This window comes from Lynx rufus, unplaced genomic scaffold (assembly GCF_022079265.1).
Source record: "Lynx rufus isolate CCGP_SWC_20201006 ecotype Redwood Valley unplaced genomic scaffold, mLynRuf1.p SCAF_8, whole genome shotgun sequence".
Lineage (NCBI taxonomy): Eukaryota > Metazoa > Chordata > Mammalia > Carnivora > Felidae > Lynx > Lynx rufus.
In genome coordinates this window covers 74,192,310-74,480,667 of record NW_025814896.1, presented here as the reverse complement: position 1 = coordinate 74,480,667, position 288,358 = coordinate 74,192,310, and the positions used below count along the sequence as shown (strand labels likewise).

The 288,358-nt window shown below is 36.5% G+C and overlaps 5 protein-coding genes and 1 pseudogene across 15 annotated transcripts; 3 read left to right on the top strand and 3 right to left on the bottom strand.

Moving 5' to 3' along the window:
* Positions 1–54,971: 54,971 nt before the first annotated feature.
* On the top strand, positions 54,972–201,846 carry CCDC88A (coiled-coil domain containing 88A). Of its 5 annotated transcripts, none has more exons than XM_047068126.1 (33): positions 54,974–55,828; positions 55,925–56,025; positions 92,285–92,393; positions 106,243–106,312; positions 108,275–108,333; positions 115,658–115,741; positions 117,536–117,676; positions 125,245–125,417; positions 138,510–138,591; positions 140,996–141,154; positions 142,595–142,741; positions 143,563–143,707; positions 147,232–147,416; positions 151,902–152,039; positions 153,211–154,281; positions 155,672–155,799; positions 161,017–161,158; positions 164,328–164,492; positions 169,995–170,156; positions 171,461–171,738; positions 171,923–172,066; positions 175,190–175,376; positions 179,682–179,827; positions 182,900–182,992; positions 183,115–183,329; positions 186,835–186,918; positions 187,913–188,116; positions 188,739–188,810; positions 189,799–189,879; positions 192,276–192,544; positions 192,732–193,194; positions 196,674–196,773; positions 197,079–201,846. In XM_047068126.1, the coding sequence occupies exons 1-32, from the start codon at positions 55,766–55,768 to the stop codon at positions 196,736–196,738; spliced, it is 5,625 nt and encodes a 1,874-aa protein (XP_046924082.1). In that variant the 5' UTR covers positions 54,974–55,765; the 3' UTR covers positions 196,739–196,773; positions 197,079–201,846. The 5 variants fall into 5 exon arrangements, with proteins under 5 accessions (XP_046924078.1, XP_046924079.1, XP_046924082.1 ...); XM_047068125.1 differs by having other exon boundaries at positions 197,323–201,845; XM_047068127.1 differs by lacking the exon at positions 186,835–186,918 and having other exon boundaries at positions 197,323–201,845.
* LOC124503199 (sushi repeat-containing protein SRPX-like) lies at positions 120,186–123,158 on the bottom strand (annotated as a pseudogene).
* Positions 201,847–202,231: 385 nt separating the features above from the next.
* Positions 202,232–204,083, bottom strand: LOC124503479 (prolyl-tRNA synthetase associated domain-containing protein 1). The gene is made up of 2 exons (XM_047068555.1): positions 203,813–204,083; positions 202,232–202,753 (listed from the first exon to the last, which is right to left on the bottom strand). Exons 1-2 carry the CDS (start codon positions 203,894–203,896, stop codon positions 202,322–202,324), a joined length of 516 nt encoding a protein of 171 aa, XP_046924511.1. The 5' UTR covers positions 203,897–204,083; the 3' UTR covers positions 202,232–202,321.
* Positions 204,084–214,554: 10,471 nt separating this feature from the next.
* On the top strand, positions 214,555–243,472 carry MTIF2 (mitochondrial translational initiation factor 2). 7 transcript variants are annotated; one of them, XM_047068846.1, is made up of 15 exons: positions 214,555–214,647; positions 215,009–215,185; positions 216,928–217,153; positions 217,521–217,632; positions 223,452–223,623; positions 224,084–224,244; positions 225,391–225,567; positions 227,364–227,503; positions 230,422–230,546; positions 232,283–232,487; positions 237,852–238,104; positions 238,892–239,032; positions 241,205–241,369; positions 242,491–242,631; positions 243,273–243,472. In XM_047068846.1, exons 3-15 carry the CDS (start codon positions 216,935–216,937, stop codon positions 243,443–243,445), a joined length of 2,184 nt encoding a protein of 727 aa, XP_046924802.1. In that variant the 5' UTR covers positions 214,555–214,647; positions 215,009–215,185; positions 216,928–216,934; the 3' UTR covers positions 243,446–243,472. The 7 variants fall into 7 exon arrangements, with proteins under 7 accessions (XP_046924802.1, XP_046924804.1, XP_046924801.1 ...); XM_047068848.1 differs by having other exon boundaries at positions 214,561–214,647; positions 215,009–215,095; XM_047068845.1 differs by having other exon boundaries at positions 214,562–214,647; positions 214,942–215,095.
* A 982-nt stretch (positions 243,473–244,454) lies between these two features.
* On the bottom strand, positions 244,455–247,103 carry RPS27A (ribosomal protein S27a). Its single transcript, XM_047068850.1, has 6 exons — positions 247,086–247,103; positions 246,899–246,963; positions 246,184–246,238; positions 245,700–245,785; positions 245,200–245,331; positions 244,455–244,636 (listed from the first exon to the last, which is right to left on the bottom strand). Exons 2-6 carry the CDS (start codon positions 246,944–246,946, stop codon positions 244,487–244,489), a joined length of 471 nt encoding a protein of 156 aa, XP_046924806.1. The 5' UTR covers positions 246,947–246,963; positions 247,086–247,103; the 3' UTR covers positions 244,455–244,486.
* A 395-nt stretch (positions 247,104–247,498) lies between these two features.
* On the top strand, positions 247,499–288,003 carry CLHC1 (clathrin heavy chain linker domain containing 1). The gene is made up of 12 exons (XM_047069250.1): positions 247,499–247,558; positions 252,000–252,258; positions 256,388–256,575; positions 260,141–260,274; positions 261,954–262,155; positions 262,267–262,379; positions 263,477–263,561; positions 265,064–265,170; positions 272,519–272,693; positions 279,449–279,651; positions 285,744–285,923; positions 287,695–288,003. The coding sequence occupies exons 2-12, from the start codon at positions 252,082–252,084 to the stop codon at positions 287,889–287,891; spliced, it is 1,761 nt and encodes a 586-aa protein (XP_046925206.1). The 5' UTR covers positions 247,499–247,558; positions 252,000–252,081; the 3' UTR covers positions 287,892–288,003.
* The last annotated feature ends 355 nt before the right edge of the window (positions 288,004–288,358 follow it).

Genomic DNA, 288,358 nt, shown 5'->3' with positions numbered 1-288,358 from the left:
TCACACTATAATGCTGTTTGTCTCCCTTAATGCTTTTTGCTATAAAATCAGTTGTGCTGAACATGTTTTTATAGGCCACACATGGCCATGGCTACCATGGCTTATGACAACATTAAGAAAACAGCAATGCAAGACTTCATTTCTTTCTCAGACCTCAACAGGCACCGCACGTGCTTCTGCAAGGAGTCCAGGGGTGCCCGGGAGGATCCTTCTTGGTACACATGCAGCCTGGGCTTCTAGCCTGCTGAGAAGAGAGCAGTGTTCCCTGCTACCTCCACATGTCTATACAACAGCACTGTTTTGCACATCTCACACCATCAGAGACTCCAGAGATTTCACCCTTTTCTAAATTAATAGGTATCTTGGGGCACCTGGGTGGCTCAGTCAGTTAAGTGTCCGACTTTGTCTCAGGTCATGATCTTGCTGTTCATGGCTTCCAGCCCCCCGTTGGGCTCTGTGCTGACAGTTCTCCCGGAGCCCACTTAGGATTCTGTGTGTCTCTTTTTACCCCTCCCCCAACTCATGTACATGCGCTTGTGCTCTCTCTCTCTCTCTCTCTCTCTCTCAAAAATAAAAAAACATTGAAAAAAATTTTAATTAATAGCCATCTTTCCCCAGAGCTTTAGCTCAAGTTTCCAGTTGCTGGGACACCATTAGATAGAGAATAATATGATTAATACACTGTACCATACTCAAAATTACTCTGAGAGTCAAATCTTATATTTCAATAAGCTTCTCTCTCCCTCCCCCCTCACCTCCCTTTCCCTCTCCCTCCCCTGTCTCTTTCCTTTCTCCCCCAGCCCCTCTCCCCTCCTCCTCTACAGGATGCTCCTCTGCTGTTGAGGCTTATATAGCCTCTAATAACCAACTCCACCCTGGAATTTGTGAAACTGATAAAATTTAAACATCAGGTTTTTATTATGCCTGTACAGACACTATGGATTGTAAGCCATTCCCCATGATTTATTAAAATTTTTCTTATTTTAAACATTTTATCTCAATAATCACACACATGGGAAAAAAAACAATAATATAATAGGGCTTATAATGAAAACCATTGTCTACTGTTCCATCCTCTCCCACCCTTGATTCGATTTCCCAATAGGAACCACTTCTAATTGTTTCTGTTTCAAGACTTTTTGGTGGCTGCTTCCCTAGTTCTTTTTTTTTTTTTAAATGTTTCATGTTTATTTATTTTTGAGATAGAGAGAGAGATGGTGAGTGAGCAGGGGAGGGGTAGAGAGATAGGGAGATGCAGAATCTGAAGCAGACTCCAGGCTCTGAGCTGTTAGCACAGAGCCCAAAAGGAGGCTCGAACTCAAACACTGCGAGATCCTGACCTGAGCCCAAGCCAGATGCTTAACTCAGTGAGCCACCCAGGAGCCCCTCCCTAGTTCTTTTTTTTTTTTTTTTTTTTTTAATATACAAGGGGCCTTTACTGCTATTTCTTGATTTACTGGTAAATCACAGCATTAGGTGAAAAAATTAGTTCCCTATAAAGGTTGGCGTTTATATTGTCTCTAGTAACCATATTTAAGTTTTCCATGTTTAGTTCATAGGTTGCTTCTAAAAATTGAAAACTCCTAACAATAATAACATACCATAACAATGTAAATATTGTAATTATGTAAATATTGTTGACAGGAGTATTCGATACTAAGATTTCATTTTCCTCTCCACAGGGGCCATTACAGATCATGTAAAAGACTGTTTAAATTTAAGATTTGAGTTTTACTTGGCTGGTTTGATTTTATATTTCCATCTCTTTTCACTTATGCTGAAAATCTTGGTTCCAATGATAATAACATAACAATCAGTACTTAGAGCTCTATGTTACTCTCTTTTCCCCAAAAGTTTTATTTTCAAAAATGTCAAACCTACAGAAAAAGCTGGAAAAAAAATAGTATGATAAATGTCTGCATATCTTTTATCTGGATTCATAAATGGTTAAAATTTTTGCCACATTTGCTTTATTTATCTTTTGTTTTTGTTGAGTCATTTGGAAGCACATTGCAGACAGCATGACAATTCACCACTTGCCTGTCTCTCCTACAACAAGGACATTTTCTTATAAAACCACAATTCCATTATCAGACCCAAGGAATTTAGTATTGACATACTGTGGCATGACCCATATCCAAATTTCCCCAGTTAGCCTCCAAAATGTCCTTTATAGCTTTTTTTCTATGCAGAATTTAACCAAGGCTCACTCGTTACATATAAGGGAAATATCTCTTTAGTCTCCTTTGTTGTCCCTTGCCTTTTTTTTTTTTTTTTTTTTTTGGTCTTTTTAGGACATTTGACAGTTTTGCAGAGTCCAGGCAATTGCTTTGTAAAAGAATGCCCTATGTTCTGGATTTATCTAATTGCTTTATCATGATTAGATTCTTAAGATTAAACATTTTTTGTAAGAATATCATAGTAGAAGAATGCACTTCCCACTGCATCACATCAGATCTAGACACATAACACCAGTTTATCTCATTGGTGATGATGCTAATGATCATCTTCTTCAGATGGAATCAGCTAGATTTCTCCAGTGCAAAGATACCCCTCATCTTTGTAATTCACAAATAGTCTGTGGGGTGATTCTTCAAGACCAGGTAAATATCCTGTTCCCCAGTCACCCTTGATTCAATAGTTTTAGCATCCACTGACGACCCTTGCCTGAATCAGTTACACCAAGGTTTTAAAATGATGATTTTCCATAGTATTTTTTGTAATGACTGCAAAGTATACCAAGTCTCTAGGGTTGTATCATCATTTATTTATTAGGTTCCCTATTGATGAAGATTTAGGTTGTTTGCAGTATTTTGCTTTTACAAACAATGCTGCAAAGAACACCCTGGTATCTTAATGCAAATGTGCAACTATAATTGTTAGATGAATTCCAGGAAGAAAAATTGCTAGGAAAAAGGTATTTAATATTTTGACAGATATTGCAGTGTTACCCACCCACCCCCCGCCACCCAGAGAAGGGATACCCATCTACATTCCCACTATCAGTGCATAAGACTGCCTATTTTTCCAATTCCCTTATTTTTTGACTCTATATTTTTGCTTTATGTGTGCCACCACCTCCTATTTTTCCAGCTCACTCTCACTATACCTTGAGTACCACAATTCTGCTCCTGAAACCTACAGACCATAATCACCTTTTCACCTCTCTTTTCTCCTTCCCCAGTTTATATTCCATGCCCCGTCACTATAACTACTCTTTTGCATACTCTCTCCATTCCCTTACTCCTCTCTACATTTACTGTACTTTATGGCCAAACTCCTACCCAGTTAAAAGCAACTCTCTTCCTATGTCACACCCAGCAGCCAAAAGTGACTGAGAAAAACAACCACACAAGAAGGTGCTCACTATAAATTCATGGTCTCATCTTCAAATGGGCCTTTAATAAACTCCCAGTACATTCTCTAACCCTCCATCTTTCCTAGAGGGCTGTTTCATTTCTTTTCTCTCTCTTCAACTCTCCAACATCTCCTGATCCCTCTGTTGATGATTTTGCTTTCTACCTCACTGAGAAGAGAATTTGCACAGCTACCAACCACAGCTACTGGCCTACCAGCATCGGCACCCACATATTCTACTTTCTTTCTTGTAACTACAAATATAACACGGGTTCTCCCTTCTCAAGTCAGCCCCTGCAGTTGTGCATTGCCTTCCAGCCACTCAAGGTTCTCTCTCCAGCAATTGTTCTTTCCTTCTCTGGCCTCATCGATGACGTTTTCTCCCTAATGAATGATTCCCTTTGGGAGCAAACATTCTGTAACATCTCCCACTTGGAAAAAAAATCATCTACTGACTCCATGTCTCTTCCAGCCAGTGCCTCCACTTTACATTATTATAGTGAATACTGTTGTACTCCCTCAAGAGTGCTGCTTCAGGCCCAACACTCCCATGCACCAGCTGCTGGGAATATCAGCTGCTGTTACCTCACAGCCACATCCCTCACTAGGAACACTCTCTTGGCTGCACGGAACTACCTCTCCGGAAGTTGTAGCCCCTATTAAGAGGCAGCCCATCAAATGACTGGCCTGGCTGAGGCAGGAATACAAAGCCTGGCCCCCTTGTCTCAATTTGGGACAACTCTGAAGAGTCACCCCCCTCCAGAACTCCCCACAGGATGGCCGAGGCCCCAGCTGAAACTTCACTAGGCTCAGCTTCTCCACTGTCTAGTCTTACCTCCCTTACTTCCTCAGAGGTATCTCTCCAATAAGCTTCTGCATGCAACATGACACCTGGGAATTTACAAGTAGGGAACTCACTGTAAAACAATGTTCCAACAGAGGTGGTCCTATCTTCCAGTAATTGTGACATTTACAACATAATTATACAATTTTTGTTTGTTAAAAAAGCCATTTGTTCTGTAGAATTTTCCATATTCTGGATTTGGCTGATGTGTCCCTGTGTGTATTCTTATTTCTGATGCTTTCTACAAACTGGTAGTTATATTAGAGTATAACTAGTATGATAGTTATACTATACTAGATTAATTAGATTCACCTTCACCCGTTTACACCCGCTCTTCTGAAACTGTTTTTTACGTTTTTATCCTACCCTGTGAAATTTAAATACTGATTATCTGATGCTAAGAAGAGATAAAATCAAAGCTCCCCATGATCAAGAGAGATCATTTATGATTGCACTTCCTCCCCCCAGCTTCCAACCCCCTTCCACACACACCCACACACAGACTTGATAAATGCAATCAAAAGGCCTTCCAAATGCTTACTGGAAACTGGGAACAAATAACTGGTGAATGCATTTACCTAGGTTTATATCCTTAAACACCAAACACCTTCGTCCCAAAGCAGAGTATGATTATCTTGTTCTCATCTGTAAGGGAACCAAAGAAAGAATTATTTGCATACGGAATTCCATGTTGTTACTAATTTTAAAAGCCATCCTGGCTTTCTTCTGTCAAACGGTTTGATTGTGGATCACATTCTTTCATCGACAGCTGGTGTATTCTAAGTCAATTAATCAACATGCATTTATCAAGCACCTGCTGTGTGATCAACGTCATTCTTGGAGAATTCATGCTGATTAAATTCTCTGTAAAACAATTAGGAAGCTGTATCTTATTTCTGCTCTGTCCCCATCCCCACCCCCAATTTACAGAAATGCATTCCCAAATCAAATAGATGCTCTTTTTGTAACAATTTACTGTTTTGAATTATCTATACCCTGCTCCATTCTGTTCAGAGTTGATAACACTCTGGACAATTATGATTTTTTTCGGAGGTACTAAAAGCGCTTTTGCATAAATGTATACCTGTTCGTGTAATTATGTTATCTTATGTATCTCCTTTTAAAGAAATTTGTTAAGTTTTGTTCATTTTATTTTTTTTTTTATTAATGTCATTACAAGTAACAGAAACGAGCTAGAGTTGGCTCAAGAGAAAATAAAAACTTATTGGAAATCTATCAGGCTTTCTCATGGCATCCAAGAAGAACTGAACTACCAACCAGGCCTCTGGAAGAGCAGAAGACAAGGAAGCTCTGGGGACCCTGACAACAGCTGCTCACAAACCATTTCTTTGGAATTCTGCCATTCAAATGACTCAGAGCCAAACATCTCTGATCTCTGGGTATCTCAGTTCAAAATTCAAATTCCTGGGTGGGAGAATCTGATTGGCTGAGCTGTGGTCAGAAGGCTGCTGCTGCTCCAATCAAGTAAGGCCAAGAGACAGGCTTGCATGCTCTATATGCACCTCTCCAATACAGAAGCCACCACCAGCCACATGTGGCTTTGGTGCACTTGAAATGTTGCTATTCCACTGAGGAAATGGATTTTCCACTTTATTTGTTATTGGTTTAAATTTCAAAACTGAAGTGATGTAAAATATTTTTCCATTACCTGTAACTTCATTATTTGGGTAGAGCTATGTTTCACTTTAACTGTTAAAAGTTACCATCTGAATTGAGACGTGCTGCCAGTGGAAAACACTCATCAGATTTTGAAGACACTGGTTAAAAAAAAAAAAAAAAGGAAAATATCCTATTAATTGTATTTATTTTGATTACATGTTGAGATTATAATATTTTAGATATCTTGGGTTTAACAGAATATTAAAATTGCTTTTAACTATTCTTTCTACTTTTTAAAAATCTTACTGTGGGAGGATTTTAAAGTATATTTGTGGTGCACATTATATTTCTCCTGGACAGCATTCCTCTGTACAACTATAAAGGATCTGTTTCTGAGGACCAGGGGCAGTTCCAAGATACTGGATAAAAAAAATCTCTGCAGAACAGATAACTTCAAAGCAGTCAACCACATAGTACCAAATAACACATAGAGATTTCTGGGATAACCTAATGTACTTAATCAATAGTGGAAAACATCTCTTCAGCATTGTTTGACTACTTCATTGCAATATTCATTATATCATTAAGGAATATTGAAAGCTGATAACTCAGGGACATCTGGGTGGTTCAGTCGGTTGTGTGTCCCATTCTTAACTTCCACTGAGGTCATGATCCCAGGGTCATGGATCAAGCCCCTTGTGGGGCTTTGTGCTGAGCATGGGGCCTGCTTGAGATTCTCTCTCTCTCTGCCACTGCTCCATCCCTGTCTCTAAAATTTTTAGAAAAAAATTATTTTTAAAAGCTGATATCTCAGACTTTAATGTTTGATGTTACAAATTTCCATCCAACCAACATTTCTTGACAAAGTTTCTGGTCTCATGGAGCTGAAAATCTGGCAGAGAGGAGAGAAACAATAAGCAGATAAACAAAGACATACTGCCATGATATTTATAGACACTGGGGAGGGGGGTGGGAGGTAAGGAGACAGAGGATGACAGGGGATGCTCTTTAGCTGGATGATTAGGGAAGATATCCCTGATAGTTGACACTGAAGTAGAGAGTAGAATAAAAGGAAAAGGGTGAGTCATAGGACTCTCAGGAAAAGCAGTCCTCCAGGCAAGTAGAATTAATTCAGCATGTTTCAGGATCCGCAGGGAAGCTTCTAATGCTAAAGAACAGGGAGAAAAGGCAACAAGGTAGAAAGTGAAATCAGAACAGGCAGTCTGGAGCCAGATCATTCAAGGCCCTCAAGACAAGGTAAATGTGAGTGGAAGCTCTTGCATGTTGCAAATCGCATTTACATTTTCCTTGGGTCCGCAAATCATACAGGTAAGACCTGAAATTTCATGAGCCAGCTTTTTCTGTGGATTTTTATTCTTGTGCTTTTGTCAAAAATTATCAACTCTCACTATTTGTCTTATGAAAAATTAAATGAATCTTGAGAAAATTAAAATTTTATTTAAAAAATTGGAAAAAATTTCCTTCCTGAAGGGCTCTCCCAAGCCCCCCACTTCCACCCCACAACGCTTCCTGAGAGTAGCCAAGGCAGATGTGAGAGCAAGGGCCCCATTCAGGGATGGTGTCTTCATGAAGGAGGGGCCTGAAGCCCTTGTGGGCAGACCTCCCCTGAGCCTGTCTGAAGGGCCAGCTCTTAGTGCATTCAGACTGAAACCCCTGGGCAGGGATGCCACCCCTGCTTTTCTGCAGGATGTGCCATCTCCCCTCACCCTGGCTCTTGGTATTAGACACACCCCTGTGTTCCCAGTAAAGACCTTTCTGCAGCAAAAATAAAATAAAATAAAAATTGGAAAAATTAAATCCAGAGCTACTTATCTCCTGAATTAATTTGAATCTTGAAAATTTTCTATGCTCTGTGCTTGAATAAAAAGTTTGTAAAACTGAATTGTAGAACAAAATTATTAGGGAATGAATCTTATCCATGATAAAGTCTTTGTAGTGACTAAGAATACTTTCAAAATTTCTTGAATGCAAGGCTTTAGAAAAATAATTCACTCAGCTGCCTAATGCACAGACACCCACAGGACCTAATGGCATGAATGCAGATTCATATAAATTCCTAAACTTGCTAAGCACATGCATGAATAATCTATATACAAGAAGTATATATATTACAATAACTGCTGATTACACATAACTATCATTTATTTTCTTTTTTTAAAAAAAAATTTAATGTTTATTTTTGAGAGAGAGACAGACAGAGACAGAGTGTGAGCAGGGGAGGGGCAGAGAGAGAGGGAGACACAGAATCCAAAACAGGCCCCAGGCTGCAAGCTGTCAGCACAGAGCCCAACGTGGAGCTCGGACTCACTAGCCGGAAGATCATGACCTGAGCAGAAGTCAGACACTTAACAAACTGAGCCACCCAGACACCCCAATAACTATCATTTTTTTAAGCTCTTACTCTATGTCATTTACCTGTCACAGTCTGTACTAGTTTGCTAGGGCTAGCAACATACCACAGACTCTGTTGTTTAAACAGACATTCATTTTCTCATAGTTCAGGAGGCTGGAAGTCTAAGATCAAGTTGTCAGCAGGTGTGGTTTCTTCTGAGCCCTGTCTTCTTGCCTTGCAGATGACAGCCTCCTTATTGTGTCCTCATGTGGTATTTCCTCTGGGCATGCTCACCCCTCTGACTCTGCATGTATAAATTTTCTATGAAGACAGATTGGATTAGGCCCCACCCCAAAGACCTAATTTTAACTAAATCACCTCTTTAAAAAGCTCATCTCCAAATATAATCACATTCTGAGTTACTGGGGCTTAGGGCTTCAACGTATGAATTGGGGGAAGAGGGAGAGAAACAACTCAGCCTGTAACACTGCCACTTACCTACAAAGACAAAATGTTGGATAAGATGCTATTCCTAAAACAAGTGACAATGTGATAAGTGCTCTCATACTAGGATGTAAAAGTGGTCACATATCTTGGGAACACAGAAGAAAGAGTGCAGATTCTTTGATGGAGGGACTGGGAGCAATCAGAAGACTTAGCAGAGGAGGTTACATTTGAAGCCGCTTCAGAGGGTCGCCTGGGTGGCTCAGTCAGTTAAGCATTCCACTCTTGGTTTTAGCTTGAGTCATGATCTCATGGTTTGTGGGTTCAAGCCCCACATCAGGCTCTTTGGTGACAGTGTAGAGTCTGTTTGGGATTCTCACTCTCTGCCCCTCCCCCACTCATGCCCTCTCTCTCTCTCTCTTTCTCAAAATAAATAAATAAACTTAAAAAAATCATGAAGCAGCTTCAGAGGACAATTAGGCATTGTGTACTTTGTGCCAGCACCCAGGGCAACTGTGCCTAAATTATAGGTTTCCCATTAACTAGTCAATGTATTATAATGAGAAATGAGTAAGAAGCAGTAAGGTGCTATGTAAGTGTTCACTTTTTTTTTTTTAATAAATTAATTAGCTAAATGACCATATACCCTATTCCTTCAGAAAACAAAGTGCCAAATGAAACTCTGAATACATAATATCTTCATTTGGCTTCTTTATTTATAGGCTAATGCTTGGCAAAATATTTTGTTGTTTCTTACTGCTTTTCTCACCTGTCTTTGCTTTCTTTGAGTTTTACAAAATAATTTGGAAAAGTCTTGAATCTTTTTTTCTGGAATGGAAAATGAGAGCGAGTTCTACAGGAATTTTACATGTGATTTCTGTGATTGATCACAACACCTGCAAAGAACTACTAATTGTGGTAGGAACTAGATGGAATTATACTTAGCAAAGTCATGTATTTCTCTCGGCTTGGGTAAGTCCTTGAGTTGACTTCAAGTTGAAGTCTTTATAGCTTTTGTTATAATACCTATAATATGGTTCTCTTAAAAGGAAAGACACATATAAATTTAAAAAAAAAAAGTCTTATGCCAAGATAGCTTCTATGGCTCTGAAAAGATCTTTGTGTAAAATCACATAGTCACTTTCACTTTCCTCCAAATTGTTCCTGGTATCACTCTTGAGAGAGCTTTCTTTTCCTAGAAAGAACTTTTGGGTTTGGTTGACAAGTGCCCTTCCCCCAGAGAAGTTGGTTGGACAAGAATCGGTTTCTGTGGTCTTTTGTGGTTTCTGTGGCTTAGACTGTAATGATTGGATCCAATTTAATGTATTCAGAAATTATATTCCCACGACCTTTATAGCATGTCACTAGAATAAAATCCCATCTCTACTAATTACATTGGGAAGAATGAAAGTGTTTTCTATTAAGTTAGAAGGTTTTTTTCTAAGTTATAATGTTTGGAATTTTCTTGTACTTCTCTCAGCTCTTACTTCTGTGAAAACTACATCCTGAAGAGAATGTAGGAAACTATATATAGCTAAAATATGCCAAACAAATAATAGAGACTCTTCCCCAGAGGAGCTCATCATCACAGAACAAGTGGCATCTTGACAACTTGTGTTGTTTTGCTAATGAATCATTTATCTTAAATATTAAAGTGCCACATTCTTCATAATTGCCATGGCTTAACTGTAAATGACTTGAAAAATAATTTGTTTTAAAATTTAGCAGATTAAATGCAATGTGCTATTCTTCATTGGATCCTGGAATAGAAAAAGAACATTAGTAGAAAACTGATAAAGTCTTTATACATCCTGGAGTTTAGTTAATAGTAATGTACCAATGCGAATTTCCTAGTTTTGACAAATGCACCCTGGCTAGGTAAGATGGTAACATTAGGTGACATTGGATGAAAGACACACAGGGACTCTGAATGATATCTTTGTGACTTTTCTCTAAATCTAAAACTGCTCTGAAATTTAAAAAAAAAAGGTTATTTTTTTAACTCAAAAAAATTTAGCAAAATGTTGAAGTTATATTTTCTAGTCTATCTCCATGCATAAGGCGAGGGGGGAGGGCAGGCCACAATTCCAGGGATCTGGACTGGATTCAGGACTATGGGGAAAAACAAGACAGAGAACCAAGAAGCAAAACCAGAAAGGCTGGAACCAGAAGAGCCTCCAGGTGAGGAGGTTCAAAGCTGACAGAAAGCTCTTGACCAGAGAAGAAATCCTCTAGGTTGTCAATATAGTTGTTAAATGCTAATATAAACCTAGCAACAAGATTTTAATAACAGAATATTTTTAAAAAACAAAACGTGTGGGTGAGAATGATGGAGAGAGCACTGACGTACCTTTTAAAAGTACTTTTATAATTTAGACTGTACCTGTCAAACATGTGGAAGCTGTCACTTGTTGAAAGCTAAGAAGTCGCTAAATACTTACAGAATCGACTCTCGCCTTTCTTTTGGTTTTTTTTTTAATGTTTATTTATTCTTGAGAGAGAGAGAGAGAGAGAGCATGAGTGGGGGAGGAGCAGAGAGAGAGGGAGACACAAAATCTGAAGCAGGCTCCAGGCTCTGAGCTGTCAGCACAGAGCCCGACGCGGGGCTCTCACCAGCCGTGAGATCATGACCTGAGCCGAAGTCAGACACTTAACTGAGCCACCAGGTGCCCCCCCTTAAAAAAATTTTTTTAAATGTTTATTTATTTTTGAGAGAGAGAGAGAGACAGTCGACTCTCACCTTTCTGATGTTGTGAAACAGGGATGGGGTGGGGGGACAAAGTCTTCTGTTCTCCTTGTTCTCTGGTTCTGGCTCTTTCTCATTCAGTTTGAGATCACCTTGCAATTTTTAAGCATGAGGGTGTGATCCTAAGAATCTTTTCTACTCATACATTTTCAGTTTCAAATTTGCTAGTTTTCCTATTAAGTGCTAAATTCTTTTTAAAACAAAGTTAAAGCGGTGCCTTGTAGTCGACCTCAGCATGGATTTCCACCCCTCCTCTCTTTCGCCAGTAAACCGTGTACAATTGGGGGTGGTGGGCACATGACCCAGGCCCAATCAAACATGGTACCCCCATTTCTCTGGACATACTGACAAACCAGGATGATCCAAACATGGAGGAGCTAGGAAGAACCCTGCTGAGCTAAGAGGAAGGGACAAACTTGAATTCACGTTCACTTGTCTGAAAGCACAAAGGCAGCAGCAGACTGGCTTGCCCCTTCTGCTTCTAGCCAGCATTCCAGGACCACTGAGGGTCAAATAATAATTCTTGCTGATTTGAAAAAGCTGAACACTATGTCTCAGTCTAAGTTTAATACAAAAGAGTGAAGCAGGAAACACACCAGAGACTCCATAAAAATTAAGGAACTTTGTTTCCCTTGCCCCTTTCTCTTATAAAACTGTGCTATTCCCTGCCAAGTAGAATTAGAAATCATGCCCATGGCATAACACCACCCACTGGGTTGCATCCTAAGGTCAGGCTAACCATCATGGGAGACAGTAAATTGAGAGGCTATAAGATGAGCAAAGCTGAGATCTGTTATTAAGAGAATGAAACTAGGAGGACAGGGTAAAATTTCTGGTATTGGTGCTTAGTTTATGGAATCTCCAGGTATGAAATTGGCAAAAATCCAGCTGAGATCTGAAGACGGCTGTATTACCAGAAAAACCAACTTGAAAATAAGCCCTTGGGGGCATGTGGGTGGCTCAACTGATTAAGCAACCAGCTCTGATTTTGGCTCAGGTCATGATCTTACAGTTCAAGAGACTGATCCCTGGATCCCTGCATCCAGCTCTGTGCTGTCAGCATGGAGCTTGCTTGGGATTCTCTCTCTCTCTCTCTCTCTCTCTCTCTCTCTGCTCCTCCCCTGCTATTTCTCTCTCTCTCTCTCTCTCTCTCTCTCTCTCTTAAAATAAATAAATCAACTTTATTTTGAAAATGAGAGAAAGAAAGAAAGAAAGAAAGAAAGAAAGAAAGAAAGAAAGAAAAAGAAAAGAAGGAAAGAAGGAAGGGGGGCACCTGGGTGGCTCAGACAGTTAGGCATCTGGCATCCAACTTCAGCTCAGGTCATGATCTTGGGTTTGTGAGTTCAATTCTCGTGTTGGACCCTGTGCTGACAACTCAGAGCCTGGAGCTTGTTTCGGTTTCCATGTCTCCGGCTCCCTCTGTCCCTCCCCCACTCATGCTCTGTCTCTCTCTTTCTCTCAAAAATAAATAAACATTAAAAAAATTGAAAGTAAGCAAACAAGCAAAAAAGAAAGAAAACAAGCCCTTGAATGTGCAAAGCCTACAGCAATATCCAGGCTCCATAATGAGATGAACAAGAAGGTGGTGGCTAAGGTGTCCCATCCTAGAATATGATGGGTAAGGGAGACTTGTTTCCTACACGTCCAGACCTAGGCGTAGTAAGATTGAATCACAAAGAATGTACTTCACTGCAAGGGAAGTGATTTGGAGGATATTTGTATTGCAGGCCAAGGAGGAGTCCTGTTTCCACCTGACCGGGAGGAAAGCATATGGCCCAGAGATACTAGACTTGAAGATAAGGTGGTCACTGGATGAGATCTTGGGTTGTCTTGTTGGGAGATGAACAGTGCATGGAGTGTTACATTAAATTCAGTATGAGACATTTTTGGAATTACACTTTCAAAAAAGCAAGAGTGTGAATGATAACAGTAAACTGTGATAGCATACTGTGCTGCCCAATACCTTCCTTAATTTGGCTGGCCATCATGCTATTTCTCTCTTGCAGTATCAGATTCTCTCTTCTGGAACACACAGGGGCACATGTCGGAAGTCCACCAGATCTTAATTCTGCACTCAGCAGACGTTGTGATTAGTGTAGAGGTGGGCTGTGGCCCACACAGAGACTATGATTCCTTCACTGGAGTTCACATGTAGACGTTGGTCTCTTTCCACTGAGATTCCTAAAGCAGATGATACAGGCCTGGAGCTGTGGGCAACCTGATTCTTTGGCAGCCTGGAAGAGGGAAGAAAATGAGGTCACTACACAGAGGAGACTGAGCTGAGATTTTGGGGGAGGGTGAAGACAGAGACTTGATGATATGATTTCCACCTGGGCCTGAAACCAAATCCTTCCACGAACTTCTGTCTCCCTCCTTCTCCCTCTCCCTTAAACTCCTTTCCCTTTTTGGCTTAAATTAGAGTTGTGTGTCTGTGAATTTCAACTAAAGTAGTCTTTATGTATTTTTACTTTTCTAAATATAAAAGTAATGCGTGCTTACTATAAAAGAAATTTGGAAGATACAGGTAAGTAAAAAAAAAAAAAAAAGAAAATTATTCTCTCATGCTTTGGGTATAACTAGGCTAGCATTTTAGAGATTTTTGCAGTATTTTAAATGGCTTTTTTACATAGTTATAATCATAATAAATTTATTTTGCATAGTTATGATCATAATAGTCAAGCTTAATCTCCTGATTTTTCTATTTAATATTATAACATGTTCCCATGTTTGTTTGTTTGTTTGTTTGTTTGTTTTGAGGGAGAGAGCCTGTGTGTGCATGCATGCACACAAGTGGTGAGGGGCAGAGGGAGAGAGAGAATCTGTTTTTTTAATTTTTAAATTTTTTTAATTCGCATCCAAGTTAGTTAGCATATAGTGCAACAATGATTTCAGGAGTAGATTCCAGTGATTCATCCCCTATGTATAACACCTAGGGCTCATCATGACAGGTGTCTTCCATAATGCCCCTTACCCTTTTAGCCCATCCCCCCTCCCACAACCCCTCCAGCAACCCTCTGTTCGTTCTCTTTTTTTTTACTTTTTTTTTTTACATTTATCTATTTTTGAGAGACAGAGAGAGACAGAGCACAAGTAGGGGAGGGGAAGAGATAGAAGGAGACACAGAATCCGAAGCAGGCTCCAGGCTCTGAGCTGTCAGCGCAGAGCCTGATGCAAGGCACAAACTGTGAGATCATGACCTGAGCCGAAGTCGGAGGCTTAACAGACTGAGCCACGCAGGCACCCCTGTTTGTTCTCTTTATTTAAGTGTCTCTTATGTTTTGTCCCCCTCTTGTTTTTATACTATTTTTTTAATTAAAAAAATTTACTAAAAAATTTTTTTTCAATGTTTATTTAATTTTGATAGAGCGAGACAGAGTGCTAACAGGGGAGGGGCAGAAACAGAGAGTGAGACACAGAATCTGAAGTGGGCCCCAGCCTCTGAGCTGTCAGCACAGAGGCCGACATGGGACTTGAACCCACAAACCGTGAGATTATGACCTGAGCTGAAGTCAGATGCTTAACCGACTGAGCCACCCAGGTGCCCGTTTTTATATTATTTTTGCTTCCCTTCCCTATGTTCATCCCTTGTGTATCTTAAAGTCCTCATATGAGTGAAGTCATATGATATTTATCTTTCTGACTAATTTCGCTTAGCACAATACTCTCTAGTTCCATCCACGTGGTTACAAATGGCAAGATTTCATTCCTTTTGATTGCTGAGTAATACTCCATTGTATATATATACCACATCTTCTTTATCCATCTGTTGATGGACATTTGGGCTCTTTCCATACTTTGGCTATTGTTGATAGTGCTGCTATTAACATTGGGGTGCATGTGCCCCTCCGAAACAGCACACCTGTATCCCTTGGATAAATACCTAGTAGTGCAATTCCTGGGTGTAGGGTAGTTCTATTTTTAATTTTTTGAGGAACCTCCATCCTGTTTTCCAGAGTGGCTGCACCAGTTTGCATTCCCACCAGCAGTGCAAAGGAGATCTTCTTTCTCCACATCCAGGAGAGAAAGAATCTTAAGCAGGCTCCATGCCCAGCTCAGGAACTCGATTTCAGGACCGTGAGATCATGACCTGAGCTGAAATTAAGGCTTGGATACGTAACCAACTGAGCCACCCAGGTGCTCTCATTTTCCCATGTTCTTAAACCACCTTATAAGTAAAATTTTCTCTTAGATAATTTTGAAATATTAAAACTATTTTGGATTATAACCCTAGCATTTGTTTTTAGAAATATAATTACTGGGACTAAATATTGGAACATTTTAAAGGCTCATGATATATTTTAAATATCATTTTTTATTCATAGGAATACAAATATACACAAAGTTCATCCTTCATGGTCAATCAGGATTAAGTGAATCAAATATATAAGATTAAGTAAAAAGAAAAATAGAAGATACTATTATACCTTCTATGAATAGTTCTTTTTAGGGGCAAAAATTATCCCAAATTAACCCAATTCAAAATTTAAGCCACATACAATTATAGGAATTAAAAAAAAAAATAAGGGTTTCCTGGGTGACTCAGTTGATAAGGTTGCCAACTCTTGATAGATATCAGCTAAGGTCATGATCTCCTGGTTGTGGAATCAGGCCCCCCACTGGGCTCTGTGCTGAGCATGGAGCCTGCTTGGGATTCTCTCTCTCTCTCTCTCTCTCTCTCTCCCAAAAATAAATAAACTTAAAAAATTTTTAATAAAATATAAAAACACTGATATTTAACCATGGCATATATAACACATCCTTCCCTAATTGACATAATCTTTTGAAAGTATAATTTTAGCATTTTTCCACTGTGAAATTGATATATAAAGCAACACATGATACCATTGATACCTTTTTAAATATAATAATGTGAGTAATGTCATTGAAGATACAGATACAATGCTGGGAACGGTACACATTAATTCAACACTTTGGGAACAACTTGGCAACTATTTTATTTCTTTCATTAAAGAATAAATAACCAGTCATTTAAATTGCTTTATAATATTCCATAAGTGCATATATTTACTTCACCAATATTCTATTTTTAGATATTTTGATTGCTTCCAGTGTTTTACTATTATAATAATAATGTTTGCATTTATTTATTTACATTAATTTTAATATATTATGAATTATTTTCTTTGGACTAATTCTAAGAAGTGATATTATTGAGTCAAACATAACTGAATCAAGGTTACAAAATCAAATATTTTCTGGCTCTTGATGGAGACTGCCATCAAAGTAATTTTCAAATTACTTTTCAAAGAGAGTGTATCAGTACCATGCCAACAGCATGAGAGTATGCATCTCATCCCACTCTTTGTAATGTATTAAATTATTTTAGTGTTTTGCTCATTTAAGAGGTGGACATTAATATCTGGTTTCAATTTAAATTTTTAAGGATCAGTTCTTCCTGAATATTTGTATAAAGTTATGTTCATCTTTACTTACATAATCTTTTAACCAGTGAGAAGTCACTCTTTTTTCAGGGCTGACACTGTCACTAGTAAGAAATATGTTAGGCTCCTCTGTCACTTTGCCACTCTGGCTAATCAGTGCCCACAGACTATTACAATGATCCCCAAATGCCTATCCAAAAATTGTGTCAGGACCATTTAAGAAAGAATACCTGTGAAATCTATTAAAAATTCAAATTCTTAAATTCCACTCTCAGAGTATCTGATCCTGTGGGCCTGCAATATTTTTTAACAGCTCTATAGGCAAGGCTGAAATTTCAGATTTAGACACAGTGCTCGAAAGCAGAGGCTCCTAGAGGTGTGATCCCTGGACGACATTAAAAATGCAAATTCTTGGGTCCCAACCCCAGACTTAATTGAATTAAAAATTCTCAAGGTAGGGCTCAGTAATCTGTGTTTTTAACCAGCACTCCAGTTGATTCTGAGGCAGAACCATTGCTTTATGGCTGTGAAATGAAGAATTGAGAACCATCCAAGGTCTACCACCTCCTGCTTGGAAAGTCAAGGGAGGTGACGTCTGAAGGACGAGGGGCAACAGGAACGATCAGACAGATAGAACAATATATGGAAAGGCATCGAGGCACGAGAGAGCATGGAGAGGCATGACCACAGGAAGTGGCTGGCTGGCTGGAGTGTAGGGTGCAGCAGGGTGACAGGAAATGAGGGAAGAAAGTTGATAAAGTACTCCACGTGTCATGCAAAAGAATGGACATTTGTTATTATTTGGCCAATCAGTTATCATCCCACTTCCTAACTGCACCCCAATGTCCCTTGAGGGAATTACCTCTTCCCCACTAGGTCTCACTGATAGAATGGTAAATCCAAGTGCTCTCCTGTTACAGAAATTAAAGGTGTCCCCATACAGCTTCCCCCCAGACACTTCCCTCTCACCACTCTGTGTAGTCAAGGGGTGAGCATGAGACATAAACTAGACCAACTACACTTTCTGTCTTAGAACTCTTTTTTTTTAAGATTTAATAAAAAATGTTACTGTGGACAATTCAACATACACAGAAGTGGAAAGAACAGTATATTATTCTCTATGACCCCAAACTCATTCTCAACAATGATCAATCCATGGCTATTCCAACATACCTATACACTTCTCCTCTTCCTTCAGTCTCCAGGGTTTTTTGAAGGAAATCTTACAGATATAATATCAAGGAATATTTTCCCCTGTATTACTAATATAATACATTAAACTAATTTAAGTTAGTTTGATGAAAATACTGTTTTCTGAAACACATGATTTTTTTTACTTGTTTTTAATGTTTATTCATTTTTGAGAGGCAAAGAGAGACAGAGTGTGAGTGGGGGAGGGGCAGAGAGAAAGGGAGACACAGAATCCAAAGCAGGCTCCAGGCTCTGAGCTGTCAGCACAGAGCCCGACATGGGATTCGAACCCACAAACCCTGAGATCACGACCTGAGCTGAAGTCAGGCTAAAGTCGGACCCTTAACCAACTAAGCCACCCAGGCACCCCATAGAAAATGATGTTTTTAAAAGTCCTGTCAGTGCCCAGTATTGAAACTGACAACACCAAAACAAAACAAAACAAAACAAAACAAAACAAAACAAAACTGTTTTTCTTAATTGAAGGAAAGAAGAAATGTCAAGATCTGGTCACTTGTGTTTCTCTAAGTCTGTCTCTCTGTGTTACACTTAAAGTCAAACATAGCTGTATCAGTTTTATTTAACTTGATTTATTTAAGTCTACATATTATCACATATCATTTAATCCCTACAAAGATTAAAAGCTATATACTTATGTTTCATTGCTCTAAAGTTACTTTCCTGATAATTTTCAGTATTTGTCTATATCAGATCATTGTTAATTTTTTATTGTGGTAATATATATGTAACATAAAATTTGTCATTTTAACCATTTTAAAGTGCACAATTCAATGACATCAAGTACATTCACAGTGTTGTGCAACCAGGGTCTTACTATTTCGAGCTGTACAACATAAGGGAAGAAGGTGCAGACAGAGTCCACTCATTGAGACAGGAGTACCCAAACAGGACCAACAAGGGATCACGATCACTGAAGTCATCAGGATTATTGTATTTGAAGAAATGAACTATTTAACCAATACTCACTGAAAGTTGCCTTCCTAATTTGGATTTCTCCTGAAAGATATAATTGCTTCTTCGTTTTTATTCCTATCGAACTTTAGTTATAAATGTCTCAAGGCTCTTATAACATTAGACCTTTATCTCATGTGGCTTGAGCTTCAGCAGCCCAAGAGTATACAGATGTTGTCACATTAACTTTACAAAACACAATGTTCCTGTTTGTGTTTCCACTTCAATATGTATGAGTCAACTCCCCTTGAATAATCCTTTGTCTGGACATCCCCAAAAAGGAGGACCACATATACTCACAAACAACTGCAGAACTATAGTCATCATACAACGTCTATCATGTCTTTGCATCCACCTTTACATCTCTTACCTAATATCTATTTGCCTGAAAGGTTTTGTTTAATTGAGGCAAAATTCACATAACAAAATTAATTATTGATCATTTAAAAATGTTATTTATTTATTTATTTATTTATTTATTTATTTATTTTTAATTCCACTATAGCTAACATACAGTGTTATGTTAGTTTCAGGTGTACAGTATACTGATTCAACAATTCCACACATTACCCAACATTCATCATGACAAGTACAGTCCCAATCCCCTTCACCTACTTCACCCATCTCCTTACCCACTTCCTCTCTAGTAACCATCCGTTTGTCCTTTATAGTCAAGAGCCTGTGTTTTGGTTTGTCTCTTTCTTTTTTTTTTTTCTGTTTTTGTTTTTGTTGTTGTTGTTGTTTGTTTTGTTTCTTAAATTCCACATATTAGTGAGATCATATGGTATTTGTCTTTCTCTGACTGACTTATTTCACTTAGCATTATACCCTCTAGATCCATCCGTGTCATTGCAAATAGCAGATGGACACTTGGACTGCTTCCATAGTTTGGCTATTGTACACATGATCTTAGCCAAAAGGCCAAGAAGCAATTAGTTTGGCTACTGCAAATAATGCTGCAATAAATATAGGGGTGCATATATTTTTTTGAATTGGTGGTTTTATATTCTTTGGGTAAACATCCAAACTGCAATTACTGGATCATAGGGTAGTTCTATTTTTAATTTCTTGAGGAACGTCCATACTGTCTTCCATAGTGACTGCACAGTTTTCATTCCCACCAACAGTGCACAAAGGTTCCCTTTCCTCCACATCCTTGACAAGACCTATTGTTTCTTATGTTGTTGATTTTAGCCATTCTGTCAGGTGTGAGGTGATATCTCATTGTGGTTTCGATTTGCATTCCCTGATGATGAGTGACGTTGAGTATCTTTTCATGTGTCGGTTGGCCATCTGTATGTCTTCTTTGGGAAAAGTTCTGTTAATATCTTCTACCAATTTTTAAATGGATGATTAGGTTTTTTTGGTCTTGAATTTTATAAGTTCTTTATGTATTTTTGGACACTAGGTCTTTATTGGATATGTCTTTTGCAAATATCTTCTCCCATTCAGAAGGTTGTCTTTCAGTTTCATTGATGGTTTTCTTTGCTTGCAGAAGCTTATTATTTTGATGTAGTCCCAATAGTTTATTTTTGCTTATAAATGGGATCATACAATATGTGGCCTTTTGTGTATGGCTTCACTCAATATAATATTTTGAGGTTCATCCACATTGTAGTATGCATCAGTACTTCATTCTTCCTTATGGCTGAATTATATTCCACTGTATGGATATACTGAATGAATGGATAATTATCCATTCATTATTCAAGGGACAGTTGGGTTGTTTCCTCCCTTTAGCTATCATGAATAGTGCTGCTAGAAACATTTATATACAAGTATTTGTTTGAATACCTGTTTTCAATTCCTTTGGATATATACCTAGAAATGGAATTGCTAAGACACATGGTAATTTTATGTACAAGTTTTTGAGGAACTGCAAAACCATCTTCCACAGTGGATACACCATTTTACATTTCTCCAGCAATATACAAGGGTTCCGATTTCTCATACCCTTGTCAACACTTACTTTCTATTAAAAAAAAATTATGGTCAACTTAGTGAGTATGGAGTGGTATTTCACTGTGGTTTTAATTTGTATTTCCTTAATGACTAATGATGCTGAACATCTTTTCCATATGCTTGTTGGCTATTTGTGTACCTTCTTTGGGGAAAAGTGTGTCCAAATCCTTTGCTCATTTTTAAAATGACTACTAAACACTTAATCTACCCACACCTTGATCTTGGACTTCCCAGTCTTCACAGCTGTGAGAAATAAATGTTTGTTATGTATGAGCTCCCCAGTCTATGGTATTCTGCTATAGAAGCCTGAATTGACTACACAAAAGCATGAAGATTTCCTCCATGTTTTCTTCTGAGACTCTTGTAGTTTGCAGTTTTATAGTTCTTTTTTTAAAAAAAAAAATTAATGTTTATTTATTTTTAAGAGAGCGAGAGCACATGTGCACTCGGCCGGGGGTGGGGGGAGGGGCAGAGAGAGGGAAACACAGAATCCAAAGCAGGCTCCAGACTCTGAGCTGTCATCACAGAGCCAGACACGGGGCTAGAACCCACAAGCAGTGAGTTCATGACCTGAACCGAAGTCGGATGCTCAACCAACTGAGCCACCCAGGTGCCCCTATAGTTTTATAGTTCTTATATTTAGGTCCTTCAACCATTTTGAGTTAGTTTTTATATATAAATATACTTCATTTTTTTGCACGTGAATATCTAGCTCTTCCAGATCCATTTGTTGAAAAGACTGTTCTCTCCCTTATTGGATGGTTTTGGCGCTCTTGTGAAAAATCAGTTGGCCATATATATGTGTGTTAATTTCGGGACTATCAGTTCTATTTCATTGATCTACATGCCTCTCCTTATGCAAATACCACAGTGTTTTGATTACTGCAGTATTGTAGTAAGTTTTGAAATTCGAAAGTATAAGTCCCCCAGCTTTGTTCTTTTTTTTGAAGATTGTTTGGGCTGTTTGGGATACCTTGAGACCACATATGAATTTGAGGATTGGCTTTTCTATTTCTCAAAAAAAGCCTTGGGGTTTTGATAGGGATTGAATGTAGATCACTTTGAGGAGTATTGTTATCTTTATAGCATCAAGTCTTTGTAAACAAAGGATATTTTTCCATTTATTTAAGTCTTTTTTAGCTTCTTTCAGCAGTGTTTGGTAATTTTCAGTCAGTAAGTTTTGCTTCTCCCTGGTTAAATTCATTGCTAAGTAATAATTTAGCACCAGCCTCAGAATCTCTGATTCAGTAGAACTGATGTGGGATCCAATAATTTACATTTTTAGCAAGTTCCTGGGTAATGTTGATGCTGCTACTCCGGGGGGGCCACATTTAAGAAGTATCAGTTTAAGGTTAAGACCCAAGCAACAGATTGTTGGGAAAGAAACTCTCCAGGTGATTTTCAATGTGCAGCCAGGATAGAAAAATTACTTCCCCAAATACTATTTCCTCTCTAATTATAGAGAAACAGAGAGTACAGAAAGCCTGACCCTCCTGAATCAGGACACTGTGATTGAATGAGAAAGTAGGAAGGAAAGAAAGAAGGAACATCAGATAGAGTCCTAGGGGGAATCAGAAACTCTATAGTAGGTTTGACCTCCGTGGGGGGAAAAGAATGGTTGGACTCAATTCGTAAATTTTACTTCTGCTCAGTTTCTAAATTTTACTTCTGTTCAGACTTTAATCTCCACTTTTCTATGATTCTAGAGCTAGGGGGAAAACTTTCCTGACACCTTTATATCTGGATAGAAGTGCTATCCCGAAACTTTACTGAGTCTCTAATGTCACGGATAACTCTTTAGATAACATAGATAACTCCTGGGATGAATCTTGTTTTTATTCTGGCTCTACCCTTCCATTTGATAAATTATCTCTTGAATTCAGGTAGCTACTGTTTGAAATTTTTTTATTTTTTTAATTTTTTTAACGTTTTTTATTTATTTTTGGGACAGAGAGAGACAGAGCATGAACAGGGGAGGGTCAGAGAGAGGGAGACACAGAATCGGAAACAGGCTCCAGGCTCTGAGCCATCAGCCCAGAGCCTGACGCGGGGCTCGAACTCACGGACCGCGAGATCGTGACCTGGCTGAAGTCGGATGCTTAACCGACTGCGCCACCCAGGCGCCCCTGTTTGAAATTTTTTGATCAAAAAAATAAATAAATAAAATAATTTAGTCAGTAGAAGAGATGCAGCTATAGAACATCATTGCCCTTTGCACTAAACTATTATAGATCATATGACCCAATCCTTCTCAACAAAATGGCACACATAGAAATAATAATACAGTATATGTATAGCATAGTGGGGCAAGAAGAGGCTCCTTATGGCTGAAGATAACCAGATAGGGATTCTGACTAGTTGCTCCAGAAACTGATGGCAGTCAATAGCTCAGTTAGCTAGAACCAAGCTTGCTGCTTAGAAATCTATGATGTAGCCAAAGTATGCATTCACTTCATGTGGATGCAAACTTCCATAATACATAGTCTTTAAAGAAAATATCCTCAAGAAGCCATTGTTGGGGGGGAAAAAAAGAAGTCATTGTTGGCTTAAATGTCTTGTAAATGGCTTTATCTAGATTTGTTTAATTATGATTTACTCATGATAGGTGTGAATTTGTTCTATGATACTGTTGTACAATAAACATTGCCGCAATCCTGGGATAATACTACTGAAAGTGAAGGGAGCAGAATTAGAAAGTGTAAAACATTTAGGGAAGGCCATTGTGGTTACCATTTCTGGTGTTCCATAACCTGAAACAGTCTTTTGAAAGCAGGTGGCTCCCCTCCCTCCATGCCAAACTTGGGTGTGGGCAAATCTCCCAAGCATGGCCTCTAATATCTAGCTTTCTTCTGGAACCCCATGCAGATCTCTCCCCATCCACTTATCATGTAAAAGTGGGACACAGTTCTCTGCCAAAATCAAATCCTCCTCCTTTATCGTCTTGGGGGCAGCTCCAGTTTAATTGCTTGTTAGGTTCATGTGTATTTTCTTCAGGTCAATACAAAGACATTGGAAATACTCTCTGATAGGTGAGAAGAGCCCAAATGTAGTATTCCTGATGGAGGTGGAATAACCTTTCTATTCTTTTCAATCTCTTAAGGTGAGTAACTAAGAACTGGGCAGAAAATGCTACTGTATGAATAAATTAATCTGCCTCTGAAGAAAGTGGTCTCTGCTTGAAGAATACATACTTATAGCTGAAGCTCAAGAAATTACATGGTGAAATAGTATTAAAGATAGAAGACTTTTTCAGTTGTATAAATTCTATTTAAAAATTTTTTAAAGTTTATTTTGACAGGGAGAGAGAGCACACGCATGCGAGAGAGAGTGGGGGAGGAGCAGAGAGAGGAAGGGAGAGAGAATCCCAAGCAGGCTCCATGCTGGCAGCGCAGAGCCAGATTTGGAGCTCAAACTCATGAACCAGAAAGGACATCATGACCTGAGCTGAAATCAAGAGTGGGATGATTAACCGACTGAGCCAGTCAGGTACCCCTATAAATTCTATTTTTATGTAAAACTTCAGGATACTCTAATTATGAGCAGATTATTGCTAGTGATATGTACAGTGATAAAGGTTTTCCATATTCAAAATAGAAATAAACTCTTTCAGTATTAGATGCAACAGGTCTGGGGGCTGAAGGGGAGGGATGGATCCGTGCAGTGTTCGAATGTGTGAACTGGTCCAAGTGCAAAACCAGAGGTGGACAGCAAGCAAGCATAAAAATGGATAGCCAGAAACTAAACTGGATTAGAGCAGAAAAAAGAGATCATAGAAGTGTGAATCTAGAAATAGGAGTCAAGAAACCAAACTGGATAAAATCCCAGAGAAAGTTTGAGAATCTAAGTCATAAGGGGGCATGGGGCAGCTTCCCTCACCACTGAGGTCTGATCTAAGCCAATCTGTCAGTTCAGTAATTGTCAGCTTCATCCAGCAAAAATAACGGTAGCTTCCAGATACTGAAGGTGGGTAAGGACCTTCCTTAGGATAATGCTTCCTCCCCTACAATTTTGTTACTGTGATTTATTATGATGTAACCTAGACTCAGACCTAAATGTCCCACAGATACAAACATGTATTAGCCAATTGGCCAAAGAGACTACAGTAGTTGCACACACAGCTCCTCCAAACTTAGTGAAGTCCACACTTCTTGTTCTCAGCACTCTAACGAGATAACTTTCCTGGAAGATTCACTTGGATGCCAAAACATTGGATGCTGACAGAATGAGCTACCCTTCCAATCAACTCAAGTGAAAGAATTCTGTATTAAGGAGGGTGACACAGAAGGAAACAAGTTAGCACTAGAAGCTCTGGGGGCTCAAAGGCTCTCAGGGTCCTGGGCTGCCAGGTGCTTATCCTCTATTTGTGCAAAGTGGTACCTGGATAGTGTAGTTATGCCCGAAGAATTGCTCTAGGAAGTACCTAGGATAATACTCATTTCACTATAAAAAAAAAAAAATACCTGCTATCTCTTGGTGCATGTTCAGATAGCAATATGTAAAGTATTGCACGAGCCTCCTTGAAGATTGAACTAGTGATTAGGGTCCTTGGACCTGCTAACTAACCACTTCTGCCTGGGGTGTGGACTCCTGACCAGACTCTTAAATGTTAAATCATTGTCCCTGGGATATAGATTAATTTACGAACACCTCTGCATCAAACTAGTGTATTTTCAAGCAAATTCCAGATGAAATATCAGACAACTTTAACTAACAATATTTAAATCTAATTTTATTTCTCACAGCATTTTTTTTTTCCTCCTGGGGTGGAAGTGAGATTGACTTTTAAAAATAGTTACCATGACTCAGAAATGGAGAACATGTAATATGCCTTACTATTAGTCAAAGGGCAGAAATCCTACTCAAATTAATTTAAGCAGAGCAGATGTTGGTGGATCGTGGTCCTGGCAAGAATAGGAAAGGATCCAACTAAAGGCACTCTGGACACAGGGACTCAAAGGATATTGAAATCTCTACTCATTCTCTTTCTCTTTCTCTCTTCCCCTCTGCTTTGTGTTTCTTCCTCACAGGTGTATTTCTCTGTGTTTTGGCCTCACTCTCTTCTATTTCTTTTTTTTTTTTTATGTTTATTTATTTATTTTGAGAGAGAGAGAGGAGAGGGAGAGAGACAGTCCGAGCAGGGGAGGGGCAGAGAGAAAGAGGGAGGGAGAGAATCTTAAGCAAGTTCCATGCTCAGTATAGAGCCAAGGTGGTGCTCAATCCCACTGCCCTGAGATCATGACCTGAGCTGAAATCAAGAGTTGGATGTTCAACTGACTGAGCCACCCAGGCGCCCCTCTTCTATTTCTAAGACTTTTTACAAGGCATACCAGCCCCTTTAGTTTCACTTCCTTCTAGCTCTGTGACCCTAGAGTCAGGGGGCCCCTTTAGTACCTGATGAGGAAAGATGTGGATTATTTCAATTTGTGCCACCTGGCCTGAATAATAGCCCCTGGATAATCCTTTTGGCAGGAGGCTGGCGTACTCTAAGTCTGGGTCACTTGCTCTGTGCTTCATGGGTGGGAGAGGACTGTTATCAAAAGAAAGGGTGGAGCCAAACTGCCCAAAACCGTAGTTTTCACAGCCTCCCCACCCTTCCTATTCTTTCCCTGCTTTCTTTGTCTTGTGTGTGTTAAATTGGATATTACAAAAACAAAAACAAAAACAAAAACAAAAAAACAAAAAAACAAGAGAAATTAAAGCTTTCTGTATCTTAACATTTTGTAGCACATAAACCTTGATCCACCTCCTATTTTTCACTAGCAGAGACCATGTAAACAGCTGGCATAAGAACTTTCTGGGACTTCCCCCCTCCCCCTGGGATGATACCATTAAAATGGAAATCTGAACATTTTCATAAGCAGATGTGATCTAACATTGACCTGAAAAAAAAAAAAGCCAATATGCCATAGCAGCAAATATCATAACCTAAGTAAATGTCCTTAAAACATTGAAATTAATTGAATTGGAGGCTGGCTAAGATGACCTGTTTACACATTTAATCATCATCTATAGATAAGAAGCTCTGGATTTTCCCAGTGAATGATGCTCCTGATAAATATCTCTCTGGTTTGTGGACAATAAAATGATTCAACAAATGCCATATGTGGTATTTAGCTCTCAAGGAGACCTACAGCCCAGTTGGAACACATCCTATTTGCTGTCCCTACTGGAGGGTAGAATGAACAGATTGCTGGTAATAGCTCACTCCACATAATGTCTGTCAGACATCATGTGCCAGGTCAAAAACTGACCACATGCAATGTGGACACCATTGTTTTTCCACTCCTCTCAGTTACTAGGAAGCTTCAAAGAGGAACAAAGAGAACAAATTGCAAGAACACTACTCAAACAATAAATTGTGGCGAGATATCTTACCATTATAGTATGATGACTAATTTATGGCAGTGTGGATTAAAATGTGACAAATGTATCAGTTGCAATTTTAAGTGTTAAAATACTTTGATGTGATTATTAGCAAGCTTCTGGCATGCAATTCTATTATTAAATATATTCTGAAGAGCATTGCCACCACAGCAAAAAGACACATTCCTAATCATATACAAAAGACAGTGGCCTGATGGAGGTGGGTGGAGCGACATGCCATAAAGTCTAACTTCTGCTACTTAGGACCTGGTTGGTTGCTGAGAATTGCACTTGGGATACTGAAATTGTATACTGTTGTGTGTGCACGAATGGTATAGTACCTGGATACTTCAAATATAGTACATGGACCTGCAACATCAGCATCACCCAGGAGCTTGTTTAAAATGCAAATTATTTGGCCCTACTCTAGACCTACTGAATCAAAAATTCTGGGAGCTAGGCCAGCAATCTGTGTTTTACAAGTCTTCTGCATGCTTCTGGTACACCCCAAAGTCAGAGGAGCATCATCTTAATTGGTGATAAGCACTCTCCTGGTGGCTTGTGCAACTGCCCAAGCAATAGGACTTGATGACGTAGGTGTACGTGATGCACGGGTCTCCCTTGTCTAGTGTCATTACTTGCAGCAAGAAACCAACCCAGGAGACCTCCAGTGTTGCAGTGACTTCTTTCACCTAAACCTCCACCTCACACCATGAGATGAGCTGAAATACTCTCATTTTCATCAATTATTATAAGTCATCAATAAGAACTTCTTAGGTTGGTTTCACTTGTAGAGTTCTCTGTTATCTGTTCTCTGTTGTAGAGATAACGCTGTTATCTTTCATCAATGCCATATGATATATACAATGCCATCTCTGATAGTTAGTCCTACTAAGTCTTCTATTTTCTATGACACATAGTCTTTAAAAACCCATTTTTATTTTAAATTATTTTTTTCACAAGACTGGAAGGCTTGAATTTTCTATGTCACTTAGTACTAGGGCAAATTCGTTTCAACATGTGTTCTAACCAATTCACTCCTTACTATTCATATATTAATTAAAAATTAAATTGCAGGAAGGTACTTTTTGAACCAGCAATCAATCAGCATCAACAAATACTTAAGTGTAGGTTACAACTGATACTCTGTTCTAGGACCAGCAGAATATATATAAAGGTTCTAAGACATTATTGTCATTTAACATTTGGTCAAGGAGAAAATATGAACTTGAAAAGTTTAATGACAAGTATCAGAAAGGAGTAGAAGAGATATTGTTAGGCATTATATGATTGATTATAAAATCAACAGAAAATTCAGTGGAAAGGAAGAGATCACTGGATTGAAAAATCTGGGAAGGTTTCACTCAAGGTTCCTTCCCTGAGCACATGTTTACAAAATACCTGCTCCAGGAAGGGCTTTGTGTAGGTGCTGTAGAGGATGTAGAACTTGAGCTAGGCATCTGGGAAAGGCGATCCAAATGGCAGGAACAGCACAAGCAAAGGTATGATATGAGGAGTTAATAGAGTAGGTCTGTCAGCTTTTTCCTCACCTAGACCCATAAATGACCATCACCAATCCCTGGGTGTGTGGTCTTTGGAAGGTTCTGTAAGTTGATGTTGAATTTTGATGATTTTGTCATACACACCTGGAGCAATGGGTCATGATTTACCAACTTCTCAGAATAGCTTCGCAAAAACACCAAGATTGCTGGTGCGCACTGGTTTCATTGTTAGGGCCCTGAGTTTCAGAATGGTCACGTACCAGAATGTGCCTATGTGACCAGACCTTCATAGAAATGTTGGACCCTCACATCTGAACTGACTCCCCTGAGTGAAGGCATTCTGTACATGTCCTCTGCTAGAGAGAAAGCACATCCTACATGGCTTTAAATAGGGAAGGACTTGAAAGCCTGTATCTAATCTCTCTGGATTCTGCCCAATGCATATCTCTTTCCTGCTGCTTTTGCAGTGTACCCTTTGCTGCAGTAAACCTTAGCCATGAGTATAACCTGATATTGAGTCTTATAAATCCTTCTAGCTAAAAACCAAACATGAGGCGGTCATGAGACCCTATGGCATACAACAAAATTCAAAATGCACATGAATTTTTTTGGGTAGAGACATTAAGTATTTAAATCTGGTGGGAAAATTCAATTCTTGATTGCTGAATACAGGTAAAGGGTATGTGAGTGTTCACTGTACTGTAAAATCTCCTGTACGTTTGAATTTTTCAAAATCTAAATTTGTAAAAAAAAAATGGTAGTACTGGGAAAATACTAAGTGCTAAGAAATGTTAGCAATTAAAAAAATCAATTATCGCATATGTGAAAGGGCATATATATATGTATATATATATATATATATATATATATATATAAAATCATAGAATTGTACGTTGTCTTGAAGAATAGAAGTTTTATACTCCACTGTTTAGTCAAATCTGTCTTTTCTTGTTTGTTTCATGTGTATTTTGGCAAGAACTCCTGTCTTGGACAGATGGGGGGCTGAGAGGCATCGTAGAGCCCTGAGTTCCTGGGCTGGAAGTGGGCATGAGGCTGTGATAAATGGAGCCAAGAGGATAATTACCAGGTCAGTTTCCTATGGAGTTACTGGGTCAGTAGTGCCAAGACCAATAGTCTAGGGTCAGGATGCCAAATTCAGACAGAACAACCAGAAGAGGAATCTCAAGTTCAAAGCTGATCTGTCTGACAGAGCAGGCAATGCAAAGAGAGTTCAAACAGAGAGGACGGCAGACGAGCCAAAAATGATTTCTGACAAAAGTACATACAGCTACAATTTCTTTTTTAACCTGGCTCCTGCTGAAAAAGATGGTATTTCCTGAAGTGACTGATGCAGCTAGGGAGTGGACACTTGTAAGGTCAGAGAATTCTCTCTCATCCTGAGATTGAATAAATTATTTATTTATTTATTTATTTATTTATTTATTTATTTATTTGAAATTTTACATGTAACTATTCAGTCTCTCTGGTTAAACTATTTTGTCTTTATGCCTAGGTGAGATTGGTTTATACTGTGCTAGCTTCCTCAGGTATTATTAATAGGCTATGCACAGTGGTCAAGCACATGAATTCTGGAGTCAGACTCCATGGGTCCAAATCTTGGCTCTACCACCTAATAAGTAGCAATATTACTTAACCTCTTGATATCTCACTCTCTTCTCTATAAAATACATGTAAAAATGTTACCTACCATAGAGTTGTCATGAGAATTAAAAGAGACCTGTATGTAAAGCACTTGGCACAGTTCTAATACAGAGTAGGTAATCAATAAATTTTAATTATTTTATTAGTATTTGCAGCATCAGAAGAAATTACAATATGAAAAGAAGGAAGGCTAGCATGACCCCTGTGATGCTGGATTGGAATAAAAAGTATCAGGAGCAAGATGGTGGAATAGGAGTTTTCTACTGTTGTCCCACCATAGAACATCCATCTTGACAATCACTCACAGGTGAGAATACCTTTGTGGGTATCTGGCAGTCCATTGGAGAAGTTCCAGCACATCACTGGAACAGAAAATCTGAGAGTAGACACAATGAAGAGGGCAAGAAGAACAGTTTTACTTTATTTGCATAAGTTCAGGGGATCTAATATACAGCATGGTGACTGTAATTAATATTACCGTATTGTATACTTGAAATTTGCCAAGTCTGGAGATTTTTTTAATGTTTAGTTTTTACTTTAGAGAGAGAGAGAGTGTGTGTGTGTGAGCAGGGGAGGGGCAGGGAGAGGTGAGGACAGAGATCCGAAGCCAGTTCCTTGCTAACAGCAGAGAGTTTGATGTAGGGCTTGAACTCACGAACCATGAGATCATGACCTGAGCCAAAGTTGGACACTCAACCCACTGAGCCACCCAGGCACCCCACCAAGTCTGTAGATCTTAAGTAGTCTCACCACACAAACAGAAAAGATAATTATGTGAGGTAACATATGTATTAATTGATGTATGTATAATGTATACATATATCAAATCATGTTGTACACCTTAAATACATATAATTTCATTTGTCAATTATAATGTAATAAAAATGGTTTAAAAAGTATCAGTATATATAAAAAAGTATCAGTATAAAATAATGATTTTGGAAAAATGTAGAAATAGAGGTGTGTGCATGTATATATAGATATTAATTTATGTGTATTATGTGTATACACTTCTTAGCTCTGTCTGCTGAGAGGGCCTAGAAGCAATGATATCCTAGTAGCAACAAACATACTCAGTGCCAAGCTTTTGTTCAATTAATACACTTTTCCAAAAAATAAAAAGAAACCAAAGCTCCTCAAAGAAATGGCTAAGACAGAAAAAGACCACAAGAAGTGGTCAAAAAATGATGGTGGCACGTTGAAAGAACATAGGAACCAGTATGGAGATGGTGCCAATGGCCATATCTGGGACAATTTAAGCAACAAAATAAATAATGATTATAATATTTTTTAAAGATTTCTTTTCTTTTTTTTTTTTTAGAGAGAGATAGCAAGAGCGAGGGAGAGGGTCAAAGTGTGTGTGTGTGTGTGTGTGTGTGTGTGAGAGAGAGAGAGAGAGAGAGAGAGAGAGAGAGAGAGAATTCAACGCTGGCTCCACACTCAGCACGGAACCGAATGAAGGGCTCAATCCCACAACACTGGGATCATGACCTGAGCCAAAATCAAGAGTTGGACACTAAACTGGCTGAGCCACCCAGGTGCCCCATGATAATGGTATATTATAAACCATGGAATAAAAATCATGTCCATAAGGCTATATCATAAAACATTAAATAAAAACAATCAGTAGAGTAGGGAAATCTCTTTGTTACGGTAGAATTCCAAGTAATAAATGTTGAAGAAGTGATGGAAATAGGAAATCACCATTTGCCAAACACATAGTGAACATTGTTTCAGACAAGAATCATTAATGGATACTAAAATTAGTGGGCTTAAGTATGGAGAAATGGGATTTATACATAACGTCAAAGTATTTTCCCAGAAGATACTTATTTATGGCAAAGAGAAAAAGCGTCAAGCTCATGACAAAGGAAAATTGAGAAATCATTCCAGATCAAAGAGACTAAGGAGACATAACTGAATCCATTGTGTGATCTTGAGTTACTGCCTCTTGGCCCAAGGAAAGGAAGACATTAATGGACAGTTGGCAAAACTTGAATATGGTCTGTAGATTAGTTAGTGGTATTTATTAGTGTTACTTTCTTGTTTTTGATAATTTTAATGCGATTATGCAACATTGCACATTTGGGGAAGTTGAATTAAGGGTATACAGGAATTCTTTGTACTATTTTTGCAACTCTTTGGTAAGTCTGAAATTGTTTCATAATGAAAAGTTAAAAAAATTTTTCCTGTTCACTAAAATCTTTCCAGATGCTTCTAATATATGCATTAGTAATAGACATTTTGTATACAGATAGTTTGGTTCTGTTTTACAGAAATTGGATTGTATTATACATGGCTCTTTTGTTTTGTTTCCACTCAACAACTGTATTCGATTCTTTTTGGGTGTTGGCTCATCTCACAATGACCTAGTTTAACTTCCTTCTCCTTAAAGATGGGCCCCGGACAATCATATCACTACTTGTATGACTTCATTCCTTGGTCTCAGATGATCACATCATGGGTAGAAATCTGACCCAAACTTTCTCTGTCAGTTGTTTTCTACCAGGAATTTGAAATTGGGGCCATAATATTCTTTTTCAGACTGAGCCACTGTTTTTTTTTTTTTTTTACTTTCTATTTTTGAATTTAATTGAAATAACAGTGTTAATACTTCCATGACTTTCAGTGCGTTATTCTTCACCTCAGATCATTTAATATTTAGAGAAAGACAGAGTGTGAGCAAGGGAGGGGCAGAGAGAGGGAGACACAGAATCTGAAGCAGGCTCCAGGCTCCAAGCTGTCAGCACAGAGCCTAACGCGGGGCTCGAACCCACAAACTGTGAGACCATGACCTGAAGCCAAAGTCAGATGCTTACCACCCAGGTGCCCCCAGACTGAGCCACGGTTTTGAGTGAAGGAAAGTTTAAAACTTCAGAGCTGGAATGTGGCTGTAACCTGATGGGTGAACTGAACAGCTGAGACCCTTCCTAGGCAGAGAGATGACAATTAAACAGAGAAGCAAAGAAAGACAGGATATGAGGAGGCATTTCCTGGGTTCCTGGTTGCTAACCATTTTGTTATCTTTATGCTCTCCTGAGATCCTTCTGCCCTCAGAGTCTACAAGACACATTGGGGCTTTATATTCTCCTTTTAGGCTCAGGCAAGCTGCCAAGAGGCAGAAGCCACACTAGTTATTTTACAGAATGATTTGGTATAAAGAATTGCTAACTAGGTATTGATGAAATGAAAAAGCAAAAAGAAAACATTAAGGTATCAGGGAGGTAACAACTGCAGGAAGCAGATACCACTATTAAGTTTGGATAGAACAAAGGAACATAGTTGGGACTATTAAAACTTGAAAGCTTAAAGAAAGCACCAGAAGAAATGCTTGGAGGGTCCCAAGTCCCAGCATCACAAAGCACACTAAGGAAGGGTAGGATTGAATCAGAGAGACAGTCACATGATAACTGACCTGTCAGCTCAGATCATTTTCTGTCACTTGCAAACAAATTTCTAACTCACAAAATATTTTATGAAAATTTTGCATGGCAATATATACATTCTCCAAGAGGATTTCAAATGGTTGCACAGTACTAAATTATATGCATGCACCCCAGTGATTCCCAGGCCTCTGCTTTTAAATTTTTTGGTTGTTTTTAGTTCTTCACTATCGTGTACAACGTTGTGAACATCCTTCCACATTCTTCATTGTACATTTATCTTCACATGTATCTTCAGTTCTCTGAATAATTTCCTAGAACTTGTAGGTCAAATAGATACACATTAAAAAACAAAGCTTTGGGACTCTTGGGTGGTTCAGTTGGTGAAGCATCTGACTCTTGATTTAGTCTTAGGTCGTGATCTTATGGTTCATAAGTTCAAGGCCAAAGTTGAACTCTGCACAGATAGCATGGGGCCTGCTTGGGATTCTCTCTCTCTCTGTCTTTCTGCTTCTCCCCCACTCAAGCTCACTTGCTCTCTCTCTCTCTCTCTCTCTCTCTCCCTCTCTCTTTTTTTCTCAAAATAAACCTTAAAAAACCTGAATAAACCTTAAAAAAGCCACAAAGCTTTGGGTATTAAAATTTGTCAAATCTACAGAAAAATTACATGAGTAATACAAATGAACCCTAGGTTCAAGAATTATTGACTTTCTCCACATTTATGTTCTTTCTCTTTCTCTGAATCATGTAAGAATGATTTGCATATAATAAAAGTTATACTTTGTAGAGTCATTTTAAAATTTTAATTCTAGTATAGTTATCACAGTGTTATATTAATTTCAGGTGTACAAGAGTGATTCAATAGTTCCATATATTAGTCAGTGCTCATCAAGATATGTGTACTCTTAATCAGCTACACCTATTTCACCCATCCCCCCACCTACCTCCCCTCTGGGAATCATCAGCTTGTTCTTTATAGTTAAGAGTCTGTTTTTTGTTTTGTCTCTCTTTCTTTGTTCACTTGTTTTTTTCTTAAATTCCACATATAAGTGAAATCATATGGTATTTGTTTTTCTCTGAGTGACTTATTTCACTTAGCATAAAAGAGTATACATTTTAAGGCTTTTAATTCATATGGCCAAAATGCATTCCAGAAAAATTGCACCAATTTACACCTATTAAATAGCATACGAAATTGTTTCTTCCCTATCCCCTATTCTTCCATTTCTGGCCAAATACCTAGTCTTAATTATTGTAGCTTTAAAATATTATACATTTTCATTACCTGGAGGGTCAAGTTTTCCTATATTTTCTTATTTTTAAAAATTTTATTGATTAATCACTCAGATCATTTAAATATCATTTTCAAAGATTTGAAAAGTTCCTGTAAAAAGCTACAGTTTATAAGTTAAAGATGGATACTGGGCAGTATTTTTATGGTGAAATGACATGTTTAAGATTTGCTTTAAAAGACACCAGCCATGGGGCGCCTGGGTGGCGCAGTCGGTTAAGCGTCCGACTTCAGCCAGGTCACGATCTCGCGGTCCGTGGGTTCGAGCCCCGCGTCAGGCTCTGGGCTGATGGCTCAGAGAGCCTGGAGCCTGTTTCTGATTCTGTGTCTCCCTCTCTCTCTGCCCCTCCCCCGTTCATGCTCTGTCTCTCTCTGTCCCAAAAATAAATAAACGTTGAAAAAAAAAATTAAAAAAAAAAAAAAAAGACACCAGCCAAAACCAGAAAAAACGGAGGTAGGGGTATAAATAGATAACACAAGACCAGCAAAATAGTGTTAACTATTGAAGCTACATCATGAGTTTATTATACTAATTTCTCTATGTTTGATATTTTCCATGCTAAAAGATAAGAGAAAAAGAAATTCCCTTAAAGATTTCATTAAAATAATCCATTAAATCAGAATCACTTGACATCATTACTACATAAAATCTTGCTCTCAATATTCACAGTATATTAACTTATTGGCTTAATCCCATAATAGACATAAAGTAGTTACAGAATTTGTAGCTCATTCCCTTCTAAAAAACAAGTTTATTGACTACATACAATATTCATGCATAGTTCTTTTTCTTTTTAGCCTTAGTGAATAGGTGTGCAAACTTTTTTGCCAGATGGTAAATATTTTCAGCTTTGGGTGTCGTACACTTTCTGTTGCAACTACTTAACTGCAGTTATAGTGCAAAAGCAGCTATAGACAACATAAAAATGAATAAGCATGGTGGGGTCTAATGAAACTTAATTTACAAAAATAGGCAGTGGACTGGATATGGTCTATAGGCCTTAATGTATCAAACACTATCTTAGAATATATAGTCAAAATATTGAAGTCTAGAGTTTTCTGGGTGAGTTTTTGTCTCTCTTAGGTCTTTCAGTATGATTAGGTTATTCATTTGTAATAAAGTTGGTTTCATTTGTTACTATTTGTATTCCATTTGTATTCCATATTATTTGTATGCCTCTCATATCCTGGTTGATTTAAATTATTTATTTTTTGAGTGTGTGAAATATTAACATGGTTCTAAAAGTCAGAGCTATACAAGGAAGTTAACCTCCAAAAGTATCAGTACCCTCTCAATCCTTCTACCCTGTTCCTACTCCTCCTCCATCATTTCTACTTTGCTCCCACCCACTCCCTGTAGGTAATCAACCTCATTGGTTTCTGGTTTATTCTTCCTCCATGCCCCCCTTCCTTTCTCTTCCCTTCCTTTCTCCTCGCTCCCCTTCTGCTTCCTTTCTTTTCCTTTTCTGTCCCTCCTCCTCTTTCTCCTTCTTCCACAAATAAACAGATACAGATGTATTTTATTTTCCTATTTTTCTTACATGAAGGTAAATGCTCTTTTTCACTCTGCTTTTTTACACTTAAAATTTTATTTTGAAATCAATCCCTACAGGTTCATAGAGATCTTCCTCTTCTCTTTTATAACTATATAATATGCCTTTGGGCTGCTGTGCAATAGTTAATTCAATTATTCTAAGAGGAGTTACTTTGAAAAATTTACAGAGAGAGCACAAGCAATGGGGGGAGGGGCAGAAGGAGAGAGAGCACGCACACATGTAAGACAGAGAGAGAGAGAGAGAGAGAGAGAGAGAGAGAGAGAGAGAATCTTAAGCAGGCTCTACGATCAGCATGGACCCCAATGCACAGCTTGATCACGACCCTGGGATCATGACCTGAGCTGAAATCAAGAGTTCAATGCTCAACCAACTAGGCCACCCAGGTGCCTCTAAAAGGAGTTACTTTTAAATTACATACATTTTTTAAAAAAGCTTTTTACACAAATTTCCACATATCAAATTATAAGTATATATCAAAGTGTACAGCTCAGTGAATTTTCACAAATTGAACTCACAAGGGTAACCAGTAACCAGGTCAAGAAACAGAACATTATTAGTACCTCAAAAGCCTGCCTTGTGCTTCTTTCCTGTTACTATTCCCATCCCCTATGGTAAGTAACCACTATCCTACTTCTAAGACTAAAGATTAGTTCTTTACAATATGCACTCATTTTTATCTGGCTCCTTTCAAGTTATATCGTGAGAATCATCTATATCGCTCTGTGTAGATCATTCATTCTTGTTGGTGTATAGTATTCTATTTATTTACCCGTTTAACTGTTGGTCGGCATCTGTGTAGTTCCCAGTTAGGGGCTATTTCAAATAGTGCTGCCTTGAGCATTCCAGAACATGCCTTTGGGACACACAGACACATGTATCTGTTGGATATTTACTTAGGAGTGGAATTATTGTATTATAGAGTATGCATATTTGGCTTTAGTCTATGCTCCTAACCAATTTTCCAAAATATCTGTTTACATTCCCACCAGCACTATGAGAGCTCTGTTTGCTTCATATCCTCACCAACGCTTGGTAATTTCATTTTAGATTTTTCAGGTGGGTGATAGTGGTATACCACAATGATTTCCATTTGCATCTCCCTGATGATCATCAAAGTGAGGTACCTTTAAAAAAAATTTTTTTTTCAACATTTATTTATTTTTGGGACAGAGAGAGACAGAGCATGAACGGGGGAGGGGCAGAGAGAGAGGGAGACACAGAATCAGAAACAGGCTCCAGGCTCTGAGCCATCAGCCCAGAGCCTGACGCGGGGCTCGAACTCACGGACCGCGAGATCGTGACCTGGCTGAAGTCGGACGCTTAACCGACTGCGCCACCCAGGCGCCCCTAGGTACCTTTTCATATATTTATTGACCATCTGGATATGCTATTTTATGAAGTATCTATTCAAGTCTTTTACCCTTTTCCTATTAGACAGTTTACATTTTTCTATTCTTTTTGAAGGACTTCCTTTTAGTATTCTGGGTATGAGTTGTCTCTTGATATCTTATGTTGAGTTCTCTGGAAGAAGATCCCTGAGATGAGGATTCTAGTGCAAGTGATTTATTGAGAAAGTGCTCCCTAGAAGGAAAGAATATGGGAGTATGAGAAGCAGAATACGGAAAGGGAAGAAGCCAACGAAAGGTACGACTTTAGGCAAAGTCTCACGGAGGGTAGTTTCAGCCTGTCCCACAGGGGAACTCTGGGATGTTAAGTTATACCTTAGAGTTTGTCTCGGATTGAGACAATGGAGCCGAGTTTCATTCCCCTGATACATAATTCTGATACATGCTACAACATGAATAAACTTTAAAGACATTATGTTAAGTGAAATACACAGAGCAAAAGGGCAGATGTTGTATGATTCCATTTATATGAGGTACTTAGATTAGTCAACTACATAGAGACAGAAACTGTAACAGTTCCCATGGTTGGGGTCAGGGGGAGAGAACGGAGCTATTATATAATGGGTTTTAGTTTGGAATGATGAAAAAGTTCTGGAGATGTATAGTAGTGATGTTTGCACAACAATGTCAATGTACTTAATGCCCCTGAACTGTACACTTTAAAATGATTAAAATGGTAAATTTTATGTTATTCACATTTTACCACAATAACAATTTTTATAAAAATTACAAGGGTCATGGACCATGACCAAGTGAGATTTCTCACTGGGATGCAAGAATGGCTCAATGTATGAAAATAAATAAATGTGATTCACCACTTTAATAGAATGAAAGATTTTAAAAAATGTGATCTCAGGTCACCTGCCTGGCTCAGGTGATGGAGTATATGACTGTTGATCTCAGGGTTGTGGGTTCAAGCCCCATGTTGGGTGTAGAGAAGAGATTACTTAAAAACAATAAAATCTTTAAAAAATTATCTAAATAAATGCAGCTAATGCATCTCACGAATCCAGTATCCTTTCATGATAAAAACTCTTTAAAAATTGCATATAGAAAGAACATACTTCAACATAATGAAAGCCAGGTATGATAAGCCAGAGAAAACATCATACTCAACGGTGTAAAAGCTTTTTCTCTAAGATCAGGAGCAAGACAAAGCTGCCCACTCTCATCACTCTTATTCAACATAGTACTGGAAGTCCTAGTCAGAGCAATTAAGGAAGAAAAAGAAATAAAAGACATCCAAAACAGAAAGGAAGAAGTAAAATTGTCTATTTGCAGATGACATAATCCCATATATAGAAAGCCCATCAAAACCATTTTAGAACTACTAAATAAAGTTAGTAAAGTTGCAATATACAAAATCAGCATACAAAAGTCTGTTACATTTTTATAAACTAACAAAGATAATCTGGAACAGAAATTAAGAAAATAATCCCATTTACAATAGCATCAAAGACAATAAAATATTTAGGAATAAATGTAACGAAAAGGTGAAATATCTGTACACTTAAAACTGTAAGACATTGATGGAAGAAATTGAGGAAGACAAACAAATTTAAAGACATCTCATGTTCATGGATTAGAAGAATTACTATTGGGATGCCTGGCTGGCTCAGTCAGTAGAGCATGTGACTCTTGATCTTGGGGTTGTGGGTTTGAGCCCCACGTTGGGTACAGAGATTACTTAAAAATAAAATCTTTAAAAAAAGAATTACTATTGTTAGAATGTGCATATTACCCAAAGTGATCTACAGATTCATTGCAATCCCTGTCACTGGAAGTTTTCATAGAAATAGAAAAAAAAAAAAAAAAAAGAAATAGAAAAAATAATCTTAAAATTTATATCAAACCACAGAAGACCCCAAATAGCCAAAGCAATCTTAAGAAAAAATAACAAAGGTGGAGGCATCACAATACCTAATTTTAAGCTTTATCAAAAGCTATAGTAACCAAAACAGTATGTCACTGGGATAAGAATGGGCACACAGACAAATGGAACACAGGGCAGACCTCAGAAATAAATGCACACATATGCACTCAACTAATATTTGACAAAAGAACCAAGAATCCTCAATGGGCAAAGATAATGTCTTCGATAAAGGGTTTTAGGAAAACTGGATATTCACATAAAAAAAAAAAAAAGAAACTGGGCCTCTGTCTTACACCACTGACAAAAATTAACTTGAAATAGATTAAAAACTTAAATTTAATACCTAAAACTGTAAAGCTAGAGGAAGAAAACATAAGGAAAAAGGTCCTTGACTTTGGTTTTGGCAATGATTGTTTGGATATGACATCTAAAGTGCAAACAACAAAAGCAAAAATAAAGAAGTGGGACTACGCAGACTAAAAAGCTTCTGCACAGCCAAAGAAACTATCTGCAAAATGCGAAGGCAACCTACAGAATGGGAGAAAATATTTGCAAACCATATATCTGATGAGGAGCTAATGTCTAAAATATGTACGTAACAAGTGTTGGCAAGGATGTGGAACAATTGGAACACTTGAGCACCACTGGTGGGAATGTAAATTAGTACTGTCACTATGGAAACCATTGTAGAGGTTCCTCAAAAAATTGAAGATAAAACTACTATATGATCTAGTAATGCCGCTTCTGGGTATGTATCCGAAGGAAAGGAAATCAGGATCATGAAGAGATACCTGTACTGCCATGTTCATGGTAGCATTATTTACAATAGTCAAGACTTGGAAACAACCTAAGTGTCCATTGACTACAGACAAATGTTAAACAATGGAACATTATTAAGCCATAAAAAAAGACAGAAATCCTGCCCTTTGTGATGACATGGATGGACCTTGGGGGCATTATGCTAAGCAAAATAAGTCAGAAAAAGATGAATACTATATGTTCTTACCTACATGTGAAATCTAAACATCTTTTGGAATTAGAGAATAGAATGGTGGTTACCAATGATTGGGGAGTGCAGGAAATGGAGAGATGGATACAGCTATAGGATGAAAAAGCTCTGGGGATCTAACATACAGAATGGTGACTATAATCAACAATACTTTATTATATACTTATAAGTTTTAAGAGAGTAGATCTTAAACATTATCAACACATAGAAAAGAATGGTAATTATATGAGGGGAGGGAGGTGCTATCTAACCTTATTGTGGTAATCACTTTGCAATATATATGTGTATCAGATCATCACATTGTACACCTTAAACTTACATATGTTATATGTTAATATCTGTAAAACCTGGAAAAATTTTAATTTGTTTCCATCTCATATGAATTATATTCTAAAAGCTTTTCTATTGACATGCAAATATAGGTTTATTGTTAAGCAGGAATTGTATGTATATTGTAGATTATGTGTTCTATATATGTATACATGTATATGTATATGTACAAATACATGTACGTATATAAAATTGTATGTAATGTCTGTATTGTTAAGTGGGGAAGAAGAGTATATATTGCCTATGATATTATTGTGTGTGTGTGTGTGTGTGTGTGTGAGTGTGCGAGTATGACAATTTGAAAGCATCTAGGTAGATGAGATTGTGAGTGGAATTTTTTTCCAATTGTTTTCCTTTCTCTTTTTTATCTTTTTTGTATTTATCTGTAGTGTCAGATTTTCCTGCAATGAAGACATATTCTTACAAGTTAACTTACATAAATATAAGTTATAGTTTTTGTTAGTGTGGTTAATACTGACTATATTGAGATGTATTCAATACACAGATGTGAATTGGCTGTGTTTATATTTTGTATGACACATATTAATATTACTTATGAATTGGGAGCACTACATTAATGGTATTTTTTTTTTAAAATTTTTTTTTTTAACGTTTATTTATTTTTGGGACATTAATGGTATTTTAATTTTATTTTTATTCTTATATTATGAGTTTCTTGAGATTCTTTTTTGTATCCTCTACTCTTAGCACCGTTACTGGCACACAGTTGCAATAGAAATTGAAATATTGTCAGCTAATGAAGTATGAGATAATGTCCTAGACAGTAATTTCCTTTCTTTTCTGCCAATAGAGGGCAACATGAACAAGTTGCTGGACTGGTGATAGTGTTCATAATCTCCTGTCTACCAACAAAGTTCAAGAAGGTCACTATTAAACTTGCAACAAAAAAAAGCAGCATAAGCTGAATCTATAAAACTTTAGTAGGAGGAACTCCTGTCTGGTTTCTCTGCCTACAGTCTCACCTCTTTCCAACTACCCACTATGACGCTGCTAGAATTTTCTTCTTGAAGGAGAAATCTGATCTCATTCGCTTGATTTTTTTTTTTTTAAAGCTTCACTTGAACCTATTGCCTTTAAGATAAAGGCCAGTTCTTTAGTATGATATTTCACTTTCTTACAATATGAATTCAATTTTCATTTCCCACCATTCTCCACCCCTGGGAAAGTATAGTTTAGCCACAGGAAGCTATTCATGGCTCCCCAAACACATCATGCTCTTCTGTATTTTGATGCACTGCTTCTATCATTTTCCCACCTCAAATTCCCTGAACCTCTTCTCCCCATTGAATGTCAACTTTTCATTCAAGGCCTAGCTACAAGTCACCTCTCTGTAAAGGCTTTCTTGATTTTCCATCAAATCTGCCTGTAAATAGCACAATATCATGCATTGCAGTATTTTAGAATAACGTTGGTCTATATTTCCTAGCTGACTATGATGTCCATAAAGGTACATGTGTCATAAGGAAATATCTTATGCATTTTTATATCCCTAGTGCCGGGTGTATAATAAATATTCAAAATGCATATTCACTGAATGGACAAAAGAAAAGGAACTAAGCAGGAAGTTCTCATTGAAAAAAAAACACATCAGATAAAATTTAATATTGACATTGCAGCATGTGAATGGTGCTTCTCACAAGTTTAGAAAGCATCAAGTGTTACTAAAAAGGTTATTTTTGAAATATGCAGGAATTTTTTGGTGAATTTTAATTTCTTCACCTCTTCTCAATGGCCAGATTTTTTTGTAGTAGTTGTCAAGAGGGGATCCTTTAATGCAGAAGTACAGGGATATTATGTTATTTACACTGTGAGACATCCTGGTAGCACCAAGTCACTTGATTTCTAGGACAGGTAGAATTCCACTTTCCTGCTTCTCTGGAGACAACGGATGATCTACAATGTGTGTGTACTTGGCGCACTCAATAACCAATTCCAGTCTCATTTACGCCTTTATGCTGAGGTCAGCATTTAAGAGGCAATGAGGGGAGAGGAAGCATTCCTTTCGTGATTCCACCTCAGACTTGAGCACCACATTATGTTTAAAAACACATGATATATATGCCAGTAAGTAGACACAGATGATGTTTTGTAGAGGTAATCATTACTATACCATCTGTCAGGTTCTGCAGTTGGTTAAAAAAGAAAAGAAAAGAAAAGAAATTAGTTTGGCAGGACTTGCTCTTCACAAAATCATGTTGACTTTTGCCAATTCCATGTAATTTGATATGCCCTTGCAAAATGAGTAAAAGAAAAGTGCTTTCACATTGTGCTACAGGAAAAATATGGCCATTGTTCTTATGACCCTTGTTAAATAAAAAAAAAAAAATCCAAGTATGAGTTAGATAGGGCCATAGTAAAAAAAAGAGAGAGAAAGAAAATAAAAGACAGAAATAGCTGGGTAACTAATTCAGAATTACCAAAACTCAAAAATTATTTGTAGCTGTAATATAATTGACATACTATTGCCATATCTTAAACTAAAAAGAAGAGGGGTGAGATCTAAAACCATCTGGAATCAAAATATACCCAATGCAGGACTTGGAAATCTGTTTTTTTAGACTTATGCTAGTAAATTTCCACAGAAGCTGGGCATGAGTTTATGAAAGGTGACATTAACATACAATATCTTCCTAATTAAGACTCAAAGTTTTCACATGATTAATGTATTGTGAAATATAGAAGATGTAGCTGATATTACCTACTAACATTATTGCAGCCAGTACCATGACCACTATGTTTATTTCACAATGATTTTGGAAGATGCTAATTGAACTTTATCAAATAGAAGTAAAGGGCCTAATTCTGATTTCTTATCCATTTTACTTTTATTAAACAAAATGATGAATAAGGATTTCAAGTAGAAATACATTATTTTTAAAAAATTTTTAAATGTTTTTTAATCTTGAGAAGAGAGAGAGAGAGAGAACAGGGGAAGAGCAGAGAGAGAAGGAGAGAGAGAATCCCAAGCAGGTTCTGTGCTGTCAATGCACAGCCCCACCAAGGGCTCCATCTCACCAACTGTGAGATCACGACCTGAGCCAAAAGCAAGAGTGGGTCGCTTAACTGACTGAGCCACCCAGGTGCCCCTGAAATAGGAATACATTCTAAATAAACGTTGATAAATGGGTTTAGCGAAGGTTGGTTTGTATGCAGTGCTTCCAGTTTCTGTTGAGTAGAGGACACAGATAAGAGAATCAAGTACCCCTTGGTTTTGTTTACCCCAGTTTTGTTATTTTCTTTTAAAATAATATCTTTTAATAAATTATATTTCCTTCTACTTACAAATCAAGTTATTTAAATGAAAGTTATGAAAAATTAATTATTTTCACAAATTTATTCATTCAACTAATATAGAACACCTACTGTGTGCAAGACACTGCAGGGCTCTGATGGTATATATCTGTCAGTTAAAAAAAAAAAGATTTGGTTTATACCTCACATTAATGGACCATATATGTCAAGCTATAAGCCACAAATTTTATAGCATTTTATTTTTAACACGCTTATCAGCTCCCTGTGTTTCATCATGGCATTCCACCAAAGATTTAAGCTTCTAATTTGAAAAGAATTGCCATCTTGTATGGCCATCAAAGGATCTGTAAAAATAGTGCTAGGTGTTCTCATTTTTCACATGCAGCTCTGTGCTAGATAGTTTTCTTTTGGGGCCTTTAGTTTCAATCTCTCTTTCTCTGTGCCAGGAGGCTGACCTCCGTGGACCGCATCATCTGGGTTCTCTTGCTCTCTGCTTCTCATGGTATTCAGCAGTGGGGGGCACTGGCTGGCAATATGAGTGAGAAGGACAGAGAGATTGGGATATTCTTTGCTAGTTTTTTCTTCTGCATCATGATGATGGCACTGGCCCCATTCTCTGTGGACATAGCTCCTATCCGGTGGCTCCTCTTACAAGACTATGTATGGTGTTCCAGGATTCTGATAACAGTGTCCTCCTCTTGCCCCTTCAGGCCCAGGGGTGAAGCAGATGTCTGCTACTGCTCATCTTTGGGTGCTTTACCAGCCTCTGTTGGTTCACTTAACATCCCACACCTAAGTTACCCTTTTTCTAACTTCTGTTTAGTTAGGCACTTCCGGAGCACCCCCCTGTTTCCTGCTGGAACTCAAGAGAATTCCACCCCCTCCCCAAATAATTTTATATCTGGGGAAAGGTTTTCAATGGTAACACGAGAGATTGAAAGCAATTTGAACTATACCTGATGCACCAGAATAATGGAATTCCATTTCCAAGCAACTTGAAGACCAACTCTTCTGCACTTCCAGAACATAATTATACAATACACTTGGATGGCCAATTTAATTATTCTTAAAGTTAATTAATTGACTGGAAAAGAATTCAGTCCTGCTTTTTGTTTTGTTTTGTATCCAGTGTAAATACAGTGAATACTAGTTGAGAGGTTGAAAAGCAATAGTCTAGGGGCCAAATCTGACCCACTGTTTTTTTGTAAATAAAGCTTTTCTACAACACAGCAACACCTATTTCTTTACACACAATCTATGACTGCTTTATGCTACCATGAAAGTGGTTAGTTGCAACAGAGACCTTATGGCCCACGAAGCCTAAAATATTTACTATCTGACCTTTTACAGAAAAAGTCTGCCCCCCTCTAGAACTAACCTATTGAATGATATATTTGCCATTTTATTTCTTTTGGCCTCATTTAGATACTATCTTTTCTGTGTCTTGTCTGCTCCATATGCTATCTCACACATATGATAGCTCAATAAATATTGATTCATGAATCAAGAAAGTGAGAATGCTCTGACAAATATAGAACTCATAACCTCAGTTTTATTCTAAACCCAGAGAATACATTTTTATTCTTTTGCAAGATGTATTAGCCAAGCTTTAGATATGGTTGTGGGAATTTGAGGTTTGATGTTTTAAAAATCAGTATACTGGGGGCACCTCGGTGGCTCGTTCGGTTGAGTGATGGATTTTGGCTCAGGTCATGATCTCACGTTTTGTGAGTTTGAGCCCCACATTGGGCTTGCTGCTGTCAGGCTGTCAGACTGTCAGCGCAGAGCCTGCTTTGGATCTTCTGTTCCCCTCTCTCTGCCCCTCCCTGCTTGCACGCTCCCCCAAATAAACAAATTTTTAAAAATACATAAATAAAAATTGGTAAGCTGGCAGTTCTACATATTTAACATACGATGAATATCATTATTAAAAATGCAATTGAGAAGTGCTTGCTCGTTCAGTTGGTAGAGCATGTGACTCTTGATCTCAGGATCATGAATTAATTTAAGCTGAGAGACATATTCAAATTTTGATCACTGTTATATTTTCTAATGGTGTTGTGAGAGTGGTAAGGCTTTTAAAAATAATGTGAAATAAATGCAATGATATATTAATCTCTGAGTGGTAGAATTATGGGTTTGATTTTTTATTTGTTTTTTTCTTTATATCATTGATTTTTCCAAACATGCCAATGAAATGTATTATTTTCATAATGAGAAAATAAAGTAATTTTTAAAATATGAAACATGTTTAGGGGTGCCTGTGTGGCTCAGTTGGTTGAGCGACTGATTCTTGATATCAGTTCAGGTCATGATCTTACGGTTGGTGAGATCAATTTCTGCACTGGGCTCTATGTTGACAGCATGGAGCCTGCTTGGGATTCTCTGTCCCTCTCTCTCTGTCCTTCCCCTGCTCTCTGTCTCTCTCAAAATAAATAAATAAACTTTATTTATTATTTATTTATTATTTTTTTAATATGAAATTTATTGACAAATTGGTTTCCATATGACACCCAGTGCTCATCCCAATAGGTAATAAACTTTAAAAACAAAATAAAACAAAAAAATGTTTAGTTCCATGCAACTGAATATTTTATATTGCAATTTTAGTTTAAGAAACCAAAAACAGGTATTTAAATTATGAAATCTGCAAAATAAAATTGAATGTGAGAATTCTTCTCAAGCTACTATTTAAATAAAACATCCAACTGACACATATTGATTGAAAATTAGGAAATAAAAAACATTTACATTAAACAATTTGTTAAATTTAATGTGAATTTTAACTTTCAACAGCAGAACATCAAATACATCATCTCATATATCAGTGTATACATTTTTTATATATCTTCATATTTTCATTCAATAGAAGGAAATAAAATGTCTTCAAATTTCCTTATTTATAATGGTTATTATCATTTTTAATTTGCATTATTTTGTATGAGAATAAATCTACAGTTTTTCTACGATTAGAAGCATTTAATTGTTTTAGCCCACACTTATTTTTAGTAGCCTAAAAGCACCAGTGTTTTTTGTAGAAACCCACTTCCTGATTTACCTTGAAGGGAATGCCATGTGGCATATTCAAATGATGCTCTAAAAATGGTATTATTATACTTAAGAATAACCAGTTCATATTTTTTTTATTAGAAGGTCTTAAGCTTTCATGTTATGGTATGTAATTTGTCAATTATATTTCCATGGTCTTTACTGTGAGGGTAGTCTCTGCCACATGGAATGAGCCTGTTTTATTAATGAACCATCATTTATTTTGACATAGGCTAGGTTCTGTTTTTTTTTAAAGATTTTATTTATTTTAATGTTGATTTATTTTTTTAGAGAGAAAGAAAAAGAGAGAGCATGAGCATGGGAGGGCCAGAGAGAGAGTGAGACACAGAATCCTAAGCAGGGTCCAGGCTCTGAGTTGTCAGCACAGAGCCCAATGTGGGGTTCGATTTCACACACCATGAGATCATGACCTGATCCAAAGTCAGATGCTTAACCAACTGAGCCACCCAGGTGCCCCTGAGATTTTACTTTTTTAAGTAATCTCTGCACCCAATGTGGGGGTCGAACTTACGACTCCAAGATGAAGAGTCTCACGCTCCTCTGACTGAGCCAGCCAGGTGCTCTGGCTAGGTTCTGTTTTATCTAGGTTTTAATAGGTATTGCTGATGCCTGTCTCTAGGGTGTAAATGGGTAGAAAGTAGAGGTTGGGAATAGGCTTACAGTCAGAATAAGAGAATGGGTTTTTTTTACCTTTTAAAGATCCATTTTGGGGCACCTGGGTGGTTCTGTCGGTTGAGTATCTGACTTTGGCTCAGGTCATGATCTCACAGTTCGTGAGTTCGAGCCCCGTGTTCGGCTCTGTGCTGACAGCTCAGAGCCTGGAGCCTGCTTCGGATTCTGTGTCTCCCTCTCTCTGCCCCTTCCCCACTCATGCTCTGTCTCTCAAAGATGAATAAATGTTAAAAACAAATTTTTTTAAAGATCCATTTTATAAAATTTGTCCTTTTTTATACTTGTGATTTTCTCCTGTAATCAGATTTCCATTTGCTTAGTAACTTTCCATCAGCAGCATTGGAAATAGGAATGAGTCACCACCTACTGCATGGGATTAAGGAATTAAAGGAGGAACCAAACAAACATGAGGAACTGATCACATGATAGGACAGTCATACCCTGGAAATACCTGGTAAGTAACCGTTAATTTACAAGATTATTTCATGTCCTATCACAGCAAACTAGTTAAAGGAATAGGGTAGCACTACCTCACCTAAATAAGACCAAGAGAATGAAAGTAAGCAAAAACATTACACCGAGAGACACTTTTAGGCATATCACAAATTCATGCACTTTAGTCATAAGAGAGCCCATTAAGTTCTCGCTCAAAACTTATTAATTCTTCTAGCCCGTTTTAACAATCTGTGAATTCCCTGCACAACAGAAAACGAGAAGCAGCAAATTAGAATGGGGACTATCAGTAGAGGTCTTGTCAGCAACAAAAACCAAAAGCCAAGAGAGAAAACAGGAAAGCTATTCAATGTAAAATTAAAAACTCAAAACATAGTTGTCTTGGGCCTGTGAATGTAGGTCAAACATTCATGCACTTCTCAAGAGCCCGTGAATGCGTAATTATATTGAAAGCACAACACAATCATTTAGGTCAATTGTGAGGACATATATGATTAATAAAAGGTCAATTTCTCTTCAGGATATGCTGTCCAATAAAGCTTAGACAATTATGACAACTTTCTAGAAGATTTGCATCAAAATGATAACAAGTGAAAAACAATTTGTGTGCTGAAAAGGATAAATACCATTATATGATGCTGAGAAATGAAAGAATACATGATGTTTACATATTCTCCTAAGCTTTTCTCTCAAAAAAAAAAAAAAAACTATATAGACTTGGGAAAAACTTATCTCGAAAGCCATTTATTTTATGATCTTAATGTCTTTTTAGTTCTTTAAATTCACTGGCAAGCAGTAACCACCAGCTTATGCCTCCTTCAGGTCATTAAGTTAATCAGAATAGTCTTTCTCAGAAGTTGCTCTGCTATGAGCTCTTGCCAGTTGTTAGGAATTTAAAATCGTCACCATGGTTGAAAGAAGACTGACACATTGATAGAAGGCGCCCATAATAGCAAGGCACTGTCCTAAATGCCAGGGACACAAGGATGAATTTTAAAATGTCACTCTCCTAGAGTTCCCCATCTTCTCAGAAGAGCACATCAGCAAATACGTGCCATTACAGAAAGCAAGTTACAGAAATAAAGAGTGGTTAGATACTATGCAAGGCACAAAAGAGGAAGTGGTCAACTCGACCTGAGGAAGAGGAATGAATGCTTCACAGAGTGGCACTTGAATCCTGAAGGACAAATGGGAGTTGACCTGGTGAGGAGGCAGAAAAGAACATTCCAGATGGGTGTGATAGCATAGAATATAGTGATGAATTTGTGATAGTTCACTTTGTTTGCAACACAGCATCAGGGCATTTGAGAGGAACCATTGAAAGAGGGCTGAGAGGAGGACCCCTCTCTCTGCCCTGTCATCTCTTTTCAAGTTTCCTTCCTTCTGTGCAGTTGACATATGGGACAGAGCAAGTCCAGTGTCTAAGCAGATGCCCAGTAAAAACTGAAAACAGTATGCCCACTTTACAGTTGAGGAAACTGATGCTCAGAAAAGTTAAACCACATACCTGATCCTCCTCTCTTTCTCTCTCGTTGTATAATACTTGTCTTAAAACTAGAAAATTAAAACATATGCCTTCTATGTTCTCAAGTGAGTTTAAAATCTTATTCATTAGTTCCAGAGGACTTAAAGACCTTATTGAAAACTCTATGAGAGAATGGAGTTGTTGTTTTTTTATATATATATGAAATTTATTGACAGATTGGTTTCCATACAACACCCAGTGCTCATCCCAAAAGGTGCCCTCCTCAATACCCATCACCCATCCTCCCCTCCCTCCCACCCCCCATCAACCCTCAGTTTGTTCTCAGTTTTTAACAGTCTCTTATGCTTTGGCTCTCTCCCACTCTAACCTCTTTTTTTTTTTTTTCCTTCCCCTCCCCCATGGGTTCCTGTTAAGTTTCTCCGGATCCACATAAGAGTGAAACCATATGGTATCTGTCTTTCTCTGTATGGCTTATTTCACTTAGCATTACACTCTCCAGTTCCATCCACGTTGCTACAAAAGGCCATATTTCATTTTTTCTCATTGCCACGTAGTATTCCATTATGTATATAAACCACAATTTCTTTATCCATTCATCAGTTGATGGACATTTAGGCTCTTTCCATAATTTGGCTATTGTTGAGAGTGCTGCTATGAACATTGGGGTACAAGTGCCCCTATGCATCAGTACTCCTGTATCCCTTGGGTAAATTCCCAGCAGTGCTATTGCTGGGTCATAGGGTAGGTCTATTTTTAGTTTTCTGAGGAACCTCCACACTGCTTTCCAGAGCGGCTGCACCAATTTGCATTCCCACCAACAGTGCAAGAGGGTTCCCGTTTTTCCACATCCTCTCCAGCATCTATAGTCTCCTGATTTGTTCATTTTGGCCACTCTGACTGGCGGGAGAATGGAGTTTTGATGGCATTTCTTTTTAAATATTCATGAAGTAATGGTGCCATTCTTTTTTTGAAAAAACAGCTTTTTTTTGAAAATTAATTGACAATTCAGCCATGTAAGATATCTAATTCAATGATTTTTAGTATATTCACAGAACTGTGCATCTATCACAACTTAAGAATATTTTCATTTTCTCAAAAAGAAACACTGCATCCTTAAGCCTCTAACCCCATTTCCTCCCAACTGCCCCAGATCTAGGCAACCACTAATCTACTTTTTGTCTATACAGATTGGTCTCTTCTGGACATTTTATATTAATGAAATCATACAATATGTGGTATTCTGTGACTTGTTTCTTTAACTTAGCATAATGTTTTCAAGGTTTATCCATGCTGTAGCCTACGTCACTATTTCATTCTTTTTTAATGCCAAAATATTCTATTGTATGGATATAATACATTTTATACATTTATCAGTTGATGGACATTTGGGCTTTTTCCATTTTTTTGGCTATTATGAAAAATGGTGCCATTCTACTATTGTGTTTGTGTTATTTTTTAAAGTTTATTATTTATTTATTTATTTATTTTTAAGTTTTATTTTGAGAGAGAGAGATAGCGTGAGCAGGGGAGAGGCAGAGAGAGAGAGGGAGAGAAACCCAAGCAGGCTCCTCAGTGTCAGCCCAGAGCCCAGCTCAGAGCCCAGTGCAGGGCTCAAACTCATGAACTGTGAGATCATGACCTGAGCAGAAATCAAGAGTCTGATGCTTAACTGACTGAGCTACCCAGGCACTCCTATTTATTTATTTTGAGAGGGAGAGAGAGAGAGAGAGAGAGAGAGAGCGCGCGCGCGCGCGCACGCGCGCACTGAGGGTGAGTGGGGGAGGGGCAGAGAGAAGGGAGAGAGAATTCCAAGCAGGCTCTGCCACTGTCAGCGCAGAGCCTGATTTGGGGCTCGACCTGAGCTGAAACCAAGAGTCAGATGCTCAACTGACTCAGCCACCCAGGTGCCTCTGTGTTATTTTTATTATACTAGCCTATGGATGTGATTAGCTTTATAAATATGTGCCACCAAGGAACCCGGTTTGCAGTGAGTCTATCAGTTCCCATAGTAGGTCAAGACAGATGTAAATGTGGGTACTTTTGGTATACAGGTAGTATTATATATGTGCAATCTGCGGGGGAAGGCTCAATTACAAAATTCAGGGAAGAATCTTTCTCCAGTGATTCCCAAATGGGATCATGGTCCATTCCAAACATTTAACTTTTGATTGGAAGAGAGCAGAGCAAATAACTTAGACCCTAGTCAGATGGGTATGATTTTTCCAAAGTCCTTTCCTGTTGGATTCAATATTCTAAGAAAGAATGAATTCAAGACAAATAAATGACTACCAAGTACAAAACAAAAATACCTGGAAGGAATCTTGAGTAATCTCTTCCTAAGTGAAAGGAGGTTAGGAGGAAACTTTTGGATTTTATCTTACAGGATGTTGCAATTCAAGGACTATTAAATTGTGTATAATGTACAATCTCTTTTGTGCCAGACAAAGAAGTTTCCTGATTGTACTCTTGAGATATTATAAAGCATTTCTAAGGTTGCTGTTGAACTAGAGAATTGTGAATTGGTAGGTTTTCAAATAAGTTACTCCAGACCTCAGTCTGGTCTAAAGCTTTCTGTTTTTACAATTAACTCCTCATGTTTCTTTGTTGAGTGTGTGTGTGTGTGTGTGTGTGTGTGTGTGTGTGTGTGTAAAAGCTAAAGATAGACCAGGAAGCATCTGGGGCCTTTTGGCTGTAGAGGGGAATCCAGATTTCTGAGGGCTAGCTATCCATTAAACTGGATACACAATGCTATCTGTATCTGTCCAAAATGCCCCTAACTTATTGTACTTTGTGTTAATACTATGAGTTTTTCATTTATGAGTGAAGCAGGTGGGTCTGTCTGAAGATAAACAGTATAAGGCATGAATACTTCCATGTTGTTTGGTTGACCTTCTGAGGGATTACGAAGAAAAGTGGGCAAGTCAAGCTTTGGGCTGCTCTGAAAGCCATGCTTTCTTCTTGATGTCAGCTCTCTCTTGGTCTGCATTTCCAAACAAAGGATTATGATTAAGAAACAGTCATCAAGGGGTGCCTGGGGGGCTCAGTTGGTTGAGCATCTGGCTCTTGATTTCCTCTCAGGTAATGATCTCACAGTTTGTGGGTTAGAGGCTCGCATCAAACTCTGCACTGACAGAGCAGGGCCTGCTTGGGATTCGCTGTCTCCCTTTCTGCCCCTCTCTCATGCGCGTGTGCTTTCTCAAAAATAAACATTTAAAGAAAAAAGAAAGAAAAAATCAAGAGCAGAAGGAAAAGATTGCTAGCAATCTGTATGACCCAAAGCTGCGTACTGGTCAGGTAATGCGAGATTCTACTATGTACACAACTTGCAAAGTGCCACATCAATGCAACCTCCTTTTAATTAAGACAATTTTGGAAGGGCATTTCTCTGGTCTCCACAGCAAGATCCTTTCTCCTGTAACTAAAGTAGGAAGGTTACATTTCAAGTTTATTTCCTAAATATCCTTCATTTGGGGGAAATAATGATGAAAACATCAATAATATTTATGGAGCACTCACTATAGGTTGCCATTTAATTTAACCCTATTATTAGTCCCACTTTGAAGAGAGTAAAGCAGAGAGAGTTTCACTTACTTGCCGAGGCTCACGCAACTGGTAAGTATCAGAGCCTGGATTGAAGCAGGCAGGAAGACTCTAGAGGATCTCACCTAATCAAGAAAATTTTCTGTATCATAACTTAGTGTTATAAAACATTTTTCCTGCTACTTTTTAAAATATCACGTATTCAAAATAGATTTATGTAAACAACACACACAGCAACACTGTAATACTATCTTTATTTTCTCAAAAAAATTGTTTTACATGACCATTTTGTACCAGGGAAAAGATTTTTATGTTCCTTCAAAATGAGGGATTTTGCTGGGGAACTGTTAAAATTACTTTGATGATTCCAGTCGTGCATCGCATAGAGATTTATGACAAGTATGTAATCTGTTTGTCACCCAGCTTGGATGATTTCCAAATGTTTCCTTTTAGTAGTTCTTGATTTTGTTTAGATTTTTTTTCAATGGCCAAATAGTCAAACAACATTGTCTGAACCACGTTTGCTCCCATCAGGGAAAACCAACGTGTTGAAAGATAGCTTTGGTTATTTAAAATCCTACTACATTCACTTGCAACTTTGAAAAGCATTCATGCTTTAGTGACTGGATTTTTAAAAGGAGAAGAAGAACAAATAAAACCAAGTTTGAGTCTCAAGTCCCTCCTTTGCTATTTGCTGCATTTTTTTCTACTCTTTGCGGGCAAAAGCACGCTGAACAGATCAAATCAAACTGTCCGAAAAAGGCTGTCTGCATCCCTCATGTCTAAAAGAGAAGGATTTCGTTCCCTCTCCTTCACACATCAAAGAAGGCACTCGGGGAGGAAATAAACCATAATTAAGCATGAGCGACCAAGCAGACAGACCCCTTCCTCTGCCTTCCCCATCCCCGCCCCCCACGCCCTGGCAACAGTCCTGGGCGCGAGCTAGGGCCGGCCACCGCAGCAGCTGCATGGAGCGCGCGTCCACGCCTGCGCCCGCCGCCAAAATCTGGGCGGCGGCGGGGCCGTCCCCGGGGGCGCGCTCGTTCGGGAGCGCGCTCATGCAGCGGTTTTCTTCTCCCACAATCCAGAGGCTGCGGCGCGGGAGGGGCGGAGAGTCGGCGGAAGGATATGGGCGCGGAGGGAGAAGCGCGCTCCCTTTGACGGAGGGTTCACGGCACTGGTTGGGCGGCGTGGAGCGGGGTGTGATGCGGCACTGCGGTTCTGAGGCCGTTACTCCGGCTCCTCCAGAGAGGGCGGTGGAGGAGGCTGGAGCGCGGTGGTGATTTTGTGCCAGGGCTTCCCAGAGGCGCGCTGAAAAGGCTACGGGCTGAGGAAACTGGGGGGTTAGGGACACACATTCAAGCCCCCACCCCCCGGGAGGGGAAGGGGGCTGGAAGCGAGGCTTGAGGTCGGCGGAGGGATGGTGTCTGTTCGGGGGGAAGGGGCGAGCCCTGCCTGTCGTTGGTGAGGGGCTGCGGGCAGGCGAGGCTCCGCGGGTCGTAGCGGCTCCATGCCCACTGGTGGGTGGAACGTGTTGAGCGGGACGCGGAGGTCGAGCCTGGTGGCCGCTCGGAACCCTCAACATACTATCTAACGTGGTATTTCATTTAGCCCACGTTGGGATTAATTCATTGCGGGCAGCTTCGCTGGTCTGGCTCCTCCAGGAGCTGGGCAACCTTGACGGGCTTTTTGTCTTGCTGCTCCAGCCCCCTTTCCCTTCCTCCTCCTCCAGATGCCTTTTCTCTGCCCCTCCTCGCCCGGTACAGACATTTCCAGCGCAAGCTGCCGCTCGTGGCTGCTGTCGAAGCCGCTTCTCGGGATTTCGGCTTGTTCCCCTCTGGGGTGTTTTTTGAGGAGGGAGAGTTTTTCTCCCCTCCACGATGGGATTTTCTTCCTGTGCCAAAATGGACTTTCACTGATTTCTACTTACTTCTTCAACGTTTAGTGATCAATTCCCTAGGCGTATTTTTGTGGTAGTTCCCTTTTTCAAATACATTATCTGTAAAATGGAGAATGAAATTTTTACTCCCCTCCTGGAGCAGTTTATGACCAGCCCCTTGGTCACTTGGGTAAGTAGGGTGTTATTTATTGTATCTTTTGCTGCATTATTTGTGGCTGCAGAGATGGAGATGGGCGTTCGTGTCCTGACGATCATTCCGTTCTAGGTTAAAACGTTTGGACCTCTGGCTGCAGGAAATGGGACCAACCTGGATGAATATGTGGCTTTGGTTGATGGGGTATTCTTGAACCAGGTCATGCTCCAAATGTAAGTGTTCTTTTCTTTACTAGGGTAACTTGTTTTCTTTGAAAAAGGGCATACTGTAAACTTAGAGATTTTATGTTTTAAGCTCCTAATTGCTTTGGCCAGAAGAATTCAGGTGGTTTAAGAATTGGACCTTGAAAGGAGTGATAATCTTACCTGCCCAGCCCATTTATCACAGTCTAGTAATTACGCCTATTAAAATTGTGAAACTTTAATTTTTCATTCTGCAAACCGTATATTGTCACTTACTGTCTTTAAGTGTTGAAATCCAAATCACGTTGTGTCCTCTAATTGGTAAATAGAGAAAAGAGAATATGGGAATAGTTTCCTAAGGGGGAATAAAGCCTTTACTGTGAAGTTATGTGTATTAGATGCAGAAATGTCTTATTAACCCTTGTATCTAAAAATAAGTGGCTGAGATTTTGAAACTGGTGAAGTAATAACAGATTTCAAAAAAAAGAATTTCAAATAACAGTTCTGATTGGTGAGAACTGTTGCTGTGGCAAGTAATTTAAATGGGCACAGTAACTCAAGTCTGATTAGATTATTATGTGACTTGTTAGATTAATATTGGGATCATTTTAAAGTATTTTTAAAGCTAGTTTTGAAATGCGGGTAACTGACATCTTGATGACAACTAGATAATGATTTTAGTAGGCAAATCTTTGTCTTTTATGTTTATGATACTTGGGTTTGTATTAAGTAGAGAAGTACTTTTAAGATGGGAGTTGAATATCCAAATCATATTGGTAGATCAGTGAAATAAAAACCATTTTTATCATTATAGGTATTGTAGCATTCAAGCTAAGTACATCAGTGTAAGCTTTCTAAGTACATCAGCATAGGTTATCAAACTCTGAATGTTATTGTTGTGTTCAAAATAATGTGTATTTAGCCTAATCTCTCTTGAATAGAATCTGAATACAAGCGTAGGTTGGAACCTTCAATTTCAAAGCATTCTTAACCTTTTATGTATGTGGGAGTTTAGTGCATTATTAATAAATAATTGTTACTAAGGAATAAGTCCACTGTGAATAATCACATCAAGTGTCATTTCTGTATTTTGTAGGAAATTATGTTTCTTTTTAGATTTTTTAAATAAAAGAAGAGGTAGAAGTCAAAACCATAAATGTTCCAGTGTAACTTCTCAGTCTGTGTGCCCAGAGATATTGGTAGTCTGTGTGCTCAAAGAGATTTGTGTGTTGTTTTTCATGTATGTATTGATCCTACAGGGAAGCATTGTACTACTATGTGCTTCCATAGGTGTTTTATTTGTATAGGCACTAAATGTGTGTATATTTTTTTCTTAAGAAAGGAAAAAGGAATGTAGACAATTATTTCCATGGACAGTAAATATATTTTTGGCAGCTCTCCCAGTGGAACTATTTTTTTATCTTTGAAATATCCCACTATTTCATAAGCAAAAGGGTAGAATAATTAAATTGACTTCTATTTTAGGGAACACACATGACAGGAAGGGTAGCCATTACAGTAGATACTCAGAATTTGTTCCCTCTCTTGTTTTTAGATGGAGAATTTTGAATTTGTATGCTGAACCCTAAAAAAAATAGGTGTATTTACAAAATAGGAAAATACTTTAGTTTTCCACTTTTTTTAAATTTACTTTTTTATTTAATTATTTTTAAAGTAGGTTTCATGCCCAACGTGGGGCTTAAACTCATGACCCTGAGATTAAGAGTTGCATCCTCTACTGAGTGAGCCAGGCAGACACTTTTAGTTTTCCACTTCAGTGTTTTTTATTTGAATGATTCTTTTTCCAAAAAATATTTAGATTTTTTTGAGCCCTGAATAGTTAGCCAAGGTACTAAAAACAGACACTTGTTTCCACTTTGAGTGGAATTGAGTGCAACTTTATATTTAAAAATATATATGTATATTTTGAAAGTAATGGTGTTTCAAAATAGTGGTTGCCAGGTTGTTTTTGGGAGGGGGTGGGGTGGGGAGAGGACTAGCTCCATTCCAAACCTCAAATCTACTTCTGTTTTCAGTTCCACCTCTCAGTTTCTTTAAAAGTTTTTTCAGTGTCCTAATTCTGTTCTGAATGACCTATATAAATTAAAGGGAAAGAAAATTAGAAAAAAAGGAAGAAGTAGGCTTTAGCCTTTTAAAAAATAATTTGTTTAAATAAGATAAATGTATTTTAATTAATTATTTACCTAATAGGGCAACAAAATATGCATTGTTTTTAAAGCTGTATTTTGCTAACTTTAAAATCATTAAGATTTCTGTTAAGTACTTTATTCGAGTTAATGTTTGATTTAATCTACTCTATTAAATTGTCAGTTGAACTGTACCCAGTAAGTTAACCTAAAAGGTAGCCTTAGTCTAAGTCATCTCTAGATTAAATTTGTTTACAGAATTTGTGAGTGAGAACCCTTTCTAAAATGAAACTATTTTTCTTCATGTGTGTTTTGCTTGGAGTTTGTTGAGCTTCTTGGATCTGTGGGTGTGCAGTTCTTAACAAATTCAGAAAATTTTTGGCTGTTTTTTATTTTTAGAAATAAATATTTATATTAGAATATATAAGTGTGTGTGTGTGTGTGTGTGTGTGTGTATATATATTCTTGCCCCCACTTCCCCTTTTGGAAGTCCCAATTACATGTAAATCAGGCCATTTGATGTTCACTGATGTTGTGTTCATGTTTTTTCAGTCTTCTGTGTTTCATTTTGGATAATTTTGCTACGTCTTCAACTTCACTAATCTTTTCTTCTGTAATGTTTAATTTGCTGTTAATTCCATCCAGCTTCTTTTTCATTTCAGACATTATGATTCTATTCTAGAAATAGAGTTCTTTTTGTATCTCACATGTGTATAGCTTTCATGCTTTGTCTTTTCTCTAGCCACTTGAATATATAGAGTACAGTTATAACTGGATTAATATTTATTTCTACAAATTCTATCTGTATCATTTCTGGATTGGTTTTGATCGATTTTTCTCCTCATAAAGGATTGCGTTTCTTTGCTTTTGCATGCCTGGTAATTTTTGATTGGATGATAGACATTTGGAATTTTACCTTGTGGGGTGCTGGATATTTTTGTTTTTCATTACATATTCTTGAACTTTCTTCTGGGATACATTAAATTACTTGGAAACAGTTTGATCTCTCAGGTCCTGCTTTTAAGTTGTATCAGGCAGTACTACTTTGTTACTCTATTGGCAAAACCCTTCTGAGTACTCTTGATGGTAGGAACAGAAGCTATTTCTGGACCTGTGTGAGCTCTGGGTGGTATTCCCTCTTATCCGTACCCACCCTCCCGACCCCCCACTGTTCTTGGGTAGTTTCCTCACATGTATATGCTAATAAGTACTCAGCTGAAGACTTGAGGGATACCTTCTGCAGATCTCTGGGTTTTTCTGTGAACATTTCTACTCTTATGTACTCTACCTTGTATATGACAGTCACCTTGTTGTCTCTAGATTAAGTTCTGTCTCCTCAATTCAGGGAGGTAATTGCTCTGTCAGGGTTCCCCATCCCTGTTCTATGGCCTAGGAACCCTTTCAAGGTAATAAGTTGGGGCAATGGTAGGACTCATCTTGTATGTTTCCCATCTATCAGGGATCTATTGTCCTTTGCTTTTTCATGTCCATTGCCTTGAAAAACACAATATATTTTGTCCTTCTTTTTCTAGTTTTTTCAAGCAGGAGAGTAATTTGGTTCCTGACATTCCATCTTGGCCAAAGTGGAAATCTGTTTATATACTTATAATTACACTTTTGGCCTGGCAGTCTTGCTAGTCCTGCTTTCAGTTTGACATAGAATTTTGTTATAGAAAGCTTATGGTATATATATATTTTTTCATCTACAGTCTTTATTAAAAGTGAGAATATTAATTAGTGACTTTGGATTTGCCATTTTGGACTTTGTTTACATTTTCTTCATGCCTGTTTACTAACTCTGCCTTATAATTTTGGAGTCTGTTCACTGACTTGGGATTCGCTGCATTCAGAGATAAATCCTGGATTTCACTGAGTAGTTCCTTGAATCAAAGAATCTCTGTAAGAGCTTGTGACATGGCATCAATCTTGTTTAACTAATGGGGAAGGGGAAGCTCTTTAGAGATCAGGAATGATGGGCCAGCTCTTCTGTATGCTGCAGGGCATTTTTGTATTTCAGCCAAGTGAAATCTTTATTTCTCACTTCTGGTTACCACTCATAGGGTTTGGTGACACTAGAAATAATCATTTTCTTGTTTGAGATGTCATGCAGTTCCGTAACCCATTTTGCATATTACTTGCTATGAAATTTTAAGGAATTTATGACATGGTTGTGAATTTCATAATTCTAAAGTTTAAAAGTATGCTATTTATATTACCTAAGCAGTTGAAGATATGTATAAGGGTTTTAAGTATGGAGAAAATTATTAATGGTGTCAGAAAAATGATTCAGCCCCATTAGATAATTATAGAGATCTATACTTGAAATACCTGACAATTACTATATACTTGTTCTGGCTTTTCTTCTTTTAGAATCTTGAACTTGAAGGAACTTTAGGAGTCCTCTACTATGAAAATCATTTTTAATTTAAAAAATTAAATGACACATGGTCATGCAGATTCTCCTTAAGTATTTCCTGAGAAGCACCTTCATAAACTATACCTAGCAGAAGGCATTTATCTAATAGAGGAAGTTGACTGAGAAGTGTTTCTTAGTTCTTTGAGTGTTTAAGATTCGAAAGTATGGAGAGGTAGATTGGGGACGATGAAATAGATAAAGGGTATCAAGAAAGAGTACACTTACATTGATGAGCACTGAATAATGTATAGGGTTGTTGAATCATTATACTGTATACCAGAAACTAATAAGTATGTTAATTATACTTCAATTAAAAAAAAAGAAAAATAAGATTCAAAAGTAGGTTGTGCTAACTTTATAATGACCCTAAAGTGACTTATAAAATACATGAGTTTCAGGGCACCTAGGTGACTTGGTTAAGTCTCCGACTTTGGCTCAGGTCATGATCTTGCAGTTCGTGGGTTCGAGCCCCACGTCAGGCTGTGTGCTGACAGCTCATAGACTGGAGCCTGCTTTGGCTTCTGTGTCTCTCTCTCTATCTGCTCTTCCCCTGCTCACACTCTTGTCCCTCTCTCTCAAAAAATGAATAAATATTTTAAAATATACATATGGGTTTCTTACCAAGTATGGCATTGACTCTGAATTTTGGCGTGGTCATCTCAGGTTTTCTCATTGGGCCTCATAGTTTTTGTTTAGTTTTGTTTTTGTTTGTTGCTTTTTTAAAAACACACTTATGATACAGTCATAGTTGCTGTCTTATTACTAAGTTTTGTGATTTACCTCCCAAATTTTTCTTAGATGTGTCCCTGACTTTTGGATTAATGTGGGAGCCCTGACTGGTCTTACTTTTGGGCTTGCCCCTCTTCAAGTTGTCTTCTCAATCTGTGATCACATGTACTTATATATGACTCTTGTCTGATAGCATTTATCTCATTGTATTGCAGTTTTTGGTATGTTTGACTCCACTAACTAACCTGTGAATTTCTTGAAACCATCTATTATCTCTTTCATCTTTATTTCTAGTATATGCTTAACATACAGTAGGTACTTGATATACTACTGTTGAATGAATGAATAATAGCAAGGTTATGTGGTAAAGTAGGATGAATTTGGGCTTTGAGTCAGACAAGGTTTAATTCTCACTATGCTACATACTAGTTTATGACCTAAACAATTTACTTAAATTTCCAAATCTCGGTTCCTACATCTATGAGATGAAAGATAGTGTTTCCTTCCTGGCGTAGACTTAATCTCTAATAATGTACAGATAGTATCTATTTTCTGTTTTGTTGACCACTGTATTCCCAGTGCTGGTTGCTGTCATTAGTATTGTTGTGTAGTAGGCCAAACCTGCTTTTTTATGTTTCTTCAAACAAATGATCATTCACAGCTTAGTTTTATATAATTCCTATTGGTATCACATCTATGTAGATATAAAATCTTTAGAAAGTTACTTCTCAATTTCTTCATTTATAAACAGGATAAAAAGAATCACAGAGTTATGAGAATCAAATAGGATAATTTGTGTACAATGCTTGGCATATAGCAAGATTCAGGTATTGTTAGCTATTGATCTTTGCTTTATTCCTATTATCATAATAATCATTTTTCCCTACACTGCCCTTTCCCTTTTTTTTGCCTAGCAAATTTTAACTCATTCTTTAATACCCTCTGAAGTCCCTTGGGAGAGTTAATTGCTCTCTCCCCTATCATCTAGTATATGTGCTGCCGAAGCGAGCACTCTCCCCTATCATCTAATATCTATCTTTACCAAATTGTTAAAAGTGCTGCAGCAACTAGATAGCATTTAGAGGCTAGAAGTTTTTGTTATGTATCACCAGTACCTAGCGTAGATTTGGTATAAGTTTTCGTTAAATGTTAAGGAATAAATGAAACATTTCATAATTTTATTGACTTAAAAAATTTTGAAAACTCTAGTATTGTAGAATTTAATTTGCTTTACTTTTTAGTTTGTCTTCTATTTCTCCTTTTGTTCTTTCTCTGTTCCATTATTTAATTACCGTTATTGAATATTTTCCCCACCTATGTTATGTCTTGCTTGAGTTGACTTTGTAAGAACAAGTCATAGTCCATGCTTTTGAATGGTATTAGAATATACAGTGACTTCAGTTTGGTTTCCAATAATGTTACTGATCATGTCCAAATATTGGGATTTTTGTCCACAGCCTTATATTGGACTGATGTCTTTAACAGTCCATAGTCATTGTCTGATTTGCTGTATGAGCCATATCTAGTTAAGCTACAAAAAGCGATGAGAACCTAGAGAACAGAAACTAGTTGCTATATATGGGAGTATTTTTAAATTTTTAAACTGAAAATTTTTTCTGTATTGTGTATTAATATGGGAAACTCAAAAAGGAACAATTCTTATTTTTATTTTTTAAAATTTATTCAAAAAAAATTTTTAGGGGTGCCTGGGTGGCTTAGTCAGTTAAGCATCCGACTTCAGCTCAGGTCATGATCTCACGGTTTGTGGGTTCGAGCCCCATGTCAGGCTCTGTGCTGACAGCTCTGAGCCTGGAGCCTGCTTTGGATTCTGTGTCCCCCTCTCTCCCTGCTCTTCCCCCACTCATGCTCTGTCTTTGTCTCTCTCTCAAAAAATAAATAAACATTAAAAAAAAATATAAAATTTTTTTAGTTTATTTATTTTTTGAGAGAGAGAGCAGGGGAGGGGAAGGAGAGAGAGAGAGAGAATCCTAAGCAGCCTCTGCACTGTCAGCACAGAGCCCAATGTGAGGCTTGAACTCAAGAAACATGAGACCATGACCTGAGCTGAAGTTAAGAGTCAAATGCTTAACTGACTGAGCCACTCAGGCACTCCACTTATTTATTTTTTTAAGTAATGTCTCCACCCAACATGGGGCTTGAACTCATGATGCCAAGATTAAGAATCTCATGCTCAACTGACTGAGCTAGCCAGGTGCCCACAGGAAACATCAGTTCTTTTTTTTTTTTTTTTTTTTTTTTTTTTTTATTTATTTTTGGGACAGAGAGAGACAGAGCATGAACGGGGGAGGGGCAGAGAGAGAGGGAGACACAGAATCGGAAACAGGATCCAGGCTCTGAGCCATCAGCCCAGAGCCCGACGCGGGGCTCGAACTCACGGACCGCGAGATCGTGACCTGGCTGAAGTCGGACGCTTAACCGACTGCGCCACCCAGGCGCCCCAGGAAACATCAGTTCTTAACTATACTCTTTCAGAACAGCATTTGACCTTCTTTTAGGATTTGTGACATAGATTGGTACCACTATAGGCAGAAAGTTTCAATATTTAAAAATAATTGAGATTTAATTGATATTAAAAGATACCTAATACTCAATTTTGTAATCACTAAGCTAGCTACTTTTAGAAAGGTGGTGTGGTATAGAGGAAGAAACTGCCTTGAGAGTTATGTTTAATTTCTGGATCAGGCTGGTTGGTTGGTGGAGCAGTCAAAACACACACATTTGTTGATTAGTTGGTTGTATTACTTGGGTGTGGTTTGTGGCACCCCTGAACATTTTCAATACCAACATCAAAGATTACACCATCATAAATACAGTAATATTGAATCAAAAGTTTGAAATATTGCAAGAATTACTAAAATGTGGCACAGAGACACAAAGTAAGCAAATGCTATTGGAAAAAAATGGCAAAATGGCACCAACAGACTTGATTAACAGTCATAAACCTTCAATTTGTGAAAAACATAATTATCTACAACGTGCAGTAAAGTGAAGCACAATAAGATGTGGTATGTCTGTATTCTCTTTCTTCATGATTTTATTCCTATTCTTTTTTTTTTTTTTAAATTTTTTATTTTTTCAACGTTTATTTATTTTTGGGACAGAGAGAGACAGAGCATGAACGGGGGAGGGGCAGAGAGAGGGAGACACAGAATCGGAAACAGGCTCCAGGCTCTGAGCCATCAGCCCAGAGCCCGATGCGGGGCTCGAACTCACGGACCGCGAGATCGTGACCTGGCTGAAGTCGGATGCTTAACCGACTGCGCCACCCAGGCGCCCCATTATTCCTATTCTATCTTAGCTCTATTTTGCTAGTTCAATAATTAATAAAACTAGGTTGATGAAACTCATCAAGTTTATTCTGACATTTGTGAGACTCAGGGCAAGTATTCATTTACCACGATAGGCCTAAATATTTAAAGGTTATAAACCAGACTAAGAAATTGTTGACTATGTTCTGATCTTTTATCATGAAAAGTAGGTATATCTGAAAAATATACCTTCATGATGACTTGAAAGATTCAAATTTAGAATTTATGTAATTTAGAATTCAAAAACTCAGTTTCTTATCAGAGTATAGTGGAGCTCAACCTCCTCCCCACATCCCTAGCTCTGTCTAGCCCCACAGAGGGGTCTCATGTGCATACCTGTGGGCATCCTGTAGGCATGCCTAAGACCCATGCTCTTCCAAACAGCTCTCCTTGACCCAGTGATACATACATCTGTATAGTCCATTCTCAGGACAGACCTAGGAAAGAGTCCTGTGCAGGCCCTGTAATTGGGTTAGAGGTATTTGGGCAAGAATTTCCAGAGTTCTAGGTAACTGCAGTGCCATCTATGTATGGGTATATCCTCTTGCTTCCATGGGTTGCTTGCTCAGTGGTGAGGGGCATGGCCTGAGGAGGGCCAGAGTGGCACTCAAGGCTGAGATCTGTTTTGTCAGGATCTAAAATACAGTACTCAGTGAATGAGAAGGCTGAAGAGATAGTTTCCTTAAAGGTCAGTTTATTCAGTGAGTAGTTCCCGAGTGCTCACTATATGATAAACTATCTGCTAGATACTGGGGATATGATGCTGAATAAGATACGGTCTTTCCTCACTAGTAACGAGAACAACATGCAGATAAATTGCAGTGTGATACATGTGCTATATGGTAGAATTATGTTCTTGAAATAATGTTGGCACAAAGAGAGATGTGATTATTCACTTAGAAGAGGGAGAATTTGAACTAGGACATGAAAGTTGAATAGGACCAATTCGGTAAATAGGAATCATAAACAGTTGGAGTAGGAGGCAAATGGCATAAAAAGAGGCATGAAGATATGACTAAAAATAGTAGACTCAAATAACTATAGGTTGTATTGTACAGCTGAAGCAGAGATTGTATGCTTCTTGCACATAGGAGATGAGTTTGAAGAGGTGGGGATTGGGAGACTGTCCTTAGATACCATGTTAAGAAGGTTGGATTTTTTTCCTGTGGAGACATGTGTTACTTCACATTCTTTTTGGAGAAATAGAGCTAGCCCTTGGTAGCCCTTGGTGTGTGTGTGTGTGTGTGTGTGTGTGTGTGTGTGTGTGTGTATACAGAGATTTATTTTAAGGAATTGGCTCATGAGATTGTGGAGGTTTAGCTAGTTTAAAAGCTGATGGGGCAGGCTGGCGGGCTGGTAGGCGGGTTGGAAACTCAGGGAAGAATTGCATTGAGTTCAAAGGGAGCTTGCTACAAGGAGGTCAGCCTTTGTTCCAGTAACACCTTCAAATGACTGGATGAGGTCCACTCACACGGAGGGTAATCTGCTTTACTCAAAGTCCATTGATTTATGTGTTAATCATATTGAAAGAAACATCCAGAACAATATTTGACCACATATCTGGGCACTGTGGTCCACCCAAGTTGATACATAAAATTAACCATCATAACTAGTATTTATTAAGCTAGGTCCACAGATATTCTTGGTGGGGGGGGTTCTGTGGTAATTTAGGAAATTTAATTTTGTGTTTTAATTTCATTAATCCAAATTTTTTTCAAGAGGTAATAAAAACAAGAAATTCTTTTGCAGTGATAATTCACAATTGATTTTTTTTTTCATAGAATAAGACTAGTTTCTTAAGTCACTTTCTCATACAGGGTCCATGGATTCTTAGGATATATATCTATAGGATAATGCTCAGAGATTCTTGATAATTTTGTTTTTCAAAAAGGTGTCACTACTGTACTCCAGCTTGAAAAACAGTAATATAGGCTATTGAAATCATGAAAGGAATTGAAACAGATAGCATTTGCATTTTAGAAGGATTAAATTTGGTGCTTATGGAGGCAAGAATAGAGATATTAACAGCATTTATGTAGAAGTGATATAGAAGAGAGACAGTATGAAAGTGATGGGACTTGGTTACTGATTTGATACAAAGAATGAGAAAGGCATGAGTCTGGGATGACTGCCACACTTTTTACTTGGGTAAAGAGCAGATGGTAGTACCCTTAGTAAAGTAAGACATTACAAGAGGATGAAAATTTGAGGGGAGGGGAAGTATAGAAAATAAGTACTGAGTTTATTTTGGAGGGTCTGGTGAACAATGAGAAGTATCTTGTGGGCTGATAGATATACATAGGTCTGGTGGTGCTCAGGGAAAAGGTCTAGAATAGAGATAGAGATATGAGAATCTAAGGACATGGGTGCCAGAAAAAATACAGAAGGGAACCGATGATAGATCCTAGGAAACCGTAACATTAAAAGGCTGGAAGTTTGAGGAAAAGTAGGAAAATTCACAAGACTCCTGGGAGGAGATCACAAAGGGAGTCAGTTAAAGGCAAATTGTCTTGCATAAAGATGTATTGTCATGTGAGGTTGATGGCTTATCTGCGATTTGGAAACCACAGATTTATAGTGGAGCCAATCAGTGTGGTTGAATAACTTACCCAATAATGCTTAGCTGCTCAGAAACTAACAAAAAGATCTGTAGAGTTTTCTCAGATTTGGGGATCTATAATGTAGATGTAGGGTTGGATATCCAGGTGAATAGTTGAAATGAATAGAGTGTGAGCATTAAAGTGAAGGAGGAAAGCAAGTGTCATCAGGAGGAGGCTGATAGATTAGAGAGGTTGCAATAGGATGAAAGATGAGTAGGATTAGAGAAGGTGAGAAGAGATGGAATAGGGGATTTTCAGAGTTTGAGATTTTGAAAGTTGCAATTCTGAATGGTGATTTAGGGCCAGGGTTAGACCATGCTAATGGGTGGATAAAATAGAATATAGTGAAAATAACTAAAGTTGAGAAGGAATTTATTTCCTTTTTTTTTTAAATATATAAGGTTAATGGTCTTTTGATTACCACTAGAGGTAGAAATGAGTATTTTGAATTAAAGTGGAAAGCTGGGAAATAAATAGCTAATTATAACAGTGTTATAATTAAAGAAAAATTTAACAGTAAGGAAGGAAGAAGATTGGCAATTGTAATGTTTATATTAACATGCTCTTTGTGGGCTAGTATCCAAAATCTATAAAGACCTCACCAAACTCCACACCCGAAAAACAAATGATCCAGTGAAGAAATGGGCAGAAAACATGAATAGACACTTCTCTAAAGAAGACATCCCGATGGCCAACAGGCACATGAAAAGATGCTCAACGTTGCTCCTCGTCAGGGAAATACAAATCAAAACCACACTCAGATATCACTTCATGCCAGTCAGAGTGGCTAAAATGAACAAATCAGGAGACTATAGATGCGGGAGAGGATGTGGAAAAACGGGAACCCTCTTTCACTGTTGGTGGGAATGCAAACTGGTGCAGCCGCTCTGGAAAACAGTGTGGAGATTCCTCAAAAAATTAAAAATAGACCTACCCTATGGCCCAGCAATGCACTGCTAGGAATTTATCCAAGGGATACAGGAGTGCTGATGCATAGGGGCACTTGTACCCCAATGTTTGTAGCAGCATTCTCAACAATAGCCAAATTATGGAAAGAGCCTAAATGTCCATCAACTGATGAATGGATAAAGAAATTGTGGTTTATATACACAATGGAATACTACGTGGCAATGAGAAAAAATGAAATATGGCCTTTTGTAGCAACGTGGATGGAGCTGGAGAGTGTTATGCTAAGTGAAATAAGCCATACAGAGAAAGACAGATACCATATGTTTTCACTCTTACGTGGATCCTGAGAAACTTAACAGAAGTCCATGGGGGAGGGGAAGAAAAAAAAAAAGAGGTTAGAGAGGGAGAGAGCCAAAGCATAAGAGACTCTTAAAAACTGAGAACAAACTGAAGGTTGATGGGGGTGGGGGGGTGGGAGGGAGGGGAGGGTGGGTGATGGGTATTGAGGAGGGCACCTTTTGGGATGAGCACTGGGTGTTGTATGGAAACCAATTTGACAATAAATTTCATATAAAAAAAAACCATGCTTTTTGTATTAAACAGGAAATTTTGTGGGCTATCTTAATAGTTTTTCAGGAAATTTTACAAAATGGTGTGTTCTTAATGAAATTTACTTTCATAGTGAAGGTGACAAAAAAATGGTAAACTCCATAATAATCATTGACGAAATGACTATTTCCTTTCAGAGCACCACGGAAGATAGTTTAGTTTTAGGTGATGGGTCCTAGTCCTTGCTTAAGACCTGGATTACTACAGAATTGTGGAGGGGTGCCTGGGTGGCTCAGTCTTTTGAGCATCTTGCTGTCAACACAGAGCCTGCTTGGGATTCTCTCTCTCCCTGTCTCTCTGCCCCTCCCCCACCAGCTTGAGTGTGTTCTCTCTCTCAAAATAAATAAATAAACATTAAAAAAAAAAAAAAAAACTACAGAATTGGGAAGGATGAGAAGTTGTGGGGAAAGACCACTGGAGGCAGTACTCCAATTCTGTTTTGCCAAGACTGGTTAAAAAAAGGGTAAACCACAGTAAATTCTCAGTTAACTTGAATGTTGAAGGAAATTGGAGTGTTGAGTTTTCTCAATATGAAAGTTATTTTAATTTTTTTCCAACTCCACATTTTAAATCTTTGCAAGTGAATTAAACTGTATTTCCATCTTTGTAAATAGGATATGTACAAGTATTGATTCAGAATCTTGTAGTACCTCATTTGTTTTCAACTTAAGTCTTTGTGTTAAGTATTGAATGTATATAATTAAGATGAATCTATAATGAATGGTGAATGATCCCAAGTATGTATTTGGAAACAAATCTCTTGTTATTAGCGTGTTTGTTTTTCTTTTTTAATTTGTATGTATTTTGTATGTATGTTTGCTTTTTGTTATTTATTTGTTTATTTGTTTTTTGTTTTTTGTGGGTTTTTTTTTTTTTTTTGAGTGAAATGGAGTGTGTATGATAGTGTGGGTAGATTAGGGAGCCCTGCTGTTTAGAAATTAGTTAGAAGTCAGGTTTGGTCTCTAGAGATAGGATGGATAGTCAGGGAAGTCAAGGGGAGGAAGTTAGATTTAATTTAAACCTTGAAGAATGATTGGACTTGGGTAGCCATAGATGAGGAGAGGAGGGTATTTTAAGCTAGGGAATCAGCATGAAGAAAAAGCATAGTTATGATTTGGGAGGTGGTAAGGAGACGAGCCTTGGTAGAGGATTCATCCAAATTGGGAAATAGTTGAATATAAAGTTCCATAAGTAGAGTAGGCCAGATTATGGGAAACTTAAAAAATAACTATTATAATTTAAACTGCACATGGCAGGCATTGGAGAACCATTTAAAATTACTTATTAGGGAATTAAAATACAAGGAAAATGACTTTAGCATTAGTTTGTAGAAAAGATTAAGTATGGACTTTATTTGTTCATCCAATGTTTATTAAGCATATACTATGTATACCATTGCAGGTACTGAGACTCCATGAGCAAATCAATGAAACTTATGTTGTATTAGTGCTTGGAACAAAGGTGGAGAATAGGCAGGAACAAGTAAGGAAGATAGATGGGTAGTGATGGATGTCATCTGTGCTTATGGTGGTGAGGTCCTAGTCAGTGTGGGCTGTGTGAGTGGAGAAGAGGAGCACATTCAAGAACTTGCAAAAGAATTGATGGAATTCTAGATATAGTGTGTGAAAGGGAAGAATGAAGGATGATATGTCAAGATTAAAGCTGAGCAGACAGACTTAAACTTATGTATTTCTCGAGAAAAGGATGTTAAGTTTGGATACTTAATTATGCATGAAAAAATAAGGACATTTAGTTTATTTTTCTAGACTTGCAACTGGAAACATTTAAATGTGTAATGTAGCAATGTGTTTTGACAATGATGCTTAATTTTATATGAGAAACATTTCAATGGCTGTGTATTTATACTCTTGTTCATATTTTCATTACTGTAAGTATATATTTCATTTTCATATTTAGTAAAATAGTTTTGAGGATGTATTATTATAATTCTTTTGATCTGTCAGAATGCTTTAAAGTCTGCATTTATAGGATATAATTTCTCTAGGATATTTAACAATTCCCTGAAGATTAAGTTGCATTTTAACTACTCGGTTGTTAGAATTTAGCCATCTTTGTGTTACACTTCTGTTAATTATAAGGATTCAGAGTTTCTGTCTATGCTTATAGAAAGAACTCAGACCAGTGTTTCAGAGTTTGGACAGTGCTGTTCTCAGTAAATTTTTTGTTATCTGAGAGTATTCATATAATTATTTTGTTTTATACTTTATTCTGAAGACATAGCGTGTTACTGAGTTATTTATTCTGGAAGGGAATTTTGGTCTTTGCATAGTTATCCAGAGCTTTTGTTTTTATTTTTGTTTTAATTCTCCAACACATAGATTAAGTCCAGTATTTGTTGAGTAGTGTACATTTTTCTTTTGAATATCCCATTATCTATCAACTTTGCATTCTCAGCTGCTTTCAAAATATTCTAAAATCCTAGGTCATTTATTCTTCTATTTTCTAAATTTAATTTTTTTTAATGTTTATTTATTTTTGAGACAGAGAGAGACAGAGCATGAGCAGGGAAAGGGCAGAGAGAGAGGGAGACGCAGAATGTGAAGCAGGCTCCAGGCTCTGAGCTGTCAGTACAGAGCCCGACGCAGGGCTCAAACTCATGAACTGTGAGATCATGACCTGAGCCGAAGTCAGACGCTTAACTGACAGAGCCACCCAGGCGCCCCTCTAAATTTAATTTTATTAAATTGGAGGTCCCTAAAACAGTTTATTTCTCTTGAGCCATTTGTAGACCCTGCTACAAATTCCTTTAACTTGTTAATAATTCCATACTTCCCTGCTTGTGTACCTCTCCTCTAACTTGGTTTCCAGCATATCATGTTGTTTCCAGTGCAATACTTGGTTTGTATGTGTGGCATTTTTTCTCTATTTTACTACTTCTTTTTCTTGTATTTCTTCTTTCATTTCTGTCTTTAGCAGTGCCTTTTTAAAAAAATTTTTTTTGAATGTTTATTTATCTTTGAGAGAGAGACAGCTTGTGAGTGGGGGAGGGGCAGAGAGTGAGGGAAACACAGAATCTGAAACAGGCTCCAGGCTCTGAGTTGTCAGCACAGAGCCTGAGACGAGGCTCGAACTCACGAACTGTGTGTGAAAGAGATCATGACCTGAGCCGAAGTCGGATGCTAAACCAACTGAGCCACCCAGGTGCCCTAGCAGTGCCTTTTGAATGAGTATCTTCCTTTATGTTTTTATTAAAAAAAAATTTTTTTTAAGTTTTATTTATTTTGAGAGAGTAAGTGAGCAGGGGAGGGACAGAGAGAGAAGGAGAGAGAGAAAATCCTAAACAGACTCTGTGCTGTTAGCACAGAGCCTGATGCAGGGCTCGAATTCATGAACCATGAGACCATGACCTGAGCCAAAACCAAGAGTTGGACGCTCAAGTGACTGAGCTACCCAGATGCCCCATCTTATTTTTCTTTTAATTGGCAGGCTTATTATGGAGGAGGTTTGTGATCCCTTTGGGAGTACTTTTATGGTACACTGAAAAGGGCAAATTAAACCAATATTGTGGTACTTTTATTCTGCTCTTAATAGAATTCTTATTCTTAGAGTAATTCTGTATGGGAACTTTTTTTAATATTAGAGGAATTGACGGCAAAAGGATTTTCTTACTGAATTTTACAATTTCTTATTTGAGGTAAATTTCTATGACCGTATATTTTAGTTTGTTAATAAGCGATTGTACTTTGGAAAATACTTTTTAAAGCTTTTTTTTTTTTTTTTTTTTTTTTTTTAACTTTAGAGAGCTTTCTTGCTTCTCAAAATAACCATGATACCTGTCACTGGTAATTAATTAAGAGCACTATTGAAATTACCTTGGAGGGTTTTTGGACTTCAGGTTAAGAATTCTTTCTCTATTGAATTGATAGTATGTGAGTGAAAGCTGTACTAGTTAAGTCTGTCACTGATCCAGGAAAATATCTAATTAGGTGTCAGCTCAGTTTGAGATTTCTTGAGTTTCTAGAACTGTCTGGATTTGGAGGAAATACTACCCCAAAATACTGATGAAAACAAATTTAAACAAACCTCTCTGACCTATGATAAGGTTTAAAGACAGTGGGTGGAGGTTCTGTCACAGATGAGTGATGCTCATTGGTGCTATAAACTTTATTTTAGTTACTGGCTATGTGGTTGACCACCATATAAATGAAGGTTCTGTTACTTGATGAAGGTACTGATTAGCCATAATACTAAGTCCTCAGGCCTCCATACCAAGAACAGGAATTGATTTACTTAATACAGTGGATCTCAGAGTGAGACCAACAGACCCCTGCCAGTCTGCCAGGTCAAAATTAGTTTTATAATAATATTAAGATGTAATTTGCCTTTGGGGCCTATGTTGGAAAAGCACAGGTGGGTAAAACTGTTGACACCTTAGCTTGAATCAAGGAGTGGTACCAAATTGTACTCTGATAGTCATCGTATTCTTCACACTGTTGCGTTCCTAGAGTTTAAAAGAAATCACGTTTCACTTAAAAATGTTCTTGGTGAGGGGCACCTGGGTGGCTCAGTTGGTTGTGTCTGGCTCTTGATTTTGGCTCAGGTTGTGATCTCACAGATCCTGAGTTCGAGCCCCAAGTCAGCTCTGTGCTGACAGTGTGGAGCCTGCTTGGGATTCTCTGTCTCCCTCTCTCTCTGCTCCTCCCCTGCTCACAGTCTCTCTCTCTCTCTCCCCCCAAAAAATAAATATTAAAAAAAATGTTCTTGGTGAAGCAGTAAAAGTTAGTTTATTGAGTCTTGACCCTTGAGTACATTTCTTTTTAATATTCTGTAGGACAAAATGAAAAGTATGCATAAAACACTTCTGTTGCATAATAAAATGTGATGATTATCTCAAGGAAAAGCACTTACAATTTTTTTGAGTTGCAAGCTGAACAAGTCTCTGTTTTGTGGAACACTTTTGATGTGAAAAAATGACAGACAAACTGGTTATTCAGGTTTGAGTATTGGGCAGACATTTTTTTCAAAAATGAACAAAGTGGGCCGGCCATTTCAAGAAAAACAAATGATTTTGTTGTCAGTGATAAAATTTGAATTACAGAAAACACGCACTTGGTAGCTTCTCAATAAAGACAGTTCTGATGATAATATAGGTGATATTATTCAATGTGAATTTTTATATTGAATAATAATGTGCATGTTTGGAAAATACATATAACTCAATGAATAAATATTTTCAAAATGATAATTCATGATAAGAAATCATGCATATGTTAGGGGTGCCTGAGTGGCTTAGTGGACTAAGTGTCCAACTCTTGATTTTGGCTCAGGTCATGATCTCATGGTTTGTGAGTTCGAGCCCCATGTCAGGCTCTGTGGTGACTGACTCTCTCTCTCTCTCTCTCTCTCTCTCAAAATAAATAAATAAACATTAAAAAAAAAGAAATCATGCATATGTAAAACATGTATTCAAAATGCTAGATACACCAGTGGATTTTAATGTATAACAGTAAGAAGAGTTCACTGATAGGATTTCAGATTCCATATTGCAACTAGCTTTTAAGAAAGTACGACTTTACTGAAGTTTGGTAGTATCAAAGAAGAATATCAATAATTATCTTAAAGGACTATTAAAGTACTCTTTCTGATTGCATATATGTGTGAGGTTAATTTTCTTCACATAGTTTGAACATAATAATGTTTCACAACACATTGAATGCAGAAGCAGATTTAAGAATCCAGATGTTTTCTATTAAGCTAAACATTAAAGAGATTTACACAGTTGTAAAGAAATGTCACTCCCCACTAAAATTTTTTCTGTTTTTGGAAAAGAGTTATTTATCATAAAAATGTTCTTTTTGCTTAAAATGAGTTTGTTATTTTTAGATGGATTAATAATTTCTGATTCTTAATTTTAATTTCTAATGTAGTAAATATACATAGATATAACTCACCTAAACAAAAGCTCTTTAGACTCCTTAGTAATGTTTATGAGTGGGAAGGGGTTCTCAAACTGAAAATTTGAAAAACAGCTTAATATTTGAAGGGCCCATGTTGGCTCATAAGAAGTAAAAGGTAGATAGATATTCAGTCATTTCATCCAATTCAGATAAAATCAAAGTTAAATATATGTATAGTATTGGATTTTTATTCTTTTTGTGTCCATCTGCCTTTTTGTCTTTAATTAAAGCATTAATTCTCTTTGTTAAATCAGTGAGTATAATGCTGTCCTGCTAACTCAGTTGTGGGCTACCTAGAAAATGTCATAGATATTCTTCAACTTCTGAAGAGGTAACTTAATATATCTTTTTTTTTTTTAATGTTTATTATTTTACTAGAGAGAGTGTGGGAGCACGGGGAGGGGCAGAGAGAAAGGGAGAGAGAATCCCAAGCAGGCTCTGCACTGTCAGCATGGAGCCAGACACAGAGCTCCATCCCATAACCTGCAAGATCATGACTTGAGCTGAAATCAGGAGTTGGAGGCTTAACCGACTGAGCCACCCAGGCTCCCCACGTATCTTAAATTGTGAGAAAGTACATGAAGGAGGGCTATGTTGATGATCTCTGTGTGGTAATTATATGTCACACACCTCTCCAAAAGTTACTGTTCAGTCTTTGTGAAGATCATATTAGTTAAGATATGTGAAAATATCCTATAAATATATAAAAGGTTATATTAGTATTACATTTTATTGTTTGCCATCATGCACAGTGATTGCTGTGAGAAGGGAGAGAAAGGTGAAGTGGTTCTTTTTTAAAAACCACTTATTTCCCTGATTGTACTCAAGACTGAGATACCTTACTACTTGGATAACCCTATATGGTGATGATGCTTACTTAGTTAATTATTTTTCATAAAGCAATCATTCTGGTATATGCACATTTGAAGTTAGATATGGAAATAACTTACTTCAGATGTTTCATAGTGACATGCAAATGTTATATAGTTATATGTTACCATATAAAATATCTCAAAAATTAAAAAAATGTCTTTGTACAACTAGTTTCAGATTAGAATGGTATGATCAAAAACATGAGCACATGTAGTTGTTAAGCACCAACACTAAACAGATGGTTCAGGAGGATACATAACAGGCTTGCAGTCTGGGTAGAAGAGCAAAAAGCCATTAAAACTATCAGATTTCTGTTTCTCATAGATATTAGTCAATGAATAAGTAAAGACATAATCCTTAGTTATACAAGGACCAAATCTTAAAATCTTAGCATTATGGAATTGCTAACTTTCTCTTCATCTTTTACCCTAATTTAAAAATTACTGTATACAGTGGTAGATAATACTGTTGTCTGCTTATTGAAATTAAAGCATCTTGTCATAAGTAGGTCATTTATAAATGTGAAATTGCTCAAGGCCCTCTTTCACTGCCATGTTGCATTTAACTTCTGGTTGGACAAATTTCAACTATATTGCTAGGCTATTTTTCTTTAAAACATTTCTTAGTTTTCATCTTGTAAAAGGAAATGATTGATCTGGGATTATGTTGGCTTGGAAATAGCTATGTATGGTTAGAAAGTTACTTGCTCACATATCACATGTGTATCATTTAGTAGCTCATCTTTTATTTTAGTAAAAGGTCTTTCCAGACAAATTCTAAAAAAAAAAGTATGCTTTCAAAAAGAGTTTAATGAAAACTTCATTAATCATGACTCTGTATTCTGAATTAATCTTTGTTTAGCATTTTAAATGTTAAACATGAAAGACAGTATTTAGAATATTTAATAAGAGTACAATTTCTTTTTAGAGAATTCTGGATTCATACTATACCCACTTTGTTTAAATTATTATACTGTGCCTTTTGTTGTATGAAAAAAATGAACCTTAAAATACATGCAGGAGTGGAGTGCTTTCTGTCTTTAATGGAATGCATATTTTTACAGAAGAAATTTTTTATACTGTTTTATTTTCTTAAGTTCATTCATAGCCTGACAATTGTCTCATGACTCTGAATCTCTAGCACTGACTTCTACATGTACAGCCTCATTAAATGTGCTGCAGCTCAGTAACAGTCAAATACAATTACTTACCTTTTTTCCTAGAAGTAAATAAAATGGACAGCCTTCATGAAACGATTTTTTTCTTTTTTTTTGCTGGTGTTTTTACTCTCTTTAAGAAATGTTTTACGTAGTTAAAAGGATTAGTTAATACTAAGGTTCATATTGAAAAATGGCAATCCATACCCTAATTTACCTCTCAGTTCTGTTTCCTAGAGTAAGAACTTTTAACTTTTGTAAAGCAATTTCGTCTGTCATGTACTGCCATTTATAGTGATAATATGCCTACCTTCATATTTCTTGATTTATCCCTTTTAGACATTGTCTATTGACTTTTGGATAATGGTAGATGAGATTTTAGCTTTTTTTTTTTTTTTTTTTTTGCCGTCTGTATATCTTCTTATCCTGTCCTTCTAATGTATTTATTACAAGTTGAGTTAAATCAGTAACCAGTATTCACATTAATATAACTATATAATGTTTTCTGCAGAGCCTATGTTTTTCTTTTGAAAAAAATACTATTTTTTCTGAAATTACTACTTTTTTTGATGTACATAATTTTCAGGACATCTGGCCTTAACTCTTAAGCTATCTTTCATCAGAGTGGGGATTAGGACTTTTCAGACAGTTTCACCTGAGGGTAGTCTGTCCCTCTCACATAAAGAGGTTGCATTCTCAGGGTGAAAGGGCTTGTTTTCTGTGATCCTAACATCTGTCATTGTGACCCTAACTCAAATTGGGCATGAATCAAATGGGAAACCAATTGAAAGTTTATTGCTTTCTAGGTCCATGCCTAGAGTGCTTAGCAGTTATCCTGGTTTCCCAAGTCCAGAAAGTTTATGGATAGGCTGTGATGTATTATTCATTGATTCTAAACAAGTAGGAACTTTCCAGTTCTGTTTGCACATTCTAAAGTAACTCACAATAGATATGTAGATTAGAAACTGAAACTGAAACTTTGAGTACCTAGTATCAGCCTGTTCTATCGAAGAACTCTATTATTTTATTGGATTTCCAAATGAGTCTAGTAGATCACAGATTCCTCTCAAACTCCATGTATTCACAGCAAAGATTTATAAACACAAAGCACCACAGTTTTATAAAGAAACTTTCATCCCCCTATCTTTAAATAATCCCTGTTGAATGTGAGGTTAATTTTTGGTGTTGAAGTATTCTGCAAATTTTTCAAAATACTTTCTCTAGCTTTTCTAAGTTGCATTTTTCACTTTTTCCCAGATTCCTAAAATTTCATGTGCTATCCTTAGTGTATAAAAACTAAACTGCTCCCTCTTTTTGTTTTCAGGATTGTCTTAATTGTTTCAAGGGATCTTTCTCACGGTTTAAAGAACTTAATATTAAATTTATCTTTAGAAAAAGTTCTTAAAAGATTTTGAGCAAACCAAAATTCTAAATTCTTAAAACTTGTTAATTTTTAGAAGAGCTTTATACAAAGAAGGCCAAAGGCTTTTCTGGCAACCGAGTAGAATTTGAAATACCATGTAAGGAATGTTGGGAATAAAAAATTTAAAAAGAACCTTTAAACTTTAAAGAATACATCAACTTAAGACAAAGAAACTTGGTACCAACACTGTCAAAGATAATGTTTACATTATAAAAGTTGTTAAAGTTGGAATGACATCACTCATGTTTATTAGAAATTGCACATCCAGGGGCGCCTGGGTGGCTCAGTCAGTTGAGCGTCCGACTTCGGGTCAGGTCATAACCTCACGGTTTGTGGGTTCGAGCCCTATATCAGGCTCTGTGCTGACAGCTCAGAGCCTGGAGTCTGTTTCAGATTCTGTGTCTTCCTCTCTCTCTGCCCCTCCCCTACTCACGCTCTGTCTCTCTCTGTCTCTCAAAAATAAATAAATGTAAAAAAAATTTTTTTTAAAAAGAAATTACACATCCATCTTCATCTTAAAGTATAATCCAAATTATATATTATCACGTAATAATGGGCTTACATTATAAGTTTGTACAATTTTTTAGTTTATACTTTTAGTAGTAATATTGAAATCTTTCTTAAATATTTGTTGTCAGAATTAAATATCTGGGTTTATTAAAATATCAACTGAAATGAAGAGGAAATTAATATTCTTTAGTTTGGTTACTGACTGTGAGAACAGAATTAATATGTTCAACCAATACAATAAAAACAGTGATTTACTGTACATGTGGGTTTTATAGATAACATTGCTAAAATCTTTTCTTTTTGGTCTTTTCTTTGTTTTCGTGAATGAGCCTATCTGAGAAAAGGCTGAAAGACAGCGAAGGAAAAAAAGTCAAGGAGTCTAGGCAAATTACTCCTTTGGACTTAGATTTTCTGATTTAGATGAGTGAAAAACTAGGTAATCTCTAAAGTGTTTTTTAGGTCTGTTACCAGTGTGTGAATAGGAGGCAGTCACAGGTGAAAGGTATGTAAGGAGATTCAAATATAGGGTAAGGAAAATAAAAATAAGATAGAAGAAGGCTGAAAAAGAGAGATATTTACTGAATGTCTGCGATTGCAAATGAAATGTTTACATAACTAACTGTAGGTTTACCTAACATGTTTGTTACTGGGGTTGTTCCTACTCTCCTCTCCCAATTACAGTTATCTGTGTACTTTTCTCCACAATGATAGATTGACTAAACTAAGGTTTTATATATTAATATGGCCACAGTAGGTACTCAGGATTTGTTTAACGCACTAAGTGTACCAGAGTGGATTATATAAAACAAGATTTTCCCTTCAGCATTCTGTGTTTTTAACCATGACTTCTTGATCATGCTTCTGTTTGTCTTTGTTTGCCATCACACATAATCTGACTTTTGCAATACAGTTTCCTTGTAAATAACTAGTTCTGGTTGGTGCTTTTACCTCAGAGACCCACTTTTCTAGTTAGACTCATTTGCCTTGGGCTATTCATTAATTCTCTTGTACTAGGCATAAATCAGTCACAGGTCAGATTTGGCCTGCTTTATTTAGTACCATATTCTCCCTTGTTTCTGTAGATCTCAAATTGTAGGTTAGGACTTTGTTATTCAACTGATCTTTGGTACACAGACCTTAGTGGGGGGTATCTATTCTAGACTGCCAAGTGAGTTATTAGCTTGGAGAATGTCATCTCATAACTTTTATTAGGAAGGAGCCATTTTTGAAGCACTATGCTTAGTCTCAGATTATTATTTTTATTTATTCATTCATACAACATTGTTAAGATATATGCTAATTTTTAGAGATAAAAATGTGAATAAGATAAGGTTTCTGCTGTCAGGGTGCTTTTAGTCTAGTGAGAAAGTGAGAGGCATAAAGGCAATTTAGTATTAGAAGGCCTATGATAGAGTTATTTACCAAAAAAGGGAATAGTTGTTATACTATGGGGTGGAGCTGATGGAGTAAATGATCTGGGATTGTGAGGGTAATTCAGTATTATAAGATGTAACAGTGTAACTCACTGTATTAGCATATTGAAAAAGAAGAATCAGATGGGAACGGATGCAGGAAAAATTGGATAAAATTCAGCACCCATTTAGATACTGAATAAAGAATAGGAGGGAACTTAACTTGAAGGAAGGTATCTATCAGAAAATTACAGCAAACATATATTAATGGTGAAATGTTAAAAGCCGTCTTATTAAATTTGAGGACAAGATAAGGATAGCTCTTGTCTTCATTATTGTTTGTTGATGCAATAATTAAATAAAGTAAATAAAGAAATAGAAATGAGGGGCGAATGGGTGACTCAGTGGGTTGAGCGTCCAGCTCTCGGTTTTGGCTGTGCCAACAGCTTGGACCCTGCTTGGGATTCTCGCTTTCCTTCTCTCTCTGCCCCTCTCCCACTTGTGCTGTCTCTGTCTCTCTCAAAATAAATAAATAAACTTAAAAAAAAAGAAATAGAAACGAGATATAGGATTAGAGAAGAGGAGATAACTGTCACTTGCTGATGATAGAATTTTTTTATACCTAGAAAACCCAAGAAAATGAACTGAATAAACTAAATTTTGAAAGGTGGTTAATCAGAAGTGCAATATACAAAAACAGCTTTCCTATTACATACTAGCAATGACCAAATACACAGTATAATAGAAAACAAATCCATTTCATAAACAAAAACCTAAATAAGAAAAAAATAAGTGTATGAGACTCTTGTGGGAAAACTTAAAAATGTTACTGATGGAAATGTCAGTCTTTATCAAATTATTATTATTAATAAGATTCTGATAATTCTCAAGGTTTTTCCATGAAAATAATAGTGAGGGGGCTTGCTCTAATGGAATCAAGAAAATAATAAAAGTAGTGATATTAATAAGGTTTTAAAGACAAGAATAGACAAATAGGCTAATGGAACACAACAGACTCCAAAAGTAGGCCCACACTTATATGGGATTCTAATATATCATAGAGATCAGGGGGAAATAAGCTCTTTAGTAATTGGTGTTGGGGTAACTGATTACCAGTATGAAAAAACTACAAATTTAAGACAACCTCCGAAAAAACCAACAGACAACCCATTAGAATAAGAAAGTTTAGCAAGGTTTCTTTTTTTTTTTTTTGCAAGGTTTCTAAAGATAAGAGCAATCCATAAAAATTGATAGCTTCATAGATCAGTAGTAACCTATTAGCAAATATATTTTTAAAATATTACATTCACTGTAATAGCAAAAACTAGGAAGCATTTAAGCATATGTAATAAAAATTCTTTCTAGAGAAAATTATTTTTTTTATATATGAAATTTATTGACAAATTGGTTTCCATACAACACCCAGTGCTCATCCCAAAAGGTGCCCTCCTCAATACCCATCACCCATCCTCTCCTCCCTCCCACCCCCCATCAACCCTCAGTTTGTTCTCAGTTTTTAACAGTCTCTTATGCTTTGGCTCTCTCCCACTCTAACCTCTTTTTTTTTTTTTTTTTCCTTCCCTTCCCCCATGGGTTCCTGTTAAGTTTCTCAGGATCCACATAAGAGTGAAAACATATGGTATCTGTCTTTCTCTGTATGGCTTATTTCACTTAGCATCACACTCTCCAGTTCTATCCACGTTGCTACAAAAGGCCATATTTCATTTTTTCTCATTGCCACGTAGTATTCCATTGTGTATATAAACCACAATTTCTTTATCCATTCATCAGTTGATGGACATCTAGGCTCTTTCCATAATTTGGCTATTGTTGACAGTGCTGCTATGAACATTGGGGTACAAGTGCCCCTATGCATCAGTACTCCTGTATCCCTTGGATAAATTCCTAGCGGTGCTATTGCTGGGTCATAGGGTAGGTCTATTTTTAGTTTTCTGAGGAACCTCCACACTGCTTTCCAGAGCGGCTGCACCAATTTGCATTCCCACCAACAGTGCAAGAGGGTTCCCGTTTCTCCACATCCCCTCCAGCATCTATAGTCTCCTGATTTGTTCATTTTGGCCACTCTGACTGGCGTGAGGTGATACCTGAGTGTGGTTTTGATTTGTATTTCCCTGATAAGGAGCGACGCTGAACATCTTTTCATGTGCCTGTTGGCCATCTGGATGTCTTCTTTAGAGAAGTGTCTATTCATGTTTTCTGCCCATTTCTTCACTGGGTTATTTGTTTTTCGGGTGTGGAGTTTGGTGAGCTCTTTATAGATTTTGGATACTAGCCCTTTGTCTGATGGGTCATTTGCAAATATCTTTTCCCATTCCGTTGGTTGCCTTTTAGTTTTGTTGGTTGTTTCCTTTGCTGTGCAGAAGCTTTTTATCTTCATAAGGTCTCAGTAATTCACTTTTGCTTTTAATTCCCTTGCCTTTGGGGATGTGTCAAGTAAGAGATTGCTACGGCTGAGGTCAGAGAGGTCTTTTCCTGCTTTCTCCTCTAAGGTTTTGATGGTTTCCTGTCTCACATTTAGGTCCTTTATCCATTTTGAGTTTATTTTTGTGAATGGTGTGAGAAAGTGGTCTAGTTTCAACCTTCTGCATGTTGCTGTCCAGTTCTCCCAGCACCATTTGTTAAAGAGGCTGTCTTTTTTCCATTAGATGTTCTTTCCTGCCTTATCAAAGATGAGTTGGCCATACGTTTGTGGGTCTAGTTCTGGGGTTTCTATTCTATTCCATTGGTCTATGTGTCTGTTTTTGTGCCAATACCATGCTGTCTTGATGATTACAGCTTTGTAGTAGAGGCTAAAGTCTGGGATTGTGATGCCTCCTGCTTTGGTCTTCTTCTTCAAAATTACTTTGGCTATTCGGGGCCTTTTGTGGTTCCATATGAATTTTAGGATTGCTTGTTCTAGTTTCACGAAGAATGCTGGTCCAATTTTGATTGGGATTGCATTGAATGTGTAGATAGCTTTGGGTAGTATTGACATTTTGACAATATTTATTCTTCCAATCCATGAGCAGGGAATGTCTTTCCATTTCTTTAAATCTTCTTCAATTACCTTCATAAGCTTTCTATAGTTTTCAGCATACAGATCTTTTACATCTTTGGTTAGATTTATTCCTAGGTATTTTATGCTTCTTGGTGCAATTGTGAATGGGATCAGTTTCTTTATTTGTCTTTCTGTTGCTTCATTGTTAGTGTATAAGAATGCAACTGATTTCTGTACATTGATTTTGTATCCTGCAACTTTGCTGAATTCATGTATCAGTTCTAGCAGACTTTTGGTGGAGTCTATCGGATTTTCCATGTATAATATCATGTCATCTGCAAAAAGCGAAAGCTTGACTTCATCTTTGCCAATTTTGATGCCTTTGATTTCCTTTTGTTGTCTGATTGCTGATGCTAGAACTTCCAGCACTATGTTAAACAACAGCGGTGAGAGTGGGCATCCCTGTCGTGTTCCTGATCTCAGGGAAAAAGCTCTCAGTTTTTCCCCGTTGAGGATGATGTTAGCTGTGGGCTTTTCATAAATGGCTTTTATGATGTGTAAGTATGTTCCTTCTATCCCGACTTTCTCAAGGGTTTTTTTAAGAAAGGGTGCTGGATTTTGTCAAAGGCCTTTTCTGCATCGATTGACAGGATCATATGGTTCTTCTCTTTTTTTTTGTTAATGTGATGTATCACGTTGATTGATTTACGAATGTTGAACCAGCCCTGCATCCCAGGAATGAATCCCACTTGATCATGGTGAATAATTCTTTTTATATGCTGTTGAATTCGATTTGCTAGTATCTTGTTGAGAATTTTTGCATCCATATTCATCAGGGATATTGGCCTGGAGTTCTCTTTTTTTACTGGGTCTCTGTCTGGTTTAGGAATCAAAGTAATACTGGCTTCATAGAATGAGTCTGGAAGTTTTCCTTCCCTTTCTATTTCTTGGAATAGGTTGAGAAGGATAGGTATTTTCTCTGCTTTAAATGTCTGGTAGAACTCCCCTGGGAAGCCATCTGGTCCTGGACTCTTATTTGTTGGGAGATTTTTGATAACCGATTCAATTTCTTCGCTGGTTATGAGTCTGTTCAAGCTTTCTATATCCTCCTGATTGAGTTTTGGAAGAGTGTGGGTGTTCAGGAATTTGTCCATTTCTTCCAGGTTGTCCAATTTGTTGGCATATAATTTTTCATAGTATTCCCTGATAATTGTTTGTATCTCTGAGGGATTGATTGTAATAATTCCATTTTCATTCATGATTTTATCTATTTGGGTCATCTCCCTTTTCTTTTTGAGAAGCCTGGCTAGAGGTTTGTCAATTTTATTTATTTTTTCAAAAAACCAACTCTTGGTTTCGTTGATCTGCTCTACAGTTTTTTTAGATTCTATATTGTTTATTTCTGTTCTGATCTTTATTATTTGTCTTCTTCTGCTGGGTTTAGGCTGCCTTTGCTGTTCTGCCTCTATTTCCTTTAGGTGTGCTGTTAGATTTTGTATTTGGGATTTTTCTTGTTTCTTGAGATAGGCCTGGATTGCAATGTATTTTCCTCTCAGGACTGCCTTCGCTGCGTCCCAAAGCATTTGGATTGTTGTGTTTTCATTTTCGTTTGTTTCCATATATTTTTTAATTTCTTCTCTAATTGCCTGGTTGACCCACTCATTCGTTAGTAGGGTGTTCTTTAACCTCCATGCTTTTGGAGGTTTTCCAGACTTTTTTCTGTGGTTGATTTCAAGCTTCATAGCATTGTGGTCTGAAAGTATGCATGGTATAATTTCAATTCTTGTAAACTTATGAAGGGCTGTTTTGTGACCCAGTATATGATCTGTCTTGGAGAATGTTCCATGTGCACTTGAGAAGAAAGTATATTCTGTTGCTTTGGGATGCAGAGTTCTAAATATATCTGTCAAGTCCATCTGATCCAATGTCTCATTCAGGGCCCTTGTTTCTTTATTGACCATGTGTCTAGATGATCTATCCATTTCTGTAAGTGGGGTGTTAAAGTCCCCTGCAATTACCACATTCTTATCAATAAGGTTGCTTATGTTTATGAGTAATTGTTTTATATATTTGGGGGCTCCGGTATTCGGCGCATAGACATTTATAATTGTTAGCTCTTCCTGATGGATAGACCCTGTAACTATTATATAATGTCCTTCTTCATCTCTTGTTACAGCCTTTAATTTAAAGTCTAGTTTGTCTGATATAAGTATGGCTACTCCAGCTTTCTTTTGGCTTCCAGTAGCAATGTAAATAGTTCTCCATCCCCTCACTGAGAAAATTATAAATTGGTTTGAAAAAGAGTTCAATTAGGGATATGACTCTAAAAGTACAGGCAACATAAGCAAAATTAGACAAATGGGATTGCATCAAACTAAAAACTTATGTACAATAAAAGAACAATCAACAAAATGGAAAGGCAATCTATAATAGTTATCAGAGTGATTATATTAATAGATGGTGATCTATTGAATATTATAGGGAACCATGAGTGTGTATTGATATAAATAAATAAATTGAAGATCAGATTATTGACATAGTTACAAAGTATGTTTTCACAAAATATTTAATAATTACTAAAGAAAAATAATGATTGTCATGGAGAAAACTGGCAGTTACTGGTTTAATCAAGTGATAAAAGGGAATACTATCAGTAATGGGACAAATTGAAATCATGCACCATCTCTTAGGATGCATTGAGAACAGCACAGCATCGCTTTTGTGTTTTTGCTGTCAAAGATACACAACCTGAACTTAATTATAACTCAGACACAGTGTAATCAAGTAAACCCAATTGAAGGACATTCTATGAATAACTGGCTTTAACCTTTTAAAGTGTTTGGGTCGTGAAATTCAAGGAAAGACAGAAACTCTTCCAAGCTGAAAGAAACTAACAGTGGAAATTCAGAGTATTGAATGAAAAGTGTGATTCTGAATTAGATCCTTTTCCTGTAAAGGACATCCATTATTATTTGGGAATAACAAACTTGAATGGAGTCTAAAGATTGGATGGTAGTGATATATTATTGTTGATTTCATGATTTTGTGTTTTTATATGTGATTATATGTGTTTTTAGAAAATAAACACTAAAATATTTGGGAATTATTGGGTGTCAGGTTAGCAACTTATTCTCAGGAAGTTTAGGAAGAAGACTACTTATCCCTGCAACTTTTCTCTAAGTTTGATATTGCCCCCAAAATCACTTAGACTTCATTCTTTTCAGCCTGTTTTTTCTTTTCGCCCTCTTTCTCCCTGTGTTTTGGATTTTTTTATTGTTGTGTTTTTGGGTTCTCTAATCTTTTGCTACAGTTTCTTGTCTACTATTAAACACATGCAGTAAATTTTCCATTTCAGATACAGTATATATTTATTATTTAAAAAATTTTTCTTTTAGCATTAGAAGTTCCATTTGGGTTTTTTTGAGTAGTTTCCATTTCTCTCCACATAATGTTAATGCTTTCCTTTAAGTCCTTTAATGTACAATTGGCCCTTGAATAACATAGGCTTGAACTGTGTGGGTCCACTTACACACAGGTATTTTCAACAAATACAGTAATGTAAATGTATTTTCTCTTATAATTTTCTTTTTTCTTCTAGTTTATTGTAAGAATACAGTATATATACATATACAAAATATGTGTTCATTGACTGTTTATGTTATTGGTAAGGCTCTGATCAATAGTAGGCTATTAGTAATTAAGTTTTGGGGGAATCAGAAGTTATATGTGGATTTTTGGCCATGCCAAGGGGTCAGCACCTCTAATCCCCATGTTGTTCAAGGGTCCACTGTATTTATAATAGCTTTTTAAAAGTCCTTATCTCTCATGATCTTCTTATGATCTCTTTCATTTCTGGGTCTGTTTCTTTTGACTTTCCATTTTTCTTTCCTGGTCATGAATCATTTTTTTTCCTTTTCTGCATATCGAGTAATTTTTGATTGTAGAGAGGACATTTTGATCATTATATTATGGAGTATCTGGATCTTATCCTTTAAGGAGTGATGAATTTTATTTTGGCAGATTGTCATGTTGCTTGTAATCATCTTGATCCTTTCAAGGCTTATTTACAAGCTTTGTTGGGGAGGTTCTGGAATAGCTTTTACTTAACTGCTAGCTTTTTTTTTTTTTAAGTCTATTTATTTATTTAGAGAGAGACAGCACAAGTGGGGAGTAGACAGAGAGAGAGGGAGAGAATGAGAATCCCAAGCAGGCTCCATGCTGCCAGCACAGAGCCCAATGTGGGTCTTGAACCCACGAAACCATGAGATCACAACCTGTGCTGAAAGCAAGAGTTGGATGCCCAACCAACTGAGCCACCCAGGTACCCCTAGATTAGTCCTACTTCTAAGACATATTTCTGAGGTCTTTACTAAATGTTGTGGATGTTTATTCAAGATTCCTTTTTCACTCTGGCTGATCAGAACTTGAATTTCTCCCTGCACTTGGTGAACTTTGGTTGTTACTTAGTTTGCAGCATTCCTGTGGTCGTCCTCTGCTCAGTCTTGTGGAATTTAGGGTACACAGGCAAACTTAGTATTTAGTGAAAATCTCAAGGGCATATATTTGGAGCTTTCTTGTGTATTAGGATAGTTCCCTTGTCTCTAGTATTATTTTCTGAAAATTTTAGTTACTTAAGTTTCCTTGAAGTCTAAGCTCTGTGTCCTTAAGTTTGGTGTGACTTGGGCTACACCTCCTGATACCTCATTCTGTAAAGTGCCTCACTACTTCGCTAGGGATTATAACCTTGTATTACCTGCTGTCCAAAGTCTGAAACAATTATTTTATGTTTCGTCTAGTTTTCTAGTTCTTTATGGCAAGAGGGCAAGTTTAGTACTAGCTGTTCTATCCTATTTGATATTCAGCTTATTTTGGTTGTATTATTTTCTCATCTAGTGTTGTGAACAATTCCACTGAATATGGTTGAACTGGCCCAGTGTTGGAGATTGACAGTGTGAGTTTGGTCACATGACAAAGGATCAATATGTTGGGAGTGCTGGCAAGATAATAGTTGAAATAAAGCAGTAATTCTCAGAATATGGTTTGAGGATCCTCTCAGGGGTTCCATAGGTTCTCCTATGGAGAGAATTATTGCTTTATTTCAGAGTACATATCTTGGTAAGGCTAAATTTTCTTCATGTATGTCAATCAAAATACCACAAACAATAGATGAATGCAAAAGGTGAGCAAGACTGCTTTTTAAATTTAAAATAGATGTTAAAGAGATGTGCAAACCAAGAATCATAAAATACTTAGGAATAAACCTAACCAAAGAGGTAACAGATCTGTACGCTGAGAACTATAGAAAGCTTATGAAAGAAATTGAAGAAGACACAAAAAAATGGAAAAATATCCATGCTCATGGATTAGAAGAATAAATATTGTTAAAATGTCGATGCTACCCAAAGCAATCTATACATTTCAGTGCAATCCCAATCAAAATAACACCAGCATTCTTCACAGAGCTAGAACAAACAATTCTAAAATTTGTGTGGAACCACAAAAGACCCCGAATAGCCAAAGTAATGTTGAAGAAGAAAATCAAAGCTGGGGCCATCACAATCCCAGACTTTAGCCTGTACTACAAAGTTGTAATCATCAAGACAGTATGGTATTTTCACAAAAACAGACACAGAGACCAATGAAATAGAGAAGAGAGCCTAGAACTGGACCCACACATGTATGGCCAACTAATCTTCGACAAAGCAGGAAAGAGTATCCAGTGGAAAAGAAGACAGTCTGTTTAGCAAAACTGGTGCTGGAAGAACTGGACAGCAACATGCAGAAGAATGAAAGTGGACCACTTTCTTGTACCATACACAAAAATAAATTCAAAGTGGATGACAGACATAAATATGTGACATCAAAATCCTAGAGGAGAAAACAGGCAGCAACCTTTTTGACCTTGGTTGCAGCAACTTCTTACTTCACACATCTCCCAAGGCAAGGGAAATAAAAGCAAAAATGAACTGTTGGGACCTCCTCAAGATTAAAAGCTTCTACACAGCAAAGGGAACAATCAACAAAACTAAAAGGCAACCAACGGAACGAGAGAAGATATTTGCAAACAACATATTGGATAAAGGGTTAGTATCCAAAATCTATAAAGAACTTACCAAACTCAACACCTGAAGAACAAATAATCCAGTGAAGAAATGGGCAGAAGGTATGAATAGACACTTTACCAAAGAAGGCATCCAAATGACTAACAGACACATGAAAGATGCTCAACATCACTCATCATCAGGGAAATAGAAATCAAAACCACATTGAGATACCACCTCACACCAGTCAGAGTGGCTAAAAGTAACTCAGGAAACAACAGATGTTGGCAAGGATGTGGGAAAGGAGAACCCTCTTGCATTGTTGGTAGGAATGCAAACTGATGCCCCATTGTGGAAAACAGTGTGGAGGGTCCTCAAAAACTTAAAAATGGAATTTCCCTATGACCCAGCAATAGCACTACTAGGAATTTATCTAAAAGATATAGGAGTGCTGATTTATAGGGGGCACATGTACCCCAATGTTTATAGCAGCCCTGTCAACAATAGCCAAATGATGGAAAGAACCCAAATGTCCATCAACTGATGAATGGATAAAGAAGATGTGGTTTATATATACAATGGAATACTACTTGGCAATGAAAAAGAATGAAATCTTGCCGTTTGTAACAATGTGGATGGAACTAGAGGGTATTTAATACTACGTGCAATAAGTCAGTCAGAGAAAGACAGATACCATATGTTTTCATTCATATGTGGAATTTGAGAAACTTTACAGAAGACCATTGAGGAAGGGAAAGAAAAAAAAATAGTTACCGAGAGGGAGGCAAACCATAAGAAACTCTTAAATGCAGAGGGCAAACAGAAGGTTGATGGGGGCGGGGGAAATGGGTGATGGGCATTGAGGAGGGCAATTGTTGGGATGAGCCCTGGGTGTTGTATGTAAGTGATGAATCATGGGAATCTACTCCCAAAGCCAAGAGCACACTGTATACACTGTGTGTTAGCTAACTTGACAATAAGTTATATAAAAAAATAAAGAGATGTGTAAAAATAGTAAAACAATGCTATTCTCATTAATTTTTTGTTTGATATTTTTAAGTGTGAAATTTATTATTTTTAAAAATGACTTAATAAGTAACCGTGATATCTTCTCAGTTTTAATTTCTGTTACAGTAAATATAGCCCATGAAAACAAAAGTTGTTTGGAGCCTAAAAGTTTGAGAATTACCAAAATATAGCACCGTAGAGTCTAATCTGTCTGGGGAAGGAATTGAAGGCATTAGGATTGTAATGGACTGAGTACAAAAGGGAAGGATTAAGGAATGAGAGGTTTCTATTCAGTTCCTATTCTCTGTTGTATAGCTATCAATTTCTTCTCTGCATTCTTGTGTGGAGGTACTGCATTTAAAGTCATAATCATAGGATAGTACTCTGTCCCAATAACTGCTTAGGTTCCTGCTTTATGATATGCATTCAGCCCTTGCATAGGGAGTCCTGATTTATTGTCTGCCATTTCACTTTGCAATGTCTTTATCCAGCCTGACCTCTTTGCCCTAATGAGGAACTAGCTCTTACCTGCTTATGTTCTGGCATGGATTTACTCTTCTGTTCTAGTGCAACCACTTGAATTTCCTATTCTTAAAAAGAATATAAGTATTTGTCTGTTTGTCTTATTACACTTAGCATAACACCCTCAAGGTCCATTTGACTGTTGCAGGTGGCAGAATTTCTTTTCTCATGGATGAGTAATAATTTTAATACATATATAAGGTGTGTGTATCTCATCTTCTTTATGCATTTATCTGTTGATGGACAGTTTGTTTTCCTGTGTTGGCTATTGTAAATAATACTGCAGTGAACATGCAGATATCTTTTTGAGATTCTGTTTTCATTTCCTTTGGCATATATATTGAGAAGTGGAGTTGCTGATTATATGGTAGTTCTGTTTTTAATTTTTCATGAACCTCCATGGTGGTTGCAACAATTTACATTCCTAACAACAGTGCACGAGAGTTCCCTTTCTTCCACATCCTTGCCAAAACATTTGTTATCACTTACATTTTTGATGTAACCATTTTAACAGACATGAGGTGATTCTTAATTATGGTTTTGATTTGTGTTTTTTTGATTACTGATGTTGAGTACCTTTTCATGTACCTATTAGCCATTTGTAGGTCTTTTTTAGAAAAAATGTCTATTCAGTTCCTCTGCCCATTTTAAAATCAGATTGTTTCATTTTTTGTTGTTGTATGAGCTTTTTATGTATTTTGAATATTAACCCCCCTTATCAGATATATGATTTGAAAAATACTTTCTCCCATTCCATAAGTTGACTTTTCATTTCGTTGATGGTTTCCTTTGCTGTGCAGAAGCTTTTTGGTTTTATATAGTCACACTTGTGTATTTTAACTTGTATTGCCTTTTTTTTGGTTGTGATTGAATTTCTCATTCTTAACCATGGTCTAACTTTTTTTTTTTTTTCTGTTTCTGCTACTTCAGAATCCTTCAACCATTTGCTTTCATTGAATCTGTATAGTTTACCTAAGATTAAAGTATTAACCTGTGTCATAACTGCATTCTTTAACTTCTGTGGAACAGTGGCTGCTCACATATAGTCCCCATTATCTATTGAGGAGATACACCATTTCTTGGTTATTAGCTCATATTTTATAATCTTGATTTATTTATTTTTTATTTAAGAATTTTTTTAATATTTGTTTATTTTTGAGAGACACAGAGAGAGAGAGAGAGACAGAGCATGAGCGGGGAAGGGACAGAAAGAGTGGGAGACAAAGATTTCTAAGCAGGCCCCAGCCTCTGAGCTGTCAGCACAGAGCCTGATGCAGGTCTCAGACTCATGCACTGTGAGATCATGACCTGAGCCAAAGTTGGATGCTTAACTGACTGAGCCACCCAGGCATCCTACAGTCTTGATTTAAATAGATGTATTTTGGGTGATGGAAATAAATATATTTGAAAGAAAGAAGAGGTTATTCATCCCAGGAAGATGGGGAAACAAAATGAGAATGAAGAGAAATATGTAACTTATGTTTCAAATTTATTTTGCCATTGTCTTAGAAATATCAGATGCATTTATATTAATTAGAAGCACAGAACACATCATCTGTCCTTTGGGTCATCTCTGTTAATTCAGATGGATACACATTTTTTAATGTGGTTATTTTCAGTCACCTATAGGTTGATACATGTATTTGAGTATAATTTTAGTTTAAAGCATTTTTTTAAAATTTCTTACAGCAATCCTAAATCGGAGAGTCAGAGAGTAAATAAAAAGGTCAACAATGATGCATCACTTAGAATTCATAATCTATCCATTTTGGTGAGACAGATAAAATTTTATTACCAGGTAAGTGGTCCTTTTTCTTCATTTAGTATTATAATTAATGTTTATGTATTCATATTTTTTGTATAATAACAAAAGGTATTATTTACCTAGAATATACTAAATGCTAATTATTATGTGTCAGATACTGGTTTATTTGCTGGAGATAGAGTAGAATTGATATAATCCATTTCTTACGCAATATTAAAGATACAAGCAAACACTTCATATTACCTAATTTTAAAAATAATTATTGTACTTTATGAAATTTTAAAACCAGTTCCCAGTTTCTGAGAGCTTGCATAGTGCAACACTTTGTTAGGCTACTTGAATTATGCCTTTGAAAAGTGTACTTTTTATTGTCCTTGTTTAAACTTAAATTAGATGCATAGTTCGTGGTTTAAATATGAGCATTTTCCAGGCTATCAGGACACCTCTACAAATCACCATAGGTGCATTACACAAATTTTGGTATGTTGTATTCTTTAAAATATTTATTTTTTGCATTTTCTCGTTTTGTGATTTCTTTTTCCACTTGAGGTATTTAGAAATATGCCTTTAGATTTCTGAACATAGGGTATTTTTCAAGCACTCTTTTTTGGTTTTGATTTTTGGTCAAAGAAAATGGCTTTTGTGATACTGATTCTTTGACATTTGTTAATAATTACTTGGCTTGGCCTATTATGTTGTCACATTTTATTAAAGTTTGATGTGTGCTTCAGAAAGATAGGTATTCTCCAGTTTTTTGGGGGCAGAGTCAGAGCAAGCTTGTTTGTTAATTGCATTTTTCAAACTTCCATAGCCTGATTAATTTTGTCTCTTGATCTATCAGTTATTGAGAAAGATGAGTTGGAATCTCTTATTATGATGATAGATGTGTCAAGTTTTCCTTTATACAGTTGAAAGCTCTATGATTGAATGCAAATGAGTTTTAAATGTTTAAATTATTATGGCGAATTGTACCATTTATAAGTGTTTCCTCATATTTTTTTCTACTGGTGTAAATGTTTTTTATCCTACTTCTTTTTTTTTTATAGGCCACTCTTGAAATTACACCTTCCATTCTTACCTAGCAAAAAAAAGGCCAAAATTACTTGGTATTTTTACTCTTTTATGTAATAGTTCCATGATGTTAGAGTGCTTTAACTCCATTTATTTCCCTTTATGATCTTTAAGCTGTTCTTGTCTTGTGTTTTCTTTTTTAAAAACCCCATAAATTAGATACTGAAAGTATTAAAACCCCATAAATTTAAAAACCCCATAAATTAGATACTGAAAGTAGTGTTAAATAAATAGATTCAGTGTTCCTTTAGATCAAACTATGTGTTTTCCTCCCGCCCCCCCCCCCCAACAAGGTTTTCTTTTGTACCTCAGAATTCTATTTGGTATTATTTTCTTACTGAAGTATATCTTTAAATATTTATTTAAAGAGGGCTTGTTGATGGTAAAGTTTCTCAATGTTTTATTTGTCCAAGAATGCCTTTATTTTACCCTTGTTCTTGAAAGATCATTTTATTGGGTATGCAATTCTTTAACAATTACTTTTCTCTCAGTGTTTTACAGATTTTATTCTTCTATCTCGGGATTCCTTTCAGTTCTAGAGATGTCAGCTATTAGTCTAATTTTTGTTCCTAGGTTAAACTTTATCTCCTGGTTGCTAATATTGTCTATTCTCATGTCTCTTTCCTTTTATATTAGCCTGATATCCTTCAGGTATTTCTGTTACATGTTTATTAGTTTCTTACTCTATCCCCCATGTTCATTAAACTTTCTTTTACCTTATCAGTCTTGTACTGTATTCTGAGTATTTTTTTCAGGACTATCTCTCCAGTTTGCTAATTTTGCCTTTCATATGTGTCAGATGTTCTGTTTAACCCACTGATTAACTTTCGATTCAGTAATTACATCCTTCCTTTGTAGAAGTTCTGTTTGATTCTTTATATCTTTGCCTTTTCATGTTGTTATTAATAATTCTTTTAATTCCTTTATTTCTTCAGAAATTAAAAAAATTTTTCTATTTTAGATTTTATGCCTGATAATTCCAAAATCTGAAGTCAGATCCGTGGGGATCTGAACCTGCATTTTGTTTTCAGTTTGCTGTTTGTTACGGTGGTGGTGGCAGCAGGGGCAATGGTGTGTGTGTGTGTGTGTGTGTGTGTGTGTGTGTGTGTGTGTGTGTGTAATTGTGACCTTATTTTGGGTGGGAGGGGATTTGTCTGTGGGAATACTTTGTGTCTGGGCCAAAGATGTATTGCTCCAGAGAGAATTTGTTTTATTTGTGCAACAATCCCAGAACCATTTCATTTTAAGCACCTCTATACTTAGAAGCAATACTTGTATACTATACAAAACTAGAAAAGATGACAAAATACAAACATACTTCTAATGCCTGGAGAGTACCTCTGTTAGTGCCTGAATATGTGGATTTCTGAATCTCTTTCTCTGCATTTGTGTGTATGTAAATTATGTGTTTACATTTTTTTTTTTAAGCTGGTGCTACATTATTGCAAATCCTTAGGGAAATAACCCTCCTCAGTCTCTACCAAAGGCCAAGAAAAACAGCTTCTTTCTTGTCTTCCTTTGTAGGGTTCAGGTTTTTGTTTTGTTTTATCTTTTAACTGAGGATTATCTTTTTATTTTCTTTTGAGCTCAGTCATTTTAAAAGAAATTTTTAAAAATTATCTACCATTTTTGGATTCCTTCCTTCCTTTCTAATATCTAGTACTCCTTGTCAGAAATAAGTCTGTGCTAGATTTTTTATAAACTTTTGTTTATTATTTGCCAATATTCCAGCTGTCATTTTCCTTCAGTTGATATGAGTAAGTTAGGTTTTATGATACATCTGTTTTGTCTTTTAATGTTGTTTGATATCAGTATTTTCAGATATGAAACAAATGACTAGATTAAGTGATACAGTGGCTTATTTTGACAGTCTTCAGTTTTGTTCTTTAAAACAATGCTGTGGGGCACCTGGGTGGCTCAGTTGGTTAAGCGTCTGACTTCAGCTCAGGTTATGATCTCACGGTCTGTGAGTTCGAGCCCTGCATCGGGCTCTGTGCTGGCAGCTCAGAGCCTGGAGCCTGCTTCTCATTCTGTGTCTCCCTCTCTCTCTGCCTCTCCCCAACTCATCCTCTCTCTCTCAAAAATAAATAAAACTTGAAAAAAAATTAAAAAAAAACAATGCTGGATTTTTGGTTTTACACTATCTTTAGAGAGATGGAAGTTTGCCTTGAAACTTTCAATGAGACTCCTTGGAAGGCAAAGGGATTTCTGCATCAGAATCTTAAATCCGTTGTCAGTGCAACCTAATTCTGTATTGTATACCACTGCTTTTATTTTCTAAACAGCTTTATTTAGATGTACTTCATATACCGTATAATTAACCCATTAAAAATGTCCAATTCAGAGGTTTTTAGTATATTTAGAATAACCAATTTTAGAATAGCTTTGTCACTCCAGAAAGACACCCTATATCTAAAAGCAGTTACTCCTATTTTCCCTGTCCTGCACACACATTTACCACTACCACCACCACCACTCCAGCATTAGGCAGTTGCTAAAATCTATTTTTGTCTCTGTATATTTGCCTGTTCTGGACATTTCATAAAAATGGAATTGTACACTATGTGGTCTTTTGTTACTGACTTCTTTTACCTAGCATAATGATTTCAAGGTTCATTCATGTTGTAGCATGAAGTAGTATTTCTTTTTTATTAAACTACTGCTGTCTTGTTCTTTGTCTTCCTCCTGCCTAAAGCTAAGTGTTGAAATTACCTTTTTATTAATCATGTTAATCTAACGATGTTGTAGTCACCAAGAAATTTGGGAAGGATAGAATTGTGGAATCCATCAGTTCAATAGTTTAAATAAGTGGTCCTCAATGGAGGGTGCTTTTATGCCCCAGGGGACATTTGGCAGTGATTAGAGACATTTTTGGTTCTTACACCTAGGAATACTACTAGTGTTTAGTGGGTAGAAGCCAGGAATACAGCTAAGTGTCTTAGAGTGCGCAGCACAGTTTCCCAAAACTAAGAATTATCCAGCCCAAAATGTTAATAGTGCCAGAATTGAAAAGCCCAAATGTTTATCATGCCTGGTGATTTTATTATTAGTATTTTGACTTGTGTTGAGTTGACACCATTTTTTTTAGACACATCTGTAATATTTCATTAACATTTGCTGGATGACCACTTACATATTCTTTTCTTTTTATTAATCTGTTTGAATACCAATGGACTAACTTAGGGTTAGACATGAATGAATATCTTAACATTTTGTCAGTGTTGTTTCAGATACTTAAAACACAAAATATTACTGAAGATTGAAATTCTTGTATTACTCCCTTGTGTTTTTCCTGTAGAGCCAGGTTACCAAACTATTTCTGCCATCAACCCAGTGCTTCATATTCTTAGATAAAATGTTTCCAAGACACTTCTAAACTTTTTTTTAAATGCTTATTTACCTTGAGAAAGAGATGGAGAGCAAGCAGGGAAGGGGCAGAGAGAGAGGGAGACAGAATCCCAAACTCCATGCTCTCAGCGCAGAGCCTGATGCGGGGCTTGATCCCATGATCCATAAGATCATGTCCTGAACCAAGATCAGGAGTTGGACACTTAACTGACAGAGCCACCCAGGCGCCCCCAGGACAGTTCTAAAGTATCTTCAGGAATAGATCAACTGTCTTATTTACACAATTAATTGATTTGCTAATTTTTTTTCCTCATATATGTAACCAAGACACACATGGCCTGGTTTAATATAAGACAGATTTCAAGTTAAAGTCTAAATCAGTGCAGTTTTTGTCACCTGTTAAATTACCTGTCTTTTGGAAAAATCAAAATTTTCCCTGAAATCTATTAAAACTACTAAAAATATTTATTTATATCTCATATGCTCCTCAGAAAAAGTATTGAGGTAAAATATTGTCACATTATGATGGGTCTGTTTCACAAAAGGAAAATGAATTTGGGTATGCTAAAATTCATAAATGTGTGTCTCCAAAATTTTTTTAATGGGTTGGTAGGAATCAGGGTCATCTTGTAGAAATGGTTCCCAGGGAGAAAAGAAGATTGACAGAATACCCTGAAATGATTATTAGTGGAAGGAATTATTTCATTGAATCTTTTTAGTAATGATAGGTAAACTTAAGTGTCAGTATTACTCCTTTTTTTCATTTTAATGATTTGGAATATGTACAAGCTCAGTAAGAATTACAATGTCATTCAGATTTCCTCTCTTTTCTGCTACGTGTTATTGAATGCTAAGGCATTGGGGCTACAGTGGTGAACACAACAAACCATGTCCCTCATCTCATGGAACTTAGCGGTTTTATTAGAGGGATAATAGACAAGTAAATGACTAAATAAAATACTTTTGATTGTGATAAATAAGTACAATGAGGGAGTAATAATAAGAGGTCTTGAGAGAAATAACTGGTGAGAATAGATTGTGAGAAGTTCATTGAACATGCACTTCTTTTTTTTTTAATTTTTTTTTTCAACGTTTATTTATTTTTGGGACAGAGAGAGACAGAGCATGAACGGGCGAGGGGCAGAGAGAGAGGGAGACACAGAATCAGAAACAGGCTCCAGGCTCTGAGCCATCAGCCCAGAGCCCGACGCGGGGCTCGAACTCACGGACCACGAGATCGTGACCTGGCTGAAGTCGGACGCTTAACCGACTGCGCCACCCAGGCGCCCCTGAACATGCACTTCTTCATGTTTAGTGGCAGTTAGACCTTTTCAGATAATCACTTGATCCATATATGGCAAGTATTTTTGTCTTGCAAATAAATATTTGAAATTTTCAAGTCAGAAATAAGTAAGCTATAACTATCATGTAAAATTACCTAGGCTCTTTGAATTTTTAAAAAAGCATTATTTTTATTCCTGTGAATGAATAGTGAACTTGATTATCAGAGACACAGTTTGCTAGTAAAATATTAGTCCATTTTTATAATTCTTTCAGCAGCAGTGTTTGTCTTGACTACTGTGCCTGCAGTTTAAATAAGTACTGAATGAAGCAAGGTGGTTCCTCAACTACCACTAAAATAATAAGCTGAATCATTTGAGGCTCAGAAAAAAAAGAATACTATTAGGAAATTTAAATTTATTGGGACGTTTTTGTATGGTTAATGTCATTAATACTAAAAAGAAATGGTCTGGTACCATTAATCTAGTTGCCAGAGAAAGGTGGTACTTATTAAGGTTTTTGTTTAATATGTGTTATAATAGCCAATATTTGGATTATTAATAAAATATAGTAGCCAAGGAATGAGACTCTGTTTTTTATACAACACATACTTGATATCGTATTTTTGACATTTTGGTCAGATGTTCTTCCCTTTTTTTTAAACAAGTTAAAAAAACTTTTTTGTTAATGTTTATTTATTTTGGAGAGAGAGACACAGAGCATGAGCGGGGGAGGGGCAGAAAGAGGGAGACACAGAATTTACATCAGGCTCCAGGCTCCAAGCTGTCAGCATAGAGCCGATGCGGGGCTCGAACCCACAAACTGCAAGATCATGACGTGAGCCAAAGTCGGCCACCCAACAGCTAAGCCACCAAGGTGCCCGAAATGTTCTTTCCTTTTAATGCCATTCATTTACTTTTTTTTTATAGGCTACTAAAATGTAAAATGTCTTAATTCTTTTCACTAGTAACACAGATAAAAGTATAAATACAAATATTATAAATGTAATTATGTTTGAATTTTTAAAATGGATTGTGTCTTATTTTTTAAATATTTTTTATGTTTATTCATTAAAAATATTTTTTTTAATGTTTTATTTATTTTTGACAGACAGAGCATGAGCGGGCGAGGGGCAGAGAGAGAGGGAGACACAGAATCTGAAGCAGGCTCCAGCCTCTGAGCTGTCAGCACAGAGCCTGACACAGGGCTTGAACCCATGAACTGTGAAATCATGACCTGAGCCAAAGTCAGACACTTAACTGACTGAGCTACCTAGGTGCCCCTATATCATCAGTCTTAGAGAAGAGACTCTTATATTTTAGAAATCTTTGAAACTTATGTTTAGTACTATAGTAATGTGCAGTTTTAGTAACAGCATTTTGCTCAGTGTGTAATTCAGGAAAGGGATATGAGCCCAGACCTTTGCCAGAAGTATTGTTTAACTTCTTATTGTGAAAGTAGTTTCTGGATAACTTCTAGGAAGAAGGAGAAGCCTAGTTTAAGTTATCTTTTTTTTCTTAAATGAGCTTAGATACATTTTTAAAGTTTATTTATTTTGAGAAAGAGTATGCACAAGCACAAGTGGGGTGGGGAAGAGAGAGAGGAAGAGAGAGCCCTAAGCAGGCTCAGTGCTGTTAGTACAGAGCCCCACGTTGGGCTCAATCTCACAAAACACGAGATCATGACCTGGACTGAAATCAAGAGTCGGACACTTAACTGACGGAACCACCCAGGTACCCCGTAGTTCAAGTTATCTTTAAAGATTAACTAAATACTGTCTGTGTTGGCACAAATATGAAATAGCCTTTCTTACAGTGTTTTAGCAATATGAACTTTAATTCACAGAAGCTTGTGTGTATATCAATAAAGCTTTTAGATGGTCAAGTAAAAATGTAGTTAATATACCACTTTTTATAGAAAAACTGTAAGTCAACAAAAAGTACTAGGAATAAAATTACTTGTACCTATCAGAGCACCTTTACTGTTATTTTCCTTTTAATGTAATCTCTGACAGTTTTCTTTTTTTCTTTTAATTTTCTTTTTTATTTTTTAAAATTTGTATCCAAATTAGTTAGCATATAGTGCAACAGTGATTTCAGGAGTAGATTCCTTAGTGCCCCTTACCCATTTACCCCATCCTCCCTCCCACAGCCCCTCCAGTAACCCCCAGTTTGTTCTCCATATTTATGAGTCTCTTCTGTTTTGTCCCCCTCCGTGTTTTTATATTATTTTTGTTTCCCTTCCCTTAAGTTCATCTCTTTTGTCTCTTAAAGTCCTCATATGAGTGAAGTCATATGATTTTTGTCTTTCTCTGACTAATTTCACTTAGCATAATACCCTCCAGTTCCATCCACGTAGTTGCAAATTTTGCCAGTTCATTCTTGTTTGGTCTTTTTCTTTTTATTAAGTATTGGTGTTCTCCAGGCTGTTTTCATACCAGGATAGAATTTCTCCCTGTTCTGTGAAACAACACAATCTCCAGTATGCCGTCTCATTCCCTGCTTTATTTTTATACTTAGCACTTATCATCAAAATCACTTACTTATTTTCTGTCTACCCCATGAGAGCACAGATTTTTGTTTACTGCTGTATTTCCATTTTCTAGAACAATGTCTGGCAGATAATAAACACACAGTAAATATTTGTTGAATGAATAACTGCTCTGGTTTTCTCAATTCTTTCAGTTATATTGCTAAAATTCTTTCTCTATACATTTTTTATGTTTCTTACCACTTTTTTAAAAAAAAATTCACATTTATTTATTTTTGAGAGACAGAGCATGAGTGAGGGAGGGAGAGAGAGAGGGAGACACAGAATCTGAAACAGGCTCCAGGTTCTGAGCTGTCAGCACAGAGCCCAATATGGGGCCCAAACCCATGAACCATAAGATCATGACCTGAGCCGAAGTCAGACAGTTAACCAACTGAGCCACCCAGGTGCCCCTTTTCTTGCCACTTTTCTAACAAAGTGAAGTATCTTCACTAATTCATATACGTATGTATTATCATCCTTAACTCTTCAATTAATCTGTTCCTCCTACTTAAAGTCATATTTATCTTGGGCTCAAATATGTATTATTTTTCCATTTCTTTAGCACCTTAATAATGAACATCTTTAGAACTAGGTGATGTCTGGGAAATCTGGGGATGATATTTAATAGAGTTTCAACAATAGCAATCAGGTTTTTTTAGTCTCTGATATCTTTTATGTTTTGTTTATTTTTCAGTGTTACTTGTAAGATTAGAATAGGGAAATAGGAATTTTTACAAATCTTCTGGATGCATAGAGCCAAATAGAGGTTTTAGAATAATTGGATTTTTAAAATTTGTGTAGTTTTTAGCTGCCTTGCCTAATATTATCACTTTCAGACATAACTAAATTAATACTTGGAAGTAACGTAAAAGATAGATTTTTTCCCATTAACTAGTATTTCATAACGACCACTAAAAAAAAAAACTTTATACTTTTGTTTTATTTCCTGCCCTTCCCAACAGAAGTCACATACACAGTAAGTCATGGAGCTGACATTTAAGCCTAGACATTCAGATTGTACTCTACCAGAGTATGCTGTACTAGGTATCAGATTCTGCTACACTAAAGTACATTTTCAGACACATGGAGTTAAGTTTGAATATAGCAGTTTTTTGTAGCAATTGCATCATCGAACTACTAGAGTTACATAGCATAAAAGTCAAACACATTAGGTTATTGATGATACCATACAGTGAAAGGATCAATGAGATTGCTTTTATCTTTTTGAACAGACGGAGTTACGATGAGGCATGGGATAACAGAGTAGGCAGGAGTGGGGAGCCAGCTGAGGAAGAGGGTGGAGGAGTGAGGTTGTGGACGTATTGAAGATTACTATTGGTCTGGACAGTTTCCTTATAACATTATACCAACATGGAATGTTACATGGCAAAACAATATAATAAATTACCTTGAAAATCTAAGTTGATGTTTTCTGGTATGATTTATCAGTTTTCACGCATGTTATCCCAAAACAAGTGGTATAAATGAGAATTATCCTTTATCTTAAAACTGAGGTAAAGGTTTTTTCCTAATAATTCAGGATCTCTTAAAATTTAATACCTCTTTAATAATACTGAATTTGAATGTTCTTTGTTCTTAGACTATCTCTGCTAAATGGGATAGAGACAGAACAGTGATTGCTTTTTTTTATGCATCTCATATTTATGATTTCTTTTAAATATATGTACAGGTAGTCTTTTTTTTTTTAATGTTTATTATTTACTTTTGAGAGAGACAGAGCATGAGTGGGGGATGGGCAGAGAAAGGGAGACAGAATCCGAAGCAGGCTCCAGGCTCTGAGCTGTTAGCACAGACCCCAGTGTGGGACTTGAACCCATGATCTGTGAGAATATGACCTGAGCTGAAGTCGGACGCTCAACTGACTGAGCCCCCCAGGCGCCCCTGTGGGAAATAAATTTCTTTACAACATTCAGCCATCTCCAGGAATATGGCCACCTCCCCAGTTATTCAAGGCTTCATCGTGGATTGAAGAGGCAGAGGAGAGAATAGGTGAATTAGAAGATAAAATTATGGAAAAAGAGGAAGCTGAGAAAAAGATAAAAAAATCCAGGAGTACCAGGGGAGAATTAGAGAACTAAGTGATGCAATCAAACAGAACAATATCTGTATCATAGGAATTCCAGAAAAAGAAGAAGAGAGAGAAAGGGGCTGAAGGTGTACTTGAACAAATCATAGCTGAGAACTTCCCTGATCTGGGGAAGGAAACAGGCATTGAAATCCAAGAGGCACAGAGAACTCCCTTCAGACATAACTTGAATTGATCTTCTGCATGACATATCATAATGAAACTGGCAAAACACAAGGATAAAGAGAGAATTCTGAAAGCACCTAGGGATAGATGGGCCTTAACGTACAAAGGTAGACCCATAAGGGTAGTAGCAGACCTGTCTACTGAAACTTGGCAGGCCAGAAAGGAATGGCAGGAAATCTTCAATGTGATGAACAGAAAAAATACGCAGCCAAGAATCCTTTATCCAGCAAGTCTGTCATTCAGAATAGAAGGAGAGATAAAGGTTTTCCCAAACAAAGAAAAACTGGAGGAATTCGTCCACTAAACCAGCCCTACAAGAGATCCTAAGGGGGATTCTGTGAGTGAAATGTTGCAAGGACCACAAAGTACCAGAGACACCACTACAAGCCTGAAACCTACAGATATCACAATGACTCTAAATCCATATCTTTCAATAATAACACTGAATGTAAATGGACTAATTGCTCCAACCAAAAGACATAAGGTATCAGAATGGATAAAAAAACAAGACCCATCTATTTGCTGTCTACAAGAGATTCATTTTAGACCTGAGGATGCCTTCAGATTGAAAGTGAGGGGATGGAGAACTGTCTATCATGCTATTGGAAATGAAAAGAAAGCTGGAGTAGCCATACTTATATCAGACTAACTAGACTTTAAATTAAAGGTTGTAACAAGAGATGAAGAAGGGCATTATATAATAATTACAGGGTGTATACATCAGGAAGAGCTAACAATTATAAATGTCTATGCACCAAATTTGGGATCCCCCAAATATATAAAACAGTTAATCACAAACATAAGCAACCTTACTGATAAGAATTGATAAGTCTCCAGGGGCGCCTGGGTGGCGCAGTCGGTTAAGCGTCCGACTTCAGCCAGGTCACGATCTCGCGGTCCGTGAGTTCGAGCCCCGCGTCAGGCTCTGGGCTGATGGCTCAGAGCCTGGAGCCTGCTTCCGATTCTGTGTCTCCCTCTCTCTCTGCCCCTCCCCCGTTCATGCTCTGTCTCTCTCTGTCCCAAAAATAAATAAATGTTGAAAAAAAAAAAAAAAAAGGATAAGTCTCCTGGTAATTGCAGGAGACTTTAATACTTCACTTACAACAATGGATAGAATATCTAGACAGAGAATAAATAAAGAAACAAGGGCCCTGAATGATATATTGGATCAGATGGACTTGACAGATATATTTAGAACTCTACATCCCACAGCAACAGAATATACTTTCTTCTTGAGTGCACATGGAGCATTCTCCAAGATCACATACTGGGTCACAAAACAGCCCTTACGTAGTATAAAAGAATTGAGATCATGCCATGCACACTTTCAGACCACAATGCTATGAAACTTGAAATCAAGCACAGGAAAAAGTCTGGAAAACCTCCAAAAGCATGAAGGTTAAAGAACATCCTACTAAAGAATGAATGGGTCAACTAGGCAATTAGAGAAGAAATTAAAAAGTATATGGAGACAAATGAAAATGAAAATACAACAGTATGTCCATGTAGTCTTGATAATTTTGCTTCAAGGCAAGGAAACAAAGAATGATTCTTTAGGTCCATTTAGCTGTTACATACTTAGCTAATAGCATATTCTGTCCTGAGGTAACTTGCTTTGAACTGGAAATTTTATTTATTAAATAACCAGACTCAGTCTTTGGAGTAAGTGATTTTAGCACTTCTTGACACTTACTCTTAATTATTTATCTGACATGATACACATACTGAGTGTATACTTTTTCTTTAAATGTGTGCATGTTTTGGGGCACCTGGGTGGCTCAGTCATGCATCCAGCTTCAGCATAGGTCATGATCTCATAGTTCTGGGTTTGAGCCCCGTGTTGGGTTCTGCACTGACAGGAAGGAACTTGTTTGGGATTCTCTCTCTGCCCTTCACCCACTCACGTGTATGTTCGTGCTATCTCTCTCTCAAAAATAAATAAACATTAAAAAAAATAACCTGTATCCATGTTTTGGTAATAGTTTTTTAAAGAGCCACTATATGTAACACTGAAGAAAATGTTTTGAGTCTTTCTAATACATACCTATAAGGAATTATAGATAAAAGATGAATTCTAATGAACCTCTGGTACATGTTACACACTGGGTATGGGAAAATGCTTTATGGGATCTAGAATTACACATCTTTAAAAAGCAATACAAGTTAAATTTTCATGATATTTGCTCCCTCATCATAGTATTAAGTAAAGAGTGATTCAGAAAGAATTAAACACTTTTAAAAATGTATTCCTCAGTAACTGGTTATGTCTGAATATATAGTGAAAGCCAAATTATAAGGACATTCACAATTGTTTGTATAATTTTGCATAGATTGAGCAATATCACGGGACAGCATTGAGCAATATCACGGGACACCTGTCATCCTGTAGTCTTAATTCATTGCAGACCCTTTGTAGCATGTCATTATTAGTGATAGTAATGACAGACGCATTGTGTTCCTTCATCTCCTCAAAACAAGGATAATAAAAATGGAAGATGCATAGTTGATGTATTAACTAAAATGAGTAATTTGAAAGCATTCAATTCTTCTGAATCATCCCGTAGTATCAGAATGTGTATATATTCTTGTCACGGACAATTTGAGAGAAATTGAACTAAAACATCTATTGTAGATAGAGGGGAGAAATAATGATTCACTGAGGAAGAGCTCACTTGCATGAAATGATCTTAAGACACAATTTTTAATGAAATAACTAGTGTCCTTAATTTTTTTAATGTTTATTTGTTTTTGAGAAAGAGAGAGACTGAGCATGAGTGGGGGAGGGGCAAAGAGAGAGGGAGACACAGAATCCGAAGCAGGCTCCAGCCTCTGAGCTGTCAGCACAGAGCCTGACATGGGGCTCAAACTCAAAAACCGTGAGATCATGACCTGAGTGGAAGTCGGACATTCAACTGACTGAGCCACCCAGGCGCTCCATAATTTCCTTAATTTTAATAGAGGTTTTTAATTCCCTTAAAGAGAAGTAACAAAAGACCAAAAAGAGTAATCATGCTTGATCTTTTATTGAGGAATATTATTTAATCATCTTTAAATCATCATCTAATACCTAAAACTCAGATTTCCAAATAGTCAATATTAGACCTGTTCACTTGGACACTTATTTTGTAGATATTTGATATATTATTAAGTCTGGCTGATACTATAATTTTAGTTACTTAATTCATTAACTTAAAGTTACAAAAAGTTTAAGATCTTAGATGTCTTTTTAAAACCTTCGGTAAGTTTTTTCACCTTTTTGAAAGCTTTTTATTTGCAGTATAGCATATCCACACAGAAGTGCACAAATCATAAGTTACAGCTTATTGACTAATTAATCAGCATTACCTGTATAACAACCATTGGGGTATCTTTTTACAGGAGACTTTGCAGCAATTGATCATGATGTCATTGCCAAATGTCTTAATCATTGGCAAAAATCCTTTTTCTGGTAAGTATTAAAATTAGCATAATGTGATAGTCTTAACTTTGCGTAATGCTATAATGCTTATCAAGATCTTGCTTATTTATATGGATACAATGGCTCTAGGTAAAATCAGAGGTGATATTCCGTTTTATAAAGAGGCAATAAGCTTAGAATATTTGTAATGTGTAGGACGGAACAGACATTCATTTTACGTTAAGGCCAGTGTTGTTTTAACTCTACCACATTGATACTTTCCTGTAATTATTTTTAGTATCTCATTATAAACAATATAGAACATGATTAAAGGAACATAACCTTAGAAAAGAAGTGATTTTGAAATAATTTCTAGGTTTGTATTCATACATCTGCTCTCATTGCCAGAGCTGTTTGAATCTTAAGATTTTAGTGATTGATGTTGTAGTTTAAATTAAACTACTTCTAAATAGAAAGATGAGAAGCAGTTTTCTTAGGTCATTTAAATTATTTTTGTCAGAAATTTCTGCCCTTTGCCAGGTTTTAAATGTGACCTGTTCAGAGTTTTAATTTTTGAACAACTAGGGAAATTAGCAACTACTAACAAATTCAACAATGGACTTACTTTTTCAGGCTGTCTGTAATCCAACTCCAAGTATATCTTCTCCAAACCCCACCCTCCATTCTCATTCAAAACACAAATAAAGCTGAAATAAAAACTAAAATCAAGCAGCTGCTTTTCCTGAGGAAATTACCACTTAGGTGAGGTGAATCAGTTTAGACGGTCTTTAGAGATATTCTGGGATGTTTGACTATACAAATTAAAAAATGAAAAAAATTATATGTGAAATGGAATTATTTTCAGTTTCACATGCATTTAGTAATTACCTACCAAATTATAAAGACCAGGAATATAAAGAAAATGGTCTGTACTTTGCAGAATCTTGTGTTTTGGTGAGAGATGCACAGATGACTGGGAAACCATGTAATAATTAATACAAAATAGAGCTCTGTAAAAGTATTAAGGCATGTGAAATATGGAGCCGTTATTCTTATAGTTGGCAGATAAGAGAGGGTTGGGGACCACTGGTGGCTGGTTTGGTCAGGGAAGACTACACAGAGATGTTAGAGTGGTGCCTAGGATCGTGATTAATAAGTAGCTCACTAGAGGGATGGTGTAGGGAAGAAAGACAAGCAGAGAGAGTAACAGAAGTGAAGGCAGAGGAGTGTAGATGTGTATATATTTGGGGAACGGTGATCAGGTGTGGCTAAGAAAATAGATTGTTTCCTGGAGAGTAGGAGGAAATGTTTGAAAAGAAGGTTTGGACTTTATTATGGACAGATTGGCCTGATGGTGAAATTCTGCCCAAAGAAGTGACTTTTTTTTTTTTTGTCAGATGTATATGTTTTGAGAAAATCTGAATTGAGTGCTGTTGCACAGCAAATGTACTATCCAGTTCTGTCACAGACCATTAATTTTATCCAGTTTATTATAAATGTTCATTTTTACCAGCCTGGCTATAACATTTAAGGTTTGGATTCTCATGAGTCTACACAGTGTAAAGCCATTTAAATTTTATAGGTAGATGGATCATATATGTGTTTTAGAAAGAGAACATTAATAGACCTAAAAAGAAGCCAGACCTATGAGGAACCATTTTGACTGAATTTATGGCATGCCCCTATATCAGCTGTTCTTCATTTGGTATACTGGTGTGGTATAATAATTTATGGAAAACTAGTGGATTTATAATTAGCACACTTTATTGGATAGAGCATTGAAATGCATTTTGTCTATACTGTAACCCTTCAAAATGGACATCCTTGGTCATTTCTTCTGCTGTTACCACACTGTGCACACAGAGCTGCTTTTTTGAATTCTTCACTATACTTGCAGACTTAATCCTTGGGTCAAGTTGCTGTGAATAGTAACTTAACAATGAATTCTACCAATGTAAGAAAGAGAGTGGAACTAAAGTGAAATGTAGTACTTAGCAATCATTTTTATTTCAGAACAAGGCACAGAAGAAGTTAAAAAGTTGCTTTTACTTTTACTGGGTTGTGCAGTTCAGGTAAGTTAAAATATTTCTTCATATTTTCATTTTAATAACTTCTTTATATATTTTTTCAGGCTGTAGTTTTTGAAAGACTTAAAGATGGGCTATTGCTTTTCAAAGTCTACATTAGGAACTTTTAAATAACTATAACCTAAGGACATTTGGAAGGAAAACACTCTGTTACTTCATTTCAAACTTTAGTTATATTATCAGCTAGCTGTATCATTTAAAAACTGTGTATATTTTTTTAATTCTGAGGCTTCTAGTGACCCCAGGTATTTCAAATTTTCTTAGAGGTACTCTTAAAAACTTCTCCCAAATATCCTTATGATTTATGTGTTTATGTATGTGTGCTACAGAAGAGAAAGGATTAGCAACAGAAAGAGGCAGAAATTATGAAAAACGTTATTTAGGAGTCTGGGTTATTATATTGCCCTTTTGATAACTGATTATAATAATAAGAGCAGGCTGTGGCTTATCGAAAGCCTACTTTCTTTCAGGTATGATTCTTTATATAGGTTTTCTTGTAATTTCTTTTTTCACACGAAGAGGTTGGTATTTAGGTCAGGTGATATGTAAGTTCCCCTAATGAAGACATTTGTGAGAGTAGGAAAAGAGAACTGTTAACAATTACGGTGGAACTGCATGTGTAAACTGGGACTGTACCTGACAAACCAAGATGGTTGCTCTAGATTCGTATTTCCAACAGGCCAGAGAGTTAAGATTAAACTCTTGTCTGACTTCAAAATGTATTTCTCTATGCTGATTTTTCCTTTAATCAGCCATTTTTTGGATGAGTGATTACAGTGTTAAACTATCTCAGTTATTTGTGGAATGAATTTATTTGTAAACAAATAAATATTGTGACCGTAAGTTTTTACATACATATGCCAGAAATTATATATCTGAGAGAGTGTGGTTTTTAGAGCTGATTGCTTGGGAGCTATATACTTACACATCGCATGTTATTTAAGTTTCATGCTGTGTAATATACAGGTGTTTACTTTATAATTGTCTAAATATTAAGCAAATACAGTGTTTATAGTCATTGCTATTCTAATTTGGTCGTCAGATCCTAAATTAGAAACACAGCCTTAATTATTTACAGCCTTAAATACTTTATTTGCTTTTAAAAATACCCACTACTCGGGCGCCTGGGTGGCTCAGTTGGGTAAGTGTCCGACTTCAGCTCAGGTCATGATCTCATGGTTTGTGAGTTCAAGCCCTGCATCGGGCTTTGTGCTGAGAGCTCAGGGCCTGGACCCTGCTTCGGATTCTGTGTCTCCCTTTCTCTCTGCCCCTCCCCTGCTTACACTCTGTGCATTCCTCTCTCAAAAATAAATAAACATTAAAAATTAAAAAAATAAAAAATAAAAAAAATACCCACTACTGATGAGCGTTATGTAAATTTAAGTAACATAGTGACAGCATAAATTTGGTTGTAACTCCTGGTTACTATTTGGTTATTGCTGGTTACTAAAATTGACAGGAGAAACAGAGCAGAACTAAGGACTTTTTATGAACAGTTTAGGGAAAGCCTAAATAAAATATTAAAGAAACCATTATTACCATTTGTAAAAGCAATAAAAAAATATTATAAAATCTAAGCTGCTAACCCCTACCCTATTTTCTATAATTCTCTCGTATCCTATATTTAAGATAGAATTTAGATTTCATCCTGTAGGTATTTGGGAGCTGCTGATGCTAATGACATCAAATGGGTAACAGAATCTCCCTGTCAGCCCCTTTAAGTTCCTGTATGAACAGTGTGAAATCTTTGTTGATACTGAAGAGCCAAAATGTACTTCAGGAGAAGAAACTGTTGACAAAGCTAAATAGCCAACAAGTATTGTTTAAACACTGTCTAAAACATAATCTGAATTACAGAAAATCTATTCCTGTGTAATTCAACAGGTTAAAAGTCTGACATTTAATGTTATAACTTGCATAAATATGTTTTTCCACATCAGGATTAGTTTTTTGTTATACTTGTGATTCATAGGTAGAAATAGCAAGTTAAAGTTTGCTGATATGATACTAAAGTTCAAGAATTGAGTGAGCCACAAGTTTTAAAAGATGCTATATTCATAAAAAGAAATAGAAATGGAAAGAAGCATAAGAAAATTGGAAAACATTAAGACTTTTTTATCTTCAGTTATACATAAATATAAACCACAGGAATAACTTTGAATACAAAGAAGACTTTTCAAGGCCAGGGCTTATATATTTTCATTATTGACTAATTAAACCAGTCCAGTTCCACAGGATCTTGTTCAGTGGGTAACAAATCTTCTAAACCAGTTCTGAGTATTAGCTAAAATTTTTATGGACACATAGCTCTGCATCTGAGCCATGAGATAGTTGAGAGAAGATTCCCAATTTCTTTCTTCAAAGACCATGTAAAATTCAGCAGAACTTAGGTTTATATTAGTGCTGGCTCTTCAGTCTCCAAAAATATTATTTATTTTGGACTTTCACCAGTTTGCATAGTATTGAAAGTAACTGAGTGTCAAGTGTGATTGGAATTAAAATTTTGATCTTTATGTGTGCCCTCATAAGCAATTACAAGACTCATATTTGATTCAGAAAACTGTTTTTGAACTTGCTCAGCTTGAGGGCTACACTCTGATGTTTTTCTACCAGTTATCTGTAAACCATCTTAAAAATTAACATTTTAGAACATTAATTATTCCATTACATTTGGGGAAATAATACATAGCTTCTAGTTGAGGCATTTATTTTTCTGAGAATACATGAAAATAGCAAATGTAGCTTAATATAAAGAGGGAATTTTTTTGCTGAAACTTTTTTTTTTGTCATGGGAAAATTTATACCTAACATAAAATTCACTATTTTACTAAATTTTTAAATACAGTTCATTAGCATTAAGTACATTCACATTGTTGTGCAGCCATCACCACTACCCATCTCAGAACTTTTCTCATCTTCCAAAACTGCAACTCTATACCTGTTAAACAGTAATTCCCTATATCTCTTTTACCTCCAACCCCCGGCAACCACCATTCCACCTTGTCTTTATGAATTTGACTAATCTAGGACATCACATAAGTGGAATCATACAGTATTTGTCCTTCTATAACTGATTTACTTCACTTAGCGTAATGTCTTTAAGGTTCATCCATGTTGTAGCATGTGTCAGAGTGTCTTTCCTTTTATGACTACGTAATATTCCATTGTATGTATATACTACATTTTGTTTGTCCATCCATTGATGGACACTTGGGTTGCTTCCACTTTTTGGCTATTGTGAATTATACTATTGTAAATATGGGTACACAAATAGCTGTTTGAGTTACTGCTTTCCGTTTTTTTGGTGTCTATCCAGAAGTGGAACTGCTAGATCATATATGGTAGGTCTGTTTTTAACTTTTTTAGGACCTGCCATATTGTTTTCCATAGTGTCTGTACCATTTTACATTCCCACCAACAGTATATAGAGTTCCAGTTTCTCCATATCCTCGCCATCATTGATTATTTTCTATTTGGGGTTGTGGGAGAACCATTCTTTAAAGAGGGAATGTTAATTTTTCTATTTTTATTTATTTTACATGGCTTATTTTGGTTTTACTTTTGATGGAACTATGATCTCTATTCTCTGTTCAGTCATTAGTGTTCTTATTCTTACTGAAAACATTGTCATGTGTTCCTCATTTTACTGTTTTATTGTTCAGTAGCTTGTTTTGGGTACTCTTTCCTTATTTTTGTATGATTTTTAAACATAAACCTGTTTTCTTTAATAAGAGAAAGCACTGAGAGTACTAAGTAAAAATATAAGGAATTTGAGGAATATTAAGAGATGATACTCTGGTGAAAGATGCAGAACTTTAGGGTTAATGCAGTTCTCCCCACCAGGCCTCCAACTTCCTACCCACATAACTTTTCTGCTCTTTTCCTATATCCCAGCTTCCCAGATATTCTTAGAATATCATGGTAATCTGCTGACTTAAGTATCAGTTGCTATTATAGAGTTAGAAATAACTTTAGTGCCCATAACACATTCAAAACTTTATATAAAGATAAAAGAGAGCTTCATTTTAAGTGGAAAAAAACAATTTGTAATGATTATTTAGTCTTCTTCACAAGAGTCTTCATAGCTGGAAGTAAAATTATTTATAGGCCTATTTTTTTTTAATTTTTTTTTCAACGTTTATTTATTTTTGGGACAGAGAGAGACAGAGCATGAACGGGGGAGGGGCAGAGAGAGAGGGAGACACAGAATCGGAAACAGGCTCCAGGCTCCGAGCCATCAGCCCAGAGCCTGACGCGGGGCTCGAACTCCCGGACCGTGAGATCGTGACCTGGCTGAAGTCGGACGTTTAACCGACTGCGCCACCCAGGCGCCCCTTTATAGGCCTATTTTTAACACCATACTTTTTTTTTTTAATGTATATTCATTCGAGATAGAGAAGGAGAGAGAGAGAGAGAGCATGAGGGGCGGAGATAAGGAGACATAAAAACTGAAGCAGGCTCCAGGCTCTGAGCTGTCAGCACAGAGCCAAATGCAGGGCTTTAACTCAAGAACCACGAGATCATGACCTGAGCCAAAGCTGGACGCTTAACCAATAGGAGCCCCAACACCATACTTCTTTATTTATGCTCTGGAACTAGGTTGTCAATACAGTAGCCACTGTGAGCCACATGTGGGTATTTAAATTAAAATCAATTACTATTAAATAAAATGAAATTTTCTTTTTAAAAAAAATTTGTAATGTTTATTTTTGACAGAGAGAAACAGCATGAGTGGGGGAGGGGAAGAGTGTGAGAGAGACAGAATCCTAAGCAGTCGCCAGGCTCTGAGCTGTCAGCACAGAGCCCAATACGGGGCTCAAACTCACAAACCGTGAGATCATGACCTGAGCCTAAATCGGACACTTAACGAACTTAACCAACCACCCAGGCTCCCCTAAAATGAAAATTTCAATTTCTTAGTTGCATTAGCTACATTTTGGTATTCAGTAGCTGTATACCTGTATTGGACAGGTATATTGGACAGCTGTATTACTGTATTGGACAACACTTAAATAAAACTTTGGTCTGATAATTGAACTTCAGAGTTGTATCTTCTCTCATTCTCTTTTCCATCTTGATAGTCTATCCCTCAAGATCCTACAACCTTCATTCTGCATTCTTTAAAAAAGCCTAACGTATTTATGAAGCATATTTGGAATTCTTGAAACTTACAGAGTTTGAATAAAGATGAGATTTAGTAGAAACTGTGGGTATTTTAAGAGTAAAAGAAGAAATCTCATTGATTTGTGTTGAGACTGTGTTAAATGATGAGCTCTTAAAGATAGTATAAATAAGGGGCGCCTGGGTGGCTCAGTCGGTTAAGCGTCCGACTTCGGTTCAGGTCACGATCTCACTGTCCGTGAGTTCGAGCCCCGCATCGGGCTCTGTGCTGACAGCTCAGAGCCTGGAGCCTGTTTCGGATTCTGTGTCTCCCTCTCTCTCTGACCCTCCCCCGTTCATGCTCTGTCTCTCTCTGTCTCAAAAATAAATAAACGTTAAAAAAAAAATTTAAAAAAAAAGATAGTATAAATAAAGAAATAATGGCTATAGGGCTTAGAAAAGGGAGGTATATGTGTTGAAGGCAGACAAAGATACGGCAGTTGAAATCGGGGGACCTTTCAGTGAGTCATAGTTATCATAACCCTGCCAATTTTATATGATCATTCACTCAAAAACTATGTATAGGTCAACATCTTTGGAAGCATTAAATTTAAAAATTGGGCATATCGTAACTAAAAAGGTAGTTAATATATACCACAGATGTACTATCAGAAAGTTATTCTTAATTGTCACTAGACCTATCACATACTATTTACTAGATAAAAAAAATCTTATTTTTAAATTGACTAGTTTTAATCCCATTCCCCCAAAACTCTGATTTCCTAGTCACAGCTAGAAATTGTACATTCTCAGGAATTTAATTTTAAAGTTTATTTATTAATTTTTGGCAGAGACTGTGCAAGTGAGTACATGTGTGTAAGGTGGGGGGGCAAAGAGAGAGAGAATCCCAAACATCTCCATGCTGTCAGCACAGAGCCTTTGATCTCACAAACTGTAAGATCATGGCCTGAGCTGAAATCAAGAGTCAGATGCTTAACCTGCCGAGCCAACCGTCACCCCATAATTTTAATATTATTATGTCATTCTAATAATTTTGTTTTTATAGGACACAGAACTTTTTGCACTGATGGGAATGTGTTAAGTTAAATTGTAGGCAATGGAAGTAGAATGTTACAATTTGATATAATAAATATGTAGAGTGTAAATCATAACCTTGCTAAGTTTCTTAATGATCTAAGAACCAATTTTTCTTTTTGTGAGTCTATTCTCTTCACTAGTAGTTTGGTAATTGGCCCAGGAGATGCAGCTTAAGCTAGACAAGGCAGTGCATTCTATTTTGTATGCACTTCTCATTTGGTAGCTGCAAGAATACATTTATACTAGCAGTTGGATTGTAGTTTAAGAGATGTAGACCCAGGAGGCAGAAATACTAAGATGCATGTTAAACTGTTACTTAGTACTGAGAAAGAAAAAGATTAGATTTACATCATAATATTTTTAGTTTATATAAAGATTTTTTTAAAGTTACACAATAAATAATTGCTGCATTTATTCCACTTGATACACGTGTGTGTATATATATATATATATATATATATATATATATATATTCTTAAATTTTGTCCCTGGTAACTTTATGTTATTGTAGAAACAAATCAAATATTTATTGTACTACCTTATAAATGTTGAACTGGGCCACAAAAGTAGGTTTCTTTTATTAAGATTGATAGGATGAAGATGTGAGAATGGATTGTAAGCTTGAAGTAAAAATTGCTTACAGTTTTTTTTTTTTCCAAGAAGAAAGGCTGTTTTGTTTGATGATAGCCAAAGACTGACTGAGCTTTTTGGCTGTATTCCGAATTCTGCCACTGACTCACTGTGTTTTTTGGCAAGTAACTTATCCTCCCTGAAACAAGTTCTTGATTCTTTACTTTTCTGTTTGTAAAGTTAGCATAATAATATTGTACTGACCTCACATGGGTTGTGTAATGGTTTCCCGCTTTGGAACTTTACAGCATAAAAATAGTATGGGTTTTCAGTGCCATGCTTTTTAAATAAATATTTCTAAATTGTTATCTTTTTGTTAAGTGAGTATATTAGACCATTTAAATGCAAAACCAACAAAACCCTCATTGTAGTGTTCAAAACATAACCAAACTTTCTGGCCCATTGAATTTTTAGTTATTTACAACATATTAAGGACTATATCCCATAAAATGTGAATGATTGTTTTATTCATTTCTTTTAGTGTCAGAAAAAAGAAGAATTTATTGAAAGAATTCAAGGTTTAGATTTTGATACAAAAGCAGCAGTTGCCGCACATATTCAAGAGGTAATAACCTATATACGGTTTTTATATACTAATTTTTATAAAGCTTGTGGTGTGTTTATATGTCCCCAAAGACTTGAAGTCCTATGATGAGCAAGAACAAATCAAAGTCAGATTTAGATGAACTGTGCTATTAGACAAAGTGTCTTCTCTTTAGAGATAGTTTCTTAAATGAATCCTCATGGCACAGTGCTAACTAACTACAATGTACTGTTGCCTTTATCCATAGGGACATTAGGTAGAAAGTGTCTGAGGAATGAAGTGTATGTCTTTGTTAGACAGCACAGAATGAACAGTACATAGTAAATAGAAGCAGCAGAAAATGGATCACTGCCTGTAATTCAAAACTAATGTGAAGTAAGATGATAACCCGAGTACTAAGTCATTCCAGTGATTTTCTTTTGAATGAATGGACACAGTATAATTTTTATTGAAGATGTTACTTGAATTATAACACATTAGTCATTTTAACATCTATATAAGAAATCTAGGACGTATTGTGCAATATTAAGTAATTGATACAGTTAACAGATGGATTTTAATTTCTGCATCTATCTAGTCTTGAGCTTTTAATCTTGTGTACTTAAGAGGACTTTTTAGAACTAGATCATGTTAAATTTTACATGTTGATTAGAGAACTAAGATAAGAGAGAGAATTTTTAAATAGTAAAAATTAGTAGTGTTTAAAATAATTCTCTATTTGAATAACCTGTGTTCTGTATCATCTTTTCTCTTTGTTAGCGTTCATAGAGCCCAGCCTTCTTGTCAGTAATAATGTTGTCAACAGTAAGCATATTAGTACTCCACAAGATACCAGGGTTTTTGTTTTTGTTTTTTTTTTTGGAAGTTTCCCCTTATATTTATTTGTTTGTTTATGCTAGCTTTGTAGTTTGTATTTTATTTTGAATAAATGCTAAGTATTGCAAGTTACTAAATTTGCCATCATTCTTGAAAGTGTTTTTTTTTATTATTATTTTTGCGGTTTCTTGTGAAAGTTAAAGCAGAATCTCAGAATCACAGTGAGAAATGGAAAGCAAGAAATAAGTATTTCATTTATATAGCTTTTCCATTTTTTAAAAATCTTTATGTTGGTAGCCCTTTTCTCCTAAGGTTCTGGGACAGTGTCATCTACAGAATCTGTAAAGAAAAGCTTTTCAAGTATAAAAGTGCAATAACACTTTAATCCTACAAGATTAAAAAACTTTTGCTTTTGAATCCAGCACAATTTAGTCTTACCTAAAGAAAAATTCATTGATTTTGTTAAAGCAGTTATCAAACATGTCAATATTACCTTCCCCTAGTAATGCCTGAATTAAATGTTTTGCTTTTTAGCTGACAGGAAAACAAATATAAATTTTTTATTTATTTTTTTTTTTTTAATTTTTTTTTTCAACGTTTATTTATTTTTGGGACAGAGAGAGACAGAGCATGAACGGGGGAGGGGCAGAGAGAGAAGGAGACACAGAATCGGAAACAGGCTCCAGGCTCTGAGCCATCAGCCCAGAGCCTGACGCGGGGCTCGAACTCACAGACCGCGAGATCGTGACCTGGCTGAAGTCGGACGCTTAACCGACTGCGCCACCCAGGCGCCCCTAAATTTTTTATTTAAAGATTATATTTAGTAAAAGTAATTCTTAGTATTAGCCTTTTTACCAGGTCTTCTTTAGGCATCATATTTGCTTCTCATTTTTATGATATGGACTGTATGATATTTAAGCTAATATTGCAGTAAAGTGAAACCAATTTTTAAGTATTAGCCATTTAGAAAAGTTGCTGATTTTGATTTCTTTCCTAAAGGTAACCCATAATCAGGAAAATGTGTTTGATCTGCAATGGATGGAAGTGACTGATATGTCTCAGGAGGAAATAGAGCCACTCTTGAAAAATATGGCATTACATCTAAAAAGACTTATAGATGAAAGAGATGAACATTCAGAGGTTTGTAAATTCCTTTCAGAATATTGTGAAGGTTTGCTTTCCAGAAAAGGCAATTTCAGAGGGTTTTCAAATTGATACTCTGTTTCTTAGGGACAGGTAATAAAGTACTTTATGTCTTTATTTTTTGCAACACAGGAACAAAAAAGGATATTTAAGAGCCCCAAATCACCAGTAAAGAGATTGCAATTAGATATTCTTTTTTCCATTCTTTTAAATTATTATTCTGATTTTGTTCCTTTGTGTTTTTTAAGTCCTCTCCATAGCTCTGGCAACAGTACAATAGTGTGAAACTGAAAATACTGTTGATGCAAATGGAAAAATCATTGCCTCAAAGCATGAGAATTTGCTTAAGGTTAATTTCTTACTTTTATTGCCACATTTTGAGGTTGGAAAAATAAGTGTTAATAAATGGAGAATAACAGGTGTTCTAAATAAAATGTCTCACAAAAGGTCTCAAATTTTGTAGTCAGTAAATGAGGTGTGATTTTAAAAAAGAATTATTATAGGCTCCTGTAAGAGTACTTGGCTTTTTTAAAAGAGTAAAATTGCACCAGGATTTTTGCCTGCACTCTCTGAAAACAGCTAATTTTATAGGAGTCTAGACTTCAGTGCATGTGATGGTGAGTAATATTTTGTTAATAGCAGACCAAAGTACTCTGCCATTCAGAAGAATGTATAGCTTTGATCATTTGTTCCATTTACATGGGAGAGACAGTTTTGAACTTATTTATAGAGAATTTGATTACTCTTTGGACTAATGAAAGACTTGTTGAAAGACTAATGAAAAAAGAAATTCCTAAAGGTTTTTTTTTTTTTTTTTTTCTGAACAAAACTTTCATGTTAGTATAGTTGGGAATTTTCAGGTTTTTTTCAGGCATTACAAGAGAAGAAAATAGAGGAAATAAAGAAATATTTTGGAGTGACAACTACATTTTTTTTAAAAATCTAAGACAGGTCAAAAGAAGAGAGAATTGAAAAATGTCCCTAGTATACACCAAGCTTATCCTGAAATACTAAGATTATTTTATTTTCAGTCTGAGTTTTGACCCATGTGCTTTATCTTCTTTTTATATTAACATCTTTCTACTGCTTTATTCTTTCTCTGAAACATTCTTCCATTTTTATTTCTTATATTTGTATTTTGATAAGGTGTCCTCCGACTTCTGAGGGCATGTATGAATTGTTTGATCTCACTCTGTGAAGTTATTAATATTGGGTGAAGAAGGATATTATTTTGGAGAATGTGAACAAAATATTTGTCATTATATGATCTATGTCAAAACTAAGGAATATGAAACACTATAGTGATTGTTTGATGTATTATCCTATCATGCCTGACTATGCATTTTCATTGAATTTGTTTTTTTAACAAGCGAAAATTGGTCATGTTCTCTTGTCTCAAGCTATTTGGGAAACAAGTTGCTAGCTGGTTTAAACCCCGTTCTCTAGGGCAAAGTTTTTCAGTTTGGGCCACCAGTGGACTAATTAGAAAAGATCATTAAAAATAATTGTGGGCCATCTGGGTGGTTCAGTCAGTTAAGCGTCCAACTCTTGATTTTGGCTTAAGTCATTAATCTCATGGTTTGTGAGTTTGAGCCCTGTGTTGGACTCTGCACTGACAGCATGGAGCCTACTTAGAATTCTCTCTTTCCCTCTGTCTCTGCCCTTCCCCAACTCACATTTGCACTTTCTTGCTCTCTCATAATAAATAAACATTTTTAAAAAATAATAATTGTGAAAAATATTAAGTGTAATACAATAATACATAAATGTAATAACTTTGTATTATTCAACTAGATTGAAACAAGTTCTTATTTAGATTTTCCCTTTAGCTCTTCTGTTTTCTCCTCCAAAATATTTTAATATATTTTTCCCTCTAAAGTATTTATTTATTTACTTATTTTAAAAATTTTTTAATATTTTGTTTTTTATTTTTGAGAGACACACAGAGTGCAAACAGGGAAGGGGCAGAGAGAGAGGGAGACATAGAATCCAAAGCAGGCTCCAGGCTCTCAGCTGTCAGCACAGAGCCTGATGCAGGACTCAAACTTGTGAACTGTGAGGTCATGACCTGAGCTGAAGTCAGACACTTAACCAACTGAGCCACCCAGGCACCCCATAAAAATATTTTATTTTATATAAAAATTTTATGTAAAAAAAACAGAGGAAAGTTTGGTGTCACACTGAATAAACACATTGAAAGCATATGTATGGTTGTGGTTTGTAACTTTTCTACAAAACTTACCAGGCATGCTAGAGGAAAGAAAGAAGGAGTAAGTATCATATTCATAACATTTTTTGGAACACTTCAGAGTACAAAATGCATCATGCTCATTTTTAAGTGCACAGAAAGCTATAATAAAATTAGACTTTCAAAATTACAAATAAAAATCTATACATAAGGATATTTTCAAGGCCCTTCCATGTGCATAGCACTATGTAGAAAGAAGAATGGAACTTCCAAGAGAAAAACCATCACGGCAGGTGTTACACATAGGTCTGCCTCTTTTCAGTTTGCAGACCCATCTCCTTGTAAGGGGAAGGTGTCACCCGGGTTGAAGAGGGCCATAGGCGTCACTAGTGCTCCTTGTCCACACTATGCTTATCCACAAGCACCATGCTAAAAGAATAGAGTAGGGGGGCGCCTGGGTGGCTTGGTCAGTTAAGCGTCCAACTTCGGCTCAGGTCATGATCTCGCAGTCTGTGAGTTTGAGCCCCGCGTCGGGCTCTGTGCTGACAGCTCAGAGCCTGGAGCCTGTTTCAGATTCTGTGTCTCCCTCTCTCTCTGCTCCTCCCCTGTTCATGCTCTGTCTCTCTCTGTCTCAAAAATAAATGTTAAAAAAAAAAAAATTTGAAGAATAGAGTAGGATTTGCAGCAATAGCCTGAACTGCAGAGCTAATGCTGCAGACATAATCTTTGCTCCTATCCTGCTGATGAGGGCCAGGAACGTGCCTACCAGGTCCACTGCGGTGATGTGTCAAGGATCCAGGCCACACTGTGCTTGCTGAAGCATTCCCATTTGCAGCCAGTAGAAGAGAACTATGGATGTGGACACAGTGATCCTTTTCTCATAAAACTGGTATAGAAGTCATAAAACTGCTATTCTGACACCAACATTGACATTCATAGCTACACAGGTGGGCTCTGTGCCAGTTCAGGCCAGGTTGGATTGGTAGAATCATGCAGGGCTACCCTGTAGCTCATAGCCACTGATGCAGGAGAACTCACAGGTGGCTCTTACTGCTGCTGCTGGGACATATCATGTAAGTGTTTTCTGTTGTGTTGAGTTTACCTTTTTGTCTGACTTTAACTTGAAATATGCTAATGTCCTTAGCTCTGTCATAGACTACTGGCTCTTGTGACCTACTAGAAAATTTGAGTTGGGGCGGGGGGAGACACCTTTTAGAATAACATCAATTAGAATTGTTTCTGCTTTGTATCTTCCCTTGGGAGGGTCTCTGTGGAACCCAGACTGTCAGCTTAAGTTAAGCAATACATTCCTTCACACTTGGCCACTTAATTCTAGAAGGTTCCATAGCCACAAAGGAGGCTACTTGTCTGCTCCAGGCCTTTTTGCCCATACATGTATATCCTGGTAAGCGGTAGTATCCCAGGAGTTAAAGCAGGTACCGTTTATGCACTTAAATACCCTCCATTTGGTGGCCTGGCAAAAGTAGGACATTACCTTTCAGTCAGTATTAAGAAGCTTCAGGCTGCTCACAGGATGCCCTTCCTTGTCAAAACAGAGCCTTTTTTTTTTTTCTGTTTTGATTCATCTTTTGTTGTAATTGTTTTACTAGAATGTATAGTGTATAGAATGTATAGAATGTATCACTCTGTTTTTAATTACTTTTCACTTTTTATTCTGGTTAAAATTTTTCTTAATGTTTGTTTTTGAGAGAGAGAGACAGACTGTGAGTGGGGGAGGGGCAGAGAGAGAGGGAGAAACAGAATCTGAAACAGGCTCCAGGCTCTGAGCTGTCAGCACAGAGCCCACCGCAGGGCTCAAACTCGTGAACCCTGAGATCATGATCTGAGCCAAAGTGCGACGCTTAACTGACTGAGCCACCTAGGCGCCCCTTAACTTTCTTATTCTTAATTCCTTGTAACATGTATTTCTTAAATCCTCTTCTTTTACTAAAAACCAAATAGGAGATTTTAATGAATTTAAGATCTCTTTATTGTCACTGTTTATTTTATGCTAAGCTTTGTGTTACGTTTTAATATGCTGTCTTTGTAAGTCAGTATAATAACCTCATTTTAACAGATTGAAGATACTTGAGCTCAGAGAAATTAAGTAATTTGCTGAGTCTAACTCCAATGCCTGTTTTCCTGTTGTATAAAACCTTTGCCGAAGTCCATGAATGTGCTAGCACATCTCTGATTCTTTTCCTCAATTGGGAGTTCTGTAAGAATTATTAAATCTTCTGAATTTTTTCTTTGCTTTGATACATCTTTTTATGTTCGTACTTGGATGTATATTAATAAATATCTGCTGTTTGCAAGATCCTGTGCTAAGAGTGCTTGGGAGCAACAAATTGACAAACTTTCAAAAAAGGATCAAAGATCGTTACAATCTAATAGGGAAGTTATTTTAATAAAATAATTGAGTTTTGGGGGCACCTGGGTGTCTCAGTCTGTTAGGCATCCAGCTTTGGCTAAGGTCATGATCTCAGGGTTTGTGAGTTTGAGCCCCGCATCAGGTTCTGTGCTGACACCTCAGAGCCTGGAGCCCACTTTGGATTCTGTATCCCCCTCTCTCTCTGCCCTTCCCCTGCTCATGTGCTTGCTCTCTCTCTCTCTGTCTCTCAAAAATAAATAAACATTAAAAACTTTTAAAAAAAATAATTGAGTTTTTAAATTTTTTAAGTATTTAAAAAATTAGTTGATATAGTGTTATAGGAGTTTCAGGTGTACAGTATAGTAATTCAGCACTTCCACACAACACCTTGTGCCCATCACAAGAAGTGCACTCCTTAATCCCCATCACCTATTTCACCCATCTTCGCTCCCCCCCGCCCCCATACACACACCTGTCTGGTAACCATCAGTTGATTCTCTACAGTTAAGAATGTTTTTTGGTTTGCCTTTTCCTCTTCTTTTTCCTCTTTGCTCATTTGTCTTGTTTCGTAAACTCCACATGAGTAAAATCATATGGTATTTGTCTTTCTCTGACTTAACTTCGCTTAGTGTAATACTCTCTAACTCCATCTACATCGTTGCCAATGGCAAGATTCCACTCTTTTGGATGGCTGAATATTCAGTGTGTGTGTGTGTGTGTGTGTGTGTGTGTGTGTGTGTGTATACACATACCACAACATTAGCCATTCATCAGTCAGACATTTGGGCTGTTTCCATAGTTTGGGTATTGTAGATAATGCTGCTATAAACACTGGGGTGCATATATCCCTTTGAATTAGCATTTTTGTATCCTGTGAGTAAATACCTAAGAACGGTTTCCTTATGTCTTAAAATAGACATAATGCCTCTATTGCAGGTTATAGTATTGGATGAAATCTTGTTGGAAAATCCTCTATCTAGGAGTTCAATAAATATTCATTCCCATTTCTTTTTCCCCAGAGAGTGGGCTATCGTTAGAGAATGGCATGGTAGTGTTAAATTAGAAAGTAAGGATGACATTTAAGGGCTTATTTGTAGTTTCATTCTGAGTAGGAACTCTGTAGAGTAGCCAGGAAAATCTGGGCAGAAAGGAGGAGTTGAGTGGTTAAAGGTTCAGGCATACGTATAGGTGCCAAGGGAGTAATGGTAGTAAAGGAGGCATGGCACAAGAGAGGAATGGTTCCTTCATTGGAAAAATCTGAATATATTGAACAGAGAGCAGATGTGGAGTTGTAAAGAGAAAAGGAACTGATGAGAAGTCACATTCTATAGTTTATCAATAGGCATACTGGAATCTGTGAAAGCAATAGTTGAAAAGACCTTGATTCAGGTGCTGAAATATATCCCAAGGATAAAGAAATGAATTCTGATGGGTGGTTTTTAAAAAAAGAAAAAGAAGAAGAAAAAAGAAGGATAAAAGTAATGATTCAGTGAGGGCATTAGAAGGCTTGGTGATAAGAAAGCAAAAATGGTGATTTCATTGTCCCAAGGTAGTTACCCTACCTATTCTGCCTGGAGTAAGACAGTTGAAATTACTAACAAAGACAATTTCTGTTTGCCCGAGAAGTTTGAAAGAAAAGCTGAGTAATTGGTTTAGAATAAGAATTTTTCAGTAAAAGGAAAATTGGAGGAAAATTATTGAGTCAGGTAAATGTAGGTTAGGTAGCCCTTAAAGTTCAGGTTTAGGGAAAGTAGAATGAGATTTATGTCCCTTGGAGAGACTCTAGAGAAAGGAATAAAGGAAGCATTGAGATGGGATGCAGATTAGAACTAGTCTTAAGAAAGAGAACATAGAAAGGATATGAAGTCAAGAGGCTGGCCCTGGAGTCTTGGCATTGCTATTAGTTTTGTGATCATGGACAAATCAATCTCTGTGCCTCAGTTACGTTACTGCAGAATTAAGAGATTAAACTAGGGTTGCCTGGGTGGTTCATTTGGTTGAGCATCTGACTCTTGATTTTGGGTTGGGTCATGATCTCGCAGAGCCCCCCGTTCAGGCTCTGTGCTGACAGTGCAGAGCCTGCTTGGGAATCTTTCTCTCTCTCCCTCTCTTTCTGCCCCTTTTCTGGTCTCTCGTGCGAGTGCATGCTTTCTCAAATAATAAATAAATAAATATTTTTAAAAAAGAGAGAGCAATTGAACTAAACCTCAGAGGTTCTCTTAGGTCCTGCTGAGGTCCCTGTTTACAATTCTAGAGCAATGTTGTGTGAAAATGGCAAGATTGCATTTCTGTGCTAATACAGTAACCACTAGCTCCATATGGATGTTATATACTTAAAATGTGGCTAGTGTCACTAAGGGACTGTATTTTTGACTTTTTAAATTTGTAGTTAACTATTTGTGCTATTGGCTACCTTATTGGACAGCATGGTTTTAGCCATATTGCGCTTGGGTTAATTTCTTTCCTTTGTCAACAAGTCTTTTACACCTTTCCAATAGTTGCTATCTAGTATAGTTATTTTACCACATTTGATTCCTTTATTAAAATATTAGGGAGGGAAAAAAGTATTAAGTCTTAATTCTAGTGTTATCTAGTAATAGCTAATCCATGAACTGTTGCGTGAAACTTTAAAAAAAATTTTTTTAATGTTTATTTATTTTTGAGAGATAGAGCACGAATGGGGAAGGAGCAGAGAGAGAGGGAGACACAGAATTCGAAGCAGGCTTCAGGCTCTGAGCTGTCAGCACAGAGCCCGACATGGGGCTGGAACTCAAGAACTGGGAAATCATAGCCAAAGTCGGCGCTTAACTGACTGAGCCACCTGGGCGCCCCTGTGAAACTTTTTAAAAAGATAGCTAAATATCACAAAGTTAGATATTTTTGACCAATGAATTGTTTTGGTATTGCAGTATAGTACTTAAACTTAATGAATAGTGTTGGTGTGTTTAGTTCTCTGATATGTAGAATACTAACAGTGATTCTGTGTTTATTTTCATATTTCCTTAGACTATCGTAGAACTCTCTGAAGAACGGGATGGTCTTCATTTTTTACCCCATGCCTCTTCATCTGCACAGTCACCCTGTGGTTCTCCAGGCATGAAGCGAACAGAAAGTCGACAACATCTGTCAGTGGAACTGGCAGATGCTAAGGCAAAGATAAGAAGGCTTAGGCAGGAATTGTAAGTTGCTGATTTTCAAGGCTTATTGAATTTACACGGTTGCAAAGGTGACCTAAAAATGTTTTTCGTCTTATGGAATATAGATCAGTTGTTTCAGCTGCTAGCATGACTCTCAGTCAGAGTTCTCACTACCATTTGTTAAAATGAGAAAAATAAATAGACTGGCAGAAAGTTTTCCTAATCCTAAATCTTACCAATTTAAAGGTTGTCCTTTATTCTGAATTTATGTCCTTTTTATCTTTCTTATATTAAAATGATCTTTCTTTTACAAAATATTGTTCTTCCTTGGCAAATTTGGGTCTCCTTAATCTTTGGGGAGGTCTCCTTAATTTTTTTAATTTTTATATTCTTTGAGATCTAAAATACTGGCAACCACTGGTTGCCAGTCAGGCAATAAGGTCATTAAGTTTAGCTCTTTTAAAATTAATGTTATAAAAGAGTGAATTGTTGGTGTACAGTATTACAAAAAATAATTTTGTGTTATATTCTGTGTTGAGTAATTAAAATGCCTGAGTCATAGGCTTAGATATGGTAAATATTCATATTGGTTAGTGATGATGAAATTACATTATTTAGCTTTAAAGATAATTTGAGAAAAGTCAGTATAAATTTCACATAAGCATTCCTTGGTGAATCACATGTAAAGACATAACCAGTCTCTGCTGGAGATATTTTGTACTGTAAAAAGAACAAAGGATTTTTATATTTGGGCTTTTTTTCTTCCCTTCTCTTTTCTTTTCTTTTCTTTCTTTTCTGTCTTTTTTTTTTTTTTTTTTTGGTTTGTTTTCCTGGAATTTGGGCTTCAGAGTATAGATTTAAAATTTAAAGCTACAATATAACAATTAAGTTTATTTACAGATTATTTAAAGCAGTTAGTTTAAGAAAGTGATTGAATATGCAAGCTAGAAAAAATATACAGTCTCTAGGAAAATTTGAAAACAAAAAAACTACAGCTTTCATTGTGGATGTCTGTGCTATTATGTATCTATTGAAGTGAACACGCCCAGGATATTCTATAAACAGCTGCACCAGGAAAATTAGAGAAGAGATTGCTGTTATTAGTTTGACTGGCAGTTAATGGATAGCCTAAACAGTGCACACTAGTTCGTTCCATATAATTTAGCACAATCTTCTCTAGTCTTTAGATAAAGCATGCAATTAGAACTGCAATGATGGCTGTGAATTCATTTAACATTTTGCACTATATTAGAATTTGATTTTTAAATGAAATTTACTTGGCCATGGAGTGTATTAAAATTCCAAACAACTTAGAGAGATTGGTAAAATTTGGTTTCTCATGTGCTGACTGGAAAATGTAAATGAATATTATTAATGAGTAAATAAATGTGTCAGATACAGCAGATATTCCCAATAACTAGCATTTCTTCAAATACCATCTTTTGTCTTTTGAAAATGTGTTCCTTCACAGATATCTTTTATTAACATTTGTTCTAAGTCTTTTTGTTGGGATAGATCTTTACTGAAGTAATGAAGCATGGAAATCATGGTGGATAAAAATAGTTTAGGTTGCTTTCTACCTAATGGAAATAAATAATTGTAATGAGAACATGCAAATTAACTAATAGAATATTACTTACAGGTGGTACATTATACTATAATTGCTTTTGGTTTATTAACATACAGAGTAAAAAATATAATTTGCAATTTGGATGGAAGAAGTAATTCCTTATAAATTTCACTTTTATGTAGTAGTTAATACCCTATCAAAGACTTCCTTTAATAATTCTCTCTGTGTCAGCCTAGCAAAAAACATGTTTGCTACAGACCATGATTAATATAGATACTATTATGCATTATCCTCCATTGTATATTGATTGCATCGTAAGAAGTTAAGCTTCCAAGCTAAATTTGGTCAGATCATCACACTACAGAAAGTTAGATTTGAACAAAGTCGAGAATATGGCCCACTACTAGAGTAGCAGTCAAGAAACTACAGTGTGTGCACCAGACCTGCCCACCCCCCTCCCACTGCTTGCATTTATAAATAAAATTGTACTGAAACTAACAAACAAAAAAATAGTTCTCTCTGTTTCCATGGATCCCATATTTTTCAAAGTTTTTCTCTCATACAAATTAATAACTCTTTTTTTTCCCATAGTTACCTACCTTTATTTTTTTAATATGAAATTTATTGTCAAATTGGTTTCCATACAACACCCAGTGCTCATCCCGGTAGGTGCCCTCCTCAATAACCATCACCCACTTTCCCCTCCCTCCCACCCCCCATCAACCCTGTTTATTCTCATTTTTTAAGAGTCACTTATGGTTTGCCTCCCTCCCTCTCTAACTTTTTTCCCCCTTCCCCTCCCCCATGGTCTTCTGTTAAGTTTCTCAGGATCCACATAAGAGTGAAACCATATGGTATCTGTCTTTCTCTGTATGATTTATTTCACTTAGCATAACACTCTCCAGCTCCATCCACGTTGCTACAGAAGGCCGTATTTCATTCTTTCTCATTGCCAAGTAGTATTCCATTGTATATATAAACCACAATTTCGTTATCCATTCATCAGTTGATGGACATTTAGGCTCTTTTTATAATTTGGCTATTGTTGAGAGTGCTGCTATAAACATTGGGGTACAAGTGCCCTTATGCCTCAGCACTCCTGTATTCCTTGGGTAAGTTCCTAGCAGTGCATTGCTGGGTCATAGGGTAGATCTATTTTTAATTTTTTGAGGAACCTCCACACTATTTTCCAGAGCGGCTGCACCAGTTTGCATTCCCACCAACAATGCAAGAGGGTTGCCGTTTCTCCACATCCTCTCCAGTATCTATAGTCTCCTGATTTGTTCATTTTAGCCACCCTGACTGGCGTGAGGTGATATCTGAGTGTGGTTTTGATTTTTATTTCCCTGATGAGGAGTGACTCCAGAATTGGACCCACAAAAGTATGGCCAACTAATCTTTGACAAAGCGGGAAAGAAAATCCAATGGAAAAAAAGGCAGTCTCTTTAACAAACGGTGCTGGGAGAACTGGACAGCAACATGCAGAAGAATGAAACTAGACTACTTTCTTACACCATTCACAAAAATAAACTCAAAATGGGTAAAGGACCTGAATGTGAGACAGGAAACCACCAAAACCCTAGAGGAGAAAGCAGGAAAAAGCCTCTCTGACCTCAGCCGCAGCAATTTCATACTTGACACATCCCCAAAGGCAAGGGAATTAAAAGCAAAAATGAACTATTGGGAACTCATGAAGATAAAAAGCTTCTACACTGCAAAGGAAACAATCAACAAAACTAAAAGACAACCGACGGAATGGGAAAAGATATTTGCAAATGACATATCGGACAAAGGGCTAGTATCCAAAATCTATAAAGAACTCACCAAACCCCACACCTGAAAAACAAATGATCCAGTGAACAAATGGGCAGAAGACATGAATAGACACTTCTCTAAAGAAGACATCCAGATGGCCAACAGGCACATGAAAAATGCTCAACGTCACTCCTCATCAGGGAAATATTAACTCTTTTTTAAATAACAGCTTTATTGAGGTAATTTATGTATCAGAAAATTCATCCTTTAAAAATGTAATTCAGTGGTTTTTAGTATATTCATAGAGTTGTGCAACCATCACATAGTATCTAATTTTAAGATACTTTCATCAACTCCAAAGAAACCCCATACCCATTAGCAGTCATTCCTTATTCCTCTTTGCCCTTGGCTCTTGGGAACCTTTAATATATTTTGTGTTTCCCTGGATTTACTCATTCTGGACATCCATATAAATGGATATGGCCTTTTGTGTCTGGCCTCTTTCACTTAGCATAATGTTGTCAAGCTTCATCCATGTTGTAGCATGTATCATTATGTCATTCCTTTTTACAATAATAATCCATTATATGGATATACCACCTTTTGGTTACCCCTTTATGAGTCAGTAGATAATTGGAATGTTTCCACTTTTTGACTGTTATGAATAATGCTCCTAAGAACATTCATGGTGAACATTTTATGTGGGCATATGTTTTCAGTTTTCTTGGATATATACTGAAGAATGGAAATGACGGGCCATATGGTAGCTCTATGTTTAACCTTTTGAGTAACTGTCAAATTATTTGGCACACATTTTTACATTCCCACCAGCAATGTATGAGGGCTTCAGTTTCTCCATAACATCACCAATACTTCTTATTATATACCTTTTTGATTATAGGCATTCTAGTGGGTATGAAGGGATACCTCATTGTGGTTTTGACTTGCATTTCCCTGATGACTAAAGATGTTGAGAGTATCTTTTCATGTGCTGTTGGACATTTGTATATCCTCTTTGGAGAAATGTCTTTTCAGATCCTTTGCCCATTTTAAAATTGAGTTGTGAGATAAACTTTTAAATGGATGGATGAAATAATGTGAACCCCTGGAAGTGTATTAGAAGTCAGTATAGCCTGCAGTTGAAACCATAGGAGTTTTGGTCATTTCTGACTTGGAAGAGAAATGGGAAGTGTGTCAAGAAGATTTCGTAGAGATAATTACATTTCAACCTAGGCATTTATTGGCTATTCTAAAAAGGAACTGCAACAAGTTCAGTAGGCTATAAGGACAAGCATTACAAGAAATTAAGTTGAAAATGAAGGTGTAGATACATGGAAGGTCATGTATGCAGTACTTAGAAGGTTGGACTTTAAACAGTGGGGATCAGTGGAAGATTTTTTTGAATAGGAGAATAACATCAGTTTTATGTTTTAATGAAGAGATGCTAGCCTAGTAGTTGACTTTTTTTTTTTTTTAATCTAAGTCTAGTGGTTGACTCTTGGTGAATGTTCACATTGAAAAAATGAATTTCGGAGGCATACTGCCTGAGTGTGATTCCTGGCTCAACACACTCCTTCACTGAGTGACCATTGCCAACTTAACTTGATCTAAGGCTCTCAGTTTGCTAGCCCATTAAGTAGAAATAATAATTGTGCCTATTGTAGTGTTGTTGTGTGTGGTAAATATCTAAAGTGACCAGTAAATTTAAGCTGATATCATTGGTACTTTTTTTAGAGACTTATGTGAGGATTGAGTGCTTGGCAAAGTGAAAAGTGCTTACAAATGTGCCTGACACAGATAGTAAGAGCTTGATAATTGTTAGCCAAAAGATGGGCACACCACATGAAATCAGCAAAAAGGTCAGAGAATTAATATATAGAGGAGGAGTAGAGAACCTTATAGTGTGAAGTTGTGGAAGCCAAAGGAGAGAGGGTGTCAAGAAGAACTGAGTTAATTGTATTGACTTCTTGTAAAAGATCCAAAAATAATCCATTGGATTCATCACTAAGGAGGTAATTGACTGTACTGAAAAACAGTATTAGTAGGGAGGTGTAAATGGAAGCCTCATTGTTGGGGATAGAATGGGCAAATGGGTGCAAAAAGGAATTATTTCTTTTTTTTTTAAACGTTTATTTATTTTTGAGACAGAGAGAGACAGAGCATGAACAAGGGAGGGGCAGAGAGAGAGGGAGACACAGAATCTGAAACAGGCTCCGGGCTCTGAGTGGTCAGCATAGAGCCCGACGCGGGGCTCGAACTCACTGACCGTGAGATTATGACCTGAGCCGAAGTCGGATGCTTAACCAACCGAGCCACCCAGGTGCCCCAAAAAGGAATTATTTCTTAATGAGGCTGGAACTCATGGATAACTTTTCTGGAAAAATTATTTAAATTCATACTTCACATACATCAAAGTGAACTTCAGATAGACTAAAGAGTTAAATGTAAAAAATGAAATAATGGTGAAAGAATCAGAAAGAAATATAAATGAGTATGTATTTGTTCTCTAGATGGTGAGGAGCTTTGCAAAAGAGCATAAGAAGTATTTATAAAAGAAGTGGTTCTCTATTTGTATAAAAGATGCTAAATATGTAAACATCCAGAAAAAAATAAAATTAAAAACGTTTAAATATCCTTCAAAGAATTAAACAAAGAATTTTTATATGACCTAGCAATTCCACATCTAAATATATTCCCCCAAAATTGAAAACAGACTCAAAACAGGTACTTGTATGCCATTGTTCATTGCAGCATTACTCCCAATAGCCAAAAGATGGCACCAACTGAAGTGTCCATGAACAGATTGTTGTTAAATAAACAAAATGTGCTGTTAGTATACAATGGAATATCTTTCAGACATAAAAATGATGAGATTCTACTACCTGCTATAGCATGAATGAGTCCTGAAAAGAGTTTGCTAAGTGAGGTAAGCTATATACAAAGGACAAATGTTGTATGATTCCACTTAAAATCTTTAATAGGCAAATTAGGAGACTGGTATATTAGGGAGTTGCTAGGGGTATGACAGAATTGGAGACTTACTGCTTAATGAAAACAGAATTGTTTGGGGTGATGAAAAAGATTAGGGAACAGGTTGTAGTGATAGTTTATTTAATAACATTGTAAATGTAATTAGTGCCACTAAATTTTCTTTTTTTTTTTTAACTTGTTTTTATTTTTTTAATTTACATCCAAAATAGTGCAACAATGATTTCAGGAGTAGATAGATTCCTTAGTGCCCCTTACCGATTTATCCCATCCCCCCTGCCACAACCCCTCTAGTAACCCACAGTTTGTTCTGCCTTTTTATGAGTCTCTTCTGTTTTGTCCCCCTCCCTGTTTTTATATTATTTTTGTTTCCCTTCCCTTAAGTTCATCTTTTTTGTCTCTTAAAGTCCTCATATGAGTGAAGTCATATGATTTTTGTCTTTCTCTGACTAATTTCACTTAGCATAATACCCTCCAGTTCCATCCACGTAGTTGCAAATGGCAAGATTTCCTTCTTTTTGATTGCCGGGTAATGCTCCATTGTATATATATACCACATCTTCTTTATCATTTCATCCATCGATGGACGTTTGGGCTCTTTCCATACTTTGGCTATTGTTGATAGTGCTGCTGTAAACATTGGGGTGCATGTGCCCTTTCGAAACAGCACACCTGTATCCCTTGGATAAATGCCAGTAGTGCAATTGCTGGGTCGTAGGGTAGTTCTATTTTTAGCTTTTTGAGGAACCTCCATACAATTTTCAGAGTGGTTGCACCAGCTTACATTCCCACCAACAATGCAAAAGAGATCCTCTACTCCGCATCCTTGCATACATCTGTTGTTGCCTGAGTTGTTAGTGTTAGCCATTCTGACAGGTGTGAGGTGGTATCTCATTGTGGTTTTGATTGTATTTCCCTGATGATGAGTGATGTTGAGCATTTTTTAAGTGTCGGTTGGCCATCTGGGTGTCTTCTTTGGAGAAGTGTCTATTCATGTCTTTTGCCCATTTCTTCACTGGATTATTTATTTTTTGGGTGTTGAGTTTAATAAGTTCTTTATAGATTTTCGATACTAACCCTTTATCTGATATGTCATTTGCAAATATCTTCTCCCATTCTGTCGGTTGCCTTTTAGTTTTGCTGATTGTTTCCTTCGCTGTGCAGAAGATTTTTATTTTGATGAGGTCCCAGTAGTTCATTTTTGCTTTAGTTTCCCTTGCCTCCAGAGACATGTTGAGTAAGAAGTTGCTACGGCCAAGATTAGAGAGGTTTTTCCCTGTTTTCTCCTCAAGGATTTTGATGGCTTCCTGTCTTACATTGAGGTCTTTCATCCATTTTGAGTATATTTTTGTGTATGGTGTAAGAAAGTAGTCCAGGTTCATTCTTCTGCATGTCGCTGTCCAGTTTTCCCAGCACCACTTGCTGAAGCGACTGTCTTTATTCCATTGGATATTCTTTCCTGCTTTGGCAGATTAGTTGGCCATACGTTTGTGGGTCCAGTGCCACTAAATTTTCACTTAAAATGACTAAAATTGCAATTTTATGTTAAAAATATGCTACCATAATAAAAATAAAATTTGTTTTTAATTTTTTAAAAAAGCATTCAGTAACTGTATAGAAATATTTATAAATATCTTATAAATCATAAAAGGTAGGGGCGCCTGGGTGGCACAGTCAGTTAAGTGCCCAGCTTTGGCTCAGGTCACAGTCTCAGGATTCAGTTCATTATTTCGAGCCCTGCCTCAGGCGCTCTGCTATCAGCACAGAGCTGGCGTCTGAACCTCTGTCTCCCCCTCTTTCTGTCCCTCCCCTATTTGTACGCTTTCTCTCTCTCTCAAAAATGAATATTTAAAAAAATGGTAGAAGTTAATAGCTTTTTAAAAAGTTTTTATTTTAATTCCAGTTAGTTAATATATAGTGTTATATGAGTTTCAGGTGTACAATATAGTAATTCAGCACTTCCATACATCATCCGGTGCTCATCACAAGAAGTGTACTCCTTAATCCCCATCCCCTATTTCACCCATGTCCCCACCCACCTTCCCTCTGGTAAACATCACTTTATTCTCTATAGTTAGGAATCTTTTGGGGCGCCTGGGTGGCTCAGTCAGTTAAGCATCCGACTTCAGCTCAGGTCATGATCTCACCACTTATGAGTTCGAGCCTCGCATCCGGCTCTGTGCTGACAGCTCAGGAGCCTGGAGCCTGCTTCGGATTCTGTGCCTCCCTCTCGATCTGTCCCTCTCCTGCTCACGCTCTGTTTCTTTCTCTCAAAAATAAATGTTAAAAACAAAACTTGTTTTTAAATTAAAAAAAAAAAGAATCTGTTTCTTGGTTTGCCTCTCTCTTTTTTCTTTCCCTCTTTGCTCATTTGTTTCTGAAATTTCACCTATGAGTAAAATCATACGGTATTTGTCTCCGACTTCTTTCACTTAACATAATACTCTCTAGCTCCATCCACATTGTTGCAAATGGCAAGATTTCATTCTTTTGGGTGGCTGAGTATTACTCCATTGTATATGTATGTACCATGTCTTCTTTCTCCATGGACATTTGGGCTGTTTCCATAGTTTGACTATTATAGATAAGCTGCTATAAACATTGGGGTGCTTGTGTCCCTTTGAATTAGTATTCTTGTATTCTTTGGATAAATACCTAGTAGTGCAATTGCTGACTGGTAGTGTAGTTCTGCTTTTAAATTTTTAGTTTTTTTTAGAGACAGCACAAGCCAAGCCAGGGAGAGAGAGAGTTTTTTAATTTTCTTTTTTAATGTTTGTTTATTTTTGAGAGAGAGAGAGAGAGACAGAGAGTGCTAATGGGGAGGAGCAGAGAGAGGAAAACACAGAATCTGCAGCCATCTCCAGGCTCTGAGGTGTAAGCACAGAGCCCGATTCAGGGCTTGAGCTCACAAACCATGAGTTCATGACCTGAGCCAAAGTCAGACGCTTAACCAACTGAGCCACCCAGTCGCCTGAGAGAAAATCTTAAGCAGGCTCCACAAGCCTGATGCGAGGCTCAGTCCCACAACCCTGGGATCATGACCTGGGCAGAAATCAAGAGTTGGATCCTCAACTGACTGAGCCACCCAGGCATCCCATCTATTTTTAAGTTTTTGAGGAACCTCTATACTGTCTTCCAGATTGGCTACACCAGTTTGCATTCCCACCAGCAGTGCACGAGGGTTCCCCTTTCTCCACATCCTTGCTGTTGTGTTTGTGCTTTTGATTTTAGCCTTCCCGACAGGTGTGTGGTGATATCTCATTGTAGTTTTGATTTTTTTTTTCCCTGATGATGAGTGGTGTTGAGCATCTCTTCATGTGTCAGTATGTCATCTTTGGAAAAATGTTCATGTCTTCTACCCATTTTTTAATTGGATGGTTCATTTCTTGGGTGTTGAGTTTTACAAGTTTTATGTAGTTTGGATACTAACCCTTTATCAGATAGGTCATTTACAAATGTCTTCTCCCATTCCATAGGTTTGCCTTTTAGTTTTGTTGATTGTTTCCTTTGCTGTGCAGAAGCTTTTTATTTTGGTGAAGTCCTAATAATTGATTTTTGCTTTTGTTTCCCTTGCCAATGTCAAAGAGGTCACTGCCTGTGTTTTCCTCTAGGATTTTTTATGGTTTGAGGTCTCACAGGTCTTTAATCCATTTTTAATTTATTTTTGTGTTTGTGTAAGAAAGTGGTCCGGTTTCATTCTTTTGCATGTTGCTGTCCAGTTTTTCAACACCATTTGTTGGAGAGACTGTCTTTTTCCCATTGGATATTCTTCCCTGCTTTGTCGAAGATCAATTGACTTTATAGTTGTGGGTTCACTTCTGCATTTTTCTGTCCTGTTCCCTTGATCTATGCATCAGTTTTTGTGCTAGTACTATACCTTTTGATCCTTTGTTCATAACTTTAAGTCTGGAATTTTGACGCCTCCAGTTTTGCTTTTCTTTTTCAATGTTGCTTTGGCTATTCAAGGTCTTTTCTGATTCCATGCAAATTTTAGGATTGTTTGTTCTACTTGTGTGAAAAATGCTGTTAGTATTTTGGTAGGGATTGAATCAAATATGTAGATTGCTTTGGGTAGTATAGACATTTTAATAATATTTGTTCTTCCAATCCGTGTGCATAGAATGTTTCTCCATTTCTTTGTGTCCCCTTTAATTTATTTCATCAGTGTTATATAGTTTTCAAGCAGAAGTCTTTCACCTCCTTGATTAGGTGTATTCCTAGGTTTCTTAATATTTTGGTGCTTTTGTAAATGGGACTGATTCCTTAATTTCTCTTTCTGCTACTTCATTATTTTTGTATAGAAATGCAACAGATAGTCTGTATGTTCATTTTGTATCCTGTGACTTTACTGAATTCATGTATCATTTCTAGCAGGTTTTTTGGTGGAATCTTTCGAGTTTTCTTTGTAGAGTATCATGTCATCTGCAAATAGTAAAGTTTTACTTCTTCCTTGCCTGTATGGATGCCTTTTATTGCTCTTTGTTGTCTGATTGCTGTGGTTAGAACTTCCAGTACTGTGTCATACAACAGTGGTGAGAGTCCCTGTCTTGTTCCTAACCTTGTTTCTGACCTTAGGGGAAAAGCTCTGTTTTTCCCCATTGAGCATGATATTCACTGTGTTACTCACATGTGGCCTTTATTATGTTCAGGTATGTTCCGTCTAACTCTACGTTGTTGAGGGTTTTATCGTGAATGGATTTGTACTTTGTCGAATGCTTTTTCTGCATGTATTTAGAATGGTCATATAGTTTTTATCCTTTCTTTCATTAATGTGTATCACATTGATTTGTGAATATTGAACCACCTTTGCAACCCAGGAATAAATCCCACTTAATTGTGGTGAATGACTCTTTTAATGAATTGTTGGATTTAGTTTGCTAGTATTTTATTGACCGTTTTTGCTTCCATGTTTGTCAGGGATACTGGCGTATAGTTCTGTTTTTAGTGGATTCTTTATCTTTTAGTGGATTCACTATCTGTTTTTTAGTGGATTCTTTATTCTTTATTCTTCCCTCATAGAATGAATTTGGAAGATTTCCTTCCTTTTCTATTTTTTTGAATAGTTTTAAGAACAGGTATTAACTCTTTTTTAAATGTTTGGTAGATTTGGGGCACCTGGGTGGCTCAGTTGGTTAAGTGTCCAGCTCTTGATTTCGGCTCAGGTCGTGATCTCACAGTTTGTGAATTGGAGCCCCACATGGGGATTCTCTGTCTCCCTCTCTCTCTGCCCCTTTCCTGTGCTCATTCTCTTTCTGTCTCTCTCTCAAAAATAAATAAACAAACTTAAAAACATTTTTTTTAATGCTTGGTAGATTTACTTCTGAAGCCATCTGGCCCTGGACTTTTGTTTGTTGGGAGATTTTGATTACTGATTCAACTTCTTTGCTGGCTGTTAGTTGGTTCAAGTTTTTTGTTTCTCCTGTTTCAGTTTTGGTAGTTTATATATTTCCAAGAATTTATCCATTTTTTCCAGGCTGTCCTAGTATTCAAATAAATGCAAATTAGAATAATAACTCAAAAATTTTCAATTGTTAACTTGTTTCTCATGTAGGCAATTTTATCCTCTGATGCTTGCATTATAAATTGGTAATGACCTTTCTGCAGGGATGTTGACAGTACATTTCAGGAACCTTTAAACATGTAATGTACTTTTAGAAATCTGTCCTGAAACATATACGAGGTTTTCTTTGTGTTTTTTTGGCTTTTTTTCCCCTTTTAAGTAATCTACACCCAACATGGGGCTCAAATTCATGACCCTGAGTTCAAGAGTCACATGCTCTTTGGACTGAGCCAGCTAGGTCCCCCTAAATACACAGTATCTTATGCATAATGAGTTTATTTACCAAAACATTATTCATTACAATGAAAATGGAGTCCACAAAGGGACTGTTTTTCAATTAAAAATTATGGTTCTCAAAAAAGTACAGGTATTATGAGAGGTCAGCAACAGATTGTGCAATGAATGCTTTACCTTTTTTAATTAAAGAACAGAAGGTGGAAAAGTAGAGTTAGTGAATGGAAACTTGAGTTTGAGCAGCTTGGCTCTGAAAGGGAGATAGGAAATGGGGGAATTAAAGTAGTATAAAGAGAAGGAAAAGAATAGAAATTGGAAGATGTTTATAGACTACAGGGAAGAAACCAATAGGGACATAAATATTTTAGGTATTTGTGTGGCAGTGTGTACTTTTCCTTTAGGCCACAGTAAATGTTGAAAATAGTTGGAGATCCTTTTAAGACTCAGACCACCCCCAGGGCACTTGGGTGGCTTAGTCAGGTAAGCTTCCGACTTTGGCTCAGGTCATGATCTCACACTATGTGGGTTCAAGCCCCGTGTCGGGCTCTGTGCTGATAGCTCGGAGCCTGGAGCCTGCTTTGGATTCTGTGTCTCCCTCTCCCTCTGCTCTTCCCCTGCATTATATTTATATATATATATATATAAATGACTCAGACCCACATAGTAGTGCCTTGCTTAAAAACTCTTCCAGTGTATTTGTCTTTGATGAGTGAGAAAGACAAAAAGGAGAGTGAGAATGGGGGATGGGAAGAAAGATGAAGAGAGAGAAACTACCTTATAAACTATGAGGATGTCAGTCATCAAGATTAGCCTTTGGGGAACTTTAAAAGGGAGTCTGATTGATGTCATCAAATCATATACATTCTTAATATCCATTTCTTTGTCTTTTTCCCCTCTGTTAGCATATGGCTAATTCGGTTTTCAACTAGATATTTAGTAATGATAATATATTTGTATTGATGCAGATGATGATCACAGTTTTCAAAAACATTAAACTGATTTTTAATTGACAATTTTTTCATTTAAGGGAGGAAAAGACTGAACAGTTGTTGGACTGTAAACAAGAACTTGAGCAAATGGAAATAGAACTAAAAAGGCTGCAACAAGAGGTTTGTACCAGAAACTTTATTATATAGGACCAGTATGTAATTAGAAATTGATTTTACTCCTTATAATTTATAGCCTTTATCTTATTGTTTTATGAGGTCACTGAGGCTTAAAGATGATTTTTCAGTGTTTTTCTGTTCTAAAATCCCAAAACTGGAATTCATAGTCTTTGGACTTTGCTTTTTCTTTATCAGTGCTGCTCATACTTTGCTAGAATTCAGAAGAAACTCTTAGGATTCAGGTAGTTCCAAGTTTCTCTTTTTATGTATTTGGTTTGTGTGGGCTTGGAAGCTAGAATAACCCTACTGTAAACTATGCTGCTTTATGTGTATCTCCCTAGGTCTCTGGTCTCTCTGATAGTTATGGTAACTTATATATGACACAGTGCTTTTTAATTTTTTTACCTTTTAAAAATTATTTTTATTTTACTAAAGCTTTGTGGTTTTTTTCATCTCGAAGCAAGATTGTTTGAGACTTCACTTTGGGGTGGGGGGGGTGCCACCTGGGTTGCTTAGTCATTTAAGTGTCTGACTCTTGATTTCAACTCAGGTCATGATCTCATGGTTTGTGAGTTTGAGCCCAGTGTCAGGCCCTGCACTAACTGTGAAGCCTGTTTGGGGATTCTCTTTCTCTCTCTCTCTCTGTCCCCTCCCACTCGCACTGTCCCTCTTTCTCCCTCTCTTTTTCTCTCTCTCTCTCAAAATAAATAAATAAACTTAAAAAATATTCACTTTTTTAAATGTTATGTTTCATTTTTATTTGGTGGTAGTGCACAATGTCTTCTTTTACCCGTAAATGATAAGGATTATGGTGAACCTAGATAATTATTTCTTCTCCTTATTTCCCCTAACTTGCTATTTTTAATTCAGGGAATACTCCACTTGCAGGATCATAAACTTGGACCTTTCTAGATGAATGAGATGGGAATCAAAATCTTCATTTCTAGATATGCTGTGGCTGCTATTCTGTTTCTTAATAGTATGGGTTTTTGTATGTGTGCTTACTGTAAAGCAGTGAGTGGTTCTCAATCTTTTGGTCTCAAGGCTCTTTTCTCCTATTAAAAATTAATGAGGATTGTTTGATGTAGATTATATCTATTTTCTATATTTGAAATTAAAACTTAGAATTTGAAAAATGTTTATTTAAAAATAATTATTCCATGTTAACATAAAAATTACATGCTTATAACCATTATTTTCCAAAACAAAACAACAACAAAAAAAGAATGTTGGTACTCTTACATTTTTGCAAGTCTTTTTTTTTTTAATCATTTTTGCAAATCTCTTTAATGCCTGGCTTAACTAAAAACTACTAAATTCTCGTATCTGTTTTTCGTTCAGTGTATTATCACATGCCATGTAGCCTCTGGAAAACTCCACTCTGCCCTCATGAGAGAATGACAGTGAAAAAAGCAAATAATGGTTTGGTGTTATTATGAAAATGGTTTTGACCTCATGAACATGAAACCCTTTCAGGGCCCCACAGATATCTCTGGAACATACTTTGATAACTTGTTTTAAAAGATTATGAGAGAGCTATTAAATATTGAATTTTAATACTTGTCTTAAATGTTATTAAGATAAACACTAATCATATGCAACTAATCATTCACTTGGGAGTTTTGAAAAACTCAGCAGAATTTTGGTATATTATAATACATATGGATGGAAACGTAATTTCTCTAAAGTAACTAACGACCAACTTTAGTAATACTGTTTGCCTCTTCTGTATTTTCATTATCCTGTATTTTAAAGTTAACTTTTACACCTTAAATTAATTGCAAATGGTTATGTTAACTAGAGGTTAACTTATTTGAAATATCCTGATATTTTTTACATTCCTAAATAATCATTACATAAAAATTTATATGTAGGTGTGTTTTTATTTGCATATGAATATATATTTTAAAATAATTTATATTGATTTTTTTAAAAAAGACCTCATATATCTCCCCATCCCATTTTATTTTATATATATACATTTTTTAACAGGTTTTAACTCGCTGTATTTTTCTTGTATAAAACTATGTGGTGGCCACAGCTGGAGCTTTGGTCCTCTGCATGGAGACTCTGATGTGGGTCTTCACAAAATGGTCAGTGAATTCCTGATAGGGAAACTTGATGAACACAGTTTCTTTCCAGAGTTCAGGGTGACATAGCTGTAGGTCTTGGAAATGCCATCAGAAGTGGCCTTGGCGAAGTTGCCCAGCCAGGGTGACAGTGCAGGCTCTGGCCAAGGTATAGCATTGGTCAATACTGGCCCTCATCAACAGCTTCTTTTAAAATTCACACTTTTAAAGCATACAATTTGTTGGGTTTGTTTTTTAAATTCATTGAATTGTGCAACCAGAGATTATCAATTTGAAAATAGAAAATAATATTTAAAATATTAATTGTTTATATTTAGAACATGAATTTGCTTTCGGATGCTCGTTCCGCTAGAATGTACCGAGATGAATTAGATGCACTTCGGGAGAAGGCAATCAGAGTGGATAAGCTTGAAAGTGAAGTCAGCAGATACAAAGAAAGACTACATGATATTGAATTTTATAAGGCAAGAGTTGAGGTATGTTGCATAATTTAAACCATTCACAATTATTTTGTTTAAAAGTTAAGTTTTTTCAAACTGCATGTAATAAACTTAAGGAACTTTTGAAATGTTGAACAAACTGTAAATACCTCTAGGTGCTTATCTTATGGTGGTAGATCAGCATATTGCTTATACTTGTAAAAAGGGATCTCTGGACATTATTAATTTTATTGAACTGTTTCAAGTTCTTTCATTCTTTTATTTAGTCTTATAGGTAGGAAAGACTTGAAGTCCTTCCCTCAAAGTCAAAATAAAGTATATACTTCTAATTTCAAACTTGTTTCTAGAAGCGAAAGCAAAGCATGTTTCTGATCACTGTTCAACTCAGAATGCTAAACTAGGATTAATGAAGGCACTCTCTCAATCTCTCCCCTAATAATATGTGTGTGGGTGTATTTGTGTGTGTGTGTAGAAAAAGACAATTTTTCTTACTTAATGGTTGCAGTTCAATGTTACATGAAGTTGAGTTTGACAGCAAGAATTTGACAGTACTTGCTTCTACATTCTGTTTTTCTTTCCGAGTTAACTTCTTCATTTCTTCAGAGGAGAGTTTTATCAGTTTCAGTATGGTGATAAGAAGGAAGGAGTATGCAAAATCAAGAAGTGAGAACATTACAACAGAAAGTAGTTAGAACATTTTAGCCTGAAAGTTACCAGAAAATAGACCCAGTAGATAGCAAAGATAAGGTGCCTATTAATTCTTTGCCGTTTATTGAAACAATATATGCATGGCACTGTTAAGAGATCATTATAAATGCCACTGTTTTAATATACTTTCTTTTGACTTTAGTTTATAAATCACTAGCATATAGTTCAGCAAGACAGATTTGTGAACACATGTCTTCAAAACATGTATGGATTTTAAGCGTTTTCTCAAGATGTTTGTGTAAAATATTTATTAATAGAGCCTTAGTTTATGGTCTCTGTGAGTCTTAGCACAGGTCTTGGTATTTTACTCAAAAACCCAAGCCCTTTACTTTCAAGTTATAGTTTAAGTAGAGAGAAATCTTTAAATCTATTTCAGCAAAAAAATTAAGCCCTGATTCTATGGCGATTTGTTTGTGTCTTAAATATCAGAGAGACTACTTATACTTAGTTCCTTATTCTTGTGACTAAAGGAATTTAAATGTACCCTGACAATTTTATGTGAATTGTAGTTGTGTTACTCATCCTAGCATAAGTATTGAGTATTACGTTTGCATAATAGCAATAGCGTAATAAATTCTGAGGGAAAAAATGAAGCCAGGAAAACATTAACTGTATCTCTATTTTCAGTAGCTTTTACTCTTGCATAAAGAACTGTTGATAGAGACAGCTTAATGTCTTACCTTACAATAAAGAATTCATGTTTTAGAGCTTTGAAAAATTAACAGATACTAATATATTTGTGATAAAGCCTATTTGAAATTTTTATAGGAATTAAAAGAAGATAATCAAGTTTTATTAGAAACAAAAACCATGTTGGAAGATCAATTAGAAGGAACTAGAGCTCGTTCTGATAAATTACATGAATTAGAAAAAGAGAATTTACAACTGAAAGCTAAACTGCATGATATGGAAATGGTAAGTAATGTAAGGTTGATCAGTTGCGTGGCCTCCAAGGAAATCTCAGATTGATCTGATTTCCCCATAATGACAACAATGGCTAGCTCCTGTGGCTTTAACAGAGAAGAGGTAGCTAAGTAAATTAGAAGCTTCCAATTCCGTATAAAAACAGGAGTAGTAAAAATTTCTGCTTTTGTTAGACATATTAGTTATTAATTTTGTCTTCTCCTTTGAAAACACCCTAATAAGTTGTTGTGTAAACATGCCTTTAAAATATAGAAGGAAGGGGCGCCTGGGTGGCGCAGTCGGTTAAGCGTCCGACTTCAGCCAGGTCACGATCTCGCGGTCCGTGAGTTCGAGCCCCGCGTCAGGCTCTGGGCTGATGGCTCGGAGCCTGGAGCCTGTTTCCGATTCTGTGTCTCCCTCTCTCTCTGCCCCTCCCCTGTTCATGCTCTGTCTCTCTCTGTCCCAAAAAAAATAAAGAAACATTGAAAAAAAAAATTTTTTAAATATAGAAGGAAAACAATTTGCTAAAATTTAGCATTAGGTCAGGTATCATTTATTATACCAGTAAATATATTAAAATATATGAAGAAAAGTTTTCAGTGTTCCCAAGGATCACTTTAAAAGGATATCAAAGACCTGGTCAATATAATGACTAGTATTAAGATTGATAACTGATTATTGCCTTCAAACTGAAAATTTTAAGGAACTCAAAATTTATCCTATATTATTCAGTTTCTGATAAATAAAAGTTATAAGTAATAGAACATATTTAGCTTGAAATTGTACTGTTTCTTAGCTTTCATTTCTTTTCCTACTCCCTGACAATAAAAAAGGAACGTGATATGGATAGAAAAAAGATTGAAGAATTAATGGAAGAAAATATGACTTTGGAAATGGCACAGAAACAAAGTATGGATGAATCATTACATCTTGGCTGGGAGCTGGAACAAATATCTAGAACTAGCGAACTCTCTGAAGGTATTCCCGATATTTTTTTAATGTAAATGCATAAATGAATGCATGAAGTTGTATTTATGCTTACATTTTTGGATATTTTATTACAATTTTTTATTTTCCCCAGCCGGAGATGTCTAAGAGGCCAGATGTCTCCCTAGATAGTTCACAGAGTAGTATGTTCATGGCCGCATTCCTGGGTCTTGTCCTTATCTTTACACATCTTACAACTCAACTTTATGAGTGTAGTAACAGATTTGATCAGTTTTTTAGGCACTGTTTCACATTAACATCATAGGAAGCTGAGATACCAAGTTTATTAACTTATTTTGAGAAATAAAGCCATCTACTAAATAGAACAGAAAAGTCATATTAGCTGGTCAGTGTGTTCTTTAACTATAGACAAACCTAAACAAGAAGTCAAAACATATTGGGAAGATTCTTAGGTCAGTATATAGCCAGAAAAAAGCAAGTTAAGGATCTTTATGGCTACTTTCATCAATATATGTACTCTCTCTCCATTTTAGCACTGTGTCTACCAAGCAGTCCAGCCCAGTTAAACCCTAGAGATAATGAAAGACCCTCAGATAAATTGTTAACTTTGTTCTTTTTTCCTTATTTGGGTTATAGCCTTCAGTATGCTGATACTGATTTACTTTATTGAAATTATGTCCAGGTCACATTTATTTGAATTAGATTCGTTCCAGAATTCCTCAGTTACCTAGTATTAGATTATTTCACCTGCTTTCCTTCCTTCCAGATATTTATTAAGCATCTGCCATGTGTAAAATATTATATCCAGCCCTGTGGATATGATGCTGAGGTAGACGAGGTCTGAGAGAGCTTATAATCTGATATTTATAGGATACTTACTTCTACAGATGACCTATCATATTTTTTTACCATTAGGCTTTTCCTAATTTTACACATGAGAACCTAATTTCAAATTCTGGGACCCCCATGTAAATTGACTACACAGTAAGTGATGATATTCAGACCGTGAACTTGCTGAGATATATTACTTAAAATATTTGTGGAACTTTTTTATTGTATTTTTTGTGAAATTGAGTTATTAAAAAACAATTCAAACTTAAATGTTTTCTACTGCTAGTTAAAATTACAGTGTTAAGAGTTTCCTCATCAGTTATATGGGAACAATAAAATAGTATTACCTTGTACGGTTATTGTGAAGATTGAATTTGTTACTGCTTATGAAGCCATTAGTAGAGTACCTGGTAAATGGTAGTTATTTGAGTGTTTATTATTTTTATCATCGTTGTTGTCATCATTGTCATCATCATCATCATCATCATCATCATCACCATCACAGTTGTTTTGCAGTTCATCTTAGCTGGGGTCATAGATCTGAATATTTGTTTTAATATGGTGTGTTTTGTTTTGTTTTTTAACTATACAAGAGAATTGCTTTGCAGAAAATCTGTGAAATGTGGAAAAATATAAAGGAAGAAATTAAAGTTCCTAATAATTTCTGAAACCCCTTTGCATTTAAAAAAATGGCCTCCAGAATTTTTCTACAAATAGATATTTTAGACATCATCAGATCAATTTGTATATACAATTCAGGTTCTTCTTTTCACCTAAGATTATAACGTAGGCATTTTTCCATGTTGTTAAATATGTGTTCTAAGGGGGCTCCTGGCTAGCTCAGTGGATAGAGCATGCAGCTTTTGGTCTTGAGTTTGAGCCCCACATTGGGCATAGAGATTACTTTAAAAAATGTTTGTAAGCATCCTTTTTAATTCTTTATAGTCTGACCTGAAGCATCTTTGAAATACAGTGATAGGGCACCTGTGTGGCTCAGTTGGTTAAACGTCCGACCCTTGACTCTGGCTCAGGTCATGATCTCATAATTTGTGAGTTCAAGCCCTACATAGGGTTCTGCACTGACAGTATGGAACCTGCTTAGGATTCTGTGTCCTTTTCTCTTCACCCCTTCCCTGCTTGCTCTCTCTCAAAATAAATAAAAATAAACTTAAAAAAAAAAGAAGAAACAGTGATAGTATTGAAAGTATTACTAAGGTATATTGAGTATCGTATCTAACAGATCATGAAGCAAAGTTTTACTGAAGAAGACTTGGACAACTAATGGAATGTAAAAAGTCTGGGGCGTTGGGCTCTGTGCTACCAGGTTAGAGCCTGGAGCCTGCTTCAGATTCTGTGCCTTCCTCTCTCTCTGCTCCTCCCCCATTCATGCTCTGTCTCTCTCTCTCTCCTTCAAAAATAAATAAAAACATTAAAAAAAATTTTTAATAAAAATAAAAAAAGTGACTATCAATTGTACCAGCTTTTAATAAAAGATTAATAATATGCTAACTGGAACAAAAGCTAGAAGAACTGAGGCTTTCTTTGTTTACAGTCTGAGGATATTTTATCATACCTGATTTTGAAAAGAATGTGTGCTTGTGGGGATATGGTGTGTGTGTGTGTGTGTGTGTGTGTGTGTGTGTGTGTGTGTTTGTTTGTTAATGATTTCTGGGGTGCCTGGGTGGCTTAGTTGGCTGAGCATCCAATTCTTGATTTCAGCTCAGGTCATGCATGATCTCACAGCATGAGATCAAACCCTGCTTCGGGCTCTGTGCTAACAATGCAGAGCCTGCGTGGGATTCTCTCTCTCCCTTTCTATCTGACCCCCCAACTCGTGTTTTTTCCTCTCTCTCTCCCCAAATAAATAAATTTTTAAAAAATGACAGAGAATTTCAAACATACACAAAAATAGATAGACCTAGAATGCCTTCCTGTACTTCTCCATTTCCCTTCCTGAAATCTGGGGTTTCAAAGTGAATTCTAGGTATTATATTTCACTTTAAATCCTAATTTTTATATCATCAAATAATGAATCTGCTTTAGGGTTATTAAAAATAGTTATTTTGGACTTACATCGTATATAGAACCAGAAACTGAGTTTTCTTATGTTAGAAAATGTAATTATGCTGAAATTGACTTAGAAATACGATTTTTTTGGCAAGATGGTATACATGTTTGTTTTTACACTCAAGTTTAGCAGAGATTCTTTGTTTAGAGAAAGACTTTTTCAAGGTAACCAGTATATACTGTCTTGCCTTTCTCAGAATCAGGATTAGGAAATTAGGATTTTTTTCCCCCTTAGACTGTCTTCCTTTAATTTTTGATATGTAGCTTGGATATGCTTTATACTTCTTATTTGAATCACATGATATCTCTGTCAGACACACAGAGCAATAACCATATTTTGTACAAATAATCTAAGAGTTTTGTGGTTAAAATAGCTTGGGCATTGTCAAGCAGTTTCTCATGGAACTGGAACTGCAACTGTAGTCTGTTCAGTCTAAATTTTGTACCTTTTTTCCTCTAGAATGCTTGTGTGTACATTAAAAACTCAAGATTTACCTATCTTTTATCTATGTTTTTTCATTGTGTCTATCTTATATAACTCTATAAGTTTTTTATAAAGTTAAGGACCAGGTGATGTAGTGCATTTACACTCATTATTTTAAATAGTATTGAGTAAATACAGTTTTTACCAATGACAATATTTGTCATTATTATAGCACCACAAAAATCCTTGGGCCATGAAGTGAATGAATTAACATCAAGTAGATTATTGAAGTTGGAGATGGAAAACCAGAGTCTGACAAAAACTGTGGAAGAACTTCGGAGTACTATGGATTCTGCCGAAGGCAACACTTCCAAAATCCTGAAAATTGAAAAAGAAAATCAAAGACTAAGTAAAAAGGTAAATAAAAATTAATGTTTAATGTAATGTTGAATATATGTAAAGTGTAAATAACCCTGTGTTAGATAATTTATTTTCCAGTTTTTAATGTAATGTATTCTCAATATTATTTTAACTTATGGAAATTTTCAAACATATATAAATGTGAAGTGAATTAACTCCTATACTCATTCAACTTTAGCAATTATTAACTTACAGCCACTCTTACTTCTACCGTTGCTTGCTCTCTTCACAACCAGTAGGATTTTGAAGTAAATCCTAGACTTGGTATCCTTTCACCAATACCTCATTATATATCTCTAAAAAGTAAGGATTTTTTTTAAAAAAACAAGAACAGTGACTTTATCACATTGAAAAATTTAATAGAGTTTGGTTAGCATTTCAGTTTTTCCAAGTCATTGGGATTTTTTTTTCGTTTTGTTAAAATATGAATTGAAATATATCAGTACATTCAATCTACTGATGTGTCTATTAAGTCTTTTTTAGTGTAAGGTTAACTTTTTTCTAATTTTTTTAATTTTGGGGACATTGCAAGCAGGGGAGGGTCAGAGAGAGGTGGACATAGGATAGGAAGCCCTGTGCACTGACAGGCTGCCAGCAACTCACAAACAGTGAGATCATGACCTGAGTTGAAGTTGGACACTCAACCAACTGAGCCACTCAGGTGCCCAGTTTACTCCTTACATAGCAATTTTTCTGTTGAAGAAACCAGGTGGTTTTGTAGTTTTCCCACAATCTAGATTTTTCTCTGTGTCCCTTAGCAAGTTCTTTTGTTCCCTGTGGGTCTTATTTTATCTGTAGGCTTAATCAAGTTCAAAGTGAGTTTTTAGTGAGAATATTCATAAGGAGTCTATTTCAGTCATGAGGTACGTGCCTAATTGTCTCTTTTGTCATGTTGGTTGTCATGGAAAAGGTTTGCTTAGGGGTCCCCGGGTGGCTCAGTCAGTTAAGCGACCGACTTCAGCTCAGGTCATGATCTTGAGGTTCATGAGTTGAGCCCTACACTGGGCAGTGTGCTGACAGCTCTGAGCCTGGAGCCTGCTTCAGGTTCTTTGTCTCCCTCTCTCTCTCTGCCCCTCCCCTTCTCCCAATCTTTCTCTCTCAAAAATAATATTTAAAAACAAAATAAGTAAAATACCACCAAATCCTCTAAAAATAAACAAAATAAAAATAAAAATTGGTTCAAAAAAACAACTATCCATTTACTCTCAGGAATTCTCATGGAAAAGGCAGGATGAATGTTTGATTCTTTTGTTTACCAGTTTCCTGGTAATGAATTAGTTCTCTCCTATCCTCCTGAGATAATTAATGAGTGAGGTTTTTTGTTTTTTTTTACTGTCTTTATGAATTCATGGATTTAAAAATATTTGAAGTGTTTCAGCCTACTGCATTTGTTTTTCTAACTGTTCCACCTCTTTAAGCTACTTCCTGAGTCCCTGTGACACAATCTTAGCACTCCTTGTGAGCCTCTGTGCTTTTCACCGTAACTCAGTTCTTCTTAAACATTTCCTGCCCCCGATCTGGAAACAGCCATTTCTCCAAAAAGCCCTTGTTCCTTTTAGTGGAAAATGGTATTTAGAGACCACAATTTAGGCACTGTGAAACCTGAATTTGAACAAGGTTTTAGTTCAACAGAAATATTCCAGTTGGGCAACAGACCAAGTAATTTATTTTTGAGTATCTTTCTGCATACACACATATACCTATTGTAGATAAATAGAATCATATCATGACAACATACATGATATTTTTATCATGAATATCTCCTATCACATCTCCTTCGCAGTATGTGTTTCTGGGTCTTGGTCACAGTGAATAATACTGTAATAAATGTTCTTATACATAAGCCATTATGAATTTGTTATTATTTCTATATGTAGTCAGCCATGTCTGGTTTTTCTTTAGATTCTGGATTTCTAGATTCAGTTATGAAAATCTCCCTAATCTTTAGATCGGTGGTTTTTGAACTATAGTATGCCTCAGAATCACCTTCAGGACTTGTTTAACACAAATTTCTGAGCCCCATACCCAGAGCTTCTGATTTGATAGGTCTGGGGTAGGAGCAAAGAATTCTCATTTCTAAGAAATTCCTAAGTGATGGTCTTCCTGCTTTGTTGGGGAGAAAAAAAGCCATGCTTTGAGAACCACTGCCTTAGATTATGCAAGTAGACCTCTTGATTATCTTGCCAGATTTTTAGTCTTTTAAGACATTTTTGCATCATTTTTTTGATAATTTTTTTAATTTAATTTTTTTTTAAATTTACATCCAAGTTAGCATATAGTACAACAGTGATTTCAGGGGTAGATTCCTTAATGCCCCTTACCCATTTAGCCCATCTCCCCTCCCACAGCATCATCTTTTATCCATTAACCAAATAATCTTAATAAGCACTTTATAACCAGTATAGTATAAAAGTAAGAGTGAATTAAAACTAAATAGAACTTGGAACAGTTTTATTTTGGTTGTCATTATATATAATTGGGACTGGAAATTGTAATTTGATTTTAAAAGTAGCTTTGAATTCTAATAAATTTTTAGTGATTCTAGCATTGTTTTATAAATTCATTGTATGAAAGGTATCTTTTGTAAACTAAATGTTTCACTTGAATTCCATCGATGTAAGACAACAAATGAGTTTAATTAAATAACTGTTACCCATATATTTCAATCTTAAGTGGGAGAACCAGATCAGTAATAAATAGCTAAAAGTTTCCTAAACACGTCAAATTGAGTAACTGGATAAGATTTGACTTGATGGTCACCTGAGTGGCTCAGTCAGTTAAGCTTCTGGCTCTTGACTTCGGCTCAGGTCATGATCTCACGGTTTGTGGGTTTGAGCCCCACACTGGGCTGTCTGCACTGGTGGTGCAGAGCCTGCTTGGGATTCTCTCTCTCTCTCTCTCTCTCTCTCTCTCTCTCTCTCTCTCTCTCTCTTTGTGTCCCTCCCCAGCACAATGTGCACTGTCTCTTTCAAAAAAAAGATTTGACTTGATGCTTTTGAGATATTACTGGAATGTTGTCTTCCATATGTGGTTATCTTCCATTGACATTAAAATAGAAAAATTCAGGGGCGCCTGGATGGCTCAGTCGGTTAAGCATCCGACTTCGGCTCAGGTCATGATCTCACGGTCTGTCAGTCTGAGCCCCGCGTCAGGCTCTGTGCTGACAGCTCAGAGCCTGGAGCCTGTTCCAGATTCTCTGTCTCCCTCTCTCTCTGACCCTCCCCCGTTCATGCTCTCTCTCCCTGTCTCAAAAATAAATAAATGTTAAAAAAATATATTAAAAAAAATAAAATAGAAAAAGTCAGCTTACTTTATGTAAAGACTATTAAAATTCGTAGACTTCTTTACTATTCTTTTAAAAGACTTTTTCATGTTTATTTATTTTTGAACGAGAAAGAGAGAACACAAGCAGGAGAGGGCAGAGAGAGAGGGAGACAGAATCCAAAAAAGGCTCCAGGCTCTGAGCACAGAGCCTGACCTGGAGCTCAAACTCACAAACCTTGAGATCATGACCTGAGCTGAAGTTGGATGCTTAACTTACTGAGCCACCCAGGCGCCTGAGACTTTTTCACTGTTGATATAAGGATTTAAGTAATACTTAAACTTGAAGTGGAATATTTTATATAGCTAAATCTTTATTTTCTTTTATTACCTGATTTGAATATGTTATATCATAATGGGAAATCAGTGGTTTGGCATAATTTAAACTGGAATTTGCTATTTTTATGCTTATTAACCACATACTTGATCATATCTTTGAAATGTATAATTGAAGATAAATTTAAACCTAGACTATAACTATAACATTTACCTGAGCTTTGTTCAGCTCTTTTTTTCTCTAGTATTATTATTATTTTTTCTCCCTCTTTCCTTTTTTTTTTTTTTTTTTTTAAGTAGACTCCATACCCACTATGGAGCCCAATGCAGGGCTTAAACTCACAACCCTGAGATCAGGACCTGAGCTGAGATCAAGAGTCAGACACTTAACCAACTGAGCCACCCAGGCCCCTGTCTTTCTTTTTATTTTAAACGTAATTCCTTTCTGTTTCCTCATTAAACTTACCTTTTTCTCATCTTTTTTCATGTTTTTTATATTCTCTTCTTCCTTCTTCCCTAAAATTACTTGACTGTGATTAAAATCTTTATAAATTTCGTCAAGCCAGGAGAGTCTTTCAATAAAATTTGCATGGTCTTCATATAGTATGTAATTATATATTCAGTTGGGTTTATTTTTTGTATTTAGAAGTAGAAATGTGCCCTTCAGAGATGCAGAGGATAAGAAAGATAGTCATGTCTGCATATTTTATATAGCTGTTAAAATTAGCATGGAGTATTGCTTGAATTTCTGTATTCAGTTCTTAAATTTCACCATTTGAGTATTAAAATTGTATTTTAGTTTTTATTCCAAGATTATCTTTTGACATGTTTCCTTTGTTGTAAAATATTTAATATTACATTATTTTTTGATTTAATTTTTTCTAGGTTGAAATTCTTGAAAACGAGATTATTCAAGAAAAGCAAAGTCTTCAGAATTGTCAGAATTTAAGCAAGGATCTAATGAAGGAGAAGGCTCAACTTGAAAAAACAATTGAAACACTTAGAGAAAATTCAGAAAGACAGGTTCATAAGTTTCCTATTAAGCAATATATTTTAAATTCTCTTAGCAAGTTATTTTAATGTTTAGGTAAACAAAAATGTTCATGTAACATGAAAGGGAAATAATTTTAGAATTGTTTAGATCTTAGAGTAACTGTGGTTTTCATTTTCTATCCATATACATGGGAAGGTTGAAGCGAAAGCTTAGAATTCTTTAAGTTGCCAGTATGTTTAATAATTATCTGGTAGAAAATTTTACAATACCTGGATTTCAAGTGTCTGTAGAACAGGGCTGCAGATTATAAAGTTACTGTGTGGAATTGGGAAGAGATGCAGCTGTATGTATTCAGACCCTACGAAAGAGGGAGATGTGTTGGCAGCAGCCTTCTCTAGAATGCGTTCATATTTGCTTTCAAGTATTTATTGGTCATTCTCACTCTATGCTTTAGGAAACTGAGAACTGGATATATTGAGTGACTTGCTATTTTAAAGTTTCTGTTACTTTTTTAGAAGTAAAATGGTTTGTTTTTTATTATCCAGGTATAGTCCTTAGGCTACCTATAAAAATAAAGGTTTCCATAGAGCTACATTATAAAAATTCTAGAGCTAAGCATGAATCTGTATTTTTACAAGGCTCTCAGGGGATTGTTTACCAAAATTAGGCCATGTCATAAAAAATTAGTTTTCAGGTATACCAGAGTATTTTGTGTTTTTTGATCTTTTTCAAATTAGAATTCTTGGGAGAATGAATACACACCCACGTATATACACATAAAATATAGCAATATTTATCAAGAACCCACTGCATGTATGCTTTGCAAAATTTATTTAATGAAAGTAAAAGCTTATAGTCATAAAGAGATATGTGTGTGCATTTCACCTATATTCCTATTTGAATTTGAAACATGTAACTATAAATAATCTGAAGATCACTTTGATTAATATTAAGTACAGTTCTCCTAACCATTTCTTTACATTATGAACTCCCTAAAGACAGAACTTTTATGACCTGAAAGTACATGTACACGGTGGTCTGCCAGCAAATATTTGTCACAATTAAAAGTAAGACATATTAGCACCCTTTTATGTTCTTATTTCATTGTTAGTTTTTTTGAAATGGAAAAACTGTAATTTAAAATATTTAGTTTATGCTAATTTATATTTTTAATTTTCTCTTTTGTTTTTTTTCAATTAGATTAAAATATTGGAACAGGAAAATGAACATCTGAATCAAACCGTGTCTTCTTTAAGGCAGCGATCCCAGATAAGTGCTGAAGCGAGGGTGAAAGACATTGAAAAAGAAAATAAAATTCTCCATGAATCTATCAAAGAAACAAGTAGCAAGTTAAGTAAGATTGAATTTGAAAAAAGACAAATTAGGAAAGAATTGGAACATTATAAAGAAAAAGGAGAACGAGCAGAAGAACTTGAAAATGAGTTGCATCATCTTGAGAAAGAAAATGAATTGTTACAGAAAAAGATAACCAATTTAAAAATTACTTGTGAAAAAATTGAGGCCTTAGAACAAGAAAATTCAGAGCTAGAAAGAGAAAATAGAAAATTAAAAAAAACATTAGATAGTTTTAAAAACCTTACTTTTCAGTTAGAATCCCTAGAAAAAGAGAATTCCCAACTAGATGAGGAAAACTTAGAACTGCGAAGGAATGTGGAATCTTTGAAGTGTGCAAGCATGAAAATGGCTCAGCTACAGCTAGAAAATAAAGAACTGGAAAGTGAAAAAGAGCAGCTTAAGAAGGGTTTAGAACTCATGAAAGCATCTTTCAAGAAAACAGAACGCTTAGAAGTTAGCTACCAGGGTTTAGATACAGAAAATCAGAGGCTACAGAAAGCTCTAGAAAATAGCAATAAAAAAATTCAACAGTTAGAGAGTGAACTACAAGACTTAGAGATGGAAAATCAAACATTGCAGAAAAACCTAGAGGAGTTAAAAATATCCAGCAAAAGACTAGAACAACTAGAAAAAGAAAATAAATCATTAGAGCAAGAGACTTCTCAACTGGAAAAAGATAAGAAGCAACTGGAGAAAGAAAATAAAAGACTCCGACAGCAAGCAGAAATAAAAGATACCACATTGGAAGAAAATAATGTAAAAATTGGGAATTTGGAAAAAGAAAACAAAACCCTTTTCAAAGAGATCAGTATTTTTAAAGAATCCTGCATTCGTCTGAAAGAATTAGAGAAAGAAAATAAGGAGCTTGTGAAAAGAGCAACTATTGATGTAAAAACTTTGGTTACATTACGAGAGGTAAATATAGTTACCTAAATTTAAGGAAAATATTTTTATATTTTTATTTCAAGGCATTGTTAAGTTTTATTGGAACCCATCAGAAATTTGCATCATCTGCTTATGGTTCAAAATAGAAATTGGCATTTAGAACTAGAGTTTCTAAATTTTCCTACTTTTGTTATACCAAGAAGTACATGTGAATTTTATTTTTAATATATTGTAGTAATAAGGTTTCCATGTGGTATCTCCTTTATTACATTATAATTTTATGTTTTATTTCAAAATAAAATATTTGGTCAAGACTGTTACTGAATAATAGGAACCATAATAGCTACTATTTATTGAATGCCAACCATGTACCAGGTACTGGGCTAAGGACTTCAGAAATTTATTTATATAATTTTTACAGTAATCCTCTATAGATGTTATGTCCAGTAGATTAGAAAGCATAAGCGACATTAAGTAACTTACTCAGGATCTCTCAGCTAATGGCAAAGTTGGATTGCTGGATTCAAATCCAGATCTTTCAAACTCCAAATCTCCATGAATTATGCTCTTAAGCCTTAGAATGCAAATCATATTGAACTTTAGGAGTCAACACTGCACAATTGGTAGTTGCTTAGATCTGTGTGTTGAGAAGAGTTGTGAAATTTTCTGGAGTAGATTGGCCGTAGATCCAAGTGAAACATGGTGTAGATCATATTCATGTTCTTCATAGCATGCTTGGCCTTTTTTTGCTACCCCTATGCTATATACTCTGTATGATAACTCTTTTAAGTTCAATTAAAAAGTTTCTTTGCATCCTAGCAGAACGTCACATTGGGAAGTCTGCCTTTCTGCTAAAGAGGCATTGAGAGGGGCCCATTATTAGCTTTTTGCTTTTTTCTTTCTGTTGTTGTACCGTCCTACAGACAGGAACAAGGTTCCTCATGTCTGAACTTCTAACAGTGTCCCCTAGTTCTTCAGATCAATATGTTAGACCTCTTCCACTGGCAGAGGGATGCTTGAGGTGGGAGAAGGGTGTTGCATCCAGCATATATTCATAGAAATATGCACTAAGGTTCTAGCTTATTATTAAAAAGTTAGTAGATATGTGTTCTTTTTCTCACAGCTTTCAATCCTCAAGAGTTCACAAGTAAAGAGTTTTTCCTTTTAGTTTTTAATACAAAAAATTACAAGTAATATTAGCAAAAAAAAAAAAAGGAAAACCATATTGTTTGAACTAGTTTATTTTTTTGCTTAACTACTTGTTAGTGATGAAGGAAAAATTCAACAACATTTCTGTTTTTCCTGGTTTGAATTATATATATATGTATTCCTGGATAGTGGTAGTTAAAATCGTGACTGAATTTCCTAGATGTTCATGGTCATGACACTTATGTGAGTCTTGCATTCCTTTCAAAATAAGGATTTGGTGTGTGAAAAATTGAAGACTCAACAAATGAATAATGATCTTGAAAAATTAACTCATGAGCTTGAAAAGATAGGGCTAAATAAAGAGCGACTCTTGCATGATGAGCAGAGTACTGATGACAGGTGAGTATTAAGTCTATTTGGCAAACAGTTTAAATTATTGTTATATTTTTGCTCAAACCTTCTCTCCTGTATCAGCTATAGAATATTTACATATTTCACCCTGTTTCTGTTTCCTCTCTTCCCATAGAGAAAGTTCTATGAGAAAAAAAAGTAAAAACTCAGATAAACACAACCTAATACAAGAAAAATGCTAAAATGTTACTATAAATAGTTACATAATAGGAAAACAGGAAGCCACTCATGTAGCAGAAAAGCAGAAACTATAATTACCTATGAAAGTAGAATGAGACATTAACAACAAACCCCTCTCTCTTGAAATATAAAGTTAGTTTTTATTTGAATCATGTGCTTCAATGCCTCAATTCTTTCATTTATTTTGTGTGCAAAAGTGGACTTACAGAAAGGAGAAATATGAAACAAAGGAAAACATGCTGAGGTAACTAAGGTATAAAAATAATATGGAGGGACTCCTGGGTGGCACAGTCAGTTAAGCATCTGGCTCTTGATTTAGGCTCAGGTCATGATCTCGTGGTTCATGGTTTCGAGCCCTGTGTTGGGCTCTGTGCTGACAGCATGGAGTCATCTTGGTATTCTTTCTTTCCGTCTCTCTCTGCCTCTCTCTCTCTTTCTCTCTCGAAATAAACATTTAAAAAAATGTGGAATGGGCCGCCTGGGTGACTATTAAGCATATGAGTTTTGATCTTGGCTCAGGTCTTGATCTCATGGTTGTGAGTTCAAGCCCCATGTTGGGCTCCACACTGGGCATGAAGCCTACTTAAAAAAAAATAATAATAATGTGGAAAAGTAAGGTGAGAAACAATAAAACCTTACTTTATATGCCCTTTAATTTTGAGAATGATCAATATAAGGTTAAAAAAATTTATTCTCCTATGGTAATTACAATCTATCAAACAATCAGATTTTTCAAGTAGTCTATGGTTTAGCATCTAGTCAGCCATGTGATTCCAGCTAGACTGGAAGGATATATTGTTAAAAATACAGTTTTATGTAGACTAGATTTTAATTCATTGGAATTTTTGTGATAGAATTTTTATTTTATTGTCTACCCATTATTACTGTTATAGTATTTATAGTCTATATTAAATAATGTATATAGGGAAAATTAATGCTGTTATAAGAGATTTGTTTTTGTCATTTTGAAAATATTCAAAGTTAAGAATAGGTTGGTTGATGCTCATAGATTCTGTAATAACAAATAGAAGTAATTTGAGGCATTAGTTCTAGCATTGAATTCAAGCAACTGTAATTGGATTAATCATACAACTGTTTCATGAGAAACTATTTTTTTGCCATTTTATTTTATTGCTTTTAATTTAATTTAATTTTTTTAAAATTGACATCCAAATTAGTTAGCTAGCATATAGTGCCACAATGATTTCAGGAGTAGATTTCTTAGTGCCCCTTACCCATTTACCCCATCCCCCCTCCCACAACCCCTCCAGTAACCCACCAGTTTGTTCTCCATATTTATGAGTCTCTTCTGTTTTGTCCTCCTCCCTGTTTTTATATTATTTTTGTTTCCCTTCCCTTAAGTTCATCTCTTTTGTCTCTTAAAGTCCTCATATGAGTGGAGTCATATGATTTTTGTCTTTCTCTGACTAATTTCATTTAGCATAACACCCTCCAGTTCCATCCATGTAGTTGCAAATGGCAAGATTTCATTCTTTTTGATTGCCGAGTAATACTCCATTTGTGTGTGTGTGTGTGTGTGTGTGTGTGTGTGTGTGTGTGTGTACCACATCTGCTTTATCCATTCATCCATCGATGGACATTTGGGCTCTTTCCTTACTTGGGCTATTGTTGATAGTGCTGCTGTAAACATGGAGGTGCATGTGTCCCTTCAAAACAGCACACCTGTATCCCTTGGATAAATATCTAGTAGTGCAGTTTCTGGGTCATAGGGTAGTTCTATTTTTAGTTTTTGAGGAACCTCCATATTGTTTTCCAGAGTGGCTGCACCAGCTTGCATTCCCATATGAGAAACTATTTTTATTTGAGTTAAATAAATAGTTAAGGCCCAATTTAGTTGACTACTTCTTAATATAGATACTGAATATGCATCGCTTTTTTATTCAAACATTTATTACCTGTGTGTGTATGTAAGACATTTAAATAGTTGAGGGGGAAAAAAACAGTAAATGATGTAACTACCCTAACCCTTTTAGAACCCAGTTGTAGGTGGGTCCTTCATATTGTTTGGTGGCTCTTTTCAAACCTTAATTCAAACAGCTACTCAGTGTTAATTGAGCTCTTAAAATTTGCTGACCATCAAGCATCAAAGAAATGATAATGCTTCAGCTGAGCCATAAAGAATGACTGAAATGTGCAAGGTGGAATTGGTGGAGATGGCATTCCATGCAAATAAAGCACAAAGCTATGTTGAGAATTTTTTTTCTAATTTGAGAAAGAGAACCTGCAAATGGGGGAGAGGAGTAAAGAGGAAGAGGGGAACAGAGAGAGTCTCAAGCAGGCTCCAGCTCAGCACAGGCTAATGGGAGGCTCAATCCCATGACCCTGGGATCATGACCTAAGCTGAAAATCAAGAGTTGGACACTCAACCAACTGAACCACCCAGGCACCCCTTTTGAGTAATTTTTAGAGTGATGTGAAAGATGGATTAGAAAGGGGTACCTGGGTGGCTCAGTTTGTTAAGCATCCTTCTCTTGATTTCAGCTCACGTCATGTTCTCATGGTTCATTGAGTTCGAGCCCTGCATCAGGCTCTGCACTGACAGTATAGTCTCTTTGGTATTCTCTCTCTCCCTCTCTCTCTGCCCCTCCCCCACTTGTGTGTGTGTGCTCTTTCTCTCTCTCTCTCAAAATAAATATATAAAAAAAAGGAATATGGATTAGAAAAAGGGCAAATTAGAGTCACAGAGATCAGTTAGGAAGCTGTTGAAATAGGCTAGGCAAGATGTAATTGATGTGTTCATTAGTCTGCACATTTATATATATAATGAAAGCATTAGAAATAGAGATAAAGGTATATGTTGAACTCGGTGTTTTAGGAAATGAAATTGAGACCATGATCAAATTTGGTAGATCAGGAAAAGAAGTGTCTTAAGCCACTAAACCAGCTTCTTTCTCAACCATTACGTTAACCTTAGCATCACAAAGAAAAAAAAGTTCACAAACATAAATTCCTTTAATATTCTATCCCTTCTGTCTTGGAGTTTATGTATATCTGCCTCTGTGTTTACCTCTAATCTCAGATGGTATCTCTAACAGTCTAACCTTTTCATCTTTCTCACTGGCGTCATTCTCTCTGACCCTTTTAAGATATAATTAAGATATTATTCTTGCCATAAATGAATAGGTAGTCTAAGTTATGGATTTGTATGTACAAATAGGTAGAATGCAACAAAGTAAATTTAGTGATAAAGTTACAAATAGAGTGCTAAGTGATCACTCTTGTCTATTCTTTTTTAACAACTCTTTTCCTGTGTCTCAATATACAGTAAAAGCTTGGTTTGCAAGCATAATTCATTCTGGAAACAAGCTTGTAATCCAAAGCACTGACATATCAAAGTGAATTTCAAGAACCATTGGTTCAGTTGTGATCACGTGATGTTCGGCATCATGTACTACTTGTATTGCAAGACATCGCTTGTTTATCAAGTTAAAATTTATTAGAAATGTTTGCTCAGCTTGCAGAACACTTGCAGAACAAGTTACTCACAACCCAAGGTTTTACTGTAGTTTCCTAGGGTTATGTTCTCAGGCCTCTTTGTTGTGTATGCTATGCATTGCCATCCATCATCTTACCTGATAGTCACATTATTTTTTGCTTAGTGGACATCTCTATCTGGACAGTCTAGAGGCAACTCAGGCATCCAACATTAAATATATCCAAAGTTAGATTCATAAAATGGTTTAAAAATATCTGTTGACTCAAGCCAATACCAAAACGAGTGAGATTTGTTCTCTGTGCTCAGTGAACTTAAAAACTGATTGAGCAAGAAAAAAATTGTAAAACGTATATATACACACATACACACAAATTAACTACAGTAAAAGGCAGAATGTGATAAAATTTCTCATATATGTACTTATTTATTTGGTTTAGTCATCAAGGTTCTCAGGTATAAGAATTAGTCATAATCTCTAGTTTGTGATTCACTCTCAAACTGTGTTCATGCACTGTCCTTTTTGTAAAAAAATTTTAACCACAGGGTGCCTGGGTGGCTCTGTCAGTTAAGCATATGACTTCAGCTCAGGTCATGATCTCGCAGTTTGTGGGTTCGAGCCCCACGTCAGGCTCTCTGCTGACAGCTCAGAGCCTGGAACCTGCTTCAGATTATTTGTCTCCCTCTCTCTCTTCTCCTCCTCTGATCATGTTCTGTCTCTCTCTCAAAAATAGACATTTTTTAATTTAAAAAAAGTTTTTAACCGTAAATAATATAATTTTTTATGAAATCACCATTCAAAAACATAACTAAAATACTGACATTCGCATTTGCCTCTTCCTACTCTGTTACCAGTATCCAGTATCTTTGGTATATCATTCCCTTTCTAAAATATTCTGTAAGTACTCTGTACCCTTCCATGAGTTTTAAGCTTAACTATACCTATCTCATTGTACAAGTATCTTAACACATTCATATCATAGACAAATGCTTAATAATATAATAAACCCATCTACTTCTTTTCCTATGGATTCTATCCTTATAAAAATAAAAAGAGTATGGGGCGCCTGGGTGGCGCAGTCAGTTAAGCGTCCGACTTCAGCCAGGTCATGATCTCGCGATCCGTGAGTTCGAGCCCCGCGTCAGGCTCTGGGCTGATGGCTCAGAGCCTGGAGCCTGTTTCCGATTCTGTGTCTCCCTCTCTCTCTGCCCCTCCCCCCGTTCATGCTCTGTCTCTCTCTGTCCCCAAAATAAATAAATGTTGAAAAAAATTTTTTTTTTAAATAAAAAGAATATTTTGGGATTTACATCTTCCAGATGCCTTTTTTTGAGCATCAATTTTTGCTTTTGACAACCTAGGCTATAATCTGAAGCTCTGGTTACCTAGTTGATTTTTTTTTTATAACCAGGAAGAGTTTAAAGGGGGGAGTGGGGCAATAGAATAATTCACCTCTTAAAAAAATATTGTTTCATAAGACCTCTTTATGGCATCAGTGTCTATGGTCATAATGATCTTTAAAAATAATTTTTGACCTCCAGTGATGAACTATGTTATTTTTGTATTTGGATAGTAGGTACAAACTTTTGGAATCAAAATTAGAATCGACTCTAAAGAAGTCTCTTGAAATTAAAGAAGAAAAAATTGCTGCTTTAGAAGCTCGATTAGAAGAATCCACAAATTACAACCAGCAGTTGCGCCAAGAACTTAAAACAGTAAGTGATTTCCTTGGAAGGAATTTTAATTGTTGAATATTTTGACAGAAAAATGTAAAGTAGGAAACAAAAAAGCAACATCATTAGTATTGTGTCTGTTTCTTTTTCTTAAATTTGAGAGTAACAAATCTTTGTCTTTTAGTTCATTACAACTATATTTTGTTTATCCACTGTAATTTATTAAATTCCATTTCCACCATTCAGTTAGAGGCATATCAGTATTGTGGGAATGGGGTGGTGAAGAGGCAGTCTTACTCTATTGGGAAAAGCTTTCAGTGTGATACTGACACTTCACTCTAACACCCTACTCCTATTGAAAATCCAGGTAACAGTTTGGTAGGCATAGATGTGGGTATGAGGATACCAAGTAGAGGCAAATAGTATGTGTGGTATGTGAAAGCACTTGATCTCATAAATTTGAGGTTTTCTCCTAGACCTGTTTTCTTGTGATATTTGGAATAATTCTGTGAAATACGCAAGGCAAGAGCGACTGTCCGTTTTCTTTTACATAAATAAATTGAAATCAAAGGGGCTTGCCCATTTCCCAGGGTTAGTGTATGGTAGATTGGTAGAATCATGTTCTGTTTTTTTTTTCCCTTCAATCATCTCTGTAGTACCACCAAGAGTGATTTTACAATCAACTAAACATTCAGATTGACAAGATTACTATGGGCCACATTTAGAACTACTTGGTTCTAAGTACAAGTATAGAGCAGGGCATTGTCAAGGATCCCTCTTCATATAGTTGTCTAGAGTCATATTCACACCATATGACAGTTGAAGTGCAAGATGATGAGATTCACATTGAACTTGCAGGAGCTGCCCTTGCTTTGAGACTGTATGCTCCATAGTAGTCATCATCTCTTGCAGAAACCCTTAAGGCATAGATCTAAGATCTCCACAATGGATATACAGGTTTCCAAAGGCACAGTTACCAAAGATGAATTTCCCATGCAGAAAAGGAAAAAGATTTTGTTCCCCATTTGCCCATAACATCATTGTTGGTATTTATACCATGAAATATATATCATTACAGAAGAAACTCTAGAATTTTGCTTAGTTAACATAAAGAATTATCCAAAAAATAAAGTAAAATTTGGCACCAGAGTTAATTAATCTCCAGTATGTCGGTTACAAAGAAAGTCAGCTTCGTAAAGCTACTCAGCCAGAAAATAATTGGGTATGGGTGTGGGTTAGTATTGCATGTATTTCAAGTCTAGAGAACAGAGATTCAAAATGTCATCGTCTTCCACTTCCAGCCATTTTGGCATAACTATTACTGGACTAGCTTCCTACCATTCAACTGGAATTAGATTGTTCTGGATTTTAATACTATATCACTTGAAGACTATGAAAGTTAAGTATGAGTTGAATGCCTGAAGTAACTACTAAAATAGCATGACAAAAAAGGTATAGCTAATATGCCAGCAAAGGAGATAAAATAGAATTATAAAAAATTCAAAAAAAAAAACAGAGAAAGAAAAAATGAGGAACAAAGTACAGATTGGACAAATAGAAAACAAATAGCAAAATGGCAGTTTTAAACAAAACCAGATTAATCATCACATTAAATATAAAAGGTCTAAACACCTCAATTGAGAGACTGAGATTAATAAGTAAGGTAAAAAGGCAAGACACACCTATATGCTGTCTCTAAGAAACCTCAATGGAAAATATGTCATTTTTTTATGTGAACATAAATCACAGATTCTGATTAGTGATATATAAGGTAAAGGGTCCAATTTTGAAACATACTTATAAGAACAATGTGCTAAAAATAAGCTTTGTGTATCCCTCTCTGCTCTCCTTCTTAATAATGGCATATATCTGTAGTCTTTATAAGCCTAGAAAAACCCTGTGGAAAATTAATGTAAAATAGGAGACAGGAAATGATGTCACTCATGTTATTAGGGTATTAAAAGTAATTTAAAAAAACCCTCAAAACTGGAAAATTAGGATCCCAAAATACCTATTAAATCATTCAGCCATGCTTTAAATTATATTCTATCTAGGGCATCTTTTTTCTTCAGTCTCACTTCATTATTTTCTAACTCAATAGTGGCAAAGTTTATTGTTGAGTCATAAGTTTCCTAAGGTTTGCCTTACATATTGAATTATTTTAAATTTCTGTTTTTATTTTAAGTTTATTTATTTAGAGAGAGAAAGAGGGAGAGAGTACATGTACATATGTACAAGTGGGGAAGGGGCAGAGAGAGGGAGAGAGAATCTCAAGCAGGCTCCACGCTGACAATGCTGGATGCTGGACTTGATCTCATGGACCATGGAATCATAGCCTGAGCTGAAATAAATGAGCCACCCAGGCACCCCTAGATGTTGAATTATTTTAGACATTTATATTTTTGCCTTAATACAAAGTTTGAGCTTTAATTTAGAAATTTAGTATAAATGTCTCCTAGGAAAAAGTAATGATTCAAGATAAGTATAATAATAATCGGTCTAAATTAAAGAGAGCTATTAAGTTAATCAGTAATTTTGGTACTGTAAGATTACCCAGTTGTTAGTATTGAGTTGACTCTCTTAAAGTAGGATTTGGTTGTAATCACACCAGAAAACCCTGGATAAGATATATCTTTGGATTGCTCACTTTTTATAAAATGTAGTCATTACATGTGGTTTAGGATCTGAATAAAGAAGTCATTAATTTTCTTTATTAATATAACACATTCTGGGCAACATATCCTTCTTACAAGAGCAGACATTTATAGATACTTCTTCAACTTTAGGTATCTTTTTTTTAGAAGGAATTATTATGTATGTCAAGTCTTCATTTGTTCTTTACATGGGGTATCTCTGAAATCTCTAAATCAGCGATAGTTATGTCAAAAAACAATTACTAATATTTAGCAACATGTCTATTTCCAGTTAATATATTCTTCATCATAAACAATAGGATCTGAAATTACAGAATATGTAATTGGAGTATCACACATAAACAGAGTATATTTGATATTTTCTAGAAGGAAAGGATTTGCAATTGACAAAGCATAAATTGTGATCATGATAGTAATGATAGTCATACATATTATTTATCATAGTTTTAAATGAAGTGTCTCTCCTATTCACCAGACTAGTGCAGAATCTAGTTGTGAGAAGTAATAATTTTGGTGATTTTTTTCTCCCCATTAAAATATTTTAAATAAAATATTAGGTGAAAAAGAACTATGAAGCTCTCAAACAGAGACAAGATGAAGAAAGGATGGTACAGAGCTCTCCTCCAACTTCTGGTGAAGATAATAAATGGGAGCGAGAAAGTCAAGAAACGACTAGAGAGCTTCTGAAGGTTAAAGACAGATTAATTGAAGTAGAAAGAAATGTAAGTATTTTTAAATTTTTGTAGGAATAAGATTTTTTAGAAGTAAAGTAGCATTGGATATATAATTCAGAAAATTTATTTAATCTGGTTTTGGAGCTTTGTTCATCTTATACTTTCTCGACTGATTTATTTTATAATGTAATAAAGGGCTGAAGAACTAATAATTTAATATACTTTTCTACCCTGATATAAGTCCATCAGCAAGCTTTGTCAACTCTTGTGAAAATACATCCCAAGCCCATCTACTTCTGTCCCATCGTTGCTGCTACCACTCTAGTCTAAGGTACCATCATCTCTCATCTGGATGAGAGAATATCCTCTCAGGTGCTGTCTTCCCCCACTTCTACTCCTGGCTCAGTCTAACCCATTCCTATTACAATAGGCAGTTTTTATTTTAAAACATAAAACTTAGTCATACCACTTTCCTACTTAAAGTCTTAATTGGCTTCCCCTTCCAATTAGAATAAAATCCAAATTTTTTAGTGTCTTGTAAGATCATTCCTGACTTTGTCCTGCCTGTATTGCTGGCCTTATACCATAGCACTCTTCCACCCCCTCTGTTGATTTATCTGGAGATAATATTACTATAGTGAATACCTGGAAAACACAAAACAATGCCTGATATATAGTCAATTAATTCTAGTCATATTGGCCTTCTCTATTCCTATTTCCAGACCTTTATGTTCGCATCCTCTACATAGAACACATGGCTAGCTTCCCTCAGGATTCAGGCCTCATTTGACACATCTCCTGCGAGAGGTCTTTTCCGACCCCTCCACCAGTCAAGTAGTTATTCTCAACCTAAGCCATTTAATACCAAGCCACTGCCTTATTTAGTTTCTTCATAATGCGTTTCACTAGTGAAATATTATTTCTTTATTTCTTGGTTGTCTACTGGAAAAAAGCTCCTTGAAAGCAGAAAGCTGTTGGGGCGCCTGGGTGGCGCAGTCGGTTAAACGTCCGACTTCAGCCAGGTCACGATCTCGCGGTCCATGAGTTCGAGCCCCGCGTCGGGCTCTGGGCTGATGGCTCAGAGGCTGGAGCCTGTTTCCGATTCTGTGTCTCCCTCTCTCTCTGCCCCTCCCCCGTTCATGCTCTGTCTCTCTCTGTCCCAAAAATAAATAAACGTTGAAAGAAAAAAAAAATTAAAAAAAAAAAAAGCAGAAAGCTGTCTTTCTTTTTTGCCACTATGCCTTCCGTATGTAGACTTAAGCCTGGTGGATAGCAGACACAGTAAATATTCCCTGAATGAGTTGGAGAAATACTTGACAAGAAACAGTAATCAAATAAATTCACCAAACATCTGTCCTTTAAAGATGAATGAGCTTTTGGAATATATATATTAACAAGTAAAATAGTTGCAGTTGTTGCTTTTGTGTTTTAATGTAACATGTTTTGCAAACTTTAAAGCCATAATGCCAAAAATTAATTTCCTACAGTGTTGATTCCTACTTTCTCATCCAGAAGTAATCACTGTAAACAGTTTGTTTTCCCAGAAAAATTATTTTTCTGTGTATAGAAGTAGATTTCTTTTTTTCATCCAAGATTTAAATCCCAGTTACTTAATATACAATGTAATATTAGTTTCAGGTGTAGGATTTAGTGATTCATTACTTATATATAATACCCTATGCTCATCACAAGTGCCCTCCTTAATACCTATCACCCATTTAACCCATCACCATGCCTTCCTCCCCTTCAGCAACCCTCAGTTTGTTCTCTATAGTTAAAAGTCTGTTTTCTGGTTTTCCCCTTTAGTTTCTTCCCCCTGTGTTCATCTGTTACATTTCTTAAATTCCACATGTGAGCGAAATCATCCGGTATTTGTCTTTCTCTGAATGACTTCTATTGCTTAACATAATAGTCTCTAGCTCCATCCACATGGTGGCAAATGGCAAGATTTCGTTCTTTTTTTATGGCCAAATAATACTCCATCATGTATATAAACTTTTTTCTTTTTTGATATATTTATTATTATTTTTTAATATTATTTATTGTCAAATTGGCTTACATACAGCACCCAGTTCTCATCCCATCAAGTGCCCTCCTCAATGCCCATCACCCACTTTCCCCTCTCCCCCACCCCTCATCAACCCTCAGTTTGTTCTCTGTGTTTAAGAGTCTCTTATGGTTTGCTTCCCTCTCTGTTTGTAACTATTTTTTCCCCTTCCCTTCCCCCATGGCCTTCTGTTAAGTTTCTCAAAATCCACATATGAGTGAAAACATATGATATCTGTCTTTCTCTGACTGACTTATTTCACTTAGCATAATACCTCCATTTCCATCCACGTTGCTGCAAATGGCATAATTTTATTCTTTCTCATTGCCAAGTAGTATTCCATTGTATATATAAACCACATCTTCTTTATCCATTCATCAGTTGATGGGCACTTAGGCTCTTTCCATAATTTGGCTATTGTTGAAAGCACTGCTATGAACATTGGGATACATGTGCCCTAATGCATCAGCACTCCTGTATCCCTTGGGTAAATTCCTAGCAGTGCTATTGCTGGGTCATAGGTTTTTTAAGTTTTATTTATTTATTCTGAGAGAGAGAGTAGGTGCGGGGCAAATAGAGAAGGAGAGAGAGAATCCCAAGCAGGCTCTGCCCTGTCAGCACAGAGCCTGATGTGGGGCTCAAACTCATGTACTGTGAGATCATGACCTGAGCTGAAATCTGGAGTCAGAAGCTTAACCGACTTAACCACCCAGGTGCCCCTATATACCACAACTTCTTTCTCCATTCATCAGTCAATGGACATTTGGGCTTTTTCAATAATTTGGCTATTGTTGATAGTGCTGCTGTAAACATCAAGGTGCATGTATCCCCTTGAATCAGTATTTTGGTGTCCTTTGGGTAAATATCCATTAGTGCTATTGCTGAATCATAGGGTAGTTCTATTTGTAACTTTTTGAGAAACCTCTGTACTGTTTTCCAGAGTGGCTGTACCTGTTGGCATTCCCACCAACAGTGTGGATTCTCCGAATCCTCTCCAACATCTGTTGTTTTTCTGTGTTGTTAATTTAAGCCATTCTGACAGGTGTGAGGTGTTATCTCAATGTAGTTTTGATTTGTATTTCCCTGATGATGAGTGATGTTGAGCATTTTTTCATGTGTTTGTTAGCCATCTGTATGTCTGGGAGTGTATTTCTTTTACAGTTATATCTGTGGGATCATGCTATACAATATTTTGAGGATCTCTGTATTTTAGACAGATATAGATCTATCTCATTTTGTTTAATGAACACATTATTCCATAGTATGGATGTTACTCTAATTTATTTAAATAAAACCCACATTGATGGGCATTTAGGTTATTTTCAGATTTTGCTGCAATGAAAATCTATGTATAATATGTTCATAGGGTAGTAAATTCCTGACAGTGGAATTGATAGGCCAAAGGGTATATATACATATCTGTGTATGTGTGTAATTTTAAATGATATCATCACTTAAAATTGAAAATCACATTCGTTTTCAGTCCTTCTAATAGAGTACCTGTTTTTTTAGATATACATTTGATATTACTAGTCTTTTAATTTTTATTAAAGCAAAAAGAAAATATTTTAATTTTCATGTTTTAAATTGGCGAGCTATTTTACATCTTTATATATTTATCAGCTGTTATGAATGCCTATTTTTAATTATTCACTGATTTTATATATATACACATAGACACCTCCATCACTTGGATTAATAATTATATTTCAGAAAATTTGGCTGACTTGTAAAGTTCTGTAAGGTAAATTTCTTATCCCACTGACTTCCTTTATAAATTTCTATTGGAAAAAAACTACTTGGTTGTCATATTTTAGCCATTAATGGTTTATAAAGAAGGCTAGCCCTATATTAGACTGGTAATTTTGGTGTTTTTGCCAGTGTATTTACTGACCTCATAACTTCTCCATTGTAAATTTTTTCTTGCTCTGAGATATCCTTTCTACTCTCTTTTATTCTTTTATAGACTATAGGAATTTTTCTTATTCCTATAGGGATAGCCAGACTTAACATTAGAGCTTGCACATTTTGGTTTATTAAGACCTGAACTACAAGGTACTTAACGTACGTAAGTGAAAAATGGTTCACTTCTTTGGTGTATCAAGATGACATATAAATACATTAGTGTTCCATATCATTCTTCCAGTGTAAATTTTTTTATCCTTTTTATCTAAACAAATTAGCATAAGAAAAGGACAATATCAAACCCATCTTAAAGCCTTTGGCTTCCTCAGCTTTGATTTTGTGGTATAATGTATGGGTTAAATCATTACTTGCCTTTCATACAGTGACATGTAGTATATGTAACATGAAAGCGTATAAAATGAATGTTTCCTTTGTCCCCTGTGTAGGTACGATAAAAGTGATCTGTTGTGGTTCAGTGTAACTTTTTATGCATATCACAGTTATATGCAACAAATTCTGGCCTTTTTATATATAAAGTTTTATTTCAGTTTTCTAGCGGGTTCTTTGTTTATACTTTTTGATACTATTTTTTTATGAAGTGCTATTTAGAAATAATCCTAAAAATACAGTATCTATGGCAAAGAGTTTAATATATATTGCATTAAATTAATAATCTATTATTTGCATAGTAATTCAACTGTTTAACTATAAAATTGAAATATGTTCAAATGTACTGGAAAAATTGAAAATTGTATGTTTTGTTTGGATTTGCTCCAGAAGTCCTATAGATGAGATAGAGTTTTAGTGAGTATTTTATACTACGGAAAAAAAAATCACTACAGAAAATATATAACATCTGTTAGGTCAATTATGGCCTAAATTTTTTAAACACGTAGTTGAAATTGTTCTGCTTCTCTCTTAAATTTGTGTTTATAAAATAGTTTTGCTGCTACCCCTGGGACCAGCACTCGCCTATATGTATTTGCCTTTGGGCAATTAGAAAATGTGCACTTCATTGGCTAGACACAATCCCATGCACTTTTGAACACTACAAAAAGGATTTAACACCCCATTCTAGTTTCTTTTTTTTTTTTTTTTTTTAATTTAAATTCAAGTTAGTTAACATACAGTGTAGTCTTGGCTTCAGGAGTAGAATCCAGTGATTCATGTCTTACATATGATGCCCAGTGCTCATCCCAAAAAGTGCCCTCCTTAATGCCCATCACCCATTTAACCCATCCCCCCATCTACTCCCCTCCAGCAACCCTGGTTAGTTCTCTGTGTTTAAAAGTCTCTTATGGTTTGCCTCCCTCTCTCCATTCTAGTTTCTTATGTTAATTATTGAGAATGGAATATTTTATTTTTCTGACGCTATAAAGCAGACAGTACAGAGACACAATAGTATGGTAAGGTTTTAGTATTATCATTTTCTTTCTCTTAGATTAAATCTTTATAATTTGGAATAGTAGGGAACTGTTTAACTCTTTTAAGGTTGTTGGGATTTTTTTGGATTATAATGGTAATAGTTGTTATGAAATTGTAATAATCTGTTAAACAGAAATGTTTGTTGCTTTTTAAAATGTGTTTTCTTTATTAAGAATGCTACATTGCAAGCAGAGAAGCAAGCACTGAAAACTCAACTGAAGCAACTTGAGACACAGAACAATAATTTGCAGGCTCAGATTCTTGCACTTCAGAGGCAGACAGTGTCCTTACAGGAGCAGAATACTACTCTTCAAACGCAGAATGCGAAGCTTCAGGTTGTAATGTAATATTTGGGGATGTGCAACCAAATATTTGAATTATGCTCTTAAAATAAGGATAACTGGACATGGTAACATTGTTTCTTAGTGAGCGAATTTAATGGGAGATAAATTAATGGATGATAAAATCTATTTAGTGCTTTACCAGACTTTCATATATCAGCATTTTTTTAAATGTCAGAGCCTCTAAATATTAACTAACAAATTCATTCAATGAACATAAGTAAAATAAAGGTAATTTTATCTTTATTTAAATTACTAAAAAACTTTGTTTATATTTAAAAATTTTTATTTAAAATACTTATTTATGGGAGTGCCCAGGGCCATAGTAGAGCACAACAGGAGCCTGCACAAGGAGCCACGGGAGCTTCAGCAGCACCTGCCAGAAAGGCCCAGCATTAAACAAAATAAATAAATAAGCAAAATAAAATACTTAGTTAAAATATAATTTCATCTTTATTTTATTTATGTTTACTTTATGGCCTTTTACCTGTTTCAGCAAGTTGACTGTAATTAAGCAGAAACCTTTGCTTTAGAATATGGTTGCAACATACCATTGCTTATTTCATTTTTACAGCTTTCATATCAGTTGTTAGAAACCAACAAAGCATGAGAATTTTGTCTTCAGATTTTTCCTTGGTTCAGAGGATCAATCTTGCACTTAATGCTGCAGTGTCTTTTCAAATAGAACGATCAGGTCTGGGAAAGTGTAACTCTTTGAAACCTCTTAGGGAGCCAGAGGAAAAAATTCCATCTCCAAATCTGAAAGTTCTTTCTGTAACTCTTTTCCACATGGTAAAACACATGCTAAGTTAATGTAGACTCTTAAGAAAATTTCCAGTTGAAATGTCACAAGTAATTTTTCAGTTCTGTCAACCCTCAACTTTTAGGAAGTGATAAATTACCATTTTGGATTCTGTAGTTTTTCATGAGTGGAATACAAATTGTTTCTAATCACCTTCATTTAAAATAATTGAATCCAAAACATGTATGGTATATATCTCATAATAATTTTTAATAACATCTGCCAAAAATAAAAATTAAATTGTAGGCTTTTTCTTTGGGATACTTATAAAAACCAAACTTTCTCAGTATAATATGAAATGATCTGTTGTGATTTATATAGAGCTCCTTAAAGTCACTGTTATCTTTTATATTTTTTATGTTGCCATTAGTTATATTTTTGAATAATTTTTAACATGGGAAAATTATTTTATCTGTAATAAACACATACCACATATTTGTGTCTTCTCAAAGAGCAGGTAGCTATTTATGTCTGATAACAATATGCGTTCTTACAGGTTGAAAATTCTACCCTTAATTCCCAAAGTACTTCACTGATGAACCAGAATGCACAACTCCTAATCCAGCAGTCTTCCTTAGAAAATGAAAATGAAGCTGTAATCAAAGAGCGAGAAGACCTGAAATCTCTCTATGATTCTCTGATCAAAGATCATGAAAAGCTGGAACTTCTTCATGAACGGCAGGCTTCAGAGTATGAGTCTCTCATCGCTAAACATGGAACTCTAAAGTCTGCCCACAAAAATCTTGAAGTAGAACATAAAGACCTTGAAGATCGGTAATTTATTATCTTCTTTAGACAATATAATAAATTTTATGTTAAACAGAACTAAGATAATTTATATAGGAAATTTATCATGTTTATGTGATACTTACTAATAAATTACTCTTGTTTTCTTTGTTTCTAAAGTATTTTCTTTTTTCTAAAGAAATATTATAAACCAAATACCTTTTTTTCCCAGTTACAATCAGTTACTAAAACGGAAAGGACAATTGGAAGATTTGGAAAAAACACTGAAAGTAGAACAGGAAAAAATGCTGCTTGAAAACAAAAACCATGAGACTATAGCTGCAGAATATAAGAAACTTTGTGGTGAAAATGATAGGTAATAAATATTTATATATTTTAGTTTTATATTATTCATTACATCCAGAGTGTATACTGCCCCCTTTGCATTACCATCTGTAATTTAGAATTTTTAAAAAGTCCCCAGAACAACATGTAAATTACCCACCAAAATCATGCAGCTAGTTATAAAATGGCTTGAAAACCTTGGTCCCTTGTTTTCTCTTACTGTTTCTCTCTTGATTTATTCAACTAATTAATTTTTTAAGCCACATTATATAAAGAAATCTGTACCTTGATAGCATTTACGTGCTTTATTGCTACAGAATGTAATGAAATCTGATTCTTTATGTCTGTCTTTTTGCTAGTCTGATATCTCAGTTCTTGTCTTTCAAAGTTGCTACAAGTAAGCAGCCTCCTGTTTTCTAGCTGACTGATTTGAACTCTTATTTTTAACTGTCTTAGGCATTAATGGTTCTCATATTGCATGGGGCAATTATTGTTTAATTTGTAGCTTTGGGAAAATCAAAACTTGCCAACTGGTAATTTGCCTGCTTCATAAGGGTACATTTCAAAGGGTTTTTAGAAACCTTTGACAGTGTAAGCAGTCTGAACATTGGCACTGCACTTAGACTTAACCATAGCTGAAGTGCTAAAAGGCAGCACAAAAAAATTCAAGTGGGGGGTCATTCATTGACTATTGTCCTGTTATGAATTTAATATAATCCATTTTTTGATTTCTATTTCTTTTCCTTTACAAAAAAAATAATCCCTCTAAGTTTCTGGAGCCATTTTCATATTCATGCTCAATAGTTTTTAATTTAGTAATTGTTATAACTAGAAATAGTGTACTAGGGGATTTGAATTTCAATAAGCTCAACACCAAGCTAGAATCGAGAAGGATATTAAGGTATGTTCAGTAGAAGACTAAATTGTGACAAGTTATAGAATACCTTTAGACAGGGTCTTTAAAATTTTTTTAAAATATTATTTTATTATTTTTGAGAGAGAGAGAGAGAGACAGTGCCATTGGGGGAGGGGCAGAGAGAAGGGGGACACAGAATCCAAAGCAGCTCCAGGCTCTGAGCTGTCAGCACAGAGCCCGACGCAGGGCCCGAACCCACAAACTATGAGATCATGACCTGAGCCGAAGTTGGACGCTCAACCAACTGAGCTACCCAGGCACCCCAAGACAGGGTCTTTTTTATTACGCACATAACATTGAGGAAGGCATTTAATATCAAAGTCCCATCTTGAACCTAACCTTTTTCCACTGTTGGAATTTGCAACAAACTGGGACAGTTGGTGAGTTTGGATAGGGCTTCTAGGAATCTAATTGTATTCATTTCTGAGGAGCCTTCTGAGAAGGAGCTTAGCCTAAATGATAAGAAGAAATTGAGCATGATGATCTTGAACCAGAAGACTCTGCAGGCTTGAAAGGGAAGTGTGATTCTGAGTATTCTCTCTCAAAGCTGTTCTATCCCAGCTTTTATGCATGCATGTCTATGTTGTAAAGGAAGAAAAGGTTTTAAGCAAAACCTTGAAAGAGCTCTTTCACAAAAAAAAAAAAAAAAAAAAAAAAATTCTGAAGAACAATAGTTTGTTTATCCATTCCTCTAAATAACCTAAGTTTTAATCTTTGATAATGCCAAATCAGGAATGTTTATTATATGGACTGGTTTGTTTTGGCCTCTTTAGTATTGTGTTCACTGAATTGCATTTTGGTGTTAATGTTCTCAGCTTTAAGGGATATTGTAAAAAACTCTCTTAAAGAGCTCATTTTAGCATTTGCCAGGGAGATGGTGTTGAGGACATTGTATATTGTATCTCTTCATATCCCACCCCCATGAAGCGTCTAAGTAAATCTTTGATCTCCATAGATATTGACATATACCGTGTAGCTGATTGTGTGTCTCAGATCTGACCAGCTGTTAATAACTCATGGCATACATTCATTCATGGATTCAACTTATTTATGGAACATTTTCTGTATGTTTCTGGTCTTGCCATTTTATTTATTTATTTTTTACCAAGTCTTGATTTTTAAACACACTATTTTGTTATTTATAATTCTTGTAAGCTGACTCAATTCTTTGGGGAATGAGTTGAAGCAGATTGTTAGGTGTTTTGAACAAGTCCCATCCTGTTCTTAATGCTGTAAGATAAAGGTTGTTAAACTACAGGCAGCTAGCTCAGTGGGCCAAATCCAGGCTGCATTCTGATTTTTGTTTTTGTTTTTGTTTTCCACATTTAAAAACAAATTTTATTATATAGCTCTTCTGTTTTTTATTTTTTTACTTTAAGTTTTTATTTTAATTTGTTAGTTAACATACAGTGTTATATTAGTTTCAGTAGTACAATATAGTAATTTAACAATTCCATCCTGTTTTGATTCAGCTCCCAAACTGAAAATAGTTTTTACATTGTAAAAGGTTGCGGGGGAGCACATAGAGGAAAAGAGTTTGCTGTATGTTGCATGTGACCCACAAAGTCTAAGATATTTACTCTGGTCCTTTATAGAAAAAGTTGCTGACCTCTGCTCTTAGATGTCAGTGGACTTTGTTCTGAGGGTATAATGGAAAGAAACAGATAAGTTAGGTGTATGGTTTGATTTTTTATAAAAAATCTAAAATTTTTTTCAGAAAAAATCTCCAATTTCTCAATAAGTGGAGACTACATAAACATGGATAATTTGTCACAGCTGTGGAAATCTCAATAACTAAAATTTTGGTTTAAGTCCATTATCTGGCAACAGATTGATGGACTATCATTTCTCGTACTGCATTGATTGATTCTCTTGATCTTTCTTGAATTTTCACGTTGAATTTTAGAATTTTAAACTTCTCTATGAGATCTAAACAGGATTGGTTATTTTCTCTTTTGTCCTTTAATCTAAATATTTTCTTATTAGTACTTCACATTTTAATGATAAAATTATAAGTGTCTTCTTAAACATTTAAATGCTGGAAGATTCAAAAGAAGAGAGTTTGAATTTTTTAATCTAGTTTTACAGAATAGAAGCTGATTTTTTAAGAGTTTAGTCACTGGCAAGAGTCTTACATTCTTTAAGTATGTCTGTGATCCACAGCATTTTCACACTGTGTAAATTACAATGAAAGCTATTAAGGATTCTAATTCTATTTCTGTCATGATTTCTAAATAGGTTGAATCATACATATAATCAGCTTGTAAAAGAAACTGAAGTTTTACAAACTGACCATAAAAACTTGAAAAGTCTTCTAAATAATTCCAAACTGGAACAAACCAGATTAGAAGCTGAATTTTCAAAGTTAAAGGAACAATACCAGCAGTTGGACATCACATCCACCAAGCTCAATAACCAGTGTGAGGTGAGCTTTACCAAGTTTTTTTCATTTTGGGAGTCAAGACATGCCTAAAAATAAACAATCATATTAAAATGATGATAGCAGTATATATTTTGTGGGGTATTTCTAAAAGAAGTGATCAGGGATAATTGAAATTCACAACTAATTCAGAAAAACTTCTGTTATTATTAGTATCAACATTGTTTACTATTAGTTTAAACTGACATGTCCAGATACTTTGAAAATGTAAAACTGTGCCCTTGTTTAATGAAAAAAATGTTTACTTACCACCTAGCATGTACTAGGAAACCAAAAAGGTAAAAATCTCTCCCTTTGTGGAGCTTATTCTGGTGGAAGGAAATAGACAAACACAAGTAAGTGAAATACATAGTGTTTCAGTGTTTTGTAACATGGCTATATAGCACTTTACCCCAAAACTTGGTGGTAAAACAATCATTTATTAGGCTCACCGATCTGTGGATCAGAATTTGGACAGGGATAGCGGGACCAGTTTATCTCTGCTTCACTTGCCACTGGGCCCCTAGCCTGAAGATTGAAAGGTGAATGCATGTTTGATAGTTGATGCTGGCCATCAGCTGGAGGCATCAGTTTTCTCTCTACGTAGTGTCTCTGAGGACTGGTTGGGGCTTTCTCACAACATGGTGAGAACAAGACAGAAGCCATCTTTGCTTTGATGATCAAATCTCAGAAGTCATGCAGCATCATTTCCCCTGCATTCTATTCACTGAGGCAGTCAAAATTCCATTCAGATTTAAGGGAAAGAGAAAATAGACTCAGCCTCTTGGTGGAGAATGTCAAGGTTCTACAAGAGCATATGGACTGGAAATACTGCTCTACCTATTTTGAAAATTAGTCTGCAACATATGATATGTTACAAGGTAGATAAGTTATGTGCAAGTAAAAATGAAGTAGGGTAAAAGGGGATATGGAGGACTTCCAAGGTGGATGAAGGAGTATAGATTGAGATTTCAACAGGCATCCTTGAACAAAGATAACTTTATTCAGAGTAAAACACCAGAGCCATTTGAGCATTTTGAACAGAAATGACATTGGCCTTATGTATACAGTTGTGTTCTTAACATAATTCCATGCCTCTCTTTTTTGTTTAGGTTTTATTTATTTTTCTTGAAGTTTATTTATTTATTTTGAGAAAGAGAGAGTGTGTGTGTGCACACAGAGAAGGAGGGAGAGAGAGAATCCCAACCAGACTCTATAGACTGTCAGTGCGGAGCCCAGTTTTGGACTCAAACTCACGAACTGTGAGATCATGATCTGAACCAAAATCAAGAGTTGGACACTTAACCAACTGAGCCACCCAGACATCCCCATGCCTCTCTTTGTGATGGTTTGATAAAGCAATAAAAGTTTTAAAATATAAAAGGATACTGAAAGCCTTAAATAATCCTTAAATTTTATTAGTTGGTCCCCAAATCATTGACGTTTGAATATAGCTTAACACCTGAATTTCATGGCACTTTTAAGAAACAAGCACTTAAGCTAGTCTTTAAAGGAAAATAGGAATAGATTTTCAGAAAATAGTACTTACAAGTTTTTTGTCTGAAATGATAAACCAATAGAAAGAAAAATTAGTTTAATAAAAATCATACACATTTAATTATCCAACAAGGCTCAGAAAGTACAGAAAATTCATTCTGCCTGTGATTTATAAAAGTCTAAATAAAATATATATGGAGCGATGGACTTACAGAATGAGGAATAGGGCAAATCAACTCCCTAAGAAACAATAAAATTGGGCAGAATTGTCAAAAACAACCAATACAGGACTCTGGACCTCAAGGAAAGATGTTCAACAAATTGAGAAGCATTTATTCAAGAAAAGCTACTCAACTTTGGATAGGAACTCTGGTTGTCTGAGGCATTTTATCTTGTGATTTCTCCCATTCCCCTCCCCCCTTTCCCAGTTCCAACACCTGGTAGTTTAGGTGAGGGGCATACTGTGAAAACCATCAACTTTGCTACCAGAGCAGATTGATTTGATTTGAGCAGAGCACAAAAAAGTCCCCATCCCCGGGGCGCCTGGGTGGCGCAGTCGGTTAAGCGTCCGACTTCAGCCAGGTCACGATCTCACGGTCCGGGAGTTCGAGCCCCGCGTCAGGCTCTGGGCTGATGGCTCGGAGCCTGGAGCCTGTTTCCGATTCTGTGTCTCCCTCTCTCTCTGCCCCTCCCCCGTTCATGCTCGGTCTCTCTCTGTCCCAAAAATAAATAAACGTTGAAAAAAAAAAAATTAAAAAAAAAAAAAGTCCCCATCCCCAAGAGAGTTGTCAAAGGTCAACTTTCAGATGACCTGAGGTTGGAATATTGGTTGAGGCAAGTAATAGATTGGCAAATTAGTCAAAAATTTCACTAGGAGAATCAAGGAATGAGATATTCAGCCACAGTGAATCTTGATCAAGTTCCACATGACACTGGTGGTCCAAAAAGCTATCCAGGAGAGACCAGACAGGGCCCTAGCGAACTACTTATCTCTGGCTGATTGTCCCAACCCAGTCAAATGTTAACCCTTGACTATGGGTTAAGTCATATAATAACATTATTTAGAGGGAGAAAATCAATCCATAGTGTTAGAGGCCAGGATAGCAATTAATCTTTGTGGGAAGGGATGGTGATTGGAAGGGAGCACAAGGTGTTTCTGGAATACGGTTAACGAGCTGTTTCTTGATCAGTGTGCTGGTTCCTTCCACACATGTGTTCACTTTGCTCTAATTCACTGAGCTATATCTACTTAAAATTTCTTCCCTTTTCTATATATATGCTTTATCAGTTGTCTATTGACACAGTAATTAATGCTGTATAACAACATAGAACCTTTGGTAATGGACAATAAATACTTATTTTTGCTCATGATCTGTGGATTGGCTGAGCAGATGTCCTGATAGCATGTATTGATGTGTGGACCAAGATCATTTGATCTTAGTAGAGGTTGCTCCTATATCTGCATTTAACTGGTACATTCTTTGAGAGTGGGCTGGCTGGCCTAAGGTAGCCCTAGCTGGCATAACTCTTCTCTGTGCCACGTTGTCTCTCATCCTCCAGCAGAATTCCAAGTGGAAGCACAGAAGGCTCTTGAGGCCTAGGCTTGGAGCTTCCATCACTACCACTTACTTTTCATGGACAAAGACTTTCCAAATTCAAAAAGACAGAAAATAAGTTCCACTTCTTGATGGTAAAAGTACGAAGTCACAGCACAAGAAGGTGTAGGTACAGGGAGGAGAATAACTGCATTCAATCTTGCAACGAATCTACCACATGTTGTATTTCAATTTAACAATATATTGATAAAACAAATACAGCACAATATTAATAGCAGTTAGATCTAAATGCCTGTTTATGGATATTCATAGTATTATACTATCTGCTTTTCTGTATCTTATAAGAGTTTTCAAAATGTTTCTTTTCCTTCCCCACCCCCGCCCACTCCCCCACAGGAGGGCTTGTTGTTGGCTTTTTTTTTTTTTTTTTTTTTTTTAAACTACAGATCTCTGGGCTCTACTCCAGACCAGCTGAATTTGAATGCTAGGACCCAGAAATCCACATTTTTAAATAAACTCTACAAGTGATGTTAAAGTTTGAAGGTCACTACTTTGGGCTTTCTGACTTCTATGGGAACCTCTAGCCTCACTAAGGCATATTTCTAATTTCTTCTAGCTACAAAGAAGCAGCCCAGTGCTGCTGGCAGCCCAACTACCAATAGGATCAGCCTAGTAACACCAGCCATTGACACGACTACCTGAGTCCCTTTGATCAAGCTATAAAGACTATACACTTTTAAGATTCCTAAAAAACAGTGGTTGAGGAAAGAATGAGGTATATTAAGTACCTACTTTGTGTTATAGGTATGACAAAAGATACTTTACATATATTATTTAATCCTTGCAACAGTCTGGTGTGGGAGTTATTATCATTTTATAGATAAGGTCATTAAAGCCCAGAGAATTAATTAACTTGTCCAGTGTTTCATAGCTCCTTAAATAGAAGGCCAGGTAGCTTTTGGACTAGAAGTTAAACGGTTTGAAGAAAGCAGGTGTTTGTGAAACTAGATAATTTATTGTATGTTAAACCCACTATTTGTAAGAATTTTTAAAAATGTGTGCACAGCACATAACTCAGTATTTTGGCTGTCATTATAACTAAAATAATCACTCATGTTCTGATCAAAGTGCAACCATCTAATTATTCAAGTAGCAGAAGACTGCAATCTTTGTGAAGCCCTTTATATTTTTCAGATGTTTCAGCTGATTTCTGTTAAATGTAAATGTTGATTTTTTAAAAATGTTTGTGTTTAAACAGTTGCTAAGCCAACTTAAAGGAAATTTAGAAGAAGAAAATCGACATCTACTAGATCAAATTCAGACATTAATGCTACAGAACAGAACACTATTGGAGCAAAATATGGAAAGCAAAGATCTCTTTCATGTTGAACAAAGACAATACATGTAGGTACCAAATTTTAAGATATTGCTCATCATTTTATCATTGCCATATGGTGACAGAGATAGTCACCGTACTGTCACAGTCACTGCTACTGTTTTTAATTTTCGACATTATTATTTCTACTTAAATTTTTTTGAATGCTTATGTTCCAGGCACTCTGCTAGTAACCAGAAATGCTAATATGAAAACACATAGGTCCTACTCCTAAGAAACTAGTAACATAAAGCAAGAAATACAAATAATTGCTGTAATGGAAGTATGTATATGAGGCCATATAAATATAGCAAATATAGGGGGAAGGAGTAACTTAGTCTGAAAGAGGCAAGGTGGACTTTCCAAAGATGATTACTTGAGCTAAGATTTAAAGGGTCATGGGAGTTTGCCTGAGGAGACATACCAGGCCAGAGAGCACAAATGAAGTAACATGGAGGTGTATTGAAGGGGTGTTATGGTATGATATAGAACCTAAAAATTAATAGTTCCTCCTGGAGCAAAATTGAGGAATAAGGAGCAATAGAGAAGTGGCTAAAAACTTAGTAACCATTTCACAAAGGCTTTTCTGTGCCATACAAAGGAGATGCTGAAAAAAATCGAGCCGGGGAGTAAAATGATTAGATTTGTGTTTTTTTTAAAAGGCACTGATGACATTTTAGAGTACGGATTGGAGGTTCTGAGAATAGAGAGACAAGGAGTAAGTTTTTTAGAAAGACTGTTGCAATAATCTAGTGAAACATAATTCATAAGCAGTGGTAGTTGAGATCAAATATGAGTTGTAAGAGAGAGATTGGCAAGGCTTCATATTGGTGAGTTATGTTTCCATTAAGTAGAGGGATCTGCTAAATCAGGGATTTGGGCCTGAGCAGCTCAGTGGATGATCTTTGTATTACACCAAGATTCAGCTTTACTAAATTCTTCTCTCCCCCGTTCCCTCCCTGAATGTAAAACACTACAGTATAATAGAAATAGCACAGATGATGAAATGAGGCATCTCCTAATCTATTAGATGGTGAGCTGGGGCACATATGAAACCAGGATATATCAGACATTTTTTGAAGCATCAGTTTTCTTATAAAATTTGAGGCAGGGAACATGATCTTTATATTAACACATGTTTATGGAGCAAAAGGCAGAGTTTGCATGAGCTCTTAAGATAAATGCAAAACTTCAAAGAAATGTCTAAGTCTGTAGTCTAAAGGACTACACCTTTAATCATTTCAGGGGTATGTATGCTTTTACTCTCTGCCATAGAGGTCTTTTAGCTTAAGAAGTAGTAACTGTATGTAAAGCTCTTGACATTTGAGTTTTTTGAGGCATTTTCCAAAATTTTATCATCTTAATATTCTGGCCCTCGATGAATAACCCATTTCCAAAGTTTCAGTAATTGTTGACTGACAAAAAACATTAATATCTATTCTGACTTTTTGAATTTATTTTTTTAATGTTTATTTATTTATTTTTGGAGAGTGCGGGGTGGGGGGGTGCAGGGAGAATCCCAAGCAGGCTCTACACTGTCAGCACAGAGCCCAAAGTAGGGCTTGCTCCCATGAACCATGAGAGCATGACCTGAGCTAGAATTGAGTCAGATGCATAACTGACTGAGCCATCCAGGCACCCCCTGACTTTTTTAATTTAAATTAAAAATATTCATATTCTATGTCAGTTTTAGCTAAATGCCTCTGTCACATGGTCCTAGAAGAAGTGACAGTGAACAGGTAGTACTTGGAAGTTCCTGACAATATTTCAACAGATAAAAAGAGAAAACAATTGGGAGGTATAGACCATCTGCTGTTGTGCTGTGCTATAATTGTTGGTGATGCCTTTTCACAAAGCATCTTCAAACAATTCTTTCAGATCCGGATCCATTCATTCTGGTTCCTAATTCAGCCTGACAGCTCAACTATACTGACTACTTCATTAGCCTCCTGGTTGCTTTCTTTACCCGGATCCTTTTTGATAAGTTCTTTTTCATTAGGGAGTTAAGGGTACCTGAGGCAAAGATTTCATAATGTCACTTTGTAATGAAACCTTCAGTGCTTCTGATTTCCTGTTGAGCAAAATCTAAACCTGAAAATCCCTCACTGCTTCCCCTCAACTAAATTGCTTAATTTAGCATTCTTATCTTTTCAGTCTTTCTAATATGGGCATTTTCTCCACAAGACTTTCTTTGGTCATCCAAGATAGAAATATTTTGCCTTTGTAAGTTCTTCATACTTAGACAGAGCTTTTCTTTTGGTACCACTACTGACTTGGATTGTAATAGTCATTTATGTGTTTATGTTCTCTCTCCTACTGTATTATAAGCAGAGTTGAGCTGTTTGTTATTTGTCTTTATATGGCCTCTGTGTCTTCCTCATTGTAAATTATCACTAAATGTTTTTGAGTAAACAGCATCACTGTGGCATCACACTTTTTTTTAGAAAGATCATTTTACTTTGGTCTTTGATGTTTCCCTATATAATATATACTACCAAGAACATAAATGACACTAAGATGTGGTGAAACTAGTGTAATTCATGTATTGCTAGAGGCAGAAAATAGTTCTTTAGACATAAATTAAGCCTAAATAATTCTGCCATAAGGAAAAAAGTCTGTTTTCATGAAGATGTGATTACGAGATCACTTATCATATCTACAGTTGTAAGCAAACCATTGAAAAGGTTTTTACTTACATAAATTATACTAAATCACCAACAGTGATGTGAGATACTAAAGATCCAAGAATAAGAGAATAGTCACTATTGATATGGTGTTGCTTGATAGCTGTTAAAAGATGTTGAGAGAATTCCTTTGTCAGGATGAGAATGTAATAAGGAAATTTTTCTTCAAACAAGTAAGTTGTATTAAAGAATTGAATTCTATATCCTTTTATTAAGTAAGTTTGAAAATATAAAGAAAAGGAGAAACTTGGAAAAAATCCCATTGTGAATACCTAATAAATTCTTAGTTGTCGACTATGGCATCTGTATTTGTTTATGTTTTGGAGAGAAATTAGATTCTAGTCACAAAATAATTTAATATTCATAACTGTACAAAATAATGGTGCATGTCCTAAAATGCAGTTTTTATTTTTATAGCGATAAGTTAAATGAATTAAGACGACAAAAGGAGAAATTAGAAGAGAAAATAATGGATCAATACAAATTTTATGACCCATCTCCCCCTAGAAGGTACTGTTAACCAAGTTTTACTCATTTTTATTTTGGAAAAAAAAAGTTAAGACTTCTAATTTTGTGAAGAATTTATATGTTGAATTTTAGACTCATAAGAGCTTTTTAAATTATTCTATTAGGAGAGGCAACTGGATTACTCTAAAAATGAGAAAATTGATAAAATCTAAGAAAGATATTAATCGGGAACGTCAGAAATCTCTTACATTAACACCTACCCGCTCAGACTCCAGTGAAGGATTTCTTCAACTCCCCCATCAAGATAGTCAAGATAGTTCTTCAGTAGGCTCAAATTCTTTAGAAGATGGCCAAACTTTGGGGACCAAGAAAAGCAGCAGTGAGTGCTTAAACTCTTTAAAGATTTGTGATCTCTAGTATTGCTTTAGAATCCTTTCAAAAAGATTTCTTTAACTTGTAACTTCCATAGTCCTTTGGGGTAATAGTCTGATGAATGCATTTCTTTTTTAACTCTATATGATTATAAAATTCACTAAATACTGCAATACTGCATAACCACATGATTTTATATATTATGTGTTTAGAGATACACCAAACGCAGAATTACCATCATTTAGCCAGGAAGGTAAAACAAGTGTTGAAAGAACATTGAAATAAGAGCCAGAATATCTCTGCCACTTGTTAGTTCTATTTATATGGGCACGCCTTTCACCTTTGTGTCCTACTATACAGGGTGATTTTGAAGAGCAAGTGAGAAATATTTTTGAGCTCATCTTGAGCTCATCATTTATGAGCTTATTTGTAATGAAATAGAATAATAAGACATTTTATAATAAGACATTTTATAATGGGGTTCTATTCACATACTTTGGTGTCGAATTGGAGTAAAGCTACATTGGGGAGAAGCAAAGAAAACTAGATATGAATTTGAAGAGAATGTTATTCAATGATTTAGAGGTAATTGAAGGTTATAAAAATTATTGAGCAATTGCTTGGTTAATTAATTTAAGGATCAGTTAAAATAGATGTGGAGATAAAAGTTTGTGTATAAAATTTATAAACTGGTATATAAACGTAATTTTTAAATTACAGATACAGAAGTATTACATCATAACATGCCCTATACAATTTATGATCTTTTTATTTTATTACTAGTGTGCTTAACTAAGAACAAAGTAAGAGCCTAAAGAAGTATATTTTGAGAGAAAGAGAAAAGAATAAAAGAACATCTTTTCAGTGCTAGGCCCTTTGAAGGTGTCCAACAGGCTGACTCCTAACAATGTTCTTAGAAAATATGTAAACAAGACAACTTTGAATCCACTCATACTATCACCAGAGTCACTAAATTAAAAAATACATATTTATGTGTGTGTGTATATGTATATCTATATTAAATGTAGGTATATTTATATATATAATCTCACTGCCATTCTTCTGAAGTAAATAGGCAAAAACTGCTTCTTCTTCCCCCAGGGATAGTCTCTCTTTATTGCAACTCTCAAAACACTCAAAAAACTATAGTGTTTTGTCCTCAGAGGAATTATCTCTGAAAAGACAGTATTTTAGGGTATAGATTAGGTATTATAAGGTGTATTTCAGAATACAACTTATACCACCCTAAAAACTAGAATCCATAAATATTCACGCATACATACATATGTGTGTGTGTGTTAGTCTCAAGAAGGTTGTTAAATTCTTGTTATTAAATCCCACATAAGATTATCATAACCTGGGTGGTGGTGTTTTTGTTTTGTTTTGTTTTGTTTTGTTTTTAATCTAGTCTTATCAGCCAAATCTACATGAAATCTCTGAGCATTCTTATGGAGAGATCATCAGGTTTACCTTAAAAAGATGCCAGATAATTCAGTTTTAACTGCTACCTTTAGATATAAACTATCTGACATCTTATTAAATGAGAAATGGAAATAGGTCTAATTATTTTTTTTCCAATTAAAGAAAGATATTTCATAAGAGATTGATTTTTTTTTTTTTTAAGTAAGCTCTATGCCCAACATGGGGCTTGAATTCACAACCCTGAGATTAGGAATTGCCTGCTCTACGGACTGAGGCAGGCCAGGTGCCCTAAGAAAAGATGTTTCCATTCAGATAGGATAACGTACACAAGAAAGGCACGACAGTCTTTCTTTGAGGTCTTCTTGCCTGTTTTAAATATAAATCTGACATTCCTGCATCCAGAATAAGGATCCAGAATTGGATCCAGAATTGAAACATCCAGAATAAGGATCAGAAGGCAGTAATACTGTCCTTTCTTGCATTTGTCCAGTTTTAGAGTTTTTTAAATAAACACAAAACCCAGCAATGTTAATGTTCCCTTAATTTTAGTATGTTGGAAAAAGAACATTGTATATCTACAAACTAGTTGACACAAGAAGGATCACATTCCACCATTGGCAAGTTTAAAACTCCTTTTATCCTGTCTGTTTTTGGAAGAGTGTCTGTCAGTAAAGCAGTCTTTGGAAAACAGTTGAAACAGCAGTATCTAAATAAGACAACATGTGCATGTTGCAACCATTCAGCTTTGTTTTAGCTAAGTGTCCATTTTTACATTGTTTTCAGTTCATTTCTTTTTTAAATCATTAAAAACAGCTGTGTTTACCAAGATAGAAAAGAAATAGGTCAAATTAAAAGCTTAAATGAATCATGATTGTTAACTAAGTTAAAAAAAACTGTATGTCCATTGCATTCTCCTTAATGGATGACACTTGTCAGTTTGTTGGAAGAACTTTGATTATTTACAAGATGACGACAAACCCTGAGAAGGATCATCGTTATTAAGGCTGTGTAAGGCTAGGTCTTTATTCACATCATTGCCCTGACTCCTAAATTGCAGTTCCGAAAAGGTGTGACAATTTTTTGTTTTCAAATCTTATTAAAATATAATTCAAGAATGTTAGTGACTCTAGTGAACATTGGATGTCTATGCTAATGACACCTACTGTAGTTACAATCCTAATTTTCACTTACAGAACTTTTCTGCACAGTGCTACCTTTGATTTTTTTAAATAAACTCACCAAAAAAGCCCTTCAAAATACCTAAAAATGTTATAAATACATATTTTCTGTCATTTTTTTCTTGCATTAGGGTGCCTCCTTTTCCTTTAGACTTAATAGAAAGAACTTAGTGCTAGTTTTTCTCTTTTCCCTCACCAACCTTTTGCAAAATGAAATGAATATAATTACTCATGTCATCTTTTGAAAGACTTTGCTCAGAATATATATTTTCATGGTGCTACTAAATAATGCACCAGAATTCAGTTTATCCCAAAAAATAATTCCCTACTTTCTTTGTTACGGTTTATGAAAATAATGAAAGTTTTTAAAGTTTCTTTAGATTAAGTTTTAAACATCGATGGGGCACCCTAGTTTTTGTTGATAGATATTGCTAGAATATTCTTATAGAATGTGCATCTTCCTAAGTAATTTTTTTCCAAAATAAAGTCTTATAATTTGAAAAGTAAAGACCGAGGATTGAAAAGCCCTGTGTATTTTCATCATGTATACTGTGGCCCACCAATAGCCCTGATTTTAAAGGTACACCTTTACAACTTAACTAGGAAAAATATTCCTTCAGTAATTCTAAACAGTTCCTATATTTGTAGGACTTTAGCCAACCCAAGCTTTCAAAGTATATGTTCCTCATCATTGTCTTCAGTGCTTTCCAAGTATTTTAAAGTATCAGAGTACATATTTCATATTTCATTATCACTCAGCAGCACAAGAGTAATAGCTTTAGTATAGCATACATAGCTGAAACTCAGACATTCATTTCTGTCCTTAATTTCAACATTTAACTGCCATCTGTTCTTCTCCCTTTTTTCTTTCATTTTTCTGTTTCTGTTTTTCCTCATGCTCTGACATTAAAGTGGTTGCACTGAAAAGACTGCCCTTTTTGAGGAACAGACCGAAGGATAAAGACAAAATGAAGGCCTGCTACCGTCGTTCCATGTGTAAGACTTTATGACAGTTCAGCTTCTTTCAAATGACCACACTGGCTTCCATTACTAATTTTTCACTAACCTTTCTCTGGACGGTGCCAACTGTCTTTATTTTGCAAAAGTGCAGTCTTCCTCTAATTCAAGGAGCTGGAAGAATATTTTTTTTTCAAAACTGGCACTTAATTTGCATTATATGTATATTCACTGGTACATATACATGCATATGTTTAGTCATACATGTAATATACATTTCCAGTCCTTTCTAAAAGTTGGCAGAAAAAAAAAACTTTAATTTTCTATGCCATAGAAATTTTTTTCCCAAAGAAATTTACTTAAAATATAACAAAACCTTTAGCATTAGGACTTTATTTTCTTAATGAAGTAAATTAAATAAATAAATAAAATGGCCTGTAACCCTTGAAAACATTTGTCATTCTTTATATATTAATACTCTAGTTTTATTTTTTTTTAAGAAGAATGGGTAATTACATAATCACATTAAATGTCTGTCACTTTGGATATCATTTCTTTCAGGTTTTTATTGAATGGTATACTTATTTGATTCACAAAATGAATGATTTCTTCAGTAACCTGCTCTGACCAAGGACTCTTTGTCATTTTCAATAATGATGCTGTATAAGAACTGCTCTCCATCTTACCTTTATTCATTCCATTTCTGTCATCACAAAACCACATTATGAAGGCTTCTAATTATATTTGCACATCACTGCGCAAAAGCATGGCAGTTGTACAGAGTAAAATTCCTTTTCCTATCTTTAAAGGGGGTGGAGGTGGGATAAAAGTATTGACTGAAATTTATCAGCCTTTGGCCTACTCATTTCATTCAGCTGAATGCATGTCATAATTTGAATGACCTTGTGGTTATAGTTTTCGATGTTCACTTGCATTAATCCATAGACAAAAACCAGATCATTTATAATACAAGATAGGAATAAAAGCAGATACATTAACCATGCTGATTCATTTGCTTTCATTTGCATCCCAGCCATGAATGACCTGGTGCAGTCCATGGTCCTAGCAGGAGGACAGTGGACAGGTAGTACTGAGAATTTGGAGGTTCCTGATGATATTTCAACGGGTAAAAGGAGAAAAGAATTGGGAGCTATGGCCTTCTCTACTACAGCCATCAACTTTTCAACTGTCAACTCTTCTACAGGCTTCAGATCCAAGCAGTTGGTTAATAATAAAGGTATAGGCCGTCTGCTCTTTGCACTGTGGTGTAACTGTTGGCAACAGGAATTTTAATTTGACTTTCCCATGTGTACTTTTTTGACAGCAACAACCTGAAATAATTATCAAAATAATCGATTTAATTTGAGAGAATTTTCAATTTCACTTCATTTCAAAAATATAAAACATCTTACAAATAATTAAAATCTTTCCTAGGCCTTTCATAATAAACAGCTTGTGAACTAACAAGGAAAGGAAAAGTAAACCATGTAAAAAGTGAGAAAGGGAAAAAGTGATGATAGGAGCTTAAAAACAAACACAAAAAAAACAACTAAAAACACTAAAACTTTAAACAGAGAGAACCACGTAGAACAGCCCAGGCTCTTGATTTCCTTTGCAAGGTCCTTGGGGAGATTGTTTCACTCTACTGGTGTTTTCCCTAAGCGAGTCAACTTTCATCACAGCCATTCTGTTCTTATTCCTAGTTCCAGTTTCTGGTTGAGTCTATGAAATATGTTAAACCAAGATGTATTATATGTGCTTGAAAACAGTATCCATAACTGCATAAGGGAAATTTTATAAGGGTTTTTTTTTTTGTTTGTTTAAAAATATTTTTATATCCATTTTGTTATTTTATGTAGATACTACATCCTTTGAAGACATAAGTCCACAAGGTATTAGTGATGATTCTAGTACGGGATCAAGAGTTCATGGTAAGATATGAACTTTATTTAGAGAGCACATGTTACATACAGAATGGGAATGCTAAGACTTTCGCATCAATTTGGTGAATGTTGCGTTGCCGGCAAGCATGTGTTCTCTAACCTGCATCTCATAGCTTCTTCTGCCATTTCTTCAAAACCTAATACTCCCTTTTGCCCCTCTGGAGGTTGTTGCTTCATCTAGGTAGTCTCTGTTTTGGTCAAGGTCATTTATAAAATATACCTGCACAATGCTTAAATGTAATTTTGTTGCCATTATGCTATAAGGTTAAAGTTATGAGAAACACATTTTACTATTGGTTTTAAAAATACTTAGGTAAAGGGATGAACTCTTCTGAAACCACATTTTCTGCAGTGTTGAGTATATCATATTGTTAAGTTTCTGGAGAGATCTGCAAAGTCATATCTTGCCAAACTAAATTATTAATAATAAATGGATAACATGTTCAGGGGATTTCATATGTAAGCAAGATTTTAAGAAACAGGGTAGGGTTGTGTTACCTGTGCAATTGTTTTCCCTTGTGCGGGTAGGAATACAGGACATCAACTGCAGATGCTCATGTTCCTCCTGTTCATGGCATTTCTGCAGTGTGCAGGGTTCCTTTTCTGATCTGTTGTAAGTGACCTAATCATTAGCACTTTTTTTTATTTTTATTTTTTTATTTTATTTTATTTTTTTGGCGTGTCACCCTATTCAAACAGTTCTGGTATCCATCTAGAAAACATTTCCAAATCTAAATATATATTTTCTTTTCTTTTCTTTGAATCTCAGTGTTTCAGAAATGTCTTATTCTAAAGTGTCTAACTGAACTATCTGTAAATGCCTTTCTTCTCTAATCTGTAAGATTCAATTCTGTGGGCATGCTTAGCCTGTGAAAGTATGCATGATTGCTTCCTCAAAGCATTCTGTGATCAGAATGTAAAGTTCAATGTCATTAGCTGGAAGTTTATCACACTGTCTCCTGATTTTTTCATTTAGCTTCAAGACCAGCCAGCCTTGATAGTAGCAGAACATCCACTAGCAATAGTAATAATAATGCTTCACTCCATGAAGTCAAAGGTACGCTGTAGGTAAATTTACTAATATTGTCCATCCATTTCCAGATTTTATAATAGAAGATCGATGAAGTTTCTGGGGTAAAGTATGAAATCCAAATCATCTATGTTTGGAACATAGTTCCTTAGAATATTTTATACTTAGCATTGTGATACATTGTATACCATGTATATAAATGTAAAAACAGGAGCAGTTATTTTGGTTTCCATTTTTCATCTTCACAGATAAAATGTTTTTATGGCATCTTTAACTTCAAAAATATCTGTAGGTCCTTATTTTTCTTATGTTTTGTCTTCGTCATGAAAATGGTTGTCCTTAATTTTCTCATGATGCATGTACATTGAACTCTATAGAAGGTGCTTTAGAAATACTTTCAGCTTTATTTATTCATGAAATAGGGGGAAATAATTTTTTTAATTAAAGAAAACAAATGTGTGTGTGTGTAGAACAAGACCCAGATGGATGCACATAGCTTCTATAAAGAATGCAAGATTTTTTAAATTTTTTAATATGCATTCCAAGGTGAGGTTTTATGTAAATGTCTAGAGGCTTTGACTAATACTTTTTTCCTTAAAGGTATACTGCCTACTCAGATTCTGGAATTGTTTAATTGATTATAAAAGTTGGTTAAAGTATTCTCTACAGTCCAGAATTGTCCCATTATAATGAGTGCATGTGTTCTGTTGCTTTTTTATTATAAATTTTTTAATGTTTATTTATATTTTTGAGAGAGAGAGAGCATGAGTGGGAGAGGGGGAGAAGCAGAGATGGAGAAGTAGGCTCCATCCATGAGATCATGACCTGAGCCAAAGTCAGATGCTTTTAACCAACTGAGCCATGTAGGCGCCTCTGCTTTTTGTATTATAAAATCATTTTGTCTCAGTTGTAATTTTATCGTTAATGCTATGACTCTGTTGTAGTGGTCTGAAAAATCTGATCTCAAGAAGGGATTATCTTTTCATTTTTATAATCATATTCTTGTATGTAGTAGAAGAATACAGTCTGAAAACTGAAGTATTTCTTTTCTGATTTGAAAATTCAAGGAAATCTTTTTTTTGTAAAATGTTACATAACTTGAGCCAAATTCTTTCGTGACCCACTTTACTTTGTATTATTAGTTGTGTTGTCCATCTTGATATTATATCTATACAGTTTGCTGTCATTTAGAATCCAAGGAATAACATAAACATTAGGGAGTTTTTTTTCCAGAACTAGTAATTTGCATTCTATACAGTTGCTTAACCTCAGTTGAGCCTTTTTTTTTTTTAATTTTTTTTATTTTTGAGAGAGAGAGTGAGCACGGGCATGAGTGGAGGAGGGGGAGAGATAGAGGGAGAGACAGAATCTGCTGCAGGCTCCAGGCTCTGAGCAGTTAGCACAGAGCCAGAGGTGGGACTCGAACCCACAGACCATAAGATCATGACCCAAGCCAAAGTTGGATGCTAAACTGAGTCACCCAGGTACCCCTCAGTTGAGTTTTTTAAGACTACATAGCCACCATACCAACAGTGTAAAGCAGGAACAATCAGATGATTCAGACATTAAAGAACAAAATAAAACATATTTGACTTGATATTTTTACTGGAATTTGCTAAGTAACTATATCATATCTCCATTGATTTTCCTTTATATATGCCTGCTGTTTCAATTAAAAAAATGTATTTAAGGTTATTCATTTAGGATGAATGAGGAAGCTTCAAGTAAAGAATGAAGATTTCATAGAGAGGCAAGGAATTCGAATTTTTAACCTCTGAATTTTTATTCTGGTTTTAACATTTTGATGTAATTTAAAAATCATATCATCCTGTTTTGTTCTAACTTGTGAGGTGTTTTACAGTGACTTGAACTGAGTTTTTAAAATGTATTATTGGGGCACCTGGGTGGCTTGGTCAGTTGGGCATCCATCTTCAGCTCAGGTCATGATTTCATGGTTTGTGGGTTCGAGCTCCATGTTGGGCTTGTGCTGACAGGCTGGAGCCTGCAGCCTGCTTTGGATTCTGTGACTTTCTCTGCCCCTCCTCTGCTCGCGCTCTGTCTCAAAAATAAATAAGCATTAAAAAAAATTTTTTTTTAATAAAAATGAAAAAATGTATTATTTTTTTATTCACTTACTCATCAAATGTAATGAGTGCCTGCGTCATATGTTTGGCTCTGGGTGTAGTGGTAAAAGCAAGTATTTGTCCTTGTGGAACTACTGTCTGTCAATTTAACAAAATAAAGAGACTGTGGTAGATAGTGTTAGACTGTTGAAAGATGAACACAGTTTAGTAAGCATATCTAAATGAAATTTGAAAGTCAGTTTAGCTATTCATAAGAATCCAGTCCACAAATGTGATTACTTATATAGTTTTAATCTCATTTCTGTTACCAAACTCTTAACACAGCATTTACTCCAAAAGCAGGTGCAGTTAATATCCAAAGCAGGCCACAAAGCCACAGCAGTGGAGAATTTAGCCTGCTTCATGATCATGAAGCTTGGTCCAGCAGTGGTAGCAGTCCAATCCAATACTTGAAAAGACAGACCAGATCAAGTCCAATGCTCCAGCACAAAATGCCTGAAACGTTAGAGAGTCGAGCACATCACAAGATCAAAACTGGTTCTCCTGGAAGTGAAGTTGTTACTCTACAACAGTTTTTGGAAGAAAGCAACAAGCTTACCTCAATACAGGTTAGTTTTGTCTATGGTAACATTCATTTAGATGGACACTAGAAGTTAAAATTCTTTGAACTATAGAGCTTCTATCAAGACATGTTTATAAAGAGATACTAGCAATTTTATAGCACACAGTGTAATATATCAGGAAAGTAAAAGCTTGGCTGCATTCACTAATCTGCTGTGGTATCTTTTTTAACAGATAAAGTCCTCAAGTCAAGAGAATCTTTTAGATGAAGTAATGAAAAGTTTGTCTGTCTCTTCTGACTTTTTGGGAAAAAACAAACCAGTTAGCTGTGGTCTGGCCAGGTCAGTAAGTGGAAAAACCCCAGGAGACTTCTACGATAGACGGACGAGTAAGCCTGAACAATTTATGAGACCCAGTCCTCGAAAGACTGAAGATGCCTACTTCATTAGCTCTCCAGGAAAACCTACCTTAGGCACTCAAGGAAAGATAAAATTAGTGAAAGAAACTTCTCTGTCACGACAATCAAAAGATAGTAATCCTTATGCCACTTTACCTCGTGCAAGCAGTGTGATCTCTACTGCTGAAGGAACTACTCGAAGGACAAGCATCCATGATTTTCTGACAAAGGACAGTAGACTACCTATATCAGTTGATTCTCCACCAGCTACTGCTGATAGCAACATCACTGCAGCATCTCGTGAGTACCATTTACTCCAGTGGTCCTCTCATGCACCTCACAGTACAACCCATGCTGTGGGTTCTCATGCACAAAACAATTCAGCTCCAGATAAGCCCAAGTCGCTATATGCCCAGGCTAGAAACTCAAGAACAGAAAAGTCACATTTTCTAAACGAAACCTTTGCCATTATTAATATGTCTAATGATGCATTTGGAATATCAGCTAAAGATAGCGTAGAGTCATTTACTATGGCTAATCCATCTCAGCCATTTTTATCTCTGAATACAGAACTAGTTAGTAACATAAGTGGGTTACCTCCCAGGCCAATCGCCAGAGTAACTGACCAGGCTTCTGCCATTTTGGATAAAGCTGCAAAGAAAGATAATGAACAGTTTTCTGATAATCAGAACCCTAGTAACAGTAACCCACAGTCTTCTGCAGATAGCAATAATCTTATCACTACTGCATGCCTCTATCCTGATGACACAGAATCTGCATTGTTGGTTTCTGAGGATAATCAGACTGTTTGGTATGAATATGGTTGTGTATGACCAAAACTGCACAATATAATACTGATGTTACTTGATATGCACTGTGCTTCTCTAATCTGATTTGAAGAGCTGCTGTTGAAAAGTATCATTTGGCTAGGCTTATATTTTTATTTTTAAATTGTGGCATAGTGTTCATTTGTACATGGTGGCATGTATATAAATATGAATGTGTAACCACACCAAAGCCTGCATGAAATATTAATTACATTGTACATTTTTTGCATGACTTTAAAATCCTTAACAATACATGCTCCTCTTTCTCATTTCTTGTCACCCGATAAGAGATTGTTACTTTGATACCTTGGAAGCATATTAAAATAGTTGCATGCTATAATTACCAAGAAGGCATTTCCAAGTCATATTTACTTTGTTACTCCCAAAAAGGAACGTTCATTTTCTCCTTCCCTCCTCTTTGCTCCTCTTCCCTCGCTGTTCTTTTCACTCCTTCTCCCCGCCCCCAAATGTGCACTTCACATTGCACATGTACAGCATTAAGGAAAATACGTAAAAAGATGTCATTTTCTTTTGCCATTTAATGTCTTCTGTCCTCCTGTTTTATTTTCAAAGAAATAGTCACTCCCTTAACACTTTTGTAGCAAATGTTAACTACTGCCCATATTTATAAACTTGTTCAGATTTAGAACATTGTTGTTACTCATAAATTGAGTGTAATTCTTTAAAAACCCCATCAAATTTACCTGTTACTTACACAGTGACTAGGAGCATTTGTATTAATTCTGTTTCTTCTCTTCACTTTCCTTCATCTGTTAAGTGTAAGAGCTCAAGGACCATCTTTCCTTCAAGATGACTTTTTAAATTGGAATCAATTAATATATTAGTTTTGCCAGTTCTTTTTTTATAGGGTAAAAGAAATAAATAATAGTGTGTTGAAAATTTGCATTTTTACTTCTGTTCAAAAAGGATAGCAAGTTTACAAAGTAGTAAAGATTGTTGCTTCAATAATCTATTAAATTACGTGTCTGTCCTTAAAATAATTTCTTAAAAGAGTACATTGTGCTAAAATAAAATTAATGTTAGAATTTGTAACTATTTAAATAAACAAGTGTGTTTTTAGTGGAACAAATTTTAGAACTAAAAATAAATATAAACTTTTAGCTAAAAAAATAACCATATAAGATAAAATATTTCATAATTCTGACTTAAGTGTCAATAAACTTTAAAATTATCTTGCTGTGGTCAAAACACTTTTAAAGTAAAATAAGCTAAACTTGAATCTCTAACTCCCAGAATTTTACAAAACAAAACAAAACACGTACTTGATTCACTTACTTCTGGAGAGAAGTATACCTTAGCTCTTTCTCTGGAATGTTTTTGACATTTTGATTCAGCCTAAATATTACTGCTAATAACTCAGCCTGGCATCTGGAAGAAATGCTTTGAAATGTAACTTTCTAAATGGGGGTGAGGGGGATTACTATTTCATACATGTTGTTATATTAAATTATGGTTATTAATTGGGCCGTGGAAATAGAATCTGTAAAGAATCTTTGCATAATGAAATTTGTATCCTTTGTAAATTAAACTATTCTCTTGTACTTACAAAAGGTCATTGTGGGGAGTAGGCCCTCTCCATTCAGAAAATTTTCGTATTTTTTACTACCACCTAATATACTTTTTCCATGAATACATCCGTCTGTTTTATTGCTGGTTGTTTCACAGTCAGTCCTAACATTAAAAATGTTTTTGGCATCTCTTTTTTATAACCTATTAATAACCTAATAATAAAACTTAATGGTAAATATAAGTGAGATTAGATTGGAACCAAATAGATTAAAATGGAATAATTAGTGTTACTACTTTTCCACTTTGAGCCAAGAATTATTTAATCACCATTTCAATTCTTTAGATATTATATATCTGGCCATGCACTTTAAATTTGAAATATTAAATTTATTTATGCAAAATACAGAAATTGTTGTATCATAAAATTGTGATTATTTTACAAAATTAGACTTACCAGAAAGAAGTATTTCCAATACAAACAAATGGCTATAGTTCATAATTTATATTATAACATGTTTTCAAAAGGAACATACACATTGTACTGTAAGACAGGTCCATACCATGTCCATAGGTCTTGAGGATTTTGAGAATACAGGCTACACTTCCTCTAGAGACTACCACCAGTTGTGGAGGCCTAAATTTTTTTCAAAACACTAGCATAGCACTTGGAATCAAATTTTTAGCATGGGAAGAACCTTAGAAATATTATTCAGCCAGCATTTCCCATGCTGTAAGAAATCAACATGCTACTTGCTATGAGTCTTACAAAGAAGCACCAATATTGTAACTTTTTAATTTTTTTTTAAGATAAAAATGAAGCAACTCTGACCCAGTTGAGCAGCTGTACTTTCTTCCTCTAAGACATCTCATAAATATCTTATGATTCATAAAGGGTTATTTGGAAAACTATTTGGAGATTCACTACCCTGATTTTAGATGAAACTGCATGGCATTCACATTCCTGGCCTGGGTTTCTAGAAATTATACCCTTATTATTTGTCTGACATTGTAAACTGACATTGTTAGGTATTGGGTTCCCTTTGACCAAAACAACTTTAGCTGTAACAGTGAAAGTAGGTATATTATTTGCCTATAAAATTTGCCATAAGACCTGGTTTTCTCAGTAAATAAATACTTCATTGTGGATGTCTCTGTGGCTGCATGCAAGATTATTTTTTACTTTAAAACTATTTGTGACTATTTAGTGAATAAACATAGTAAGAGGACACAAGTATATTATTTCTGGCTTTTGAACTATAACAATCAGTCTTTATATAATAAGATGTCTATAATATTAATAAATTTCCCAGTTAGATTCTTTCTTCTTGCCCTACTCAACAAGAGCTCATTAGTTTCTTATCTTCATGAATTATATTATGTTTAACCTTTGATTAAATAACATGAAATGCTTTTCTCCTGCAGATGTGGACAAAGTACAAGAAAGCAGAAATTCAAAATGCAGGTCTAGGGAGCAACAAAGCTCCTAATTCTATTACCCACTACATGACATGTGGGCCAAGTGGTGAGTTTCTTCCTTACAATGTAAATGAGATTAGTCTGTCTCATTTATACAAACTAACCGTGTTACGTACAAGAACAAGTGCACATTGCATTAACAGATGTAAATATTGCTTGCTTAATTCACGACTTTCTGTCCTACTTACTAGTTGAGGAAGATTTATTGCTTGATGTAAGCTTTTGCCTATCAGTGCAGGAAACAAACCTTTAAAAATTATTTTTTTTTTCTTAATTTAAATTTAATTTTACTAGTAAATGTTTTCGGAATTCCTTTTTTAATTTGAAGTTGGTTTTTTTTTTCTTTTATAGGAATCCACTCCCCCCCCACCCCCCACAATGTTCTTGATAATTGAGAATAAACAGTAAATTACGTACCTTTTCTGTGAAGAGCCACTCAAAGAAAAATTGTCTCTTTCTGTCACTCTCTCATTTCTATAGAAGACCTATCTGATGCATGTTGTTCGTATAGTGCCTGCTCTGTATTTTATATCTCTCTTATCTTCAAGCTTTTCTTACATTTTCTTTCTTCTTTCTACCTTCCAACTAAATACAGAGAGAAAAGTGTCCTTCAGTTTCTCAGTGTGAAGCCTTTATTTCTGAAGTAACAAGACACCCAACTATAGGAATCATTTTAAAAATCTTTAAGGAGACTTTAAACAATCCTTCGTGACTAGAGCAGGCAAGAAATACAAAACCTTCATTCCTTCCTTGAATCAAGGAGCACTACTGGAGTCAACTGCCAAAATTTTTAGAAGGTTTTAGGACTTACTATACATTGTATTGTTAAGATCTACTGAATAAAGGATGTTCTCTCTCTAAGGACCAAGTGTTTTAAGGTTTCAAGAAGTACTCCAAGAACAATCTACTTCTTTCGTCATTTGTTTATGAATTTATCCATGTTTGCTTAATGCTTCTGCTAAGTATTAGCCAGAATCTAGCCATTTATATTTAGTTGTGTAAATCTAAAATGCTGTATGTTGTGGAATGTACTATATATCAAGATACAGAGAACATTGTTTTGGCATGTCAGAGCCTTATTTGGTTAGCAGACTGCATGTGTTGGTATTCTTTTTTTTTTTTTTAACTAATTATTTTGATGCACTGCAAAAGAAATTCAGTTTATAAGATAAATCTGAAAAATAGGAGTTATAAAAAATTTACAGTAATATTAATATTTCCATATTCCTCATTAAGCAACACTAAGCATTCACAATCCAAGGTAATTAAAGAGAGTGTTTTTCTGAAACTTTTTTAGTAAGGTGGTTTTCCAGTAAATTGCATTCCCAAGATAAAACTGTTGTGTTTTAATTCATTTCCCTTCTTTAGTATTGGGTTATATATGTGTGTTTGTTTTTTTAACATGAGAGCTGACTATTGCTTAAGAAGTTTTCTTATGGCAAAAAAAAAATGTAAATAATTTACTATGATCTGCATTTTGCCAGGAACTCATTTATTTTTAAGGTTATCACATATTAATAAGAACTTTTCTGTTTTTGTCCTTTATAATATTGCATTAAAGTTGGTAACTGTTATTGGTACTTTTGAAATATTTGTATGCATTTGTTACCTTAAACATTTGAAAGAAGCACAAAAAAAGTAGATTTAGTTAACCCAGGGAAACATCAGTTTTTTTGTAGCTCCAATTTTATATCACAGTTTTATTTTCTTATGAAATCAAAAAAGGCATTGATACTTATTAATGCAAATTCATTATTTAACATAAATATCAGAATAATCTTAAAGGTCTGAAATGAGAAAGATAGTGACTTTTTTATTTTAACAGTGTACTTCTTAGGCTCTCATTACCAGCTCTAAAAAATCTTTTTGGAACAACTCCATATTCATAGTGTGTGGTTTAGGAACTGTGTGTTTCATCACTAACCTAGTAACTGTGAGAAATGTGTATGTTCTCTCCCCCCCACCCCATTCTCTCCTTCCCTCTCTCTCTCTTTCCCACTCTCTATCCCTTTCCCTCTCTGTTTTTGGTAGGCCAGTAGCAGTATTGTGTTCATAGTCTACTTTCAGAAAGACTTACTAATGAAAAGAAAGACAGCATGTATAGTTGCAGAAATTAAAAAGGAATTTAGAGAACTTGGACTTATCTTAATGCCACCATTAACTTAGGTTTTGCCGCCAAATAATGCTGTAAACTCTTGGATGAAAGGTGCTATGTAAATGTAAATACAAAGGATTCTTACTAAAATACAAATATTGCACAACAGACATATTTAAAACTTAATCTCTAGACTTTGAAACATCTCTCTCCATTGTGACTCCCTAGATTCAAGTATCAAATTGATAATGGGCATCATGGCAGTCTAGAGATACTTGCATGTAAAAAATGTAAATTCATTTTTAGGTGGATAAATTGAAAGTAAATATAGAAGTTATGTTTTAGCTAAATACAGTAAGTGGGTAACTTAGATTTATATTAACTAGCATCTAATTTGCACAACTAGGACACATCCCAGGACAGTTACTAAAAGTTGGAATTTAATGAGTAGGAGTTTGCCCAGTGAGATGAATCATACCACAGCTTGACCTCTCCAGAACACTAATGTCCTAAAATAGAGAACCTGTTGATTTAAGCAGCACATTATTGCTTCATGCAGAAAATGCTTAGGGACAGCCTATATAGTACTGAGACTCAGTATGCTGACCCTGAGAAAGTGCAGTTAGAGACAACCAAGGAAATACTTAAGACCGCAAAAGTAGGAATATTCTCAATTATATTCATAACCTTTTTCATACCATCTCAAGGAAGGACTAGATAATAACCTCATGAATACTTTACTTTCTCCAAAAGATTCAGAAGCAAACTTACTAGGAGGTCACTCTTTTCCCTTAAACTGCTTCTACCAAACAAAATGTTTGGCCACCTAGAAACTTAAGGGGGCCTGACATGCTTTTATCTGGCTGTCTTCTAAATCAACACCTAACCCCTTAGGAAACTGAAAAATTAATATACAGGGTAATAGCTTCGGCAAAGAGCTCCAATAAAGTGCTTCAGATCTGGCCATGTGGAAATGTTTGGTCCACGTTTTGAACTGGTGGTTACCAAAGAGTTCACGTAACAGGTTTGTATGTAGCACCTTTCATGCAAGGCATGGTAAGAGCCTATTAAAAAATCACTGTGCATATTACAGAATTGCAGCCACCTCACAAATGAAGTATTAGAGCCTGCACTGTCTTAACAGTTTATGTCAGGAAGTGAAAAAGATACTGTACCAAATCTGGAATTACAATGAGGAGTAATAATGTATGCTAAATGACTTTGTGTTTTAAGTGACTTTTTATGAGAAAAGTGAATTTTTGTGTTTTTTTCTGCTTCACTTAGTCCTGAGATGTATTTTTTCTTTAAGCCTTGAATGAGTAATACAAAAGGAGCCCATGTTGTGATATAAACCTTGATGTACATGTTGAGATATTGGGACAACAATGAAAATGCCTTAAAAGGAATGCTTATGGATAAAGTTGCACTTATAACAGCACCCTTTAACAAAACCTGATTTTAAATTGTCTTTTTCGTTTCTAAGGGTTCTCTTTCAATGTTTGCCATTGTACTTACAACTGTTATTAAATACCAAATCAAATAATACAAAAGCTGTAACATTTCCTTTAAAAGTAATGCTACTAAGGGATTTGGAGTTGAATGGCAGTGATTTTTACTTGACAATACCTATTATCAGCCACAGAAATCCAGTTCGTAACAAACCATCATATGGTTGATTTGTCTTTTTAAAAACATTTCATTACTTTTTAGTTATAACTTTATTACTCCTAAAAAAAATTAAGTTGGTTTAACATTCATTTAAACTGATTGATACAAAAAGAAATAAAACAAAGAGGTGATTTTTATAACAAGTGGTTAATAATCATTTAAAAATCGTAAGATACAATTTAGCTAAGTATTATCTTTCCTTTTCCTTTATCCTGGAAAACTTTTTTTCAGACATAACCCATAACTTTGTTTAGATGATTCTGTCTAAATCTTTCAGGGATGAGTATTGGAGGTTTAGGAAGAGAATCGCATCTATCAGTTCTGTCAATCTTCACATAGGTGTCAATACAGTAATACATTGCAGGAAGCAATTTCATTTTCACGTATGTAAGACTTTGGGAGGCAAAATGTTAGAGAAGGCTCCCAGCTGTGTTTTCTTGGGCAGGTTAGTCTTCCTGAGCCTGTTGTCACTATAAGATGAGGAGGGTACTAACTGCCTTAGTGTCTTTGCCTCTATTATTCATTAAGCCTTCATTTTATGTGCAAATCAACCTAAAATTTCCTCTTAGAGATGTAGTAAACAGTAGGTAAAAAGTAACATGGCACCTTAAAATAAGTTATCATTTATGGAAAATATTTCTTACTCCCCATTTCTTAAATTCATTCTTTATAGAAACTCTGCCACAAGTAAACTTGTAGTTCTAATCATATATATCAAGAACTGACCAGTTTTTACTCTCATTTTGCCTTTAAATAACACAAATTGGTACAGAGTACACTATCACTACCAGATGGAAATTACTTTTGACTGACCAAACAGGATAATATGATTACCTCACGGCTATCCCATTTGATTGTACTGGAGGAAAATGTGAAAATTTTCTTGACGAGATCTCTAGACTACTTGTGTAGTTTAGTCTACCTCAGACCTTCAACTAATGTTTTGTTTCAAGTGAAAAAGTATGTTTCTCCACAACTGAAGGGGGAAATGAGTAAAATTTAGGACAGAAAAAACTTGTTCCAAGTATGTTTACATTTCTAACCTCTCAAGGACTAAACAGATCTTTCCTTAATCCTCATTCCCCAAAGATAACCACTATCAATAATTTAATCTATTCCTGTATTTTTTCTCTATGTACAGTATATGTATAATTTCATATATGCTGTTTTTGCAAGTTGGCTTTTTTCAAGTACAGTAAACACCCTAAAGATGTAAAATAGTTGATCTTAGTTAAACTAACCTTAATTTTGTTGTTAATCTACTCTTAATTGTGGAAGCCATTCCTTTAATGAGTAGTTGTCATGGGAGAGATAGGAGGTGAAATCTGAGCTAAAACGACCTCAATACATTTTTTTTTTAAGTTATTTATTTATGGGGCGCAGGGAGGGGGGAGGAATAGGGGCAGAGATGGGAGAGAGAATCCCAAGCAGGCTTATGCTGTCAGCAAGGAACATGATATGGGGCTCAAACCCATGAACTGTGAGATCGTGACCTGAAATGAAATCAAGAATCATATGCTTAACTGACTGAACCACTCAGGAGCCCCTCAATACCTCTTTTCAAAAGCAGCTCCTTTTAGAGGGCATCTGGCTGGCTCAGTCAGTAGAGCATGTGACTCTGGATTTCAAGATTGTGAGTTTGAGCCCCACATTGGGTGTATATTACTTAAAAGATAATTTTAAAAAGCAGCTCCTTTTAGATGAAATGTCCCTCCTAAAATTAGTCACCAAACAAAGGTGCTAAATATTCTTATCACTTTTAATGCTTTGTATAAATAAAAAATAAGAAAAACAACTTTCAGAAAGAAGTGTATTCTAAATATCAGTCCAATTAGTTTTTATCAAAATTTAGTATTATGGGATCATGTCCTGTCTTCTTCACAAATGTGAGAAAGTCTTCAGGGCTCAATCCCATGGTTGCAGCATTGGTCATTGGATGAAAGTACACCTTTTCATGTCCACCTTCCAGAAAAGCAGAATCCAGAACAAATTTCACATCTCCATCATCACAGAAGAGTGCCAAAGGTGTGGCACAGCCTTGGCCAACTTTTAGTTTTTCTAGCATGGCTGTTTCATCAGCAAACCGAAGATTTCCACTCCCAACACCTAACTGCTTAGCAAGATCATTTAAATTAACTTGTCTATCATGAAGAACTGTCACCAGCCAATAGCCTTTTTTCTTCTTGTCTTTAAGGAATAAGTTCTTACTATGTGCTCCTTTCAAATGCTGGATATGAGGCATCATTTCTTCAACTGTAAACACCTGTAAAATATCACACGAAAAGTTTTAAAATAATGCATGTACACACTGCACATATACACAGCTATATGTACTCTGCTTGCTGGGTGAAAACAGCAAGGTTAGGGGAGTACTCAATGCCATAGATTGTCACTGGTAGAGACCCATTTCCAGCCCGTTACCAAATAACACACCTTGCTACCTCAATCCCTACTGTGAGGACCTCTTAGGCCAGTTCTCTATTCAATGTGCTGGCCAAGCCCTCACATTCCTCAAGTGATTATTTTTTTCTTTAAGTTTCTGGTACTGAAAGTTTATAGCAGCCCAGATTCCTATTCCTTAGCATCCCATTACATCCAGACCATGTGGCAACCTCCACTTTACAAATCTAAAACCATAATGAGAGTGGGAGAGCAGGGAAGACAATGAGACTCTGGACTAACAACATCAGAAGAGCTGGCAATATGCACAGGTAAAGAAGGGGGAGAGTTCCGTATACTATATAGGAGAGAAGATCAGAAAAAATGATAAAAGTCTTGATGTTAAATGTGTAAGGCTGAAGACACTGTATTTGTCTACCCTTTAAAGGTCACCATATTTAGTTATCATTAGCTGTCATTCAGCCCTGGAATAAAAACTGTCCCTGCACCACTCAAGTTACACTGGTTCTGTGAAATGTTTGCAAATCTTCACATCAATATACTATGTTAATACCAAACTCTATAAGCTTGGTGTCCTGCTATATGCATGATGCCTGAAACATGGTAGGCACTACACAGTTTATTGGCTGCTAACTATATACACATGAAGTGGACACACTGATCGAATATTCCAGACCAATTTAAGATGCACTAGTTTTCAGAATGTGACCAGGTCGCTCCAAGAGAAAACTCAAGTTTTCCCACGATAACATTAGTCCCGAGAGGCCTTTGATGTGCCTGTCGGGTCCCTTCTGTGCTCTGGAACCCGGGAAAGGCCCTAGAACGGTCGCTTCTGCGGCACATTCCCGCTGGGGCATCTGGTCTTCACGGCCCCGCCCAAGACCCCGCAGCGGAGCCCACCCCTCCGGCAGGAGCCCCTCACCTCCGGGTGCTCCACGACCTCTGTGCGGATGGCCAGGGCGCCGAGCCGCTCATCCAGCGCCGCCCGCAACTCGGCACCAGCCATGCTGCTGTCGTGGCCCGCAGACACCGGGCGGAAGAGCGCAACAAACAGGCATGACTTCCCGTGCGGCAGGCCGACTGGAGGCTGGAGCGGAAGTGCCTAGAGGGACCCGCGCGACCCCGGAAGCCCAGTGCGGCGCCTTCCGGAGGCGGGGTCCTGCAGTGCTCGCACGCCCTTCCTACGGACGCCACGCCCTCTGGAAGTCGTCTTCTGGGACTGCTGCGCGAGACTTGCGGCGTTCCTTGTTCCGCGTTCCACAGGAGGAAGGCACCTGCCTTTTCATAGCCTTCCCTAACTCCTCTTGAGGTTCCCTAGGTGCAGCATATCTTTCATTTAAACAGAATCAGGGCCACCTAACAAAGTTAAGTGTGGGGAGCTTTGGAGATCAGGAGAGTATGTGACCGTGGGCTGGCCCCAGGCAGAGAAGCTCCTTACCTCTTCCCCTGCCTTCGAAATGTACCTTCTGCCCACTGCTCCTGTACCGGGAGCCACTTAAAGGACATTGACTTGGGAGAGTAATGTGCTATTGAAACCATCGGGACAGTTTTTTGCCTGAAATTCCCTTAAGGCCTCTGTATAAACTCAAGATTCTGTCAGGTGCGTGCAGACATCACCGCTGTCCTGTGGCTGCCCAAGTCAAGCCTCCTATTAAGTTTCGTTGCTTATTAAACTTGTCACTAATTAGTATAGAATGGTCTGCCTCTTTCTTCCAGTCTTTCTCCTTGCGTTTACTATGTGTGGGGAGAGGAGCAGTTTCAGATTTTACCTGAGGAACTTAGGAGGTTTTAAACCAAAAGGGAGAGAGGAGGGCTCCAAAATCCCTATTCTTCAACAACTTTTCAACTTTTCATTTATAAATTACAATTTTACATTTGACCTTTCCTGAAAGTTACTTTCCATATGATTCGATCACAAGTAATTCACGATGGCAACTGCATCTCACCTTTTTCAGAGGCAGTTTGCCTACCTCTTGGTGGGATGTTTTCCATTATCCTCTGAAACCCTCACTCACCACTTTTTTTCCCACTAGGTTTCTTTCTAAGAATCAAATTAGGAAGCAGAATAGGAAAGATCACCCATTTGGAGATATGGCATATCCCAAATAATTGTCCTTAAATATTTGAAGATGTTCAAGAAACCCCAAATCCAATCATGGTGAGCTAAGAGTAAACACGGGAAAGAAGAGTTGGAATCTGATTGTAACTAAGACATGTAAGTATGTCCAAAAGTAGGAACACATTAACCAAGGGTAAGATCTCCATGACAGCTGCAAAAGAGAACACAAAGAGCAAAAACTGGCATTTGCATCTCACACATTGTCTAGGCAATTGAATTTTCTGTCATAGAAGTCTCTTTGGAAATGAACTGCCATCCATCAGTTATTTGAGACATGAATTCTCGCCCCAACACACACCACACACACACACCCCTATAGCTACTCCATCACTGTTCATTTTCTAAAGTCCTTCCACTTCTTACCACTTCCATCACCCCAGCCTAAACTACTATCATTTTCCCACTTGATTGACGCTAATGTTCTCTTAATTTAGTCTACTTGTGGTGGAATGACCAAGTATGCTGCTTTAAGCGAGCCTTACAACCAAAGATTTTTATTATAAAATGGAGCCAAATCTGTCTATGGTAAAAGAACTTTATATCACTGCTTAAAAACTATCCTAACCCAGGGTTAATGCAGTAACTGCTTAAAAACTATCCTAGCCCAGGGTTAATGCAATATTTATCTTGCAATATGTCAGCATTGTATTAATTACAAAAGAAATGCTATCCTCACTATCGTCCTTTGTCTTCAAGGCAAATACAATCTCACATTTACACCAGACACAACATGAAACAGGTTATATTAAAAATGATCAGCATGAACTTGAGGAACTAGATATCTAGTCACAGAACTTGAATTTTAAAATGTTATAGAAATCTCACAATTCTAGGAGAGGGTTCATATCTGATAAATACATTTTATTTAATTATTTTACAAACAGGAAAAGAATAAGCAAGAAGTCTTGTGGCATTTCTACAAGAAAGTATTGAGGGAAAGACTTTTTGTCATTAGGAGGAGTGTGGATACTGGACAGAAAAGGACAGAATCTGAAATAGGGAGGTGGAAAATGGAGTTACACTAGGGTCCACGAAAACGGACCACATATAGGTCCACATATAAGTCTGCTCAAAGTAAAGAAATAACTACAACTGTAGCCTATCTGACAAAGGAAATAAAAAGGCCAAAACATTTATCAGCACCATGGGAACTGGGTATCATTGCATTTATTAGATGAAGTATGTTAGAGATCCCCATTACTGAGTGAAACAAAGGGCAATTCCAGGTCAGATAAGTTGAAAGCCATCCTAAGAAGCAGTACATACTCCAAAAAAGTGAAACAATCGGGAAAAAAATATTTGCTGCAATCTACGTCTCTTGAACATATCTTTTGGAACATCTCTATGTGCCACGCTCTCTGCTCTCAAAGACCTTAAAATCTGGCAAAGAGGACTGAAACATTCACAGAGAATAAATCTAAGAAAGTGTGACTAGTGCAACAATAGTAGCATAATGTGGATGCTTTAGGAGCCCAGAGGAAGGGTGCTAAGACTGGGCAGGTGCACCAAGGAAAGCATTAGGGAAACATGGCATCAGTTTGAAGAATAAGTAGGAGTCTGCAGAAAAAAAGAGGAAACCCAGGAGCTGAGAGATGGTGGAGGAAAAGCACAGTATGTCCTGGGGCAGTATAATTCATTGTGACAGTAGAGCAGAACTAGAAGCCTGTCAGTAGAAGGCGAGAAGTAGGCACAAAGAATCGTTACCTGTTGTATTAAGGAACCAGGTATGTCCCACCATAAAGGGCCATGCAAAATAAATTAGGTGACATCTTCCTAGGGAATTCCATATTCTCAATCATGCTCTCAATATTTGAAAATATAGGGAAACACAATTTACTAAATGGAGAACATGAATTATAGAGGATAGACAACACAGCCCCACTTTTGCTTCTAAATACACATACCTATATAACAGAGTAGCTTAAAAACTAATTAGTACTAGAATTGTTCCCTAAACCTATTTCACAAAAATTGGCTTCTAAAGGTCTATGGAAGAGGATTATTCCTAGGTCAGGAGAAGATGGAGGTTAGTTCCTAGATAAGAGAGGATCTAGGAGGAAACTGAAGTTTCCTCAAAGTCAGAAGAGAAGGTGAAGACCAGAGTGGGAAGGATGGAAGGGTAGAAAACAGTCCCTTTCTTGGCATTTTGTCCCTCCAGTGGGTAGAAAGATAGACACCCACTGTCAGTGGAAGGCAGTCCACCTGGGCCAGCACTACCTAAGCAGATGAGGCACAAGTACATCTGAGTATCGTTGCTCAATGAGGAGCCATGACAAAAAAGACAGTAACCCCACAGTCCAGTTCCCTGGCTCCTCCAGAGACTCAGGTTCCTGGATGATTCCGTGGAGAAGAGAGGAAATCTCAGTTGATAGCCTCAGGTTAATGTTCCTTGCAGTTCCAATATGTGGGGACATGGGCCGTATTATATTCAACTCAAAATATGATTGAAGATCAGCTACAGGCTAAAGGTGTAATGATGAGCAAAACCAGGCAGAGCTTCTGCCCTGGTGGAGCAAACAGTATATTGCAGGAGACAGATATTAGTCAAATAGTCACAGAAACAAGTGTTAAATTGCATGGGTAGCAAGTGCTAAAGACATATAAGCGATGCTAAGAGTCCATAATCAGGGAAGCCGACCTTGTCTGGGGACTGAGGAGCAGATCAAGGAAGGCCTCTCTGAGGAAGTGAAGCTTAAACTGAAATGGAATTAAGAGGGCAGAGAGAGAAGAGAAGAGTGAATCAGGCAGAGGAAACAGCATGACCCTGTGTGCAAGGGTGAGAGGAAGCAAACCAAGGAAAAGGCATTGGAAGAGGGTCAGTGGGATTGGCGTGCAACAGGCAAGGGGAGGAGAGTCATGGCTCCATTTCACACAAAATGGGGGTGGGAACTAAAATTCTCACCTGCTAAAAATACATTTCTCAAAGTGGTTATCTCTGGCTAATGGAACTGCAAGTATTGTAAAAATGTTTCTTTGTAGTTCTATCTTCTGAAAATTTCTATGTTGAACATATGTTATTTTTATAATGGAGGGGGGAATCAATAAGGTATTAAAAATAAAGAAATGCAAACCACGTCTCCACAAATAAGATCACATGAAGCTATTTTCAACAAAGACTTCAAAACAGAAGAAAGTTACAGTGTAAAAAAATTAGTAAGTGGGCAGACTGAATTTAATTACCCCTAAGTTAAAATATGAAATGGGTGAAAACATTCAGTTTTCCTGCCTGGAAAAATATTGGTTTCATACAACATAAACAAAACAAAACACATGTAGTAGATGACAGCCGATTAAGCAGAGAAATAACATGTTTCCTTTTTGTTCACTTTCAACACTCATTTTAAGTTAGGTGGTCGTAAGGAAGCTTTGCTCTGGACGCAGAACTGCTTCCAGACGCTGACCTGAGCCCCAGGCCCTGCTGCAAACACCTCGTGAGTAATCCTGGCCTCCTGACCCTAGGCAACAATTACTGTCATTCAGGATCCCCTGCCGAGGGAGGCCTGGCCATCGAAGTGAGCTCCGTGCTAGCTGCTCTGCAAACCAGTTCTAACTTTCTGGACCAAGTGAACTTTAGATCACCAGATTAATGAGTGGAGATGAAAAGAGCTTTATATTCAGTGTTATTACGTGGTCTGTAGGCAGTTCTCACAGCAAGCCAAGGAAATTGATTTCTCTACAAAAGTACTATAACATAGATTATTTTTTCCTACCTTGCATAGGGACTTGGGATATTTTAAGTCTAGCATTTCAGAATAATTAATTTGATTGGATACGGTTCAAGGAACTACTTTGGAATTTTTGTCCTTGCCTTACTGGCTAACAAGAGAAATTTCCCATGATTTTAATACATTAAATTAACTTGCAAGTGGAATATGTTTGCAAAAATTTCAATAAAAATATAACATTGAGACCAGAAATCACATATTATTCCTCTACTCCTGCTGATTTACCTATTTATGGCGAATGTTGATTTGAGTAAATATTAATAAACACATTTTGAAATGTACTGGATGTAACGCAAGAACAAAAAGGGCCAGTTCAATCAGAAAGAACCTCATATTCACTATATCTCCAAAATATAAAATAACTAGTTTTTTCAGAGTATAAAAATATTGTTTAATGTTTTTAACAATTTGTATGTATTTATTAATTTAAAAGTTTATTTATTTTGAGAGAGAGGGTGAGAGGCCGTGTGAATAGGGGGAGGGACAGAGAGAGAGAGAGAGAGAGAGAGAGAGAGAGAATCCCAAGCAGGCTCTGTGCTGTCAGCATGGTGTCTGATTCAGGCTCAATCTTAGGAACCATGAGATCATGATCTGAGCTGAAATCAAGAAATCAAGAGTTGGATGCTAAACTGACTGAAGCACCCAGGTACCCCATGAATTTATTTTTTAAATAAATGTTATATAATCATACTTAAACATAAATACAAAAGTTAAAAATATATGTGTTTTTACCAAAAAAAAAATTAGATCACACACACAAAAAAAGATTAAAAAATATTTGTCACAGGGGCACCTGGGTGGCTCAGTTGGTAAAGCATCCAACTTCGGCTCAGGTCATGATCTCACAGTTTGTGAGTTCAAGCCCCGCATCGGGCTCTGTGCTGATAGCTCAGAGCCTGGAACCTGCTTCAGATTCTGTATCTCCCCCTCTCTCTGCCCCTCCCATGCTCATGCTCTGTCTCTCTCTGTTTCTCAATAATAAGTAAACATCAAAAAATGTTTAAAAAATATGTCACAGGTATTATACATATATTCACATCACACATATAATGTGTATGTAAATTCTATATAATGCTGTTTATTTCTAATTTTACCTGATCAAGACAGAATTATACAACATATGATATTTTATGATCTGCTTTTTATTTTCACCCAATAGGTATCTTTTCAAGTCAGTAGAGATCAACATTGTTACTGGCAATGTTTCTTTAGTATTCTACTTATTCACCCAACCCCAAATTTGGAAATGTCCAATGTCCAATGACTTACATGTAAATAATTTCAAAAATTTCCACATTATAAATAAGCCTATCATAAATATCTATATTCCTATATCTATGTTTGCATAATTATTTTATTTATTCCATAGAATAAATCCCCAGAGTCTGCAAAGTTACACAATTTATACATTTAAATTGATAGCTATTGTCTATTGCCCTCTAGAATGGTTTTATCAATTTACAGTATAAGAATGTTCTATTCTCCACATGTTAATTAACAGTTATTTGATTACCAGAGTCAAGGATATTAAATAAGCAAACATGCTTTTGCACTGTTTTTAATTTTAGGAAAATACAAGTATCAATATTATGCTTACTGATGGAGGATGATATATCTATACATATTAAATATCAACTTAATGCCATCAAGATAAAATATAAACTTCTCCACTAGACTGTAAGGAGAAGTAAGTTCAGTAGAGTGCAGCAATTTTTGTCTGCTGTGCTCCTGATGACAGGCAACACTCCCAAGAGAAAGGAACTTGAGTTTGCCCCACGTTCAGTGATCAGATCCATCTCCCCTTCAGAATCTGAATGTGTAAAGGGGTAGAAAAAGAGCCAAAATTGCATGAAAAGAGCTCCCTTCACAGGAAAGAACTTCAAGAGTAGGGAAGAAATGTTCCTAATTTACATTCCTAATTGTTTATATATTACTAATGTGTTTCCAGTTGTAGCTTTTCTTTTAATTTTGTTTTTAGTATCTTTAAATCTTTTTTTTTAATGTTTATATTTATTTTTGAGACAGAGAGACAGAGCATGGGCAGAGAGAGAGGGAGACACAGAATCCAAAGCAGGCACCAGGCTCTGAGCTGTCAGCGCAGAGCCCGACACGGGGCTCAAACCCACGAACCATGAGATCATGACCTGAGCCGAAGTCGGATGCTCAACTGACTGAGCCATGTAGGCACCCCTTTAGTATTTTGATAGTATAATATTTAAAATATTTATCTACAGTTGACCCTTGAACACCACCACCCACCCCCACACAGTCAAATATTCATGGACAACTTTTGACTCCCCCAAAACAGCTACCGATAGTCTATTGTTGACCGGAAGCCTTACTGATAACATAAACAGTGGATTAGCACACATTTTGTAGGTTATATGTATCACATACTGTATTCTTACAATAGAAGAAAATATTATTAGGAGAGTCATAAGGAAGAGAAAATATATTTACAGTACTACACTGTATTTATTTTTAAAAATCCACATGTAAGTGGACCAGTGCACCTCAAACCTGTGTTGTTTAAGGGTTAACTGTAGTCTAATCTAGGTTCTCAAAGTGTAGTCCCCAGATCAGTACCACTGTCATCTGTGACATTACCAGTGACAGCTCACCTTATATCTATAGACTCAGAAACTCTGGGGGGTGGGCCAGCAATCTGTGCTTCACCCAGTAGTTCAGGTGATCCTGATGCCTCCTCAAGTTTGAGAACTGCTGGTATAATCTAACAGTTTTCCCCCTATAGTTTTTGGTTTGGGAATTATGATTAGAAAGGTTTTCCCCACCTAAGTTTATGGAGAATATCATTTACATTATCTTCTAATTTTTGTTTAACATTTGAACACTTAATACATATAGACTTTCCCACCACAGGAATGTAATCTCCAAGAGGACAAGAGTCTACAACTATTTTATTTCTCTCTTTTATCCTAAAACTGTGATGGGTACATGATGGGTTCATAATATATATTTATAAATTATTGAATTAACTCTCTAATTTTGGTGGAAGATGAAAAAATACATTTATAGCCTGAAGCAATAAATATCAGGAAACTATAGTTAGCCTTTCACTTGTCCTGGGTGGCTTAAAATAGCAATTGGCAATCCTAATTACAATACACTTAATCAATGTGTGCTCAGTGGTCATGTATTAGAGTTGTAATTCTTAGTGGCATTACATTTTTGGCACTGGTTCCTAAAAGAATTTAAAAGCTTGTAGGATGCTGAGTTCTATTAAGAAAAATTACCCAAAACTTGGAAATAAGTGCAGGGATTACTGTTTGCCCTTTCAGTGTCCTGCTGGGTTTTGTTTAGCAGGCACTCACTTCTAGGGATTATCTGATTCTCTAGGAATGTTCACCTTTTTGACTTGGTATTTATTATTTTTTAGTATACAGGTATTGTATAACTCTGTAAGAGTAGATCTTAACGTGTAGAAAACAGATAGTAAGGCAAATGAATTTTGTCCCAAAGAGATGCAAATGATTTTTGTCCCACAGAAAAGATAACCCCAAAAGTTATAGCTTTATTGTGCTTTAGGATATTAACCAATTTTGTATCTAAATTAGCAATCTTGGAGCACCTGGGTGGCTCAGTCAGTTAAGTGTCCGACTTTGGTTCAGGTCATTTTCTCACAGTTCATGAGTTTGAGCTCTGCGTCTGGCTCTGTGCTGACAGCTCAGAGCCTGGAGCCTGCTTCAGATTTTGTCTCCCTCTCTCTCTGCCCCTCCCCTGCTCTCTCTATCTCTCTCTCTTGCTTTCTCTCTCTCTCTCAAAAATAAATAAACATTAAAATAATTTTTAAAAATAAATTAGCAATCTTGTTCAAGCATTCATTCTCTCAGTAAGGTCTGAGGATCTAATGTATAAAAATGTGGCTCTAGTTTATAATGCTGTGTGTATGTATGTATGTATGTATTTTTTAATGTTCATTTATTTTCTTTTTTGAGAGAGAAAGAGACAGAGTGTTAGCAGGGGAGGGGCAGCAATAGAGGGAGACACAGTTGGTTAAGGTGGTGTTACTGTTTTTCCCTTTCCACATTCTATTCTTTGGAAGCAAATCACTAAGTTCAGCCCTCACTCAAGAGGAGAGGAATTAAGCTTAACCTCCTAGTGACAGTTATATACATGTATTATATAGAATTCTTCTGTAGAGAGGATTTGTCCCTTCTCCCCTATTCATTCATTCATTCATTCATTCATTCATTCATATCAGCATGAATGCATGTATACTTATTTGATGCTTTGGGTTATAATCTAATACTATTTTATTTTGTTGCTCAAACATTTCCAACTTTGGCCATTGGGAGGTCTTTCAGGTTGGCTCCTCTGCTCTTTTAACTGCCCTCATTCTTTTGTTTGCTTTTTAGCCACTTTCTTTCTATATTTGGGGGGGGGTACTGTGTGAACTTTCTATCTTAGTATTATCTTCATTAGAAAAGTATCGATTATTTTCACTTAAAATTGGGGAAAAAAGATATGACCCCTACTTTGGTATTCTACCAATGAACTTCTGCTTGTTTTTCAAGTGCTCGGTAAAGCAAATAAGAGAGCAAAGAACAATTTCTTGCAGAAATTGCACTGCAGTGGATGTTTGTAAATGTAAGTGAAATGATAGAAAATGGAATGAACTTTTACAGTTTTCAAGTGTTTGGGTGTCAGGTTCATTTAAAAAAAAATTCCAGGACAGAGGTTTCCATTCAGTCATTCAGCCACACTAATTGCACACCTGTGGCAGGCACTGGAAAGACAAAAATGAAAAAGGGGAGAGGGGGCATGAGTTAAGAGGCCAAATTTTGGGAGGGAGGTAACAGTAAGTATGCTTTTGAGTAAGAAACTCTTCTGTACCGTATCATTAGCCTAGGGTAGTGTTAGACCTTGAGGACAGAGATAAAACAATACTTATACTCTTGAGAAGAGGTGGAGGTTGTGGTCAAGGGGACAGGCCAAAAGACATAATGTCCATTCAAGGTGTGGAAATGCTCTGGGAGGAGGCTGTAATATTCGCAACAGCAAACCCTTATTATGAACCAGGTATTATTTTTTTTTAACTTTTTTAAAAATTTATTTTTGAGAGAGACAGAGTGCGAGCGGGGGAGGGGCAGAGAGAGAGGGAGACACAGCATCCGAAGCAGGCTCCAGGCTCCCAGCTGTCAGCACAGAGCCAGACGCGGGGCTCGAACCCACGAACCCTGAGATCATGACCTGAGCCGAAGTTGGACGCTTAACGAGGGAGCCACCCAGGCGCCCCTGAACCAGGTGTTCTTATAAACCTTACTGCTATTCTATGAAGTAGCTGCTGTCATTGCCAGAGTGCAGAACCGAAGCACAGAGTTTACATAACGTCCCCAAGCCTACGCACAGGGAAGGAGCTGACACAGGAACCAGCTCTGGGTATCCACAAATCAGGCGACATTTGAAAGAGAAAGCGCCTAACTGAATATACAAACTGGTTCTATCACCACTTTCCTCGCATTTTTTCCTTCTTGTTAGGTATGTCTTTCAAAAGCGTATTATTTCTCCACACTTCAGCACCAAGGCCCCTCAAACCCCAGAGTAATAGTAACTTCTCAGAAATGGAAGGGAAGTGTACAAGTGATTGCCGACGACGCGCGCGGCTGATCCACGGAGGCGGCCACTGGTTGAAGTAGCGCTTACCCACCCCCCCCCCCCCCCAACCCCACTCCGCGGCCTCCAACGGGACACCTCTGGCAACCCCAGTCATCGCCGGCGCAGCCACTATGTCTGATTTGGACTTCCGAATTCCGGAAAGGACCGCTTCCGGCGGTACCGGAAGTTCCACGGGGACCGTTTCGGGAACGGACCGTGGGACTGCAGTCCCGGTCCGCAAGGTGATCTCCGCCTTACCTCAGAATCCAGACACCCCGGACTTAACGTAGCAGCAAAGTGAGTGGGGTTCCTTGGCCGGGTCGTCCCGAGGGGGCGTGTATTGTTTGCCCTGAAGTGTCAGTGGCACCGATCGTAAACACGGAGCAATCGGAAGCCTTTCCGCGTTGCATTTAATCCCTGCGTGACCCCAGCTGAGGTTTAGCGAAAGCGTTATTTGCCCAGAAGCGGCCCGCTGCCCCCCTCTTCCCGCACGTCCCTCCTGCCCTGGGCCCAAGGCTTTCTGGGCCCGGTTCGAGGCGAAGCCACCCCAGAGCCGTCATTCTTATACAATGACTTCTTTTTACCTTTCAGATAAGGTCCAAGGCTGACAGGTCTTACATTCAGACGTTTCCACCAACGCACCAACATCTTTTTTCAGATTCCATGACGAGATCCTAGCTGCGAAAGAACACCGAATTGGGAGTCAGACAGCCTGGGTTCTAGGCCTGACTGTCATTAATTGGTGGTATGACATTGGAGAAATCTTTCTGACCTCTCTGGACTCCCCGTTTTCCTTTTCTATAAAATGAGGAGCGTGGAATAAGTAGTAAGTGAGGTAACTTCCAGTTTCCACACCTGGATTATTGCCACCAGTGTGTTTTCTAATTCCTGCCTCAGTTAGCTTTCTGTACTTTGGTTAATCTCCATGTAGGGCCTTTCTTCCCATTCCATCAATCCATGCCCTTGTCAGGTCTGGGTTTAGACTCATTTTAAAAATGTTTCCTAAAGGAATCCCTTTACTTCTTAGTCCACAGACTCATACCTAAATAAAAAATTTTTTAAGTTTTTTTTTTTTAACGTTTATTTATTTTTTGAGACAGAGAGAGAGACAGAGCATGAACGGGGGAGGGGCAGAGAGAGAGACACACACACAGAATCGGAAGCAGGCTCCAGGCTCTGGGCCATCAGCCCAGAGCCCGACGCGGGGCTCGAACTCACGGACCGCGAGATCGTGACCTGAGCTGAAGTCGGACGCTTCACCGACTGAGCCACCCAAGCGCCCCTAAATAAAAATTTTTTAAATGTGCCATTCTTGAGGTGTTTAATGTGCCTGAGAATCATTATATTGGAACAGTAAACTCTGAACGACAGGACTCTGGCTTATTAAACTTTGAATCAACATCCTCATACACAATGTCTGAAAGATGGTACTCAGGAAATGTTTGCTGAGGAGAATATGTACACCTCACATTATTTTAGTTGCTCCTTTCCTCAAAAACTGTAAAGCAAAGCTGTAGAAATGCAGTCCTGAGAGCAGAAGGAATAGAAAATTCGAGGAGAAAAGTAATTATACTTTTGTTAGTTCTGAACTACACTGAGTTCTGTTGCAGTTTTCTCTCAAGTAAGTCTTCTGTCATTCCAAGAATGATATTCAAAAGGCATTATTCAATAGATATGTATGAAGTGTTCTCTTCCCACTCTAAAGTATCTTCTTTTTGGGAGGGGGTGGTAGGAAGAGGGAAAAATGGTGAGGGTTGAAAGAAGACAATTTCAAGTCGAGCATATGCAAAGGTTCAAAAATGAGATGGCAAGCCATTGAAGATTACGGGGGAGGGGGGAGGGCGTCAAAATAACGAAAGCTTGGAGATAGGAGTGAGGTGCTATAAGGGTGTAAGCGATGCAATGAGAGGTTAGCAGAGGGCAGATAAATAATTCTTAATAACACGTGTTGAAGTGGCACGTGAAATGGGATAATGGCCTGCCACTGGAGGATGTTCAGCAAAAAGAGCTGATGAGTTCAAATTTGCATTTTAGAAAAATCACTCTCGTGATTTTGTTAGTTGATGTTTCAAGAATGAAAAAATCCCTTTGTTAAGTTTTATTTCAGTTCTATCATAGTAGAGACATTAACAATAATGATGGTTAACATCTAAAGAGTAGTTAGTTGGGGCTCCTGGGTGGCTCAGTCGGTTAAGCGTCCGACTTCAGCCAGGTCACGATCTCGCGGTCCGTGAGTTCGAGCCCCGCGTCGGGCCCTGGGCTGATGGCTCAGAGCCTGGAGCCTGCTTCCGATTCTGTGTCTCCCTCTCTCTCTGCCCCTCCCCCGTTCATGCTCTGTCTCTCTCTGTCTCAAAAATAAATAAACGTTAAAAAAAATTAAAAAAAAAAAAAAAAAGAGTAGTTAGATATTGTACCTGACTAGAATTCCATCTGATTAGACTGTGAATTCTTTCAGGGCAGAAACCCAGCTTTACTCATGTAACTCTAGCACAATGCTTTTCATGTAGTAGATATCTAATTAATACTTGCTAACTTGATTTTAATATTAACCCAATATTATTTTAAAACTTTTTCCAGGGGAAACATGAACCAGAAGATACTGAAATTGGAGAACTTGATACGATTTCACACTGTCTTTAGGCAGCTGCACGGCCTGTGTCAAAGAAGAATGTTAGCACAGTGGAGTCCTGTGTTTTCATCTGCTTACCCAGTGGGGACAGCTCAGCTCTGCATTCGACCCTGGCAAATAGACCCATTCGTTGGCGCGGCTCTATCTCAATATAGGCTTTTAGTAACAAAGAAGGTAGTTACAGATTTTAGTTACTGTATTACTTGGTCTGAGGTGAAAGTTCCTATAGCTCTGAGTAGAAATTCATTTTGAGTGTTTTGTCTTTATTCCTTAATGCTACACTTGAGGCAGTACATCTTTGTGAAGAAAGGAAGTTTTATTTTGTTGTTCAGTAATGTGGATGAATTTGATTACCTGGAAATCAGTGTATGATAGTGAATTAAGGATGTAGGATTTTAAATTTTAGTCTAAGGTTTAACTACTTATGGGAGTGTTACTTGGTAGAAATAGGAGCTGTGATTGTGGTAGATATTCCAGAATAAATCTACATTGTCACTTAAAGTTTTTTTCTTTCTTCTGTTGCATTCTGAATTTTTAATAGGAAGAAAGAGCACAGAAATCTCCATTGTCCTCACCAAAATTCAAAAAGGAAGTGGAGGTATGGATTGGAATGACTGTTGAGGAACTGGCCAGAGCAATGGAAAAAGACATAGGTGGGTCAGATACTTTTATAAGGAAAAATATGGGAACATGGGATACCTGGTATCTTATTTTCATTGAGACTAAGGCATTCAAAGATGAAAATTAGACTGATGGTTTAAAAAGATATCAAATCATTCTACTAGTTTTCACTTTAGGTCACAAACTCTAATTAGTTTCTTCTGTCTTTGCCAAAAATGGTGGAAAAGATTTTATCTGGAGTAACCCTTCTTTCTCAGAAATTCTGTAGGCTTTTAAGTTTCTTTATTTATTTTGAGAAGAGAGAGCATGAGCGAGGGAGGGTGGAAAGAAAGAGGGGAGAGAGAGAATCCCAAGCAGACTCCATGCTGTCAGCACTATGCAGGGCTCGATGTCGCAGACTGTCCGATCATGACCTGAGCCAAGATCAAGAGTTGGTCACTTAACCAACTGTGCCAACAAGGTACCCCAGACTATTTTAATGGGTTAATTAAAAAATAAATTTTTTTTATGTTTTTATTTTTGAGACAGAGAAAAAGCACGAGCTGGGGAGGGGTGGAGAGAGAGGGAGACAGGATCTGAAGGAGGCTCTGCACTGACAGCACAGAGCCTGATGGTAGAGCTTGAACTCAGCTAAGAGATCATTACCTGAGCCAAAGTTGGACCCTTAGCCAACTGAGCCACTCGGGTGCCCCGAGTTTTGTTTTGTTTTTTTTTTCTTCTGAGAGACAAAGAGCACTCCGGAGAAGGGCAAAGGCAGAGGGAGGAAGAGAGGGAGAATCTTAAGCAGGCTCCACGCTCAACACAGACCGAGTCCAAGGAATATTTTTGGTCTGAAGTACTCTATTTATACTCACTATCCTTTTGTTGTTCTATAATTTTCTCATTTTCTTTTTGTTTTTTTTATTGTTTATTTTTGAGAGAGAGTGAGAGAAAGCGTGTGTGCATGCACGAGCCGGGGAGGGGCAGAGAGAGAGGGACACAGAATCTGAAGCAGGCTCCAGGCCCTGAGCTGTCAGCACAGAACCCGATGCAGGGCTCAAACCATGAACTGTGAGACCATGACCTGAGATCATGACCTGAGCGGAAGTCAGACACTTAACCAACTGAGCCACCCAGGCGCCCCTGATTTTCTTTTTTCACTCATTGTGACAATATCTGTAGTGCCAGCAGAAAAATATTTGTAGTAGTAATTTTTTTTTAAAGCTTAGTTTATTTATTTTGAGAGAGAGAGTGCGAACGCAGGAGAGAGTGAGAGAGTGAGGAAGAGAGAGAATTTCACTGACAGTACAGAGCCTGGACACAGTGCACAAAGTCATGAACCATGAGATCATGACCTGAGCCAAGACCAAGAGTCGGGTGCTTAACTGACTGACCCACCCAGGCACCCTATAGTAATAACTTTTAATAATACTGTTTTTGTTTATAAATGTATAGCATCATTGTCATTTTTTAAATTCCTTCATTGCACTCTTGGTGCATTTATTACCGATTTAAGATTATTGGAACAAAATTTGAGTTTTCATTATAAGCTGACAATAAAATTCAGTAAATAAGAAATAGCCTATTATTGTAGCGAAATAAAGTGACAAGTGAAGCAGACTCTTGGCAAAAAGAAAAACAATTAATAATAAATCATATTACTGAGCTGTTACCATGTACCAATACTTTATGTATATTAACTCATGTAATTCTCATAATGCCAAGGGTTAGGTGTAATTATTATCCCTATTTGTAGGTTGAGAAACTGAGGCATGGAGAGGATGAATACTTGCCACAGTTAGTATATGGTAGAGTAGGATTTGAATTCAGGGAGTATGGCTACAGAGGTCATGCTTTTATTCACAGACCAAATTATCTCTCAAGAATTGTTATTTTGTAAATTAGAGCAGAGCTCTAGGGCAGAGCTAGAACTGTAATATGTTTCCAGCCTGAAAGTGCCACCACTCTTTGTATATGTGCATCCTCACAAAGAATAGAAAATTGGCCCAGTCTTGCATTTTTATAACTTTGCAGTTGGATTATATAATCATTTTATTAGAAAACTTTAAGAGAACAAATAGATATGACTGTATCATTGACTTTTTTTCCAAGGAAAACTATATTGGTAGGATTTTATAGATAATATTGATAATATACTTGATTTTTAAAACTTTTATTGTTGGCAGTTTTCATACATATATGAAAGCTGTAAGAATGGAATATAAGTATAATGTATGCAGAAGCCAGTGACAATTATTAATATATCATTTATTCCATAAATATTTCTGTATTTATCACTAAAAGATGAGGATTCTTTTTTTTTAACATTCCCCCCTCACACACTCCCATAACTATAATAATTCCTCTGTGTTACCAAGTAAATAGTATAATTGAAATATGAATTTAATCACAGATCAGTGTTCTAGACCCAAAACTGATATGCCATGATTTAAATAAAAGCTCTCTATTTGAATTTTATTTAATATTATATTTACTTCTCATTTGAATTAAAGATGGTGAATATTTTTAACTACTAAATTAGCAATGTGAGTATATATTTTTTCCTTTATGTCAATTAAAATAACTTAGGATGTAATATCTGTGGTTGAAATGCTTTGGGTACTTTTCTATTTGTAAATATTTAAGTCTTAGATAAAGATAAAATAATATGTTAATATTAAATGCATTTAATATAAAGGGAAAGAGATTATCTTTGTATAAGCTACCTTTCAAAAGTTTAGGATATCAGGGGTGCCTGGATGGCTCAGTCAGTTAAGCATCTGACTCTTGATTTTGGCTCAGGTCATGATCTCACGGGTCCTGAGATCGAGCCCCGCATAGGGCTCTGTGCTGACAGTGCAGAGCCTGCTTGGAATTCTCCCTTTCCCTCTCTCTTACTCTCCCCTGCTCATGTGCATGCCCACTCACTTGCTTGCGCTCTCTCAAAATAAATAAATAACATTTAAAAAAAAAGTTTAGGATATCATATTGGAAAAGTATTTACTGGATTATTAGGGATTTTAGCATTGTTAGAATTGTATTCATTATAATGTATATGTTTAGAATTTTATTGTTCTTTTTTTTTATTTTTTTATTTTTTTTTTTAAATTTTTTTTTTTTTCAACGTTTATTTATTTTTGGGACAGAGAGAGACAGAGCATGAACGGGGGAGGGGCAGAGAGGGAGACACAGAATGGGAAACAGGCTCCAGGCTCTGAGCCATCAGCCCAGAGCCTGACGCGGGGCTCGAACTCACGGACCGCAAGATCGTGACCTGGCTGAAGTCGGACGCTTAACCGACTGTGCCACCCAGGCGCCCCTAGAATTTTATTGTTCTATGAGAGCATATCCATATAGAAAATTTGCATTGTATCATTTTTTTTTTTTAAGTTTTATTTATTTAAGTAATCTCTACACCCTGTGTGGGGCTTGAACTCATGACCTTGAGATCAAGAGTAGCATGCTTTTCTAACTGAGCCAGCCAGGTGCCCCTGTATCATTCTTTTAAAATATATTTTCTTGGGAAAGGATGTTGTGGGATTATATATAGGAAAGGATTTCTTGGCATTATTACAGAATAGGATCAGTGATATGTGGAGCTGGCTTGCACCAACTTTTGAGCCAGTTGCTAATTTATAAGGAAGTATGTGAGCTTCCATTAAAAATCATAAACATCAACAAAGGTAACATAAATCATAAACAAAGGTAATAAATACTCCTTAAACCCCTTCACTCTTGGGGCACCTGGGTGGCTTAGTTGGTTAAGCATATGACTCTTGATTTTGACTCAGGTCCTGATCTCATGGTTTGTGAGATAGAACCCCATGTAGGACAGCTTGGAGCCTGCTTGGGATTCTCTCTCTCCCTCTCTCCCTCTCCCTCTCTCCCTCTCACCCTCCCTCTCTCCCTCCCTCTCTCCCTCCCTCTCTCCCTCTCTCCCTCCCTCTCTCCCTCTCCCTCTCCCTCTCCCTCTCCCTCTCCCTCTCCCTCTCCCTCTCCCTCTCCCTTCCTCTCTCTCTCCCTCTCTCCCTCCTTCTCTGCCCTTCCCCACCCTCAAAATACATAAGTAAACTAAAAAAAACAAACAAACCTCTTTTTATTTTACTGCATTTTGCTATGTGTTTTTGAGGTGATTTATGCCTATGTACCTATATGGTGGAAATTCTATATAATGGTATGCTACTGTGCATCTCTTTACATCTCTGTGTTCAGTGATTTCATGTTGATAGCTGAAATCAACCATCTGGGAGTATTTGCACTGTGGAAATTGGGAAATGCTATAATAATCAGGGTGTTTTTTTTTTTTTTTTTTTTTTTTGGAGAGTCTTCTGAGTAAACATTTACCTGTGCACTACTGCATAGGATATTCTTTTAGTATAATGTCCTGTTTATTTGAGGATGCCTTTCTTTCATATGTGTCTCTCAGAATACATATTTAAAATTTTTTTCAGTGTTTATTTTTGAGAGAGACAGACAGATAGACAGACAGACATGAGCGGGGGAGGGGCAGAGAGAGAGGGAGACACAGAATCTGAAGCAGGCTCCAGGCTCTGAGCTGTCAGCACAGAGCCCAGTGCGGGTCTGGAACTCATGAGCCATGAGATCATGACTTGAGCTGAAGTCAGATGCTTAAATGACTGAGCCACCCAGGTGGCCCTCAAAATATATATTTAAAGGGTGATAGAACATCTGGAAACATAAAACTTATTTCATTGACCGATACATTCATTTATCATCCACAAGGAAGTATGACTGAAATGAAAACAAAGTATGTAAAATAGAATACCAAGTAAATATTTTTCTTACATTTCAAGACTTTTTGGAGACCATAAATAGATAACATAAGTAAATTAATTAATTATATGTGTGTGTATATACGGAGATTGTGTGTGTGTGTGTGTGTGTGTGTGTGTGTGTGTACATACAGTTGATCCTCGTTATTTGAGGATTTTGTAATGGAAGATTCTCTAAAATGTATTTGTAGCCCCAAAATCAGTATTCACACTGCTTTTGCAGTCATTCCTGGATATGTGTGGAGCAGTGAAAAATTTGAGTTACCCAATTACACATTCCTAGCTGAGGTTCAACAAGGCAACATTCTGCCTTCTTGCTTTAGCTCTCATGCTGCAAACAAGTGTCATTTTGTGGCTTATTCAGTGCCACATTTTTACATTTTTATGCTTTTTGTTGATTTTGCTGATTAAAATGGCTCCTAAGCATAGTGGTGAAGTGTTACTAACTGCAAGAAGGCTGTAGTGTGCTTTACAGAGAAAATGCATGTGTTAGATAAGCTTTGTTCATGCGCTGTTTTTAGTGCTTTTGGCTGGGCGTTCAGTATTAATGAATCAACAGAATACATTAAATAAGGTGTCTTAAAACAGAAACACATAAAACTAGGTATGTATTGATTGCTAATGAAGATGTGACCAGGAGCTGAAGGAACCTACTAACCTTATATTTTTCCTTGGAATGATGGTTTAGTAGTTGCTAATTCAATATTCATGGCAAGTTTATAGAACAGAACTGCTGCAAATAATGAATATCAACTATATATACATACACATTTGTATAGACATGACATATGTAGCTCAGTATTAAATGTATACAATATGGCTAATAATGTTTTATTGGTGGCTCAGATCATTCATAGGGTACATATTCACATATTTATGAATATGTAGAAATATTAATATAAATGAATCATTTTAAAGATTATTTTCTTTTCAGCTTACTTGTGGTTTGTTAACAGAGGAACAGCTTACATAGTTAATTCCTCTCATTGAGTATACTGTTTATATTGAGATTTATTAATAGAGGTCACTTTCGTGAACATTTATTTCATGATCCTAAAAGGTTTTTCTGTCCCACCCAGATTGTGTGTATGAAGCTTTAATGAACACTGCTATTGACATAGATTCACTAGAAGCACACTCACATTTAGATGAAGTCTGGATCAAAGAAGTGGTAAAGAAGGCGGGGATGAAGTTAAAATGGAGCAAATTAAAACAGGACAAAGTCAGAGAAAATAAAGATGCTGTAAGAAGGTAAAACTTAACCATGTATATTGCGGAAAGAAGACCACTTAATTTTACTTACACTTTATAATGGAAAGATTTGCTTTAAAAATTTTTTTGCAATTAAAGTGACATGGGAATATAGATTAAACTTTTCTTCAAAGTGTTTAAAACATCAGAGTGTTTAAATATATTCAGGTTATCAAACTCTAAGGGTTGTTTTTCTTAGTTTGTTGAGTGTATATATTGACCCTGAATTTAAAAATTTTATTCAGTTCTGCTTGTTGTTTTGAAGATGCCAACTGTGCATGGGCAGTCATTACATGTTTTGTCATAGGTTATTATATGTGTGGAAGGGGAAGATAGTTATATCTAATCAAAGCTGAATGTTGGATTGTATTGTTAGTGGTAGTTCACAGAGATGACTGCAAACCAATTCATTGGCTATAAAGATATTTAAGAAATGAAACTCCTTTGCTGTTAATTGTAGGCCTCAGGCAGATCCAGCTTTATTAACCCCAAGGTCCCCAGTTGTTACCGTAATGGGCCATGTTGATCATGGGAAAACGACGTTACTCGACAAACTGCGAAAAACTCAAGTGGCAGCAATGGAAGCTGGAGGCATCACTCAGCACATTGGTGCCTTTCTTGGTATGACCCAGATTACCTTACAGTGTGCTTGGGAATCCCACATACTGTTTTCTTAAACCAAGTGTCCTAACATGAGATACACAAATTAAAAGTAAAAGGAAAGTCTAAAGCTTAAGGCTGTTGGTCTGATGAAATATCGAGCAGCTGGCTAATAAAGCTTATTTTGTACATTCTATAAGAAGAAAATTATATTTTTATTCTGGCTATTCTTAGTTTGGCTTAATGAACTTAAAATTGTTCAATGCCTGGTTACAATAATGTTCATAATAATAATTAAATAGCAGCTACCATTACTGAGCAACTAGCATGTGCCCAGCACTGTGGTGTGTGGTGTGGTGAACCCCTTATTTATATGCTTTATTTTTATCTTCACAACATCACGAAGTACGTATTAATACCCCTGTTTACAGATAAGGAGGCTGAGGCTTGGATAGGTTATTTGTTCGAGATATACAGCTAATAAATGGCAAAGCTAGGATTTACATCCAAGGCTGGGTTTGGGCTGGGTTTGGGCTGGGTTTGGGCTGGGTTTGGGCTCAAATCCTGAGCTACTATGTACTAAATTGCCTTTTGCTTAAGGCAATTGTGTAGCTAATGAAGGGGAAACTTCCTATATAACTATCAGTCTGTTCTCTCTCCAGAATAGATACCAGTTGGTACATTTATGAAAATATGTTCTAAAAATATAAAAAGTTTTACTTTGAAATTATAACATGAAAAGAAAACACTAAAGGTTTCACTGCTTTGTTATCATTTTTCAGTGTGAAATAATGATTTGTATTGTTCCCAATTAAAATTAATGGGAGGAATAAATTATTTTAAGGAATTATTGATTCTATTTGATAATTTCACATATATTCCTTTGTATTAAGAAAGCGCGGGGCGCCTGGGTGGCTCAGTCGGTTAAGTGGCCGACTTCGGCCCAGGTCATGATCTCGCGGTCCGTGAGTTCGAGCCCCGCGTCGGGCTCTGTGCTGACAGCTCAGAGCCTGGAGCCTGTTTCAGATTCTGTGTCTCCCTCTCTCTGACCCTCCCCTGTTCATGCTTTGTCTCTCTCTGTCTCAAAAATAAATAAACGCTAAAAAAAAAAAAAAAAAGAAAGCGCACATTTGAGTCCTTAGTATTTTTGGATTTCTGTTTCCACAGTGTCTCTGCCTTCTGGGGAAAAGATCACCTTTCTTGATACTCCAGGACATGCTGCTTTCTCAGCAATGAGGGCCAGAGGTGCTCAGGTCACTGACATTGTCATATTGGTCGTAGCTGCAGATGATGGAGTGATGAAACAAACTGTAGAATCTATTAAGCATGCCAAAGATGCTCAAGGTACTGTGTGGCTGATTATGTGTATCAGGAAAGCAGTTGCTTTTTTTTTTTTTTTTAAAGATCTACAAAAAGTCACTAATCTGGTGCCCTGTACATGTAGCTCATTTAATCTACCTGGCAATTCCAGGATTATTATGCCTGTTTACAGATACAGCTCAAAGATGATTGAATTGTTTTCCCACAGATGTAACTACTAAAAAGAGTGTAGCAGGAGTCAGCTGGGGACCTGTGACCATAAATACAGTCCTTCTAATACTGTTTACTTAGTTGGCATGGTGTGAAAATGTAATAACTGCAAATGACTTTTTAAAAACTTTTTTGTTATGGAAATGTTAAATAATTATAAAGGTAAGAATAGAATAATAAACTACATACCCATCATCTGTTAACATTAGGAGTTGCAAAATGGTTATATTCTAATTCTGTTATTCCTTATTCATTTATTATCTTGAATTCTTCTCTAAAGAGAAACTTTTTCTTCGTATGCTTTACATAAATTCTTAGAGGTATAAAATTGAAACTTTTTAAAAATCGCTTCTCCATTTAGAAACTGTGGTAATAGCTACTACCCCCCCCCCCACACACATACTTTGTTCATTCATTCTTATTCTGATGTTACCCTACACTCACTAAGAAACTACTGTTATCTTGAGAAAATGTACCTTGATGGAGTGCATCATATTCCCTTACGTTTGTTGGCAAGAGAAAAAAAAGTTTGAGAATCACTGTCTACGCCAGTTCTTAACAGCATGAAAACTAAGAACCGAGAATGGCAGGAACTGCCTCCAGTTACAGTTAATTTGCAACATGTCCACATTTGAAATCTGCTCTTTTAGCTTCCAGTGTTACTTTCTTCTTTTTAATTCTTCAAAACTGCCTTTGTGGAATGGACTATGTTCTTAATGAACATAGGGAATATAACAAAAAGAAGAGGGTGATAAATTTGCCAGGGATCCATAGCAAAGCAGTGTTGAGATAGGATAAATTTCTTACATCATGCTTTCTATTCCTGTTCTCTTGTCCCTTGAGTTCCATCTCATCCATATGGAATGTACTTTTTCATAATAGTAGGTTGTGGATAACTTTTTTGTTTCTGTTTTCAATTTTTCTTCCTTTGATACCTGAGAAAATTGTAGCACAGTTGGTGAAACCCAACCAGAGAATTATCTCCTAGCATTTTATGTGATTTGTCTAATGATCAAGACAAGTAGATTATAAGATTATTTGGTTCATTTGTTCAGTAAACATTTATTGAGAATCTACTATATGTCAGTCACTAAAGTATATATTAATAAAGAATTGCCGTAAATCCTGAAAGAAAGTTTACAACAGTGCTACTTCGTTTCAGCCCAGGGTAAGATGTTGGGTTTCAATGAGTTAATAGCTCCTCAAAAGAAGAGGCAAATGATCTAGTGGTGTTAGAATTGAATTAGAATCTTTTCTGGACTTTTTAATTTTCTTTCTGCAGATTATCTTCAGTGTAGTTGCTGATCTTGCTTTCAGGCTTACAGATAGGCCTTTTTCTACCCAAATTCTGTTTTTGTTTGTTTGTTTGTTTTCATCTTAGGTATCTATTCTTAATTCAGAATCTGCTTATAATTACAATTTTGACATCTCACATCCAGAATCCTCCTTTATGTGCAGAAAGATGAGGGGGTCTAAAGCAGGTCTTTTAGGTCTTTCTTGTAGTTTAGTACATCTACTCAGTAAAGAGAAAGCTAGAAAAGGTTGGTGTCTTTCACTGTGAATACCTGGAATTGAAGGTATCCTCATTTGCATTCTTTTTAACTCTTCAGTTCCTATCGTCCTTGCTATAAACAAATGTGACAAAACTGAGGCTGATCCTGAAAAAGTGAAAAAAGAACTGCTAGCTCATGATGTAGTGTGTGAGGATTATGGAGGTGACGTTCAAGCAGTGCACATCTCCGCACTCACGGTAAGTGCAGGCACCTCAGAGATGATGTGTTAGGTTGGGACTGCTGTTCATAATACACATAGGGGACTATACCTAAAGAACATCTGGACATATATAATTTCTGTTGTTTAAAAACCCTTTGTGTACTAGGCAAGGCTAGCATCATTATCTTGGTTTGGCAGATTAGGAATTCGACTTTCTGGGGTGCCCGGGTGGCTCAGTCAATTAATTGTCCGACATTGGCTTAGGTCGTGATCTCACAGTTCGTGAGTTCAAGCCTTCTGTCGGGCTGTACGCTGATAGTCCAGAGCCTGCTTCAGAACCTCTCTCTCCCTCTCTTTCTGTCCCCTACCTCAAAAATAAATAAACATTAAAAGAAAGAAAAAAAGAAATTAGGCTTTCTGAGGTCAGTCACCAGTCTAGGGTTATACAACAGAACAGTCAGGGATCAAGTCCAGACCTAATGCTTTTCTTTTTTTTTTTTTAATTTTTTTATGTTTCGTTTTTTATATTTTTGAGAGAGAGAGAGCGAGCAGGGGAGGGGCAGAGTGACGAAGACAGAATCTGAAACAGGCTCCAGGCTCTGAGCTGTCAGCGCAGAGCCCAATGCTGGTTCGAACTCATGAGCAGTGAGATCCTGACCGGAGCCAAAGTGAGATGCCCAACTGACTGAGCCACCCCAGGTGCCTCCTAATGCTTATTCTAAGTATGAGAACACATGGTGGATGTTGTAGGCATAGTGTAATAGTAAGCTGCTGAAGACTATTTTAAGCAGAAATGAAATCCAATTTGTAATAAAAAGTACTTGTTTTTATACTGAAAAATTACAGAATAGGTTTTAGGGCATTTAAGAGATATTTAAATATAAAAATTTCACTAATACAAAGATAAAACATTTGGGTTCAGTTTGTTATTGATTGATTCAATGTTTCCATGAATTAAATTGCCATAAGTTTTGTTATTTATGATGAATTCCATTTTCTTTTTTTTTTTTTTAACATTTATTTATTTTGAGAGAAAGAGTGAGTGGAAGAGGGACAGAGAGAGGGAGAGAGAATCCTAAGCAGGCTCCGTGCTGTCAGTGCAGAGCCTGAAGTGAGACTAGATCCCAGGAACTGTGAGATCATGACCTTAGCAGAAATGAAGAGTTGGATGCTTAAAGCCAACTGAGCCACCCAGGTGCCTCTCCATTTTCCTTTAAATGACCAATTATTCTTTTCTGATTGAAAAACACCAAGGAAGCTGAGTACCTGCTTTGTGACAGCATTTTGCAGTTCTCTTTTCCTGTACAGGTTGCTGCTAAGTAACAATTTCCTTTTTTTGTCCATTCTTATCATGTTCCATGGTTCATATATAATCTACAATACTTTTTTTTCCAGATCGCTTACTGAGGGGATGGTACTGTATTTGGCCACCTTCCTCTAATTAAGTCTCATTTTATCTTTAATTTTCCTATATTTGTAACTTCTAGGATGCTTAGCAATCATGCCTTCATTGATACTGAAGCCAGGCCTCTTTTTCTCTGAAACTCTGAAATGCCACCTTGCTTTATTATGTTTCCACTATACCTCAATTGCTGTTGCACTCTGAAAGCCAGATGGCAAGATTAAAACATTTGAAGACACAGCCACCTTTTCTGCCCAGATACCTTGAGATGAGTAGGTAAATGTAAAGCTGCTTACACATGGCAGAGATGATTTCTGGGGAATGGAGGGAATTGGGAGGGTGTGGCAGAAAGAAAGATGAGGCCTTTTTTTCCAAGTAGAGATAGAGGACTATTTCATGCAAAGAAACACCCCAGCTCTACTTTTCAGAGTAGCATTTTGTAACTTTAAATCAATACTGGGAATATTTGGATGGGTAAGGAAAGTATTGTTTTGTATTGTTTACAAACAACTTGTCTCCGTTGTTTTATACTCTGACAACTGAGCAGCGTCTTAACTGACAGAGAGTGGAAAAATCCCTTGCCCATCAGTTTGAGTTCCATCGTCAGTTAATCAGCTGTGTGATCTTGGAGCCCTAGAATGCCTAGTAACCATAGATCATTAAAGGTGAAAGAATCATCTAATCAAGCTTCCTCATTTCCAGTTGAGGAAAGGCGATCCAGGGAGGTGAACTGATTCTTCAAGGTTACACAGCTGGGTAATTACAGAGTGTATCTTAGACACTGGGTCTAGTTTGTACTTTTTCTCCTTATTAATAAGAGTAAGTAATGTTTGATTTACTTATTTTACAGCATTTGTGAGTGGATCGAATGAAATAATAGATGTGAAAGCTTATTCAGTTGGCTAGAACTTCAAATGTCAAGTAGCATTGTAAAGAAAGCGAGAGGAAGAGAACACAATGGTAGAGACAGATGGAGGAGAATGCATGAAGCATGTATTTATGAAGGGGTATTAATAAGCACCACTAGTGGGCTTCCTTTTAAGAAAATCACCATTCTTGGGGTGGCTGGATGGCTCAGTTGGTTGAGCATCACACTTTGGCTCAGGTCATCATCTCATGGCTCATGAGTTCGAGCCCCGCGTCAGGCTCTGTGCTGACAGCTTAGAGCCTGGAAGCTGCTTCGGATTCTGTCTCCCTGTTTTGCTGCTTCTCCCCCACTCGTGCTTTGTCTCTCTCTCTTCTCTCTCCCTCTCTAAAAAATAAATAAACATTAAAAGAAAAGAAAAGAAAATCGCCATTCTTCCTTGAAAGATATGTCCCTGGATCAGGTTTTCTTGCTTTTCCTTCCTTTGTTTTTTCCTCCCTCCCTCCCTCCCTGCTTCCTCCTTTCCTGGCCTCCTTCCTTCTTTCTGATTGGGTGATTCATGCTTTTAATGCTTAAAGAGAAAAGTATGATATAACTGTTTAGGATTATTTCGCTTTCTGACACTGGTATCTACATTTACAGATAATATTTTATTTATGTATCTTAACACCCTTTTTTGTTATTAAAGGGCGATAATCTGATGGCTTTGGCAGAGGCAACAATTGCTCTGGCAGAAATGTTAGAACTGAAAGCAGACCTCAATGGTCCAGTAGAAGGAACAGTAATAGAATCTTTCACGGACAAAGGAAGAGGGTAGGACTGTTAAAATGCTTGCTTTTTAATAATTTGTTTCATTGTTTTTGTGGCTTGATTATGTAACAATGCATTATTTTATTGCATATTATTGTTAGACATGGACAATATTTTCAAAGCATTTGTTTTGAAAAGCATTTTATTGCATTAGCACATGGAACATAAAAATTTAGTTATCAGGGGCTCCTGGGTGGCTCAGTCAGTTAAGCGTTCTACTTCGCCTCAGGTCATGATCTCACAGTTCGTGAGTTGGAGCCCCACATAGGGCTCTGTGCTGACAGCTCAGAGCCTGGAGCCTTCTTCATATTCTGTGTCTCCCTCTCTCTCTGCGCAACCCCCCCCCCCACCCTTGCACACTTTCTCTCTCAACAATAAATAAACATTAAAAAATTTGTTTTAAATGCAGTTACCAGTAGCCATAGCAACTATCTATATATCTCCTAGTCACATTTAATGGTGTAAGTAGTTCAGTTTGTTTGAATATTTTTCTCCACTGACTTAACTGAATTGATAAATAAAGCCTCATAGACTAACAAATTGGAATGAAATAGCAAATGTTGCCCTCAGGGTTTCTAAATTCTTTATGTCCTTACCCATTAATATTCTATCCAGGAAGGTCTTTGGGTTTTTCTTCTCTTTAATTTTTCTCCCTATCAGCAAGAGGTTTCACTTCTTAACAAATTAGTTACGGAAAGAGCATTAGCATTCTGTCAGAACACTCAGCTAACTGCATCCTCCACTGCCATAAGCTGATAAGAAATGTGTTTTGTTTTCCTTTTTTTTTTTAAAGCGTGATAAAAGAAGCATAACATTAAATTTACTGTCTTAACCATGTTTAAGTTCAGTAATATTAAGTATTTTCACATTGTTGTACAACAGATCTCTAGAACTTTTTAATCTTGTAAAACAAACTCTGGGGCATCTGGGTGGCTCGGTCAGTTAAACATCTGACTTTGGCTCACATCATAATCTCACAATTTAGGTTCAAGTCCCACACGAGGTGAGCTTGTGCATATTTCAGGTGAGCTCATGCCCTGCTTCGGGTGAGCTTGTACTCCGCTTTGGGTGAGCCCTGCTTCACTCTCTTCTCTCTCTCTGTCTCTCTCTCTCTCTGTCTCTCTCCCCTCGTGGGATTCTCTCTCTCTCTCTCTCCCTCTCTCTGCCCCTCACTCACTTGCACCCTCTCTCAAAAAACCAAAAAACCCAAAAAAACCCCAAAAACCCCAAACAACAACAACCAAAAAACCCCCACTGAAACTCTATACCCACGAAACCCTAATTTCCCCTCCTTCCAACCCCCAACCCTTGGCAACTATCTTTAGATTTTCTGTTTCTATGATTTTGACTACTTTAGGTACTTCATATGACTAGAATAATACAGTATTTGTCCTTTTTGACTGGCTTATTTAATTTAACTTAATGTCCTCATGGTAGGTTCATTCATGTTGGAGCATGTGACAGGGCTTTCTTTTTTAAGGTTGCATAATATTCCATTGTATGTATACACTGAATTTTCTTTATTATTCAGTTGATGGACATTTGGTTTGCTTCTACCTTTTGGCAATTATGTAGAAATGTTTTTATAGTATGAAAAACTGCTTGAGAAGTAGTGGGGTTAACCCTGTGTGTACATAGTATATATATTTTAGTCTCGTAAAGATATCTTTGCTCTACTTAAGAAAGTGCTTACTTCCTGATTATGGCATTACGAATATATATGTTTATTTTCATTTTAGGCCTGTTACTACAGCTATAATTCAAAGAGGAACTTTGAGGAGAGGCTCCATTCTGGTTGCTGGAAAGAGTTGGGCAAAAGTACGCTTAATGTTTGATGAGAATGGAAAAACAATCCATGAGGCCTGTCCCAGCATGCCAGTGGGAATTGTAGGCTGGAGAGACCTCCCTTCTGCAGGAGATGAAATTCTTGAAGTAGAATCTGAGGTATATCAAGCTTAATTCCTATATACATGATACAGTGATTTTATTTATTTATTTATTTATTTATTTATTTATTTATTTATTATTTTAATAATTTAGTGTCAAGTTAACTGACATACAGGGTATACAGTATAGTCTTGCCTTCAGGTGTAGATTCCCATGATTTATCCCTTACATACAATACCCAGTGCTTATCCCAACAAGTGCCCTCCTCAATGCCCATCACCCATTTTCCCTGCACCCCCAACCCCCCACCCCCATCAGCCCTCAGTTTGTTCTCTGTATTTAAGAGTCTCTTATGGTTTGCTTCCCTCTTGTTTGTAACTTTTTTCCTTCCCTTTCCCTGTGGTATTCTGTTAAGTTTCTCAAATTCTGTATATGAGTGAAGACATACATATGATACCCTCTAGTTCCATCCACATTGTTGTAAATGGCAAGATTTCATTATTTTTCCTCACCAAGTAGTATTCCATTGTTATATACTATATCATCTTTATCCATTCATCAGTTGATGGACATTTGGGCACTTTCCATAATTTGGCTATTGTTGATAGTGCTGCTATAAACATTGGGGTACATGTGCCCCTGTGAATCAGCACTCCTGTATCCTTTGGATAAATTCCTAGTAGTACTATTGCTGAGTTGTAGGGTAATTCCATTTTTAATTTTTTGAAGAATCTCCACACTGTTTTCCACAGTGGGGCACCAGTTTGCATTCCCACCAACAGTACAAGAGGGTTCCCCTTTCTCCACATCCTCACTAACATCTGTTGTTTCCTGAGTTAATTTTAGCCACTCTGATTGGTGTGAGGTGGTATCTCAGTGTGGTTATGATTTGTATTTTCCTGATGATGAGTGATGTTGAGCATCTTTTCATGTGTCTGTTTGTCATCTGGATGTCTTCTTTGGAAAAGTATCTATTCATGTCTTCTGCCCATTTCTTCACTGGATTATTTGTTTTTCGGGTGTTGAGTTTGGTAATTTCTTTATAGATTTTGGATACTAACCCTTTATCTGATATGTCATTTACAAATATCTTCTCCCATTCTGTCAGTTCCTTTTTAGTTTTGTTGATTGTTTCCTTTGCAGTGCAGAAGGTTTTTCATCTGGATGAGGTCCCAATAGTTCATTTTTGCTTTTATTTCCCTTGCCTTTGGAGACATGTTAAGTAAGAAGTTGCTGTGGGCGAGGTCAAAGAGGTTGCTGCCTTTTTTCTCCTGTGAGATTTTGATGGTTTCCTGTCTCACATTTAGGCCTGTCATCCATTTTGAATTTATTTTTATGTATGATGTACGAAAGTGGTTCAGTTTCACTCTTCTGCATGTTGCTGTCCAGTTCTCCCAGCACCAGTTGCTAAAGAGACTCTTTTTTCCATTGGATACTCTTTCCTGCTTTCTCGAAGATTAGTTGGCCAATTCTGGGTTCTTTATTCTATTGCATTGGTCTATGTGTCTGTTTTTGTGACAATACCGTACTGTCTTGATGATAACAGCTTTGTAGTACAGGCTAAAGTCTGGGATTGTGATGGCTCCAGCTTTGGTTTTCTTTTTCGACATTACTTTGGCTATTTGGGATCTTTTGTGGTTCCATACAAATTTTAGGATTGTTTGTTCTAGCTCTGAGAAGAATGCTGGTGCTATTTTGATTGGGATTGCATTGAATGTGTAGATTGCTTTGGGTAGTATCGACATTTTAACAATATTTGTTCTTCCAATCCATGAGCATGGAATATTTTTCCATTTCTTTTTGTCTTCTTCAATTTCTTTCATAAGCTTTCTATAGCTTTCAGTGTACAGATCTTTTACCTCTTTGGTTAGGTTTATTCCTAAATGTTTTATGGTTCTTAGTGCAATTGTAAATGGGATCGATTCCTTGATATCTCTTTCTGTTGCTTTGTTATTGGTGTATACAAATGCAACTGATTTCTGTACATTCATTTTATATCCTGTGACTTTGCCGAACTCATGTTTCAGTTCTAGCAGTTTTTTGGTGGAGTCTTTCAGGTTTTCCATGTAGAGTATCATGTCATCTGTGGAAAGTGAAAGTTTGACTTCTTCTTTGTCAATTTGGATGCCTTTTATTTCATTTTGTTGTCTGATTGCTGACCCTAGGACTTCCAAGATTATGTTAAATAGCAGTGGTGAGGGTGGACATCCCTGTCGTGTTCCTGATCTCAGGGGAAAGGCTATCAGTTTTTCCCCATTGAGGATGACATTAGCTGTGGGCCTTTCATATACGGCTTTTATGATGTTAAAGTACGTTCCTTCTATCCCAACTTACTTGAGACTTTTTATTAAGAAAGTATGCTGTATTTTGTCAAATGCTTTTTCTGCATCTGTTGACAGGGTCATGTGGTTCTTATCCTTTCTTCTGTTAATGTTATGAATCACATTGATTTGTGAGTATTGAACCAGGCATACAGCCCAGGAATGAATCTCACTTGATCATGGTGAATAATTCTTTTAATATACTGTTGAATTCTGTTTGCTAGTATCTTGTTGAGAATTTTTGCATCTGTGTTCTTCAGGGAAATTGGCCTGTAATTCTCCTTTTTAGTGGGGTCTTTGTCTGGTTTGGGAATCAAGGTAATGCTGGCTTCATAGAATGAGTCCAGAAGCTTTCCTTCCATTTCTATTTTTTGGAACAGCATGAGCAGAATAGGTATTAACTCTGTTTTAAATGTCTGGTAGAATTCCCCTTGGAAGCCATCTAGACCAGGACTCTTACTTGTTGGGAGGTTTTTGATAACCGATTCAATTTCTTCACTGGTTATGGGTCTGTTCAAGTTTTCTGTTTCTTCCCATTTGAGTTTTGGGAGTGTGTGGGTGTCTAGGAATTTGTCCATTTCTTCCAGATTGTCCAGTTTGTTGGCATATAATTTTTCATAGTATTCACTAATAATTGTTTGTATTTCTGTGGTGTTGGTTGTGATCTCTCCTCTTTCATTTGTGATTTTATTTATTTGGGTCCTCTCTCTTTTATTTTGAGAAGTCTGGCTAGGAGTTTATCAATTTTGTTTGTTCTTTCAAAACAGCTCTTAGATTCATTGATCTGTTCTGCTGTTTTGTTTTTTTTTTAATTCTATATTGTTTATTTCTGCTCTAATCCTTATCATTTCTCTTCTGCTTGGGGTTTCTTTGCACTCTGTTTCTAGTTCCTTTAGGTGTGAGGTTAGATTCTGTATTTGGGATTTTTCTTGCTTGTTGAGATGGGCCTGGACTGTGATGTATTTTCCTCTGAGGACTGCCTTTGTTGCATCCCAAATGGTTTGGACTGTTGTGTTTTCATTTTCATTTGTTTCCATATATATTTTAATTTCTTCTTTAAATTTCCTGATTGACCCATTAATTCTTTAGTAGTATGTTCTTTAACCACCATATGTTTGGAGGCTTTCCAAATTTTTTCTTGTGGTTGATTTCTTTTTTTTTTTTTTTTTAATATTTTTTTTTTTAATTTTTTTTTTTCAACGTTTATTTATTTTTGGGACAGAGAGAGACAGAGCATGAACGGGGAAGGGGGAGAGAGAGAGGGAGACACAGAATCGGAAACAGGCTCCAGGCTCTGAGCCATCAGCCCAGAGCCTGACGCAGGGCTCAAACTCACGGACCACGAGATCGTGACCTGGCTGAAGTCGGACGCTTAACCGACTGCGCTACCCAGGCACCCCTCTTGTGGCTGATTTCAAATTTCTTAGCGTTGTGGTCTGAAAATATATATGGTATGATCTCCATCCTTTTATATTTGTTGAAGGCTGTTTTGTGACCCAGTATGTAATCTCTTTGGGAGAATGTTCCATGTGTACTTGAGAAGAATGTACTGCTTTTGGATGAAAAGTTCTGAATATATCTGTCAAAGTCCATCTGGTCCAGTGTATCATTCAAAGCCATTGTTTGCTTATTGATTTTCTGCCTAGATTATCTGTCCATTGTTGTAAGTGGAGTATTATAGTCACCTACAATTACAGTATTATTACCAATAAGCTTGCTTATGTTTGTGATGAACTGATTTATATTTGGGCATTTCAAGTTAGGGGCATAAACATTTATAATCATTAGCTCTTCTTGATGGATACACCCCTTAATTATGATATAATGCCCTTCTTCATCTCTTCTTACAGTCTTTGTTTTAAAATCTAGTTTGTGTGGGGGGCACCTGGGTGGCTCAGTCAGTTAAGCGTCTGACTTCAATTCAGGTCATGATCTTACGGTCTGTGAGTTCGAGCCCCACATCAGGCTCTGTGCCAACAGCTCAGAGCCTGGAGCCTACTTCAGATTCTGTGTCTCCCTCTCTCTCTGCCCCTGTCCCACTCACACTCTGTCTCTCTCCCTCAAAAATAAAATTAAAACATTAAAAAAAATTTTTTTAAATAAATAAAATCTAGTTTGTGTGATGTTAGTATGGCTACTCAGGCTTTCTTTTGACATCCGATAGTGTGATAGATGGTTCTCCATCCCCTCACTTTGAATCTGAATGTATCCTCAGGTCTAAAATGAGTCTCTTGTAGGCAGCATATAGATGGATCTTCTTTTTTTATCCATTGTGTCTTTAGACACAATGATACCTTGTGTCTTTTGATTGGGGCATTTAGTCCATTTACATTCAGAGTTATTGTTGGAAGATATGGATTTAGTGTCATTGTGTTATCTGTAGGTTTCATGCTTGTGGTGTTGTCTTTGGTCTTTTGTAGTCTTTGCTGCTTTCCACTCAGAGGGTAACCCTAAGATTTCTTGCAGGGCTGGTTTAGTGGTCATGAACTCCTTCAGTTTTTGTTTGTCTGGGAAAGCCTGTATCTCTCCTTCTACTTTGAATGACAGCCTTGCTGGATAAAGGATTCTTGGCTGCATATTTTTCCTATTCAGCACATTGAATATTTCTTGCCACTCCCTTCTGGCCTGCCATGTTTCAGTGGGCAGGTCTGCTATGACCCTTATGTGTCTTCCCTTGTAGGTTAAGACCTGTTTGTCCCTAGCTGCTTTCAGAATTCTCTCTTTTTTTTGTATCTTGCCAGTTTCACTGTGATATATCGTGGGATACAGTGATTTTAAATATTCTCTGATTTTCTACCAAATAAGTATATTTGTGTTAACAAATAAGTATAGACTATAAAGGCTTATGAGAGGGCCACTGGTGCCATTTTATAATTTGGCTATGGAATTTTTAAAAATTTGAGGTAATATTTAAAAATTAAATCATCTGTGTATACAAAGACCCTAGATTAAAGTTTTATAAGTTTATCAAAATTTATAAAATTAGTGGTTTCATATATGAGTTAGACCAAGCTAAGTTGGGGAAAAACATCAAGATTTTTAATCCATAAGATGCTGGTTTCTATTTAGTTAAATAATGCCTGTTTTTTCCCCTATAAAGCCTAGGGCACGTGAAGTTGTTGACTGGCGGAAGTATGAGCAAGAACAGGAGAAAAACAAAGAGAATCTGAAAATAATAGAAGAAAAGCGAAAGGAACACCAAGAAGCACATCGGAAAGCCCGTGAGAAATATGGCACTTTGCATTGGAAGGAGAGATCATTTCTAAAGTACCAAGAAAAAAAAGAACAAAAACCCTTAAAGACAAAAGAGAAAGAAGAAAAGGATTCAAATGTACTTCCTATAATTATTAAAGGTGACTTTGGAAAGATTTTACTTCATTACTCATTTTTGTATTATAAATATGTATATTTCTTCATTCTCACAATTAATTTGGGCCATTAAATTTAAGCTAAAATTATTTTGGTATTTTGGGGGAGATTTATTTTATTGATGTGTAATTGACATATAACATTATGTTAGTTTCAGGTATATAGCAATGATTTGATATTTGTATATATTGCAAAATGACCACCACAGTAAGTCTAATCACCATACACAGTCACAAAACTTTTTTTTCTTGTGATAAGAACTTTTAAGATCTACTCTTTCAGCAATTTTCAAATGTATAATATAGTATTATTAACTATAGTCACTGTACTGTACATTACATCCCCATGACTTATTTATGACTGGAAGGTTGTACCTTTTGCCCTCCTTTTTGCCCATGTCTCACTGGGGGAGAGGTTTTTTTTTTTTTAATGTTTATTTCTTTTTTAGAGAGAGAACACGAGCAGGGGAGGGGCAGAGAGGGGGATAGAGGATCCCAAGTGGGCTCCGTGCTGATAGCAGAAAGCCTGATATGGGGCTTGAACTCATGAACTCTGGATGACTCACTGGGAGAGATTTTAATAAACATTTTTCTTGATGTTTTGTTGTAAATGTACTTTTGGTTCTAAATACTTAAGTTAAATAGATGTTTATAATGCTAAACCTAAATAAAAGTGGTAAATGCCATTCCTATTATGACTTTAAATAGATTTTTGTCATTTTGTGTCTGTTAATGTCTAACTCTTAACACCAGTAATTTCAAACTTTTTTAGGTGATGTTGATGGTTCTGTTGAGGCCATTGTGAACATTATGGATACCTATGATGCTTCACATGAGTGTGAACTTGAATTAGTACATTTTGGTGTGGGTGATGTCAGTGAAAATGATGTTAACCTTGCTGAAACATTTCATGGTAAGATTTCTGTTTCCTGTTTGTTTAACTGTGTTCCCTAGAACACACTGTGAACCATTACCTTCAGTCTTTTGTAGCTTGGCTAATCAACTTGCCCTTTACCCTTATCAGCATCACCCTTCCTGCTCTAGTGGAGTCCCAGCCTTTGAGCTCAGTGGGATGCGCAGTATTGCAGCCATAACTTCACTCATTGTTTTCACACTACAACCTTGGGGAACTCTTTCAAGTCCCAGAAGGTTTTTTGCTTTTACTTACTTACTTACTTACTTACTTATTTATTTATTTATTTATTTATTTATAAATAAAGATAATTACTGCCTTTCCCATTTCCCCACCCAATCCAAGGTTGGTTCTCTGTATCTTTTATTTAGACTTTTGAATGCTCCTGACACTGTAATCAGCCTGTTCAGTATTTTACTTCATCTTTTACTTTTGTCTACCTGTTTTTTGTCTATTGATAATTATATAAATCTTTCTTAGATTAAAAGCTGTTTTTAGCTTAGTATATGCACTATTGAAGCAAACAGTTTTTAGCTTTAATTAAATGCCTAGAAGGTAGGGGGACTGGACTATTAGTTGAACTTACGATATACAAAAAGGTGACTCATGACTCACTTTAAGTCTAACACCTAGCAAGGCACCAACATTTTATTAATTAATGAATCACTTAGGAAGGAGGTACTTAATGACTGTACTTATTTAGAATTAGATGTTACTTCTACTAAATACTAATGCTGGTTATGGTTAATTCATTTTTAATTTTTATTTATTTTTAATTAAAAAAAATTTTTTTAATGTTTTTATCTATTTTTGAGAGAGAGAGAGAGAGACAAAGCGTGAGCAGGGGAGGGGCAGAGATAGGGAGACACAGAATCTGAAGCAGGCTCCAGGCTCTGAGCTATCAGCACAGAGCCTAATGTGCGGCTCCAACTTGTGACCTGAGTTGAAGTCGGACGCTTAACTGACTGAGCCACCCAGGTGCCCCAGTACTGGCTAATTCAAAGTATTTTCTAGGCATTGACCAGCCTAGCACTATACTATGTAATGCAGGTAGCGTGTTAAATGATTTCTTAATGATAAAACTTTCAAGGTGGTTGTGTTTTTCTCTTGATTAACTTGTTTGCTTTCATTTTTATCACTTGTTTAAGGCCAGGAGTGTTTTGCATTTTATTCCCTCTAAGGTATTTGCTGTTAAATATATTATTTGTTCTTTGGCAAAATAGTCAACTCCATAGAATTTCTTTCATTTCTTAAATAAGTCTTAAACTTTACCAATTTAGTAACTATTTTGGAGCATCTTTTGGCCAGCTGAATATCTAAGAATAAACCACAAAAAGTTGTAGACAATAAGTTTATAATTTAGTAATACAATTGTTATTAAAATAATGTAAAAATATTTCAGCCCTATTCAATTTTCGTTTTCTTATTTCTCTGGTATAAAAATCAAAGTTTTGTTTAGCGTACTGCCTTGCACAGTATGGGTACTTTTGTCTCTTAAATTAATGGGTTTAAAAATTATAAAGAAGTTTTCCTTGTTAAACAAGCTACAATAGTATTTATAAAATCCTTTGGTTAATTTGAAAATTTACTAGTTTTCATGAGAAAAAATTACAGAATTTTTCATCACCCCTTTTAATTTACATAGAAGGAAATAAAACTTTTTTTTTAATGTTTATTTATTCTTGAGAGAGAAAGCATGAGTAGGGGAGGGGCAGAGAGAGAGGGACACAGAATCTGAAGCAGGCTTCAAGTTCCAAGCTGTCAGCAGAGAGCCCAACATGGGGCTTGAACCCATGAACTGTGAGATCATGACCTGAGCCGAAGTTGGACGGTTAACTGACTGAGCCACCCAGGCACCCCTAAAACCTTTTTGTTTTTAAGTGTATTTTGAGAGAGAGCATGCAAGTGAGCAAGGGAGGGGCAGAGAGAGAGAGGGAGAGAGAGAATCCCAAGCAGGCTGTATGGTGTTAGCACAGAGCCAGACACAGGACTCAATCCCACAAACCAAGAGATCATGACCTAAGCTGCAACCAAGAGTCCGACGCTTAGCTTAACTTACTGAGCCACTCAGGCTGCCCGAAATAAAACTATTTAGATTTAAGTTTCTGCTTGAAAGAAAAGTCCTTAATACAATATTTGTGCTACTTTATTGATTCTGTTTCTGCTTCCCAGGTGTTATATATGGCTTCAATGTGAATGCAGGCAATGTTATCCAGAAGTCTGCTACAAAAAAAGGAGTAAAAATTAAACTTCACAAAATCATTTACCGCCTAATTGAAGATTTGCAGGAAGAACTGAGCAGCAGATTGCCTTGCATTGTGGAAGAGCATCCAATTGGTGAGTGTTCACTGAATATTAAACATTCATATCTTAGGTGCTGTGAAGAACACTTGAAAGCAAAGTTTAGGGGAATTATAGTTCACTGTTGAAATACCTTCACTGTTCCAATAAATGGCCTGTGTCCTAGAAAAAATGATACATTCAATGTAACTTCCTATGTATTATAAACCTGCCCTCTGCAGCCTATGCTTTGGCCCTGAGGATACAAAGGCAAGTTAGGCAGTAAGAACTTGCCCTAAGGTTTAGACATCAACTAATTATAACACAAATTAGACTGGGATGGGATGCATAAAGATTATATACAGTGTTCTGGAAGAAGCCACTGATTTTGTCCTGGAGTTGGCCGAGAAGTCCACCATGAGAGTAGTTAATTTTACATTTAAATATCACATATTTAGAAATATTCTTTCTAGCATATCCCTTGGCCAGATGGAAGCCTAAATTTATTTGAGATGGACTGAATCGTTTTATCTGTTCTTATGGTCCAGAGATTTATTTTATGCTTTTCTGATGTGCTAAACATGACCATACAGAGATTTGTATGTTCTTGTGCTAAGGCACAATTTGGAAAACTTGAGTCATACAAGGGTTTCCATCAGCCAAATAACACTAACCCCAGTAAATCGGTATATTATAGTGTGTGATACCATGTCATTATTGGAATTTAATTTTCAGTGAAAAATTAATTAAGCTTTAAGCTGAGTCACAGAATCAGTATTTAAGTGAATATAAATTATCAATGGGGAGATTAAAATTAGGTGATGACAGATGTTCTCTTCAAGAATAATATATTGAGGGACAGGTGAAAACTAGGTTTTCATAAAGCAGTAAACTGTTATCTTCTAGTGCATTTTCAGCTAAAAAAGTGAATTTCTTTTTCCCTTGTTCATTTTTTTAGGCAAGCAGGTTCTTTTCCAAGAAAACCCAAGGATTTTCATGTTTATGTTTCTATGAGCGGTCAGGAAAATAAAGTTGTAGAGTCAGAGAAAAACAGGATTTCAGTACATGAGTTTGTATTTTTCTCACACCTTTAATTCTTGCTCTGCAGAATATGTGAAATTATGTATTTCTCAGAATCTTTTGTTTTGTGTGCATCTAATGTTCTCTTCTTTCTAAAGGTGAGGCTTGTATACTAGCTACCTTCTCTGTAACAGAAGGGAAGAAAAAAGTTCCTGTGGCTGGCTGCAGAGTCCAAAAGGGTCAGTTAGAAAAACAGAAAAAATTTAAATTAATCCGTAATGGACATGTTGTTTGGAAAGGTAAGCAAGATCACAATCTGTTTCTGTAATATTAAATCCAGTCACCCAAACCTACTGATTCCATGTAACCACCTAAAATCTCACTCCCATATCCTGGTTCAGGCTGTTACCTTTTGTTAACTCAAACCTTGTCTCCAGGTGACAGGCTCCCTCCCTTACTAGTCCTGATGTCTCTTCCAGGGTTTTTAGTCCTGCCTGCTAATCTATATAACCTGTAACAAGGCTGATAAATCAGTAATCTAGTTTCCTAAGCTTCTAAAAATTGGCCGCAAATTACCCTTCCACCTGTCTCCTACCCCTGATCTACAGCATTGTACTTGGCTTACCTTGACCTTTTGCCTGCAATGTCTTTTATCCTGGATTATCTCATTCTTTAAATCTTGAGTACAATGCCATCCTCTGCAAAGTTAGTCTAACCTTTGAAATGGGAGATTTAGTTCTTTCCCTATAAACCACATCTTGCTTACAGCAAACCATTTTTCTTTGGTTTCCCTAGTATTTAGTTCCATCATTTAACATGATAGGACTGTAAAATTTAGGACTTTCAGGGTAATTTTCCTTTTAACACCAGACTGTATAGCACTTAGCAGGTATAATTTGTTGAATATACCTACCTTGTTTTTTTGTTTTTATATTTTAAGGCTCATTAACCTCATTGAAACACCATAAAGATGACATTTCAGTCATCAAAACTGGAATGGACTGTGGTCTCAGTTTGGATGAAGAAAAGGTAGAATTTAAAGTGGGAGATGAAATTGTTTGTTATGAAGAAAAAGAAGTTCCAGCTAAGACTTCTTGGAATCCAGGATTTTAAAATTACATTAAAAATGTAAACAATTAATGGGGTGCCTGGCTGGCTCAGTGGGTAGTTTGTGACTCTTGATCTCAGGGTCTGAAGTTTGAACCCTATGTTGGATGCAGAGATTATTTTAAAAAATAAATTTAAAAACAAGTATCTTGCTTTATTATAGAACGACTAGTTATGCTTTAGTGAAGGGAAGAATTCACTTCTGGCCAAAAAATACCCAAGTAGCTCTACCAGGTGTTAACATGGATAATTTGTCAAAATGCTACAGAGATAGGAAACGTTATTTAAGGATGCCTCCAAGTAGAAATCCTGTTAAGAATGGTATGACATGGTAAAAGGGAATTGTTCATTATCAGTGCCATTGAATGTAGTAAGTCCGTTGCATGTTTTCGTTGAGTGGTATCAAAACAAGCAAAACTCCCTCAGTTTAGCTCATGGGCAAACTATAGTGCCAAATATTGCTTAAAACTGTCTCAACATTAACATAAAGTTCTAAGATTTCACACTCAACATTCAATAAGAATGTTCCCATGTACTGTACACTGCAAATACACCAGCCAAACCACCCAGGGACTCAGGATAACTTAGCCTTTATATTTCTTATATATGAAACAACTATGTTGTAGTCTCTTTTTAAGGCAAGGTGTAACACCCATTCATACCAGTGTTTCTCAAGTCGGCGGGGGTGGGGGGAATGGAGAGCCTCCACCCTACCATCCCAGGATCATTTGGCAGTGTTTGGATACACTTGGTGGAAACGATGTGCTACCGGCATCAGGTGGGTAGAGAGAGGCCTATGATGCACAACCCCCACAACAAAAATTTATCTGGTCCAAATGTTAACAGTGCCGATGTTAAAAACTAACAGAAATACAAACTGGCTTGTATCTAGACAGTTGATATTAAATACAACCTAATTCTGCCAAAGTATATGTAGTTTATCAAAGAAAATGGTGTGATCTTCAATTTGACACTTAAAAACCACTCTTTAAGTGACTAAAAAATTTCAACAATGTTAGTTCATGTCTTTTATTAACCCGTATACAGTTACTTGTCTTCGGGTTTGTTGAAGCAGTAGGTCAGACAACATTTGCCACAATAATGTCTGTCAAAGTGGCTGGCCATAAAAACTCCAGCACCACATTCATCTGAAGGGCACTCCCGACGAAGGCGACTGATTTTGCCATTCTCATCCACCTAAAAAGTACAAACCTGCTGTTAAGGTAATTTTACAATGTATTCTGATGTCTAAGTTAAGGGACTCAAAATATTCAACCTCATTAAAGTTCACACACTCAGTACAGTTCAGTCTTGCAAGTGGTGGACAGATCTAAGACCTAAACCCAGATCTGACTTCAAAATCAGAACTTTAATTTGGAACAAGCAGCTTAAAGTGAAGCCCATCATATGAAGCTTGTTCAAACACCAAACAGGAACAAAGCTTTTAAAGAGTTTGATACCACAAAACAGATGAACATGTTGGGGTGGGGGGGGGGTGGGGGAGGGAAGGGAAGCAAACTGTAACTATAGCGAACCAAAAGGATTGATGGAGGGACACGGGTGGGAGATGGGCTAAATGGGTGATGGGCATTAAGGAGGGTACTTGTTTATGATCAACACTGGGTGTTATATGTAAGTGATGAATCACTAAATCCTATTCCTGAAACCAATATTACAAGTTAATTAATCAGAGTTTGAAACCAGAGGTGCAAACAAAATTTATAAATCTACAGATAGAAACTTATTCTAAGTTGGCTCACCTTATAGTATTTCAGGACGGCCAATTTAACCTTCTTTCTCTTATGCTTATTCTTCTTGGGAGTGGTGTAAGACTTCTTCTTCCTTTTCTTAGCACCACCACGAAGTCTCAACACAAGATGAAGAGTGGACTCCTATTAATGAAAGAGTATGAAACAGGCTTTAAAATGATTAATGTTCACATTCCATTAAGAAAGGGCAACTAGCATCATGCATCTTATAACTGGATGGCTAAGAAGTACACAATACCAGAGAACAGGAAGTTGTGGAGGGAATATTAACTACTTGTTTATAGGGAGATCAAAGAACACATTGTATCACACCAGGAATGCAATCCACAAAATCCAGAATGTGAGAAACTATAACAGTGCTTGTGAAATGTTAACACAGGGGTCACTAAGAACCTACTGCTAATCTAATGCGATTCGCCCCCACTTTTGTGTGGTCAAAACTTACAAAATAAGATTTACATTAAAAGGACTGCTCTGTCCTCCAAACAGACCTTTTGAATGTTGTAGTCAGACAAAGTACGTCCATCTTCCAGTTGCTTGCCAGCAAAGATCAATCTCTGCTGATCAGGAGGAATTCCTAATAAAACAGTCACATCAGAAGAAGCATATCTGCTTAAGACTTATAAATAATCCTTAATCAAATAAAGGGTACTAATAGCAGTCACTATAAGCTAGGCATGGTTTTAAATGCTTGTATAAGTTAACTCATTTAATCCTAATGGCCATACGTATTAATAGTAGTATCTTCATTTTACAGCTAAACAAATGCATGTAGAGAATTAAATAGCTCGCCCAAATTCACACGTGTGAAGTGCACCCCTTTTTGGCTCCATGCTCATAATATTTGTTTATTATTTCAAAAGCATTTGACTTTGTCATTTCGACCTCTTTCCATCCCACCCACAGCAGGTATGTCTAGTAAGTAGACCGGCGCCAGTACAGGTTAATTTCTCTGAACTGGACAGTATTACTTGCCTTCCTTATCCTGAATCTTGGCCTTCACATTTTCTATTGTATCTGAAGGTTCGACCTAGGAATTTTAAAATGGAAATATATTGACAATATTAAGAAACTAGAATAAATGGCCAATTTAATTTTTTTAATGTTTATTTTTTTTAGAAAAGAGAGCGCGATCGAGCGGGGGAGGGGCAGAGAGCTAGAGGGAGACACTGAGTCCGAAGCAGGCTGCAGGCTGAGCAGTCAGCAAAGAGCCCCATGCCGGAAGCTTAAGCGACTGAACCACCCAGACCCCTCTTACCCAGTTCAACTTTAAAGTTACCCCCAAACCAAGCTGGTGGAGGGCGGAAGCCTACCCAACAGAGCTGACCACTTATCCAGGGTGCAAGCAACCCCTGCCAGGTCCGCTGCTGGCGTGCACACTTCCTGAGCCCAGGGCAGGCGGGCGGCGGCGGCTGGGCCACAACGTGTTCGCCACCACCCGTGGGAGAGCCTCCTTCCCCCTCCACAGGAGCCCGACTTTGACTATCTGGCCAGAACCACTGGAGAGGGGAGTGCCCACTCTTCAGTTATCTAAAGTCAGCCCTAGGCCCCTACTCAGCAAAGCCTCAACTCAGAGCCAGTCTTCTGAACCCAGACTTCTAAACATTCTGCTACAGAAAGCGGCACGGATCCCTAACTCCACTTCAGGCCCACATTCAGGCCTTGACTTCCTCACGCCACCTGGCCATACCTCAAGAGTGATAGTCTTCCCCGTAAGGGTCTTCACGAAAATCTGCATCTTGGCGGCGGTTCCACCTGAGGTTGAGCCAAAAAAAAAAAAAAAAGAAAAGAAAAGAGAGAGAAGTCAGACCTGGGGAAACAGAAGAGAGCGCCCGGTAGGCCGCTGGGCGGAGAGAGGCCCAGGAGCACACACTCACCGCAGATGGCGGATCGGAAAGGAAAGCTACGCGCCGGCCCACGGGGTTTCCCGGCGCCCCCGCCAGAGGCCCCACCTCGTAGGTGGCCACACCAAATGCCGTACTGCTGTCACGGCGGCTGTCTAACAACATGCCAGACTAGGGCGCGAACCTCATTTCTCCTCTCTACCATGAACTTATTTCTCACTTTAACCCTCAGAATGCTGTCGAAATAGTAGATTTAAACAACTAACAATGGCTTTAAAAGGCTTTTGCCATACAAGCCACGAGGCTAGTAGGGTCTTTAAAAGGGGGCGGGGTTGAGGGGGCCTCATTGAGGAAAGGGGAGGAAAAGGAAGTGTCTTCTGGGAATTGTAGTTTTATACTGGTTTCTTTTAGTTTGGACTACTTGTCCCAAGATGCAGTTCCACACCCACCGTTCCCTAGTTACTGTCTCCAAGCGCTGGAGTCAGTGTTTGGAGAAAGGGATTAAGGTGAGAAGCGTGCAAGGCCCAGGGGGAGTAATGGTTTCGGGGAAGGTGGAAACGGGTCGGAAATGACTAGGAGGAAAGGTTAAGAGTCGGGAGAAGAAGGGATCGGGGAACGAAGGTACCGTTCACTTACATACAGAGGTGGTGAGGGGCGGAGGATAAGCGACCAGCCATCAGATGATTTGGCCTCCAGGAGAAGGGAATTCCTGTGGCCAGCTCCAGGCAGACCGAAAGATAGGTAGTATCTTAAAACCCTTGGGTTTATCTTTTTCTGTCCTGTAGTCCTTCCTCGTCTTCAATCCCCAAATCTGTCCTAGTTTGAGTAAGGTTCTGAGCATTGTGTAGGTGTAGGACTCCTAAGTGAGAAACAGTTTAACATGTTGAAAATCTCAGGAGTTTTCAACTTTTCAAATGAAGTCATGTGGGAAAGAACCTGCAGAATGATTATTTAGTTGTAGAATTTCCAGGTGGGGACATTTCGTTTGTGAAGGTACCAAGAGGAAGATTTTGGAGTATGTGTAGGGTTCTGTCCTAGTTCCGCGGACCAATTAGAAGCAAGTTACACCTTCCTCGCCTTTCTTCACTGTGCGAACCACGGAATCCTTTGTTAATGTACCTTCCCTAATGCCTTCTCATTTTATCTTTCCATGCCTCTCTGCATCTCCATCCTCAACCTCAAATTCAGGCCGTCCTTATTATTCTCCTGGAAAAGTTAATCTAACTTCTTTTTTCTTTTTTTAATTTTTTAATGGTTATTTATTTTTGAGAGAGAGCGTGCATGAGTGGGGGAGGGGCAGAGAGAGAGGGAGACACAAATTCTGAAGCAGGTTCCAGGCTCTGAGCTGAGCTGTCAGCACAGAGCCCAAGTTGGGGCTCACACCCACGAACCATGAGATAATGACCTGAGCCGAAGTCGGACACCCAACTGACTGAGCCACCCAGGTGCCCCGAGTCAATCTAACTTCTAACCTGCCTTCAGTCTTTCTCCTTTTCTAACCGACCCTCACTTTTGCCTCCAAAACATTCTAAAAAGTAAAGGTAATTATGTCATATTCTACTTCACCTTCAAGGATAAAATCCAAATTCTTCAATATGATATTCAGACTCTGCCTTCCTTATAGCCCAATCTATCACACCCATTACATACTTTCCGCTTTAATGACTGAGCTAATTGAGGTACCTAACTTATGCTTTCTCATGCTTTGGCGCTTCTAAAAAGTCCATTTCTTTTTCTTAGAACATTCTTCGTCTCATATTCTGCCAGCTAGTCCCCATCTTTACAACAAAAGACCTTCAAAGAGTTTTCTATGCTCATTGTCTCCAGTTTTCCCCTTCCATTAAATGAATCTACTATCAAGCTTCTGTCTCTACCAAGCAATGGAATAGCTCTTGTGGTCACTAATCACCCCCATGTTGCTAAATTCACTGGTCATTTAATCTTATTTGATCAAATCAACATTTGACACAGTTGATTACTCCCTCCCTCTTTGAAATGCTTTTCCCCCTGACTTCCAGGATACGTCTCTCACTTCTCCTTCCCTTGACGGTCTTTTCCAGGCTTTTTTGTTGCTTCCTCTTGATCTACCAGACCTCTAAACTTTGGAGTGCTTCCAAGGCCCAGTCCTTGGACTTTTGCTTTGTTGACATTTCCCGGGTCATTTTCATTCTGTCTCATAACTTTTAAATACCATTCGTATGCACATGACTGATAAATTCCTATCTTATCATCACTAAGGCCGAAAACTTTATGGTCATCCTCGATTGTTCTCTCATATCCCCCTACCCTCATATGCACAGTGAATCTTCTTGGCTTTATTTTCAATGTACAGAACACTTCTCACCACCTCTACTGTTACCACCCCGATTCACGCCACCCTTATCTTTTGCCCAGATCATTGCATAGCCTCCTAACAGTGCTTCCAGCTTTGACCCTTGTCTTCACAGAGCAGCAGGAAATGTATGTATGTCAGATGTCACTCTTCTGCTCACAGCCCTCCAGTGGCTTCCCATCTCATTCAGAGTTAAGAATAAATTCCTATAAGTGAGGTTGTTGCTCCAGCCCTGGAACCACAAGGCCATAATCCAGCTCATTATTCCTCTTGCCAAGTCTGCCTAGTGAAAGTGGCACCTTTTTCTAACCTGCACAAAGGTGCCGCGTGGGCTGGGAGTGGTCCTGCCTTCGAGGGCTTCTATTTTACGTGATCTGGCAGCTACCTCTCTGACCTTATCTTTTCTCTCCCTTTCCCATTCTCTCCCAGCCCTGCTGGCCTTCTTGCTGTTTGTCACACATGCTGTCCTGCTTTGAAGATTTGGGCTTGCTACTCTGTATGCATCAACCACTCTTCTCAGGAATCTTCACACTACTTTTTTCAGATTTCTAAGATGTGACCTTACCAGTGAGGGCTTTCCTCTTTCCCAACTTAATGCCTTGTATAAAGTAGCATCCTCCCACCTTCCTTTCTAGTTCCCATTCCTTGTTTTATTTATTTATTTATACAATTTTTACTCCCATGTGTCATCTGTATTTTGTGTGTTGTCTGTCTCTCGGTTTGAATGTAACCTCCAGGAGGTTAGAGACTTTATTTTGTTTGATGCTGTATCTCTAATGTCTAGAATAGTGGCAGACACAGTAGGTGACCCCCCCCACCCCGCCCAAACATTTATTGAATAAATACATGCAGCCCAACATAAACATTGCACTTGGGACGATTCCATTAGGTATTTTACCTGATGTTTCCCTGCCCTCTCCCACAGACTAGTGAGGTATCTCTCAGGGCTTTTGGAGTGCAACGTGTCCACCTCTGTCACAATGCCCTCTCTGCTCTGTAGCAATGACTCATTTAACTAGACCCAATAGGTTTGACTGGGAACATTTGTCACTTGTTTTCTCTGTATCCTTATGTGTCTAACATGAATGAATGAGTGAAAGGTAATCTGAGTTGTTTTATGTGGCTCTGGGGCATTTTGTACATGCTGAGGAACAGTCACTTTAGCTGTGTTCTGGTTTGAGAGCACCACAAGTCATGTCTTCTGAGCAGACCAGATTATTGCTCAGTAATTATTGATTATTAAGCATGTTTTTAGTACATATTCTACTAGAAACTACTATGCACTGGAATGCTTATAGGTAGGGAAGGATATTGGGAAATATGAACATTTTGGTTCCTGCCTACTGGTAGAGATAGAGAATATAAACAGAAAGTTTCTATTACAGAGTGGCTAAGTGATAATACCATGATAGAGCAAGTTCACAGTATTATGGGAGAATATACAACTTGACCAAGTTTAAGGGAATTCAGGGTAGCTTTCCTAGAGCTGTGTAAACTGAAATCTGAAAAATGAGTAAAGGCAAGTGAATGAGAGTGGTAGTACGAGTGTATCTTGGTGGGGACAGGGCGTGGTAAGGATGGAGAGAAGGAATACAGAAATGGGTAGAGAATTACATGAGACCCTCAGGTAAGAGAGCAAGTTCATGGGACTTGGGAAGAGTTAGGCATTTTTGAGCAAGCTATGGATTCTGTTTGATGTTAATGTGAATAGTTTTCAGGAACCAACTTCTGTATCTAACTCTAACTGGATAATGATTCTTTATTTTCTTTTTTAATGTTTATTTTTGAGAGAGAGAGAGAGAGAAACAGAGTGCAAGCAGAGAAGGGGCAAGGAGGGGGAAGATGCAGAATCAGAAGCAGGCTTCAGGCTGTAGGCTGTCAGCACAGAACCTGATGCAGGGCTCAAACCCATGAACTGTAAGCTCATGACCTGAGCCAAAGTCGGATGCCTAACCAACTGAGCCACCCAGGCGCCCCTTGATTCTTTACTCAAAGAGCAATGGAATGTAGCTGCTTGAAACTGTACTCAGAAAAAGACTGTTTGTTATCTTCAGTATCATTGATGGATGGATTTTAGCAGAAGGTCTGACTTCGTACTTTTAGTTAGTACATTGATATTAAAGATAGAATTATAATAAAGTTTATTATAAAATAAAGTCATGAGTTATTTGTAGCTATCGTGACTATGCCTGGGCCAACTAAGCACACAGGTAGAGAAGTATTTGACCTTGTTTGTGTCACGAGGAGGCTTCCAAATTAGTTTTCCCATGTGAAACAAAATGGTAAAAGTTCTGTTAGAGATATTAAATTAAACATACAGAATCATCCAATTACATGATACGGAGGCTTGGTTACTAAGAAAAGAGCTCTTTATTGACTGGTGTTTGGTATTTCTACCCTAGAGGTATAGCACTTGACAGTAAATAGACTTTTTAATTCATAGGTTGAAATATTTATCTCAGAGTTTCATGGGAAGTTTTTTCCCATGAAAAATACATTTTTAGGCCAGATTTAATTTTTTATAAATTTATTAGAAATGACTTAATTTATTTTAATAAATAAATATTAATTTTACTTTAAGCTTCAGATTAATCATTGGTCTTTTTTTCTTTCAGGCTTATCAAAGTTTTGGCTTTGTTGCAAAAGCTGGTCGAGGCTTAACTGTTCTCTGGTGAACCATTGTGCAGATTGTGACATATGTCAGTCCAAGAAATAAATAAACATGCAGTTCTCCCTCCTATCATTAGTAGAAGTGACAAGGAATTTTTGGAAAGTATGCAAAGATACATAATTACAGAAACTGAAAGAGTGGGCTGTAATGAGGAAGGACCTGCTGATGAATATTACATCATATACCGAAATGTTTTTGATAAGGTATCATAATGCTATTTTAAGATTATGGAGTTTTCTTGTGGTAGAAATGGTCTGTCTTGACAACTGAGGCAATATTCCTGCCTTAGTAACATCACTGATTATTTGATTAAACTTCATTTGTCAATTTTGAGAAGTTCATCCAGTGTATTGGAAAGGGATTAATGGGGAAAGTACAGTGCTGGATTTCTATCATAGATAGTTATCAAGTGGTTTGATTGTTTTAGCTTAAGTGCAGGCTATCAGTGTTTGAACAATAATTTAGTGGTATCTTCTAACATCATTTTGGCCTTCTATCTGAAAATATCTTACTTGTTAGGAATTGGGCTGCAAGGCAGGAACCTGGTGGTGTTTTGGGTTTCTGATATCGCTAGTCTTGGCTTAGATTTGATCTAGCATATTAAATTGGAACCCCTTGTGAGTTAGAGGTCTAGATAGGTCCAGTAAACAAGAGGTTTGACTGGACTCAACACTGGAAATACAGAGATGAGTTTAGAAAATGTTATGGCTTTATATAACATTTGATTCGCACTCTCTCAAAAATGAATAAATGTTTTTTAAAAATAGAATTCACGCAGATACATAAGAGTATAAAGTAAACAGTCTTCTTTTTAAGTTTATTTATTTATTTTGAGAGAGCGAATCCCAAGCAGGCTGTGTACTGTCAGTGCAGAGACCAACTTGGGTCCTGAACCCAGGAGTTGTGAGATTGTGACCTGAGCTGAAAGCAAGAGTCCAATACTTAACTGACTGACACGGCCAGGCACCCCAGAAGCAATCTTTTCTTTCTTTAAAAAAATTTTTTTTAACATTTACTTACTGTTGAGAGAGAGAGAGAGAGAGAGAGAGAGAGAGCGCGCTCACGTGAGCAACGGCTTGTGTGTGCGAGCTGGGGAGGGGCAGAGAGAAGGGGAACAGAGGATCCCAAGCGGGCTCTGCACTGACAGCAGTGAGCCTGTTGTTGGGTTTGAACTCACAAACTGTGAGATCGTGACCTGAGCTGAAGTCAGAAGCTTAACCACCTGAGCCACCAGGCATTCCAGAAACAAGTCTTTTCTTTTAAGTCATCTAGAAAAATTATCTTTCAGAATTGATACATTGGCAAATTAACTTCATTTTGTATGTTATGATCAATGATACTGCTTTTGGTTTTTGAGTCATTAAGGAATGTATTGGATAAATGTTTAAAAGTAGTGTTTTGAATGGGTTTCGTAAATATCAAGAATCATACTAAGACTCTACTTATCTGAAATCAGAGGAGAGTTATAACTGTGACATGTTTATCTTTGCATGCCCAAATGCTGGCACTTGTCAGAAGGTTTCTTCTTCTTTTTTAATTAAAATGTTTTAATGTTAATTTATTTTTGAGAGAGATAGTGTGAGTGGGGCAGAGAGAGAGGGGGACAGAGGACCTGCAGAGGGCTCTGCTAATTTGTCAGAAGTTTTCATACATGAAGAATTGTCTGCTTTAAATTAGCATGGTTCTAGTGAAGTCATTCTGGAGGTGGTGTTGATAAATTTAATTCTTAGAGAAAAGACATGAGATTATATAAAAGGTAATAGACTACATCTATAGTCCTGTTTTCCCAGCCTTTTCAGTGTTCCTCTGAAATCTGTGTTTTCTAGCAAGATTTCCATGTGGACTATCTGTCCATTGTACAGTTATAAATGATACATTTGTGCCTTGTAAAGAATCCTATTCTTCAGGACTGAGAGGGTATCTGAAATAGAAATTATTTGGTCCTTAAAGAAACTTTTCTTCTGCTTTGTCTAGATAATCTGTTTTTCCATTTTCATGTTATTCCAGCATATTTGATTGTTAATTAACTATTAATGACTGCCTTCTCTAATCTTCCTTCCCTCTTGGAAGGATCTAATTGGGAAAAGATGAAAGTATTAACTTGCATCTCTGAATACTTGGAATCAGAGAACTGATACGAAATTCTGCTTAAAATCACAGAGGATTTGACCTGGAGAACAGTGCCTGAATCAAAACAAGGAGCACCTGAGATTCTATTCTGATAATAAGAATTGAGTGTGGGTTTAGAGAGAGGCAAAGACTTAGTAAGCACGGAAGACCAAAGCTAGGAGGAGTGAGCTTCTACAGAAATGGTGAATTATGGAGGCAACTTGCTCTGGAAAGTGGCTAGCTTTTGTGTCTCTGGAAGCATGTACATATAGTCTGTGTTCATCAGTAGGGGCTGAGGTGGAATGGCTGCCATTCCTCTTCTCCCTCAGATCTCTGTACTTGGTAAGTATAGCTCTGGCTTCTTGAGTTTAATGCAAATTTGAGTGTCAAACTTAAATGATATAGAGGCCAATAGGCCATATAAAAGAGTTACGTGGGTTGGCTATAAGAAAAGAAATCACGAGGACTCTGGTAAAATGAACAAATTCAATTGAAAGCTCCAGCTCATTATTGCCGTTAAGGAATGGTGGTTCTTGTTGGTAGATGTTTCAGAATTTTCAAGAGAAGCTAGAAATACAGTTTTTGGTGAAATTTCCTACATTTAAAAATACTCTGTGAGTCAAGCAAAACTGGATTCTACCTGTAGCATGCCAGTGTGCTTCCTTGACTTTTATGCGTTTTCTATGCATTCTTAAAGGTTCCCATGAGTGTTCCTCTGAAATCTGTGTCTTTTAGCAACAGATGTGGGAGCTGATTGTAGTGTCACAACGTCTGTTTTCTTACCATTAATGTATCTTAGTTATATTGGATTGTTGTGGCGTGTCCTAGAGGCATGGGAAGTGGAGGATGGCCAGGAACAGGAGGGTATTAATTTGGAAGACTACAGACTAATGCCCTCTGTCTTATTAAAAGTTCCTGGGTGGCTGCTCTCCTGATTTGAATAGCTGGGGAATATGGTAAAGTATGTCAAAAATATGGTAAATATGTCAAAAAGACAATCAGGGGGTGCCTGCATGGCTTAGTTGGTTAGGCATCTGACTTTGGCTCAGGTCATGATCTCGTCATTCCTGAGTTTGAGCCCTGAATTGGGCTCTGTGCTAACAGCTCAGAGCCTGGAGCCTGCTTCAGATTCTGTGTCTCCCTCTGTCTCTCTGCTCCTCCCCACTCACACCCTGTCTCTGTCTTTCTCACAAATAAATAAACATTAAAAAAAAAAAAAAAAAGACAACCAGTATTTCCCACTCACATATCCTCTCCTGGTATTTACCATTGATCAGTAATCTCCTTACATTATTTCTTGATAGACCAGATATCTTGTAGACCAGATAATATTTTCTAGATATTGTTTAACAGAAAACCAATGGAGGATAACAGAGACTAAAGATGTAGCAGGGATAGATAGCATTATTATAGCTTTCAGAGAAAATTATGAATTGATCACATCTATTCCCTGTACATAGAATTTGTAAACCATAAATTTATAACTTTTTTTGTTTTTTAACTTTCTTAAAATGTTTCTTATTTACTTTTGCATGGGTAATGCATACACAAGATTAACAGAAAGAAAAAGAAAGAAACAAAGAAACACAGAAAGAAAGGAAAAGAACTAGAAAACCAGTAAAGAATAGACAATGGAAAGAAGTCAGGTCCTTTTCATCTCAGACCCTGCTTTTTCTTTGCTTCTTTGCAGGCAACCACTGTTTCTATTTTCTTTTGTTATCCTTGAGATAGTCTGTACCTGTATACACCATAGGAAACCATGAATATGTAGTGGGTTTTGGTACCATTTGGTAATTGAGAGTATTAGTAGGAGCTCATAGGTTAGAAAAACAGAGAGGTAAAGGGAATCCAAGATTTTAAGGTCTGAATGAAGTCAGAAACTAAATTTAGAAATAGTAAGGGATGATAGGTAATTATATTTAAAATATCTATAATTGAAAAATTAGATCTCATATTGGTTTTAACTGACATCATAAAATGTTTGTGTTCATATTAAGTAAAGCAAAAATATTTAAGCTCACAGTATTATGATTCACAAAATACATATTCAGTAAATGTTAATTGTCTTTAATAGTCACATTTGACTGGGAATTAAAGTTTAAGACTTCTAATTGTTCATCATGTTTTATTTAAGAAATAATCTACAATGCTGTTTGCAAGGCTTTTTTTCCATCATCTTCTAGAAAAAAATTGAGTACCATAGGCAGAAAAATCACATTTCAGGTAATAGAGTATGTCACTGCATACAAATCCATTCTTACTTCAATCAAAAAAGAATATGATGACTTTATTGAGACAATAAAGGAAAGCCAAAAGACTGCATTTTGTCTTCATGGAAAACTTAAAGCTTTGGCAGCAGAGCCCATAGCATTGGTATATCACAGGAAAAGAACAATCCAACTTGAAGCAAAGTAAGTATATTAGTAAGTAGCCCAAAAGATGATATTATTTGGTTATATTAACTAGTCACTGTAACTAAAACCAGTGGTTCTCAGTCTTTGTGAATTTCTATTTAATTTAATTTTATTTGTTTTAAACAGATTTGGGTTTTTTTGGATATGGCTTTATTTATTTATTTTAATGTTTATCCATTTGAGAGAGAGCGAGAGTGCAAGTGGGAGAGGGGCAGAGAGAGAGAGACAAAGAATATGAAGCAAGCTCCACGGTCTGAGCTGTCACCATAGATCCGGACTCAGGGCTTGAACCCACGAACCATAGAATCATGACCTGAGCTGAAGTCGGATGTTTAACCTACTGAGCCACCCAGGCACCCCTCAATTTTATTTTAAAGCTATATTTTTAGGTGACCTTTCCTACCAACTTGAAATAACTAAATTTTTTACTTCTTTCAAGTGAAAAATAATAATTTTATTGGAGAATTTTTTAATATCTCTTAGGATAATTGGAGGCACATTGTAGTATTATAAAATGAAGGATGCGGATAATTTCTCCAGGTAATTTCTTATGTCGAAGATTTGATAGTACAATTTCACGATTACTGTCGGAATTAGAGCACTTAATCCTCTGAAACACAACAGTACGTAATTTGGGAAGGGATAAGATGCTTTCTTGTTGAGTAGTGTTATATTTTCAAGTGTTCCATTTGGTAAATAATGGGTACATGATTTTTATAGATTATATCAAATCATCTTGGAAAACTATGCAAAATTTGACCTCCATTTCTGGTAATAAAGTTGGCTAGATGTTGAGATAGATCTTTTTATTTGGGAAAAATGCTACCTAAAATATTTTTTAAAAATCTTTTTAAAAGTAAACAGGAAGCTGGCAAATGAGTAAGAGATTATCAGCGCGAAATTGTAATAAAAGGTAAGAGGAGCAGTAATGCTTCTTTGGCCCTGAGAGCCCTTGTTAAAACTAGTGACTATAAGCTTCAGGGGGACAAAAGACAAAGCCTAGGATCTACCCAAGGGTCCAGTCTACTGGGAAATCCTCATCATATAAAGCTGGGACATTAAAGGGCTATACCCTTGTAGAGTGAACCAGAAGTAAACTGCTCAACCCTTGGGGACTGCATAGAAAGTTGCCTTCTGTTCAGCAGAATGCTAATGAATGTGGGTCTTATTTTTAGGGTGATGAAATATTCTGGATCCAGAAGTCATAGTCTTAGAACTCTGAATATACTAAAATTCACTGAGTTGTATACAAGGGTGGATTTAAGGTATATGAATGATATTCAATATAGCTATTATAAAAAAAGGAGGATCCATCCATGGAGGATGGAGTGAGAAAGTCCTGGCTAATCAATTCAGAAGAGGGGCACCTGGGTGGCTCAGTCAGTTGAACATCCGTCTTGGGCTCAGGTCACAATCTCGCAGTCTGTGAGTTCAAGCCCTATGTCAGGCTCTGTGCTGAGACCTCAGAGCCTGGAGCCTCTTTCCGATTCTCTCTCTCTCTCTCTCTCTGCCTCTCCCCCACTCATGCTCTGTCTCTTAGTGCCTCAAAAATAAACATTAAAAAAAATAAAAAAAAAAAAAGAATTCAGAAGAGAATGCTTGTGATGAGCACTGAGTGATGTACGGAATTGTTGAATCACTATATTGTACATCTGTGACCAAATAACACTATGTTAACTATAATGGATTAAAGTAAAAAAAAAAAAAAAAGAATAATGGGACAATGTTTGAAGAGATAATGGCTGAAAATTTTCAAGACCTGGTGGGAGATAGCAATTCACAGATTCAAGAAGCCTCCAAAATCCCAAGCATTATAAATAATAAGAGATTCTCAACTAGATTTATCACAGTGAAACTGTCAAAGATAAAAAGATCCTAAAAGTAGTTATAGAAAGGAGCAACAATTAGATACCTTTGCATTAGTGTTATAACATATATTAGAATTTCATTCCTTTTTATGGCTGAATAATATTCCATTGTATGAATATACCATATTTTGTTTATTTTTTGATGGATACTTGGGTTGTTTCTACCTCTGTCTATTGTGAACAATGCCTCTGAACATTTATGTACAAGTATCTGAGTCCCTGCTTTCAATTCTTTTGGAAGTCTGTTTACTTTTAATATGCTCTTCTTCCACAAGCTTAACTTTATTGGATGAAAGCCAAAGGATGTTTTATTTCTACAGTCCCTCTTTCATAAATGCTGCAGGCTCTTACTCAGCCATCTGTAGTCACCAGGAATTCTGTATAGTAATCAGATGTAGGCAGCAGTTTTGTACTGACAAATGTGTTTTTAATTTGCCAAAAACTCTGACATTTATGTATCTAACTTATTTTAATCTGTTACTTCTTCCCTGGGCCAACATATCAGTGATAAGATAGGCAGTGAACTTCAAATAATGCTTAAAAGAAATTTATATCTACCTCTTGGTCTTTAAGATCCCCATTTCTGGAATAAGTCAGTTTTATCTCAAAGAAGTAACTATCGTTCCTCCTGCGCTAGGATCATAATTACTATGGGAGGCTGAATAATTGCCTTAAAGATATCAGGTCTTAATCCTGAGAACCTGGAAATTTACTTTATTTGGAAAAAGGGCCTTTACAGATGTTATTACATTAAGGATCTTGAGATAGGGAGATTATCCTGGATTATCCAGGTGGACCCTAAATACAATCACAAGTGTTCTTATAAAAGAGAGGCAGAAGGAGTGTTGACAGGCAGAAGGGGAGAAGGCAGTGTGACCACTAAGGCAGAGATTGAAGTGATGTAGCCATGGAAGGCCAGCAGCCCCCAGAAGTTGGAAGAGGCAAGGAACAGATTCTTCCCTAGAGCTTCTAGAGGAAGTGTAGCCGTTTGATTTTGGCCCAGTGTTGCTGATTTTGGATTTCTGATCTCTGGAACTGTGAGAGAATAAATTTCTGTTGTTTTAAGCTACCAATAAGTTTTTTGGCAATTTGTTATAGCAGCCACAGGAAACTAATACAATTATAAAAATAATTTTAATTGCAAAGGTAATTTTCAACTATTGGAAGTAGACATAGTACTTTGTGGCCAGATTATTATGTTTTACACATACAAATTTCCAGTGAGGTTGTGAATCATAGTGTAAGATTTTATTGATGCTCTGAAAGAAAACTGTTCCTCACTAGTGAGGTTAATTAACTTTTTACAGGCATTGTTTTTTTTTTTTTTAATTTTTTAAATGTTTGTTTATTTTTTGAGAGAGAGAGAGAGAGCATGAGCAGGGAAGGGGCAGAGAGAGAGGGAGACACAGAAACCAAAGCAGTCTCCAGGCTCTGAGCTGTCAGCCCAGAGCCTGACGTGGGGCTCAGACTCATGAGCCATGAGATCATGACCTGAGCCGAAGTCAGAAACTTAACCAACTGAGTCACCCAGGCGCCCCATTTATGGGCATTGTTTTATAAACCTCCACCTAAGTCCATAATGGTTCAAAATTATAATTAGCCAAAATAATGATTTAACCTGTTTTACTTTAAATCTTATGATTAAGTAACTAAATTCATTGAGAGAAATATAAGAAAGCCTTTCTGTTTTTCAGAATGAGGGTTATTGAAAATAATTCCTCACAAATTCAATTGCAAATAGACCAAATGAAGCAACTTAGGGCAGAGTATGATGCAAAAGAAGCAAAATATCACACTTTCTCCAAAGATCCTTCAAAACCTATTCCAGGTACTGTATTTTGTTTAAAATATTTAAAATTCCAACTGTTTTCAGTTATTACCTATTACACAAATTAGTATATATGTGCTGCAGTGTGTATATCTTGAAGTGTACCAGGACTTCAGCCAGACTTTACAAACAGTTTTAGACAGGACTCCAGGTTGATTGACATTGATGTCAGTATTCACTGGTTCTTCATCTTCAGCTAAGTCACATTTTAAGAAACTTTGGAGTATATCCTGGAATTCATCAGGAGTTGACAAGTTTTTATGATGAATGGATAGAAGAATTGCAAATATTCATCCTGAAGAAAAGGACGACTTTGAGAATAGATAACTGTATTAAAAACTTTTAAGCGTAGGGGCGCCTGGGTGGCGCAGTCGGTTAAGCGTCCGACTTCAGCCAGGTCACGATCTCGCGGTCCGTGAGTTCGAGCCCCGCGTCAGGCTCTGGGCTGATGGCTCAGAGCCTGGAGCCTGTTTCCCACTCTGTGACTCCCTCTCTCTCTGCCCCTCCCCCGTTCATGCTCTGTCTCTCTCTGTCCCAAAAAAATAAATAAACGTTGAAAAAAAAAAAATTAAAAAAAAAAAAAAAACTTTTAAGCGTTTCAACCAGTGTTTATCCAGAGGCAGAGTCCATAGATGGAAATTTTAGGAAGTCACTCTGGTTTCAGTAGAAGAAGCTATGTCTTGAAGACAATGAGCTGCTCCATAACATAGCATTTCACCTGAGTTTGGTTGATCATCCTGTGTTTGGTGGAAGCAGGGACTAGATTCACTTCAAATATAAAATTATGATTATCAAATTACAAATAAGGTACATATGAATAAGGAGAGAATAAGTCAAATTGATTAAATGCTGAGAGGATTCAGGGTAAGGGAATGATTAAAAATCGAGTAGCATTAATCCAGGGGAGTTTCTGGGAGAGAATTTTGAGGTTTGCCTTTTAAAGGCAACAATTGGGGGCGCCTGGGTAGCTCAGTCAGTTAAGCATCCGACTCTTGATTTAAGCTAGGGTTGGAATCTCACAGTTCATGAGTTCGACCCCCAAGTTAGGCTCTGCACTGACAGCTCAGAACCTGCTTGGGATTCTCTCTCTCCCTCTCCATCTCCCTCTCCCCACCCCCTCAAAAATAAACATTAAAAAAATAATAATAATAAAGGTAACAATTGGCCTGAATAAGAGAATCATTTTAAGTATGTGTGAGTGGGTTGTTAAGAATAACGAATACAGGGGGCAATAAGGAAGAGAGGAGTGAAGGTTTAGCAAATGTTACAAGCTTTGCATTGGAAAGAATAAACATTACCCTGGGGCTTACTATAGTAGATGAATGAAAGATTTGGCTAGAGAGAAATCTTCGGACAAAAATCCTGACTCGTTAGGCAGAAACTCTTAGTGGTATTGAGTCGCATTGATATTTAAGAGGCTTGCAAGGTGTGTCAATGAGGTCATTAAAACTTTTTAAGATACTCAGGTTTGGACAGTCTTCATTGATGATATGTTTAAAACTGCTACACATTTAAAATTGTATGCTAATTCTGTTTATGTTCTGTAAGTTATAAGTTCATGCTATCATTTTTTAATTATTTCATAACATAGTAAACTGATTTATTTTGCTAAAACTTGCTGTTTGAGCACTAGTTACCCCGCATGGTTTGGCTTGTTTGATTTGTTCCCTTTTCCCTAGGCATGACTCTCCAAGAATCCGTCAGTTTAGATGCTCTCACTAAATACTTGAAACATCTTGAAGATAAATATGCCGAAATTAAACAGGTTATGTTGAAAAAATATGTACCGGTTCAGAGGAAGGCAGATTTAGATGAGGAAATGATGGTGACATTAAAACGGAGAGATTTAGCTGAAAATTTAAACAAAGAATTACAGTTTCGGTATGAAGATTGCTTGTATATTTTTTAAGTTTGAAGCTTTTATTTATGTTTATTCTAATATTGTATTTGATTTTAGGTTCAGTGTATTGTTGATTTTTTTTTTCTTTGTAGTCATCAAAGACTGCAGATTATTTCAAATGCACTTACTTCATGGGTAAAATCTGATATGAGCAGCTCATTTCAAGATTTCGTGGAGCAAATTCAGAAAACTAAAGATTTACATGGTAATTTATCTGTATTTTTTAATTACCAAAAATAATGGAAAACATCATCTTTTCCCCCAGAAAGCTAAAGGGTGATGACTTTTCTAGGCTAAGTTTGAAGAAATAAAAAACGTACTTACTTCTGTTAGCTCTCTATTACCCTATGGGCTTCTTCCTTCAACAGCTAACACATAATTGGTAAATAGAGGATGTGGTAAGCCAAAGGGAGAAAGCTAAAAATGTACCTGATAATAAAGGAGAGAGGGACAGGGAGGCCACTCATTTTAAGAAGAGGTTGGTGCTGGGGACACCTGGGTGGCTCAGTCGGTTAAGTGTCTGACTTCAGCTTAGGTCATGATCTCACGGTTTGTGGGTTTGAGCCTGGCATCAGGCTTTGTGCTAACAGCTGGGAGCCTGGAACGTGCTTCAGATTCTGTGTCTCCCTCTCTCTCTGCCCCTTCCTTGCTCACACTCTGTGTCTCTCTTTCCAAAAATAAATAAACATTAAAAAAAAAAAAAAAAAGAGGTTGGTGCTGTTGGGGCACCTGGGTGGCTCAGTCAGTTAATAGTCTGACTTAGGGCACCTGAGTGGCTCAGTTGGTTGAGCGTCCAACTTTGGCTCAGGTCATGATCTCACAGTTCTTGAGTTCCAGCCCTGAATTGGGCTCTGTGCTGACAGCTCAGAGCCTGGAGCCTGCTTCAGATTCTGTGTCTCCCTCTCTATCTGCTCCCCCCCTCCCCCACACTATGTCTCTCTGTCTCTAAAAAATGAATACATATTTTAAAAAATAAAAATAAATAAATGAACATTAAAAAACTTAAATAGTCTGACTTGATTTCAGCTCAGATCACGATCTCATGGTTTGTGAGTTTGAGCCCACCTTGGGCTCCACGCTGATGGTGCAGAGCCTGCTTGGCATTCTCTCTCTCCCCCTGTCTCTGCCCCTCCCTCTCTTTCTCTCTCTCAAAAATAAATAAACTTTAAGAAAAATACCCCAAAAGATGAGTTAATTAGAAAAAGAAAAAGAGGTTGGTGCTGTTAGAAACCATAGCATTAAGTTGCTGACATTTTCTATTGATTGATCTTAAATATTCTGTGGTACTTTCAATATTTACAGGTGACCAAGGCATTATTGAGGAACTGCTTGAAGATGATCCAGGCAAGGCAAAAGAAGCTGAAATTTTGCTTTCCTACATTGAAAGGCAAATATTAAATAAATAAATAATTTTAAAAATATTTAAGTAATCTCTACATCCAACATGGGTCTTGAACTCACGACCCAAGATCAAGAGTTGTATGTTCTTCTAAATGAGCCACCCAGGCACCCTATGAAAGACAAATTATTTTAAAAGCTTTGGTTTTCCTTGTGAAAATGTTATCACGTTTATGTAATATTTATTTATTTATTAAGTAAATACTTAATATTTATTAAATGTGTAGCACTTATTTAGCATCTTGATGAGTTATAGTCTCTAGATTTTGTATTTTTACAGTTTTACTCTACTAAACAAATTAGAAAATAACCTAGAATTTAAAAAATTCTTTATGTAAAAAATATTAGGTTGGTAGTCTAGGAAATTTTTCAGAGGATATAGGTGACTTGAGTGTTGATTTAAATTTTATGTATACTGTATTTTTTTTTTTGCATTTCCTAACAATCAGTCTGATGTTAACAAAAATTTTTTGAGAATGTCTTCTTGAGTCAGATTATCCTAACCAATTTAGTCATTTTTTTCCCTCATCATTTCCATCCTATGATGTTTTAAAAAGGTATATTTCTCCCTCATACTTAAGTTATTATATAGTGCATAATAGAGGCTTAAGGAGATCTAAGACTTTATTCTTTAAGAGGTTAATTCATAGCCTGTGAGGCCAGTATGTAAGGAACATATGTAATATTCCTAGTTTCATATGTTAAATAATTTTTAATTGTCCTATTGATGTGGTACAGAGAAGGGGCAAAGATCATTTTGGGACAGCACCAAAGCCTGTTTTATTTCCTTACACTGTATGCTTCTTCAAGTCTACCAGCTTTAGACATGAGGGAAGAAACTTTGTTGAGGCTAAAAGTTTTATGTATTTTGCTCATTAGTATGACTTTGGTCTTTCTCCTCTAGGGTTTCAAATTCATTTGCAACACTGTAAATCCTGTTTGCCATAGTTTTGTTAATTGTGGGGTAAGGATTGGTTTGAAGACATTTTACCCTAGGAAGAGTAGAGGCTTAAGTTATCTGAACTATTATTTTTTCTTCTTGTGTTAGTCTCATATTTAATTGGGAGTCTGATTCGTGGCAGAGCAACATAAGCTTCACCTCTTGATCTCCAGTTCTGCAGCTATTGTGTTTCAATTACTATTTCCCCTACGTTGAGTCTCTAAGCAGATTGCCCTTCTTTTCCCAATATCTCTTCGTCTAGAGACAACACAAGAGAAAAAAATCTGAGCCCATTGTAAATTCAGTTCAAGTTTTTTCCATTTTCTGTGTCTTGCAATAAGTACTATAGGAATAAAGTACAGGGTAAGGTTCAAAGGCTGTAAAAAATGACAGAATATTACAGAAAGAAGTGAAAGGGCATCTTTCAGAATGAATGAACGTAGTTATAGTTTTTCTATATTACTGTGTTTAGTCTGATATAGATATTTCTAATCATTTCTTTTTTGTGTGTACTATTTATTATAATATATAACAAAATTCAATGGTTGTAGGTTCAATGAATTAATGTTGCTTGGTGAATATGAAAAGGCAGCTTGTTTTGCAGCACACAGTCCTAGAAGAATTCTTCAAAACATTGGGACAGTGAATAAATTTAAGGGTAAGCACTTTTCTTTGAACCTTATGTATGTATGCAAATTGCATTTTTTTACCCTGATAGAATGGAAAGAGTATTGAAGTGGGGACTAAAGAGCTAGGCTTCCAGCCCTATCTCTTCCATTTACTGTTTTTTTAGCTGTCACATTGAAGAATATGATTAGTTTTTCTAAATTAAATGAGGAAATATTTCAAGTATACAGAAAAGTATGAAGAAATATACAACAGCCATGTACTCACTATCAAGATTTAGTAAATGTTAATATTTTGTCAAATTTGCTCTAATTCCTTTTAAGACAGCTTTGTTGTTATAAATTGACATATACACAACACATTGTACATATTTATAGTACACAATTTGATAAGTTTTGACATTTGTATCACCCAAAAGTTCCCTCATTGCTCTCAGCTATCCCTCTCTGATTCATCCTCACCCCTCCCATCTCCTTCTATCTGGCCACTTCCCCTTAGTGGCAACTGTTAGCCTGCTTTCAGTCACTGTAGATTAATTTGCATTTCCTAGAATTTTATATAAATGGAATTACAATAGTATGTGATCTTTTTGACTGACTTCTTACATTCAGCATTATTATTTTGAAATTCATCCATGTGTTGTGTCTATCAATAGTTCATTCCTTTTTATTGTTGAGTAGTATTCCATTGGGTGAATACAAATCCTTTATCAGATATATGATTTAAAAATATTTTCTCCCAGTCTGTGGTTTGTCTGTTCAGTCTTTTGGAAGTATCTTTTTAAGACAAGTTGTTTTTTTAAGTTGATTTATTTATTTTTGAGAGAGAGCACATGTGCACACATGAAAGAGAGAGAGAGGGAGAGAACAGGAGTAGGGGAGGGGCAGAGAGAGGGAGAGAGAAAATCCCAAGCAGGCTCTACACTGTCAGTGCAGAGCTGGACATGGGGCTCAATCATACGAATAGTGAGATCATGACCTGAGCAGAAATCAAGAGTTGTATGCTTAACTGAGTGAGCCATCCAGGTGCCTCCTAAGAAAAGTATTAAATTTTGTTGAAATCCAATTTGTGAATTTTTTTTCTTTTATGGATCATGCCTTTAGTGTTATACATAAGAAATCTGTGTCTAATCTTCAGCTTTTAACTCCTATTATTATTTTTTTTGGTAAGGATTTTATGGTTTTAGGTTTACATTATGATTAAGTTTGAGTTAATTTTAATATGTGATGTAACATATGGGTCAAAGTAATTTTTTGGCTTATAACTATCCAATTGTTCCCGGATAGTTGACTTTTTCCACGTAATTGCTTTCATATCTTTGTTGAAAATCAATTGTCTATATACTTTTAGGTCTAATCTGTTTTGTTGATCTATTTGTTTATCTTGATGCTAATACTACACTGTCTTGATTACTGTTGCTTTATAGTAAGTGTTGAAGTCACAGAGAGTGTTAGACTTTAACCTCTGTTTTTCTTTATCAAATTTAATTTGGCTATTCTGGTTCTTTCATGTTTCTATTTAAATATTTAGAATCAGATTGTAAACTTCACAAAAAATTTGCTGGGGATTGCATTTAATCTATAGATCAACTTCAGGAGAATAGACACTGAACAATATTGGTTATTTGGTTCAATGAACCCATAAACTTGGTATATGTCTCCATTTATTTAGTCTTCAAAACTTTCTTTCATCAGTATTTTGTAATTTTCAGTTTTCAGGTCTTTTTTTAACATTGAAAATTTTAGTATTTTACTTAAAAATTTTCAGATATCCATGGGGCGCCTGGGTGGCTCAATCGGTTGAGTGTCCGACTCGATTTCAGTTCGGGTCTTGATCCCAGGGTCATGGGACGACCTTGCATCAGGCTCTGTGTTGAATATGGAGGCTGCTTGAGATTCTTTCTCTCTCTCTCTTTCTCTCTCTGCCCCTCTCCCCCACTTGCACTTTCTCTCTCTAAAATTAAAAAAAAAAAAAAAAAAAGTCAGGCGTCTTACAAATACCCAGGTACTCTTTCTTTGGATGTGTTCTGAAATTGGTGAAGTCAAAAGTGATATTAGTACATTCCTAAGGTTTTTTTCTCTTCTCCCCTTGACTGGATCTGTTCAAAGTATGGGTTATAAGTTTTAGTAGAAATCAAAGCTTGCAATTAATACCCAAATAGGTGTAATTACCAGCAAAATTGGAAAACAGCCAACTTTTATTACTTTTCTAGGCATGTGGATCTTATGCTGAGAAATTCACCAATATTAAGAAAAAAAAGAGAAATTCACCAATATTAGACAGGTGGCACTTAACTGAGTATTGCTCAGAATTAAAAAAGTCCTTTTAGGGGTGCCTTGGTGGCTCAGTTGGTTAAGCTTCTGACTTCGGCTCAGGTCATGATCTCACGGTTCTTGAGTTTGAGCCCTGTGTCAGGCTCTGTGCTGACAGCTCAGAGCCTGGAGCCTGCTTCAGATTCGGTGTCTCCCTCTCTCTCTGCCTCTCCCCTGCTCACACTCTGTCTTAAAAATGAATAAATGTTAAAAAAAATTTTTTTTTAATTCTTTTATTTTAAAACTAAACTTTTTATTTTTTTTTATTTAAAAAAAATTTTTTTTTCAACGTTTATTTATTTTTGGGACAGAGAGAGACAGAGCATGAACGGGGGAGGGGCAGAGAGAGAGGGAGACACAGAATCGGAAACAGGCTCCAGGCTCTGAGCCATCAGCCCAGAGCCTGACGTGGGGCTCGAACCCACGGATCGCGAGATCGTGACCTGGCTGAAGTTGGACGCTTAACCGACTGCGCCACCCAGGCGCCCCAAAACTAAACTGTTTTTAAAAGATGAGATGCTCAGAAGGAAATACGGAGGTATAAATACAGGAGAGATATACTCAATGGAGCTTATAGATACAGATAATTTTTCTAATTATTTTCATTTTAAATGGAAATTTTTGATGTCAAATATATACAGATTGTTTTTCATAAAAATTTCCCAAAAAACCCTTTAAATTCAACAGTTTGAAAAAAATGTTCTTTTATGTTTATCAGGACACAAAAATTTGTTGCCATATACATAATGCATATGATCATATGTATTTACAGAGATTGCTTGATTGTGAATTGTGTGTAAATGGCCCATCTTACATTTTTGCATGCACAGTTTTCAATATTTTATCCCAGTGGATGTAGCAGTGTAATTTTATAGTTTTTATTCAGTGAACTCAAAGTCAAGAAACCATTCCAACAATTATTTACAATTTGATAACTGATTATGAGGTCATGTTACCATGCAGAAGTGAATGATGACATTCTGCATTTTGGGTATTAAACTTAATTTTATAAGTCTGAGGTTTAAATTGGTGTTTATAAAAGTAGCCAAAGTCTAAATGTAATGACAGAAGAGGTTTCTACCATAGAGCCTTTGTAGTTTTGTAAGGGACACAGGAACAAAAAGAATTACATGATTTTTAATCTGTGTTTAGGTCTTATACATCTTTTGTCAGATTTATTTTTAAATATTTTATATTTTTTATATTATTATAATTTTTATTTCACATTCCAAAGTTGTTTGTTGCTAGTATATAGAAATACAATTGACTTTTGTGTATTGATCATGTATTCTGTGACATCTTTAAACTTATTTATTAGTTCTAATACTTTTATTGTATATTCCTAGAATTTCTACATAGATAATCATGTCATCAGTTAAGAAAGAGTTCTACTTCTTCCTTTCCAGTATGGATGCCTATTATTTCTTTTACTTGCCTTATTGCACTGGCTCTTCCATTACAGTGTTGAATAGAAGTGGTGAGAGCAGATATTATTGCCTTGTTTTTGATCTTAGAGATAAAGTATTTAGCTTTTCATCATATTAGCTGTAGATTTTTCAACGTTGATGAAATTCCTCTCTATGGTTGGTGAGAATTTTATCAGGGATGAATGTTAGATTTGCTAAATACTTTTTTTACATTTATTGAAATGATTGTGTGGTTTTTGTCCTTTAGCCTATTAATATAACTTACTGTGTTCCTGGAGAAAACTCCATGTTTTTGAATAATTTTACTATAACTACAGAGTTGTGTAACATTGCCATAACTTAATTTTAGAACATTTTCATCCTTCCAAAAATAAATTTTTAACCGTTAACTCCTCATTTTCTACCTCCTGCTCCCTCTCCAAACCCTAGGTAACCACTAATCCACTTGCTGTCTGTATGGATTTCCTTATTCTGGACCTTTCATATGAATAGGATCTTGCAAAACATGTTTTTTTGTGATTGACTTCTTTCCCTTAGCATAATGTTTTTGAGGTTTGTTCTTGCTGAACATGAATATTCCATTGCAGGATATATACTGCATTTTGTTCATCCATTTGCCAGTTGATAGTAATTTGGGTCGTTTTTACTTTTTGGCTATTATGAATAATGCAGCTATGAATATTTGTGTACAAATTTTTATGTAGACATTTGTTTTTATTTCTCTTGGGTAAATTCCTAGGAGGGGAATGGATGGCTCTATGGTAACTTTGTGTTAACGCTTTTAGGAACTGCTAAACTATTTGCACTATTTTTCATTCCTATCAACAATATATGAGGATTTCAATTTCTTCACATCCTTACCAGCACTTATTAATGTCTGTCTTTTTGATTATAGCCTTGTTAAACCATGTGAAGTATCTTATTGTGGATTTGTTTAATTAAAAAAAATTAATTCCAGATAGTTAACAAAATTGTTATATATTAATTTTGAGTGTACAATATAATGATTCAACAATTCTATGTATTACTCAATGCTCATCAAGATAAGTGTTCTCATTGTGTTTTTTTTTTTAATGTTTTTTTTTAATTTATTTTTGAGACAGAGCATGAGCAGGGGAGGGGCAGAGAGAGGGGGAGACACAGAATCTGAAGCAGGCTCCAGGCTCTGAGCTGTCAGCACAGAGCCCGACGCGGGGCTTGAACTCACGGAGTGTGAGATCATGACCTGAGCTGAAGTCAGACGCTAAACCGACTGAGCCAGGCAGGCTCCCCTCTGATTGTGGTTTTGATTTGCATATCTGTAATGACTAACAGTGTTGGCATCTTTTCATGTGCCTATTGGCCATTTATTTATCTTTGGAGAAATGTCTACTGTTTGCCCATTTTAAAATTATGTTATTTGTGTTTTTATTATTGAGTTGTGAGAGTTCTTTTTACATTCTGGATAAAAATCTCATATCAGACAGATGATGTGCAAATATGCTCTTCCAATCTGTGGATTTTCTTTTCACTTTCTTGATGGTGGCTTTTGAAGCACAAAAGTTTTTAATTTTGATGGGGACTAATTTACCCTCTTCTCTTCTATGGCTGTGCTTTTGTTGTTGTATCTAAGAAATCTTTGCCTAACTTAAGATCATGTGTTTTCTTCTAAGAGTTTTATGCATTTAGGTCTGTGATCTACTTTGAGTTAATTTTTGTGTATGGTGTGAGATAATGGTCCAGATTCATTCTTTTGCATATAGATATCTAGTTATCCCAGCGCCATTTGTTGAAAATACTGTTCTGTATCCACTGAATTGTTTGGCCCCTTTGTCAAAAATCAATTGACCATAAATGTTTAGAGTTTATTTATAGACTCTTGATTCTGTTATATTTCTCTAGATATCCATCCTATGTCAGTATCATACTATTTTGATTACTGTAGCTTTGTAGTAGGTTTTGAAAATAGAAATGTGACTCCATGTTTCTTTTGATTAGTATTAGCATGGTATATTTTTTCCCATATTCTTACTTTTGATTTATTTGTATCTTTGTATTTAAAGTCATTGTCTTCTACATGCACCCCAATGTTTATAACAGCATTATCAACAATAGCCAAACTATGGAAAGAGCCCAAATGTCCATCAACTGATGTGGTATATACATACACAGTTGAATATTACTCAGCTATCAAAAAGAATGGAATCTTGGGGCGCCTGGGTGGCGCAGTCGGTTAAGCGTCCGACTTCAGCCAGGTCACGATCTCGCGGTCCGTGAGTTCGAGCCCCGCGTCGGGCTCTGGGCGGATGGCTCGGAGCCTGGAGCCTGTTTCCGATTCTGTGTCTCCTTCTCTCTCTGCCCCTGCCCCGTTCATGCTCTGTCTCTCTCTGTCCCAAAAATAAATAAAAACGTTGAAAAAAAAAATTAAAAAGAATGGAATCTTGCCATTTGCAGTGATGTGGATGGAGCTAGAGTATATCATGCTAAGTGAAATAAGAGAAAAATACCATATGATTTCACTCATGGGAATTTAAGAAACAAAACAGATGAACATGGGGGAAGGGATAAAAAAGAGAGGGAAGCAAACCATGAGACTCTTTACTATAGAGAACAAACTGAGGGTTGTTGGAGGGAGGTGGGCAGGGGATGGGCTAAATGGGTGATGGGTATTAAGGAGGGCACTTCTTGTGATGAGCACTGGGTGTTATTTGTAAGTGATGAATCACTAAATTCTACACCTGAAACCATTTTTACCATATGTGTTAACTAACTAGAATTTAAAATAATAACTTGAAATAAAAATAAACAGACCAATAAATAAAGTCAGTGTCTTCTAGGCAACATATACTTGGATTCTACTTTTTTTATACACTCCGACAATCTTTGCCTTTCAATTGGAGTGTTTAGATCACTTATATTTAATGTGATTATTGACATGGTTGAGTTTTATTTGTTTTCTATTTTTCTTATCTCTTCTTTGTTACTGTTTTTCCCTCTTTTTCTGCCTTCTTTTGGATTAGTTGAATTTTTTCATGATTCCATTTTTCTCCTTTGCTCATTATAAGCTGTAACTCCTTGTTGTTTTATTTGTTTGTTGCTTTAAGGTTTATAGATCATAACTTTTACTTCTCATACTCTACCCTTATGTGATGTTATACCACTTTATGTATTATATAAAACAGTATGCTTCTAAATACTTACATTCATGGGATATACCATTTCTGGTCTTTATTCCTTCGTGTAGATTCATATTTCTATCTGGTATTATTTTCCTTCTGCTTGAAAGACTTCTTTTAACATCTCTTACAGTGGTCTGCTGGTGGTATATTCTTTGAACTTTTAAAAGTTCCATGTGGAGGCTCTTAGGGAGATTACATTGCATATTTCTCTCCTACCTTCTGGGTGGCTATTGGCAACTTTTGGCATTCCTTGGTTAGAGACACATCATTCTAATCTCTGCCTCTGTTTTCATATAGTATGTAATATTTAGTTATTACCCACAATGAAAGTTTAATCCATAAGCATTAGTTAAACATTATCAGTACATAATTGTAGACTGAAATTTTTTGAAAATGCAAAGAGATGAAAGTAATAATATGAAGTAAGAAAAAGCAAACTGTTACTTAAAGTATTCAACTCAAAACTTTTCTTCTCTCTGTAGCTGTTGGAAAAATTAGAGGAAAGCCTTTTCCATTACTCTTATTTTTTGAGGCCATCTTTAGCACAAGTCATGCATGCAGACATCCTATTGATGCAGAACTGACCCTGGAAGGAATCCAATGTGGATTATCTGAAAAACGTTTAGATTTAGTTATCAATTGGGTCACTCAGGAAAGGTAAGCAAAATTAAGCTTTTGACTTAATTTTGATATATGGTTAATGAGGTTGTTCTCAACATTTCAGTAGTTTTTTATCAGCACATTATCCTGAACAATTAATCCTTCAGAGACGATTTACTAAACATTCATGGAGTAACGGGGCCTAGTCACATAAACCCAGATCAGGAGTTGAGTAATAGTGGTTCATGGGATTATTCATGACCCATGAATTCATCAGTCAGGACAGAAAAGGATTTATCAGTATCATGCTACTGAGAGGGATAAGGCAGGAACTTGGATCCAGAGAGGTTATGGTTACATGTGAAGGATATACCTAGGAGAAAACTTATAAGCAGGATGGATATGGACCCATGTTGCATTTAGAATATATAAACCAGGGGCGCCTGGGTGGCTCAGTCCATTAAGCATCCAACTCTTTTGATCTTGGCTCAGGTCATGACATCCTGGTTCATGGTGAACCTGGTGTCGGGCTCCATGGTGAGTGTGGAGCCTACTTGAGATTCTCTCTCCCTTTCTCTCTGCCCCTCCCCATCCCTCTCTTTGTCTCTCTCTCTTTCAAAATAAATAAATAAACATTAAAAAAAATAAAAACATATACACCAGCAAGGACAAGCAGGAAATGCTTCTTGGAGTTGGATTTCAGTATATGTAGGCAGATTTGTACTAGAGCTCCCTTAGGTTGGATTCCTATAACCAAAGCCTCAGACATGATTGATAGAAGGTGGGCTTGTCAAGAAAACCCTATAAGAGAGTGAGTGAAGCAAAATAGGAAAGAGTGTGTGTATGTTTGGGAAGCCAAGAAAGGTTGTGATCTTAGGCAAGTTCTAATCTTGGTCTTATTTGTAGATGGATGGCTCTGGAGCATAAACCACACCAAAGAGCTGCCCCCTTTGAGGCAAGGGATCAGTCTTTTGTACCTCTCTGTTAGTCTCTATTAGGGCTATAGGCTGCCTGGATGGGGCATAACTTCCTAGGCCTGGTGGCTCCCATCAGCAAAGGGCAATTTGCTACAGAAGGGAGAGACATGTGAGCCACTGACAGCCAGCACCCAGAGGGGAAGGGTATGCTGTCTCAGTAATGAGGATCCGGGCAGAACATTAAATCAGCATCTACTGTAGTCAACCATTTGCACAACACAAATGTATTTTCTTCTCACTTTAATTTCATTCCATCTAGGCACAACTTCTCTAGGATTCTGTGGTTAAAATTCTGGGGGAAACTTAGAAGGGTTAGTCGAATGAACTATATATAGCCCTTGTCATGACAATTGATCATAGGGCTATAATTTGGTTTTTACACCTTTATGGAGATAGAATTTATGTACAATAATCTCTACATATTTAAAGTGTACATTATGATGAGTTTTTAGACAGCATTATGGGGATATAACTGACATTATAAATTGCACATATTTATAGTGTACAGTTTGACAAGTTTTGACATACGTATACACCCATGAAATCATCACCACAGTCAAGATAATCAACCTCATTCCAACCCCCACCACCATTTCCAGGTAACCACTGATCTGCTTTCTGTCACCTTAGATGAGGTTTCATTTTCTAGAATTTTATATAAATGGAATTATACATTATGTATTCTTTTTTTCTTGTTCTGCCTCTTTTGCTTTAGTTATTTTGAGATTCATCCACATTAATTATTACTCATTTTTCTCCTCTATCATCCATTTTATATTCTTCTCACTCTATTGGTCCTAATGGCTTGTCTGGTAGGATGACTGTGGTTTCCATGCCTTTATCAAACCATGATTATTGATTTACCCACTAATAGTTTTTAACTGGCCCGGGACTACCCAGCAATATCCCAGTAGATCATCTACCACCTGTAACAAGCAACCATATACTTAAGATTCCAAAGTAGGCACTTAAGGTTCCAAAAGTGCCTACTGAGTCCTGCTAAAGTTGGAGTGTTTATCCAGAGAACACCAATGACTTTAGAATTAGAACAGCTCATCATGAACTGGATTCTGACAGAAACACCAAGTCATGAGGTCAGGTGGGCTCAGAGAGTCCATCTAAAATCAGGTACGGTGAAGATAGTGCTCAAGCAGATCCAGAGTACACAAGTTAGCTTCAGGAATAGGTGGCCCAGAATTCATGTCAACTACCACCAACTGACCAACACAACTTCCACAGCTCACACCTAAAGCCTCATGCAGGGGTGGGGGTGACCTAAGACCAGCAGGCAAGGAAGAAAAAAACCCAAACTTGGTTCATGAATGGTTCAGGTTGTGTCCAGGTGATGCCAGCTTGTCGCTCCATCTTTTGAAGACATAGTAACATCCTTCAGGATGGAATGTACACTTTAAACTAGTGATGATTGTATGGTATATCTCCAGTACGTAGAATACTTGGGTCTGGGAGATAAAAGAGTGGCTCTGCTCAGCTGATTCCCCAGTAACCCACTTGGTGGAATCAAGGTTCTCTAGAGAAACAGAATCAATAGGATATATATACATACACACACCCATGAAGAAATTGGCTCCTGTGAATATGGAGGCTGATAAGTCTTAAGATCCACAGTCAGCAAGCTAGAGACCCAAGAGAGCTGCCAATGGTGTAAGTTTCAGGCTGCTCAAGACCCAAGAAGAGCCAATGTTTCTTTTTGAGTCCAAAGGTAGGAAAAGACTGATGTCCCAGCTAAGCGGTCAGGCAGGAGGAGTTCCGCTTTATATGAAAGAGGGTCAGCCTTTTTTGTACCCTCCAGGCCATCAACTGATGGGTTGAGAGCTATCCACATTCATAGCGATCTGCTTTATTCAGTCTACTGATTCAAATGTTACTCTCTTTCAAATACATCCTCACGGACTCACACAGAATAATATATGACTAAATATCTGGGCACTCTATGGGCCAGTCAGGATGACACATAAAATTCTCATGCCTGCAAATTTAGGTTCTGTGAGTCATAGTCAACTTGGGTTATCATGAAAAGGTAAGATTGTTACATAACAAGGCAGAGAGGAATATGTTTGGCCCTCAGGTTCCCTATTCCCTTAAAGAGAGCGTGATAATTGGATTTGAGTGCATGTCATTTACTGATAGACTACTCCTCGAGAAATATTATAAGTGAAGGAGTGAGATGGGATAGGGAAGCGGAAAGAACCAAGCTACGATGTGAACTCAGGTTAAAATCTAGTATTAGCTAGTATTACAGGGGGAGGACTATGGAACATAAATCCTGCCAGACTTGCTTCTTTTTGAATTATGGTACTGACCTTTTGTATTCCTTACTAATCAGTTGTCAGCTCTACACTACTGGGGGGTTGAAAGATAAGCATAATTTTCTGGGCAAGGTAGCTAGTCAGCTTAGGGCAACAGCTGGGGAAGGCTGTTCTCTGGGGAAGGCAACAGCTGTGAGCTGTTAGTAGTCAGCTGGGGAAGAGTCACTGGTCCAGTAAAGGGGACTAAAACAGTGTCTGCCTATTTATGAAGATCAAGCTACTTTTGCTGGGTCTGGTGGACATGGGTTGGGCTGTGAGTATTGGAAGGCAGAGTGAGGAAAGTCCTGTCATCTGTCTGGTAGCCACAGCCTGCTTATTTTTCAGTCTAAGGACTATGCTTGCTTGGTTCTGGATACATACAGATGTAGGCTACATATTAGAGAGTAGTTACAGTTCTCATATTTAAGAAGTATATCATAAGGGAGATGGAAGGACTAATGTAAGCACTCCCTAAATAACAAATTCATGATTTCTAAATGTCCCAGACTTAAAAATGGCAAGTTTGCATACTAGTGCCTACTGCCACCCATTTCAAATTCACCATTTCCCCTGCATGACACCGGGGAGTCCTAAACAGTCTTAGATTGATGGCACTATTGTTTACCAGTGTAAAGTATCTTTTTCCCACCCCCTCTTGTTATGGCCTTCACTTACTGTTCACGTAATAGTTAATTCTGTTTTAGGAAACTTCTTCGTACATATACCCCTCTTTTTACCCTTTGCCTCTTTCTTTTTCTACCTGGTCCCACCTTCTACGCCCTCTACAGAAAGTACTTGTCAGGGAGCACTGGAAATGGTTCAGACATGAGAACACCATTAGAAATGGTGTTCATTAACACCTGTTGTCTGGTGCAGAGACACATAAGACAAGATTAATTTCCCCACATATAGTGATTGTTCTTGGCCAATTCTACCTCTTAATTATAAGAATTTAAATTCTTCTGCAATTCCTTGACTGCATAAATTTGGAAAATACCACCACTCTTAAGGATCCTGAGATGATGTAACAGAATACTGAAGGTAATTCACATTCTTTATTCTTAGCCTCTTTCCTCTGGTCTCTGACTCCAGTGACCTGGCCTCTACCATATGGCTACCTTAAAAAGTTCTACAGTTCTTTCCTTGAAGCCCTGCACAGAGCCAGCCATAAAACAGCCTGGATTATAGACTAATCTTGGCTCTCGTAGTCATTCTTACCTGGGGAAAGTCTAATCACTTGACTCAGAAAGCCTAAACTTAAGAAATGTTTTGTTGGCATTGGCTCTCTAAATTGCAGATATTGCTCCCAGAAGAGGAAAATATCCTCTGAAATATTAACTTGACAAACCCAATCCTACAAAATAACAGTAAATAAATATGATGCATAGATTTAGTGATTGTATATTACCTTTATTTTGGCTTAAAAAAATCTACAATCTGGGGTGCCTGGGTGGCTCAGTCAGTTGAATGTCTGACTTTGGCTCAGGTCATGATCTCAAGGTTTGTGGGTTCAAGCCCCACTTTGGGATCTGTGCTGACAGCTCAGAGCCTGGAGTCTGCTTTGGATTTTGTGTCTCCCACTCTCTCTCTGCCCTTCCCCAACTTGTGTCTTCTTCTCTCTCTCTTTCTTTAAAATAAATAAACATTAAAAAAATCTATAATCTGGTTTATAATCAAATATACCTTAGTTTACTAATGGAGTTAAGCACATTATTTATTTATTTATTAGTCATATATATTCTCCAGAGCCAGTCTAGAGATCCACTTTCAGAAGTCTTCTTAGAATTGGAAACAGGGATGGGAGAGCCAAGAAGGAGACTTTGAGAAAACAGAAAGAGGGATGTAATGAGGTGATTAGGGGCAAAACAGGGACAGAGGTTCCCAGGCTCATTTTCCAGTTGGGTACAGGGTGCTTGACTACCTCCCTTTCCCCAGGGCTAGAATCCCTGTTTTTTTTCCCCCCTTTTTTCTTCAGGGCCAGTTCCATTCTTTTGGGGCTTGACCCTCTTCCTCCCTTTCTTTTTTTTAAAATTTTTTTTTTATTAAAAAAAAAATTTTTTTTTAACCTTTATTTATTTTTGAGACAGAGAGAGACAAAGCATGAATGGGGGAGGGTCAGAGAGAGGGAGACACAAAATCTGAAACAGGCTCCAGGCTCCAAGCTGTCAGCACAGCCCAACGCGGGGCTTGAACTCACGGACTGCGAGATCACGACCTGAGCTGAAGTCTGACGCCCAACCGACTGAGCCACCCAGGCGCCCCCTCTTCCTCCCTTTCAATATATATATTTTTTAAATCATACATCATCCTTTTGGAAAATGACAAACCAGGATAAAGCAACCTTAGTCCTCAGCTCTGCCCTTTTCTCAGGTGGAACCACATCATGTTAGCGGTGACCTCTTACAAAAATAAAATAATGGTATTAATAAGAGAAAGAAATACTATAATACTGGTATTATCATCTTGCTCTGGTTATACAGTCACTAAAATGACTGAAATAATTCCTTGTTCAGCCTTCGGAAACATTGTGGCTATAGCTACCAAAACCTATGTTTTGGTACTAAAATGTAAAAGTTAGGTAAATTGCTTATTAAATAATTGATTTATACTCAGAAGCTGCCTTTTGATTTCAGACACACTTCTCTTTGGCCACCCCAATAAACATGGCAGGCTTTATTTACTGAATTTTCAGTAAACACATTTTATAGGGATTTCAGGATTTTATTTAAATGTTACTGGTATTTTGTTACATGTGTACAGATATCAATATTACATGATTACTGTTACTCTGTAGCTATTAATTTAAAATAAAACTAAAGCACAGTGTCCGTACAACCAGTGATTGGAAGTGATATCTTAAATTATACCCAAATGTGTTTTGGCCTATGCTGATCGTTTCTAGGTGGAGTTAATGTGCAGATGGTTCACTCCAGTTGTGTTTGAAGATGTGCATTAAAATGTGATGACAAGGGAAATTGGGACATCTTAAATCCTTTTTTACCCCTATTGTTTTTTATAATTCTATAACAATTTAGAAAATAACACTGATGTCACACGTTTCTTGCAAACACTTGCAAGATCTGTCACTAATTTTGAGCTAAAATTTGTTGTCACTATCTTTAACCAACATTTAATGAATTCTTACATTCTGCAGGGTTTAAAATCTGTATAACTGCTGAGAACATTGAGATCCTCAATTATAAAATAATTTTTATTTACCTTGTTACTTTAAATTCCACCCGTCTTTTTTAGGAGAGTTTTAACCATGTTTGTAGATTTTTGAAAAAACTTGAGGTCAGTTTCACCAAAATGTCTCCTCCCCCTCCCCCACCACAAAAGAATATGTGATTATTTTTGTTTTTGTTAAATCTTGGATATGTTTAATTTCTCCTACATCAATTGTCTATTAACTTGTAATTCTTACAGACCATGGAAAATCCAATTCTACTGTGCTGAATTTTAAAATATTTTATTCTCATCCACTCACCATGAACTCTCTAAAGTATACCTATTGATCTGCTTGCTCTAGGCTCACATTTTCTGAGGAGGCTGGGGATGTCATTTATGATTATGGGGAGCAGGATACTTATAACAAGGCCAAGTGCCTGGCTTTAGCTCAGATGATCTACACTGAATGTGGCCTGCACAAGAAAGCTCTTCTTTGCCTATGTAAACAGGGTCAGATTCATGGGGCCATGGAATACATACAACAGTTCAAGGACTTTACTTCCAGTAAGTGAAAAAGCCTACTTATTGGTATGTATTCGAATTCTAGACTTTACTGGTAAGATCACACATGATAGTAGGCAATATTTTGGATTTACATTTTAAAGTCTATTTTACATATACTAATTAGATTTTTATAATTTTTGGTGAAAACAGTTAAGCTAGAACTGATTGACTTTCATGCTAGACATTCAAATACATTAGTATTTCTTCACTACATAAACGTTTAGTAAACTGTGGAATCCTGAAACATACAATTTTTGTCTGTCTGTTTTTAAAAAAAAACTAGCTTTTATTGAGAACCTACTATGTGCCAGATGTTCTCACACCCTTCTAGCCAGTCCTCACAGTAGTCCCATCAGGTAGTCATTGCTAGGCCTGTCGTACGAGTGGAGATGCTGAGATCCACAGAGGGAACACTGAGCTGAGGGAGTGAAGTTCACCAAGTCCTTGGTGCTAACGGAGGGTCCTGGGTAGCTGTGGCCAGCCCAGTCAGAGTGGTCTTTGCCTTAAGGTCAGTTGTTGCTGAGATCTTGTTTTTCTCCCATGTCTGGCAGAGGCATGAGGGACAGCCTCAGGCTGTCCTGAGGGGACGACCTGGCAGCCTTCAAGAAGGTAGATGTCTGGGTGTCTCTGCTTCTCTCCCTCTGAAGTACACAGTTTATTTTGCAGATATTTTAGACCATGCTATTTAGAGAATTTTTTTAAATAGCTGCACTTATTTGTTACATATGAGTGTATGTAAACTATGATATGAGCATTAAAAATGAAGAACTAGTAAAATAATGTTCATTTCAAAATTTTGAAACACTTAGGTTACAAGTAGGCAGTGATCTGAGAGCATTGTCAACCTTAGGGTAACTATAGTTGAATGAGCTGATCTCTTATGAATCTAGTTCAGCACTAACCTACGTGTACCGGCAGCCTGACCTCTCGCATATCCCAGGTCTATGTCTGAATTCTTATTTGCAGGCTCTGTACCCCAATTCTAAGAAGTTGCAAATAAGACAAACTACAGCACTTCTAGCTCATATTTTTCCGGGAAAGAGGATCATTTATGGCAGTTGAATCTGATTATTTTCAAACAATAAATTTAATTTTACTTAGCATCTATTTTTTAAAGTTATGAATTTTTTCATTTGTTATATTAACAGCACACTTGATACTATAGTTTGGCTTTTTACTTGCATTATCTTAATACTTACATTAACTATAAAGTAGGTTTTGTTATTATCCCTATTTTATAGATTTAAAAAAAAACTTTCCACAGAGAGGCTAACTAAGGCTCAAAGAGGTAAGTAATTTGCCTACGTACACACAGCAACAGGATAGAATCTGGCATAGTAGGTACTACTCAATATTTATTGAATGAATTAGATATTTTATTTTTATTATCTAAGTATACAGGTTCAGTTTCTGTTTTAAGTATTATTTTTCCACAGGTAAGAAATGATTACTCTAGAATTTATATTGACTGAAATGTGAATGAAGTTTCTGTTTTGCTTGCAAAATTTGCCTTGCATAAATGCATAGAAATGTGATTGACTCATTATTGTATTGTTCTGCTCCTGCATTATAATCTAAAATAATTATATGTTATTATAATAATTTAAGAAGTAATGACACTCTCTATAATTAGAACCTTGATATTTATCCTCAGAATTTATTTAGCACATCATAAGATGAAAATAATAACTTGAGAAAAAGTAGAAACCCTGAAAAATTGCTTTGCTTATTTTACTTTTTAATGGGAAACAACTACAGCTTTCCATGGTATCATGGGGCCTTGAGGGAAAGACTTAATTTTATACTTTCAGAAAAGAATGTTCTCAGATTTAGACTATCAGTTATACATTTACCAATTAAAAAACAAAAACCAAAACCACAACAAAACAAAAACAAAAATTATAAGAAAGTTTTGTTCCAAAAGCATAAATCTGACTAAAGGAGCATCTGTTTTAGAAATAAAAATTATTCCACCCCCCAGTAATATTTAGAATGAAACCTGAAATGATTTGTTTGTTCACCTTCCCCATTATCATTAAACAAGTGAATATACTTAAGTGGAAATTGGGTTATTCTAAATGTGAAGCTCTCAAACTTTTTGGTCTCAGGTTTCTTTTATTTACTTATTTATTTATTATGTTTATTTATTTTTGAAAGAGAGAGAGAGTGAGTGAGTGAGGAGGGGAAGGACAGCAAAAGGGAGACAAGAGGATTCGAAGTGGGCTCTGGCACTGAGAGCAGAAAGCCTGGTGAGGGGTTTGAACTCACAAACTGTGAGATCATGACCTGAACTGAAGTTGGATGTTTAAGCAATGGAGCCACCCATGCACCCCTCTTTTACACTTTTAAAAAAGCACTGAACATCCCAAAGAGCTTATATTTATATAGGTTATATCTGTTGATATTTATCCTATTAGAAATTAAAACAGAAAAATTTAAAATATTTATTCATTTAAAGAAAACAACAATAAACCCATCACTTGTTATCATAATAAAATATTTTTTATAAGAAATAACTTTTCCTTGGGGCGCCTGGGTGGTGCAGTCGGTTAAGCGTCTGACTCTTGATTGCAGTTCAAGTCATCATGTCAAGGTTTCATGAGCTTGAGCCCCACATCCAGCTCTGTGCTGACAGTGGGGAGCCTGCTTGGGATCCTCTCTCTCTCCCTCTCTCTCTGTCCCTCCCACACATGCACGTGCTGTCTCTCCAAAATAAATAAATATACTTTAAAAAACAAAAAAACTTTCCAAAACCAAGGAATTTCATGAAAAGAGTTGCATTTTCTACATTTTTGCAAATCGCTACAATATCTGGATTACTATAAGATAGCTGGCTTCCTATATCTGCTCCTGTATTCAGTCTGTTGTAAGACTACATGTCATATAGTCTTTGGAAAACACCACTGTATATTTGTGAGAGAATGGGAATGAAAAAGGCAAATAACAGCTTAGTATTTTTAGGAACATAGTTTTGACTTTATAAACCCTAGACCATATTTTGAGAACCATTGCTCTAGATGTTCGTGAGTTAAACATCTATCACACTTGGCATATCGGCCTTTATAATCATATTAAAACAGAATATCCATGAAAGGGGAACCCTCTTGCAATGTTGGTGGGAATGCAAATGGCTGCAGCCACTTTGGAGAACAGTATGGAGATTTCTCAAGAAGTTAAAAATAGGGACATCTGGCTCAGTCTGTTAAGCGTCAACTCTTGGTTTCAGCTCAGGTCATGATCTCACAGTTCGTGAGTTCAAGCCCTGCATTGGGCTCTGCACTGACAGCACAAAATTTGCATGGTATTCTCTCTCTCCCTCTCTCCCTGCCCATCCCCTGCTCACACACACATACTCTCTCTCTCTCAAAATAAATTAATAAACTTAAAAAAAAAAGTTAAAAATAGAACTACCCTATGATCTAGCAATTGCACTGCTAGGTATTTACCCAAAGGATAAAAAAAAATACAAATTTGAAGGGATATATGCACCCTGGTGTTTATTGTAGCATTGTCAACAATAGCCAAGCTATGGAGAGAGCCCAAATGTCCAGACTGATGATGAATGGATAAAGATGTGATATATATACACAATGGAATATTAGTCATCCAAAAGAATGAAATCTTGTCATTTGCAATGACATGGATAGAGCTAAAATGTATTATGCTAAAGAAATAAGTCAGTCAGAGAAAGACAAATACCGTATGATTTCACTCATATGTGGAATTTAAGAAACAAAACAGATGAACATATGGGAGGGAGAGAAACCATGAGAGACTTAAAGATAGAGAACAAACTGAAGGGTGATGGGGGGGGGAATAAGCTAGATGGGTGATGGGTACTAGGGAGAGCACTTGTTAGAATGAACACTGGGTGTTGTATGCAAATGATGAATCACTGAATTCTATTCCTGAAACCAATATTTCACTGTATGTTAGCTAAGTAAAATGTAAATAAAAATTTGGAGAAAAACCCCAAGAACATCCATGAGATAAAAATTGATTAATAACCTGTCAAACTAAGAAATGACGAAATGGATTCCAAACCATGGTAAGCAGAGGAGAAAGGTCATAGGATTTGAATTTGTGTTCCTTTGAACTAGTCAGAGGCCATATCTTGTACATACTTAAGTAAATAGTGGTTAATTAATCAATTCAAGGAGAGGGGAATTTGAATGCCTGATTGAATGAAACAGCAAAATGTGTGAGTTACGAAATGCTGGTGGCTGGGGGATGCTATATAAATAGCTTCAACTTAGTGAAGGCCAGTTTGAGTGACCCAAATCATAAACTTCTTCTACCTCTTCTCTAGGGAAATTAAAAAAAAATTGTTTGACTTTATTGATACAGAATTATATTCTGCTATTCCTTGCTTATTCTTTTATCATTTATCTCTCTTTTATTTATGTGTGTATGTGCATGTGTGTGTATATGTACATACATACAGTGCATCACACATATACTTATTGTTTTGGAGGAGCATCGCTAAAGATTGGAAGGTCATGGACTTGGGTGGATTAGATGAACTTCGTTCTCCTTTATATCATGTGTATAATTCTGGGAAAATTAACTTCTCTAAGCCTGTTTCCTCACTTTTAATGTGAGAATAATATCTCACTTATACTGAATATTAAATGCAGTGATTTGATATATGTAAGTTCCTAATACAGTAAATATGTGTTTAATAAACACTAGATTATCTTATATTATCAGTCAAAAAATTGCAAATTATGTTTATGGTAGTTCTTAAAAGGCTTTCAGGAATTATTCTGAATACTACCTCTGTTGTGACCAAAGAATAATATTAAAAATAAAAATTTTTTTTTAATGCTTAATGTTAATTTTTGAGAGAGAGAGGGACAGACAGAGTGTGGGCTGGGGAGGAGGGGCAGAGTGAGAAGGAGACACAGAATCCAAAGCACCCTGAGAAAGTAAATTTTTTACTTGAAAAACTTCAGTTAACACAAAGTTTATAAATTTAAGAATGTAAATCATGGGGGTGCCTGAGTGGCTCAGTCGGTTAAGCGTCCGACTTCACCTTAGGTCATGATCTCATGGTTTGTGAGTTCGAGCCCCGCATGGGTCCCTGTGCTGACACCTCGGAGCCTGGAGCCTGCTTCAGATTCTGTGTCTCCCCCCTCGCTCTCTGCCCCTCCCCCACTCACACTCTATCTCTCCCTCAAGAATAAATAAACATTAAAAAAATTTTTTCTAAATGTAAATCATAATTGTAGTATCAACTCAGTAGTTATCTAATATATTAAACCATATGAAATATCCTTTTTTGTAGTAAAGCATGGTCAAACGTAGGCAACTTCATATGGCTCAGCTACTAGCTACTTGAACGGGCTAATGGCTTCTTAAAGTCTTCATTTTTGAGTTTCTAAAATAATATTTTTAGGAAAAAAATTACTGAGCCCCTTTTTCTGTGCAAGGCACAGGAAGAAAGAAATTATACTCACTAGAAGTTGGCCCAAATGTGAACAGCAAGATATAGACAAACATAATATTGTTAGATGGAACCTTAGAAATTGGATATGCTAACACTTTCTTTTTTTAATGTTGATTTATTTTTGAGAGAGAGAGCAGGGAAGGGGCAGAGAAAGAGGGGGACAGGATCTGAAGTGGGTTCTGAGCTAACAGCAGAGAGCCTGATGTGGGGCTCGAGCTCAAAAACCGTGAGATCATGACCTGAGCTAAAGTCTGATACTTAACCAACTGAGCCACCCAGGAGCCCTAATGCTAGCACTTTTAAGATGCATAAATTGGGATCCAAAAGAATAAGGGACTGATGGAATTGTGGTTAGATCAGGTTTCCTGATTGCCAATCTAATTATTTCTATTCTACCACAGTTCTTTGATAATTTGTTTTCCTGGTAGTTCTTGCTATAAGTAGTTTTCTTTCGTTTTTTGCTATGCTGAGCATGATTTTTTTTTCTTCTTGATTGGAGATAGTAGTGTTGAGTTCACTGAGGGCTTTGGAAGGATTGGAAAAAGAAATGTTGATTGGCAGGTATAGATATTAGCTAATCCCAGTTTGTAGGTGATGTATCATATTAGGATGTTGAGACATAGTTTTTGAATTTTGCTTTCAGATGACCTGATGGACCTAATCAAGTTATGTCCTCACACTGAATTAATTCAGTGTCTCACTAGAGAATGGAACGGGAAACCACCATCTTTATCTTTTGGTCTTGCTATACTTCATCTGTTCTCTGTAGATATGAAAAAAGTTGGCATTAAGCTACTTCAAGAGATAAGTAAAGGTGGGAAAGGTAAGTATAATAAAATGTTGTTGTAGAAGAAAAAGTATTGGGTTATTTAGGGAAAGGTTCAAGATTATTATGTTTGAGTTAACTCATTCTTCCTAAGAATTCCTTCTTGGCAGGAATTGACTTTAGGAGTTTATAAATGTAAAGACTACCATGTCAATAATAGTCTGTTAACAATAGTATTTTTTTAAATTTTCTAATGTTTATTTATTTTTGAGAGAGAGAGAGACAGAGTGTGAGTGGGGAAGGGGTAGAGAGAGAGGGAGACACAGAATCTGAAACAGGCTCCAGGCTCTGTGCTGTCAGCATAGAGCCTGATGTGGGGCTGGAACTCATGAACTGCAAGATCATGACCTGAGCCAAAGTAGGACGTCCAACCAACTGAGCCACCCAGGTGCCCCAATAGTATTTATTTCTTGAGGGAATTACAAAGAAGAGAGAATCTTTGTGAAGATTTAGGGGAACATTTTAATAATTATATTAGCTAACGCTACTCTAAAAACTTTACGTATATTAATAAATATTTATATTTAATAACTTTTTATATATTTTAAGTGTTATTTAGACATAATCTTTTTTAAAAAAGTATTTATTTTGAGAGAGAGAGACTGTAAGCAGGGGAGGAGAGAGAGAATCCCAAGCAGGCTCTGTGCTCTTAGTGCAGAGCCCAACAAGGGGCTTGAACTCACAAACCATGAGATCATGACCTAAGCCAAAATTAAGCACTGGACACTTAACCTACTGAGCCACCCAGGTGCCCTTGGAAATAATCTTTCTATATTTTAATCTTAAACTAAATATATATGTACATGTCATTTACATATGATATTTACTCTGAACATAACTCTGTAGTAGGGTCAAGAATTACTAATGAAATCTCATTTTTTTCTTTCCTTTCTCTAATATAGGAACTTGAGCAGACAATTTGATTTTAAATTACTACATGGGGTTTAAGAATGAATAGCAGATTACATTAAAACATATTTGGGAAGATAATTTTGAAATTATAGATATCAACTAAATTATTTTATTTGACAGAGTTATGGTAGAAATAAAATAATAGTGATGACAATGTTTTAAGAAGATCTTTCATTAAGTATCATAAGTAATGCAGGTAATAGATAAGAAATGAGTTCCCTAAATAAATATATTCCAAGGGGGTCACTGTAATTGATTTTCAAAAGCAAATAATCTCCTTAGTTTTATTTAATAAACTCATTCTCTTATATCCTTAGAAAAAATATTTGTTACAGAAGCCCCATCATTAAGAGGTCTCTCTCTATCAGAGATAAGATGGAGGGCTTACCGAAGAGGTTTTGAAGCACTTGGGTCAGCACTACTAGGGAATTTATAAAAGAATTTGAAGGATCATGAAAACTAGACCTGTAAGCCCTCAATTACATGATAGTGTCTAATGGTACCTTGTAGACTCTGAATAAGGCTGAGCCCTCATTCTTCATTTTCTAAGCTCCCTTCCTTGTAACTTTCAATATCTGCTAGCCTTACCAAGAAGGAGATGAGTAAAGGTGTGGGAATGTGAGACATGGTAGAGGGTTGAAGTGAGGCATGAAAAGGTTCATGAAAAAGCAGAAGAAACTAACACTTGATTACTTACCATGAGTTGGATGAAGCGCTCCACATTAAACTTATAGGAATCAGGTTTAATAGTAAGTGAGTTGAAATGATACCCCTTTCTATTTTTGAAGAATTGCTAAATATGGATTTTCAAATAAGAATAGGTGACATACTATAATATTATAATTTTTTTCCTTAGGTATAGTCGAACATCTTATGATAAATGATCCATTTTGCTCATTAGAAAACTGGCAAGAAGTAGCAAATACATGTTTACAGAATGGCTTTGACAAATTATCTCGTGACATCATGTCCATTCTTCGATCTCAGGCTGGAGTTACAGAAATTTCTCAAGAAGATGATACAGTCAACTTAATGGAACATGTTTTTTGGTAGTGCTACATCTTAACCAGTTGAGGGAGCTTGTATAACATTTTATGTGTGTTGGTTGGACAAACTGATTTTGGCATAACTAACTTATAAATAAATCCAAAGTGTGAAGCTCTCAGAAATCATGCTGCTCTTATTATGTTGACATTTAGATTTGTCCTTGAAACATTTAGACTATTGCTTTCTTTTTCTCCATATGGTCATTTCTTACATTGAATCTTGATAAAATCCAAGAATGTAACTCAGTTTAGGTATATACTTCTATCTAAAGGCATAAGCTAACATCTAGATATATTCTTTTCTGGTGATCACATTTCATAGTAAGAACTGGGGAAGGTGTGGGTAATATCCTGTCAGACTAATTTCCCAAATATTGAATGCTATGAGCCTGATTTTTAACAAGAAAGACAGGATGCCATTTTGAGGTTGGACTCACTGGTGAAATCCTAAGTATAGTAATTTTGTATTACTGA

Bases quoted from the DNA above. Each gene is read 5' to 3' on its own strand.
- CCDC88A (XM_047068122.1), top strand. From the start codon at position 55,766: ATGGAGAATGAAATTTTTACTCCCCTCCTGGAGCAGTTTATGACCAGC. The intron at 117,677-125,244 runs GTTTGTAAATTC...ATATTTCCTTAG, and splicing joins AAAGAGATGAACATTCAGAG to ACTATCGTAGAACTCTCTGA. The intron at 182,993-183,114 runs GTACTGTTAACC...TTATTCTATTAG, and splicing joins GACCCATCTCCCCCTAGAAG to GAGAGGCAACTGGATTACTC.
- LOC124503479 (XM_047068555.1), bottom strand. From the start codon at position 203,896: ATGGCTGGTGCCGAGTTGCGGGCGGCGCTGGATGAGCGGCTCGGCGCC. The intron at 202,754-203,812 runs GTGAGGGGCTCC...GATATTTTACAG, and splicing joins AGGTCGTGGAGCACCCGGAG to GTGTTTACAGTTGAAGAAAT.
- MTIF2 (XM_047068846.1), top strand. From the start codon at position 216,935: ATGAACCAGAAGATACTGAAATTGGAGAACTTGATACGATTTCACACT. The intron at 230,547-232,282 runs GTAGGACTGTTA...TTTTCATTTTAG, and splicing joins TTCACGGACAAAGGAAGAGG to GCCTGTTACTACAGCTATAA. The intron at 241,370-242,490 runs GTGAGTGTTCAC...TTCTTTCTAAAG, and splicing joins TGTGGAAGAGCATCCAATTG to GTGAGGCTTGTATACTAGCT.
- RPS27A (XM_047068850.1), bottom strand. From the start codon at position 246,946: ATGCAGATTTTCGTGAAGACCCTTACGGGGAAGACTATCACTCTTGAG. The intron at 245,786-246,183 runs GCAAGTAATACT...CTGTTTTATTAG, and splicing joins CAAGATTCAGGATAAGGAAG to GAATTCCTCCTGATCAGCAG. The intron at 245,332-245,699 runs GTCTGTTTGGAG...TTTCATTAATAG, and splicing joins CTGACTACAACATTCAAAAG to GAGTCCACTCTTCATCTTGT.
- CLHC1 (XM_047069250.1), top strand. From the start codon at position 252,082: ATGTCAGTCCAAGAAATAAATAAACATGCAGTTCTCCCTCCTATCATT. The intron at 256,576-260,140 runs GTAAGTATATTA...TCTGTTTTTCAG, and splicing joins ACAATCCAACTTGAAGCAAA to AATGAGGGTTATTGAAAATA. The intron at 272,694-279,448 runs GTAAGCAAAATT...TGCTTGCTCTAG, and splicing joins AATTGGGTCACTCAGGAAAG to GCTCACATTTTCTGAGGAGG.